General features: G+C 39.1%; 1 protein-coding gene and 1 pseudogene across 1 annotated transcript; one reads left to right on the top strand and one right to left on the bottom strand.

The window, feature by feature from the left end:
• The first annotated feature begins 150,470 nt into the window (after positions 1-150,470).
• LOC100349577 (small ribosomal subunit protein mS40-like) lies at positions 150,471-263,164 on the top strand (annotated as a pseudogene).
• A 2,775-nt stretch (positions 263,165-265,939) lies between these two features.
• On the bottom strand, positions 265,940-285,325 carry RND3 (Rho family GTPase 3). Its single transcript, XM_002712156.5, has 5 exons — positions 284,793-285,325; positions 284,249-284,336; positions 272,757-272,866; positions 269,341-269,475; positions 265,940-267,998 (listed from the first exon to the last, which is right to left on the bottom strand). The coding sequence occupies exons 1-5, from the start codon at positions 284,940-284,942 to the stop codon at positions 267,747-267,749; spliced, it is 735 nt and encodes a 244-aa protein (XP_002712202.1). The 5' UTR covers positions 284,943-285,325; the 3' UTR covers positions 265,940-267,746.
• Positions 285,326-288,358: the final 3,033 nt, after the last annotated feature.

Here is a 288,358-nt window from a genome sequence, read left to right as displayed (position 1 = left end):
TATTGAAAATATAAACCTTTTTTATAACCAAGCTTTAAGATTACAGTACATATTTCTGCAATTCTGAAAATATGTGTTGTTGTGTAAATGGAGCTCTTTTATACTGACAAGTGAAAATGTATTACCGAAAATATTGGAAAACTAAATTATTTGGGGAATATAAAGATCATGAGGTATTGACTCTCCACATGTTGAAAATTCTATTTAAAACACTGAATAAAGCAATTTAAGCAACTTGTTTACTGCTCCATTTTTATAATATTTTTGATTAATTTAAGCAACAAGTTTGGTGATCCCTGACACTGGAAAGTTGCTACATTTTCCAAAACAATTTAAGTTAGCAGTTGAATCATTTAAGGAGATAATTCTAAGGAAACCAGATAAGCATGAGTTTTCATAGAAAAGTACCATTTTTGTGGTACAGCTAACTGTTCTCATCATATGTTTTATCATTTTGAGCTTCTGTCCAATTGACTGCTGTGGCCAGAGTGTTTGTGTGCCTCCAGTGCTTGTTGAAATCCTTACCACCAAGGCAATTAGATGGGGCTTTGTGGCAGTGATTAGATCATGAATGGGAAGAGTGCCCTTATAAGAGACACAAGGAATCTATTGTGTCCCTTCCACTGTGTGAGGACATAGTAAGATGTTATGTATGAACTAGGAAACTGGTCTCGCCAAGGCCAGGGAATTGTAATTTCCAGAACTGTGAGAAATGAATGTCTGTTGATTATAAGTCACCTTATCTGAAGTATGTGTCATAGCAGCCCAAACAAACTAGGACAAGAAAGGTCATGACACAAACCAAAGATCTTTTCAAAATGCCTTTCCTCACCAAAAAACTCCGTAGGTGCTTCTGAGCACTCAAGACATAGACATCTAGTTACTTGGTGGCACAAAGTAACAGCTCACTGGGCCTCCCTTTGCTCAAAACACCACCCATCCACCCACTGACCTTCCTTCAGGGTCTGGGTAGAGCCAGACTCTCACCCGCTGTGTGGTCTCTTCACACACCCTTCCCTCCATTGGAAAATCTCCCTTACACCCTAGCTTATTCAATCTCTACTTCTCTACTTGAATCTCACTATCTCATCCAAGATTTGCTGGGCCATTCATAGTTATGAAATGAATATATGAACACACATATTTGAAACCTGTCTTAAGCCAGACATGTGCCACATGACATTTAATCCTCTGTCAACTGATCAGACCGTTAAAAGTAGACACTCTTTCACACTGAGGAGTATAATTTTTCCAATATTGTACTGGTACGGGGCTGAGTGCAGGGCCTCATATGCTACTGGTAAGCAAAGAAGAATGTTTTCAATTTCTGCAGAGCAAACAGGATTATCACACACTGTCTGCCTTGATTATGTATGGTCTAGTATTATCTAGTAGAAGGTGTGTTTTGTTTCCCCAGACATTAATGCTGACAGAAAGAAGTTGCTAGTTCCTTTATTTCCTTCCTTCTCCATATTTAACTTCATGAACTTACTATATAATACACATTAAAATGTTTTAGTATTAAAATCACAAAATAAATGTATTTAGAATAAATAGATGTATTTAGAAAAAACTACTTATGGAGGACTTAAAGATGATGTTTCAGGAATATCCTGATATTTTTTTAAACTGTGCAGTGAAAAATTTGAATTTTGGCAGAAAAAGATGATGACTCGTTAAGAAAAATGAGCAATTTTAAACTTGCGGCCTGAATTATATTCAAAGAAAATGTTTCTAACTTTAATTTAGAATTAAAATTTTTAAAGAATAACTTCTTCAACATTCAATAGAAGGCTGAATTTAAGAGATTCTCCATCTTAGGCCATTATATCCAATCTCATAGCTTCATGGCATTGTACATACTTCAAATCTACAATCTAATTGAACCTTTGTCAAATTGTCTCTCCTACCCAGAGGAATTGTTCATTACAGATAATTCCTAAGGAAATCTTAATTATATGTATTCATCCGATTCTAACCCATTACTACATTGTATTTAAGTTCTTGGTCTTCCAGTGAATTGTAACTAAGATATAGTTTAAAGAAGCATTATACAAAGATGCAAAAAAAACTAAGATCAACACAGTTCTCAAAATTTCAGGGACATCATAAACATTCTATGAAGCCTACAAATTAAAACATGTTTATAAGACCTGTATGAATCAAAAACTGAAGAATTTCCCAAAGATTGCCTATGAACTATAGAGTGCTATATATTTCCCTATTATCAACCTAAGTGAGTGTTAAATTATGAATTGATGAGAAGTTTCTAGAATTTTTCTTTTAAGAAATTCATTTATTATTTCTTTTTTTAGCCCACTGTGTTATCACTGACCAGCATATATTTCAGAAAACATTTCATTGTGAAGGGCTCCATAGCAGTTAATGAAAATAAGTCCATATGGCATAGCACTGTAATGAATTTTCTGGTGAAAATTAATTAGATGTGTGAATGTGTAAATGCTAACATATATTTACATCCCAGGCTAAATGTTCAAAGAGGTGTATGTTAAGCACACAATTAGAAGCAACCATGCATTAAATTGGCCACCAAGAAATAGCATTAAATTTAATAGTGCAATGGGAGCTCCTTGGAAAATCCAAGATAAGATTTTCTCTGCCCAGTTGCTTGCTTTTGAGGCCCCTTGTCTGGCTAAGCCACTTCTTTACATAAAGGCTGATGGAAAATTGAGGATAGAGGAGCAAAGTGCATTTTCTATTTTACATCATAAGGCTGTCTAACATTCTCATTAAGATATGGACTTCCTCCCAACTCCTTTTGATTTGCCCTGTGCAAACAGCATCTAACAACTCCTTCTGCAAACAGCCTGTGACCTTTTAAACCAGGAAGGGAATTCCTCACAGCTGGAAGCCTTCAGTGGCTATATTCTTTCAAAAAGTGTTACTTTACTTAAACTAAAAGGAAACAACCTTCCTTCTTCCTTCCCAGGATTTCTTATAGTTGGTAATAAGCTCTTGGTAGACAGGAACCATAGAATCACAGAACCAGCAATGGACACTTCCTTCCTAGGTTAAGCACCGTTCTAATATTTTTAGATTATTTTTAATTTGTGTTGGGAGCTTATAGAACTATTTCCTAGTCATATACTTAGATTGGAATACTTTATTGTTCTAATGCATCTTTATTACACACTATGTGTGACCTAATAAGATTAATGACCACCATTTATTGAGCTCTAAACATGTTCAAGACACTAGGTAAAAGCATTGCACAGATTTTTGATTCAGTTCTTTCATAAGTTTTATTTATGTATAAGTTTTATTTTAGCTTCCACTTTATAAGAGCAAAAATTGGGGGATAGAGTTTGAATAGCTTACTCAAACTTAATAGTTGGTGTGTGTCTGATCTGAGATTTCAATCAATGTCTGGTTATACAATATAATAATCAGCCAATTCTAAATATTTTAGGGGCCATTTTCATTATACTGGGTTTTTTTTTTTTAAAGATTTATTTACTTGAGAGGCAGAGTTACAGACAGAGGGAGGGAGAAACAGAGGGAGAGGGGTCTTCCATCCACTGGTTCACTCCCCAAATGGCTGCAGTGGTCAGAGCTGGGCTGATCCAAAGCCAGGAGCCAGGAGCTTCTTCTAGGTCTCCCACACTGGTGCAGGGGTCCAAGCACCTGGACTATCTTCTACTACTTTCCCAGGCCAAGAGTAGGGAGCTGGATTGGAAGTGGAACAAATGGTATTCAAACTGTCGCCCATATGGGATGCCAGCACAGCAGGCAGATGTTTAAGCTGCTATGCCACAGCACTGGCCCCATCATACTCTTTTTTAAACAAAGATTTTTATTTACTTATTTGAAAGAGTTACACAAAGAGAGGGACACACACACACACACACACACACGTTTGGTCCACTACCCAAATGGCCAAAGCAACCAAGGCTGGGCCAAGATGAAACTGTGTGGTAGGAGCTTTATCGGGGTCTCCCATGGGGGTTATAAGAACCCAAATACTTGCACCGTCTTCCACTACTTTTCCTAGGCCATTAGCAGGGAGCTAGATCAGAAGCGGAGCAGTTGGGACATAAACTGGTACCCATATAGGATGCTAGCATTGCAGGCTGCAGATTTAACCACTATGCCACAATCCCAACCTATAATCATATTCTTTAAAGATATTGGTTAGTTATATCATAGTTCTTTCATGATTTATTCTAACAGATATCTTGTTGAACTTCCAAAATAAATTTTGCATATGCATCAACAAACCAAAAGAAGGCTTGAATAATAAAAAAATATTGTATTTTTTTGCTGAAAGAGAAAATATATAACTAGATAAACATTTTGCAACATCACAAGTTTGCAAATCCTTTATGAATCAAAACCAATTAGTTTATAAAATTACTTCTCATGTAATGAGACCATACCCCCACACTTAACCCAAATGCCCCAATTCTACTAATATTCTTGAAAACTGTGAAAATTCAAAGGAAGAAAAACAATCGGTTAATTCAATCATTAGACTAAGTTAAAGTGTGTATTGGTCTCAAAGACATTTTCACATCAAATAGTGAATTAATTTTTTGTCACCACAATGAAATATCTGTGAAAACTAAGTTTACGAAAATACAAGGTTTTTGAAATCATACTTCTGGAGGTTAAAAACCAACACTGGGTGGGTCCATTGGTGTGCCCTTTGATGAGGGTAGCAATGGTGGAACATGGAGCACTTGCAGAGGAAGGATCACAAGATGAGCCAGGAACCATGGAGAGTGGCTGCCACAACTTGGCTCTATAACCAACCCTCTCCCAAGAGCTCTCCTCCAGCAGCACACCCCAGTGACCTATGGGCCTCCCACTGTGTCCATCTCCTAGACTTTATAATTGGATTAAGCTTCTAGCCTCCTGGTGTTATTCACTTATAACTTCAAACTTTCAAGGCCTGCCTGGGTTCAGGAGCCACATCATGTTCAAATCATAGAAAGTAGCATACTTCAGTAAGTAAAAAACAGTTTCACATGGCTAAGAATTCTAGAAAAAAAGGCTATTTGCCTCATAAAGAAATCCATGGAAGAAAAAACAGAAAAATTCATGATTTCTAAAACTGTAAACTTAGTCAACACTTACAGCCTATACTTACTTGAACTTTCCTTCTTGTAAAGACAGTAAAATTTTGTGTCACCTCAAGCCAGTGAGGATGAAACTGTGATGTAAATGTGTAGGGCTAATTGTATACTTTATTACCATGATCCCCTGCCCCCAACTCTAATCCTACAATCCAGGGAACTGATGGATTTGAACACTGGTATCTACTGTTTGTGATTTGCTGTATAGCAAAGAGGGAAGAGCTACCAAGCATATATGCCTGTACTCTGAAAATAAAAAGGAAATGTGTATTCTAATTTTGACACTGGGAAGAACTAAAGCTTTGAGGTCACAAATTTCATTGTTTATAAATTTAATTATTTGGCAAAGTCATTATGAACTATCTGATGGTTTCAATCTCATTCTGGCTAATTTTACCTCAGTTGATATAAAATGTAAAGTTAAATGGAAATTACCTAAAAATCCTGGCCTAGCTTTATATGTTTAGAATATTGTTAAGAAAATATAGCTAAGCATTGCAATGAATTTGGAGAAAGCAATGCAAGTAACATAAGTAAAGTGTTCTTCCATGTCCATCGTATATGGGAGATTTTAAAAATACAGCATATTCTCAAAGCCATTTCTTAGAAAAAAGATCCTATCATAAGTTTACACAAATAAAGTTGTAGCTACCCACTGGTGAAATCAAGTCGGTAAACCCCTAAGAGAAGGGAGATCTCCTAGGCCATCTAGCCTGCTTCTAGACACTGCATTAATACAGTATACTTCATTGTCATGTGTCTTCTCATAGATTTGCACTTTTCCTTTTGTCTCCCAAACTTGAAATTATTCTGTTTCAAATCTGTCATCTCTTTCCAGTGGATTTGAGAAAGGGTGATTTTAATATCCCCCACCTGGAAAGCACCTTTGATAACAGCATGGAAAAAAAAAAAAAAGGCAGTCAGAAGTGATTCAGGCAAATCAGAATTCCACAAAAAATATTGGTGTAGGAAAGAGTCCTATACCCCTTGCTTCCTAACTTGCTGAATTAATAGATCCCAGCTTTTGCTGATGGGCTGGTTAAACTGTCATGTCTGATACCATCCCTACACTTTCTGATTCAGGAGTTCTAACTGAAGCCTGAGAATGTTCAATCTTATCAAATCTCTAGAAAGTCATAGTGATATTAGAGTGGGGAGAAGCACATTGACAATGTCTGCTGTAGAGCATTAGGTAACAAATGGCAAGGGGAAAAAAGACTATTCAATCGTAGTATAGGTGCATGGTCTTGAAGCACTTCAATGGATATAGAGGAGATTCCCAAACTAAGAAGAAAATGTAAAGGGACTATTATGGACAGAGAGTTCATGTTCCCCTAGCATTCATAAGCTGAAGCCTTAAACCCTCCATGTGATGATATCTTGAGGTGGGATCTTTGGGAAATGATTAGAGCTAGATTAGTTTGTAAGGGTGGCCCCAGTACATAAAGAGGAGGACCTACAGAATATTTCTTTGCTCTAACATATGAGGCTATTTTTACAAGAAGACAGTAAACCAAGAGGACAGCCCTCACCAGATAAGCAACTTCACTTTGGGATTCCAGGTTCCTGAACTCTGGAAAATAAATATCTATTGTTTAAATCACTCAGTCTGAAGTATTTTTCTTTCAGCGGCACAATCGAAGACCATCATTAAAGTCGAGAAGCTTGGAGGAAATCAGACTAATGGTCGACATTTTCTTTCCATTCATTGCAGAAGAAATATAGGAAACAAATGGATTCTGATTATAGTATGAAACAGCATATGTAGGCCTATATAAGAGGCTTATAAAGGAAATATATGATTAAACAAATAGTGAGGGAATCAATCCTTAAAAAAGTAAGAGAATGGTAAAAACACACAGGAAAGATGGAGCCTCATAGATATCACATCCTGTTTCTTATGTTAGATGAATTTGCATGGGTGTTTGCATGGGTGTATATGTAATATTTCATGAGACTTCTTATCTTTGTAATATAAATGAATTGTCTGTTAGACATTTGGAATTTCTGTCTGAAATCATAAGAATTACATTGAATTATATTAATGGGCAAAATAATAATTCTTTCCATTGAACATTTCCATAATTTGTAAGGCCCTTGACTTCTCACTTTGCCTAGTGGCAAAAGGCTGAATTTCTTTAGTGCCATTTTTAATATCACATAATTATCATTTCTCAGATTTTAATAGTTTACTATGTGCCAAGGTTTTCAGGAACAGTGACAAGAAGCAAGCAAAACAATGCTTACTTATTTTATTTTGAAATGAAATACTGAAAAAGCAATATTCAGATTGAACAGAAGTTGGGTAACTCAAGATTTTATCAACTGAAAAATGAATAGAGAAAAAAATAAAGAAAGGGAAGGTGAGAATACTGACGGACTTGAAGTACTGGTTTTGGAGTGCTCAGTGCACACTAAGTGTTTTCATTTGCAGCATTAAATCTACTGTTTGAAGGACCATGGGAGGCCATCTACTTTTGATGAAGTGGGAAAGAGACACAGAAAATGTCTTATATCCCAAATTATACATCTCTTCCCTCTCTTATTCCCACTCTTATGTTTAACAGGGATCACATTTCAGTTAATTTTCAACACTTAAGAATAACTGTGTATTAATTACAGAATTAAACCAGTCATATTAAGTAGAACAGACAAAAAAAACTACTAAGAGGGATAATGTATTAAGTTGTTCCTTAACAGTCAAGGCTATGCTGATCAAGTCACCGTTTAGAAACATACCAGGGGATTCCAATTCAATCCCATCAAGGTGGCATGTACCAATGCCATCTCACTATTCCAAGTGATCAATTTCAGTTCACAATTGATCATAATGAAAGGACTAAGAGTCAAAGGGAGCACATAAACAAGTCTAGTACCTGCTAACACTAACCGATAGAATAAATAAAGGGGAGAGTGATCCAACATGGGAAGTGAGATACTCAGCAGACTCATAGAATGGCAGATGTCCTAAATAGCACTCTGGCCTCAGAATCAGCCCTTAAGGCATTCGGATCTGGCTGAAAAGCCCATGAGAGTATTTCAGGCATGGAAAGCCAAGACACTCTGGCAAAAGATCTCTGTGAGTGAGATCCCAGTGGAAAGAACAGGTCTTCAAAGAAGGAGGTACCTTTCTCTGAAGGGAGGAGAGAACCTCCACTTTGACTATGACCTTGTCTAAACAAGATAAGAGTTGGAGTACTCAGAGGGCTTCCATAGCCTTGGAAACTCATGACTGGAGCATAGGGAGATTACTGATGCCATAGACAGGAGTGTCAATTGGTAAAGTCAACAACAGGAGTCACTGTGCACTTACTCCTCATGTAGGATCTCTGTCCTTAATGTGCTGTGCATTGAGATTTAATGCTATAACGAGTACTCAAACAATATATTTCACTTTGTGTTTCTATGGGGGTGCAAACTGTTGAAATCTTTACTTAATGCATACTAAACTGATCTTCTGTAAAAAAAAAGAAAGAAATTATCAATTCCCAACTTGACTCTCACTGGGATTAAACATGACAATAGGTCTGATCTGATTTCATCATCATTTAAAAAAAATCATCTATTATTTTTCACTTTATGTTTCTGTGTGGGAGCAAACTGTTGAAATCCTTACTTAATGTATACTAAGCTGATCTTCTGTATATTAAGATAATCGAAAATGAATCTTGATGTGAATGGAAGGGGAGAGGGAGTGGGAAAGGGGAGGGTTGTGGGTGGGAGGAACGGTATGGGGGGGAAGCCATTATAATCCATAAGTCGTACTTTGGAAATTTATATTCATTAAATAAAAGTTAAAAAATAAATAAATAAATAAATAGTAAAAAAAAGAAAATGTCTTGTATCCCCTCAATTTAGTTATATGAGGTCACAGCTCCAAAGAATGAAGTTATTAGAGGGGTAAATGATGTAGGAGTCCAGTTCTGGTGATATGGACAGTGACAGTGGCCTTCAGAGTCACTTCTCTTAAGTAATTCCAGTTTGCCTGGAAAAGTTCTAGTAGCTTTCCTGTCAGTTCATTGTGGACAGGGACTGTGGACTTCACAAGGCTTCCACGCTTGCATGTTTGAACATAAACAGGTTTGTAAGGATAGAAATCTTCACACACCTGAACAGATCTTCAACATCTGATGTGTCACCTGGCACCAGAGAGGAGACAAAGTTGCACCTTTGTCGGGAATAGTGAAAGAGACTTTTCAAATTAGGAGAAATTGAATGATGTGTCATTAAACGCAATTTCATTTTAAGAATTCTCTCATTGGTAATTATTCTTATTATGTAGGTGGACAGTCTCTTCATATAGATAAAGACCTTTGCAGCTGCTCTCATCCTCGGCCTCATGTTTAATATGCACTTTGTAATTAGTGTGGCTGTAAAGCCCCACATTTGCAGTCAGCCTCCCTTTCTGTCAGATCGGGTTTTAATCTGGGCTATGTTCAGCTGCGGAGGGCTGATAAGCATTTCTGAAATCTCTGTACATGACAAACAGCACTTTAATCTCGTCTTTCAATTTCCAGTGCACTCATTACACAAATTCAGCTCAAAGAACCTTGATGCATGAAAATTAGCCTTCCTGGATGTGGTACAATCTCTTTTAACCTTTTTTTAAAAGAATATACGCAGATCCTCCAGGCCATCCATCCCAGGAAAATGTAGGCAGTGACTTATTTGCAAAATGGAGAAAATTTATCCCCCAGGCCCATAAATGCTAAAGTTGGGCTGAACATTATCTATTTGTTTTAATTGAAAATGAGGGAAATGATTTCCTCAATTTTAACCTAATTTTCAGAGAATAAACATCATTACATGGAGATAAATTATATTCCCACCTAGTACTTTCATATACGGAACCCTCAGACTAGCCCAGCTGTCTGACAGAGCTTGCTCATTTAAACCTCAAGCCAATTAGCACTAATTTCAATCAGTTATGTAAGAATTAACCTGTTCCTCTCTGTATGTAATCTGTCTGTGAGCAGGCTTGTAGGAGATGGATTCTTAAATTTCTCTCTTTAATATGTGGTTCTGTCTTTATTTGCGTTACACCCTGGGCTCTGATTTCAAGATCTGAAAGATAAAAACCAGTGTAATATCTGCTGTGCCTTGCTGGTCTCTCGACATGAGCAAGTGCTGGGTAGGGATGTATCCTCTGCTGAAAGATTCACAGGCAGTAAACTTGAGCCCATCTAATAGGGAAGAAAATTAATTTTCTCTTTCATTTTCTTTCATTTGGCCCACTTAATACGCCTAGAACACAAATCATAGAGCGTTGACAAAATATTGGCAATGTATTTGACCCTGTTTGCATTATTAAAATAAATAGAACTTCTGAAACTTACCATAAAAACATATTATTGTATTCATATGCATTGCTTTAACAGAAGCAACACACTCTTCGGGGCAGGGGGGATGACTAAAGGACTTTTCTTGAGTTTCCTCACACACCCAAACCCCCACGTCATCTAGCCATAACGTGAAGGCCCAGAGCTGGGCACAACTCTCTCAGGGGTTTGGTTAGAGGTTCACTTTCCCACTCCTCAGCCATACTCTCTTCAATTATTATTAGGGTCAGGAGAGATTTGGGAAAGTAACTATGCTCTGTGTTTAGGCAAAGGATTAAGCAAATCAGATGTAAGACATCTCATACAGATAAATGAGTAATGTTGATAGGACTTTAGTCCAGGGCTCTCTGTGATAGCTGTTCAAGGACTTTGAAACAGGCACAATGAAGAGGGCAGATTATTTATTAGGAAGAAATATCTGTTTTCCTGAATGCAACACAGGGATAAAGAGCGAAAAATGCACTGTGCACATATTTTCTGTATTTCCAGTTATACCAGGGTGGGAATAACACAATCTCTTCTGCACAGACAAGGGCAGGCTTCTGACAACGAAGAGGCAAGGGCAGAAGGCAACTTTGGAGGGGCTTGGTATAGAGAGATCGCTCTAATTTTCTACTTTCAACCCTTACTGGACTTTGTGTTTTCAGAGAACTATTGTAAGGACTGTACTCAAAGGCAAATTGTAAGACACGGGTTTCCATGGGGGTTGCTAAGTGAACAGTCGTGTTGCAATGACAATATTTGTCATATTTGTCTAGCCCTGTATACAAAACACTAGGAGGCGGGGAAAGGTGGGTAGATTTTGTTTCTTCAAAGTCAGTGGAGGCAAACAGTAGAATTTTTCACTCAATAGAATTTATATAACTGCAAAATTCTCTTTAGTAATTCCAATGCTGCAGGCAACTGCACAAGTAAAGGCATGAGCTTCCTCATACAGTGTGTCTCATCTCTGAGAGCTTCTAACCTGCAAACAAAAACAATCATAAATTTCTAAGCACCACGCCTTCTGTGGTTGTTTTGATCTGATGAGTGATCCATGGGTTTTGCTATCAAGTGATGGGTGCCACTCCCATGTGTTGTGGATAACAGTTTACTGGTCGGAATAGTATGTTTCCTTATTTCACTAATTCATTCATTCATTTAAGACACATTGGTCAGTGTCCCTCCAATGTCTGGAGCGTGCTTGGATGAATGCAGACTACTGACTCTATGTGTATGTGGGGGGTGTTTATCATTTTGTTTCTTTCTCCCAGGGAGAAGATCTAATGAAGACTGAAAAGTCAAAGATGCATCTGAAGAATGCTAGTGCTTCCTGAAAGACTGCATCTCTCCTCCCTAGAACACCCTAAACTTCAGGTGGCTGGCTCTCACTTAATTTGTGTTCTGTTTATTTATTATATCTAAGTTGTTTTTCATCTGCTTGGAAGAAAGTAATTAATCATTTCCCAAATAAATAAAGTGGGGGCTCAGGCCTTACAAACCACTCTGGTTTATTAATCCAGCATTCCTGTACTGAACTCTAAAGGTAAAAATTAATAAATATCAGATTTCTATTCCTCAAGGACCCCTGGGTATAAAAGGAGAAACATAAACATAAACACGCTATCTTGATGCATATAACATGATATAGAATTTCACAATGTGGATTTCACAGATTTTCAAATCTGTTCTCTGAGGTCTGTGAGTTTTGGCCTGAGAGAGCCTACTGTAGTTGAATCTCAGTTCTGTGACTCACTGTTCACATCACCACATACAAGGTAGTTTACCACTTGTGCTATAATGTTCTCAAGTTAAATTGGGAAGACTACTTGATTTTTTTATTGTGGAAAGTAAATTGGAAAAGAATATGCATTGAGTGGAAGGATTACCTGTGCATTGTGGATAAGGTGCCTTGTATGTCTTATTTGAGTCATATACTAGGATTACTGCTCACTGGCACAAAAGCAGCACAGGTATATAAAGGCATTAAGCCGTGTTTATGTGAGGTGAGGCCATTGTTTTGGAATGAGTCCCTGTTCTAGCTTATTATGCCTAGTTTATTCACAATATACATTTTTCATAAACTTTTTGAATACCCCTCATACACATAGATTTAGACTTTCAGAGGGTTGGCATTGTTGTACAGCAGGTTAATCCACTGCTTGCCATGCTGGCATACTAGATCAGAGTGTTAACTTGGATCCTGGTTACACTGTCTTCAACTCAGCTTTCTGAATATGGGCTTTGGAGGGCAGCAGATGGTGGATCAAGCATTTGAGGCCCTGCTATTCACATAGGAGGCCTGGGTAGAGTTTTAGGCTCTGGGCCTCAGCCTGGCCCAGCCCTGGCCAGTGTGGCCATTTGGTGAATGGACCAGGGGAAGGAAGATCTTTGATCTCTCTCCCTCTCTTTCCTACCCCCACCCCGTCTTTCTCTCTGTATCACTCCTCATTTCCCTGTCACTCTGCCTATCAAGCAAGTAAATAAATAAATCATCAAAACATTTAAAAAGTATTTTTTGGCATCAAAATAAGCCGTCTTTTAAATTCCATTTTGACAGACTTTTTGAACATCGTCATGAAAGCAATTCAACTTTTAAGCTAAACGTGTAGTGTTAGTCTTTTCACAAAGGTTAACACACTAGTGGTTTATTTCTGATAAAAAAGAGAAGTAGGCTGGTGCTGCGGCTCAATAGGCTAATTCTCTGGCTGCGGCGCCAGCACACTAGGTTCTAGTCCCGGTCGGGGCACTGGATTCTGTCCTGGTCGCTCCTCTTCCTGTCCAGCTCTCTGCTGTGGCCCGGAAGTGCAGTGGAGGATGGCCTAAGTCCTTGGGCCCTGCACCCACATGGGAGACCAGGAGAAGCACCTGGCTCCTGGCTTCAGATCAGTGCGGTGCGCCGGCTGCAGCAGCCATTTGGAGGGTGAACCAACAGTAAAGGAAGACCTTTCTCCCTGTTTCTCTCTCTCACTATCCACTCTGCCTGTCAAAGAAAAAAAAAAGAGAGAGAGAGAGAGAAAGAGGTAACTTCTGTATACCATGGACAGAATAGACCTAATGTTAATCTATTCCTCTCTTTACTTAGGAACACCAGATACTTGCTGGGTAAGTCCTTCCAATCCAAATGCAACACATTTGACTCTAAACTTGAACAGATAGTCTATTGGAAAAACATTACCCAAACTCCTCTGACAGAAGTCTCTTTATAAAAAATGGAACATTTAATTTAAACAATTTGTCTGTTACTACAAGTTATAAAAATGTGCAGTGGCTTGATTTCAGATAATTTGCATCTGCTTTTGAGATCAAGACTTTAATGTGATTATAAAAATATCAGCACTTTTAAAAGATTACATCTTATATAATGAGTGAGTTATTGGAGTCAATATGAAAAATATGAACATCCAAGGGTAGTGTCCCCCTCACTGAAGGTCAAGTGAAGGGAAAGGAAAAGGAAACAAAAGTGGAGTGTGAACTTGCTTTTCTGGACCCTGAGCTGGGATAGACCTGTCAGGAGCCGAGGTAGGAATAGCTCCTCTAGTGCCAATGTTAGCTGCAGCATGTGAAAATTGAGTACCACCTTCCTAGAACAGCAAACCATGCATCAAAATGACCAAACATGCTTGTCATTCCATGGCAGGCCAGATGCTTGGATGTGCATAACCCAGGATTCAATTAGTTATTTGAATTTTTAAAAATCCCATAGTGAGGCCTGTGTTGTGGCCCACAGGTCAAGCCTCTCCCAAGATGTTGACATCCCATATGAGTGCTGGCAGGAGTCTGGGCTGCTTCACTTATGATCCAGTTCTCTGCTAATGCACCTGGGAAAGCAGCAGAAGATGCCCAAGTGCTTGGGCCCTGCCACTCATTTGGGAGACCCAGATGGAGTTCTATGTTTCTTGCTTTAGCCTGATCTAGTGCCAGCCATTGCACTCTTTTGGGGAGTGAACCAGCAGATAGAAGATTCTCTCTCTCTCTCTCTCTCTCTCTCTCCCTCTCCCTGTCTCTGTCTCTCCCTCTCTCTGTGTAAATCTGCCTTTCAAATAAATAAATAAATATATTTTTAAAAATCCCATATTTCTTCTATTCTAAGATGCCTTTGATTTTAAGACACTGAATTTTTAATGACAACATTTCTAGGAAAACACACATATATTAACACAAATACAAATACAGTGTTCTGAGTAATAAAAACCATTCTTGATCCATCCACATAATTTCTGGTCACTTTAATCCTCACTGTCACAGTTCCTCTTCATCCCAAACTGTCTTTATCTTCAGAATTGAAAAATCCTTCCCCATCACTTTTCACCGTCGACAGTCATGCTTAGAATCATTGTGATGTGTGAATCAGAGGTTAAATCTACCTTAGAAAATCCACACCCTTCTCTCAACTTTGAATACATACTTAGAGGTTCCTGTCCAGACTATGTAATCCTCATATGCCCAAACTATTTATCTCCCATTTAGTCTCAATTTTAGTCCATCCTCTACTTCTCTGACCATTTAAAAATTTACCTCCCATATCATGATATTTAGCTCCTAATTGAGTAGTATTGTGTAGTTTTCTTAATGTTCCCATGAGAAAACATGTGTAGAAATGCTCACAAAACTCAAAAATGCTCTTTGACACTGAGAGGTATCAGGTGGTAGCTCAAGCTACTGATGTGGGGGACTCAGATTGAGGTCCACGCTTCTGGCTTTGCCCTGGCCTAGCTGTTGTGGGCATTTGGCGAGTTAACCAGTGTCTTTCTCAGTGTCTCTCTCTGCCTTTCAAATCGATAAAAATGATCAAATGCTTCATATATACCCCTTATCATAGCTATTTGAACATACAACTCCTCTCCATACCTGTCCGACTTGCAACTCAAGTCTTACTGACAGCAGTCTTTGTCTCCTGCCTCCTTCGTGTCCTACACAGCACTCCGAAGACCTGTAAACCTCTTAACATGAGTTTCCTATTATTTGGCTACTTAAAGCAAAAGGATTAACAGGAAGGTGATTAACAAGTTGACATTTTTATTTAAACAGTGGGTGGTGCTGGTATACTCAGGAACAAATTCTAGTAACTTAGTATCATATCTACCTTATCTTGGTAGCTTATTCACAAGGAAAAGAAAGAGAGAAATAACATGACTACTACTTCATGATTGCAAGCATCAGCTGGAATCACCACACATGATGGATGCAAACTTGGTCCTACAGTCCATGCATCGGCTTTGCTGTTGCACTCAGAGAACTATGTAAGTGTACCCTGTACAATCTGTGACCCTGGAGTCTTCACCCACATACCCCAGGAGCAATCCAGTTTACTGTCTGATTTTTGCAATTAAAAAATGTTAGCCAGTGCCGTGGCTCACTAGGCTAATCCTCCGCCTGTGGCGCCAGGACCCCAGGTTATAGTCCCTGTTGGGGTGCCAAGTACTAGTCCTGGTTGCTCCTCTTCCAGTCCAGCTCTCTGCTGTGGCCCAGGAAGGCAGTGGAGGATGGCCCAAGTGCTTGGGCCCTGCACCCGCATGGGAGACCAGGAGGAAGCACCTGGCTCCTGGCTTCGGATCAGCAAAGCGCGCTGGCCATAGCAGCCATTTGGGGAGTGAACCAACAGAAGGAAGAACTTTCTCTCTGTCTCTCTCTCTCTCTCACTAACTCTGCCTGTCCAAAAAAAAAAAAAAAAAAAAAAAAAAAAAAAAAAAAAAAAAAGCTGTTTCTCAGAAAACTGCAGGATTAGTTAGCAGTATTGGTGAAAGAAAAATATAAACTCTGAAAGAAAAACCCACGTGAGAGAATTGTTTCAGCATAATGGGGATGAGTGGCTCCAATTTTATCTCTGCAAACTAGTTCAAGAAACATTGATAATCCATCCTTCACTTTCTAAAATTTTTTGATTCTCTTGAAAACAGTATACCTTGTAGGGTTTATTTTCAGTTCTGTAGTGCTAGGGGAGAAATTACCCGATTTAAGAAGAAAAAATATATTAAAATTCTCTCTTTTGCCATAGAACAGACCCAGGTAAGTTTGTATTTGTGTTTTATATGGCACTAAACAAGTTTAAGCATGACTCTATTTAATACCACAATTTTTCTGTAGTCATAATTGGTAGCTGGAGGTTTTTTTCTTTTTTCTTTTTTTTTTTTTTTTTTTTTTTGACAGACAGACAGAGTGGACAGTGAGAGAGAGAGAGAGAGAGAGAGAGAAAGGTCAGGTCTTCCTTTGCCATTGGTTCACCCTCCAATGGCCGCTCCTACCAGCACGCTGCGGCTGGCGCACCGCACAGATCCGAAGTTAGGAGCCAGGTGCTTCTCCTGGTCTCCCATGGGGTGCAGGGCCCAAGCACTTGGGCCATCCTCCACTGCCCTCCCTGGCCACAGCAGAGAGCTGGCCTGGAAGAGGGGCAACTGGGACAGAATCTGGTGCCCCGACCGGGATAGAACCCAGTGTACTGGCGCTGCAAGGCGGAGGATTAGCCTATTGAGCCGCGGCGCCGGCTGCTGGAGGTGTTTTTCACTAAATCATCTCAGAGTATGAAAAACATTCTTACAATTTCTGTTGAACAATAATTGTGAGTCTTATGATTCTAGGGTATATGTTAACCTGACATCACCTATGCCAATTAAATTCACTATCTGTAGGTGATAAAATAAAAGTCCAAGAAACCTTTTCTACAGTGCATGTGCTTCGAGAAGAGTGAGATCAGAAGGGAGCAGACCAATGTGCTTAATAGGAACACTGTATCATCTACCAGTGAACTGTGTATTTAGCTAATGTCTACTATAGGCATCATGTTGACATGATGTAAACATTAACTATGTATAATATTTGAGCTAGTTTTGTAATGCAGTTGATTAAGCTACCACATGCAACATGGGCATTGCATTTTGGGGTGTCAGTTCAAATCTTGGCTGTGCCACCTCTGATCCAGCTTCTTGCTAATGCTTGTGGGAATGCAGCTGATGTGGCCCCAAATACATGGGCCTCTACCACCCATGTAGGAGAAAAGGATGCAATTCCTTCCTCCAGACCTCAGTTGGTATAGTCCTGGATGTTGCACTCATTTGGGAGTGAACCAGCAGATGGATGCTCTCTCTCTGTGTCTCTCTCTATGATGTGTGTGTGTGTGTGTGTGTGTGTGTTACTCTGTAATTCAAATAAATAAATAAAATATACAATGTTGAACTGAACTCAGATATCTGCTATGTCCAACATTGCTTAAATCTAATAAGAATTGTTTCATTTTACTTGTTCAACTAATTAGTTCACCATTTATTATATATGTAAACATGTCATCTAAAAATTTCACATTTTGATATTGATTTCTACTGATTGTTCTAATCTAAGATTACTTCCATGTAGTTGTATATATAGAGAGAAACACAAAAATGAAATCTATAATTTTGGTTTACTGATCCTTTTCAATATTTACACAGTAAGAGGAGATACAAACACAGGGATAAATGTCTGTGTGAATGATTAGACCAGTCAATCAATTACCACATCGATGTATTGAGTGCATATCATATCCTAGGCACATTGGGAAATCAAATAAAGCCTGTTGCATTCATGTATGAGGATCCAGACAAAGGGAAAAATATCCAATGCATTTTTTTAAAAAACCTGTGGTAATAGTAATTACTACAAATAAAATAATATGAAAGAGAAAACCTGGATGGGAGAGGGAAAGAATCAACAGCTTTTGTTTGACAACATGTATTTGTGAAAGCTTCTCTGGAGAAGGTCACATGTAAGTTGAAATCTGAATAGGGAGAAGTAGCAGTCATGTGCTGGGAGAATAAGTGTTCCCAGCTGGTGGGGGGCTGAAGAGTAACAAACATGGGAAATAGTACATGGAGATGAGCTGGAGAAGTAGACACACCCCAGATCATGTAGTATTTCAGTTGTTCATGATAACAAAAACAATGTGTCAAAGTACTGTGGTGAAGCCGACTGCCACAGAAGACCAGTATGGAGATGATATCTTTGACTCTGGTTGAAGCAGTAGGGTACAAATTCTAAATAAATACTGTAGGTAGAACATAAGTTTTATTGATAAATTGGAAGTGAAATGGAAATAAAGTGACAGGTAAAGATAGGATTTTGATATTGTTAGCTAGATGGATTACTATTTACATAAATATTAAAGATTTAGTAAGAAGAGGATTCCAGGGTTTGTGGTTAGGGTGGTGGTGGGGACAAAACCAACAGTTTTTCCTCTGGTAATGTTAACTTTATTGGCAACAACTAGACATCCAACTGGAGATGGCAATTAGGCAAGTGAATATGAGTCTGGAGTTCAGTAAAAAAGTCAGTGTTGAAAATATATATTTTAAAGTAATCAGCAGAGAGATCACTTTTCAAAGAGCTGAGACTAGGTAAATCACCCAAGAGTGAGTGTAATTATACAGAAGATGTCTTGGGAGAAAGACATGAAGGGCATCAGTGTTTTGAAAAGATCCTGAAGTTGAAGTTCAGCAAGGTTTCCTCTCGGCTTTGAGAATATGTCAGGGAGAAGAGAGCACCACGACCTGTTAAGAAAGCAGGAAGCCGGTTAAGAGGAAGAAAACAACAACAATAACCAGAGCCAGCCAGCATTCTGAGTAAGCATTGTGGCACACTGGGTAAACCATTGCTTACAACACCAGCATTGCATATTGGAGTGCTGGTTTGAATCCTGTATGATTTGCTTGGGAGGGATCCAGCTCCCTGCTAATGTATCTGGCAAAGAAGATAATGGCCCAAGTACCTGGGCCTCTACCACCTATGTGGTAGATCCAAATAGAATTCCAGGCTCCTGGTTTCAATAGCTCAGCCATTGCAGCCGTGTGGGGAATAAAGCAGTGGATAGAAGCTAGGTCTCTCTCTCTCTCTCTTTGTCTCTCTCTCTCTCTTTCCCTACCACTCTACCTTGCAAGTAAATAAATGATTTTTTTTTTGACAGGCAGAGTGGATAGTGAGAGAGAGAGACAGAGAGAGAGAGAAAGGTCTTCCTTTGCAGTTGGTTCACCCTCCAATGACCGCCACGGCTGGCACGCTGCTGCCAGCGCACCACGCTGATCCGAAGCCAGGAGCCAGGTGCTTCTCCTGGTCTCCCATGGGGTGCAGGGCCCAAGCACTTGGGCCATCCTCCTCTGCACTCCCTGGCCACAGCAGAGAGCTGGCCTGGAAGAGGGGCAACCGGGACAGAATCCAGCGCCCTGACCAGGACTAGAACCCGGTGTGCTGGTGCCGCTAGGTGGAGGATTAGCCTATTGAGCCGCGGCACCGGCCAATAAATGAATATTTTTAAAAGTTCTACCCAATAGCTTTAACAAGAGCTGAGTTATTGAGACCTTGGTATATTGAGCCATATCAATGGATAGAATGGGGATTAAAACTTGATTTGAGTTATGTTAGGAGTGAATAAAATATGAAAGATTGCTGTGAACAGAATCTTTTTCAAGGATTTTTCTTATAAAGGAAAGTAGAGAAATGTGGTAATAAAAAGGTTATGAGTCAAGGTCAATTTTGTTTGTTTTAAGATGAATGATATTAGACTCATGGTGGGAACAATCCAAAAATACAAGGTGAAGTTAATGACACCAAAGGAAAAAGGGGATTCTATCACAGCAAAGCTGGAGAGAAATTATGAAGCAAAGTGAATGAGTGCATCGATTTGGAGCTTACCATTCACAAGAACAAGGCCACCTCATCCATTGTCACAGTAGAATTCATGGGTGTAGGTATAAGAAAACTAGTGGATGTGGTTCAATAGTGAATTATAATTGCAACTGCTTCAAATACAGCAACCAATGAACTCTTCTGGAAATAACTGCCAGTGGTAGCTGATCTTCACAGGAGGTGCAGTACAACAGCTCTATACATATTAGGAGACTGGCAAAGGTAATAATCTATTTTCTCTGTTATATGTAGCACTAAAATTTAAGGGATCCTATTATAATTATTTCTTAAGTATGCTGGTTAAAAATTGCTTTAAAATAGAAAGTAAGGCAAGAGGAATTCGTCAGCTTGAAATATATATATGAAAACGATACCAAATAATTCTTTTGTTCTCAGTAGACACATTTCCCAGGCTTCCACATTTTGATTTTTTTGAAATAGGGCAACTGTCAATTTGAATTACTCCATCCTGTTTTGCATAATAATTTACATATTTATCCACCAAGAATGCTCTGATAAAGGACAATATCCCATGAGAGATGAAAAGACTTGATTTGTGAATCACACTTTTGCATCCTTGAATAGCAAACCCTCTTTCCCAACAGCAAAATTGTGGCATTGAGAAATACAACAACCAGGTCAGTAGTTTTTAGCTAATTTTTTACTGTGAAATTCCATTTTGACAAATTGATTAGAGCAATTTTGTCTGTATTACCTCCTGTTAAAACAAAATTTTTGTTTCTTAACCATAATGAATAATTCTTGCCTAAAACAGGGTGATCATACAGAAGCTCTTATCAGTTCCCAATAAGAGAAGACATGTCTCTTTTGAAAAAAAGAGAAAAAACATATTTGTTCACAGTGTTCATTGAATACACCCAGTGATTTAAATGCTTATTGATACCTTTACTTACCAAATAAAGATGTTCTTCTTAAGAACTCAAGGCTATGCTGAGAGCTGTTGAGTTCTTCCTAAGATTTTGTTTTTATTTCAATCATAAAGTTGACTAGATATAACCTACAGTTATACCTCTGATGACATTTTTCTGTTTCTCTTTGACTGAATCCTGTCTGAAAACTAGGATAAACTCATTCAAACCATTCCATAGTATACCTCCTTGGTATACAGGTTCTCTGTGTTGTTTCTTAATTTCTCCAAGCATAGACTGTCACATAAAGACCACACTTAACCCTGAGATGACCATATGTGGGCAGAGATCTTTAGAATCCAAAACTCAAACATAAGAACAGAATTTGGAAACATAGAAGAACTCCTAGACTATTAGTGAGAACTTAGAGCTTACAAATGTATTAGTGGTTCAAGGCCAACTCCATTTGCCCCTCTGCAGCTCTCTCTGAAAATGCCCCCATTGGCACCCTCTCCACTGCTTATCCTCCCTTGTAAACTTGGATTTTCTTCCCACAATAAGATGATCAATGGTATTTATACTCACAGGATGCCACTATTCTTTCGGAAGCTGAACATTATTTGAGTGCTTTTCAAAGTACATTGCACAAAGTGATAAAGTCCCAAGCATGGGTCTGAGAGGCACTCAGGCAAGTATTTCTTTAGGATAACTGGAAACCTCCAGTTTGGTCCTCTCAAGCAGAACAAAGCTATCCCTTTTTATTTTATATTAGGGTTCTACCTTATACTTTCTTTTGAGAAAGTGTTCTGCTCTGGAAAAAAGGAAAAGTTGGAAAATCACAGGAATTATCCACATTAACAGAAGTGAAGATATTGGCATGTGAGAAGTTCTCTTAGGTTGAATTATTTATTTATTTATTTATTTATTTCAGATGCAAAGAGACACAAAGACAGGGAGAGAGACAGAAAGATAAAGGCAGGGGTAGAAATCTTATTTGCTGGTTCACTTCCCAAATGCACACAATAGCTAAGAAATTAATCCACTTCTCCCACATGGGTGACAGGAACCCAATAGCTTGAGGAATCACTACTGGCTCCCAGGAAACTGTAGTCAATAGTCAGAGCTAGGCATGAGACTCAGGTCCTCTGATGCAGAAGTTGTGTGTCCTAACAAACATATTAAGCATGAAGCTAAACTCCAGCACCTCAGGTTGAATGTTAACAACAACATTCTAGGGGCAATGTCTTAATCTTGTTGAACCAAAGAAGAATGGAAGCAAAGGATGGACATTCATGTCCATTTTTTGTGTGACCTCAGTGGGAGAGAGCCAGCCAGCCTGCACAGCATAGAGGTGGAGAATCAAGAATTCCCTCCACATCAGCAAAAAGGGAACCACATTCCCTCCAAATAGGAAAATCTGAGCATCATTTCTGCTTCTCTATTTCTTTTTGGCTCTCTGTTATTTTGCAGCCTATGCCTTAGTTCCTACAAAGGGTATGAATGGAAATTTGTATTTTGCTTGAAACAACATAAAACACAGTGAAAGAAGAGCTCATTTACGATGCCTCCCAACTTACCTAGTAAATCCTGCATCAAAGAATAAACAGTGCTGTAGTCACTGAGCATCTATACATAAATCAGAGAAGAAAGTCTTAATATATAAAATACTTGCTCCTCTCTATAATGTGGTATACGAACCAAACCAGCATTGTCTTCTGGCAAAATAGGTCATCTCCCTCGCAGTGTTTTGCTCTTGATGAGGAGGTAGTCATGCTGTGGCTACAATAGGGAAACGAAAGGACCTGGAAAATTGCAGCTCCGCCCCACATAAACTTTTTCTATCTTTATGATACTCTGGTTTAATTTTTTTTTAGTTTTATTTCTTAAAGGTTTATTCATTTATTTTTTTTAACTTTTATTTAATGAATATAAATTTCCAAAGTACGGCTTATGGATTACAATGGCTTCCCCCCCATAACGTCCCTCCCACCCGCAACTGAAAGAGTAAAAATTAAACCAGAGAGAGAGAGAGGTACTCTGGTTTAATTTTTACTCTTTCAGGAATTCTTCTGCTATTTAATTGCAGACATGTTGGCCTTATAGCATTTTCCTGGGTGGCAGGGAGTTATTTACTTGTTTTAGATGGGTAGACCAGCAGTGAGAAAGATCACAGTATGATTTTGCTTCCGTTACCACCACTCTTTCTCTCCAATGATAGTCTGTTTGTCTGTTCTGTAAATCATTTGAAGCAAATTGTTGAGCCAAAATTCTGGCTTCTGTACAGAAAAAGGAATTCCTATCCTGTGCCTCCACAGACAGCCAAGTTTCTGAAGCTTCACTTCTAGTTAGGATGAGTAGGAACAGCAGCCATTTCATCGGGCTTGGCTAACAACAAGGTCTAAGAAAGCTGAACCTCGCTTCCTGATGGTGCTGCAAGGAAATAAATGTTGCTTTTCTCTGATGAAGCACTCCACAACACGGTGTATGTTGTAAAATGGAGGAAATTATCCAACAGCTATAATTACAATGACTCATTGACACAAACACTGAGAGGCAGATGTGGCATAAATAATGAGAGAACACAAAGACTCCTCATTATCAAATCCAGCCTCCACTGCCTCAGCATGCAGGCAGGCTGCAGAGGCCAATGGCAAGAATCCTTGCCTCCCCCGGGGCTCCTTGATTATTCCCCCATCAGGAGAACTGGCCAGTGGCTAACAGAGCTCTGACCTACAGACCGGAACCAAAGTACACATAGTCCATCTTCTAAGATTGGAAACCACATGGTCTCTGATGAAAACTCCCATATGTATGAAATAAATAGGGCTAAACCCCAGCGCAGGGGCAGATATTGGAGCACAGTGGGTTAAGCTGCTTCTTGGGATGTCTGCACCCCGTATAAGAATAATTGAGATCATCACCTGAAGACGACCTGACTACCTGAGTTCCTGCCACCTCACACCTGAAGGAGACTCAGACTGAGTTCCTAGCTCCTGGCTTCTACCTGGCCCAGCCCCAGATGTTGAAGGCACTTGAGGAGTAAGCCAGCAGATGGAAGATCTCTCTCTCTCTCTCTCTCTCTCTCTCACTCACTGTCACTCTACCTTTCAAATAAAACTTAAAAAAAAGAAACAGAGCAAACAGGAAACAAAACCAAATCATGATTCCACAAAAGTCATGCTGAGTTATGAAAAATCACCCACAGTCAAACATTTCCCTGATAGCAGGCAGGTAGCCACCAAGAAGGACACAATGGCTTTTGAGTCAGACACACATGCATGATTTCACTGAGTCACATATGCTCCCACAGTCTGAATTCTGTCCTTTAGAAAATAGGATATCTAGTAGCCCTTATCTTACAGCATTGTTGTGAGAATTAAGATTTTGCCCATGAACATAAGGGGTGAGAATTTCATCAGGTATATGTGCTTAATGAATGGTCATAATTGTTGCTATTTCCCAAGAAGAATGGGGTTTAAATATGGGCTAGGAAGTGCTCAGAACAGAGGGCTCACTCAACTGCTGTGTCCTCCTCCTTCTCCTCCCTTGACCTCCTGTCCTCTCTTCCTGTCAGCAGATACACATCATCTCTGTACCAGGAAGTGGAACAAGTGGAATTCTTACTGAGCACATTGACAGAGATAGTTAAAATAGTGGATTCTTAGGAAAGATGACAACATGACTTTAGATACCAGTGACTTATTTACTTACATGATTCACTTGAGTTTACTCTGAGGTCAATACCTAGGAAGGAAAATCTGTGTAGTTTTACAGAACAAGGACTCTGAGATTGCCTGTGTTCAAGTCCCATGTCCCATTTGCTACCTTGTGACCCTAGCCACTTAATTTCTGAGTATTCCAGGATTCTTTCTGTAAAATGGTGAAAATGGTCCACAAAAATTCTATGGGAATTACATGAATTAATTTGGGCAGTACTTTTAAAATATTGCCTGGCACCTACCAACTGCTATTTATTTATTTATTTATTTATTAAAAGATTTTATTTATTTATTTGACAGGTAGAGTTACAGACAGTGAGAGGGAGAGATAGAGAGAAAGTTCTTCCTTCCATTGGTTCACTCCCCAGATGGTTGCAATGGCCGGGGCTGCGCCGATCCGAAGCTAGAAGCCAGGTACTTCTTCCCAGTCTCCCATGCAGGTGCAGGGGCCCAAGTACTTGGGCCATCTTCTACTGCTTTCTCAGGCCACAGCAGAGAGCTGGATTGGAAGAGGGGTAGCCAGGACTAGAACCGGTGGCCATATGGGATGCCGGCGTCGTAGGCAGAGGATTAACCTACTGAGCCACAGAGCCTCCCCCATCAACTGCTATTTAAATGTATTAAATAAATAAACACTAATAGATAAATATGGTATGCCAGAATAGTTATAAAAGTTAACTAATAAAAATTAACACTTATCGGCTGGCGCCGCGACTCACTAGGCTAATCCTCCACCTTGCGGCACCGGCACACCAGGTTCTAGTCCCGGTCGGGGTGCCGGATTCTGTCCCGGTTGCCCCTCTTCCAGGCCAGCTCTCTGCTGTGGCCAGGGAGTGCAGTGGAGGATGGCCCAAGTGCTTGGGCCCTGTACCCCATGGGAGACCAGGGTAAGTACCTGGCTCCTGCCATCAGATCAGCGCAGTGCGCCAGCCACAGCACCACAACAGCAAAAGGAAGACCTTTCTCTCTGTCTCTCTCTCTCACTGTCCACTCTGCCTGTCAAAAAAAAATTAACACATTATCATTTTTCCGCTTCCTAACACAAATATGCAAGATTTAAAATTTCAATTATTAGTCCTGATATATTGAATAACTAATTTTATATTTTAGAGGAAAAATTATAAACCTTATCTGGAATATTATGAAATACAGAAATACACATCTTATGATTTTAAAATCAAGGACATAGTATTGAAGAAAGCCTGAAAGACGTTTATATACAAATTATACTACTAAGATTTCTATATTTTGGCTTTGTTCTTTATTCCTATAATAGTCCCAGATGAAAATTTTTATGGTTATATGCTTAGCAGCTATCTCATTTCTTTATTTTTTATGGCATGACATGAAAACATTTAATGAAATGAGAATTTTATGCTATAGTTTGTTAGTTATTTATAAGTTTTAACTAAAATAACTACCTTTCATTACCATACAATAGCAATGCATACACACAACTCTATACTTGTATTTTTCCATTTAATTGATTAAAAATGATCCAACATTCATTCATAAAATGCTGAGAATCTATGATATTAGCATCTTTTCTAAAAATTGAATGCTAAAATGAATAATTTTTCAGAATTTTTCTCAGAACTGTTACCATGATTGATAATTATTATACATTCTAGGACCTAGATGAATGAGTAGATAAAATTAACAGTTTTAAACAGTCAGTTAAAAATATTGAAGTATCCATTAAATTTTGATTTTTCCCTTTGCCCTATAAGTATGCCATGTTGGCAGCATTTGCCCTCTGAGAAAAGGAATCTTGACTCAAAAGAGATAAAGGTTTTAGGAACAGGAAACATCAGTCCTCACATGGGTAAGAAGGACTTGATGAGAAGCATGGCCACGCATCCTTGCACCCTTAGGTTCCATGCCCACATCTTTTGCCCCTTAGGAGCATAGCACCATAAAATTGCCCCTGATTTAGGGGGTGTAAGCTGTCTTAAAGAACACTACACCTTAAGGTAGCATGTTCAACTTGGCAATTTTGGTGCATCTTCAGAAGGTATTTTCACTCTAACAAGTCAGCAACTTCTGCATGATAGGATAAGACCAGTGAATTCCGTAGTCTTATGTCCACTTCTCTACTTCTCATACCTTTATTTTGAGGCAATGCTGCATAGGATCCAATGTCAGCAGACCAAACAATCTCCAAGCCCTGGGATAGAGGGGCTAGCCAAGGTCCTGTGAGTTGGAAAAGTAAGTATGTGTGAATCTCAGTAAAGATTAATTTCTGTCCTCTGGCAAAATGAAAGGAGTTCAATGTAATCAACTTACCACAAAGTAGCTGATTGATCTTCTTGATAGATGGTGCTGCAGTGAAGGTTTGCATTTGTCTTTGTTGCTGACAGGCTAGACAGTAGTCAGAGACACAAGCTGGGTGAGCCCTGGTGAGTGGGAGCCCCCAGTTGTTGGTCTACACAGCCCCCGTTCCTGCTACCATAGCTACTCACAAGCCCATTGTAAAAGGAGAGGAGAGGAGATCAGGTTATTTTGCCAACTTTGTGGTCCGTTGCCTATTGTTTGGCAGATGCTCTTTGGCAGATATTAACAAATGATGGAAAGACGTTCACTCTTTATGCCCACTCACTCCATCCACATGTTTCTACTCTAGAATGCTTTATCAACAAGTTTCAATATTTCTCTCTTCCAAGATCTAGACCAAATGGCCATGCATTTTCTTACCTGGCCAATTCTTTTTCCACACAAAGGCCATGACAAGATCCAACACTAAAAATTGTGTACTATGAAGATATCCCCTTATTGCTACCTTTCAGGGCCACTGACAATAACTGTCATTCAGTGGCAGTTTACTTATTTCTCTCATTGTGTGGAAATATCTTTAAAACCAATCTCAGACTTTTTCCTTCCCCATAAACTACTCCTATGGGTCTTCTTACATGGCTACAGTGTGACCTAAGGCTGAAGAGCCAGTATGGTGGTAGCAGGCAACATGCAGTTATCTGCCACCTCTTCATGTAATTTACCTGTGCCTTTTTTTTATCTGCTCATATCTAATCCTAATCTATATTGCAAGGAAACACAACTGGGCCTGCTTGTCATGTTGTGTTGAACTTGGCAGAATCCAATTCATGATCTATAGTTCTGGCAGTATGGTCATTTGACGACCAGATGCATTTCTATTTATTTAATTTATTTGAGAGGTAGAATGTTGAGAGATTTGGGTGGGAGACAGAGATAGAGAGAGAGAAAGAGAGAGAGAGATCATATCCATATCTCAGCATGGCCCAGACCACTGAACTTCTAAAATCTTCATGAATGTTTTAGTGATTATCTCTTATCTGCTTGAGCACCACTTCTCTCACCAAAGCTTCCAGGAACCTGCCATTTCTTGCTCATCTGGGCTGATTGAAATGATATGGGCTAATATGACATTGTAAGGGTTTGTCTAGACATGTGAATATAAGCTGCTTTTGATTCTTCTTGCTGACATAGATGGAAAAGAATGTATGCCTAAAATCAATGGCCACTCACAGTGCCCCTAAGGCTATTTTAATCTGCTCTACCAAAGGTACCATATCTGGCACATTAGCTCCAGTTAGGGCTACTATTTGTCTAGATTTTATTCATCTACAGTCATTTTCCAGCATCCAAAAGTTGTTTTGTAGAGAGCAGATGGATATATAGGGGCATAATGGTGACAATCAAGTTTATATTCTTTGAATCCTTATGGGTAATATTAATTTTTGCCATATTAAAGGGTTACAATATTATTTAGTATTTGATATCATGGTTGGGACAGGAGAAGTTTCAGGGCTCAAGTAGGACCCCAAGTAGGGTCTTCTTCATTCTAGTCACTCTTAAACCCATGGGCTGATATTAAGTGTTTTGCCATTACCAAGTATATTGTTTCCAACGGCACATGTTAGGGCAATGGAAACACTTACTGATTAGGTCCACTGTCTTATTTTCCTATGGCTGGGGACTCCACTTACTATCTAACAATGACATGTTCACCCCCTACTGAGGTCACAATGACACTTTGGGTCCTTCAGTGTCTTTTTGGATATTGTGTCTGATTTGCCTCAAAAATGTCTGAGTGGGGATGGCAATAAGGCATAGTGGGCTAAGCCTTGATCTGTTGTGCTGGCATCCCATATGGATGCCATTTCTAGTCCCTGTTGCTCCTCTTCCAATCCAGCATTCAGCAATGGCCTGGGAAAGCAGTATTGGAGACCCAAAAGAAGCTCCTGGCTCCTGGCTCCTGGCTCCTGGCTTTGGATTGGTCAAACTCTGACCATTGTGGCCATCTGGAGAATGAACCAGCGGATGCAATACTTTTCTCTCTGTCTCTCCCTCTCTCTATCTGTAACTGTACCTCTCAAATAAATAAATAAAATCTTCTAAAAATGTCTGGATATTTGTCTCTAAGAGTTAAGAAATCATTTCAGTGTGTATCATACCTAACTTGAGGTTGCAAGGTCCTTTTCAATGTGTACTGTGTCTCCCACAGTCAGTGGAATCTGAATATTATAACTCACTCGGGACTAGAAATTAAGCAAGAGATTTATGACTTCTTCTTAGATGGCTGGTCTCAGCCTTCTCAACATATATCCAGTGTTTCTTCTAATTATATAAAATAAACAATACCCTTGTTGGTCACCCATATATTTTGCCCTTGGACCTCAATGTTCAATTAACTATCTCCATTCTTTTTGTGGATCAGAGTCCAACAAGGCCATTCTGACCTTGCCATTCATTACAATAATTGTGACCACTTTTCTTCTTATGCTTAAATATCATCACCTAGCCTCAATTATTTGTATTCCTGTCATCTCATCACAACTAGAGTGTATAATTCTATAACAGAATCTCCTACTGTCATCCTTGGAATACAGTTGTGGAGACAGCCATAACTGAATTTCTAAAGCTGGTACCCCCTCAGAAGACCATGTTAAGAAAGAATTGAACACTTTAAATACTTTAAAACTTCAAGGAACTAGGTTTTCAAGGATCTAAATTGCATCAATCTCAAATTTCCCCAACCCATCTCAGAATTCTACCCCCTTCCTAGTGATGGTTAGCATAATTGTTGAGTTTGCAATTGCAATGTTCTTTAGAGTTCTATTAAATATAAAATTAAATCACAAAATTTACTCTCAGTTGATTCAGTCTTCTGACTACAGGATAAGTCCATTGTTACATATATATATATGATATATATATATGATATATATATATATGATATTATGATATTGCTATATCCTGCTAAGGAGGTCCTTTAATTTTACACTTTACCCTAAATTGATTTTTTTTTTTGACAGGCAGAGTTAGACAGTGAGAGAGAGAGAGAGAGAGAGAGAGATAAAAGTCTTCCTTCTGTTGGTTCACCCCCAATGGCCGCTAAGGCCAGCACGCTGTGCAGATCCGAAGCCAGGAGCCAGGTGCTTCCTCCTGATCTCCCATGCAGGTGTAGGGCCCAAGCACTCGGGCCATCCTCCACTGCCTTCCCGGGCCACAGCAGAGAGCTGGACTGGAAGAGGAGCAACCGGGACAGAATCTGGCACCCCAACTGGGACTACCAGCCCCTAAGTTGATTATTAATGATTCACATCTTGTTGTCTTTCTCTAATAGACCAATAGTACAAAGCCTATGCAATTTGATTCCATAATTCTGTTTTTTTAATATTTATTTATTTTAAAGGCAGAATTAGAGAGAGAGAGAGAAGGAGAGAGACTGTCTTCCACCTGCTGGTTTATTCCCCAAATGGCTTCAATGGCTGGAGCTAGGCCAGTCTGAGGCCATGGGTCAGGAGCTTCTTCTGGGTTGCCCATGTGCATGCAGGGGCCCAAGCATTTGGGACATCTTATGCTGTTTTCCCAGGCACATCAGCAGAGATGTGGATCAGAAGTGTAGCAGCTGGGACTCAAATCAGCACCCATATAGGATTTCGGTATCACAGGCAACAGTTTTACCCAGTATGCCACAATGCCATCCCCTCCATAATTCTTATAATTACAAATTCTATACCACACTAATGAATTACATATTGAATCAACTGGTCCATTTCTTTCAATCAGTATCACATTCCAGCTTACACTTTTACCACTAAAGCATATTAAAGGTTTTCAGTGATGGGAGTTTTTGTCAGTCAAGTTGTAGGTGATTCAGCTCCAAATTCTCATTTTACATCTGGTTTCCTGGGAATACACTTGGCACTAATGTCTTAAGTTAGAGTGTCTGAATAAAAAGAGCATGAGATAGTGATTTCATGCTGAAATATCTTTTCAGAGTTTTTCATAGAGAGAAGAGGCATCAAGTAATCATTTGATGAGGCTTGACCCAGGCATAATCTCAGAAGAAGCAACTTCCTTACACCAAAGTTAATGCTTATTAAGGGACTCAGTAGTAAGCAATCAACAACCAATATTCCTGGCAGCTGAGAAAAATAAGTGCTCAGTTTTGAACAAGTGATAATTTGGAGTTTATTCTCATTATTTGTATTTATTTGTTATTCCTTAACTTTCTTTGTTACAAGGAATTCACATATAAGGCTCACACATAAACGTGTGCATATGTAAACACAGAAACACACATCAAGCAAATAACAGAAAATTGTGCTTTATTTTATCTGTTCTATAAGGCATTTCATTTTCTTTTCATTTTATTAGTTTTTCATCATTCTCAGTTTTCTTCAATTTTAATAATTAGAATTATAATATGTATAATATTATAATCACAATACTAATTCTAATAGTCAAGATGCATTATTTCCTTCAACTTCAACTTTTCCTTAACTCCCTGTAAATGCTCATCTGTATCCATCTCTGTAACTTACGCATTTCAAAACTGTATCAGATACTTTATAACCATTTCACTAATAATTCTATGAGGAATCACTCAGATTACTGTGTACATCAGTAATAGTCTGTTCCTTTTTCTATTTCTAGGTATGATTCCAAAGTTTGTATATACCACAATTTGCCTGTTCACTTTCCAAAGAATATCCATGCTGTTTCCAGTTTGGAGCCACTAAGACCAAAGCTGTTTCCCACGCCGCGGCTCAACAGTCTAATCCTCTGCCTGCGGCGCCGGCACACCAGGTTCTAGTCCCAGTCAGGGCGCTGGATTCTGTCCCAGTCACTCCTCTTCCTGTCTAGCTCTCTGCTGTGGCCCGGGAGTGCAGTGGAGGATGGCCCAAGTCCTTGGGTCCTGCACCCCATGGGAGACCAGGAGGAAGCATCTGGCTCCTGGCTTCGGATCAGCACGGTGCGCTGGCCGCAGCAGCCATTGGAGGGTGAACCAACGGAAAAAGGAAGACTTTTCTCTCTCTCTCTCTCACTGTCCACTCTTCCTTTCAAAAAATAAAAAATAAAAAAGACCAAAGTTGTTATAAACATTCAGATATGAGTTTTGTTGACCACAGATTTTTATTTCTCTGATGTAATTGCCCAGGTAAGAAATTGTTGGATCATATTTACTTGCATGTTTAATTTATAAAGAAATTGCAAGATTTTAGTAGAATAGCTATAACATTTTATATTCCTAGAAATAGTGCATCGGTACATCGTATTCTCTGCATCATTGCACACATTTGGCTGAATTCTCCAACTGATGAACATGGTACATTTCTTGATTTATTTAGATCTCTTTTTATTATTTTCATTGGAATTTTGTACTTTTTATTATGTAATTCCATTAATTATATCCAATTCTTGTACATGTTAGAATTGCACCCAATTATGCCACTGTTTTTGAGTAACAGTAAATGTTAGTATACTTTTAATTCTGGATCACATGTTTTCATTACTAGTATACAAAATTACAGGTAACTTTTGCATGTTTTTCATATACATTGAGAACTTGTTGACCTAATTTATTAGTTCTAGAAACTATATGTATATCTCTGTTCTTTACCTTGCAATTTTGTACATTATTTAAAATTGAACACCAAAAAGGAAACCTCCTGAAGTGAAATGGACACTATGAGAAATGGTGACTTGATCAGCATAGCCCTGACTGCTAATGGACAACTTAATACATTATCCCTCATAGTATTTTTTTTTTGTCTGTTCTACTTAATATGACTGGTTTAATTCTGTAATTATCACACAGTTATTCTTAAGTGTTGAAAATTAACTGAAATGTGATCCCTGTTAAACATAAGAGTGGGAATAAGAGAGGGAAGAGATGTATAATTTGGGGCATGCTCGGGCTGACTTGCCCCAATTGGTAGAGTTGGAAACATAGCAGGGGATTCCAATTCAATCCCATCAAGGTGGCATGTGCCAATGCCATCTCACTATTCCAAGTGATCAATTTCAGTTCACAATTGATCATGATGAAGGGACTGAGAGTCAAAGGGAGCACATAAACAAGTCTAGTGTCTGCTAACACTAACCGATAGAATAAATAAAGGGGAGAGTGATCCAACTTGGGAAGTGAGATACTCAGCAGACTCATAGAGTGGCGGATGTCCTAAATAGCACTCTGGCCTCAGAATCAGCCCTAAAGGCACTCGGATCTGGCTGAAAAGCCCATGAGAGTATTTCAGGCATGGAAAGCCAAGACACTCTGGCAAAAAGATCTCTGTGAGTGAGATCCCAGTGGAAAGAACAGGTCTTCAAAGAGGGAGGTGCCTTTCTCTGAAGGGAGGAGAGAACCTCCACTTTGACTATGACCGTGTCTAAACAAGATAAGAGTCGGAGAACTCAAGGGGCTTCCATAGCCTTGGAAACTCATGACTGGTGCATAGGGAGATTACTGATGCCATAAACAGGAGTGTCAATTTGTAAAGTCAACAACAGGAGTCACTGTGCACTTACTCCTCATGTAGGATCTCTGTCCTTAATGTGCTGTACACTGAGGCTTAATGCTATAACGAGTACTCAAACAGATCATTTCACTTTGTGTTTCTATGGGGGTGCAAACGATTGAAATCTTTACTTAATGTACACTAAACTGATCTTCTGTTAAAAAAAAAAAGAAATTATCAATTCCCAACTTGACTCTCACTGGGATTAAACATGACAATAGGTCTGATCTGATTTCATCATCATTTAAAAAAAATCATCTATTATTTTTCACTTTATGTTTCTGTGTGGGAGCAAACTGTTGAAATCCTTACTTAAGGTATACTAAGCTGATCTTCTGTATATTAAGATAATCGAAAATGAATCTTGATGTGAATGGAAGGGGAGAGGGAGTGGGAAAGGGGAGGGTTGTGGGTGGGAGGGACGGTATGGGGGGGGAAGCCATTGTAACCCATGAGTCGTACTTTGGAAATTTATATTCATTAAATAAAAGATAAAAAAAAAATTCTTAAAAGTTTGTTTATTTATCTTATTTTAGATAGAGATACACGGAGACAGACAGAGAAATCCCATTTACTGGTTCACTCCCCAAATGCTTGTGACAGCTGGGACTGGGCCAGGCCAAAACCAGAAACAGAACAGGAACTCAGTCTAGCTCTCCCTTATGGTTGGCAACTACTTGAACCATCATCTGCCACCTCTCAGGGTGCACATTTGCAGGTGGCTGGAAACAAGAGCAGAGTTGGATTTTGAATCCAAGAACATAGAGGTTACTAAATCTTGGCTATTTTTATTATGGTCCCACATATTCATGAGACTCTATTTTATTTATTTTTTCAGTATGTTTTATCTGTTGTTCAGATTGGGTAATCGTTTTGGTTCTGTCTTCCAGTTTACCAACTTTCCTCTGTCCTCACTATTCAGCTCTTTTGCTAACCATTTTGTTTTTTATTTAAGTATCTGTATTTTTCAGTTCTGAAATTCCCACTTTATTCTTTTACTTTCCATTTCTTTGCTGAAGCTTTCTGGTTTTTTAAGTGCCTGATGCATCTCTTAAAATCATTGTTAGATAATTTTAACATCAATGTGATCTTGATGCTATCATCTATTAATTAGCTTTTCTAGTTTGATATTTTCCTGATTTTTGATATGAGTGAAGTTTAATTCTAGTCTATACATTTTGGTTGTACATTAGGAGGCTGTGGATCTTATTTAGACCTGTTTCAGCTGATTTGCTGTAACACAACTCTGCCACAGTAAGGGATTGAGTGGTGGTAGAAGTACAGGTTCCACACTTGCTGAAAGAGATTCTCCAATAGGTCTCTACTGATATCCTGTGTAAGAGGAGATGGCATCAGAAAGGGAGATATAGTCTTGCCAATATTATGTGATGATGAATGTCCTCATTGTCCACTTGCCCTTCTTTGACACCACCCAGGGAAAGGATGGAGAACATGCCACTGCCTAGCCTGTTGAAGGTGGGAGTCTATGTCCCACTCTGCTTTCTGGTGTGGGTGCAAGTAGGGCTGCCACTGATCCTGTGCTGTTTGAATGGAGTAGAGCAGTTATTATCTGAAAGCTTTCTCTCTTGCTAAGCTATCCCTTTTCTGGTCTTTACCTAGATAGAGGAGGCTTTTGGTGGGTCTTTGCCTGTCTGTGTCCATTCGCATTTCCAGGTTAGTAGCTTCTACAGTTTCAATATTGAGATAAATGAATCAAATAGCAAAGCATAAGGGACTCAGCACTGTGTTGCTGCTTAGGCCAAAGTTCCATAGACAATTTACCTTCTCTCCAAACTTCAGAGGCTTCTTATGCTTGTTTCATATAAAATAACTGGTATTTTTAGTTGTACTTAGTGAAAAGATAAGAAAAGAGTATATTATTTTGGGTCTAGCACTGTGGCGTAGCAGGTTAAGCCTCCACCTGTGACGTAAACACTCCCTGTGGACACCAGTTTGAGTCCCAGCTGCTTCTCTTTCAATCCAGCTTCCTCCTAATGTGCCTGGGAAAGCAGTGAAAGATGGCATGGCCCAAGTACTTAGTCCCCTGCACCCAGGTGGGAGACTCAGAAGAAGCTCTGAGCTCCCAGATTCAGCCTGGTCCAGGCTCAGCCATTGGGGCCATTTAGAGAGTGAGCCCGGTAATGGAAGATACCTTTCTCTCTCTCTCTCTCTCTCTCTGTCTCTCCTCCTCTCTCTGTAACTATATTTCACATAATTAAAAATAAATCTTTTTAAAAAAAGAGGGCTTTATAAAGTTTGTTAAAAAGTAAGCAAAAATTGCTAAAAAATAAAAAAAAGAGCATGTTATTTCTACCATTCTGGAAGCAGAGACCCATGCTTTAAACATATTAAACATCCAGCCTGAAGCAATTTTAAAATAAAAATATTGAATAGATTTTGGTACAAATTTGGATGCAGCTCTTTACAAAGGCAAATGTAGAATTTGTCTTTCTCAATCATTTTTCTTCTAAGAAACAAGTATTTCCATTTTTCCTATTTTTAGTCATAAACTCTACAACATCACTTGATAGGTATTGGAGGACACTTATGTGGGTTGGATCAGGAAGTTAAAGAGATATTGCAGCGGTGGCCATTTGGTACAGCAGTTAAGTGGCTGCTTAGGCTATTCATATCCTGTATAAGAGTGCCTGGTATGTACCATTTACTTCACTTCTGATTTGGCTTCCTGCTAATGTGTACCCTGGGAGGAAGAAAATTACGGCTTAAGAACTTGGGTCCCTGACATCAATCTGTGTTCCCGGCTTTGGCCTGGCAGCCCTATTGCAGGCATTTGTGGAGTGAACCAGGGGATGGAAGATCTCTCAGTCCATCTCTGCCTCTCTGCCTTTCAAATAAAATAACAATAAACATTTTTAAAAGACATGGAAAATTAAAACCTGTTATTTGAAAAAAAAGTTTGGATATTTTTCCTATTGCAAACTTGCAACCTAGCAACCCAAGTAAGTCATATTACAAAAATCAAGTCAGGGACTCTGAAAAAGTTGTAGAAATTAACTCATTGAGAAATATTTCTGGGAAATATTTCAAAAAATAGTCACGGAAAAACAGATGGAAAGATAGATTTTTTTAGTGTAAAATATTTTGAAATCCACATACAGTTTTCTCATAATGTGTATTTTCCATGAATTTTTTGAAGACTCTTATACATAGATATCAAAAATTTTCTGGACCAAATAAACTTATATTTAATTTAATTTTCCATGAATCTTACAAAGTAGCTTCATACATTGGTTTGCACACAGAAAACATTTTATTTAGTTAAGAATTTTTCTTTCTTTTCATATAATGTATAAGAACAATGTGTAGTGGGGTCGGTGCTGTGGCTCAGTGGGTTAATGCCCTGGCCTGAAGCTCTGGCATTCCATATGGCACCGGTTTGAATCCCGTCTACTCCTCTTCCAATCCAGCTCTCTGCTATGGCCTGGGAAAGCAGTAGAGGATGGCCCAAGTCCTTGGGCCCCTGCGCCCACGTGGGAGACCTGGAAGAAGCTCCTGGCTCCTGGCTTCGGATCAGCACAGCTCTGGCCATGGTGGCCGACTGGGGAGTGAACCATCGGATGGAAGACCTCTCTCTTTCTCTGCCTCTCCTCTCTCTGTGTAACTCTGACTTTTGAATAAATAAATAAATAAAATCTTAAAAAAAAGAACAATGTATAATAACTCTTAAAGCATAACTTTTAACAGCGATAATCCTTCATGGACACTTGACATTTATTACTTTCCTTTCCAATTATGACGGTTTTAAGAAAGCAAACATATCTGTTAATTACTTAACAGACTACAAATAAAGACTGGGGGAAGTATTCAGAATTAATTTAATTTCTCTAAATACAATAATCTAATTTACATGTGTGTTGTTTTGTTTTTCCAAATGATAATAGAAGCCATGAAGTACATAAGTTCAAATATTCCTGTGATTTTCATATAAAACTTCATTTTTAGAAAAGAGAATCACTGGAAGTACTGTTCTTGATTAAGTATAAATGAAAGCCTTTTATGTATTTGTGCAGAAGTGGTCTCAACATGAATCAAAGCCGAGTCTGTGATATGAATGCTTTGAAATGTCTGTAGGACTTGGGTAAACAGCTGCTTACTTTAGAGATTTCACAGGAAGGAACTCATCCTAAGAACACAGAGTTCACGTAAAAATTAGGTAGATGACAATACTCATTAGAATACTAGAATCAGCCATTTAGAAGATTATTAATAATTTTGTTATTTGTGCAGGTTTAAGTTCATAGTGAAATATAAGAATTATTTTCATTAAGTAAGAAAGAAGTTGAGGAAGCCTGTTCTTACCACTATTCAAATTTTACTGGAGGATCTATTTACACATAACAGCAAAAGAAATCAAAGAGTGGCTTAAAGACAGGATGGGAAGTTACAACGATCAATATCATTAGGTTTAGGATAACCAGTCTAGAACACAGATGTCCACTATGGAGATCACTAGCCACATGGAGCTACTGAGCATGTGAAGCATGGCTAGCTGGCATTGAGATGTATTATAAGTATTACATACAGAGAAGATATTTTAAAAAGACATCTAAAAATAAAATATCACTTTCAAATGTTTACAGTTATTAATGTTGAAGTTATATTTTGGATATATATGATTAAAATATATTATAAAATAATTTGTTTATTTTATTCATTTTGTAACTTTAAATATCTTTATTTTACTGAAGTTTATAGGAAATTGGAGACCTTGCAGGGCAGGTGACACAACATATTGTTGACTACAGACACCAGCACCAGCATGGTTGCCGCTTTGAACAAACTTCATGCTGAGGGCTAGATGGCTTGTTTCAGACACAAGTATAAAAGATTATCTAATTTGTTTGATTTGTTCCTACATGGCATTTTGTCATCTGCCATTTCTTCTTTTTCTTCTCAAACTGAAAGACTACATTTGAATTCTTCTAGCTGTCCTGATAGATTGGCTTATTTTAAAGTAAGAAAAAATTTATTTATTTATTTAAATTTTATTTAAGTTATACAAGTTTCATGTATTTCATATATACAGATTTAGGAACATAATGATACTTCCCACCCTACCCTCCCTCCCAACCATGCTCCAACCCTTCTGCCTTCTCCCACTCACATTCCCATTCTTAATTTTTACAAAGTTCTGTTTTCAGTTTACTTAATGCTGGTATAGTTAACCCTACACTAAGTAAAAAAGTTCAACAGATAGCATGATGAAAAAACAAACAAAAGGAAACACTGCTCCTTAACAGAAGAGACAAGGGCTATAAGCAATCATTGAATCTCACAATGTCCATTTCACTCCAATACATTACATGTTACATTTCTATTAGCTACCTCAGATCAGGAAAAACATGTGATATCTGTCTTTTTGGAACTGGCTTATATTACTAAGTATAATGGTTATAATGTAATCTTATTACAAAAGACAGGATCTTTTTTTTTTTTTTTTTTTTGAGCAGAGTAGTAATCCATAGTGTATGCATAGCGTAATTTCTTTATCCAGTCAACAGCTGATGTACATCAGGGTTGATTCTGTATCTTAGCTGTTGTGCTGTAACGAACATGGGAGTACAAATAACGCTTTCATATGCTGATTTCCTTTGGGCTGAGTAAATTCCCAGAAGTGGGATGGCTGGATCACATGGTAGGCTGTATTCAGATTTCTGAGGTATCTCCATACTATCTGCCACAGTGGCTGCACCAGTTTAAATTCCCAACAACAGTGAATTATGGTACCTGTTTCCCAACATCCTTGCCAGCATTTGTGGTTTGTTGGTTTCTGTATGAGAAGTATTTTAACTGGAATGAGGTGAAACCTCATTGTGGTTTTGATCCACATTTTCCTGACTAATAGTGATCATGAGGATTTTCTCGAGTGTCTGTTGGCCATTTGAATTTCCTCTCTTGTAAAATGCCTGCTAAACTCCTTTTCCCATTTCTTAACTTGATAGTTTGTTTTGTTGTTGTTGAATTTCTTGAGCTCTTTATAGATTCTGGATGTTAAAGCTTTATCCATTGCATAGTTTGCAAATATTTTCTACCATTCTGTCAATTGTTTCTTTCACTCTGATGAGTGTTTCTTTTGCAGTGCAAAAACTTCTTAGCTTGATGTAATCTCATTTGTCAACTTTGTCTTCAATTGCCTGTGCTTCTGGGGTCTTTTCCAAGAAGTCTTGGTCTATGAAAATGTCTTGCAGAGGTTCTCCAATGTTATCTAGTAACTTGATGATACTGGGTTGTAGATTTAGATCTTTGATCAAATTTCAGAGGATTTTTGTGTAAGGTGTAAGGTATAGGTCTGATATCATACTTTTGAATGTGAAGATTCCATTTCCCCAGCACCATTTGTTAATGAGATTGTCCTTGCTCTAGGGATTAGCTCCTATGTCAAAGATAAATTGGTTATAGATATGTATATTGATTTCTGGAGCTTCTATTCTGTCCCATTGGTCTACACTTCTACTTTTGTGCCAGTACCAGATGGTTTTGATTATAACAGCCTTATAGTCTATCTTCAGATCGGGTATTGTGATTTCCCTCAGCTTTGTTTTTGTTATATAAGATTGCTTTAGCAATTTGGGGTCTCTTGTGTTTCCATACGATTTTACCATCATTTTTTCTAGATATGCAAAGAATATCAATGGTATTTTGATTGGGATCACATTGGATCTGTAAATTGTTTGGTAGTGTGGAAATTTTGATAATATTGATTCTTCCAATTCATAAATATGGAAGATTTTTACATTTTTTTCTTTTTTTCTTTTTTATTTAGTAAATATAAATTTCCAAAGTACAGTTTATGGATTACAATGGCTTCCCCCCCATAATTTCCCTCCCACTCACAACCCTCCCATCTCCCGCTCTCTCTTCCCCATTCCATTCACATCAAGATTCATTTTCAATTATCTTTATACACAGAAGATTGATTTAGTATATATTAAGTAAATATTTCATCAGTTTGCACCCACACAGAAACACAAAGTGTAAAATACTGTTTCAGTACTAGTTATAGCATTATTTCACATTGGACAACACATTAAGGACAGACCCCACATGAGAAGTAAGTACCCAGTGACTCCTGTTGTTGACTTAACAATTTGACACAATTGTTTATGGCATCAGTAATCTCCCTAGGCTCTAGTCATGAGTTGCCAAAGGTATGGAAGCCTCTTGAGTTCACTGACTTCGATCTTATTCCGACAGGGTCATAGTTAAAGTGGAAGTTCTCTCCTCCCTTCAGAGAAAGGTACCTCCTTCTTTGATGACCCATTCTTTCCACTGGGATCTCACAGAGATTTTTTTTTTTTTTTTTTTTGCCAGAGTGTCTTGGCTTTCCATGCTTAAAATACTCTCATGGGCACTTCAGCCATATTTGAATGCCTTAAGGGCTGATTCTGAGGCCAGAGTGCTATTTTGGATATCTGCCATTCCATGAGTCTGCTGTGTATCTCACTTCCCATGATGGATCATTCTCTCCCTTTTTGATTCTATCAGTTAGTATTAGCAGACACTAGTCTTGTTTGTGTGATCCCTTTGATTCTTAGACCTATCATTGTGATCAATTGTGAACAGAAATTGATCACTTGGACTAGTGAGATGGCATGGGTACATGCCACCTTGATGGGATTGTATTGGAATCCCCTGGCACGTTTCTAACTCCACCATTTGGGGCAAGTCCGATTGAGCATGTCCCAAATTGTACATCTCCTCCTTCTCTTATTCCCACTCTTATATTTAACAGGGATTACTTTTCCATTAAAATTTAAACACCTAAGAATAATTGTGTGTTAATCACAGAGTTAAACCAATAGTAGTAGAACAAAAAAATACTAAAATGGATAAAGTATTACATTGTACGTCAATAGTCAGGACAAGAGCTGATCAAGTCACTGTTTCTCATAGTGTCCATTTCACTTCGACAGGTGAAATGCATTACATTACATTTTTAATGCCTTCTTCTATTTTTTCTTTAGTGTTTTATAATTTTCATCATAGAGATCTTTGATGTCCTTGATTATTTTTATTCCAAGGTATTTAATTCTTTTTGGAGCTGTTGTGAATGTGATTGACCTTAAACGTTCTTTCTCAGCCTTGGCCTTTTCTGTGTATACAAAGACTATTGGTTTTTCTGTGTTGATTTTATATCCTGCCACTTTACCAAACTCTTTCATGATTTCCAATAGTCTCTTAGTGGAGTCTTTTGGATCCCCTATATATAGAATCATGTCATCTGCAAGTAGGGGTAGTTTGACTTTCTCCTTTCCAATTTGTATCCCTTTGATTTCTTTTTCTTGCCTGATGGCTCGAGCTAAAACTTCCAGGACTATATTGAATAACAATGTTGAGAGTGGGCATCCTTGTCTGGTTCTGGATCTTAGGGAGAATGCTTTCAGCTTTCCTCCATTCAATAGGATGCTGGAAGTGGGTTTGTCATAAATTGCCTTGATTGCATTCTATACCCAATTTGCTTAAGGTTTTCATCATGAAAGGATGTTGTATTTTACAAATTCGTTCTCTGCATCTCTGAAATAATGGTATGGTTTTTGTTCTTCGGTTTGTTAATGTGATGCTTCACGTTTATTGATTTGTGAATGGAATTAGCCCTTCTTTAAAAGTCTGATAGAATTCAGCATTGAAGCCATCCAGTCCTGGGGTTTTGTTTGTTTGAAGGTCTTTATTATGGAATCAGTCTCTGTCTTGGTTATTGGTCTGTTTAGGTTTTCTGTGCTTCAAGATTCAATTTTGGTAAGTTGTATGTGTTTTGGAATTTATTCATTTCTTCTAGGTTTCCCAATTTGTTGTCTTACAGCTTATTGTGGTAAGTCCTTATGATTCTTTTTATTTCTGTGGTATCTAGTGTTACATTCCCTTTTTCATCTCTGATTTTATTGATTTCAGTCTTCTCTCCCTCTTTTGTTTATTTGGGCTAATAGTGTATCAATTTTGCTTATTATTTCTCCTCTAATTTAATTGTTTCTTTCCTCCTACTAACTTGGAGTTTGGTTTACTGTTGCTTCTCTAGGTCCTTGAGATATATTCATAGCTCATTTACTTGGTTACTTTCCAATTTCCACAATTACTATAAACTTCTCTGTTACTACTTTTTCTGTATGCCATAAGCTTTGGTATGAAGTATTGTCATCTTCATTCATTTCCAGAAATTTTTTGGTTTCTCTTTTGGTTTCTTCTTTGACCCCTTTAATACATTTTGCCATTCTGTATCTTAACTGGGGAGCTGAGGCTATTTACATTCAAGATGCCTATTGATAAGTAATGACATGGCCATGCCATTTTTCCAAAAATATTTCCATTTTTTTACTTTGGATTTCTTTTGTCCTTTTACTAGGGGATTTTCTGCCTTCACATTCTTTCATAATGGTGACCACGTTTCTGTGTTTCTGTGTGTAGCACATACTTAAGCATCTTTCATAAGGCTGGATGAGTGGTGAAAAATTCTTTCAATTTTAATTGTTACGGAAGGTCGTTACTTCACATTCATTCATAAATGAGAACTTTGCAGGGTACTGGGTTGACAGTTTTTATTCTCTTAAGATTTGGACTATGTCTTGCCATTCTCTTCCATCAAAATCCTTTAGGGTTTCTAATGAAAAGTCAGCTGGGAGTCTAAATGGAGATCCCCTGAAAGTACTCTGGTGTTTCTCTCATGCACATTTTAGAATCTTTTCATTGTGTTTTACTGTGGAAGATTTGACTACAAGATGTTGTGGTGAAGCTCTTTTCTGGTCATGTCTGTTGGGAGCTCTATGTGTTTTCTCTACTCAGACATTCCTTACTTTCTCCAAATAGGGGAATTTTTCTGTAATTATTTTGTAAAAGAGGCCTTCTATTCTGTTCTTTCTATACCTTCAGACAATCCTGAGACCCATATTTTGGATCATTCAATAGTATGCCATAAATCTCCAACACTGTTTTAATTTCTTTTTTTGGGGGGGGGGGTGATCTGACTGTAAGATTTCCAAAGATATGTATTGTAGTTTGGATATTCTTTTTTCTGTCTTGCCAAGTCTTTTGTTAAGGATTTCCACCATTCTTTTAATTTGATCTATTGAATTCTTCACTTCTAATATTTTATTTCTATTCATCTTTAAAATATCAATTTCATGGGAAACACTTCATTCATATCATGTATGGTTTTCTTTAGTTTGTAGGTTTGCTTCTGATAGCTTCTGAGTAATCCAATGATTAGTTTTTTGAATTCTATTTTTGGCATTTCCTCAATCTCTTCATCTTCACATTCTAATAGTTAAATGTTGTTGTGTTCCTTTGGAGAGCTCATGGTGTCTTCCTTATTCTTGTTTCTTGAATTTCTGTGTTTATTATCAGGCATTTTGGAATTGGTTGTTGTTTTTTCCTCTGATGGCTTTTATCTTTGATCTCTGCCCCTGTGACCTAGTGGAATGTCTGTACTTGCAGTGAATACCAAGAGGTATATAGTGGGTGTGGCCAGGGAACTCTGGTCAGTGCTCCAGGGTGAGGTGATTATTGATGGTAACACCCAAGCTAGGTGTGGGAGATCTCCTCTTATTAACAGAAAGAGGGGTATGGTCAACTTTGTTAGTGTGATCACCTCTCATCGCCTCTTTTCCAAGCTGACCAATACCTGAGTATTAGCCCCCGTGTGTTCAACACTCATCCACACCACCATATGAACCACATAAATGATGTGTGTGCACAGTTTCTGCTGCAGTGACCTGTCATAGCCAACCAAGTAGCTCCAAGCATGTGGAGCCAACCCTGTGGTTGCCCAGAGACCCAGCTACACCCTGCACCTTCTCATGTAACCACTGAGTCCCTGTGGCCTCAGCACATAAAGCTCCCACAGTTGCTGGGTATAGAGCTTTAGCTTTGTCCTGCCAGGCTCTCCAGTTAACAGAGAGGCAGATGTTCTCCAAGACAGCTCCACGTAAGTGTCTTGATGTTGGAAGGCTAGGGGTGCCTCACCAGCTTATGTAGATGCCCAGCCACCTCCAATCCAGGCTCAAAGTCTGTGGGGACTGCAGATTTTTCCTCTGCTAGAATCTCTGGATCACACAGGTACACAAGAGGCACTGGCTGTATGTTGCTCTCTCCCCACCAATGCCACCAGTAATGCCAAAAAGATGGTGTCCTGTCTCAGCCAGTTGTTTTGCACAAACACGAAGTCTTCCACAGCTCCCACCCAAACCCAAAATGGTGCCAGCTTTTCTCAGCCAGGCAATGGGCAATTTTGTGGAGAATTTGGGGCAAGATAAATGTGCCCCTCTACTTCCACTGGGTCCATGGGCAATCACTAGCCTGCACGGTTCCCATCTGAACTCATGCCACCCTCTCCCTCCAGATATATTACTATGGTTTGCTGCAGACTGGCCTCACTTCCATCTCTAAGCTGCTGCAGTTGTACATTATGTTTGTGTTCATACTGCTCATCCACACCCTCCGCACAGGTCCATGACATTCCTCCGTTCCTCTTCCTCCTGTAGGATTTCCAGTGCAGTTTTCCCTCTGATCCGTCCCCCCTCTCTGAGAGTGTACTTTTTTTAAAACTATTTATCACTAGCCTAGCGTAGTAGGTTGTTCCCTCAACTACCATTTTGGAATTTCTCTCTTCTCTCTGCTTTTAAAAGTGTCACTACAAGACTTAAAACTATGACATAGCTCGTTATGTGTACCTGTTCATGTCCAAGCTGCTTCATTTCTAATATAACTCCCTTCAAATGTGACTGGGAAGGCAGTGGAGGATGGCCCAAGAGCCTGGGCCCCTGCAGCCACCTGGGAAACCTAGAAGAAGCTCCTGGTTTCAGCCTGGCCCAGCTGCTGCCATTGTAGCCATTTGGGGAATGAACCAGCCGATGAAAGATCTCTCCCTCTCTCTCTTACTCTCTCTCTGATTCTCCTCCTGTCTCAGTAAAAAAAAAAAAAAGAAAGAAAAAAGAAAAAGAAATTGAAATTGCATACTGATTCTGATTATATTTCAATTGCACAGCATTGTTCTAAAAATTTCAAGAGGATAACAAATTATTAGAGATTACTATGTTTCAGGTATTTCAAGTTTAAATGGTATTTTTAAAACAAGAATCAATTGAAAATTATACATTTAATCATTTTATTGAATCTAATTAGCATTTTCAACATTTTTATTAAGATACAGTACACATATCATAAAATTCACCCATTTAAAGTCCATGATTCAATGCTTTTTAGTATATCCATGGAGTTATACAACCACCATCAGAATCTAATTTTAAAATATATTGTTATGCCTGAGAAAAATACATTCATTAGCATTAATAAATTGTGATTTCCTCTACTTTGTCCTCCTCAGCCATAATCTACTACTACTACTCTATCTTCTATCTCAATAAACTTGAATTTTCTGCATAGTTCTTGTGAGAGGAATCATACATTATGCAGTCTTTGTGACTGGCTGCTTTTCCTTAGTATAATGTTTCCAAAGTTCATTCATGATATAGTATTTGCCATTCAGCCATTTTTATTGTCAAACATTTTATTATATGAATATAACATATTTTATTTATCCACTTTTCAATTGATGAGCATTTGGGTTGTTTATATTTTGTCTGCTGTGAACAATGTTACTAAAAAGAAACTTTTGTGTGGACATATGTTTTCATTTCTCTTGAGTATATATGCAGAAGTGGAGTTGCCAGGTCATATGGTAACTGTAAATTTAAATTTTGAGGAACTACCAAACTTTTTCTAAAGAGCTGCACCATTTTACAATCCTCCTGATGTATGTTCTGATTTCTCCACAGTCCCATCATCATTTATGATTATTTGTCTTTTTCACTATAACTAACATGATAATATGAAATGTAACTCATTATTTCAGTTCTTATTCCCTAATGACCAAGATTGTTGAGCATCTTGTCGTATGTTTACTGAACATTTTAGTTTTTCTCAGGAGATATATCTATCAAAATGTTTTCCCATTTTTAAGTTAGTTAATTGTGTTTTCATTATTGAATTGTAACTATTCTTTATATATTGTGGATACAAGTGCCTCACTAAATATATGATTAGCAGATATTTTCTCACATTTTGTTGTCTTTTCTTTTTCTTGATGGTCAAATTTATAATGCAAAAGATTTAAATTTTTGAAGTCAGTTTTCTTTTTTCATTTTTATGTATTTATTTTATTTTGGTGATAACATATTTTTAAAGGTTTATTTATTTATTTAAAAGGCAAAGTTACAAGGGGCAGAGGCAGGGAGAGAGAGATACAAAGAGAGGTCTTCCATCCACTGGTTCACTTTTCAGATGGCCACAATGGCCAGAGCTGCAATGATCTGAAGCCAGGAGCTTTTTCTGGGTCTCCCATGTGCGTGCAGGGGCCCAAAGACTTGGGCCATTTTCTACTGCTTTCCCAAACCATAGCAGAATGTTAGATGAGAAGTGGAGCTGCCGGGACTCGAACCCATATGGAATGCAGGCACTGCAGACTTTACCTGCTACACCACAGTACTGGCTCCAACGTATTTTTAATTTACCCTATAGTTATAGGCTTTGTGCTACACTAAATAAGGAAGTCAACACATAAAAATAAAAAGATCATAGTTCAGCAAGAAAATGGGCCAGGGTTAACAATAAAAATTGAATCAAAAGACGCTCGTCTTCACTCATATAAAGTAAATTTTAAAAAATCACAGTCATTAAAGCTATAACAGAATGCAATTCTTAAGAATTTGATAAATATTTACAACAAAATTTGGCAAAGCACTATTTGCAGCAAAACTGACACACATAAAGGTATTTTGTTCTTTGTTTTGTTTCTTTTTTTATTTTTAATTTTAGCTCCAACATATAAGGGAAAACATGCAGGATTTGTCTGTCTGTGTCCAGAATATTTCACCAAAAATGTCACAATTTCCACCATTTTGAAGCAAGTGATAGAATTTCATTCTTTTTATAGCTGAATAATATTCCATTGTATATATATATATATATATATACTAGTTTTTTAAAAAATCCACTCATCTCTCTGAAGGGAGGAGAGAACCTCCACTTTGACTATGACCTTGTCTAAACAAGGTAAGAGTTGGAGAACTCAAGGGGCTTCCATAGCCTTGGAAACTCATGACTGGTGCATAGAGAGATTACTGATGCCATAAACAGGAGTGTCAATTGGTAAAGTCAACAACAGGAGTCACTGTGCACTTACTCCTCATGTAGGATCTCTGTCCTTAATGTGCTATACATTGAGGCTTAATGCTATAAAAAGTACGCAAACAGATTATTTCACTTTGTGTTTCAATGGGGGTGCAAACTGTTGAAATCTTTACTTAATACATACTAAACTGATCTTCTGTTAAAAAAAAAAAAGAAGAAATTAGCAATTCCCAACTTGACTCTCGCTGGGATTAAACCTGAAATAGGTCTGATCTGATTTCATCATCATTTAAAAAATCATCTATTATTTTTCACTTTATGTTTCTGTGTGTGAGCAAACTATTGAAATCTTTACTTAATGTATGCTAAACTGATCTTCTGTATATAAAGAGAATTGAAAATGAATCTTGATGTGAATGGAAGGGGAGAGGGAATGGGAAAGGGGAGGGTTGCGGGTGGGAGGGACGTTATGGGGGGGAAGCCATTGTAATCCATGAGCCGTACTTTGGAAATTTAAATTCATTAAATAAAAGTTAAAAAAAATTAAAAAAAATCCACTCATCTGATGATGGACACCTTGTTTGATTCCATATCTTTGCTATTGTGAACAGTGCTGTTATAAACATTGGTGCAAGTATATCTGATACAATATGTTCACGTATTTTGGATATATGTCCGGTAGTGGGATTGCCAGATCACACAGCAAGTGTATTTCTAGTTCTGAAAGAAAACTCCAGGGGTAAGCGTAATGGGACAGCGGGTTAAGCTGCCAGCTGCGATGCCATTATCCCATGCGAGCACTAGATCAAGTCCTGCGATCCAGCTCCCTGCTAATGCACCTGGGAATGCAGCACCAATGTGGGAGACCCAGATGGAGTTCCAGTCTCCTGGTTTCATTTTTAATTTCTTTTATTTATAGAAAGTGAACAAATTTTGTGTATTTCACAGGTAAAGATTTAAGAGCATAGTGATACTGCCTACCTTCCTGCTACCAATGCTCCCAATCTCCCTCCTCCTTCTTTATTTTTTTTTTAATTTTTACAATGACATATTTTCAGTTTATTTTATAATCACAAGCTTAACCTTCCACTACGTAAAGGATTTAACAAGTAGTGAATTTAAAAAAAAACCACTGTTTGTTAAGAGTATACGTAAGGGCTGCAAACAATAATCAAATCTTAAAATGTCAACTTCACTCATTTACATTACTTTTTTGTACTCTATATTAGTTACCATAAATCAAGGAAAACATATATTTCTTTTTGGGACTGCCTTATTTCAGTAAGCATAGTGGTTTCCCCTGCAACCATTTTGTTGTAAAAGACAGGATTTATTCTTTTTTTGTGGTTGAGTAGTATTCCATAGTGTGTGTGTGTGTGTGTGTGGTGTGTGTGTGCATCATATTTTCTTTATCCAGTCATCAGTTGATGGACTTTTGGGTTTATTTCATATCTTAGCTATTGTGAATTGAGCTGCAATAAACTAAAAATAAAGATAAAACAATAAACAATAAGATAAAAATAAAGAGTAACAACTCTTTTGTATGCTGATTTCATTTTGTTTGGGAAAATTCCCAGGAGTGGGATGGAAGGGTCATATGATAGATCTATTTCATATTTGGCTCAGCTTTGGACTCCATGGCCAGTTGGGCAATGAACCAGTAGATGGAAGATCTTTTCTTCTCTCTCTTCCTCTCTGTAACTCTGCCTTTCAAGCACATACATACATACATATATACACAAATATTTTTTTAAAAGAAATCTTCATACAATTTTCCACAATGGCTGTACTAATTTATATTCCCAGCAGCAGTGTATAACAGTTTCATTTTCTCCACATTCTTGGCAGTATTTGTTACTCTCTGTCTGTTGGTTAATAGCCATTCTGACAGTGGTGAAATGATATCTCATTATGGTTTTGATTTGCATTTCACTGAAGCCTAGGGATAGCAAGGATTTTTCCATGTATTTGTTAGTCATTTGTATGTCTTCTTTCAAGAACTGTCTGTTCAGGTGCTTTGCCGATTTCTTAATTTGGTTGTTTTTTTATTGTTGCTTTTGTCATAGAGAGTATTTTAATTTTTAATTTAAAATTATTAATATAAAGAGATCATATTTCATGTATTTCATATTTCACAGGTTATTTAAGAATACTACCATACTTTTTTCTTTCTCTTCCTGCCTCTCTCAATTTGGCTCCTTATTTCCTTTATTTGTTTTCTTCAATTTTTGCAAAAATGTGATTTTAATCCACTCCATAATCACAGGCTTAATGCACTATTAATCATACTAGTCAACAAGTAAATGTAGAAAGAATGCAGTTCCATAGGACTGTTAACAAAAGCTAAAATCAACAAACCAATCAAAAGATGTCCATTTCATCCCTATACATTTTTTAAGTTGCTGATATACTCTGGATAATAATCATTTGTTGGATAAGTACATTGCAAATATTTTCTCCAGTTCTGTTAGATGTCTCTTCGTTCTATTGATTGTTTCCTTTGTTGTGAAGAAGCTTCTGACTTTGACATAATCTCTTTTGTCTAGTTTTGTTTTTGTTGCCTGTGCTTTGATGGTCTTATCCAAGAAGTCTTCATCCATATTTTCTTCTATCATATCCATTGTCTCAGGTCTTAAATTTAGATCTTCCATCCATCTTGAGTTAATTTTTGTATATGATGAGATTTTGATCTAATTTCATTATTCTACATACATACTCCAGTTTTTCCAGCACCATTTGTTGAAAAGATTATCCTTTCTCCAATATATGTTCTAGACACTCTGTCAAAAATCAGTTTTCTGTATGTACATGCATTAATTTCTGGGCTCTCTATTTTTCCATTGATCTAGGAAGTGTTTTTTGTGCCAGCACCATGTTGTTTTAATTATAATTGCTTTGTAGTGTGCTTTGAAGTCAGGTGTTGTGATGTGTGCAGCTTGGCTTCTTTTGCTCAGGTTTGCTTTGTCTGTTCTGGGTCTTTCATGCTTCCATACGAATCATAGTGTTCTTCTTTCTAGTTCTATAAAGACTGTCATTGGTATTTTCACAGGGATTGCATTGAATCTGTAGATTGCTTTGGGTAGTATAGAGATTTTATTGCTACTAATTTCTCCAATCCATGAGCAAGAAATATATTTCCAATTTTTATGTCCTTTATGATTTCTTTCATTAGTGATCAATGATTTTCATTGCAGAGATTTTTCCTTTTTTGTTGGCGATTTTATGGCATTTCTAAGAAATCATTGACTAACATAAGGTCCTAAAGAATTATACCTGTGTTTTCTTCCAGGAATTTATAGTTAGCATTTATATTTTGGACTGTTGTCATTTTACACTTAGTTTTGTGGATAGGTGAGATAAATGTCCAAATTCAGTTTTTTGTATGTGGCTGTCCAATTGTTCCAGCATTATTTAGTGAAAAGACTATTCTCCTTACCTTCTACCCTTGCATTTATTTGTTCTGGGTTGGTTCTGGAAAACAATTGACCATAAAGAAGTATTTCATTTCTAGATTGTCAATCATTTTTGTTGGTATTTAAGCCTATCCATATCTCTATATAGAGATCTATATCTCTGTACCATTCTGTGCTGATTACTGAAGGCCTTGTAGTAAATTTGTGGAAGTATCAGACATCCAATTTTGTTCTTTTTCAAAATTGCTTATTATATAAAATTATATAATATAGCTAAATACATACAATTATAGATATATATATATAATTATTATATATCCTTATATAGCTACATGAATTTTAACATCAATTTATCTTTTTCTGCAAAAGAAATCAGCAAGAATACTGATTGGGATTTCTCTGACTCTGTGAATTAATTTGAAAAATTTTGATATCTTAGCAATATCATGTGTTCTGATCCATGATCATGGGATGTCTTTCCACTTATTTGGACCTTCATTATTTCTTTCAATAATACTTTGTGGTTTTCAATTTCAAGTCTATTTCTTTAGTCTAATTTATATCTAAATATTTAATTTTGATGCTATTTTCAATAAAAATTTCTTAATTTTATCTTCAGGATGGTTATTGCTTAAATATAGAAAAACAATTCATCTTTATAAGTAGATCTTATATCCTGCAACTGATAAATTTGTTCAACAGCTCTATTATTTTGGTGTGAATTCTTTAAGTTCTTAGGTCATCTGAAAATACCATAATTTCATTTCTTTCTTTTTTTTAGGTTTATTTTTATTTATCTGGAAAGTAGAATTACAGAAAGAGGGAGAGACAGATAAACAGGGAGAGAGAGATATCCTCCATCTGCTGGTTCACTCCCCAAATGACTACAATGGCCAGGACTGGGCTAGGCTAAAGCCAGGAGTCAGGAAGTTCTCTCACATGGGTGCAAGGGCCCAAGGACTTGGGCCATCTTTCACTGCTTTCTCAGGCACAGTAGCAGGGAGCTAGATTGTAAGAGTGTCATTGTCCTAGGCAGAGGCTTATGGCACAAGGTTGTCCCCTACTTCTTCCTTTCTAATCTGCATGCCATTTAAATATGTATGTGTGCATGCATGTCTTTATTTCCTAATTACAAATAGAAGTACCAAAAGGGATACCCTTGTCTTACTCCTGAACTTTGGGGAAAGTATTAAGTTTTTCACAATTAAGTATAATGTTAGGAATACGATTTTCATATAGTTGTATTTTATCAGGATGTGGGATAGTATATCTAAGTCAGGATTCCTGGGATTCATCCCAGACCAGAGAAGTTTAACATTCTCTCATGGTGTTTTGCTAGAGGTTGTATTTAAGCCCTTTGTGCCAGTGAAGTTTCTTCCCTGTATGGGTGGGTTTACATGGCTTATGCAGCCTTGGAAATGCTTTCAAGAGTGCTACATTTCTAGCTCTGATTGCCTGTGTGTGCGTGTCTGTCTGTGTGTGCAGTCTAGTGCTCACACATAGTATTTTTATCCTGTGCAATTGCTGATGAATCCAGAAAGGCTCATCGTAATGTTCTGTTCCCTTGATTTCTTCTGTGAAGCTTTTGGCTGTTCTGCTGATTTGTCTTTATCGTATCTACTAATCTCCTTTAAGTTTTTTTCACAATGATCTTCACTATTTCCAACAGTGATTTAAGGATGGAATTCTTCACTGTTTACCTCAAATAAACTCAGTCTCTGTGGCAGAGATGTAGATTTTCCTGAATGAATACTTCTCTGCTGGCTGTATACTCTTACAAAAATTTTTAGAGAATTTTAATGATATTTTAATAACGTTTATCAGTTAAATTGTTTTTGCTGGAAAGGGGTGCATTTCAATTCTACTTATGATTTGAGTTTGCTATATTTCATAAGTGGGTTATGAAGGGAATGAGTTACAATTTTACTTTTGTAAGAGCACATTGAACAAAAGTGAAAATATCATGTGTGTGGTATGGTAAAATATTGAGGACATCTGAAATAAACAATTTTAAATGTTTTGAGCAAAGGAAGGTTAGATAAGACTGTAATGCCCAAGAATATGTTAGTTTTTACAGCTGCCACAAAATATCAATAGTTTCATAATGAGTAGCAGGGAAATACATTAAAATTGAAATAAATTTCTTACTACTCTCTCATTTGTGGCTTATTCAGGAGGCAAACCCATTGCAATGGATCCATAAAGACCTGTACTGGAATGATAACATTTGAGAAGATGTATTGGCCTACCAGGTAAGATGCTGGTTAAGACACCCACATCCCATATTAGAGCGCCTGGGTTCAATACCTACTTCTGGCTCCTGATTCCAGCTTCCTGCTAATGTGAACTTGAAGAGACAGTGATGATGGCTCAAGTAATTGTGCTCCCGCCACCCACATGGGAGAGCTAGTTTGAGTTATTGGCTCCTGGCTTCTGCCTAGCCCAGCCCTGGTTGTTGCAAGTTTTTGGGAAGTCAACCAGTGATTGGGGGTACTCTAGCTTTCTGTCTCTGTGCCTCTAAAACGAGAATAAATTAATGAAAAAAACAAACAGAAAATTATAACCGTTGAATGCAAAATGAGGGGTAAAGCAGAAGATATAATGAAAGAAAATTTTATAGGTTTTGGCAATGGATTAAATGATGAAAGAGAAGAAAAATAGATAATCAAAGGTTGCACTGAGTTCCTTGGGCATTTGGTTTGGTTGACATTTGCAGAAATAAAGAATTCATTGTATTAGAATTGTATCCGTGAACTACATTGACTCTGTTCTTTGTAATAATATCACATTAACATGAGAATTGACATTTATGTTATAATAGTTATCATGCATTTGCTGTATATTAATATTCTTTTAAAATAAATGTATTAATATTCTTTAAAATAACATATTTTATTAATACTAATGTATTAATATCCTTTAAAAATAAAAATGTTAAAAATAAACAAAAGAGCCAAAGAAATCAAAAAACAAAAACAAATAAAGAATTCATGTGAAGACTGTGGTTGGCAGGACAAACTCACGGTTCCAGATATTAGGCTTACTGAGGATAAAATACCATTGCTTCATAAGGAAGGTCTGAAACCATTAACCAATTGTCAATTAATATCTATATTTTAGGACAGAGGTTCTTGCTAATGAAGCTGTGAGTCTAGATTAAATCACTGAAGAACATACAGACATTAGGGAACAGAGAAAGGATAGGAGAGACTGGAACAATCAACAGGGGAGTGGTTAGAGGGAAGGCACAAGAGGCAAACTCTGTTATCCTTCATTGATTAATGGCTTGTCCTACAATTTTTTTTAAAGATTGATTTATTTATTTGAAAGTCAGAGTTACACACAGAGAGAAGGAAAGGCAGAGGCAGAGGGAGAGAGAGAGAGAAGGAGAGAGAGAGAGAGCCGGAGTTGCTTCCATCCGAAGCCAGGAGCCAGGAGCCAGGAGCCTCCTCCGGGTCTCCCATATGGGTGCAAGGGCCCAAGGACTTGGGCCGTCTTCTACTGCTTTCCCAGGCCATAGCAGAGAGCTGGATCAGAAGTGGAACTGCTGGGACTTGAACTGGCACCTATTTAGGTTGCTGGCACTGTAGGCGGTGGTTTTACCTGCTAAGCCACAGTGCCGGCCTTGTTATACAATTTTTATTTTATCAATCTTTTAATAATTCTGTTAGAACCTAATGTCTAACATGTCATGGTACAGTATAGATATTGGCAATGGCTTCATCATTGAACTGTTTCACAGGAGCAGATTTTATTCCTCTATAATATGCTTCTCACCATCTATCCCAACGGGCCAACTCATATGTAGAAATAAAATTAATCATTATTATACTGAAATACTCCTAGCCTACCTTCCTCCTATGTGTTTCTTTATGTATGTACCTGTGCATTTATTTAACACAGGGGTCCCTATATCTGTCCTAAATATCAGCAAATTCTTAATTTAAAACAAGGGAATACACTGAATTTATGATCATGTTCTTTGTCTAAATGAGTCTTTGATGGCTAAGGGGCAGTCTCAATTCCACTTTCTAATACTTTTTGTTTCCTTAACTCATTATTTTTCCTGTCATCCTCTTTTGATTCTAACTAGACAGAGTTCTGCATGCACAAGGACTGCTTGAAATAGGAGCGTCATCATATGTCATACCTTGAACTGACAAAAACAACAACTGATGCTTATTAAGCATGCAGCATATTTCATATGCTAGACTGAGTGTTTTAATATAATAACTCTTCTGATACTTGGAAATACATTCTGTGGTGGGGACATGTATTCCATTTTGTTAAGATTGAAATTGAAGCAAAGGGAGCTTATAAGTTTCACTGAGACTGCACAATCAACACACAAGGTGATGAGGAATTCAGCCAAAGTCTGACCTCAGAGCCAGCCACATGTTATCCCTTAACCACCAGAAGCCATAATCACCAGGGCCAACATTGTCCTTATCTCTGTCAGTAGATCTTTATTTTAAAGATCTCAAAATATAAACCCTAACTTTTTCATACAGAATATACTTGGAGGTTAAAATACAAATCAGATACCATTCTATGGAAGTTACTTATAGCAATTTATAGTCATAATCTAAAAGTTCAACAAACATGGACTTCATAGACAATGCAATCAAAAAACTATGAACAGAAAGGGTAAATTACAAATGTGTTTTTAAAAAAGTGTCACTTTAAAAAATAATATATATATATATTAAGATGTTATTTATTTATTTGAGAGGTAGACTTACAGACAGTGAGAGAGGGAGAGAGGGAGAGAGAATGGTCTTCCTTCTGCTGGTTCACTCCCCAAATGATTGCAATGGCTGGAGCTGCGCCAATCTGAAGCCAGGAGCCAGGAGGTTCTTCTTGGTCTCCCACACAGGTGCAGGGGCCCAAGCACTTGGGCCATCTTCCACTGCTTCCCCAGACCATAGCAGAGAGCTGGACTGGAAGAGGAGCAGCCGGGACTAGAACCAGCGCCCATATGTGATGCCAGCACTGCCGGTGGAGGTTTAATCTACTGCACCACAGCGCCGGCCCCAGAAGATCTTTCATTAATGTCATGTTTGTCTTCCTTCTCTCCTTCACCTCTTCCCTCTTCCTCCTCCTCCCTCCTCACTTTCTTCCTTTTCTCCACCTTTCTGTAAATTTTTTTCACTTTTTATTTTCCCTTTCCCATCACTGAAATCTTTCACTGATTATTTAATCCCAACAGAATTAGACTGCAAGGATCAAGTGTTCAACCAGTCCAACACTTGAGTAAATATTATTGGAATCAAATACAAAGCTGCTGTATGTAAGAGACACCAGAACATTTCTCACAGTCGTATTCTGTAACAGGGTGATGGACAGAATGCCATTCAAATATTTCACCCATCACACATTTCAGATGGCAATTCTGCAAACACAGATGGGGCCAAAGACCCAGGGACTTTTCATAAGAAAGGAACATGCATACTCCAAAGTTCAGGTTTAATAGATATCTGTATTTAAATGAAGCATTCAGCTCAAGCTCCAGTTACAGATCCAGCTGGTAATTGTAATACTGAAAGTGGTATTGGAAAAACTTGTTAGATTTTTAAATGTCATTACAGCTGCCCGTTGAAAAGAAACAGTCATGCCCAGTCACATGTTTAATCCAGGAAAATACATACTGGAATAAGTGTTAATTGTTAGTGAGGGGAAAAAAATGTCTGAAACATTTGCAATTAACACTTAAAGTCTGGATCTTTGGCCCAAGTTATTTAGTTAGTTGCTACAATAAACCTTTATGTATTTTTGTTATGGAGGCTTGGCCAAGTGCTATTTTAGTTCTAGTATACTCATTGGCTTTGTGAACAAGAAGTGCACCAATGTTAAAGTTGGAATGCATTTAAATCCAATTCTTTGACTCTCAGCAAACAAGTCACAAGCAGAATACCTGGTAAAACAAATGTTCTTTATGGAAAAATGTTCTCAAATGCATGAATGTATTTCATGGTAAGACTGAGACTCTTATAGGTTGTGATCTGGAAATTGTACAAACAAATCAATGATAAGAAGAGCTTATTTTTCTCTGGGCTAATATGAGGAAATGTCTATTTGTCTCCCCTCTTCTTTGTTACTGTAAGACTTTTCAGATGGAGATGGTGAAGTTAGGGGAAAATTTTGCCTCACTGATTTTTAGTGCATTTTTAAATTAATTTCCTGGGTACAGAGAGCTGGTCAGTTGCCCTAATTTCAGAGATAAGATAAGAGCTTTCCTATTCTATTGGGCGTTTCTTTCACTGTAGCCCAATACAGCAAGTAGGGCAAGTATAATTCATTTTCATCTATAAGAAGTCCCTTCTTGCTCTTCTCCCTTGAAATGTGAGGTAGAATTAGACTCATGAGAGCCAACTATTTAGTCCGATTGAAAAGTAATATGCACCATTATGCTCCTAGAAATAGTCAATGAACATTTGGGAACCTAATTAATAGTAAAATTTTACCCTCTGGGAAATACTTCGATTTACAGACATTTTCCAACTATTTCCATCCTCAGGAATTTGCCTTTAACTATTTACTTAGATACACACACAGACAGGTAACACACTGAAACTAGGAATTCAGTCACAGCTGGATGCATTGTGCACAGAGCTCTTATACGAGTTTCTACAGAACTGAAAGACAAAAATGAAACTGAGGAACCAGTCTTTTCTCTTCTTGGAACATGGAAGGACAGAACTGGGTCTTTTAAAGCTATATAATAGCTATCAGCTAATTGATTTATTAGCTGATTGACTCCGTAAGAGCCAAGGAATATGAAAATCATGCCTAAATCTTTCTTCAGACACTTTCCTGCCTTGTTTGAACACAATTTGTATTAAAAATACTGAAGATACTTCTGAAGTATCATAGAATAGTACAAGTGAAATGGCTCCACTTAAGAAAAATGAATGTTTTTAAATATATGGCCTGTCCAGTGCCGCAGCTCACTAGGCTAATCCTCCGTCTGCACTCCAGGTTCTAGTCCCAGAAAGGGTGCCGGATTCTGTCCCGGTTGCCCCTCTTCCAGGCCAGCTCTCTGCTGTGGCCCAGGAGTGTAGTGGAGGATGGCCCAAGTGCTTGGGCCCTGCACCCGCATGGGAGACCAGGAAAAGCACCTGGCTCCTGGCTCCTGGCTTTGGATCACCGTGATGCACCGGTTGCAGCGCGCCAGCCGCGGCGGCCATTGGAGGGTGAACCAACGGAAAAGGAAGACCTTTCTCTCTGTCTCTCTCTCTTACTGTCCACTCTGCCTGTCAAAAAAAAAAAAAATAGTAAATAGATGGCCCATCTCCCCTAATCTTTGGTACTTCCTGTGTGAAAAGCATTCTTTAAAATCTCTATTCATAGCTCCATTTTATGCATGTTAGAGCTGAGAAATCATTTTGTTGTGCAATATTGAATGCGGCATTGGGATTAGAAGATATGATTAGGAATAGCTTACATAAAAAAGTAAAAAAAAAAAAAAAACTTAGTGTTTTTCCTCAGTGTTCACCATCTCTTAAGAATAAGTGAAGGACTGGTACCGTGGCTTACTTGGTAAATCCTCCGCCTGCGGTGCCAGCACCCCATGTGGGCGCTGAATTCCAGTTCCAGTTGCTCCTCTTCTAGTCCAACTCTCTGCTGTGGCCCAGGGAAGACAGTGGAGGATGACCCAAGTGCTTGGGCCCCTGCACCTCCATGGGAGACCAGGAAGAAGAACCTGGCTCCTGGCTGCGGATCAGCGCAGTACCGGCCGTAGCGGCCATTTGGGGGGTGAAACAATGGAAGGAAGACCTTTCTCTCTGTCTCTCTCTCTTACTGTCTAACTCTATCTGTCAAATAAAAAAAAAAATTAGTGAAATCGCATTCACAGTAATAATCAATTATCATTGTCTACGCTAGCATGTTACCCATAGGACTCAGCAAAATTCCTTCCAAAAATCTCTAAGTCTTCAAAATAAGTCTCATTAGAGCTCACAAATGTGAATACTCACCAAAATGCCAGCAATCTTCCACTCCCCAGTGTTGTCAAAAAAAAAAAAAAAAAAAAAAACTGAACTAAAACTGTGTTTTGTGATGATGTCCAATTGTCCATTGACATTTTCCCATTCTGGTTCATATTCTATCAGATACTCCTCAAATCATTCCTACTTACACTCCACTGTATTAGAAAATTTGGTCAAGCAGTTTCTCCAATTTTGAGTTATTTCCTCTCACCTATATCTGAGCTAATTCCTAAGACCCACACATACACCACTGCATTCAGCCACATGCAGATGGCATAGGAGCCACTATACAATGCTCTGAATCATACAGATGATTTGGCTGCTGATCAGTGTCTCAACTCACAACTCCTCTGTTTACTTAGTATACTGTTATTATCCAAAAATATTTCTAAATAACAGCTTCTGATTGGCTCAAGCAAGCAGTTAATCAGATATACCTAAATCTCTCCCCAAACCAGCCTGAACTCACACTGGATCCTCTGAAAAAAATTGTCTATATTCTTAGAAATTTAAATAAGCTCACAGCCACTATATTTTTAAAAGACAATACTACTATATAAAAGATATCTTTTGAATCACTTGTCAGTAAAACCATCACTTTCTGAATTCGCATGTTTTTAAAGAAGTCCAACTTAATGGACCCTAGAAGAAAAGTCACTATAAAAACCGTTGAACAATACTGCTTTTCGCTAAAAAGTCATAATACTGCCTGGTAGAATTAACTACAGACCACATTTAATAGAATCTTCTCTTTTTTCATCTGGGTAACATTTACCAGTCTTTCCATGGGGAAAAGAAGAAATAACAGTTGGCATTCTGGTCTGCTGGGACACACGTTGAAGGTCAACTCCACAGTCTGTCAAGCTGTGGGACGCGTGTGAAGAGGAGCATTTGTTTCGTTCTCCTCTCATATTAAGAAAGTATCTTAATGCTCCTTTGAGTAAAGGGAGGAAAAAAAACTTGGAGAGCATCAGCGTTCTTTGGATCAGTTGACAGTGCATGAATTAACAACATATATGAAATTATTCATTTATGCAAAACTATAATTTGTATAGCTTCGTATTCAGCATGAATACTACCACGTGTGCCAAATATAACTGCCATAACTTCATTAGAATAAGATTCAAGACAGGGAAGTCTAACCTCTAATTTCCCTCCCTGTCAGACACACACGCACACATGAATTGCCAGAGAAACTCCACATTTCCTCATTATAGACCTTTTTGTTAAAAGCAATTACCAAAATGTAGAAAATATGCAATGTTCACTAAGGAAGGAATTTGAAGTAAAATAAGCAATATATAGAATCCGATGCTATATGGAAAGACTATGTGATTCCTGGAAAATATAAGGAATTTCACATTCTTAAAGAAGTGTTATAATGTAACAGAAGAGCAAAGTAGGGGGAAGAGAAACAGAAATGTTCATTTAAATATTCTTCTTGTAGGCAATACAACTCTGGAAAATATATTGACAGAATTATAATCTTCTTGATTATCCTGCAAATTTAATTAGCTCAGCATTTTTAAAGTTGCCCAATAAGAGTGAAATAATTTTATACATTCAATCTGCAGTCAACAATCAACTCCCTGATTATCTGCATTATCCTGGTATTGGATGAATAAGGAGAAGGAAAAGGAAGTAGAAAGAATAAAAGAAAAAACATCTTATTGGGCTAAATAAGTTATATTTTTCTCTACAGTTAACTCATATGTGCCTGATAATAATATTATATTTGTGGTCCTCACAGGGGTTGTAGAATGGGAGACTAGGAGTAATGATTTGAGTAGCCAATGTTGTTTATTCTATCTCAGACAAAAATGTCATTTCTGGAGTGGAGGCGGTATGGTGAGGTAGCTTTCCAACTGTCTTTATGGCCATGTACAAAGGAAGAGGTAAAGGGAGCCAAAGCTGTTCTATTGATAATAAACCTCATTAGTTTCTCAATGTGGAGCTCCAGCAATACAGCCCTTTGTAGAGTGTGGGTCAATGCCAGGAATTCTCTCTGCTTCCCTTTTCCTTCTACATAACCCCTACCCCAGCTCTCTGCTGAGGACACATTTGCAGATTTCAGCAAAGGACAGAGAACAGACTCCCTAGCAAGAAGAGTGAGAGGCTTAACACCATACTCTTTCAAAGAGGAAGCACGTCTTAGATAGTCTACTTCTCTCACTCCCATCTTGTACAGCTGCAGCATCTGTACAATGCTCAGTTGGTCTTCACAGAGCTAACTGCTAACCCTGAGCATGGGACTGGTCATTCAGCCAGCTGGAGCTATTATTCAGAAGACTAGTGAACAGACAAGCCATCATATTTAGATTGCATTTTACCAACAAAATCGCTTAAGAGGTAGAAAGATCTCAGAATGGAATGAGGTTTTGATAAATGAATCTACTTCTATTATAAAGGTATAAATTGGCTTTACAGAAGTGGTTGGGGAAATGGTACTGTCTCAAGTAACTCTGGAAATTAGTGGAGTCTGTAAGAATAAGAGAAAAGGAACTATGCTCAAGAATCGTAGCAGATAAAGCTGTTTCCCATATGAGTACAAGTTACCAACTGCAAAACTACTATATGAAACTGAACAACAAAATAAATGGATGGCAGATTGTGTTAGCCAGGAATCTGTTGGAGTGGAAGGATACAAGTGATCAAATGCGGGAGGCTGGAAAAAGTCTTGTGGTGGTAATGACTACATTTTAAGATGTCAGGATTTGTTCTTGTTTAGCTTATGACAGACATACAGGGTTACATATAGAGATGTGCATAGGAGTGGATATGTACTGGGGTGGCATATGAATATCTATTTCCTAGCTCTATCAGATGAGACGGCCTAGGAGCAACATTGATTTAATAGCAACAAGCACATGCAGAATTTATATCTTGGTTTCTAAACCATTGTCCAATACAAGAAAACAGGGATTCTTGAAGAAATATCCGATTCTAAAATTGCGGCAGTAAATACACATTATGAGCCTGGAGTATTCTGTAACAACAGAAAGTGGGAAAGTTATAAAAGACACGCTCAAACAGACACACACACACATGCAATGAGATATGTCAGGGAGTAACAACAGTGTCAAATACTATGAACCTGGCCTTTGTGAAAGAGGAGACCATTTCATCACCAATGATTGTCTATATGTTAATTCCATTTTAAAAGCCTGAGCAATTTGGTGCCCTGTATGTTCAGATGTTAGCACATGGTCAATTCAATTGATTTTTGTTTTAGGTTGAAGGCTTAATACTCAAAAGGTCAGGAAGGATTGGTCTCCATTCTAGTCTGCACCCATACCATAGCAGTACCAACAGCAAGTAGCAAGGACAGTATCATGAAACTAGTCAAAAGCTTTCTCACGTCCACAGACGAATGCTACTCCCCCTTACAACATGTATTCTTCTCTGCTATTGAAGCAAGCTCCTCTGAGTGGCAATTCTCTGATCAGGACTCTCTGGTATCTTTTCAATTTTCTGAGAACTCTATTGTGACCATATTTACTGAAGTTAGTTCTTTTGGGAAGGGTTAATCACTAGTCACAGTCCTCTTGCTGTACTCATCATATAAGATTGGGGTAACTCCAGGAATTTAAAATACTAAGCAGTCCCAAATCACTTATCAGGTCCATGGTAAGTTAACATCTATGGATAAGATTAGTTGTTTGTTTGTTTTCAATGCTACCATTTGGTTTGCTGTTTTCCAGGAAAGTAGAATTTCATATCTGAGTTTGATGTTCCTAGTTATTGATATATACTTGTTTCATCTACATATAAAATGATTTAGTGGTTAAGAGAATGGGCAACAGAGAAAGATTGCCTGGATATAAATTCTGGATCCAATGTTGCTAGGAATAATTATGTAAAAATGAGGAATAAGTCAGAAAGATCATAATTTTTCAGTGTTATACTGGAGCATTGTTTAAAAGGTCAATTCAAGAATTATTTAATTACCTAGGGATGTCCTTTCTTTTTTTTAATTTTTTTAACTTTTATTTAATGAATATAAATTTCCAAAGTACAGAATATTGATTACAATGGCTTCCCCCCCATAACGTCCCTCCAACCCGCAACCCTCCCCTTATCCACTCCCTCTCCCCTTCCATTCATATCAAGATTCATTTTCGATTCTCTTTATATACAGAAGATCAGTTTAGCATACATTAAGTAAAGATTTCAACAGTTTGCTCCCACACAGAAACATAAAGTGAAAAATACTGTTTGAGTACTAGTTATAGCATTCAATCTCAATGTACAGCACACTAAGGACAAAGATCCTACATGAGGAGTAAGTGCACAGTGACTCCTGTTGTTGACTTAACAAATTGACACACTTGTTTATGGCCTCAGTAATCACCCTAGGCTCTTGTCATGAGCTGCCAAGGCTATGGAAGCCCACTGAGTTCACTGATTCTGATCATTTTTAGACAAGGCCATGGTCAAAGTGGAAGTTCTCTCCTCCCTTCAGAGAAAGGTACCTCCTTCTTTGATGACCCATTCTCTCCACTGGGATCTCACTCGTGGAGATCTTTCATTTAGTTTTTTTTTTTTTTTTTTTTTTTTTTTTTCCCTAGAGTGTCTTGGCTTTCCATGCCTGAAATACTCTCATGGGCTTTTCAGCCGGATCTGCATGTCTTAAGGGCTGATTATGAGGCCAGAGTGCTGTTAGGACATTGCCATTCTATGGGTCTGCTGTGTATCTCACTTTCCATGTTGGGCCATTCTCTCCCTTTTTGATTCTATCAGCTAGTATTTGCAGACACTATTCTTGCTTATGTGATCCCGTTGGTTCTTAGTCCTATCATTACGATCAATTGTGAACAGAAAATGATCACTGGGACTAGTGAGATGGCATTGGTACATGCCACCTTGATGGGATTGAATTGGAATCCCCTGGTATGTTTCTAACTCTATCGTTTGAGTTAAGTCAGCTTGAGCATGTCCCGAATTGTACATCTCTTCCCTCTCTTATTCCCACTCATATTTAACAGCGATCACTTTTCAGTTAAGTTTTAGCACTTAAGAAAAATTGTGTATTGATTACAGTATTCAACCAAAAGTATTAAGTAGAACAAACAAACAAAAAATACTAAGGGGGATAACATATTAAGCTGCTCCTCAACAGTCAGGGTGAGGGCTGATCAAGTCACCGTTTCTCATAGTGTTCATTTCACTTTAACAGGTTTCCTTTTTGGTGCTCAGTTAGTTGTCACCTATCAAGGAGAACAAGTGGTATTTGTCCCTTTGGGATTGGCTTATTTCACTCAGCATAATGTTTTCCAAATTCCTAACAGGGATCACTTTTCAGTTAAAATTTAAACACCTAAGAATAATTGTGTGTTAATTACAGAGTTTAACCAATGGTACTAGAACAAAAAAAAATACTAAAATGGATAAAGTATTACATTGTACATCAACCATCAGGACAAGAGCTGATCAAGTCACTGTTTCTCATAGTGTCCATTTCACTTCAACAAGTTTTCCCTTTGGTGCTCAGTTAGTTGTCGCCAATCAGGGAGAACATATGATATTTGTCCCTTTGGGACTGGCTTAATTCACTCAGCATGATGTTTTCCAAATTCCTCCATCTTGTTGCAAATGACTGGGTTTCGTTGTTTTTGACTGCTGTATAGTATTCTATGGAGTACATGTCCCATAATTTCTATATCCAGTCTACTGTTGATGGGCATTTGGATTGGTTCCAGGTCTTAGCTATTGTGAATTGAGCTGCAATAAACATTAATGTGCAGACTGCTTTTTTGTTTGCCAATTTCATTTCCTTTGGGTAAATTCCAAGGATTGGGATGGCTGGGTTGAATGGTAGGGTTATCTTCAGGTTTCTGAGGAATCTCCAGACTGACTTCCATAGTGGCTTGACCAGTTTGCATTCCCACCAACAGTGGGTTAGTGTCCCTTTTTCCCCACATCCTCTCCAGCATCTATTGTTGGTAGATTTCTGAATGTGAGCCATTCTAACCGGGGTGAGGTGGAACCTCATTGTGGTTTTGATTTGCATTTCCCTGATTGCTAGTGATCTTGAACATTTTTTCATGTGTCTGTTGGCCATTTGGATTTCCTCTTTTGAAAAATGTCTCTTGAGGTCCTTGGCCCATCTCTTAAGTGGGTTGTTTGTTTTGTTTTTGTGGAGTTTCTTGATTTCTTTGTAGATTCTGGTTATCAACCCTTTATCAGTTGCATAGTTTGCAAATATATTTTCCCATTCTGACGGTTGTCTCTTCACTCTCCTGAGTGTTTCTTTTGCAGTACAGAAACTTCTCAATTTGATGCAATCCCAAATGTTAATTTTGGCTTTGACTGCCTGTGCTTCTGGGGTGTTTTCCAAGAAGTCATTGCCGGTACCTATATCTTGCAGGGTTTTTCCAATGCTCTCTAATAATTTGATGGTGTCAGGTCGTAGATTTAAGTCTTTAATCCGGGATGTCCTTTCTTTGACTACCTACTTACATCAAGTGCTTCCCAAATTTTTTAGTCTTCAAAGCTTTTCACATTTTAAAAAATTATGGAGGACACAAAATAACTTCTGTTTATGTGAGTCTAATTTACCTTGTTAGACATGTAATATAAGATAAAATACTTATTAGTTTATATAATAATAATGTGATGATAAACCAACTTTATGTTAATAGAAATGACATGTTTTAAGAAAAGAATGTTGTCACTAACTGAGCACCAAGGGAGAAACTTGTTGAAATGATATGGACACTATGAAACATACCAGGGGATTCCAATTCAATCCCATCAAGGTGGCATGTACCAATGCCATCTCACTAGTCCCAGTGATCAATTTCTGTTCACAATTGATCATAATGATAGGACTAAGAACCAACGGGATCACATAAACAAAAATAGTGTCTGCAAATACTAGCTGATAGAATCAAAAAGGGAGAGAATGATCCAACATGGGAAGTGAGATACACAGCAGACCCATAGAATGGCAGATGTCCTAAACAGTGCTCTGGCCTCATAATCAGCCCTTAAAACATGCAGATCCGGCTGAAAAGCCCATGAGAGTATTTCAGGCATGGAAAGCCAAGACACTCTAGGGAAAAAAAAAAAAAAACCTAAATGAAAGATCTCCACGAGTGAGATCCCAGTGGAGAGAATGGGTCATCAAAGAAGGAGGTACCTTTCTCTGAAGGGAGGAGAGAACTTCCACTTTGACCATGGCCTTGTCTAAATATGATCAGAATCAGTGAACTCAGGGGGCTTCCATAGCCTTGGCAGCTCATGACAAGAGCCTAGGGTGATTACTGAGGCCATAAACAAGTGTGTCAATTTGTTAAGTCAACAACAGGAGTCACTGTGCACTTACTCCTCATGTAGGATCTTTGTCCTTAGTGTGCTGTACATTGAGATTGAATGCTATAACTAGTACTCAAACAGTATTTTTCACTTTATGTTTCTGTGTGGGAGCAAACTGTTGAAATCTTTACTTAATGTATGCTAAACTGATCTTTTGTATATAAAGGAAATGAAAATGAATCTTGATGTGAATTGAAGGGGAGAGGGATTGGGAAAGGGGAGGGTTGCAGGTGGGAGGGAAGTTATGGGGGGGAAGCCATTGTAATCCATAAGCTGTACTTTGGAAATTTATATTCATTAAATAAAAGTTTGAAAGCAAAAAAAAAAAAAAAAGAAAGAAAGAAAAAAAAAAAGAATGTTTTCCAAAATATAAAACTTAGAAAAACTGCATCTCATGGAGTTTAGAACATGCTACCCTAAAATGTAGCACATTGGTATTCTAGAAATGAATAGAGACAAGGCAGTTTCTATAATCTTTTCCCACCTTTCTTCCCTGAAGCAGGCCATGAGCATCCTCTGACATTTCTCTGAAGCTAGTCATGAGATGCTAAATTGAGACAATCTCCCTGTAGCCAGAGGAAAAGAGTATCCTTATCACCAACAACACAGAGACATAAAAAAGAACCTGAGAAAATGGGCTTTGCTGAGCTCCCATCAGTTTATGACGGTTAGAGCATGCCATTCGTCAGCTAGGCTGACACAGGGTGGTGAGGCCCACCTATAGACAGATCCTTGACTTTGCTTCAAGAAAGAATCCAGGAGGGAGTCAGAGAATAGCAAAGGTGAATGGACTCAGGGTTTGGGGTTCTATAGCAACTCCTCCAACCTGTACTGGGAATTGTTCTATGACATTATAAGTCTTGTTTAATGAAAATGGAAGTACATTCTAATAAAGGAAAGGTACATTCTAGTAAGAGGGAGAAATACTCATGGTTCTATTGGAAAGTAGATGGAGATTCTCTGGAATCTTGCTACTGACCCTTTTGGCTCCTTATATGATCTGATGTTTCTTGTCATGGCAGCTGGTAGATGTGCCATTAGAGAGTTACTGCATCACAAGGAGCAAATAAAGGCTTTAGGTCAATGTGGCTCAGCCTCGGCCTCCTACGCTGATAGGAACGTGGTCCAGGCACTAGTCTGCTTATCTTCAGAGCAAGTGAACCAAATACATATGCTGTAGGTCTTGAGATAATAGGAACTACTCCAGGTGGCTCAGTAGCCTCTTCCACCTCCCAATATATGCCCACAAGTATCCATTTTATCATCAAACATACACACTTCTCTTTTCCTCTAAATTTTCATTTCCTTATGAAACTGGTTATTACACACAAAAGTATATGAAATAAATTTGCATGTTTTCCTCTTGCTAATCTGTCTTTTACTTTAGGAACTTCAGCCATGAAACTAGCAATGGGTAAGAAAAAAATCTATTCCCTACACATGATTTTATAATTTATAATTTTTTAATACTTGCTAATAGAAGAAAACTGGAAGTTATGTCTGCCTCTGTTTTACTCTGTTCCTACATATTGCTTTGGTTGAAAAATATGAAGAAAATTTGACATCATAAAGATAGATAATTGGAAGAAGGAAGGGTTTCAACATCATTTTCTAAAAATTATGTAGCTTTTTCAGTAGTACACTGAAACTCTGGAAGGAGTTTCCTTTAAAATTAGTTACAGGAGCAGGCATTGTGGCACAGCACGTAGCACACTGCTTGGGATGTCTACATCTTGTATCAGAATGCTTGGGATGAAGTCCCACCTATGCTTCTGATCCAACTTTCTTCTAATGTGAACCTTAGCAGGCAGCAAGTAATGGCTCAAGTACTTGTGTCTCTGTCACCCATATGGGAAATGCAGATAGAGTCCCAGGATGTTGGCTTCAGCCTGCCCCAGTCCCAGTTTTTGCAAGCTTTTGAGGAGTGGACCATCAGATGAGATTCTCTCTCTCTCTCTCTCTCTCTCTCTTTCTGCATCTGTCTCTCCGGTTGCCTCTCTTCCAGGCCAGCTCTCTGCTGTGGCCAGGGAGTGCAGTGGAGGATGGCCCAAGTGCTTGGGCCCTGCACCCGCATGGGAGACCAGGAGGAAGCACCTGGCTCCTGGCTTCTGATCGGTGCAGCACAATGGCCGTGGCGGCCATTTGGGGGATGAACCAACGGAAGGAAGACCTTTCTCTCTGTCTCTCGCTCTCTCACTGTCTAACTCTGCCTGTCAAATAAAAAAAAGTTAGTTGCAGTGTGGAATCGGAATACACATTGGTGAAAATTTTAAATTTCTTTAAAGGGTATTGCTATATTTTTCAGTTTAAATGAATTATTTACCCAAGCATAATTTTTGTAGCATTATGAATTATAATTTGGGAAGTACTGATTCACTGAATTATGTACATATTCCAAGTGTAAGCACACTTTTCTGTCAAAATTTTGTATCAAAGGTCACATCTATTAGTATCATTCCTAATCTTATCAGTGAAGTCTAAGTTTCAGGATGTTGTCAAGTCAACAGTTGGAGATACGCCTTTTATGAAGTTCTAATTTTAGCTTAAACGCTAAGGAACACTAGATAAAGAGTCATACTTTTTTTTTTTTTTTTTTTTTTTTTTTTTTGACAGGCAGAGTGGACAGTGAGACAGAGAGGCAGAGACAAAGGTCTTCCTTTGCCGTTGGTTCACCCTCCAATGGCCGCTGTGGTCAGCACACTGTGCTGATACAATGGCAGGAGCCAGGTACTTATCCCGGTCTCCCATGCAGGTGCAGGGCCCAAGCACTTGGGCCATCTTCTACTGCACTCCCTGGCCACAGCAGAGAGCTGGCCTGGAAGAGGGGCAACCGGGACAGAATCCGGCGCCCCAACCGGGACTAGAACCCGGTGTGCCGGCGCCGCTAGGCGGAGGATTAGCCTAGTGAGCCGCGGTGCCGGCTAGAGTCATACTTTGTTCCTATTGGAAAACATGCCTGCTTAATATTCAGGGCTAAATAAAATGGTTTATTTCTCTTTTTTTTTTTTTCAAATAAAATGCTGTTCCATGAATAACAGATAGGCAATTTGATGGCTCAGAATATTATATACATTTTTTGTCAGGACTACCATGAGATTTCATTAGGCAGCAAAATTATTTTATATGTATTTGCTAATTCATCACATAGATTATTAAAAAGACTGGTACTCAAAGGTTGAGATTTAATAAAATTAATGATTCATCTGTTATATCAAGGATATGCATGAAACTGCCAGTTTGTTAAAATATGTGACAATATCTGCTGGTGAAAATTTAATGATTATTAGCACAGGTTGGTGTCATAAATATTGCCATTGTTTTTGCATTATCAAGGCAAATGTCAATAGAGTGAAAAGAGTAAATTATATGTCACTATTATCATAGAAATAGTTTTGACCTTATAGGGCCCTGAAAGGGGTTTGGTTTTCCCAAAAGTCAATGAAACACACTTTAGCATGTAGATCCAGTAGAACAGGTGATGACTTCTGGGGCCGGCGTTGTGGTGTAGCCAGTAAAACCACTGCCTGTGATGCCGGCATCCCATAGGAGTACTGGTTCAAGTTCTGGCTGCTCCACTTCCAATCCCGCTTCCTGCTAATGCAACTGGAAAAAGCAACGGAGAATAGCTGAAATGTTTGTGTCCCTGCATCCATTTGGAAGAAGCTCCTGGCTCCTGGCTCAGTCCTGACCATTATGGCCATTTGGGTAGTGAACTAGCAGATGAAAGATCTCTCTCTCTCTCTCTCCCTCTATGTCTCTTCTGCTGTCTCTGTAATTCTGCCTTTCGAGTGAATAAAATAAAAAAAAAATAAAAAATCATTTCTGTCTGGTGAAGAATGTAACCCCTGAATAATGGATTTGTTGTTCTCCAAGGCATAAACCAGTTTGTTTTTAATTTGGCAAACTTAGAATGATTTTTCTAAACGACTCTATTACAGATTCTTGTTTGAATCTACTGGAATGGAAATATCAATAGCTACTACACTTTAATACATGTGCAGCATTTAGAATAGGACCTGGCATAGCATGAGGATTGCATATTATGTAAATGTTACCTATTACTATTTATATTATTAATAAAACTCCCCTAATAAGTATTTTAAATAGATATTTCCTCATCCCAATGGAAAAAAATCAAATTCTGTTAAGACTACTTTTGAAAACATAAAAACAGTCCAAAGTTTCAAAGATGATGCAAATGCCTAGCATGAACTTCATGTTTCAAAACACCCCAGGCATCCTGTACTTTCTTCAGTATAGGAGGTGACAGGCAGCCAAGGAGACTGCAACTCCATACTTGACAAATTTTCTGAAATGGCAGATGCTGTGTAAAATGAATCTCAAACCCAGTTGAGGTGAGTCAGTGAGGTATTATTTTAATCAGCTCCCCACCATAAATTGTGCTTTGCTCCTATTGAGTAAGAGATTTGCCAGTTATTGCATGATTGCAAATCATCTGACCCCAACAGAAATAAACCGCAAGTGGAGTCATGCAGACCCATCCAGAAGGTAGCCAGGAAGTACAATGGAAGTGAAACCCGAGGAGTATTTGCCAACCCCTCCTGAGACCAGAGAGCAATGTTTACTAGCATCCATATTCATAACAAATAATTTAAATCTGAACCAGTGACAAACTACCATTTTAAAGCTGCCAGTTGTTTCTACCGCAAGAGATGAAGTTGGGAATTGAAAATTGGTAAAGCAGGGATATATTGTATTCTGTGTTACAAATGGAATTTGTCCCGGGGTAGATGTCTTTCCCTATGGGAGGCACTGTGACAGCCAGACTTCTTATCCATGCAGATGCAAGTCATCATAGTTGGGAAAGCACGTCCAAACGCAGAGCCTGTGGACTTAGATGCTATTCTGTTCTTGATGCAAATTTCTGCCTTGACCTCTGCTGAGGGAAGTCTGATTGTGTTGAGTTCCTTCTTTTCCTGAGGCCTGAGACAGAGCAGAACTCCTGGACTTGATAAGAGAGGACCAGGGAATAATTCAATCTTCTTGTCTTAAAAAAGAATAAATAGATAATGCAATTTTTCCTTAACATGCTTAATTTGTTTACTTAAAACTGTTTTTTTTTTTCCTCTTAATAGCTTTGGAAAGTTTCTTTCAGGGTCATAACTCTGTATTAATAATTCTGTGGATGTTTTTCAGACTGTTGTCACATTTTTGAGAATCACTATTCTGTTTTGTTAGTGGAAGTGTTTGTACGATTTCAGAGCATTCCAAAGTTCCTTGAGCAGTAATTAACCTTAGATACTCCTGCAGCTGATAATGCATTAACCAATTTGTCATCAATGTTCCTAATTTTCATGACCTACAAGCTTCACATTGTCCAGTGTAAGTCATCTTTCTGAAATCAAAAATTTTTGCTTTTTATATTTCATTTTCTTCTCCCTTCTGATGGAATTATCAAATAATCTAAGAACCTGTTTCATACTTTTATTAAAATTTACCATTTCCTCCTAATGTAGTATTCTTATGGTATGATCTGAAAAAATATTTTCTTACAATTTACTTTTTGAAGTTGAAATAATTTTTGCTCATTTTATCTTGCTTCTATTTCAAATTCCACTTTTTTCCTCTAATTTTTTAGAATATAAATTGAGTGATGAAAAATGAAAGTATGCTCCATAAATATCCAATTCAAGACTTACTCATTTCATTAAAATACACCAAAATATCTTTCAAAATCATGTTAGTTGGTATAATTGAGTTTATCCTCTGTGTGAACACATTCATGTATAAATGGTGAAGTCCTTAAAATGCTGTAGCATGTCACAAGTCCTAAACAACTTTCTAACAGGCAAACATTCCCCTTGCATTTAAACTTGATGAGAAAAGCTAACAGAATGTTTGCTAAGGGCTGGTGCTGTGGCATAGTGGGTTAAGCCTCCACTTGTGGTGCTGGAATCCTATATGGGTGCCAGTCCTAGTCCCGTCTGCTCCTCTTCAGATCCAGCTCTCTGCTGTCGCCTGAGAAAGCAGTAGAAAATGATCCGAGTCCTTGGGCCCCAGCACCCATATGGGAGACCCGGAAGAAGCTCCTGGGTTCCTGGCTCCTGGCTCCTGGCTTCGGATGCGCCACAATGCCACCCCCAATAAGAAGGATCTTAATAAATGAAACAGTTAATTTAGAAATAACAACTTAGGGTATTATGGAGGCAAAGTTTCCTCCAGTGAGACTTAGGAAATGATCTGCATATGGCCATCTTCATACCATAATAAGAGTTGTGACCTGCTGCTTGATGTCATGCTGCATGATAAATTACCACAGGGGAATGGAAGCTCTTTCTCTGTCAGGATGGTTAGTATCCACCTAAATATACTGAACAACATATAAGACCAATTTTAATCGCTTTAAATGTGATGCCTCCAGTGACCCAAAAGCTTCGTTCAAGCCAGTTCTCTTAAAGGCTCTGCCTCATCCCCGCACTGCCACAATGGGGAGCAGCTCCTAGCACATGCACCTTTCGTGGATGCTCTCAAATCATACCCAAACCATCGCAGGGGACACTTACAATCAGGTTCACCGAGGAAGCTATTGGCGAGCCACAGAAGACACGCTTCCAAATTTACTCTTGTGGGCCTCTCCACAGAGCTTCCTCATGACACAGCGCCTTGCTTCCCAGATTGAGCCATCCAAGAGAGCAAGAGAAAACACAAGATGCAAACCCGTCTTCATTTCCCCATCTCGTAACTTCTGCCGTATTCTATTTGTTATGTATGTCAGTAAGTCCAGCAACAGTGAAGGAGAAGAGAGCGCAAGAGTCGTATGCACTGAGATGAAGATCTCTGGGGAACAGTTTAGTGGTTTAGTGGTTTAGTGGTTTAGTGGTTGCTTGCCATGCCTGCCGCAGCAAGGCAACAATGATGGAAGGGAGATCCGAATTGCAAAAAAAAAAAAAAAAAAAAAAATGTCAATCTTAATGGATTGGGGGCTAAAATATATTACCTCTGAAAATTTTAAGACAGCATACGATCACATGACCCACTGCTGGGACTCCTCGGGGTGTGGAAAAGGCATATGAGGAGTTCTGAAACCTCAGCATCATTAGTTTCTAAGTAAATCCCTCTCTATGTGTCCATCTAGAGTGGTTGCTGGCACTTCATGGACACATAGCATGAGTTAGTCAGAGAGGCTGGTATTAGTATGCTTCTATTAGTATTCATGTGTTTTCCAGTTAAGTATAACACCTTCTGTATTCCAGGTAAGCTTGGATTTAAAATTTTTGTTCTGTTTTCCTTGGTCCACCTTTTCCCTGTTCCTCTTCAGACCCTACTGTATATCATTCCACATGCTCCTCCACTAACTTCTCAATTAATGATGCCGCAGGTTGAAACATAAATTGTCAGCCTGTAGTTGAAAATTCTCTTTGGGGAAAAATATATGTAGTTAAGTTCGTGTCTATGATCTTAGACAACCAGAACCTTTACAATTTTTATCTTGTTTCTCAATCTCAGAGTGACTGATTACCATTTTCTAGGCCATCTGCAAGAAGAAAGATATCATTGTAAATATCAGTAAGTGCTCACACAGGTATATTTTTCCAAGTGAGCCTCTGGAAATGCCCTATGGTTGGACTCCACAATAGTTCTTAGCAACATAAGTTTCTATGATAATTTCCCTTGTCCTGAAGTGTCTGTGCAGGACTGGCTCCAGTACAACCTGTGGATACTAAACTCTGTGGATAGTCAAGTTACTTATATGAAAAGGCATAGCAATGAATCTTAAAAGGTGCATGGAAAATATATACTATGAAAAAACTATCAATGGATGTCAATAACTTTTCCACCAAAATAAACATCTTTTAATTCCATCTTCCATGAGCCTTTTGAAATATCCTCATAGTTGCATATAACTTTAGCACCTCCCATATACATTTGATTATCTCAAGACTCTTCCATATTTAATGCAATGTAAATATTATGGCAATAGTTGTTTGTTATATTGTTGAAAGAGAAATGATGAGAAAAATGTCTGTACATGTTGAATCAATGGTGACTGGATAGAGGCTGAGAGTATGTGTAATGGCAGAAGGCTACAGCAGGTTGTGCCTACACATCACTACATTTCTATGCGTTCAGCATAGTGATCAGTGTGTGGCAAATTCAAGTTGTGCTCTTTGGAACAGTTTGGATTTTTTTCCCAAATGTTTTGAGCTCAGTTGGCTGAATCCATGTATGCAGACCCTGCAGATATGGAGGCAATGGCAACAGCATTATATTCCAGGGACTACAGTACATTGTCTATATTAAGGCTCAATAATCTGAATGTTTGTATTCTCCCAAATTTACATGTTGAAATCTAAACTTCGTAGGTGATGATTTTAGGGAGCAGGGCCATGAGAGTAGAAGATTCCTGAATGAGATTAGTGATTCTTTCAGAAGGGAACAAGCAGAACTCTTTCACCCTTTACCTGCCATGTGAGGGTACAACAAGAACTATACAGCCTATAACCAGGAAGACAGCCTTTACCAGAATCCAACCTGCTTTTGCCCTGATCATCAGTTTTCATGCTGCAGAACTGTGAGAAGTAAAGTTCTGCTGTGGAAAAACCATCCTATATATAGTACTTTGTTATGGCAGCCTGAGCTAAGTCCTCCAGGCAGTCCCACGGAAAGGGTATTTTTACTAGCTATGCTTTCAGAAGGGAGCTGGAGCTCCCAGGGAGAAATAACTTGCCCATCATCACATGGCTGGTGCTTCAGAGGTAGGATTCAAATACGGCCAGTGTACTTATAGAGCACATGCCCCTAATACAGATAAATGAGCTATCACCAAGCCCACACTCCAAATAAAATATACCTAGCTAATCAGAGCCAATTTTCTTTTTTAATTTTTATTTATTTATTTATTTATTTATTGACAGGCAGAGTTAGACAGTGAGAGAGAGAGACAGAAAGGTGTTCCTTTTCTGTTGGTTCACCCCCCAAATGGCCGCTAAGGCCGGCGTGCTGCGCCGATCCGAAGCCAGGAGCCAGGTGCTTCCTCCTGGTCTCCCATGCGGGTGCAGGACCCAAGCACCTGGGCCATCCTCCACTGCCTTCCCGGGCCACAGCAGAGAGCTGGACTGGAAAAGGAGACACTGGGACAGAATCCGGCACCCCAACCAGAACTAGAACCTGGGGTGCCAGTGCCGCAGGCAGAGGATTAGCCAAGTGAGCTGGGGCGCTGGCCATCAAAGCCAGTTTTCAAAAGCTCATTATGTAACCCATTCTCATTAAAAGAAATGTGATGTACTTTCTCTTTTATACTAACTAGCAACTGACAAGTTTGACAACTTCAAGGTAAAGTTCTTGTTCTATGGTGAACATCTGTGATTATTAGTATAGTTATTTTTGCAGGTACATAGGCATCAGCATGGTGGGGGTGCAGAACCTTACCCCTTTTCTTTCCTTTTCCTCTAAGCCCTTTCAGATACAGTCCCATCTTGAGTTCCTCCAAAGCAAAATAAATCACTGAATTACTTTTGAGCCCTAATAAAACTGCTTGACAAACATGAACATTAGAACAGATCACTTGAGTCCTTGAGTTTAGAGACATAAACAACTTAGTTGAAAGTATGTCCATGTTCCTGAGATTTCCCAGAGAGACATCTCCTACCTCCCATGGTCAAAGTTTCTTCTGCTCCAACAACAAAATTTCAATCATAAAATGCATTACTGGCTGCTTTCCCTGATAGTTAAATCTTTGTTGGCACATTTTGTCCCTCTGCTTGTTTAAAGCTGTAGAATTTTACTCTAGGAAGTGTTGTAAATTTCTATGCAAAAGTGAATCTGGCACACTTTTGTCTCACTATCCAAAGATTAATATTTGCAAAATAAATATATATATAAAAAAGCTCTAACTATATCCACATCCACACATGCAAACAGGATTATAATATAAATAAATTCATAGGCATGGTTTCTGATTCTTTTTCTCTTTTTTCCTGGGATATAGAAGGAAGTGAAGGCTCTTTCACGGATTCAGAGGCTCTAGAGAAACTTTTATATAATCATGGTTTCCCACAGTTTTTCATAAATCCCTGAGAAAAAAAGCACAGGAAAAAGCTTCAAAATGGGTCCTTAGGGATACTGAACTTGGAAAGATGCCTGCGACTTCATGTGACTCAATGAGACACGTGTGGCTGATTTATCCACAGAATTAACTCCTTTCCTGTGTGCTTTCTTACTGGCCAACTTCAAGGGTCCTTTACACAGTGTTCCACAAACCTTACCAAAGCTGCTAGAACAGACAGAGCTGGCCCTTGTTAACAGATGATACTTTAACTCGTCAATGGAAAGGAGGTTATCTTTAAATTCTCCTTGGGCAACAATAATCAACAAGATGAGCATTTTGAGACTCTTGTAATGTAACACATTTCCTTAGGTAAAACATCTGTCTTTGGAGCACCAAATTAGATTTTCTCTTTTATTACTCATTCATAATGAACCTAAAAGATTTTAAAGAGATCTGTTCAGCAACTGCTAAGATCATGTTCAGCAAAAACATTCTTACTGCTTTCTACCAAAGTGCATCCCCTCCCAACAACAGCTTCTTTAGATGCACCAGCCTTTCCTTTCTCTAACTTCTGGATTCGGAGAGTTTGCTCTGTGTTCACATTTGACAAGCTTCCTGTCTCGGCTTCACTGCTGCCCCCCCCCCCCCACATCTGTTTCTCACTTTGTTCCGGGAACAGATGTGGCCACTCCAAAAACTGATTTGCTAAATACAATCTTGTTTTTGTGGATATGATCTTTGGAGTCTGTAAATCTTTATGAAATCCTTATGAAATAGTGGTTTTGTCCCAAATTTTGACCTTCAAACACTTTTTAGGGCTTTGTTTCGTACACACGGGAAGATTTTTTAGGGAAAAAAAATGAGGTCCATTAACAAGATGAAGTTACCCAAATGAGGAACTGAAGTCTTAAATTTTAACAAAAATAGGTCTGGACAGGGGGGAAGAGCTGGATTCATAGAAAGGATAGTGGAATGGGAGAAAGGCTCATAGACCCTGTTATAATTGCTGAGAGGATGGACGCTTGGTCAGGCTTCAAATAGGTTCTTATGGGTGGGCATTTGCCTAGCAGTTGAGATGCCAGTTAAGATGCCTGGATTCTCATATCAGAGTCCTTGGATTCAATACTCAGCTCCAGCCTCTATCTCGAGTGTTCTGCTAATGCAGACCCTGAGAGGCACCAGTAATGGCTCAATTAATTGGGCTCCTGCCACCCATGTGGGAGCATGTGGGATACCTAGATTGTGTTTCCAGATTCTGACTTTGGCCAGACATAGCCATGGCTCAATTCTAGCTCTCCCTGTCTGTTTCTATGTCATTTAAAATAAATAAATTGGGATTTCAAAAAATAGGAAATGAAAACAGGTCATTTCAACAGTGAGTGCTGCTCTGGCAATACAGCTGAGGAACCGCAAAACTTTTGTGGTTGTCCTTCCTTTGGGCATACTTACAACTACACCAGCTTAACTGTCTTCCAGTGCAGAAGTAGGATTGGGACCATTGCCTTATGTTTAAGAGTTATAGACCTTAGGGGTCAAGGCCAGGCAAGATGGAGGCACATTGAGAAGCCTTAGAGGTCTTAAAATTGGAGGGTGGTAAAGTAGACAGTGAGATTATATACTCTGAGTTGAGCCCAAGGAAATAGCACAGTTCTAAAACTTGTTGCACAGATTTGTGTGAATATGAAGTTAAAATGGCTGTGGGGAGCACAAAAATGAACATGTATTCCACAATTCAGCCAGGTTGTCAGTGCTGGGCTATCAATTTCTTACTGATCCTTTAAAAAAAATTTTCTGCTTCCACACAGATAAGTTCACATAAAAGGAGGAATCAGTGCCTTTCAAAAATGCGCTAATAAATATATCACAGTGGAAAAGGAAAACATTTAAAGAGCTCAATGATCCTCTCCTGTCCTCTGTTCTTTCCAGTAAAACTGTATTTTGTACCAGAGCTCCTTGACCCCTGTTCCTGGGTAGCTCACCAAGGCAACATTTATAGTATAAGGTGGGGAGAAGGCAAGAGAGATGCAATAAATAAATGCAATACCCCCTGCAGCCCTGCAGGCTGCCCACAGCCCCAGCACTATTCCAGTTGTTCTGCCTGTAAAAGGAAACTTCTTCCCTCCTGCCCCACACCTCACCCAACTTTTCCACATCTGCAATCTCAAAACAGCCAAGGAGGTGGGGAAATGGAATTTAAGACGTGTTGAGCTGCTTCCTGGGGAAATAAAGGAAATGGAAGCTGTCACTAACAACTAGAGCAAATTCGATTTTACCATTGGGGGCGAAGTGCTGCTGTTAGCCAAGAAGAGCAGCACAGCTTTGGGGAAGGTTTGAAGACTTCTGTTGTGCACCAAGCCCTGCTTTGTGTGCACTGGAGTGAGGGCTTGGCCCCTTCTCAGCTTCTGTGTCATTTCCACATGTTTACAGGCACTGCACGCCCATGCTGAGGTCATGTGATGTGTGTTAGCACCTACGCTGGATGTGTGAGCCCAGAGCAGCTGTCCAGCATGTGTTTCCAATGGTCTGGGATATGTGTAGCCAGAACATATCCACCAGAGTCTAGTAAAATACTTCATCCTGTCTTTCCCTTTAGTTCTTCCTGACACATGCATGTGGGAGTTGTGAACTGAGTGTGTGAAACAGGAGGGGGAAGTGAAATCTCCCTCTGGAGTTGATACAGGAAGACTTCATGCGGGGAGATGCACAGGGAAACTTCTAGAAACTTGGAATGGGGCAAGGAGCCAATAAGCCATTGAATTGTGTCCTGTGAGCAAAAGTAATGGCCTTTCTAGTTCAATCTACCCAAGGATGTTTGACACAATTACTAATGAAATCCAATAAGTATTGAAGATGTGCTTGTTCTCTCTTCCTTTCCCTCTCCCTCTCCCTCCCCCTCCCCCATTCCTTCACCCCCCTCCCTCTCTCCCTCTCCTTTTCCCTTACTTTCCCTCCCTCCTCTCAGGAGTCCTGCCTGTGACTTATATGGTCCAGACCCCTTTCAAGTTCCCTTTGTTTCAAAGTGCATGTTGGAGGTAGAAGCACCGAACTGTTATTTAGGATCTGCTTCTGCACAGGGATACAGTAGTTTAATCACCAATGCAAATGTCCTAAGTGTGATGTCTGCTCAATTTGGAGGATCTAATTCCCTGTTCCACCAGGGAGCCAATCAAGATCTCAGTTAATATTTGAAGTATTTGTTTGAAAAATAAAGCATCTCCCTTTTTAAATTGATTATGAAACATTGTTGGGGCAACTGATAATTACTATACAGACACTAGGTGGGATTTCTAATATACACATGATGCCAGACCTCTCTTGTTATTTTAGAGCATGTCTCCCGAGACTTTTTAAACTCATTGCCTCGCCATGCAGGGTTACATTCTGCTTGCTTCACCAGGCACAGAGAGCATGCCTGTCTGAGTCACTGATGTGATTAAGAAGACAGTCTTGATCCTCTCCACACCACAGCACTTCCCGCATTCCCACGACCCGCCATCTTTACACCTTTCTATTCTTTTTTTTTTCTGGAGTAACTTGAAACAATATGTTTCAAAATTACTTTGTGCTTATTCTCAACTGATTTTTAATCCGTTGCTGAAATATCTTTGTAAAACACATCTATTTACACTATGAAAGGACAAGGCCAATAGGTTTCTATTAAGACAATTCAAAATGTAAAAGAATAGTGTGTATGAAAGTGTCTCCTCAGAAACACATATAAGAGTTTTGTGTGTATGATGGAATGGAAAATTCATGTGAATGGATTGTCGTTCAAAGGGCACCAGAAAGATGATAATGTTAGTATTCTTCAACAGGCACTGATTGCAGAAAAATTTCAATTTTATTTAAACATATAAGAAAATTTCATTCACTTCTCTCTGTGTGTAACTCCATATCTTCACTTTCTCTCTCTCTCTCTCTCTCTCTCTCTCTCTTCACACACACAACCTCCCCCCCATACACACATGTGAACATGAAGATTCTTCCAAAAGTTTGTGTGGGAGGGGTGACAGGGGCTGGCCGAGCTATTAATGCACTTTTGGGACGGATCCCCCATCCCATATCGGAGTGCCTGGATCCTGGTTCCAGTCCTGATTTTAGCTTCGCACTGATGTGGGTGCACCTCTGCCACCCACATAGGAGACTGGGATTGAAAACCCAGCTCCTGGCTTCAGCCTGATGCATTAGTCTGGCCCATCCCTTGCTGTTGTGAGTATTTGGGGAATGAATCAATAGTAGACAGGAGGAGCCAGTGCCCTGGCACACTAGGTTAATCCTCCACCTGTGGCGCCAGCATCCCATGTGGGTGCCGGTTCTAGTCCTGGTTGCTACTCTTCTGCTATGGCCTGGGAAGGCAGTGGAGGATGGCCCAGGTACTTGGTCCCCTACACCCACATGGGACCTGGCTCCAGGCTTCGAATCGGTGCAGCTCTGGCCATTGCGGGCATTTGGAGAGTGAACCAATGGAAGGAAGACCTTTCTCTCTGTCTCTCTCTTACTGTCTACAATTTTAACTGTCAAATAAATGAATAAAAATCTTTGAAAAAAAAGCTCTTTAATAGTAGATGGGAGAGTGCTCTTTCTCTCTCTCTCTCTGTTCTCATTCACTTGCCAGCTCTGGAATAAATAAACTGAATGAAATAGAATTTTCATAAAAATATCATTTAAAAAGTTCATGAATGAATCAAATTTAAAGAAAAGTTTATTTTAGTGTAAATGAAATCTATGCATAGTATTTTCATTATATTTATTTTCTGTGAACTTTTTGCAGGCTCATCATGTTCATGCATTACGAAATTTTTGTACCAAAAGAAATGTCTCTTTTAATTCCTCTTTTCCATTAACCAGTTAAAATACCCTGGCACATATTTAGTTACTATAAATTGCTAAAATTAATCATCCTACTACACATGAAACAAGGTTTTTTCCTCTAGTAGACTTAATTTTTCCATGTCCACCACATCCAAAGACAAATTAATTGAAGGGTGGAAATGTCATTAAGTGCCTCATCTGCTTGGTTTGTCTCCATAGTAACATACACACACACACACACACACATACATGAAAATCTTTGGTTTTCTTGAGTTAATGACATTCAGAGTCCATCAACATTTTTGCAATTCTTAGATACAGCTGAGTTAGAACGTCTCATTTTATGAACATTCTTTTTTTTTAAAGATGTATTTCTTTATTTGAAAGTCAGAGTTACAGAGAGAGAGGGAGAGACAGACAGACAGACACATACATACACACACACAGAGAGAGAGAGAGAGAGAGAGAGAGGGAGAGAGAGAGTCTTGCATCCTCTGGTTCACTCCCCAAATGCCCTCAATGGCCAAGCTGAAGCCAGGATCTTCATCCAGTTTTCCCCTGTGGGTGCAGGGGCCCAAACAGTTGGGTCACCTTCTGCTGCTTTTCTCAGGCCACTATCAGGGAGCTGGATAGGAAGTGGAGCAGTGGGGATAAGAATCAGCACCCAAAGGGCTGGCAGTGTGGTGTAGTGGGATACTCCTCTTCCAATCCAGCTCTCTGCTAATGGCCTGGGAGAGCAGTGGAAGTTGACCAAGTGCTTGGGCCTCTGCACCTATATGTGAGACCCGGAAGAAGCTCCTGGCTCCTGGCTCCTGGCTTCAGATCCACCCAGCTCTGGCCTTTCCCGCCATTTGATGTGTGAACCACTGAATGAAAGACCTTTCTCTTCTCTCTGTCTCTGTCTCTCTGTCTCTCTCTGTCCCTCTCTCTGTCTCTCTGTCTCTCTCTCTCTTTCTCTCAGTCTCTCTACCTCTCAAATAAAAAAGAAGAAGAAGAAGAAGAAGGAGAACTGGCGCCCCTCTGGGATGCCAGCATCGTGGATGGTGGCTTTACACGTTATACTGCAGCACTGGCTCCTCTCTAAACTTCCTTTTCGCAAGAGGCAGAAAATCTCAGAGGAGGGTCTGAGATTCTGTAAAGAGCCAGATGGTTAATAATTCTATCTTTGAGGGCCCTGCTGTTTCTGTGACTACCACTCAACCCTGCCATTGTAGTGTGAAATAAGTTTTAGACAATGAATAAATGAGTGATCTGTGTTCTAATAAAACTTTATAAAAATGAGTGGCAGGCAAGAGTGTGCCCACAGGCTGTCCTGCTGACTCCTTCTGTAGCCCTTGTTCTCAGGATCCTACCTTACCCTGTTGAAGGAAGCTGCTGTCATGCATTCTTTCATCCTAGTCAGTCACTTAACTCCCTCATAGAGATAAAAATAGACATTTGAGCTAATTAGCCATATAAGTTCTTCCCAAGGTCTGTTCCACAGAACACCAAGTCCTAAAATTCCTCTGTTAAAAAAAACTGTTGTTTTTGTATTTTTAAAAATTTTAGTTGAGGTATACACATTTCAAGCATTTCATAAATACAGATTTAGGAACATAGGGATTCTTCGCTCCCACCCTTCTTACTCCTCCCTCTCTTATTCCCTCTCTTAATTTTTACAAAGAGCTATTTTCAGTTTCTTTTACACTCATAAGATTAACCCTACAGTAAATAAAGAGTTCAACAAAGAGTATGAGGAAAAAAACACTGTTCCTCAACAGTAGAGACAAGGGTTGTAAACAATCAGCAAATCTCAAAATGTCAATTTCACTCTTTAAAAAAAAAAAAAAGATTTTACATAGACATGTCTAGTACCTGCTAATGCTAACCGATGGAGTAAATAAAGGGGAGAGTGATCCAACATGGGAAGTGAGATACTCAGCAGACTCATAGAATGGCAGATGTCCTAAATAGCACTCTGGCCTCAGAATCAGCCCTAAAGGCATTCGGAGCTGGCTGAAAAGCCCATGAGAGTATTTCAGGCATGGAAAGCCAAGACACTCTGGCAAAAGATCTCTGTGAGTGAGATCCCAGTGGAAAGAACAGGTCATCAAAGAAGGAGGTACCTTTCTCTGAAGGGAGGAGAGAACCTCCACTTTGACTATGACCTTGTCTAAACAAGATAAGAGTCGGAGAACTCAGAGGGCTTCCATAGCCTTGGAAACTCATGACTGGAGCATAGGGAGATTACTGATGCCATAGACAGGAGTGTCAATTGGTAAAGTCAACAACAGGAGTCACTGTGCACTTACTCTTCATGTAGGATCTCTATCCTTAATGTGCTGTACATTGAGATTTAATGCTATAACGAGTACTCAAACAATATATTTCACTTTGTGTTTCTATGGGAGTGCAAACTGTTGAAATCCTTACTTAATGCATACTAAACTGATCCTCTGTAAAAAAAAAAAAAAAAAAAGAAAAGAAAAGAAAAGAAATTATCAATTCCCAACTTGACTCTCACTGGGATTAAACATGACAATAGGTCTGCTCTGATTTCATCATCATTTAAAAAAAATCATCTATTATTTTTCACTTTATGTTTCTGTGTGGGAGCAAACTGTTGAAATCCTTACTTAATGTATACTAAGCTGATCTTCTGTATATTAAGATAATCGAAAATGAATCTTGATGTGAATGGAAGGGGAGAGGGAGTGGGAAAGGGGAGGGTTGTGGGTGGGAGGGACGGTATGGGGGGGAAGCCATTGTAATCCATAAGTCGTACTTTGGAAATTTATATTCATTAAATGAAAGTTAAAAAAAAATGTGTTATCAACAGAAATGATGATCAAAATGATCACAAAAAAAAAAAGATTTTATATTTATTAGAGAGGTAGATTTACAGACAGTGAGAGGGAGAGAGAGAGGTCTTCCATCGGCTGGTTCACTCCCCAAATGGCTGCAATGGCCAGAGCTGCGCCGATCCCAAGCCAGAAGCCAGGAGCTTCTTCCAGGTCTCCCATGGGGGTGCAGGGGCCCAAGGACTTGAACCATCCCCCACTGCTTTCCCAGGCCATAGTAGAAAGCTGGATAGGAAGAGGAGCAGCTGGGACTAGAACTGGCGCCCATATGGGATGCCGGCGCCTCAGGCCAAGGCTTTAACCCTCTGCGTCACAGCACTGGCCCCCAATTTTACTCCTATACATTACATTTCAGATACTCTATTAGTTACCACCAGTCTTTTAAAATGAATTTCACTACATATTGTATCCCTTGAAAGGCTCAGTGGAAGCCACCAGTAAATAAAATCTATTGATATCGGAGTAGAAGTGTTTCTGAACATATGCCTATAAACGTGCTAACTGTGAGTTAGTGTTTTGAAGAATAAGCAGAGGGAATGATGATCTAGAGAGCAAGGGACTTGGAAGTTTTCTGCATTATTTGGAAATTTCCAACAAATTCAATCTTCTTTGAATTATCTCAGTACCTTTTAGTAGTCATTTATTTTATTATTTTGTTCAAAATGTCTTAAATAACAATATTTGTAAACAGTGTACAGATTTTGCTACATACAAGAGAGAGATGACTTAAAATCTCAAAAATCTCCATAAAGGCTAACTATCATGTTTAACTTTGTTGTTTATTCCAAGTCAAGGTTAAGCTGATACTATCGCTTTTTAATTATGAGATGGATTTATTTGACTGTTCCTAACACAGACCAACACACCACAGCAAACAGTAGTTACATTTAGGCTAGCCTATGAGCAAAACTCTGTTTAACGCAGGAGGTGTAAAAGGTTAGTTTATGTGCACAAGGTAAGTAAGTATTGGAGATTGATATTTACATGATTATCAATGAGTTGTCCAGTGCCACGTGGCTAGCCAATAGTACTTGACAACATTTTTCTAATGAAATACCCTTGTTGGGATATTTAATAAACTGTATATAAGTAAGATTAGTCAGTGCAATGATCTCAAACATTTACAAATGACAAAAAAATTTATAAAAAGAAAAGAACTAATCTTAACTTCCCCAAATGGAATTATTTTGATGTCTAAACTATCCAAATTATTTTCAGAGAGTGCTTTTCAATTATAAGAAAAAATTATAATTTAATAAAGTTATCATGTTAACTTAGGTCAAAGTAATCCATAGTTATATTGTTATTAGCTGGGTATATGCCATTTATTCCTAAAAATTCTTTGTATATTTTAATTACATTTCTGCCCAAAAGGCATTTGAAATTGTAATATTATTTTTTACTAACAAAGCATCAATATTGTTTTATATATGCTTTTATCACACTTCGTATTTGCTTTATATGCTTTAATCACATAGAAGCAACTTGTTTTCATTATCTGCTTAATCAAGGACAGAATCCCAGTTAGAATACTGCTTTTAGGGGACATAAGATCTGCTGAAGAATGATTCACTTTATAACATTGTGTCCAAAGCACATTAGGTTAAAAGCAGAGCAGAAAATATTGAGAAAATATGCATGTTTGTTTCAGATTATATATGTTGGAAGTGGAAATAAAAAATAAATAGCTGTATTGGCTTACATAAACTATCATAGTAAATTATTGTAATTTGGGTGTTTTAAAACAACAGAAATTTTTTTTAAAGATTTATTTTATTTATTTGAAAGAGTTACAGAGAGACACAGAGACAGAGAGAGAGGTCTTCCATCTGCTGGTTCACTCCCCAAATGGCCGCAATAGCCAGAGCTGAGCTGAGCCAATCCGAAGCCAGGATCCAGGAGCCAGGAGTCAGAATCATCTTTTGGGTCTCCCACATGGGTGCAGGGGCCCAAGGACTTGGGCCATTGTCAGCTGCTTTCCCAGGCACATTAGCAGGGATCTGGATCAGAAGTGGAGCAGCTGGGACTCAAATCAGCACCCATACAAGATGCCGGCGCTGTAGAGCAGGGCTTTAACCTGCTGAGCCACAGTGCTGGTCTCAAAACAACAGAAATGTACTCTCTCACAACTCTGAAGGTTGAACTCTGAAATCAAGATGCTGCCACAACCCTCTGAACATTCCAGGGAGGGCCTTCTGGCCACTTCCAGTTTCTCGTGGCTCCCAGGAATCCTTTTCCTGATCTCATTTGTGGCTGCCTAACCCCAATTCTGCCTTGTCTTTATATGGCCAGCTTCTCTCTGTGTGTACCCATGTACAAACTTCCCTTACCTTAGAAGGAGACCAAACACTGGACAAGTGTCCACTCTAATGTGGTGTACCATATCTTGATTACATCTATGGTCACATTCTCAGGTATGGGGTAGGGAAGTTGTGATTGCAGATACTTTGTGAGAAAAACTGAATGGTTTAGATCACAGAATAGTGCATGTGGAGAAGTTGACACTAGTTCTCTTTCTCTGATAAATTTTTTTATCTTGGGTAAAAACATAAGATTTCATTGACCTTAGTTATGAATTTGAGTACACTATTCAATCTGGTTCAGTGACCAATAAGGAAATCACTAGGGATTTATATCCTGAGCAACTATTCTTCTAATACAATGCTAATTCATGCTTCTATATTCAGCAATTGTTTTTGCAGATTAATAATTTGCTCACCTTTGTCATCTATGACTCTGAATATGAATATGTGATTGAAAAGGTGACCCTGAATATACAACTGCAAATGCAAAAAAAAAATCGCCTCATGTCTAGATACATGAGGAATTCTCTCACCTATTAATTTCTGACCACTTCATCAGCTCTAAACAACCAAGAACAATTCATTTGACAGTAGATTGTCTTTGCTTTTGTGAGCTGAAATTTGAATCAAGCAGGTAATTCATGAACATTTAAAGACTTTCAAATGTTACAAAATGAAAATAAGCAAAAATTATTTTGCCCAGCCCTTAACCTGTTTCCATTTCTCAAGTAACTGTCCTGGGAGCAATCACAGTTATTCATTTCTTGTGCATTCATCACCATCTCGGGGTGTGTGTGTGTGTGTGTGTGTGTGTGTATACACATATATAAAACCGCTTTCTTTTTCTACATATTTAAATTGTCCATGTTGCTGTGTTTTGGCCATTATTCTATATCAATACAACAGATCCACCTGATTTGTTTAACCATAAATGATATTTCATTACATGAATGAGCTATAATACACTTACTTCATGTTTTTATATTGAATGATTGCTTTCTAGAATGGGCATTTGTTGCAGTAGCTTATGCTAATACTTGGACAATCTCATCCCATATCAGAGGACCTGGTCAGAGTTCTGGTTCTTCCATTTCTGATCCAGCTTCCTGCTCCCATTTCTGGGTGGTGGTGATAATGGCTCAAGTACTTAAGTCCTGCCTCCCTTGTGGGAGACCTGGATGAAGTTCCTGGTTCCTGGTTTTGGACTGGTCCCGCTCTGACTGTTGCTGGCCCTGGGAGAGTGATGCAGCAGATAGAAGATTTCTTTCTGTCTTTGTCTCTCTATCTCTCTGTTTCTCTTTCAGATAGTAAATAAATAAAACTCTCACATAAAATGAAAATGTTTTAAAAGGAAGGAAAGAGTGTTTTCTGTTTTTGTTTTGTTTACTTGGTGGTTGGGTTTTGGTAGTTTTTTGTTTTTAGATGTAACACTTCCACAAAAATCCTTGTACATATGCCGAAATATGAATGCAAATGTGTCTATAATATAATTCCTCAAGGTAACATTGATGGAATGAGTGATTTATGAATTCTTGATGTTATGACTATTAGCAAATTGTCTTTCAAAGAGATTGTGACAGCTTTCACTTGCAGCAACAATTTTGTGTGTGTGAATGTGTGAATATTAGTAATTCTTCATTGTCTTAATTCAAAAAGTGTAGGGGACAGTAGACTTCTGTTATCCATGACTGCATTCCAAGACTCCCAGTGACATCTGAAATGACAGATAGCATTGAGGGTTCTATAGATCATGTATTTTCCTGTGTGTGTATGTGTGTGTGTGCCGATGACAGAATTTAATTATAAATTAGGTGCAGTAATACAAAATAGGGGTTACTGAACAGAAGTGCTGGGGTATGCACAGCCGATCTGATAACTCAGATGGCTGTTAACTCACTAAGGAGCAAGTAGCAAATATGTGAGGGATACACCAGGTAAAAGGATGGAGCAGGACAGTGCAAGAGTTTCAGTTATGCTACTCAGAGGGATGCAGAATTTAAAATTTGTGAAACGTTTGTTTATAGGATTTCATCTTAATATTTTGGGGCTGTGGTTGACTCTAGCTGACTGAAACTGCAGAAAATGAAATTGTGGGTAAGGAGATACTTACTGTATTTTTTTCCTGGCCAATCTGCTAGTTGAAAATTTAAATCTAATTTGTCATTTAATTTGGCATTCTCTTACTCATGAGTGTGGTAGACCGTTTTGTAAATCTCTTTGAAAGCCTGCAGGGGGCCAGGATAATCCCCAGATTCCTGCACCCCATATGGGTGCATGTTTGGTTAGTGCCCCAGCTGCTCATTTGCTGATCCAGCTCCCTGATAATGTGCCTGGAAAATCAATGAAATATGTTCCAAGTGTTTGTTTCCCTGCACCCGCACGTGAGGCTCTGATGGAGTTCCAGGATGCTACACTGCCTGGCCCAGCCAGAACAGATGTGGCCATTGGGGAGTGAATTAGCAGATGAAAGATATCTTTCTGTGTCTTTCCTTCTCTCTCTGTAACTCTAAATAAATAAACTTTTTTAAAAGCCTGCAAGATTCATCATTTCTAGTGTGAAAAAAATTGTGGTAAATTTTTTTAAAGATTTTATTTATTTATTTGAGAGGTAGATTTACAGACAGAGGGAGAGACAGAGAGAAAGGTCTTCTATCTGCTGGTTCACTCCCCAAATGTCTGAAGCAGGTAGAGCTGGGCTAATCCAAAGTCAGGAGCCAGGAGCTTCTTCCAGGTCCTTACATAGGTGCATTGGCCCAAGCATTTGGGCCACCCTTCGTTGCTTTCCCAAGCCATTAGCAGAGAGCTGGATTGGAAGAGGGGCAGTGGGGATGCTAGATCCGCAGGCAGAGTCTCAGCCTACTATGCCGTAGTGCCAGCTCCCGGATGTTTAAAATAACTATCTTATTAAATGAATATATTACTTTAAGAAACACTAATGTGCTTATAACAATGTGCAAAAAGATAAACTAGACAGAAAAGGCCTTTCTACTTATTCAAATTTTAGAGTCTTCTAGTTGCTGTTTTTCCTTTTTAAAGTACATCATACCCAATAGTTAAGTTTATCCCTATGTATTTATTTTTTGACATTTAGAAATAAAATAATTCCTTGCTGTCATATTTCAAACTAATCATTTTACTGTGCGGAAATAGTATCTTATTCCTTATCAAATGTACAATAAGTTAAAGATTGCATGTTTTATTATGTACATAGTGTTACCTTGCTTCTCTTGTTTTTTTTTTTCAAATGTATTGTCATATCACCCACAGATAATGATAACTTTCTCTACTCCTTTATTAAACGCCTTATACTACTCACTTTCCCCTTTCTTTTAAAATTATATTGATTAGTGTTTCCAGAAAAAACTTAGATGTAAATGATAATGAAGGGATATTGCCTAGTGTTTTGCCTCGCTGGAATTGAATTTAGGCCTGTAAATGTTTAGAATGTTTAGGAAAGTATCAAAATGGCCAACATTCTCATATTTTTTAACACTTTTTTTAGTTCAATAATGAAAATTAAATATTTTAAATGTCTTTTTAGGATCCATGTTCATGATATATTTCCTTTGTTAGAGTAATATGAAAAGTATTTACTAGATATTAATATTTTAATATTGTTTTTTCTTGAATTTCTGGTATGAAATTTTGCCATTCTTTTTATGTGCATTATAAGCATGCACTTTGCATTTAGAATATTTTTCCTATATATTCATAAGTGAGATTTGTTCATAGATGTCTGTGCTACTTTAGATTTTTGTGGTGATGTTTTCATTAGATTCATAAAAAGACTCGGGATGTTTTCCTTTTCTCTGTAAGCACTAGAATGTTTTCAACATTAGAGTGACCTCTTCCTCAGAAGTTTAGTAGAAGTTACTTGTGAAACTTCTCATAAAAGCTGATTTTATGGATGTTTTATCCAAGTGAGGAACTTTTTTCTGCCAGGGGTATTTGTATATTTGTAACATAATTTGCTGGTTATACAAAATTATCAATTTAAAAATCAGCCTGCTTTATTGAATTTATTGAATTTCCAGTACTGCCTGTGGTTGCCTTGGCAGGGCCAGACCCAGGGATTCTCTGGACCTTATACAGCCCCTGGGCCAGATGTTTCCCACCCTATTTGATTTAGTTTTGCTTAAAGAGTGTAGTATTACCTATGTTTAGAAGTCTTATTGCAGGGCTGGCTTTGTGTAACATGGTAGGTTAAACCCCTGCCTGCATTGCCTGCATCCTATGTAGGCACCCATTCAAGTCCCAGCTGACCCACTTCTGATCCAGCTCCTCCCTACTGTGCCTGGGAAAGCAGTGGAAGATGGCTTAACTGCTTGAGCCCCTGCCCCAATGTGGGAGATACAAATGAAGCTCTTGGCTTTAGCCTGGCCAAGACCTGGCAGTTACAGCCATTTGAGGAGTGAAACAAAGATGGAAGATCTCTTTCTCTCTCTTTCTCCCTCTCTCTATAAGTCTGCCTTTCAAATAAAGTAAAATAAATCCTTAAAAAGAAGTCTTACCCTATGACCCAGCCATCCCACTTCTGGGAATTTCCCCAAAGGAAATGAAATCAGCATATGAAAGAGTGCTCTGTACCCCATGTTTATTGCAGCTCAATTCACAATAGCTAAGATAGGGAATCAACATAGATGTCTGTCAACTGAAGACTGGATAAATAAATATGGCATATGTACACCCTAAAATACTACATAGCAGTAAACAGAAAAAAAAAAATGAAATCCTGCCTTTGCAACAAAATGGATGCAACCAGAAACCATTATATTTAGTGAAATAAGCCAGTCCCCAAAATACAAATACCATCTGTTTTCCCTGATCTGTGGTAACTAATAGAGTACCTAAAAGGTAATCTATAAAAGTAAAATTGACACTTGGAGATGCAATGATTTTTTTAAAGATTTATTTTATTTATTTGAAAGATAGAGTTACAGAGAGAGATAGAGACAGAGAGAGAGGTCTTTCATCCGCTTGTTCACTACCCGAATGGCTTCAACAGCCAGAGCTGTGCCGATCCGAAGCCAGGAGCCAGGAGCTACTTCTGGGTCTCCCATGTGGGTGCAGGGGGTCAAGGACTTGGGCCATCTTCTACTACTTTCTCAGGCCATAGCAGAGAGCTGGATTGGAAGAGGAGCAGCTGGGACTAGAATAGGCGCCCATGTGGGATGCCAGCACTTCAGGCCAGGGCTTTAACCCACTGCACCACAGTGCCGGCCCCATAGATGCAGTGATTTTTAACAGCCCTTGTTTCAGCTGATGAGTATCAGTATTTTGTTTTTTGTTTCATACTATTTGTTGAACTCTTTACTTAGTGTAGGGTAAGATTTATGAGAATAAAGTTAATTGAAAATAAATCTTTGTAAAAAATAAGAATGGGAATAGGACAGGGAGGAGGAAGAAGGGTGGGAGAAATAGCAAACAAAAAGTAGTCTTCTGTGTTATTTTAGATTTTTGTGGCAATGTTTTCCTTAGGTTCATAAAAATATTTTGGTTGTTTTCCTTTACTCTCTAAGTACAAAATCTTCAGTCTGTGGATCTAAACCCTTTTCTATACAAACCTCCATCAAGTTCCTAGACTAACAGGGGCACAGATATTATCCCCACTCATCTGCCACCATGGTTTCTTTCTCTTCTATTTCCAAGATTCTCTTGCACTGTCATACATAAAAGTTCCTAAGGCCAAAATTGTAAATCTGTGCATTTCCACAATGGCTATACACATAGGGAGTGTTAATTCCACCTGTGAGTTCTGTGGGTCTTATTTAAGCTCTGTTTCACCATCACCCTACTGTTATGATAATGATTTCAGATGGTCGGCTTCCCTAGCCACACATTCTGTCCTATTAGATTAAGCATAGAAGCCTACCTAAAGATCTTAGAACCTGAGAGGGTGGGAACAATTGTTTCTAGAGGAATAGGTGCTATCATTTCCAGTATAGAAACAATAGCCAACCGCCTGAATAGGAGGTTGTCACACAGCTGTCCTGTGTAAGAGGAGTGCACCATCCTAAGAGTGGTTTTAACCATCTAGTATTTACTTAGCACCTCTGCGCCAAGCTTCCATTTCCCTGGGGAAATAGAGACTAAAGCAGTCTGCCAGGATCCTATTCAACCTTCAGAAGTAGAAGGGAAGCAATGCCAGGTACGTTGACTTTAGGCCTGACTCCTAAAATATGGAATGAAATATTATGATGAACAAGGGCAAGAAATACCTAGGATGAAAATTCTCTCCCCTCTGCTTTCTCAGAGATAACATTCCTGGGTCCAAGAGGAAAATTGAGCTCAGACAGTAAAATATTAATAAGGACTACATTTTACTTTCCAATGGCTAAATTCCATTTACTTAGAAAAAGACTTAATCCACAGTGCGATTGCTTTCAGGGCAATATTATTTTCACTGACCACAGTACATGATTCAGAAATTTCAAACACTGAAAGCTCAGATTCCAACAGAGTATGACTAGTGATGGCATACTGTAGGTCCCATGTATCTTATGCCTCAAACAGCAATCCTCCTTCAAGTGGTATAAATCTTGAAAAGCCCTCCTCAATAGGGCTTATTTATATGAAGCAGACAATGGACCCAACTAAATTTCTCAGCTATGTCTGATTATACCATAGTTATAAAGGCAGAATCAATTTTATTTACACATTTAACATTCCCTGAATCAGAACAATGGAATTTTTATACACTGAGCAACTAGTCTTTGTGATCTTGGGCATCTCTATTCGCAGACAATGATTTGTGGTCGGGTATAAGAAATGAATGAAATTTGATTAATTCCATTAGAATAGAAGAAGAATTAATAGTTTGTAGAATGAATAGATTCTGCACGTGTCTGCTTGATTTGAGAACTAAAATCTCTGCTGCATTTTTCCTATCAATAAGTTTTTTCCCATCAATCAATTCATTCTCTCAACCTAAAATTAATTGCCAACATATTGGAATTTGTTAATATAGCATACTGAAAATATTTTACTTTTGATTATATCTATAACTCCAAAATTCTAAATGTGCACTGTAGAAAACACTGGTGTATATTGTGAGGCATAACAGTATATGCTCAATTCTTGGCCATATCTTCTGCTTGGTTTCCAAAAAGAAATTTCAGAACCTTTTCTATTTGGCCCCTTATTTTTGACATAATATATTAATCTTATTAATTGGGGTTCTAAATACCCTGAATGCTTTTAATACTGCAATGGAGCTGAAGGTGCAAGGTGAGTAGTTTATATTTTTTCTTTCTTTGGTCACAAATATGTGTGGATTTGCATATGAAAAAGAGAGGTATTTTTTTTTTAAATGAAGCAAGACCCGTATCTCTGAGATGATTGATCAGCAGGTTCACAGGAATTTGTGTAGGCAATGTGGCTGGAGTCATAATCAAGTTTTTAGTCAGTTGACCAAGTGCCCAAAAAGTTTTAGTTTTTGGTGAAATGCCCAAGTGAAATGTCCATGTGATTGAAATACATGGCTGAAAACATTAGGAATTTGGCAAAGCCACAAGATTGACAGAAAGACATTCTCATATACATAAAAGAGACAAAATAGAAAGATACATGTGGTTGACTTTCCATCCAAAACAAAATTTCCATCTCAAGTGGAAGAACTGCCAGTGCTTTCCCAGAGATAAAAAGGAACCATCATCTCAGTCCCCTAAATGGAGTCATTGTTTAATATGCACAGTTGCAACACCACCAAACACAAGCTTAGAGGCCAAGAGAGGAAATAATTAAAATTTGGCCTGAGGAAACAACTGCACACAGACACTTGTTTTTATTTTATTTCCTCTCGCCTGATTTACACTTTGTAACACTGTAACCAATGGGTCTTCCATAAAACCCCTGGTTAAATTTAAATAGCTTAAATGCCTTGATAGTGTTGGTTGTTTCTTTATTTTTTAGTTATCTGAATGGCTGTTTGCCTGGAATAAATCATGTCACCATGTTGTCAAACTAATATAGTAATTATTCCAAAATAGAAATTGCATGATAACTTCATTAGTAACCAGTCTACAAACAGCCCATCCTTTCAGCCAACAGACTTAGAACTAAGAATGAGGTATTGTTTAGGGTCTTCTGAAATTGTTAGTATTTGAAGGATCATATTAAAGGCTTATCTATTTACTCTGTTTTTAAATTAATTCACTTTAGCTTGGAATATTTTGTTACATTCCAGTTGATTGAATTCTGTAAGTTGTTTATCAGTTTTCTTCAACTACTTTGTTTTGGCTTATTTTGTTGCTAATACTGTTAAACTTATTGAATTAAATTCTTGAGAACTACTATCTAATTTTTATTTAAGTAAAATAGAATATGATGCTGTGAACAATCTCTATGTTCTTAGAATTGTACCTACAAAGACATTGAATCTATTAAAACTAATTAAAATTAAAATTAAAAATGTTTTAAGAAATTTTTTAAAAAATTAAATAAATTAAAAAAAAAACCTTTAGCTGTCCAAATAGATTTTGATAAAAATATTCTGAACTTTCAGTAAATACTTTGAAATATTTATAGTATTTTTCTCTTTGAGAGTTACTTAGATTCATGATTTTCTTTTTATTTGAAAAGTGGAGAGACAGAGAGAAAGCAAGAGAGAGAGAGAGAGAGAGAGAGAGATCTATCTTCCATCTACTGATTCACTCCCCAAATGCTCCCAACAGCTTGGGTTGGTCCAGGCTGAAACCAGGAGCCAGGACTCAACCCAGGTCTCCCATGTGGGTGATAAGGACTCAATTACTCCAGCCATCACCTGTTGGCTCTTATGGGTCCATTAGCAGGAAGCTGTCGTGAGGGTGGTGCTGGGACTGGAACCTAAGCCCTGCAATTTGGGATGCAAGCATCCTGAGCCACTTTTAACCACAATGACCTTGATTCATTTTGTATCTATATAGCTCAAGTATGGGTTTTGTAAGGTATACACAGTTAGGTTGTTCCTGCTCAGTATAAAAACATTTAGCCTTAAGGTATTTTATTCTTTCATATTTAATGTAATTAATAATGAACTTGTTTAATTTTACTTTTTAATATTTCTACTTCTTTGAGCTCTTTATGCTGCTTTTACTCTTATTTCTATACTTTTTGAATAGATGTTTTAAATATAAATCTTAACAATTACTCCATTTCCCTCCATTAGCTTGATAATTATGCATAAATTATATAATACTTTTTCTGACATTAAGTTTTAATACCAATTAGTACTTTTACCACTTCCCTATTGATGTGAACACCTCAGTCACCTAGATCATTTGCTGTTTCCATATTATATGCTATTGTTTTCATGAATTTCTATCTCCAATTTCCTTAAACTCCTCAGTACTCTGTTATTGCTAATATTGCTTTGTCATGAAATGTTGAGTTGATATTCTAAGTCATGACCTTTTCTGTTTTCCTTCATTCCTTCCTGCATATACATAGTAACATCTGAGATCATTTTACTTCTGCTCAGAGACAGTTTATTATTTAGCTCCTTGTGTGTCTGCTCTTTATTAATTCTTTCAGATTGTTTGTCTAAAAATGTCTTCAGAATGAGTTTCATTTTTGAAAAATATTTTTCCTGTTAACAGGATTTTCAGTTGGCAATTATTTGCTTTTCTTATTTTGAAGGTATCATTCTACTGTCTTCTGGCTTCCACTGTTGCTGTTAAGAGTTGGCTACTTCTTCAGGCACTACTCCTGTGTTATTTGAGAATGCTATTTCTCTGTTCTTTCTTAGCCACTCCCACTGTCTCTAACACACACTTGAAGAAATCTTTGTATTAAATTCTCTCTGATAAATGCTAAGTGCAGTTTCTGCTTTCCTTTTGAACCATGTCTGATATGCTGTAGTTATTTTAAAATGTACAACTGATCATTCTAACATCTGTTGGTTGATTATCTGGCTTTACTGCTATGTTGTGTTGTTTCTTGTATACTCGATATTTTTGTTTGAGTGACAAATACTGTATATGAAAAATTGGAGAGATAACTTTGAAGGTCTTCATCCTCTAAAACTGAGGCTGGCAAGATTTTCTATAAAGGCCAGGCAAATTTTACCAATTTTGCAGGCCATATGGTTGCTACTACAACTGCTCAACTTTACCACTCTAGTGTGAAAACTGCCATATATGAAAGGTAAATGAATGGATGAGCCTGGATCTATTCCAACAAACCCTGTATAGAAAAACAACGAACAGATTGGATTTGGCTTAAGAGCTGTCGTTTGCAGATCCCTGTTTTAGAAAGGATTGATTTTTACCTCTGATAAGTGGAAAATCTAGGAGCACTAGCAATCTAATGCTATCTATTCCAGACAGGAACTGAGACAATTCAAAGCTAGACTTCTAATCATGTGAAGTTAACTCTCTATCTATTTTATTCAAACCCTAATTGCTTAGAATGGGGTTTCCTAACCTTGGTAGCATGGTAGGTCTGTCAATCATTTGCTGTGGAGTGCTATCATGGGCACTACAGAATGCATAGCAGCATCCATGGCCTCTAAACCCTAGATCCAGTGGCACACACCTCCGAGGCCTACAGTAGGGTCAAACAGGCCTTGGGAGAAAACAATTGTCCCCACGCAGGTGTCACTTCTGAAAATAGAGTTCATCAGGGTAATCTGAGGTCCCTAAATGATCAGACCTTATGCACTGATTGTTTTTCTCCTAGTGCCCCTAGTGCCATGGACCTTGAAAGTTCTTCTCCAGTATTCAACTACTAGCCACCTCCTCAAGAATAGGGTAACAACTCCAGGGTAAAATATCCCCAGATATTGGCCCTACCTCTCTGGATTTCCTTTCCTCAAATCTTAGCCGACTCTGCTTTTCTTTTTTCCTTCCTTTCTTCCTTCCTTCCTTCCTTCCTCCCTCCCTCCCTCCCTCCCTCCCTCTCTCCCTCCCTCCCTTCTTCTTTCCTTCCTTCCTTCCTTCCTTCCTTCCTTCCTTCCTTCCTTCCTTTCTTCCTTTCTCTCTCTCTCTTTTAAGATTTATCCATTTATTTAAAAAGGCAGAGTTAAAGACAGGCAGAGGCAGAGAGAGAGGGGCCTTCCATTTGCCAGCTTATTTCCCAAGTGGCTGTGCTGATCTGAAGCCAAGAGCCATGAGCTTCCTCCAGGTCTCCCACGCAGGTGCAGGGGCCCAAGGACCTGGAGCATCCTCCACTGCTCTCCCAGGCCACAGCAGAGAGTTAGATCGGAAGTGGAGCAGCCGAGACTCAAACCAGCGGCCATATGGAACCCAGGCACTGCAGGTGGCGGCCCCACCCACTATGCCACAATGCTGGCCCCCCTTTTTTTTCTTTTGTATACTTTCTCTAGTTTCTATTTTAGATAATTTTCCCATGTTTAGTAGTCTTTTTATTATTATAAGTGGAACTTCAATTTGTGACACTTTTAATGGACTTTTTCCCTAAAATTATATTTAGTTGCACCATAATTTCACTGATGTTATTTAATTGTTCTTTCATTTATATATAATTGTCAGGAGTGTAAAAAAGTGAGGTTGGACGCTGGTGCAGTGGTTGAGATGCCCCTTGGTATGCCCATATCCCATACTGGGGTTCCTGGTTGAGTCTCAGCTACTCTCCTTCCAGTCCAGCTTCCTGCTAACGTTCACCCTGAGAGGTGACAGGTGATGGCCCATGTAGTAGTCGGGTCCTTTTCTCTGTAAGGGAGATCCTGATTGAGTTCCAGACTCGTGACATCATCCTAACTCCACCCTGGCTCTTGTGGGCATTTGAGGAGTGAAGCAGTGTATCTTTCTCTCTCGCCCACATACACACTTTCTAATTCCCTTTGTCTCTCTGCCTTTCAAACAAAATGAAAAGAAGTTTACAGTTCTACTAGACATCAAATTATATTTATCACAGAACTTTTCTAAGTACCTTAACAAATTAATTATAGAGTCATTATCAAATTATAAATAATTCATTTCTATAGGAAAAATAAAGAGCTGTTACATTTCTAAATTCACTTCAAAAAGACTTTTGTATAATTGAATCTTGAAATGATTTATTTCCTAATGATAATTTAGTACTAAAGTAAAACATGTAGATCATCTGAGGATATTAGATTCTAAATGGATAAAAATTATTTAAGTAAAACAATATTAAGAAAAATTAAGCTTTGGTCTTTTCCTGGTATAGAGCTAATTGAATTTGCTAAAGAGTTTTAATTATGTTATTATCAGAGAGTTAGGTGCTCCCTGCGCTTGGTTCTTTTATTAGTAACCTATGTAACCATGGTCTGCACACTTCATCTCTGAACTCAGCTTTATCATCTATAAAAGAAGTGCTGGGAACAATTTTTGAGCACTTAATATATGTAAAGCATTACTTTGATTCATTTGACACTTATGTCCCTGAGTAATCCTCATAGTAACCCTGTGAGGTTGGTACTATTATTATGCCTACTTTTCAGATCAGAAAATGGATTTATGCATCTGTAATAAATATAAAGACATGACTCACATTGAATTTAATATGATGAAATTATGATTGACTATTTAGCAGCAATTCCGTTTAACTTATAAAGTTACTGCTAAGCAGCTTCACTAAAGGTGAAGTAACTATAGAAACAGTACATGTCAAAAATAGCAATATACACCAATTGGTCGGTTATATTTTATGCCACCATTGTCCTCCAGCATTTGGATACACCCACAAACTCAAATTAAAATTTAAAAATAGGGCTGGCACTTGGCATGGAAGGTTAAGCCTCCACCTGCAGTGCTTCCATATAGGCATTGATTCGAGACCCAGCTGCTCCACTTCTGATCCAGCTCCCTGCTTGTGCACCTAGGAGAGCAGCACAAGTCGGCTTAAGTACTTGGGAATCTGCATCCAAATGGGAGACACAGAAGAAGCTCCTGGCTCCTGGCTTTGGCCTGGCCCATCCTGGGCCAGTGTGGCCATTTGGGAAGCGAACCAGCAGATGGACGATCTCTGTCTCTCTCCTTCTCACTCTGTATTTCTGCCTTTCAAATAAATAAATCTTTTTCTAAGTTTTAAGTTAAAGCTAGGATTTGGCTTTGTGGCATAGCAGGTTAAGCCATGACTTGCAAAGCTGGCATCCTGTATCAGAGTTATCAGCTCGAGTTTTGCTTACTCTGCTTCCAAACCAACCTGTATATTGAATGCCTAATTCATGTTCATGGTACAAAATTAAAAAGATGTAGAGTAAAAGGCAAATTTCCATCTTATCCCTTTCTCCAGATACTGAATTTCTCTCCCTAAAGTCCACCACTGGAAATTGAGCAAGTATTTAAGCACAACCATAGCTGGTGCCAGCAGTGCTGGCATCCCACATGGGTTCAAGACCTGATTGCTCCACTTCCAGTCCAGCTCTCTGCTATGGCCTGGGAAAGCAGTAGAAGATGGCCCAAGTCCTTGGGCCCCTGCACACATGTGGGAGACCCAGAGGAAGCTCCTGGCTCCTGGCTTTGGATGGGCACAGCTCCGGCCATTACAGACAATTGCGGAGTGAACCAGTGGATGGAAGACTGCTCTCTCTCTCTCTCTCTCTCTCTCTCTGCTTCTCCTTCTCTCTCTGTGTAACTCTGACTTTCAAATAAATAAATAAATATTTTTAAAAAATAGAACAACCATAGCAAACTAATTTTAATGATGTATTTTTATAGGAATATTGCTATCTTACATATATAGTTACATTATAGTTTTTAGTTTTCTAACATGTTTATTCTTTTACTTAATAACTATTCTTCTGAATACTAAGTAGTTTCAAGGTGGTTTTTAGGTGAATGGTTTTCAATTTGATGCATTTTTGATTCAAAAGGAGCCTTTTAAAAATATTTTTATTATCCAGCCAAAATCAAATAAATCAATCTGTTAGAATATGTTAAAAATGGATTGTTCAGCATCAGGTTTTGTTTTTTTGTATTTTTTTTAGACACTCCAGTGGATTCTAATATGCAGCAGATTAAACACTGTACCCCACACTTTGGGACACATAAAGATATGTTTGGCACCAGCTTTTTTTCTCAAGTTGCTAATAACCAAGTGGGCGAAATTCTCATGGTGTATTATAAATGTTTAAAAGCCAGCTATCTGAACAGAAGGCTCTAATTTGTAGTGTTTACTGATTTTCATGGTGTAAATACTTTCATCCTGGCCAATTTCAAGCTTACATGACTCACTGAATGCAGAGTGGGGAAGAGATGTGAATCAGCACACTATTTCATGGCATTTCTACTGCAGAAATAATTTCAAGAGCATAGGTAATAATAAATGTGGTAGCATACTGAGTTGTAACTATCTGTTGCCCATATTTTTAAGATAATTTCTTTAATTCTGTTTATATAATTTAATTTTTAATAACAGCTGTGCTTAACAATCAGCTCACAAAATCCTGGACATTTTAAAAATCAGTTTTTGCAAGCCTATGCAAGCTAGCTCTAGCAAACTAGCACTTCTAATACATAATAATATGTTAACTACTGGGAAGAAAGGAGTCCAACAGAAGCTTATTATCTCCTTTCTCCTGAAAATCACTTAGTGGCAGAGACAGTGCACATTTCCCCTTTTTACCATGAGGATACCAGGAATCACAGACATCCTATTTTGCCCCCTCCTGAGTAAGCTGCACACCACGCTCTGCCTTTATAGAGTCATCCTAGAAACAAGAAGTGTAAATGTGGGGACTTTCTTTACAGGAAGATTTGATCATTGACATTGCGAATATTTAAACATTCTCTAAGCTAATCCTTATCGATCCTTGAGCTGATTCCCTTTTAATCACGTAGCTTGGAATCACATTCATATTGTTCATACTGAGGCTGTCTGCCCCCTCCACTGATAAATACTTGCCAAGCACCGACCTCACCTTGCAGAAAGAATTAAAAGTTTTAGTGTGTATGTTTAATAAACTGTCAATCTTTTTTTAAATGTGTTTATTTGAAATAGAGAGAGAGGGAGAGAAAAACAGAGAGAGAGAGAGAGAGAGAGAGATCTTCCATGCATTAGTTCACTCCCCAAATGTACACAACACCCAGGGTTGGCACAGGCAAAAGCCAGGAGCCAGGACCCCATTCATGTTCCCAACATGGGTGTCAGGAGCCCAAGTACTTGGGCCATTTGCTGCTGCTTCTGAGTCATGCTAGTAAGGATTTGTATGGAAGCAGAGTAGCCAGGACTGGAGCCTGTGGTCTTCTATGGATTCCAGCATTGCAAACAGCAGCTTAACCCACTGCATTACAATCCAGTCCCTCAACTTCCAGTCTTACAAACCCCCAAATAACAAAACCATAAGTTATATCAATTCAGTGTTTAAAAGGAAAATATTGAGCAACTGTTTGGTTTAGAAGGTAAGACATGTCTTGGGAAGCCCACATCCCATATCAGAATGGCTGGATTTGAGTCTCTACTAAACTGCCAATTCCAGTGTACCGCTAATGTACACCCTAGGAGGTAGCTCAGTTAACTGGGTTACTGCCACCCATGTGGAGCCCCCAGATTGAGTTCCTGGCTCCTGGGTTCAGCCTGGTTCAGTCCTAGTCATTGCAGGCATCTGAGGAATGAGTCAGTGGATGAAAGATCTCTCTGTCTCTCTATCACCACCTTCCAATAAATAAATGAAAATCTAAAAAATAAAATAAACATAATAAAGTTAAGTGTGAAAGGAGTGTTCCCACAAGCAAGAGAAAGTTCAAGACATTATGATTAATGAAGGAAAAAGAGGACTAAGATAGACAGGCAGCTACCCCAAAGGGAGAAAGAATCTCAGAGAACATGAGACTCCTTAATCTGCTCACTTCTCACACCTGCCTGCTTGGGAATTGCATCAGAACATAGCCTCAGCATCCTTGTCCGATCACTTAATGGCTGTGGCTTCCTAGACCTTTCTGAACAATAACAAAAAAGTAGTCTGAATAAACTTAGTTTGCTTACAGAGTTCTGTTGCTGCATGTTAGAATTTCCCCCACTTGCTTTCGCCTTTGATAAGATTGAGAAATATTTATGTTTGCCTTCACTGAAAGAACAATTTCCAATAAAGGTCACCCCGTGGTGAACAGTGAATCAGGTCTCCACACTCCCTTATCTATGTTTTTAACACTCAATAATACGGGCACAGAAAAGAACCTGCGATCAAAGAGAACAGCACACTTAGTATATTGGATTCTATGTACATTGGACTCCTATAATGTAGCCAGAGTGAAAAGTCAAAGAACCAAATTTTCAAAATGGAGGAATTACATAATTTTAGAAATCTATCACCAGTACTCCAATGAGCTTCCTACGTTCCTGATGCTTTAGAGAGGTTAAACAAGGAGTCATTACCCAAGAATAATTAGAAATGCTGTATTTCCTTTCACTCTTTCTCAACTTTTTTCTTACAACACAGACTATTAATCCCTAATTCATTCATATGCTTCCTAAAATTTTTGTCTCCACCTTTTAAGTAATTAGCCATGGAAATACTTAGTTTATCCAAGCATTAGGATGACTCTAATGATATTGACCTTTGTATCATCATACATGTACATGCACAGGTATGCAACCCTAGTGTCTATTTCCCAGGAAAGCTGGTGTCTAGGTTTTTATACTCTGAAAAACCTGGTTGTTCCGTTATTAAGGTTAGGTAGTTGATCTAGCACATGACAGCTTTATAACTGGAATCACATGCTCATGTATTCAAAGTCTCTATCTTACGCTTAGCAACTGTGTACCTTTAAGCAGCCTAGTTAACTTCTTTAAGCCTTATTACCCTTATACATAAAATATGGGTAATGAACAGAACAGGTATGTAATTCATATGAAGCATCACAAAAACGGCCCACACTGCGGTATAGTGGGTAAAGCCACCACCTGAAGTGTTGGCATCCCATAAGGGCGCTGATCTCAGTTCCAGCTGCTGCACATCTGATCCAGCTCCCTGCTATGACTCAGGAAAGCAGTAGAAGATGGCCAAAGTCCCTTGGTCCCTGTACCTGCATGGAAGACTTGGAAGAAGCTCCTATTTCCTGGCTTTGGATCGGCTCAGCTCAGCTATTGCGGCTATTTGGGGAGTGAACCAGCAGATGGAAGACCTCTCTCTCTCTCTCTGCCTCTGCCTCTCTGTAACTCTGTATTTCAAATAAAAAATATTTAAAATAAATATATAAATAAATAAAAATAAAGTATCACAATGGCAGCACAATACACATTGAAATATATATATTTCAAAAAGTTCATAGAACATTAATGTAAAATGTTTACTTTTCTGTAAAACATTTTGAAATTCATACATATGAGTGTGTCTTCAAAAAGTTAACAGGAAATATGTACTAGGAAAAACCTGGGCATAGATTTCAAATTTTTTCACTAAAATAATTTTCACTAAAAATAATACTAACTTGTTGTAAGATGTATGAACAGGATTTTGTTTGAGGTACCAACAAGGGGGATAAGACATCAGTTTGAAAAGAGCTTCTCTCAGAATAACATGAATTCTGCTAAAATTGAAGCAAGGGCAAACATAAAATTTATGATAAAGCTTGGACAGAATACTGGTGAAAGAATTAATTATTTACAAAACTTTATGGGAACAATCTCCCTAAAGTAATTGGCAGTTTACAAATGGCTAAATCATGTGAAGAAAGAGTGAGGTGATACTGAAGAGGAAGCCCATAGTGAGAGACTGTCCAGGTCAATTTGTGAGGAAAAAATTAAATTCATTCATGCTTTAATTGAAGAGGTCCAGTAATTAACAGCAGAAACAATATCCATCACCATATACATCCGCTGGCTCAGCTGACACAATTTTGACTGAAAAATTAAATTCACACAAAATTTCTGCTCTTTGACTGCCAAAATGGTTATGTTCAGATTAGCTGTAGTGGAGCAGATTAGCAGTGGAAATTTCAATGGAAAATTAAAAACAAATAGGATCAAATTCTGAAATATTTCTTTGATGAACTGGAACAGGAAATGAAACACAACTTTATCAGTATGATCCTGAGAACAAAGCACAACCAAAACAATAGCTACAAAGAGGTAGGAGTGTTCCTGTGAAAGTAAATGTGGACCAGCCAAGATAAAAGTTCATGGCAACAGATTTGGGAGTGCTCAAATTTTGGGGTGCTCAAGAAATTTTGCTTCTTGACCTTACAGAGGGCCAAAGAACGATGATATCTGCTTATTAAAAGAGTTTTTGGAAGTTAACCAAAGTTTTAGCAGAAAAACAAGAGTAGGCATTGTAGCTGTCAGTTAAGCTGCCACTTGATATAGCTGCATCTCATGTTGGAGTGCCAGTTAGAATCCTGACTGCTCCAAGCTTCTGATGCAGCTCTCTGCTAACGCACCCTGTAGGTGGCAGGTGATGCTCCAAGTACTTGTGAGACCTGGATGACATCCTGGCTCCTAGCTTCAGCGTGAACTGGCTCAGGCTGTTGCTGGCATTTGAAGAGCGAATCAGTGGCTGGAAGATCTCTCTTTTCCTCTGACTTCTCTCTCTTTGTGTAACTCTGCCTTTCAAATAAATAAATAATTCTTTAAAAAACAAAAACACAGATGATTGGTGTTGTGGCATAGTAGGTACCACCACCTCCTGTGACACCAGAATCCCATGTGAGTGTCAGTTTGTGGTGTCCCATCTGCTCCATTTCCAATGCAGTTCCCCGTTAATGGCTGTGAAAAGCAGTAGAAGATGGCCCAAGTGTTTGGAACCCTGCCACCCACACGGAAGACCAGAATGAAGCCTTTGGCTCCTAGCTTCAGCCTGGCCTAGGCTGTTACTGTCATCTGGGAAGTGAACCAACAGAAGACCTCTCTGTCTCTCTGTAACTCTGATTTCAAAAATAAATAAATAAATCTTTATTAAAAAAAAAAAAAAACAAGAATGCAAGAGAAAATACCTAAGGGTGCTTCATCAGAGAGTCCTTCTCTACCTCAACAGCACTCCTATCCTTTCACCTGGTCAAAAAGGGCAATATTGTGAGTCTTGGTGGGAAACCATTAGGCATCCATCCAACAGTCCTTATTTGGCTCTTTTTTTGACTTTTTTGTTTTCTGATATTAAAAAATAAGCTTTAAATAACTTCCATTTTTTCAGTTAATAATATAAAAATGACTGCATTTAGATGGCTAAATTCCCAGAAACTTCAGTTTTTTAGGTATAGACTAAACGGCTGTTATAATTGGCTACAAAAGTATCCTAGAGTTCCAGGAATTTATTTTGGGAGATAAAATTATTTTTATTTTTATTTTTAATTCTATTTTGAAGTATATGTATATTTATGTTATATATATACATATATGAAATATGCTATCTCCATATATATATATATATAAAATTGGGTAGAACTATGTGAATATGTAACAATTTTCCACATATAATATTCAATAGTGAAACAAAAATAACCAGGAACCTAAGAAACAAAATAATTTGTCAATAACATAAGAAAATTGAATGACACTATATTAAAAAATTTGAAATATCAGATAAATACTTCAAAATGATAATACTATATCACCCATTGTCCGGTCAATAGTACAGAAATAACTCGAGGGATTTTTGTCATGGGAAATTGAATCTGAATACACATTGAAGCAGGAATTGAGTATTTGAAGAAAAATAAAGTCCTGGCCGGCACCACAGCTCACTTGGCTAATCCTCCGCCTGCAGCACCGGCACCCTGGGTTCTAGTCCGGTTGGGGCACTGGATTCTGTCCCAGTTGCTCCTCTTCCAGTCTAGCTCTCTGCTGAGGCCCGGGAAGGCAGTGGAGAATGGCCCAAGTGCTTGGGTCCTGAACCCGCATGGGAAACCAGGGGGAAGCATCTGGCTCCTGGCTTCGGATCGGTGCAGCATGCTGGCTGCAGTGTGCTGGCTGTGGAGGCCACCTGTCAAAAAAATTTGAAAAAAAAAAAAAATAAAGTCCTGAAATAACACAGGGATGATGTGTAAATAAGGGCTTGACTTTTCAGCAGAAACAGTGGCAGTCAAAAGACAATAGAATAATATCTTCAAAGTAGGAAAGAAATAACTTCCAACTTAGAATTCTACTATCAGTGGACACATCCTTCCCAAAAATGAAGATATTTTCAGACATATAAACCTGAAGGATTTCATCAAGAGCATACATGTACAGAAACAAACATCGGGATGTTGGTGAGGCAGACTGAAAATGAACTTGGATGGCAGCTTGGATACGTAAGAAGGAATACAGAATAATGAAAAGAGATGTGATATTAGATATCCAAATGACTATTGCACATACAAAAAATTGGGAAGTGAAGCAGCAGGACTGTGTATTCCTGCCTGTCAAATAATTAAAAACAAATTTTGTGAATTCTACTTTCTTTTCTTATTGCATCTGGTCAATAGACAGTGATGTACTAGCAAATATTTAACAACCAGATTGCTAAAAAAAAATTGCTGATTAGAAGTGTTTACCAATTTTCATGTGGAAATATTCCCACAATGGACAATTTCAAGCTACTAAGGTTACCTCACTGAATGTAGGGTTGGGAAAAAATGCACAGTAAGACACTATTACACAGTATTTTTACCTTGTATACACAATAGATGAAAAAAAAATTAAGAACATAAGAAAAAATACAATTAATAAAACAATTAATATACAATTAGTTTTCACTATTAATCATTGTTTTAATATAATTTATTTGATTATGTTTATACAATTTAATTTTTTATAGTGACAGAGTCAATAACTGTCTTGCAAATGAAAACAAATTCAATTATACCATTCACTGTAGAAAGCTGTCTTCTATTTAATTCTTTTTTTTTTTTTTAAGATTTTTGTTTATTTGAAAGGTAGAGTATAGACAGAGAGCGGAAGAGATAGAGAGAAAGGTCTTTCCTCTGCTGTTTGACTCCACAAAGGGCCACAACGGCTGGAACTAAGCCAATTCATAGCCAGGAACCAGGAGCTTCTTCCGGGTCTCCCACTTGTGTGCAGGGGTCCAAGCATTTGGGCCATCTTCCACTGCTTTCCCAGGCAGAGAGCTGGATTGGAAGAGGAGCAGCTGGAACACAAACAGGTGCCCATTTGGAATGCTGGCGCCACAGGTGGAGGTTTAGCCTATTACGCCACAGCACTGGTCCCTGTTTTTTTTTTTTTTTTTTTTTTTTTTTAAGATTTATATATTCTTTTGAAGGCAGTTGCATAGAGGCAGAAGCAGATAGAAAGAGAGAGGGGGGGGGGGGTCTTCCATCCGCTGGTTCACTCCCTAATTGGCTGCAATGGTCAGAGTTGCACCTATCAGAAGCCAGGAGCCAGGAGCTTCCTCCAGGTCTTTGGACATGGGTTCAGGGGCCCAAGGACTTGAGCCATTCTCCACTGCTATCCTAGGCCATAGTAGAGAGCTGGATTGGATGTGGAGCAGCCAGGACTCGAACCGGCGCCCATATGGGATGCTGGCATTCCACGTGGCAGATTTACTAGCTACACCAGAGTGCCAGCCCAGGATCCCTGTTTTTTAATTCTGCCTGCAATTTTAGTCTGTCAGTATGGTAGTTTAATACCCTACCATGTTTTTTTCTTGACTAGGTAGTATGTTATATTGCATGAAATCTAATTTTCCAGGAATTAGATTACTTGATCCTCAAAACGGCTTTAGAAGTTTGTACTATTATTGATTACATTTTACAGATGAAGAAAGCAATTTTCAAAGATACTAAACTGTCTATGACCTCTTAGAGAGCAAGCAATAAAGACAGGATCTGGACTCAGACAATGAGGATTCAAACCTCATTCTTTTAACAGTATGCTATCTTTTCTCTCAAATAAATTAGTGAGGTAGGAATGTTTATTGTTGGAGTCCTTTATAATTCAAAAAAGAAAGAAAGCATTTATTACTTGCTTGTCCAAGAAAATTCAGGATAAACAATGTATGCCTTAAGCAAGACACTCCTAGAAATCTTATGGCAGTGGGTCACCTGGGCTGGGTCACCAACACAATGGCAGGGCAGATAATTCCAAACCTGATGCACTATTTGTGACCTGATCTGGTCGTGAGAGATCGTTAACATACCCCAACACAGGGACTTTCTAAAAATGGCATATTCTCCCAGATGAAGGGAGACAAAATGTATGTGGCAATGGAATTCAACACCTGATTTTTGGTCCTATTTTTTCATAAAAGATGTGCTTGTGTCAACTGGTAAAATATGAGTAAGATTTATGATTTAAATTATATTAACAAATCAATATTAATTTCTTGATTCTAATATTTATACTGTGGTTATATGAGGGTCTTCCCTAATAGGAAATTGATATCATTATTAAGCAACTTACTCTTAAATGCTTCTGAAGAAAAAATATATAGATATAAAAATACAGAATAAAGACATACACACATATTTACATGTATACACACACGTATAGACAAGAGGGTAAAACCAATGCAGAAAAATGCTATGTTTGGAGAAACTGAGTCAAAAAAGACTTTTTTTTACTAGTTTTACAAATTCTCCATAAGACTAAAAGAATTTTAAAATAAATGATTAAACACAAATTAAAAAGGACTGAAGGAATGTTATGCTTTCATAAACGCAGCCCACCTAAGCTCCTTGTGTCTGTTCTACTTGTTTGTGTCCATTTCAAAGTCTCTCTCCTGGATTTCCCATTCCATTCTTTTTTCAGAGACTCTGGATTGGCCCAGTTACTAAGTGCAAATTTTCATCACTGGCTCGTCTCTGGATTGGCTGCCTTGGTCGAGGTCTAATACCAGGGGCGAGTCCCCCATTTGCCCTTCTAGCAGAACTTGCGGCAGATTCACTTCCTTTTTTTTTTTTTTTTTTTTTTTGGACAGGCAGAGTGGACAGTGAGAGAGAGAGGCAGAGAGAAAGGTCTTCCTTTGCCATTGGTTCACCCTCCAATGGCCGCCGTGGCCGGCGCACCGCGCTGATCCGATGGCAGGAGCCAGGTGCTTCTCCTGGTCTCCCATGAGGGTGCAGGGCCCAAGCACTTGGGCCATCCTCCACTGCACTCCCTGGCCACAGCAGAGCTGGCTTGCAAGAGGGGCAACCGGGACAGAATCCAGCGCCCCAACTGAGACTAGAACCCGGTGTGCTGGCGCCACAAGGCGGAGGATTAGTCTAGTGAGCCGTGGTGCCGGCCGCGGCAGATTCACTTTCCTTACCAGAGGCCATGCTCAGGCAGGCAATAGTCACTATACAGACAGCATAGTTACAGCAGTGGGGAAAAGAAAGTGCAAGATTGCCAGCATTTGAAGTTCAGCCAGTGGTTGTGTTAATTCAGAACACATGGCTTCATTCAGAGTGACAAATGACTTACCTGGAATCATATGATAACTGAGCAATAAACTCCAAAATCCAGCTTATGAAAGTGGGATCCAATCACTTTTATTTTACTCCGAGCAAAGCAGCTCCTTAAAAAAGAAAGAAAAATCGGTTATTCCATAACCGTTCTTCAAAATTCCCCTCTCTTTAATGAATTATATGTCTTTTTTTTTTTTTCTTGCTTAGTGGGACTATCATGTTTAGAGAGATGAGTTCAAAGGTTAACGGCTTGGTTTGGTTGAATTTCATTTATTGTTCAGTGTGGTACCACAATTCACAAAACACAAAAAGACATTTTTTGTCATTTATACCATATCTGAAGATGCCAACAGCTTTTATAACTTTTTCTAGAAAGGGTTTCTTTAACTGGGAGATTTGGTTTTCTGTTATTTAGGTCATTTAATCAGAAAGCAAATCATTTGTCTTTGATCATGCCCTTGCCAGAAGATCCCTAACTCATTAGTGTGCTATTAATGAGGCTGGGTTTTAAAGCAGGTGTTGTTAAGTGCAATCAGAGCAGCTTTATTAAGCCGCAAATTGTCTTGCGATGACAAAGGAAGTCAGATTGGTCCATGCGCAGTTAACCTTTGTCTATATGCATGACTTGGCTGATTAAACAGCAATTGATAATGACCTTCAGTCTGGCAAAGCTGGGAAAAGGTGATGCCTAATGTTGGCATTGTATGTCATGTGAGTGACAGGAAGGCAGTCTCTTTAATTTAGAAATCTATATTGCAATTTCAAAATTAACTAATATCACAGTGCAATGAACCAATAATTTATGTGTGTTAAACTGATGTTGTGATGTGCATGTTATTTCAGAGTAGAACATCACTGCAGAGAGTTAACCTCACGTCAAAGCAGTTTTGATTGACCATCTTTAGCAGCCAGGAAAAGATGACTGTGGAAGATAAAGGAGGTTGTTTTGAAGATTCATTAATTTCTCTAACAAACGCCCTGAGCTCCCAATATGCTGGAGAGCCTGGTCTAGTGAGCTAAACCAGACCCTGCTTCGGATGAGTTCACAATAGGGTGATAGACAGGAACACCCATTTTATTACAATTTATTCAGTGCAAGAGCAGTTTATCATTAGCACCTGAGAAGAATGCTTTCTGTCACTTTTAGGACCTCAACTCATTATAGAAATGTGGAGGAAGATGCATTAGGCTGTGTGGAAATTTTAATTGACTGAGTGTCTGTTATATTGGTGATATTTTGTTCATGTAACCTCGTTTAATCCCTGTAGCAATTCATAGGTAAATAGGACCAGCCTCACTTCACAGATAGGGAAACAAAAGTTCATCATGGGATTTGAATATTTTGTCTGATCTCAGTCAGCTAGAAAGGATCTGAAATTAACGTCAGATTGTGTTTAAAACCTATGCTATTCTAAAATACGATGCAGAAACATCCAAGACAAATAGAATAGAGTAAATGGCAAGTTATTAAGACATTATTGGCCGGCGCTGTGGCTCAATAGGCTAATCCTCCACCTTGCGGCGCCAGCACACTGGGTTCTAGTGCCGGTCGGGGCACCGGATTCTGTCCCGGTTGCCCCTCTTCCAGGCCAGCTCTCTGCTATGGCCTGGGAGTGCAGTGGAGGATGGCCCAAGTCCTTGGGCCCTGCACCCACATGGGAGACCAGGAGAAGCAGCTGGCTCCTGGCTTCGGATCAGCGCGGTGTGCCAGCCGTGGCGGCCTTTGGAGGGTGAACCAACGGCAAAAGGAAGACCTTTCTCTCTCTCTCTCTCTCACTGTCCACTCTGCCTGTCAAAAAAAAAAAAAAAAGACATTATTTATTTGACGGAGTGGCTTGGGAGCAGGGGGAAGAGAAAGAGATCATCCATCCACTGGCTCACTCCTCAAATGGCCACAGTGGCTAGGGCAGGTCCAGGTTGAAACCAAGAGCCAGGAACTCTGACAGGGATGGCAGGGCCCCAAGTATTGGGCCATGATCTGCAGCTTTCCCAGGTGCGTTAGCAGGGAGCTGGAATTAAGTGGAGGAACCAAGATTCTGACATTTCCAAATGGGATGTCTGTGTTTCAAGCATGAGTTTAACTTGGTATGTGAGAATGTCAGCCTCTACCTAAATGTTATGTAGTTTGGGGGACATAGTACACAAGTCATGTTGTCTTGAAATCAGAATTATTAACTTATTTATTTATTTATTTGAAAGGAATACAGAGAGAAAGATAGAGATATTCCATCAGTTGGTTCACTCCTCAAATGCCTGCAACAGCTGCAGCTGGGCCAGATCAAAGTCAGAAACAGAAATTCAATCCAGATCTCTCATATGGATGCAGGAACCCAACTGCTTGGGTCATCATGTGTTACCTTCCAGTGTCTGTATTAGCAGGAAGCTGGAATCCAGAGCGGGAGCTGTGACCAGAACTCAGGCACTCTTATATGGTATGTGGGCATCTCAGCATGTGGAGTAATCCCTATGCCAAGTGCCTGTCACTTAAAATCAATTTTGGACATTGGCTCCTGCCTCATGCTGAGACATTATTCATATCTCTTTGTTTTTTCCAAGTTCATCTTCATGATCAGACACTTGATGACTTTATTTATCACAGCATCTGTCCTTTGTATTTAAAAAGCTTTATCAATGCCCTAAATAGTCTAGAGATGGTCATAATTTGAAGTTTTGCTAACACTTATAGTCCCCAGTGTGAGGTTAAGAACATTTTATTCTGGGTTATGTGAATAGAAATGCTAAGAAAACAAGTCTATCCAGGCTCCAGTAGATTTGTTTAACTGTTGAACAAAGTTAGAGAGATTCCTTTCTCACTGCAGGAGCTTTCAGAGCCTTTAATATGCTAATGGTATTGTGACTTTCCTAGGAAAGTTTGGTATTCCACATTTCCCAAGCTTTCTTGACCATGAGGCTCTTTGTTCTTGGAGGGCCAATTAACACTCACAGGAATTAGTGTGTGCAGAACAGTCAGCTAGGCTCTACAAAACATTAGCAGCCAAATAACAGCATAGGCAAGGTAGAGAAAAGAAATAAGTAGGAATGGACAGTGATACAGGGAGTAAGCCCAATGATTGATTTACTTTTTTCACAGATTTGCTGGAACCTGTTGTGGTTATTTAAATGCTGGCGCAATCTTAATGAATGATATGGTTGTTAATCATACTCATATAAATATAAATGATATTCATCTAAATTGCCTAAAGCAAACATCAATAGTTACTATAAATATTACTTCAGTTTCCCTGACTCCTCCATCTCTTCTGAATGACACTTGAATAAGCTATTCATTTTCAGATTATATAAAGATAATTACAAGATTAATTGAAGTAAATGGATCATAGGATCTCGAAACAAACTCTATGGTTTACTAAGAATTTTCTAAAACCCATAAATGTATGAATTCCTTGCAGCTTTACTAGCTGTATTGTTATAGGTCAACTATGCTTATAATTTTAAAAATCAAAAAGTACATTTAAAAAGCTATCTTCTAAATATCAGCTATCAATATTTTCTCCACACAGAAATATGTCTTGGCCTGCTTAAGATTTGGGCCAGTGCTGTGGCATAGCAGGTGAAAGCTTCCATTTGCAGTGCTAGCATCCCATATGGGCTCCGGTTCGTAGCCCAACAGCTCAACTTCCAATCCAGCTCCCTGCTAATGTGCCCGGAGAAAGCAGTGGAAGATGGCCCAAGTACTTGCACCATTGCACCCATGTGGGGGACCTGGAAGAAGCTACTGGCTCCTGGCTTTGGATCAACCCAGATCCGATTGTTGCAGTCTTTTTGGAAGTGAACAAATGGATAGAAGATTTCTTTCTTTCTCTCTGTCTCTGTCTCTGTCTCTCTCTCTCCCTCTTTTTGTAACTGTGCCTTTCAAATAAATCAATAAATCTTTAAAAAAAATCCTCCAATTATGCATTTGCTGTCGGACATTGTTTCTGGCTCATGTTCATCCTACTGGTTGCCTCTGAGTAACAGTGTTGTGAAATCAATAACACTAAACTCTCAAGCTCTCCATCTGCTAGTGCAAAACCTTAAATTACAGGTTACTTCTGTCACTCCGAGTCCATTTGCTATGTCATAATTGCTGCTATATTGCTTCCTGTTCTTGTCCTGTTACTGTTGCTAAAAGACAAAATTAGAACAAATCTAGTTTTGTGGATCTTAATCGGTTTAAATGGCAGTTGTAGAATCAGACAGCAGTCCAGACAAAAATGATTCAGAATGTTCTGTTACACCACGTGGACAGGTTTTATTTATAGCCAGAAGAAAGGAAGTGACATATGGAAAACGGAAGTGCAGTACAGAGACAGCCCGAGTAGTTACAGCTCAAGTCTGTCTTATTTGAACATGGTTTGAACAGTTGGCTTCTTATGATTGACTGAGGCTCAGCTGCTTGTTACAACAATGGGTTTACACATGAAGTTGGGTCACAGTTTACTGTGTACGAAGAAACATGTAAGCCAAATTTAAAATGTATGAAGGCAGATTTAGGCTGGATTTAACACTGTATTAATCCAAGTATGATGGTAACTATGGGAGCTGACCTGCTGAGTAATTCCCCTTGAAGCCCCTGGAACTTTTCCAAGCATGCCTTAGACTAGTGTCACCACCCTGAAATGCCTTCTGCGCACAGGAAAAGAGGGAGGTCTGGAGACTGAGGTTTGTTATATTTAGCAAGGTGTCACGTTGACTTGCCACAGCTTCATAATTATTGCTTTCCATTCAAATGTTGTCCAGACTTCCTTGAAAGACTGCTTGGTTCTACTGACTTAATGAAGTACCATCTCCTTCTATCTCTGAACTAATTTATCACTCTTACAGCAAGTAGATCCCCAAAATAACAGATGATACAAATTATAACTTGCACTAATGGCAATAAGGCCACCTGTTCAGTCCCATGACAATCTCAAGTGACTCATGTTAAGGCTGGTTATCAACTGAAAGATGGTAACGATGCCTGATCATTTGGTCATTAGGGCAAAATAGGAGTTAACCATGTCTTCCTCCAAGGACATTTACTTCCTTGTTAAAGAGCAAAAGGTTGAATAAGGATGACTTTACAGGTGGAGAAAGCTCAGATTATGACTTGGATAGGAGAAAATTATTTTTGGAGAAGAAACGAAAGCATACTTTAGCTGATAGATATTTCAACTTTACTTAGAAAGGAAATGTATTTACCAGATCGTAATCATTCTGGCAAATTATGTGTCAATGCTGAGTCATCTGTGTAGCAGTGAAGTAGTACAAGGCCCTTTGACAACAAAATTATACAGTTATGTTATCCAAATCCCTGCATTAGAAATAGCTAGGGAGGAGTTGTGGAAAGAATTTAATCCATGCAGGAAAACTTTCAGCTTTTGCAGTTATCTTTTAAAGAGAAAACGAGTCTCCAGTTCTTAGAAATAATCTCCAGGAAATGTTTGCACTGGAAGCAGCATTGTTCTAAATGACTGCCTTGGTTTATACTGCACAAAAATGAAACTGTAGCCATCAGATGGATAACAGCAATTCAAAATTCAGTGACATCACTGAGGCTCCTTAGTAAAGTTGAACAAAATTATAACTATTTGGCTGCATAATTCTATTCCTTCTCTTAATTAATTTTTAGAGATTTATTCATTTATTTTAATCTACTTGAAAGGCAGAGAGAGATCGATACTCCACCCACTAGATCACTCCCCGAATGTCCTCAACATCTAGGGCTAGGCCAGGCAGAAACGAGGAGCCTGGGACTCCAACCTGGCCTTCCATGTGCATGACAGGGGCCCAAGCACTTGAGCCATTACATTAGCAGAAAGCTGGAGTGGAAGTGGGGGAGCCTGGATTCCAATTGTCTCTCTGATATATGATTCAGGTATCCCAAGTGCTGCCACAATGCCCACCCCTCTTAATCAATTCCCCCTCTCCACTTAGTTACGTGACAAGTAGTGTGATATTCTAGGGTCATGGTTCTAAAACTGGTCTCCAGACCGGCATCATCTGGGAAGTTATGGGGAAATCCAGCGCTCAGGCTGTAATGTGATATACTTAATCAGAAACTCTGCATGTAGTATCCAGGAACATGTGCACAATAAGTGCTCCAAGTCCTTATGATTGTGCCATAGTTTGAGAAATTTCCTACTAAAATCTCAGGAATGAGGCGCCTTCACAATTCACCAAATGAACTGAGTGAACATAAACAAACCCTGTAACTTCTCTAGGATCTTAACTTTTAATCTGCAAATTGAGGAGGGCAGGGAACATAATTTCGCAATGCTTTCTAATTCTGCAATTCTATGTCAATACTCAAACATGAAAATTTCAGTTCCACTATAATATCTGAGTGTGGAAAATCAAAATGCTGTGACTCCAAATTCTAAGCGTACCCCTTGATTGCTGTGTCCCCCCTTATTTCCAGTTTCCTGGAGCCTCAGTCTCCTCAGCCGTGAGCCGCAGATTCTGATGTTTGTATCATAGATTCTGAAAGTTAAAGGAGATAATGCATGTAGCATGCTTGATGTGATGGTTGGCATAAAAGGCCTCAATAAAGGATGATTATTGTTATTTGGAAATGAAGCTCTGAAGAAAGATGCTTAATTTTCTAAGTCACAAAATCAGGAGAGAGACTTCCATTTGAAAGTCCATGCATCAACAAGTAAAGCTGACAAGAACCATAACAGGCATGGGTATTTTCAGTTTTCTATGACCAACTTCTTCAGGCTATTAGAAAATTCATTCATAATCATGACTGCCATTCTTCTATGAGCAAAGAAAGAAATGTGTATTTTTCACTGTATTTAGTTAAACTGCAGTTGTTTTAAAATATGGAAAATAATTTGGTGAAATTTTGGTGGAACAATGAGATGCTGATTTGTTTTTTCTTAGCAGCTTTATTTTTGTTTGGTCAAAAAAAGGAAACACAATTGTTTGCACTGTATTTGCAAACAATCAACAAGGAAATCATGCATTAATTGTTCAGTTGAAAACATGATGCGGCTCATATTTATCTGTGTTTATCACAGCACCAGACGGTTTGATTGGGAAAGTCCTCTGTAGCTGGAGAGCCCAGTTTGCAGCCGCGAAATAGATGCCTCTTTAACGTGAGGTGTTCAGTATCAGACTGGGCTTTGTTGACCTTGTTCCCAAACACAATGAGTCTGTGTGGAGGCTGTGCGCAGGAGTGCCTAGGCTTCTGTTTTAGTTCTTAATTTCGTTCACAGCATCAAAAGCCTTTTCTATTCAAACGCTTTTCTTTTTCTTTTACCCCGGAGTCTCTGCAATTGAGGCAGCACGGCAATCTACCAGCAGCAGCCTTTGTTCTGGCCTTTCAGGAGGCTGGGGAACAGTGTGAGTCCTTCCTAATTAGCCTGTGGACCAATGAAATACTTCTCCCAGCCAGGAGAGGCTGCCATCCCACAGCCCAAGTGGCAGAGAAAGGGGGAAAGGCCTCTTTAATTAAGGCCCAACAAAACCGGGTGAAAAAATGGTCTTTTGCTCTCGACAAATGTCTTTTTGAAATCCCTGTAAATGCTGGCACAGGCACATGATTTTAAACTGTGCTTCACTTTTGCCAATGAACTGCTGCTCTGCTTTGGCTAAAGAATGCATAAATTACTGGCCAATAAGAGTTTAGGGCCAAGCAACCTTAGGCTGTGTCTATGTGTGCATTTGCTCCCAAACTCAGGCTGGGCTAGAGGCAAAGAGCTGATCATCAGGAGAAAAGTCTCCACTTGGAAAAAGGATGCATGACAGCCACACCTTACAGCGTGGCATTTACCCAGAACATTTACAAATGTCACCACATAGAAGCCCCACTGATGTTATGGATGTGTTCGTTTATGAATTTCTTCCACTATTTGTCTCTCTTCTGTCTTTTCATTTTAATGCATGTATTTCTTCTCTTCAGTGACTTCTTTCACTGCTTCACGGCCTGCAGGTGAAGGAGCTGCTTTTGGCCACAGCACTTGTGCATTGTCCCCTGGTCCACCTGGCCCCTATGACATCTCATAACTTCATCTTACCACACTTCTATGAATGATCATGTTTTGCTCCTTTATTTTCTTTTTTTAATTTTATTTATTTATTTATTTTTGACAGGCAGAGTGGAGAGTGAGAGAGAGAGACAGAGGGAAAGATCTTCCTTTGCCATTGGTTCACCCTCCAATGGCCGCCACAGCTGGCACACCACGCTGATCCGAAGGCAGGAGCCAGGTGCTTCTCCTGGTCTCCCATGGGGTGCAGGGCCCAAGGACCTGGGCCATCCTCCACTGCACTCCCTGGCCACAGCAGAGAACTGGCCTGGAAGAGGGGCAACCGGGACAGAATCCGGTGCCGCAACCAGGACTAGAACCCGGTGTGCCGGCGCCGCAAGGCGGAGGATTAGCCTAGTGAGCCACGGCGCCGGCCCGCTCCTTTATTTTCAAAATGAAAATATTTAGTTTCCCCTCAGTTTTAAAGAATATAAATATTTGTTGCAAGCAAAACCTTTTAAAGATCTTTAATGCAGATAATCTTGGTAAGAAATGTTTTTAAAAATCACATACAGCCCTGCTATTTAGACATAACCACTATCAACATTTTGTGTTTGAGCAGTCCATCTATGAATTCCATGCAAGGTTACACAAATAGAATGTTTTCACACACCCTTTCCTCTCTTGAAAATATGTGTGGGTGTACACTTAAATCATTACATTTGATTGTATCATCATTTTAAAAAAAACTGTATTGCTAGCCTTTTGAAGATTAAAAAGTCATCACTGAGCATATTTTTTGTGTTTACATCTGTTTAACACATGGTTAGAATTTTAAAATGCATCACATTAGACAACTGCCAATTCCTGCTTCAGTGAAAATTCTTTTCTTTTGCTGGTGCTTTAGTCTAGATAAGTATATATGATGAAATAGAATAAATGCATGTATTTTATATGATGGGAAATAATATAGAAATGCACCGAAGTATAGACAATATTTTGTTTTTAATTTTCCACTACACAGAACTCTTCCTAATAGGACAATTGCAGATGATTTCTTTTAGTCAGTGAATATCACCGCTATCTTGAAAGCTTTCTTTATAAAGATCTGAAGGTCATTTGTTTCATTTTAAAAGTAACCTATGTCTATACAACACTAAACACTCAGTCAACTCTCTACATGTTAATCAAATATTGAAATGTTTGGTGGATTCTGCATTTGAGCCAACCATGTCCTCTGCATTATGTTGAAACCATCATGTCGCTCCCCCTCTTCGTGGAGGAACGACACAGGACCCTGCGCTGTTCTTTCGTCTGCTCAGCCCTTCCCGGGTTTGCTGCTGGTCCTTCCCGGGTTGCCTGCCGACCCCTCCACCTCTGTGGAGGGGCGGCTCCCCCTGCCATTTTCCCTGCTTCTGCGGAGGAGCGGCACACCGCTGGCCGGCTCTCTTGGGGGCTGCTCAGGTGTTCCCTCAGATGTTCCCTGGTGCATGTTGTCTCTCTCCTCCTTTATAGTCCTCTTCCACCAATCCCAACTCTGCTGCCCACAGGCCAAGCACGCTGCTCTCCTCCAATCAGGAGCAGGATCAGCTCCTGCAGGTTATCATTCAAATTGGCGAGAGGCAGCTGTGTAGAAGTTTACTCCTCCCCAGCGCCATATTGTGGGAGAGCAGATGCATAGAATAAGTCTTAATTCCAGTAACTTAGTCTAGTCTCAGTTGCTCCCCACACATCAGAGTAAACAAAAAAAAGAGGAAAGTAGAAAAATTCTTTGAACTCTGTTTTATGGACTCTCTAATATTTATCCTAGAAAATTTATGCTTTTTACAGGAACAACAGAATAAGGCATGATACACTGGGAGAAAGACTAAGCGTTGAAACAGCTACCTAAGACCCATTGTATCTACCCTCAGTCACTGAATACTTCAGATCCTCAATACCATCACCTATAAATGAAAAAAAAGTTTCCTAAAAGAACATTCTAAGGATCACAGGTGATCATATCAGTAGCTAGTACTTCATATTTTAATTACAATCAGAAAAGACTCTTAAAGTACCTATTAAGTTTTATGCTTTATGAGAATCACAAAACCAATTTTGTGTCTGTAGCAATCATAGATACAGCATACATTTACATAAATAATTTTTATTAGATCAATCATTTCTATGATTATAATCTCTATTTTACAGTTGAGGAAATTAAAGTTCAGAGGTAAAAAAATGATTCCAGGCCTACAAAACCATTAAATGTCAGAGTTGCAACTTAACCTTCAATCTTTTTGTATAGTCTTTTCTCCTTCATTGCCTTTGTCAAAGATCTTGAAACAATATGATGAGTGACTTAGATGATGTATTTACAGATTACTATTTTTTAAAAAAAATTGTTTTAAATAGTTAGAGAGAGAATGAGAGAGAGAGAGAGAGAGAGAGAATCTTCCAACTGCTGCTTTACTCCCTGGGTGGCCACAATGACTAGCACTGGGCCAGAATGAAACTAGGAGCCAGGAACTTCTTCCACGTCTCCCAAATAGGTGGCAAGGGCCAAGTACTTTTGCCATCTTCTGTTTCTTTTCCCAGTCCATTAGCAGGGAGATGGACCAGAAGTGTAAACAGCTGGGACTCAAACCAGCACTCATATGAAATGCCAGGTGCTGGCTTTACCTGCTGTGCCACAATACCAGCCCCAAGATTGCTATAGTTTGAATGCATTCCCCCAAAATGCAGGTGTTGAAAGTTGGCATTGTAAAGATATTAAGAGGATGGAAAATTCAGCTAAAATGTCTATGTTTATGGTGCTTAGAGGTGGGACCCTGAAAGCTAATTAAGAACATATGGGCCGGTGCCGCATCTCAATAGGATAATCCTTCACCTTGCGGCGCCGGCACAACGGGTTCTAGTCCCAGTCGGGGCTCCGGATTCTGTCCCGGTTGCCCCTCTTCCAGGCCAGCTCTCTGCTAATGGCCTGGGAGCGCAGTGGAGGATGGCCCAAGTCCTTGGGCCCTGCACCCCATGGGAGACCAGGAGAAGCACCTGGCTCAGGGCTTCGGATCAACACGATGTGCTGGCCGCAGCGTGCCAGCCGCGGTGGCCACTGGAGGGTGAACCAACAGCAAAAAAGAAGACCTTTCTCTCTGTCTCTCTCTCTCACTGTCCACTCTGCCTGTCAGAAAAAAAAAAAGAACATATGAAGTATAAGAGTGGATATCCATGATGGCATCAGTGGCTTTATGAGAAGAGAAGATGCCATTGTGGTACAGCAGGTTAAGCTGCCACTTGCATTGCTGGAATCCTGTATGAGTGCTGGTTCAAGTCCAGGCATTCCAGCATCCTGCTAATGCACTTGGGAAACCAATGGAAGGCAGCCCAAGTGCTTGGGCCTCTGTCACCCATGTGGGAGACTAGGATGGAGTTCCTGGCTACCAGGTTTGGCCTGGTCCAGAGTTGGATGTTGTGGCCATTTGGGGAGAGAAACAGCTGGTGGAAAATCTCTCTCTTTGATGTACTGCCTTTCAAATAATAAATAAATAAGTAAAGCTTTTTCAAGAAAAGGAAGGAAAAAAGAGACCATGGCTAGCACACTGGCTCTGTCTCACTGTGTGATGCCCTATGCCATATTATGATGAAACAATGAGGTCCTGAGCAAAGACCAAGTAGAGGCTGGCATTATGTTCTTGTGCCTCCTGGCCTGCAGAACTGTAAGAAATACATTTGGAAAAAATAATTACCACAACTTAAGTATTTTGTCATTCTAACATGAAACAAACAAAGACAAAGATGTTTTAACATTTTTCTTCATGTGACTCTCTCTCATTATTTGAGGGTTAAATGGAGTCCAAACACGTGGACGTGCTTCTCGTTTAGGTAGCTGATTAAAGCACAGTCACAGTTCATAATGACCCCAAGAACAGAACTGCTGCGTTGAGGAGAATGTAGCATGGAAGAGTGGAGTGCAGGCGGGGTTTGAATACTCACAAAACGGACTCAAGCTGGCAGGTGGAACTGTGGGTGAGAGTTTCAGGTAGATGTTTGGACTGAAGCTGCACAATGTGAGGTGTGTGTGTCTGAGGTAGCACCCTGAGCTGCTGGCATGGGCGAGTGGCTCTAAGAACATCATCCTGATGCTCACATCTATCTGGAGGTAAAAAGCAGAAGGAAATCTCAGAAAAAGTCTTGGCCATGGTGCAAAAATAAAAGGAGAAACATTCAAATTCTGCAGTACGGATGGGAGGACGCAGGGAGATTATTGCAACAGGGCACAGGCGACTGTGCAAAAGGAAGTTGGTACAAGTTGACTGCCCTCCATGGGCCTGGTATAGTGTTGGTTATAGTCAGACAGTTATATTCTCACACGTTCAGAATCTCATTTCATGTTGATTATTACCATATGAAGTCCATTAGGGCTGGGGAGGTTTTCAGAATTTGCCCATGATCACGCCCCTCACGGGTGCTGAAACAGTCTGGTCGAGATCTGTGTGACTTTGAGACCCATGCTTAAGAGCTTGAAACCCCTCTGAAGAATTCCATGGGAGAAAAGTGGGTGAATGAAATGTCATTTTTGAGAAATCTGGTAAATTTGGGTGATGGTTAGCTCATCAGAAAGGAGATGCAGGGAAAAGTGACAATAAGACAATGGAAGCAATGGTGATAGATTACTTTATTCCTAAAAGGTAATTCTGAATGCAAGGAGAGAGCTGTGTGTCATTAGCAACAAGAACAATTATCTTTTAATTACTTCAAAACAGTTCAAAACATCTTGGAAACAAAGAGTCCATTGAGGAAGGGAACAATTATTTCTTGAGACTTGATGTAATAATCAATTTAATCTTCATATGCATTTAGAGTAATATCCTTGTAGCACTAGCTTGTATCTCCTATTATTTAATAGCTGTCTTCCTGATTTTCCTTCTTTATAGTACAATAAACAATGCAATTTATTTTCTCTAATAATCTTGTTTTTATTAATTCAAATATTTTGCTGTAGGTGCTTCTCCATGAAGAATTTTAAGGTTTTACATTATTATTCTCATCCAAGTTCCTAAGTAATCACCTGATTTTGAAATTCAGTAGCTAACTGTAAGCTTGAGGTTAGTGTTGATAAGAAAAGATTTTAAGAAAGGACATATGTAGAGTACTGATACATTTGCCCTGGTGTGCTTGGCACATGAAGCACTGATGGGCTGTGGTAGCTTTGACTCATCAAGAACAAAAGACACCAAGTGGGAGAGCAAACCATGGACAGTAATAATGATCTTTCCTCAATTTTCTTTGGCACATCTATTTTCCTTAGTAACTTGGCAGAGAGTGAATCTGGATTAGCAAACAAAGACCTCAGCAGGTCTGATCCAAGTCTACTTAATTATTGAAGGAACATAGGTAAGTAGGTACTCTGCACTTCTGGATTAATGCCATCCCCTGGTGTTTCCAAAGAAAAGTCACATCACCTGAAAATATGATGACAGAGAAGAGTGTGGTTAAGGTCCTGGAGCCCAGCCACTGAGATTATGAAGCAGTGTTCTAATGTGATCTTACCTCCCTACTACTCAGAACATGGAGAATAAAATTTGCCCTTTGATTCCGAAAGTAAGGCTTCTCAGCTCTGGAAAAGCGTAAGGATTTGTCCCTAGAAAGTCTCTCAGTGGTGCATGGTGGTGGGGTTCACTACTATGTGCACAAAGCTATGTCAGACTGTTTCAGAAAGTGGAAGGTTGAAATAGTTCACACCAGGCATTAGTTGCTGGAGTAGTGAGCAAGTCTTTTCTGCAGTCACAGAATCTGCACACATAAAGATTACACAGACTTGGTTAAAGCAAGTTTGTTTGTTGAATTTCTGCTATGCATTCTGCTTAGTTTGTGTTATGCTGTGTCCCACTTTTGCCTCTTTCTTTTTTTTTTTTAAAGATTTATTTATTTATTTATTTATTTGAAAGAGTTACACAGAGGGAGGAGAGGCAGAGAGAGAGAGAGAAAGGTTTTCCATCTGCTGGTTCACTCCCCAGTTGCCTGCAACGGCCAGAGCTACACTGATCCGAAGCCAGGAGCCAGGAGCTTCTCTGGGTCTCCCCACACAGGGGAGACCAAGAGGCCCAAGGACTTGGGCCATCTTCTACTGTTTTCCCAGGCCATAGCAGAGAGCTGGATGGGAAGAGGAGCAGCTGGACAGGAACCGGCACCCATATGAGATGTTAGCGCTTCAGGCCAGGGTGTTAACCCGCTGTGCCACAGCGCCGGCCCCTTGCCTCTTTCTTACACATAAGCTTTCCATATCTGGGTTCTGTTTTGTTTTGCTTTGTATAAGTTGAGGAAAATATTTTCTCTCAATTCATAACCAGAAATGTGTGGCCACCCTATCAATCTCATATAAAGGTAAAAATGAGAATGAAGTATGATTTTCAGCTTCATATTGAAGTCAAATTTGGTGATGTTGTATTTGCTGGATCTTTCTGATTCCCTTTAAATGGAAGTGTATTATATGTAACAAAAGACAAAGATTACTAACAAAGCAGAAAGCAGTTAAGAAATGCCAAATTGGCTTCTTTATTACAATCTGTCAAAGTAGTAATTGATATACAATTTGGAAAGACTGACAGAAACCTGTGAGAGAACCCTGAATCTATTTCAAGTTAGAATTAGAAACAAGAGAAAAGAAATATTAATTTGAAACATTTCAAGGGGCCATTTTATTGTGGTTGTTCTTTCACTGTGGTTTGTATTTTTACCTGATAACTCTATTGGTGCTTTTCTTTTGTCTTATCTCATATAACTGAATCCTGAATTTACAAAGAGAGAGTTTTAGGGCTGTGCTCCAGGGGTGCATCTTGTAGTTTATCTGACAACTTACATGTGCTCAGATGCTTGCTTAAGACAAGCTTAGTAAACGCTTCTTGGATAAACAGCTATATGCAAATGTATAGAACATGAAATTGCTGCAATAGCTTATCATTCCTTTCTCTTCCTCTCTTCCTCCCTCCTTTTCTTTCTTAATTCCTCCCTTCTTTCTTCCATCCCTATCTCTCTCTTCCCCTCTTTTTTTTCTGAGTCTTCTGTTTTTATTTCCTTGCCATCTACCTTCCTTCCTTTCTTTTCCACTTCTTCCATCTTTCTTCCATTTTCCCTCCTTGTTTCTGTTTTATTCTGCTTCTTTCTTTTTTTATTGTACTTTTTTCATTTACCTATAATTTATTTACTGGCCCCCCAATCTTGAAAGACAGTAGGTAATGAGCACAGTCACAGAGATGAAAGTAGTTATCCAGTGTGTGTGAGAAAGACCCCTCGCAGTCTTAATGGAGTGGTCAGCATTTCCATAGCTGTGTGTGTCTAGTGAGACTTTTCTAGGGAGCACCCTTGACAATGGATATGTTTGCTTCAATGTGTTCTGCAAACCATTTACACAGAGATAACTATCCATACTGGAATTCTGAAGAGATTATAAAAATTGAAACAATATAGGGCAAAATAACATTTTACAGGGGAGAAGACTCTACAAACGATATGGTGTAATCTGTTCATTGTATTATGGTCCTGTGTTCTCTAAGGAGTGTCTGAAATCTATGAGATATTTCTATATTCAAATTTACATTGGTCTCTCAAAATCTCTCTGAAGGCATTAATTGCAGAACAGATCAAGGTCTCCCCTTGATTTCATTGTGCTCGCAGCAAGTGCTCTGGAAGATTACATTTCTCTGGCTTGAGCACTGAAGCTCTGAGATTAACATTCACCCAGGAGGGGTGAGCAGTCCTTGGAGAGCTTGGCCTGTGTATTTTGAATTTCAAAGGGCAGGAAAATCAGCTAATAATTTCCTTAGAATCTCACAAGCAGAATCAACCTTAAAGAGCGCTCGTCCCTAGTTCTGCTTCTTTATTGCAATTCCTTTTCTTCCCCTTTCTTTCTCTTCCCTTTCTGCCATCTTCAAAATGACTTGGGCCTTCACTGATCTCCCGAGTACCTGAGAAAGTTACATGCTTAAGCTTTGAATACCTGATTTCTTATCCCTCTTTGATGACACAGATAGATAACCTCTGCCCACAACAGCACCAGTTTTGTTTATAGATGTTAACTAGCAATCATGTTAACTTAAGTCCTAATTTTGTAGCATAGTATGAATCTGTATTCACTCTTTTGTTTGTTTGTTTGTTGACAGGTAGAGTTATAGACAGTGAGAGAGTGAGAGAGAGAGACAGAGAAAGGTCTTCCCTCCGTTGGTTCACCCCCCAAATGGCCACCACGGCCAGTACTACGCCGATCCAAAACCAGGAGCCAGGTGCTTCTTCCTGGTTTCCCATGCGGATGCAGGGGCCCAAACACCTGGGCCATCCTCCAATGCCCTCCTGGGCCACAGCAAAGAGCTGGACTGGAAGAGGAGCAACCGGGACTAGAACCTGGCGCCCATGTGGGATGCCGGCACCACAGGTGGAGAATTAACCAAGTGAGCCACAGCACCGGCCTCTGTATTCACTCTTAATTTGAAATACAGTTGAGTTGAATATTTTATATTCCCTTTTCTTAAAAGAAAATACCTCAAACCGAATCAAGTTAATTTTAACTTATGTTGGGAACTCAATTGATAACAGCTCTACGATTACATCTCCCATTCCAAAGGGCACAGCAGGTTAAGCCACCATGAGGGAAGGCCCATTATATACCAGAAGGCCTGAGGGTAAGAACGGCCTCTGCTTCTGATCCACTTTCTTGCTGCAGTGCATTCTGAGGGGCAGTTCAAACACTTGATTCCCTGCCATGCATTGGAGGACCCTAAGGGAATTCCTAGCTTCTGATTTCGGCCTTGCCCTGCAATAGATGTTTTAAGCATTTGGAGAGTGAACCAGCAGATGAAATATCCCTCTATCTCTCTCTTAGTCTCTTTCTCTCTCTCTTTTTCATGCATAACTGCATATGCTTTCTTTACCTATACCTTTCAAATAAATAAAAATGAATAAATCAATTTTAAAAATCTCCCCTTCCTCTAACATCTTCCAATAAGTAATTCTAGGTTAAAAAAATTCATGTAAAATTGTACAGTTACTTTGGAAAGACAGTTTAGTGATTTCTTATAAAAATAAATAAATATTATCATACTGTACTGTCCAGCATTCATGTTCCTTAGTACTTTTACCAAAAAAAAAAACTGAAAACTTAAATCCACACCAAAGCCTGCACACAGATGTTCATAGTGACTTTATTCACGAATGTAGGCAGATGGACAAATAAACTATCATACATTCAGACAATAGAACCTATTCAGTACTAAAAAGAACTAAACTATCAAGCCATGAAAAAATAGGGAAAACATTGAGATGCATGTTGATGAGTCAAAGAAACTAGTTTAAAACCGTACACACTATAAATCCAACTATATGACATTTTAGAAAAGGCAAAACTATGGGAACAATAAAAATTCCACTGGTTGCAGGGATGGAAAGAGAGAGGGATTTGTATGAGCAGAGTAAAAATTGCTTTTGTGCAGTGAACCCACTCTGTGTGATACTGTAATGGTGGACACATGACATTATACAATTGCCACACCAACATTCTGTAATACATACAGTGACCCTAATGGGAAATATAAACTCTGGGTGGCAATGAGGCATCAGTGTGAGATCTTTAATTCTAAAAAGTTACCATTCTGATAGGGGAATGGTGTTAGTAGAGGACGTTTTACATGCATGGATACAGCGGGTATACTAGAAACCTCTGTACGTTAACCCTCAATTTCATGGTGAAACACAAACTAATCCAAAAACGGTCTTTTAGTAACAATTATAATATGTATCACCAAATTTTTAGAAATCATTTTCATTCATATAGCATCAGCAGAACTTTCTGTGATAATACAAATGTTGTATATTTGCATTGTCTAATATAGTAGTTATTAACCATGTGTGACTAATAACAAAGCATAAGATTTATTGATTTTTCCTCCTTTTTGTGAAGCAAAATATTAGTAAAGAAGGAAAAACTAGATTCGAGATAGATTCAGGATAGAAGAGAATATTAGTAAATTTATGTTTCAGCAGAAATCAGTGTAAAGGGAAACAATTCTAGAAACAGATTTTTTTTGGGGGGGGCAGGCAGAGTGGACAGTGAGAGAGAGACACACAGAGAGAAAGGTCTTCCTTTTTTTTTTTCCGTTGGTTCACCCCCCAATGTCCACTGCAGCTGGTGGCGCTGCGGCCAGCACACCGCACTGATCTGAAGCCAGGAGCCAGGTGCTTCTCCAGGTCTCCCAAGCGGGTGCATGGCCCAAGTACTTGGGCCATCCTCCACTGTACTCTCGGGCCACAGCAGAGAGCTGGACTGGAAGAGGAGCAACCAGGACAGAATCTGGTGCCCAGACCGGGACTAGAACCTGGTGTGCTGGCGCCACAGGTGGAGGATTAGCTTATTGAGCCATGGCACCGGCCAAAACAGAAATTTTTTTTTTTGACAGGCAGAGTGGACAGTGAGAGAGAGAGACAGAGAGAAAGGTCTTCCTTTGCCGTTGGTTCACCCTCCAATGGCCGCCGCGGCCGGCACGCTACAGCCGGCGCACCGCGCTGATCTGATGGCAGGAGCCAGGTACTTCTCCTGGTCTCCCATGGGGTACAGGGCCCAAGCACTTGGGCCATCCTCCACTGCACTCCCTGGCCACAGCAGAGAGCTGGCCTGGAAGATGGGCAACTGGGACAGAATCCGGCGCCCGACGGGGACTAGAACCCGGTGTGCCGGTGCTGCAAGGCGGGAGGATTAGCCTAGTGAGCCACGGCACCAGCCCAGATATTTTTTAATCAGAGATTTCTGTTAGTACTTAAACAAATGAACAGTAACTAGCTGAATATTTATTATTTACAAGCACCGAGTTTCTAAAGAATTCAGACAATAGGTCTTACCTATCAGTTGATTTTGATCAACAATATAAAAAATTCCACCATGTTCCAATAATCTATACTAAACTTGTGTTCTGATAAATGTAATCAAGCCCTAGGGATGTGTGTGTGTGTGTGTGTGTGCAGTTGTGGAAGCTTTTCTAATTTCTAAAATAATGATATAAATGATGAGTTATAGTGTTATTTAGTGAGTATTTTTTGCAATGATGCAATGAATGTCTCTGACTCAATAAGTAGCAACAAGTGACAGGCCTCACACAGGTGTTAATATTTCATTATGCACTCAACCAAGCATTTCTGACAAAGTTAGAGAAGCTGACTCTATCCCCACAATGCTGTATTATTAGAATCTTGATAACTTGCTTCAAGAGACATAAGAACCTGAAGTTTCATTCATTTTAGCATTAGTAGGCTCATGGTATCCCGAAAGATTCAGTCTGTGAAAAGGAGTGTCACTCATCTTTACCACTCAGAGTCTTTCAACCAGCAGTGGCAAATTACAAGTAAAATCTTAATGGCTTAGATAGCTTATGAGCATTATTCATAAGCTCTAGTTTTGCAGATGAAGTTATTAAGACAACTGTGAATATGGAGAAGAGGGATATAGGTAAGATTAGCTAGACTTCAGGTTTTGTTAAGAGGTGTGGGGTAGACTGGGGCAAGTCATCCAAACTTAATGGTATTTAATTTCCTCATTTGTAAAATAAAATTATAATTATAAAATGTAAATTAGTGGTTCTCGGGATTTTTTCTATTATCATCCAGTAGTAATTAAATAGATATTATGTAAATGGATTACTGAAGAGTTAGGGAGAAAACAGCAGGGGAAACTCTAAACAAATTGAAGGGGCACAGTTACCTATGTGGAGGGTGAGGTCATGCACAACTCAGTACTCCAACAGTTGAGAGCCTCAGTGCCAGCATTGAAGAGTGAGGTGAGATGACTGGAGCAGCCCAAGCCACTGGCAAAAAAGCAGCAGGAAGAGCCTACAAGGAATCCAGCTTGGAGCCCTGTTGTGGATAGTGTACCTGCCAAACTGTAGCAGAAAAAAAACAAAAAGAGGATACATTTTCTCTTCCCCCAGTCACCCTGCAACTATGTCCTGTAACAAGCTGATAAAGAGAAGGTGCCATTTTGGACATACGTAACAGCTGTGCAGGCTCAAGTCTGCACCAAGCAACCAGCCAAGCAGAAACACCTGAGTCTGGTGGGGGAGACTAGATAGGGCTGGGTACTCATGGCTGTGGGAGGATTGTACGCCAGGACTGTGAAAACACTGAGGCTGCATGGGAGGACTCAGGGTATGGCTGGACTTTGGGCAGTCACTGTTTGAGGATCCACATGATCAGAGCTCCCTGGTCACTTGGCAAGGAACAATGCTGGGGAATCTGAGCTTACACTGAGGACTGCACAGATCCTTTGAGTGGTCCTTATGGCAGAGTGGATGAATGATATATCCACTAGGGCTATTGCCCAGGCACTGGCCTCCTTTGAGGAGAGGAGCTAAGCTGAGTCTATGCCAACAGACAAGAACAAACCTCCCCTCTGATTAAAAATAAAAAAGAGATTTACCATGCCTTGGAAAGCCAAGACACTCTGGCAAAAGATCTCTGTGAGTGAGATCCCAGTGGAAAGAACAGGTCTTCAAAGAGGGAGATGCCTTTCTCTGAAGGGAGGAGAGAACCTCCACTTTGACTATGACCGTGTCTAAACAAGATAAGAGTCGGAGAACTCAAGGGCTTCCATAGCCTTGGAAACTCATGACTGGTGCATAGGGAGATTACTGATGCCATAAACAGGAGTGTCAATTTGTAAAGTCAACAACAGGAGTCACTGTGCACTTACTCCTCATGTAGGATCTCTGTCCTTAATGTGCTGTACACTGAGGCTTAATGCTATAACGAGTACTCAAACAGTATATTTCACTTTGTGTTTCTATGGGGGTGCAAACGATTGAAATCTTTACTTAATGTACACTAAACTGATCTTCTGTAAAAAAAAAAAAAAAAAAGAAAGAAATTATCAATTCCCAACTTGACTCTCACTGGGATTAAACATGACAATAGGTCTGATCTGATTTCATCATCATTTAAAAAAAATCATCTATTATTTTTCACTTTATGTTTCTGTGTGGGAGCAAACTGTTGAAATCCTTACTTAAGGTATACTAAGCTGATCTTCTGTATATTAAGATAATCGAAAATGAATCTTGATGTGAATGGAAGGGGAGAGGGAGTGGGAAAGGGGAGGGTTGTGGGTGGGAGGGACGGTATGGCGGGGGGAAGCCATTGTAACCCATGAGTCGTACTTTGGAAATTTATATTCATTAAATAAAAGAAAAAAAAAAGAAAAAAAAAAGAGATTTACCATGTCAAACCTAGATGTGTTGCTTCAGACATGCTTTCACCCTGGAGCACTGAACAGAACTCCTTGGCCACACCCACCACATGCCTCTAGGTATTCCCTGAGGAGACACCCCACAAGTCCATTCAGACATAGTCCAAAGATGAAAGCCATAACAGCAAAAAAATCAGAGAAGAAACCAATGAGCATCTTCTCAAATGCCAAATAACAAATGCATCGATTCAAGAAACAAGAATAAGAAAGACAACAATGCCCCCAAAAGAACACAACACTTCAATATTAGATTGTTAAGATGATGAGATTGAAGAAATACCTGAAATGGAATTCAAAAAATTGATCACAAGATTACTTAGAAGTAATCAGAAGCAAATGCACAAACTAATGATATCCATACATGACATGAAAGGAAATTTCTCCCATGAAATTGATATCCTAAAGAGAAATCAAATGAAATCTTGGAAATGAATCTTGTCACCACCAGTCAAACCCTACAAAAGATGTGCAAGGATGTGCTGCATAGAAAAACACAGAAATATGTTCATCACTATGAAGGAAGGTAAAGGAAGAAAATCTCCCAGTAAAAGTACAAAGGAAATAAAAGTAAAAATAGGAATATTTATGGAAAAATGGCAGGGCAAAGTAGTTACTTATCAATAGTCTCCTTGAATGTAAATGGCCTAAACTCTCCAGTTATAAGACATAGACTGGCTGAATGGATTAAAAAAAAAAAAAAATCTATTTCCTGCCTAACAGAAACACATCTCATCAAAAGAGATGCATACAGACTGAAAGTGAAAGTATAGGAAAAGATATTCCATGCCAAAGAAACCAAAAAAGAGCTGGTGTATCCATCCTAATTTCAGACAAAATAGACTTTAACACAAAAACTGTTATAAGAAACAAAGGGAAGGGAACTACCTAATGATTAAGGGATCGATTCAACAGGAAGCTATAACTATTATAAATATATATGCAGCTAAGTATAGGGCACCAGGCTATTTAAAAGAAACATTAAGGGATATAAAGGGAAACATAGACTCAAAGACAATAGTAATGGGGGATGTCAATACCCCACTTTCAGCAACAGACAGATAAACTAGCCCAAAAATCAGCAAGGAAACAGGAGAGTTAATAAACACCTTAGACCAAATGGTCATAACAGATAACTACAGACCTTTCCATCCTACAGTAGCAGAATGCACATTCTTCTCAGCAGTGCATGGAACTTTCTAAAGCAAGTCTCAGCAAATTAAAAAAAAATCAAAATTATACCATGCATCTTCTTGGACCACAATGGAATGAAGCGGAAAATCAGCAACTCAGGAATCTCTAGAACATATGCAAACACTTGGAGACTGAACAACATGATCTTTCATGAACTGTGGGTCACATAAGCAGTCAAAAGAAAAATAAAAAAATTCTGGAAACAAATGAGGATGACAATACAACATATCAAACTTATGGTATATAGCAAAATCACTGTTAAGAAGAAAGTTTATAGCAATTGATGCCTACATCAATAAATTGGAAAGGCACCAAATAAATGAACTATCACTGCATCTCAAGGGTCAGGGAAAACAACAGCAAACCAAACCCAAAACTAGTAGGAGAAAAGAAATAATTAAAATTGGAGTAGAAATCAACAAATTGAAACAAAAATAATACAAAAGATCAGCAAAATGAGAGCTGTTTTTTTGAAAAAATAAACAAAATTGTAACACCATTGGGCCAACTAATTAAACAAAAGGAAAGAGAAAATCCAATCAATAAAATCAGAGGTGAAAAAGGAAATATAATAACAGACATCACAGAAATAAAAAGAATCATCAGAAATTACTACAAAGAGCTGTATGCCAACAAACTGGGAAACCTAGAAGAAATGGATAGATTCCTGAACACATACAACCTACCTAAATTGAGCCATAAAGACATAGAAAACCTAAACAGAACCATAACCAAGACGGAAATTGAATCAGTAAAAGAGACTCTTCAAACAAAGAAAACCTGGGACCAGATGGCTTCCCTGCTGAATTCTACCAGACATTTAAAGAAGAACTAACTTTAATTCTTCTCAAGTTATTCAAAACATTTGAAAAGGAGGGAATCATTCCAATTTCTTTCAATGAAGCCAGCATCATCTTAATTCCTAAGCCCAGAAAAGATGCAACAGATAAAGAGAGCTACAGACCAATTTCTCTGATGAACATAGAGGCAAAAATACTTAACGAAATCATAGGCAATCAAACCCAGCAACATTTCAGAAAGATCATTCACCCAGACCAAGGGGGGATATATCCCTGGTATGTAGAGATGGTTCAACATTCACAAATCAATCAATACAATATGTCACCTTAACAAACTAAAGAACAAAATCCATATGATTATCTCAATAGATGCAGAGAAAGCATTTGATAAAATACAGCACCCTTTTATGATGAAAACTCTAAGCAAATTAGGTATAGATGGAACATTCCTCAGCACAATCAAGGCAACTTCTAACAATAACTAAACCACATACAGGCCAGCGCTGCGACTCACTAGGCTAATCCTCCACCTTGTGGCACCAGCACACCGGGTTCTAGTCTCGGTCGGGGCGCCGGATTCTGTCCCGGTTGCCCCTCTTCCAGGCCAGTTCTCTGCTGTGGCCAGGGAGTGCAGTGGAGGATGGCCCAAGCGCTTGGGCCCTGCACCCCATGGGAGACCAGGATAAGTACCTGGCTCCTGCCATCAGATCAGCGCAGTGCGCAGGCCACAGTGCGCCGGCTGCGGCAGCCATTGGAGGGTGAACCAATGGCAAAGGAAGACCTTTCTGTCTGTCTCTCTCTCTCACTGTCCACTCTGCCTGTCAAAACACACACACACACACACACACACACACACACACATACAGCATCCTATTGAATGGAGAGATGTTTGAAGCATTTCCACTGAGATCTGAAACCAGTCAAGGATGCCCACTCTCACCATTGCTATTAAATATGGTTCTGGAAGTTTTGGCCAGAGTCATTAAACAAGAAAAAGAAATCAGAAGATACAAATTGGGAAAGAGAAAGTCAAACTATCCGTATATGCAGATGACATGATTCTAGATATAGGGTATCCAAAAGACTCCACCAAGAGATTATTTGAACTCATAGAAGAGTTTGGTAAAGTAGCAGGATATAAAATCAATACACAAAAATCAACAACATGTGTATACATGTGTATACACAGACAATATCATGGCTGAGAGAGAACTTCTAAGATCAATCTCATTCATAATAGCTACAAAAAATAAATCAAATACCTTGGTATAAATTTAATCAAGGATGTTAGATCTCTACAATGAGAATTACAAAACATTAAATAATGAAATAAAAGAAGATACAAAAAATGGAAAAATCTTCCATGTTCATGGATTGGAAGAATTAATATCATCAAAATTTTCATTCTTCTGAAAGCAATTTGCAGATTCAATGTGACACCAATCAAAATATCAAAGACATTGTTCCCAGATTTAGAAAAAGTGATGCTGAAATTCACATGGAAACACAGGAGACATCAAATAGCTAAAATAATCTTCTACAATAAAAATAAGCCAGAGGCATAACAATACCAGATTTCAAGACATAGTACAAAGCAGTTATAATCAAAACAGCCTGGTAGCGGTACAAAAACAGCTGGGTAGAACAATGCAACAGAAAAGAAATACGAGAAATCAATCCAAGCTTCTAAAATGAACTTATATTTGACCAAGGCACTAAAATCAATCCCTGGAGCAAGGACAGTCTCTTCAACAAATGGTGCTGGGAAAACTGGGTTTCTACATGCAGAAGTATGAAGGAAGACCCCTACCTTACACCTTACACAAAAATCCATTCAAATGGATTAAAGACCTGAATCTATGACCTGACACCATCAAAGAAGAAAGTACTTTGCTCTGAAGAAAGAAGAACTTCTTCTTTGCTTATGGCATTGTGTAAGTTCTGATGGTTACTATGGATTCAAAAGGCAGCACATGTCACGAGCCTCAGGTGATACGTAAGAGTGTTAATTGTTAAATTACCCAAAGGAATCAGTGTGCACTTACTTCCCATGTATAGGACTTCTGACCTCAATGAGTCTTATTATGAGAATTAATTGTAAAATTTGTTCTTAAACAGTTGTGTGGGGGGAGGAGGTTGTTCAAATCTTTACTTAGTATAGAGTTGATCTCCTGTTTAATTGAAGATGTTAATTGAAAATGAGTTCTTTGAAAATGAGTCTTTTTTTTTTTTGACAGGCAGAGTGGACAGTGAGAGAGAGAGACAGACAGAAAGGTCTTCCTTTGCCATTGGTTCACCCTCCAATGGCTGCGGCCGGTGCATCACGCTGATCTGATGGCAGGAGCCAGGTACTTATCCTGGTCTCCCATGGGGTGCAGGGCCCAAGGACTTGGGCCATCCTCCACTGCACTCCCTGGCCACAGCAGAGAACTGGCCTGGAAGAGGGGCAACCGGGACAGAATCCAGCGCCCCGACCGAGACTAGAACCCGGTGTGCTGGTGCCGCAAGGTGGAGGATTAGCCTAGTGAGCTGCGGCGCCGGCCGAAAATGAGTCTTAATGGACAATGGGACTGACAAGGGGAGAGGGAGGAGGAAATGGGGTGGAAAGACAGGTATGGTGAGAAGAATCACCATGTTCCTAAAGCTGTACTTATGAAATTTGCACTCATTAAATAAAATGTTTCTTTGGGAAAAAAAGGATTACCAAGTTTATTTTTGCTAAGTAGGGACATTAAAAAGAACCATCTACTCTTGTCATGATTTCATAAATTGTAGAGAATTTTAGCATCAGAAGCTTATTAAATATATTTTTATGAAAATCTCCCTGTGTAGTTTTTTTTTTTTTTTCTAGGACTTTATTAAAGATAGGTGTGAGTCCTTAGAATGGCACTTGGGAACCTCAGGGTGTTTATGCCCATGCTTTTTATACTTGGTGATTACAATAGTCTCAATGTTTGTGGCTCCTCCTAATGCACGTATTGAAATTTCAGCCCCCATGATCGCTGCTGGAGGTGGGGCCCTTTGGGAGGTGATTAGTGCTTGAGGATAGAGTCCTCATGAATTGTGTTAGTGCCCTTATCTACCTACTGAAGTCAGTGTTCTCCTTCTACCCTAGAATACACAGTGAGAAAAGTGCCATTTATAAATCAGGAAATGGGCCTTCACAAAACACCGAGTCTACCGGTGTCTTGGTCTTTGACTTCTCAGACTCCAGAAGCTTTGAAACTGTTTCTGTTGTTTATTAGCTATCTAGGTTACAGTGTCTGATATGGCAACCTGAAGAGAATAAGATAATGACCACAACAAACCGCTAGGTAGATCTAGTTTCTGAAATTCACGTTATGCCATATTTATTACTCACTGATTTTCTACTGTTGACTGTTTCTTACTCAGTGTATTTTGCATAAATTCTATATTAAGAAATATCACTTTGTAAATTTCCGTTCTTATTGTACTGGATGTCAGTGGTTTTACTAATATCTTTCCTCTATTTCAAACCTGCGCTTTCTTAGTTATTAACTTCTATTTGATTACAAGAACGAAATAATTCACACTCACTTCAAGTGCTCAGTTGTCCTAGGTGATTGGTGGCTACTGTGCTGGGCAACGGAGACTCATGGAATAGAAACTTTTATTGCTCAGGGCTAAGTTTCTTTTCTCTCCCTGTAAGTTCTGACTGAGGAGTCTGAGAGGAAGGGAGGATAGAAAATTTATGCAGTCATCAATTAAATCCTAATAAAAAACAGCTAGATGTTGTGGAGGAATTTTTTCAAACCTGGATCTTAAGGCCTGCACTTTATTTGGCAGAGACATAAAACCCTGAAGTTGCATTGGTTTTGGCATTGGTGGGCTCGTGGTATTCAGTATGATACCATTTTTGAAAAGGAGTGCCACTCATTTTTAATACTGAGAGCGTTTTTGCAATAAAGGCCAAACATATTTTACAATATTGGTTTCTTGAAATCCAGATTCAGATCCAGTCCCACCTTCCAATAACGTATGGGAATGAAGGATATTTTTTGAAACATCTCTTCTGTCTGGAATACCATGCTTTTCCCTTAGGGCCCCTCTTCCTCTGACACCTCCTCTAACAATCTGTTAACTCAGTCACACAGGCTAACCCGCCAGTCTCAAATCGGCTCCATGTGCTCAGTACCTAATCTCTATTGAAATCAATCTAAATAAACACTTTTTTTTTTTTCTGGGAGAACTGGACATGTTCCTTAGTAGCAATGTAGGGAAATATCTCTACTCTTACTTCCACAACTTTTGTTACTGAGGTTTGTTATTCTTTAAGATCTCTTCAGACCAGGCTCTAATTAACACTGTAGCTTTTGCTTATTTTTGAAATGATTATCTACCCAACACACAAAAAAGAAGGGCAAAGCTTATGCTTATTTCATTAATTTAGTCAGTGGAGTCAACCACAATAGATAATTATGCTTCTCTTTTAAAGAAATAATTCAGAGAACGAATTGCTATGTTAAGTTACCAGCATTGAACTCTTCTATTAGACGATGGATGATAATATTATCATCCAGCGCTGTCTAGAAAAAGGATATCTACATTTCTGTTGCTTTCCACTGAAGGTCTTCCCATCCTGTCCATTATTGCCCTCTTTGTGCCCACTTCCCATAAAACATTCAAGGAAATTAAACTAACATTACTGGTTGTTTTAATGTCCAATCTGAAACCTAATGCTGTTTTCCTGGAAACTGTGAAATGCTCTATTATTTATCATATATTTGTCATATAAAAGAGATAAGGTTTCAGTCATTTTTCAAGAAGCAGAACTAAGGACCAATATCTAAAAGGTCTTGAATTTCAACTTTTAATATTTTCAATTCCAATTGCTATAAGCTTTTCAGTCATGTATACATACACATCTGGGCATCTGGTTTTCTGCAGAGATTATAATCATGGTAACTTGTTCTGGTCCTTGAGAAGACACAGGAAGTCAGTTCTAGTAGTTAATAATGAAATATGTGAGAAATTTCTTTTTTTCACCTTTTAAACAAAATTAAAATTTTTATGTATACTAAAAACTATTGATGAGTTTCGGTTTTTCCTGATAGTTAAGCTTTTCTAAGACCTGTGAAGATCCATCTAGCCTCACAAGAGCACTGCTCAGTTCTGTACTGCACATTTGTAGTAGCATGCTCCATTGGCCCCAAGCCCTTCAGGGTATCATAGACATCACCAGCAACTTTAATTATATCAGGCCTATTTTACTCCTGAGTTTTTCTTTATTTTGAGTTCCTTTTCTACACATAGTCTGTTCCCCAACTAGCCATCCGCAGACTCACCATCTATTAAGATAACTATTCCATTCCAACTTGGTATTATTTACACTCAGTGTTGCTTTTAGGAGACCAGGAAAATGGTCCTGGTTATTATCTACAACTATTCTACTGGCAGCAACTTCACATATTACCCTACAAATGCATCTCTTAGTGCTATTTTGGATAAGGCTGCATCAGTCTTAGTTAGCATCATTTTTCAAAATTTTGTTTATTGACATAAGTGAAACTACCACTCCTTTTATTTTATTTATTATTGGGAGAAATATGCTTAATCACAAGGACACTGATAATTTTTTGCAACTAAAAAAAAAAAACCTTATGGTATGTAAAAAGTGTGAACTTTAACATCTCTTTGGGGATTTGGCCCCAGTTCTGGCCCTGCCACTTTCTGGCTGGAAGACATTGGATGGATTAATGAGCCTTTCTGATCTGATGTCCCATCTACTTAGATATGTAATAATATATTTAATGAATAAAATAACATAGGTCTGTGATATGAATAAAAAATAGTATTCTTTTAGTACAAGTATTTTTCCATCTCTTTATCTCCAGTCCTTAGGACGCTACTCAGAAGAGAGTGAAAACTCATTGTTAGTTTGAGTCAATGAGAGTATAGGAGGATGAATGACCAGATTAGTCAGTGGACATGAAGGTGCTATATATAGATAAAAAGAAATTTTTGATTTATCAAAACAAAGAGAAAAAAATTAGTATCAAAGACTGCAAATCTCTGAAGGAAATCAAAGGCCACCATGGATGGCTATAGGCACATGTTTCCTAATTACCATGCAGAAACTACAGTCTAAAGCAATAGCAGACTTGATGAAAATTTTTCAAAGCGCTTAACTTACTAAAAGTGTCAACCACAATTATAACTATGACAATAAGCAAGCATCGACAGTGTACTTACAATACGCTGTGTACTCTGCTAAGTACTTTACATGTTTTTCTTCATTTATTGACCCCAGATGGGTGGGTCTCAACATAATCCTTAGATACTGAAAATAAAAGAAACAAGGCCAAGTCATGGCTAAACAATTGTCTCCTTATGATCAGTTCAAAGTCACACTGTTATGTAACCTTTGGTTTACAGGTCTCACTCAATTCCCTGAGAGAAACTACTGGAGAGCATGTACTCTGCACTGCTCAATTTTAAGTAATCAGAACCCAGAGAGTGTTTGGCCTTCATTAAGTAGGTATTTTAGTGTTGAATGCATTGATGATTCAGCCCACACATAAACTTTGTGTTCAGGCATCTCAAAAACCTCAAAACCTCAAAACCTCAGTTGAAGGAGCATTCTAGTCCCTTCCTGTTTCTTCTCCTCTCATCTCTCTACCCCAGCCTACTACTCATTGTGCCTCCTTACTCTGCTGCCAATCACATTTGTGGTTCTCTTGGCAAGGCCAATTTTTAAAATCTCAATACTAATTTATATTATAATGGAAACAAAAAGAGAAAGACCTAAAGCTCAAAAGTAATTGAAAAAAAAAATTCATGGACAATGGAATTAAATGTAAGTTTATTTGGGGGCAAAAGTTTTGAAATCCATCCATAATTGCTTCATAGTAAGAATTTTCCTGAACTTTCTAAAGACCTATTCCACTCTAAAGCCTAGACATTAATATTTGAAATATTTGAAAATAATTTGAAATAGCAGTCCATAAGGCAGAGTCTCATGCTGAGAACTGCTGTTGGATTATGATTTGTATTGTGTGTGTTTAAGTTTGAGGTGTTCATGATCATAAAAGATATTTCATCTTTCAACAACTTATGGAGCAGATCTCATATATTGCATACATTTGGATCAGAAACATCATCTTCCCCACAGAGACCCAGCCTATAAACTGGGAAAGGGATCATGACTATTGTAGGGAGCAGCTGTCCTCAGCCTTCTGATCATCCATCCTCACTTTCTGTTTAATGACAAGACTGTGAAATACTTTTGGCTGCCCATTATCCTTTCCTTACACATGCAGTGTTCTATCAAGCACCTTAAAAACTCTCCATGGGTGAAGCTCTCCTGGCTACCCCTCTGACCTCACTGCTAACTGTGAAACAGTACCAGCCTGGCTTCTTAAAGGTAAGCTCTACAGCCTGGTTCCTATTATTTCTTGGCATCCTATCATCCTCATTGTAGTAGGAAACCCAGTTCCCTAACAGTAGCTCTATGAGTCAGTCCTGAACAATAAAGAATAACTACCACTAAAGTTCTCAGTGTTGCTGGCACCTCTTTCACTAATAATTTTCTCATCGCTTTGGTAAGTAGAGTATCTTCTGGGCCCTCTCTTAGAGCAGAATTAGCCAGTGAATCCCTTAACTACCATATCCTATCCAGCAAACTGAAGCTGACAGAGTTCTTTACATCTGTTCTATCATACGGCAAGAGGGCAACAGGTTGCACTATTACAACCTGCTCCTGGGAAGGATACCTGAACATAGGTAAGCCAGCTCTTTAAGCAATTCTGGGAGAGAGAGCATCCAATCCTTCTGGTGACGAGGAAAGAGAGCCAGTCCTGAGAAGATTTGAACAGTACACCAAAGCACTCACTTGTAGATTTCTTTAGGTGGGCAATATCTCATTCACAATTGCAAATCCACCTCCTAACATGATGCTTGGCATATGGAATAAAATAAATGTGATTATTCAATGAATGTAGGTATAAAAGTGAAAGAAAGACATAGTAAGATGGGAATGAACTTTAGAGGATCTAGACATGCTGAGATTAAGATGTCCATCAAACGTGTATGATTGAGCTTAAGTCTGGGGGAGATATAGGGGTTGAAGCAAAAGTTTTGGAGTCATTAGAATATAATGTTTGATCCCTTTTTCTTGTCAGAACTAATTATAAAAATAAAACAACTGTATTTCCCAGTCCCCTTTGTAGATGGATATTGTTATGTGAAATAACTGTTAGTAAATGCTATTGAATAGAATTTTTTAAATAAAAAGGATCTTCACAAAGTTTATAGGAAATGAGTATTTTGAAAAAAGCATGCCTGAATTTCAAACACTTTTTGCATCAAAATAAATATACCTTTTAATTCCATCTTTCCATGAATATTTTGAAGTCCCACATTCTCCTAAGAAAGGAGACAGGCTCAACTATCTCCTGTCCTTCTCTTGTGCTCCTGATGTTTGAATATCTGTAGGTATAACTATTGGAACCATAGCAAGCACAGACTGACAATGAGAGAAAGCCTCTCAGAACGCAGCCCTGACAGCCTGGGTCTACCACACCAGTGCAGGATTGCTTGTCTCAGAATTCTATCACAGGAAAGGAAAACAAACTGCATCCCACACATGCCTCTCTTTTCAGATTCTCTTATGAGTCAAATGCAATCTGTAACTGATAATGACCCTGGATGAAATAGCAGATGATGTAAGAAAAGACTGGAGGGCACTTAGTTTAAAGGAGTTAGTAAAAAAGCAGTTCATTTAAAATACAGAGTAGATAACAGAAATCAATTGTGGAAACATGAAAAGGCCCCAAAAACATTTACATCATTAAGGATAAAGGAGTAATAAACACTTTTAAAAACAGCACAGCAGATCAATAATTAAAGTGTGTCCATCGGATTTGGTGTTTAGAGATATCAGTGGCCTAGTACTCTGATAGAGAAGGTAACTGATTGATTCTTGATGACATTGCTTAATACTGAATTGATCATGATTTATTTATTCAATAAGTAATCATTGAATACCACGTAAGAACAAAGCACTCTTTATACAATGATAATCAAAACAGAGAAGTTAGAGTCTTATAATTTATAAAGATAATCCCCACTCCATGAATGAAAATGTGAATATCTGCATCTTTGGGTAAATTCATCATGAAGTCTTTTAAACAAAGACGACATTACAACCCATGTCACAAACACTTTTTCTCAGTTTTCATGTATTGTGAAAAAAACAAATATTTTAACCACATAACACATGATGAAAACTGTCACGATGTAGAATTTATGGGTGTGTCCTAAGGAGAGAGTTTTGAAATTCAGTCAAAAGTCCACTACACCTATTCAAGCAAAGGTGCTTTCCATCCCTGTCGTGAGTAAACAAAATGATGGAGAAGACACGCTTAAGTAAAGAACACATCCAAATGTATAGATAATAGCAAGAGAAGATCACTTACAAAATGTTTATGAGGTAAAAATGAAATAGGCTACCTCAAGATATATGTGAAACTTTCTATTTTTTTCCTTTTTCATTCTTGTATATATTGTATAAATAAATAATTGGCAGTTCTGAAAATAAATTGAAATTCATGACAATGTCACATCATAATAGCTTAACCTCGCTTGAGCAATTGCTGAAATTCACTGTTGGTTACTGGTAAAAAACACTTCACGGAGTAGGAAGAGTCACATTTCATTGTATCAAACTCATGAAAGACATATTCTACTTCAGAAGAGCTAGGTTGCTGGGCTTGAACTCTGACAGATTGAATGGATCTCTGTCCTGTCCCCAGGTCACTCCTGCTCTGCAGATTAGTGGCACTGATGATTTAGAGGTGGATACAAAACAAGTCAAAACAACAATAGGAACTAGTTATTACTGGAAGAGAAATGAAAGAGGATGGAAAGGGAAAAAAAACAGAGACGAGAAAATATATATTATTTTGCACACTGGGTTTTCAAGCTATAGAAGAGAGTGGGAATCAGGAGAGTGGAGGACAAAGAAAGATAAGCAGATTTCTAGAAATGCTAAGTACCTATTTGAGACAGACAAATGAGAATTTTTTCTGTTATGGTCACAGTACCTTCAATTTCTAACTCTTCTAACTGTACAAGAGCTTTCCCAAAGGACTCCACAGAATACAAATGTGTTTCACAAGTTTTGAAAGATCCTGCTTCCTCAAGGTATTTTGTTGTTATTGTTGAAACATTTGGAAAGCAAAGTGTCAAGGAAAATGATAGTGGGATGACTTTGCTATTCTTCAGAGTGTTTTCATGCTTCATTTGATATCCACACAAATGTCTTATTTAGCCTTAGTCATATGTAAAATAATAAAAAAACTGGAAAAGGGATAGATAAAAAGTGATCACAGACATAGTCAACATGAATAAATTATTGATATAAGACATATATGCCATATATAGAATGCTGTGTATATATAAATGCTAAAAGTCAGATGAGATTGTACAAATTTCCTTTTAAAGTATACCTTTCTTTAGCACATATATTAAGCAGATTTCCTTAAGAAGAGGAATTCAATTCAGTACTAGTATCTTTAAGTGAATTAAGCTTGGTTTAATGCTGGGTTGAGAGCATTTAGAGGCTACATTAGGGATAAATCCATAGTAAATCAAGTAAGCAAACAAAAGGGAAATTATTAATTTTATGAAAGATGAAAAATTTTATAGGAGAGTGTTAATAGAATCCCACATTATGTAGGTGTGAAGAGTGCATAAATGTTCATAAAAATGTAAATACCGAATTCCTATCTATTCAAAATGATCTGTATAGGATGAGAAAAGGTGGTGTGTGTGTATGGGCACACACACACAATCCTCTATACATTTGAGGGTAATCAGAATATAAACATTTTAGAGAATTTCTTCCTTAGGACCAGAACAGTCATTTGAAGCATAAAGTTAAGTGCATTTTCCAATTTCCTTTGCAGATAGATGCAGCTATATGACAGAACTGTGTAAGTGCAAGTTCCTGAGGGGAGATTTTTTAAGTACTCCTGTTAAGTGTAGGATTGAAGTCACTAAATACTGCTTAAAACTGAAACAAAAATAGCAATCTAAGTATATTATTGAAAAATATAAGTATAATGGTAAATACTAAGCTAAATAGTCAAAATTTATGAAAGTGGTTGCCTCTGGTGAGCTGTCAAAGAAGAACAGGGTGGTATTTGATGGTATTTGGGGACTGTTGCTTTAACAAGCTCTGGAGAACAATTTGACATTTTTTAAATCTGTAGATAAAGAATTTTGTTCAAAATTACTACTTAAATCTAAAGTTACAGAAGATATTATATCATCTAACAAAAAACCTATGATTACATTTGTATTTAAGATATTTAAAAGGATTAACTATATTTAAAGATTCTTATTTCTGTAAAGAGGGATATGGCAATGGGACAGAAGGAGGAAGACCTCATTTTTATATACTTAGTAGGTTTGATTTTTGAATGTGAATTTATGATTTTGGTTAAATTACATTTCTGTATAAATAAAGTTTATACAAATTGAACATGGAAGTAACATTATGGGTTAAAAAATAAATTCATATCACATTATTTTCATAGTCTTAAACATCGTACATGAATTTTGAAATCCCCCAAAATTAACTTAAATATCCAGCTATCATTTGGAGACTGGCTTGGAGAAGACAGAACAGTGCAGTGCACAGAAACAAAATCTGATCAAGTGGCATATTTGATGAGGTTAAGTTACATCATTACCCAGGGAAGCTTCATTTCAAGTTGCAGAACAAGTGAATGCATTAATTATCACAGATTGAGTAGATGTAAACAAACAGCAAACCACAAATGGCAATTCAGAGATATGCGCTTTATCAATATGACTTGGAACCTTCTGGAATTGATTATCATTCAAATGAACACCCACACAGCTGAATGTTGGCTGCTGTAGGTCTTTGAATCAAGTGCAGCACTGAAGACATTTAGCCTCCCTGTATTGAGATTAATTGCCGTATGAGAAGCATATGCAGTTAGCTAGGCTTCTCAGAAAACGGTAAAGCCAGCTTTATTGCTTTGATCCCTAAACAGGCTGTCTCTCTTGCTTCTATGGCTTAGCCACATACTGCTATTCCAAACCTGGCGATCAGAATTGCGTGCAGGAGACCACAGGAGTTTAGATGGAGTGTAGCTAATCTGAACAAATCTAGCTGCACTATCAGACAAAGCATTCAAATAATGCCTCACTGTGTTTGGTAATTAGCGACATATTTTAAGAATATTCAATGTATTGCTATTGTATTATGACACTATTTTACTCTTGATGCTGGGGATTGTGGCTCTACAAAGAACCCTTTCTCTCTCTCTAAGTTAAGGTACTTAGAATCTCAAACCTGTAAGGAACCCTGTAGATCACTATATTCAGTCCACTGCATGATGTAGAACTTTTCCATACAGCATCCCTGGAAAAAATAATTTATAGCAACCTGATCACCACTGGTCACTGAAGGGGTAGGTGGGACTCACCATGCCAAATGGCTACTCACTACATTTGTGCATGGTGAGGGTTGTTAAAATTCCTCCAATTGTTGAGCCCACTGCTTCTAGCTTTTCCTCTCTGGGAGAATATTGAATCAATTTGATCTTTTTCTGAATTTTGTGTAGACAACCTGTGTTCTATATCCTAAGAGGTTTCCTTATGCATGAACAAAGTTGTGCTTTTCATATTCTGTATGATTCAAATATTTTCTGGATTATCAATGTCCCTCTAAAAATCTGATATCCAGACCTGTGTAGAAATTTCAAGATATAGTTCCCTCACCTCTTGGACAATGACTCTGTTGCTCTGTGTAATTTCTTGACTGTACATTTCTATAAAGATAACACAAGACAGAAGAGCCATTGACTGCTCTAATCTCAGTGCACTTTATGTTGGTTTCCTGAATATTATTCTGTTCTTCCTCTGGAGTGTAAAATCATCCAGGGCAACTAATCAAGGGCCAAATGGAAGTTTGAGCCCATTTTGAGAAACTCAATAACTCTAGCAGAGGCTAAAAAATTATTTTGTGAGTCATGTGGTTTTCAAATTACTGCCATCAACAAAATATGGATGATGGACCAAGAGGCCCTCCCCAGATGCCAGTTCCTCAATCTTGGCCTCCCCAGCCTCTCATACTGAAAGCCAAAAAATTTATATTCATTATAAATTACTCAGTCTGTGGTATTTTGTTATAAGCATCACAAAATGAACAAGACACAAATTGAGTAGCATTTTTATAATAAAACCCCTTTCATTCTCATCTATTTATTTACAGGAACAAGTTTTCTTAATGCTTACAATCATAAAAGCAAAAAAATAGGATTGATATTCTGACAGAATCTTATTTAATTCTAGCAATAAAAATTTTACTCATAGATTTATGAATTTTTAAAAAGTCTAATTCATCTTACTAAGAAATACACCTCTACCAACATTTTGTTTTTATGATGAACAAATATTTCTTCAAATTTGTCATAGGTTATGTTGTTTTGGTTGATTGGTATTAGTAATAATTGTCAACTCAAATTAAAAAATTTTAGGCACTGGAACCTTGTGAACATAGGAATTTAAAAATTTTGTATTTGAACTCATATACATATTCTTCTTAAACATATAGCATGACTAATAAAAGACTCAAAATTTAAAATATGGGAAAAGTAAAAATATGAGTTTTCATGGATAAAGGGACAGCATAAAATTTCATATAAAGCTGAATATATTCCTGTATTTTATTAAATGATGACAGGAATATTAAGATATTAAGTTATTTAAATTCCACTGGATACTTTTTTAAAATTGAAGGATTCATTTCATTTCTAAATATCAGTATTATCAACATGCTGGAAATTATATTTTTTGCATTACTTAGATAATTATATTCTTAAAAACTACTTAGGTTCAAAATTTACAGATGTCAAAGTGAAACAATATAAAGCGGGGGGACTAGCTTTTTTCAGTGAAAATTAAACAGATTGTCTTCTCATAAATGAGCACAAGAGTTGCATATCACTTACTGAAGTCTTCCATGAGAAGCCTGGTGCTATTTTCCCTGGATTAATTAGGAGTGTCTCAATCATTTAACCCTTTAGTGCCCTTGGTTAAAGGCCAAGTGGTGAAGCAATACAGTTACTCTTTGGGATTGGGGTGGAAGAGTAGAGGTGAGAAGAAGTCAAGAATTGCATAGGAGGGCTTACACATAGCTCATCTCATTCCTTTTGCACAGTACCATAGACCGTGCCTAGCAGACCTTTTCCACTGGTTTGAAACTGACATTTCCTCCATTTTCTACATAGGAGTCAAATATTCACTGCTCATACTTCAGGTAAAAATGTACTTTAAATGCAGCTCCAGCAGAATGTGAATTTCACCTACTTGTACTAATGACTGTCAGAATTCCATTTGTGGGCTCTCCATAGCCAATTTTAGTCATGCTGCACTTAAATGATTGAAACCACTCTTTGCTTATTGACTTTTTCATACCACATGAGACGAAACACTGTCTCTTGTGAATTTTGGAAAAGCATATAAAGATACTGTCACAACCTTTTATTTAATTTAAGGGCCTCATTTCCTGCCTGATTGAGCTCATGTACTGTCGTGGAAAATTACTCAGCCTCGTCAGAATAGCCTCATGAGTCAACCCTTTGAGGAAAACTAAAGCAGTGGCACAAGGTGTCCCCTACACAAGAAAATGGACTTCTGACTTACCAGGGCCCAGCAGCTACAGGATGCAGTTGGGTGAGACTGACCAGGTCAGTCTGGGGAACAGCAGCTTCTTTGACTTCAAAAAAGAGCAGAAGGCTCATTTATCAACCAATGAAAAATGACATTTCAGTAATTGCTTTGCTTTCAATTAAATTCACAATTTCTTCTAAATAAATCTTTTTGTGATTATGGCCATTTTTGAGGCTTGCCTATATCTGAACAAACTGACACACCCTAATTAAATGTCATATATGTATAAGTAATTATAAAGAATGAGGGGGAAAAATTAAATTTTCTGTTTTCTGGCAGCAGGATAATAGTACTTCACGGAATAAAGTTGTATACCATAGCTTCATCAGGTTCCATGGATATTAATCCATTCTCCTGGATGTGACAAAATCCATGGAAAGTCAAGAATAGCCTGTAGATACTGGATTAATAGGTTCACAGACTCTGAGAGTGAGATACAGCTTCAAGACTTAGTTCTAGATGCAGTAAACTGAGACTCAGTGAGTTCAAGTTGCCTGAGTTTCTGAGGAGGCAAATCCCATGCATATCATAGCACAACACCATTCTCTTCTTCTCAGCCATCTCCTCCACAGAGACCCAAGAAACTAAATACCCCCTTTCCAAGTCACCATTGCAACAGAGGGACTCACTTAACAGAGTTGTCCAATGAAATGCAAATGGATGTCTGCTACAGTCTCACAGCCTGGGGTTGGGGGGGGGGGGGACTTCTGCCTTTGTGGATTACAAAACAAAATATGTAGCTGCTCTGGTCTTTTTCTTTCTTGTCATCTTGAGTATGAATTTGCAACCTGGAGTTAAGTTAGATATCTTTTGAAGATATATATATACATATATATATATATGAATGTCCAAGAAAAATAGCTATCCTGACAAACCTGAGCAACTGAACAGTTTCCAAGGGACTGCCTATTTCAAAACTTCTCTTTATTTTCAGATTTCCTGTTTTATGAGAAAAAAATCCTCCTCCTTTTGGCTTAAGTCACTGTATTTGTATTCTCTATGCCCTGTATCCAAAAACATTCTGTTCCTCCTTTTACATAATACATACTATCCAAAGAAAGCCACAATGTCAACTTGAGAGCTCAAACTGAGTGTAAAGTGTGTACCTGATGTCTTAGGCCAGCTGATGAAATTTGGGCGGTGTGACCTGTGTACATACTACCTATCTGAGTTCCCTTTACATTCACACTCATTCCCTATAGAGGGTTAAATAGTGATTCCCAAAAGACATGTTCAAGTCCCAACCCTTGGTACTTGTGAACGTAACCTAATTTAAAAATAGAATCTTACAGGACACAAGTTTGACCTAGATGTTGAGATGCTCATGTCCCATGTCAAAGAATGTGTGGTTCAATTCTTGGCCCTGGTTCCGATTTTAGCTTCCTGCTAATGTGCATTCTGGGAGGCAGCGGGTGATGGTTTAAGTAGTTGAATCTCTGTCACTGACAGAGGAGACCTCGATTGAGTTTCAACTCCCAACTTTGGTCCCAGTAGACCCTAACTCAGACTCATCAATTGCAGGCAGTGGGGGCTCTCTTTGATTGTATATATGTTTCTGTCTTTCTCTGCCTCTGTCTCTGTATCACTGTGTCTCTGCCTTTCAAAATAAAAACGTTAAAATAAGGTTTTGCAGATGTAATAAAGTTAAATATGTTGTAATGAGATCAAGTGGACCATAAAGCCAGTGATTAATGTCCCCATAAGAGAAAGGAGATTTGGCACAGTCAAGCTCTAAGACAAATTAGCCATGTGAAGACAGAGGCAGAAGTTCAAGAACAACACAAGCCAAAGAGCACCAAAAGTCACCAACAGCCAAAATGAGCTAGCAGAGTGGCAGTGAAGGTATCCTCTCACAGAGCCCTCAGAGGTTTCAGACTCTTCTACAAATGTGAGAGGACAAATTTCTGTTTGCTTGAAGCTACCAAGTTTGTGGTAATTTGTTACTGTGGCCTTGAGAAACGAATACACTTCCAGAGATGCTTTGATGGTGAAGGAGAGCAGTCTGAAAGAGGGACAGTGACCCACACTTAACACGAACACAAGATACCCTTTAATCTTATCCACAGTGCAATAAGGCTGCACTGGCACATTATTTTATTTTTCATAAAAGCACTCTGAAGAATATAGCATCGGTTTGGGAGAACTAGTAATGCAGTGGTAAATGTCCTTTCTCTGAGTTATGTGGATGTTTTTTTAAGAGAGCAAAGGCAAGAAGTAAGCACACTCTCTGCCCAAAGTCCAGGCATGATGGAGGTCTTAGCTAGGTATAGAGCTCAGTTGAAGGGGTGTTTGAAAATGAATGAGGCAGCTCTTCATTGGTCAATCAATGGACAATGGTGGGGGAGGAAGGAGACTGCCATTTCATGGTTGAAGGTCAGAAGTGTTTATTGCTCTGCAGTTCTCAGGATTCCACATAATCAAGCATGTTCCCTACCAAAGTATCCACGTCACCCCACAAACTCTTCCCCCAGGATCCCGGGATCCAACACCAGGCTTCCACTTCCAATAGAGAGCCTTTGAAACCTACACTCCTGTCCCTGTATCCACAGTGAGGGGGGAATCACCTTCCCTCTCCATTTTAACTTTGGCTACATGGCCACGATTGAGGCCTTCAGTGGATGCCAATCCTACTTCCTCCTTACTTCCCTGATTAAATGATGAAGGAGAATTAAAGCAAATCCATCAATCCTTTCATCATTATTCAAGAATGAGGGACTGTGTTTTATTTTAAAAACACTTTCCCTCCATTACGGGTTGTAGTAGAGGTCATATCAAAATTTTAATTAATGAAATAAAAATTAATTCAATTGATCTAATATTTCCTGAATTCATTATTTCTTAACTTGAAAAGAATGCATTCTATAAAATAAATCTCAATAATAAAACTATATAATTAGTCTGAATGATGATGGCATATTTAATAAAATTAGAAATTTTTTTATAATTTTATCAATTAATATGAACAATAATTACTTAGTTTTAGTATGTAGTAGTTTTATATATTGCATACACAAATTATAGTATTAAAATAATCAGGTCCTGTTGGGGGCCTGCGTCAAGATGGCGGCCTCCGTATTGCACACGCAGCTGCGGCGGTTTTCTACCTTTTTGCTTTTCGCAAGTGCCTGCGGAGTTCAGGTTCCCTTCCAGACTCTTGGCACCAAAGCCTCCCCTGAGAAAGATTCTTTGTCCACTGTTCCCATTTCCCCTTATAAGGATGAACCCTGGAAATACCTGGATTCAGAAGAATACCAGAACCACTATGGTTCTTGCCTTGTCTGGGCTGACTACCGCTGCAACCACAAAGGAGGGGTACCCCCACAGCGGACTCAAAAGACATGTATTCGTAAGGAAAAAGTTGCGGGGAATCCCTGCCCCATCTGTCGGGATCACAAGTTGCACGTGGACTTTAGGAACGTGAAGCTCTTAGAACGGTTTGTCTGAGCCCGCATGGGTATCATCTTCCACGCTCCATACACAGGAGTCTGTATGAAGCAGCAAAAGAACTTGACCCAGGCCATGCAAAAAGTCAGAGAGCACAGTCTCCTCAGGTACCACCTTCCCTAGGGTGAGCCCCAGGACCTTGACTTCAGTACCTCTCTCTGAGCTGTGAGTGTCACTCCACCAGCCCCCACCCTGGTTTCCGGCGATCCCTGGTACCCGTGGTACAGCTGGACACAGCCACCAGAGAGAGATCTGCCCCGCCTTTGGCAGCTCTATTACGGCCATCCACGAGAAGAGAGCGGCCCTCTGCCTGCTGCAGAAGCTACCCCCTCCTCCAGTGATGTGGCAGCTCCCAGAGTGCTCTGCAGCAGATGCAGACTGAGGGTCAGGAGACAGTGCCTAGGGTTACCCTGGATGTTACCCTGTCAAATTGTATCTACTTTGTGGCCAGCAGCAGGTCCAGGGAGAAAGTGATTGTTGATGAAGGGATATAGATATATTGGGCTGAGGAGGGGCAGTACAGATGTGTATGGAAACTCCGTCCCCTATATATTGTAAATAAATGGGCTGAACATTCAAAATAAATAAATATAATAATTAAAATATTTTAATGTAATTCCAAAGTAACAACCACAATTTAGCACTTTATTCTTATTCTTACAGTAAACATCTCCAAGTCAACAAAAGGAGCCAATTGAATTAAAATTGCATGCTTAATGTCAAATCTACTTCAGTAGGAACAGTTGTATTTAACAGGAAGGGGCATGGTGGTTTTATTTCACCTGTATTGATATACTATTCTCTAATCACTTTAAAGTCTACATAATGCTCTTAAAAATACTACACATGATAGTTTTATTCAACAGAAAAAGCATATTATAACAGTGATTTTTGTCTCCTAGAAATAGGCAGTTAGCTAAATATAGAAGAGAGTAACTGAGAAATCCAGTCCAAGACAATTGCTGGCTCTTGCTTCATTTGGCTCGATTATTTCTCTTCCTATATAGAAGAAAAGGCATCCATTTATAATCACTAAAAATTAGCTTCCCAGAGCCATAGTTATTTCAGTCATTATATTCTAGACAGCCACTTTGTCTTAATAGGACATTTGGATAAACAGAGCATGCATTTTATTCCAAGACCCTAAGAACAAAGAGTTTTGCATTCATGGCCAAAATAAGAAGGTGATTTTGTATCAAATAACAGAGAGGTAAAGATAGCATGAAGTAGGTCTGTACCTCCATTAGCTATAAGACTGGGATTGGAACCAAGATATCCTGAATCCTTGCCCAGTGATCCATCATAAAATTCTAAAAGTTTCATGTAGGGAAAAATAAGAGGCATATAAGGAGAGGGGAAAACATTTAGTTTGCCTATGGCTGATGTTACATTGACATGGAAAAGTGCCATAAGTTTTCCAGAAAACCTGCCCTGCACTCTGCTTATGGTATCAGGGGTTTTCTTCTGGCTGTGTGGCCATCCACAATTGTGTGAGGTCAACATCCTTAGGACCAGAGCTGTGGCTGTGCCGTAGCAAGTAAAGCCACTGCCTACAGTTTCAGCGTCCCATATGGGCACTGGTTCGGGATACTCCACTTCTGATCCAGCTCCCTGCTAATTTGCCTAGGTAGAGCAATGTAAGATGATCCAAATGCTTGGGCCCCTGCACCCACATGGGAGACCTGGAAGAATCTCCTTTCTCCTGGATTCGGCCTGGCCCAGCCCTGGTTGTTGCAGCCATTTCGGGAGTGAACCAACAGATGGAAGACTTCCTTTTCTCTCTGTAACTCAGTCTTTTAAATACATAAATAAATCATTAAGAAAAAAAGGAACAGAAAAGAAAATGCAGAGTAAACACAAGATGTTTCTATGTCCTTAAGGCTGTGGCCAACTCAGTTGAAAGCCATTGTAATCCATAAACTGTACTTTGGAAATTTATATTTACTAAATAAAAGTTAAAAAAAAAGATAAAAAAAAAGTTGTGAATCCCTAGTAAGTTCTTCATGGAGACTTCTGTGAATGGAGCCTTTTCACAATAGGGTGAGCCACATGCTCATATATGGAAAAAAAGTTGGAATTGGGCCTTGTAAATTAGGTGGCCACAGAAAAGGGTGAGCAGATAACACACACCCTCCTAAAAATATACATTTGTGTCTACATTGTTTGGATTTTTTTCACTATAATTGTACTTATTAAAAAATTCCAAGCAACCACTTTGAGGGCATTGTGTTGATTGACCTTCAGGCCAGTTGTGCATATAGCAAGTGCTTCAAGTCACAACATAGAAAATCCTTTCATGTAGGAGTTTACAGAAGGGATTGGATTTATCACACCATGAACAATGTAAAAAAAAATACACTAAGTTTTTTTCTTTCTAATTCTCCTGAATAATACCAAGATTTTTTAAAAATTCATATAAAATAGAAAATATGTGATTTGTGAGTAGCTTGGGTAATTAGTTTATTCATTCATTCATTCATCTGTTCAATAAATATTGATGGAGGACTTTTGGTGAGAAAAGCTTGTATGGAAACAGACGTGAAAAGAAAGAACACTGTCTTCTGGAAGCTTGTAACCAGTTGGGGAGACAGACTATAATCGGTAGTTAGAAACAATGCAATAATGATAACTCTTGAGGCTGTAATATGGGGATACATGCAGGAAAATGGTCAGTCCTGCTTGGGCAAGTCAGACAGCTTTCCCAGAAAGGAGCCTGCGTTTGAACTAAAATAAGGGGACAGAGGGAAGTTCAGTGAGCTGAAGGCATTGCACACATAGGAAATGCCATGAAAAGCCATGAAAGTCTCAGTAATACTATCTTACAATTTCTGAGAACTTTCTCTGGGCCAGGTGCTGCTCTAAGCATTTTCATGTGTTGACTCATGTGATTTTCACAACAGCCCCCAATTAACTCATGTAATTTTCCTGTATTGACTCATTTAATTGTCAGAGGTGCTGATGGCACAGCTGGGATTCCAGCCCAGCAGTCTGCTCTTGGATCCCTCAGAGCCCAACACACACTGTCTTGATTTTGGACAGTGTCCTAATTTTGAGTTTGGACTTGAAGAGTAACTAGATGTGGCTAAAGCACAGTCTGTATGCAGAAATATGTGAGAGACCATAAACTGTAAGGAAGCCTAGCAGAGTTCATCACAGTGTGCAGGCCTCCACAGCTGACAAGTGAAGATAGCCAGGATGCTGCCATTTCAGAAACAGCCATTGTTTGGTGCGCCGCTATCATGAAGGCCAGAAAGCATAAAGCAAGTCCCAAGAAACATCCGTCACTTGCCGTAATGTTGGCCTCATTACGCACACAGATGAATGATTCCAAGCCACCTTAGTGTTGTAACACTGGTTTTTGTTCTTTTGTGACATTTTTATTCTCTATAGCCAGCCCCCCTCAAGTGTTATATGACATGCATTTATTTTCAATACAGATGTTGCATTGGGGATTTTATGACACGGCTTAACATACCAAGGGATATCCTGAGGTGCGACGATTACCAGAATGGATGGTGCAGTGATTTTATTGCTCCATTTCTCATAGCAGAATGCATATGCCCATGCTTTCCTGTTACTGTGGGCATTTCTAAGTCACAACAAAGTGGAGTCAGCTGGTGGAGCACTTGACCTTGGTAGGTTTCCAGTGTCAGCAGGCCCTCACACAGCTCAATTCCAGTCATTACTTCCTATAGGACACCTTCTGCTATGATCCAGTTGGTTACAGGGCCTCTAAAGCTAATGGCTGGTGTCTAGGCTTTAACTTACAAATATGTCCTGGATGTTTCATAAGGAAAGTGGTAAATTGAGAAAAGATGCCAGCCATCTGTGATTTTCATCAGTAGACTTGGAGGACAAAAGTATCCTCTGGGACTTCCGTACTGACAGAGCCTCATAGTGTTATTGTCATGACTTTGATGGTGAACTTAGGTCACATGCATCTGAGTACATACAATTTATTTTGATACCATGCCTACTAGTAGTTCAATACATTTTTCTTTCTTTGTGTCCTATTTTGTGTAGAAATGTCTATAGGGTGCTAAATATATAGAAGACAAGAGCTTACGTTATGGAGAGATTTGTTTTTGTTGTTCTACCCCTTTAAGCTAATTCTTCTTTCGAGTGTAATATGGAGCAATAAGTGGAGGAAGAGAGAGAGAGAGAGAGAGAGAGAGAGAGGGAGAAATAATTTCTGTGCAAAGTAAACACAAGATGTTTCTATTTCTCTGAGGCCCAAGGGTCATCAGGCCACCACTCCAAGCCCCACACCTGACCCTTGGCCAAGTAAGCTCCCAGGTGAAAATCTGCAAAACAGGCCAGCTCTCAGAGAAGAACTAGAAGACAACATTTGTCAACCCACATACCCTGCCTTTGGCTCCTTTACACCACTGGCTACTTACTTTGAGAGAAATGGGAATATTTTCACATGTTCTTACTGCTAGAGGATATTTGGAGAGCCATGTATAAGAGTACTGCAAAAAGTTAATAGAAAATAAAATTAAAAGATAAATTTATTTTGTAACAAAGAAATTTTGTAATCCATGTGTAGCTCTTTTGGAAGACCCCCTCATATGTGTAAATTTCCAATTTATTCATGCCAAAATCAACATATGTTTTGATTCCACTTTCCATAAACACTTTTCTTCTCTTGAAGAATTTATCTTACATCCACTATACCAAACAACTTATTTTAAACACTGACATGTAATTCCTTAATGAGAAGGACCAAAAAAGTGTGTCTTATTAGAAACAATATTCATTATCACTGGGTCTTTAAACATTATTGTAGTTGAACTTTCATAATACGACAAAGCATTCGTGAAATTATCTGCAGACTAATTTTAACAATAACTCCTTGAAGTAGACATGTCTGTCCTACAGTGTTTATTATGAATTTTACAAACATTACTTATATTAACAGTAATGATGCAGCTGGAGAGTGTTACATGTGCCTTCTCTAGGCTGCGAAGTGAAAACCAACAAGAGTGTGGGGAGACTTGCAGCCCCTTTCAAGGCCACAATTCTTACTGCCAACATATCAGCCCAGGCATCTCCTTGTGTTTGTGGATTGGTTTGATGATCCACTGCATGCCAGGATTTCTTCTGATAGCTTTACGGAGTAGATCAATGAGAATAACTTCAAAGAATTTGTATGTGGGGTCTTCACCAACCTATTAAGAATTCAGGATTTCCACAGGCCCACAGTGGCACTCAGCTCATTCCTCTGCAGTAGACCGAAATCTTTATAGAAATAATTGCTAGTTAACACCGTGATGGACAGGCTTGCTGTAGGTTGGTACCTTTAGGAATTGGGTCACTGTGGCCATCACAGCACACACAAATCCTATAAATGACATAATCTTGCTTGGTCTTATATCGTGGATTTTGTACCTTGTCAGGCTAGGTTGGGTGGGAGCTCTGTGGAGCCCTAAGAGCTGATGGCACAGTCAGCTACAGATTCTCAGAAGAAAGTGCATCACATCCAACTGCTTCTTTTCCCTTAGTTGCTGGATATACTTGTAGGCACCAATTCTGGCTTACCTGATGGCTGCTGACGGATGGAAAGGGAAATCCTCTCTCACTACAAACTTTTAAAACTATCCTTGTACATTTGACCCTTGCTAAAAAGCATACTGGATGGAAGATCATATCTAAACAAGGCAACCACTGCCTCCTAGAGATCTCCTTAATAACTCCTTATATTTGTTTCACTGTTTTTAGTTACCTTTTATCAAGCACTACATTATTGGGAATTATGAAATCTTTATGTGTTGCATTTCATTTAACTTAATTCTCAAAACTTTACCATTTAAAACGTTATGGGATGGAGTAAATAGTCCTTATTTAGAGCCTTGGAGAGTTTTAAGTTATCAGGACACAATCACACAGCTGTTTAAGTTACAGACTTGAGACTCAAATTCAAACTTCGAAGTCAGTGCTTTTAGCCAGAACATACTGAAGAAGACAACATGCCACTCTTTTGGCCTTACTATGCCCTGCCTCATATGATTGTTTTGGATTGTTGTGTAAAATATTTAACAAAAAAATATTCAGTGGGAATTTTTAAAAAATCTGCGTTGGAGCCCCATTCTTCTGCTGCATACTAGCAAACTCTGGGAAGGATACATGGACTTTCAGAGACTCAGTTTCATCCTCTGCAAATATAATGTCCTCCTAAGGAGGCTGGAGCCAGCACATGGATGATAAGTGTAAGGTATGACAAAAATGTGCCTAGACTTTTTTCTATTCTCCACAGCATTTAGTACAACACTGAGTAACAGAAGGTGCTAACAAACTCCTTAAATTTGGATTGGAATTTTAACACTGGGAAATAGAGTTACTAAACTTATGCTGTATCTCAACAGCTAAATATTTTGCAATCTGGTACAGATTGAACTTAATATGTTTGATGTTCTCTAATATCCTTAGCTGCTCATTTACTTGTAAAGAAAAATTTTTAACTTGATTTTACTAATTTCCAATCTTTTCCCTCTATGATGTCTAAACATGCACATTGCATGATCCAAAACTTTATTTTAGCTGCACCAAAGGTCAATGTCCAATGCTGCTTTGTGACAACTGGGATAAGCAATTATTACAGATTATTACAAGGAGTCTAGACAGACCCTACCCATTTGGGTGGGTGGCAGGGTCCCAAGCACTTGGAACATCTGCTGCTGCTTTCCCAGGTGCATTAGTAGGAGTTGGATTGGAAGCAGAGCACCCAAGATTTGAACTGGCATTCATATGGGATGCTGGCTGCACATACAGTTAATTAACCCCCTTCACCAAAACACAGGCACTAGACTAGTTTACTATCTCAATTTTTAAAAAGCTACCTTAAAAGAAAAAAAAGTACTAGCTTTCTCACTGAAGCAATCTTGCCATAGGTATGATGGCTTTTTTCCCAGTTATATGAATCAGGATTCAAAACCAGTATGCCAGGGACTGAACATTAACTTGCATGTTGAATGTTCCCCAGAGGCTCATGTCACACATACACACACACACACACAGACAAAACAAAACAAAGCAAAACAAAAATAACAAAACATGTTAATAGTATTAAGAGGGTGGAAACTGAATTCAATTATAGTAGCTGAGGCTACAGCTTTTGGAAGGCAAATGCATTGGACTGGGTCATCAGAGTGGAGGCTCCATGTTCTATTCCTGGTAGCTTTCTAAGGTCAAGTCACAGAAAGACACCAGAGAGAGACATACACTCCCTCTTGCTGTATAGTGCTCTGCATCTCCTTGGGACTCTGCCAGCAAGGAAGTCATGATCAGAGTCTGAACTTTTGAACTGTGAACCTCCACAATAATGAGCTAAATAAACCTTTTCTCTTTATGTAGGTAACTTCCCTTCTGAATTCTGTTGTGGTAATGAAAAACTGACTAACACACAAAATATGCCTCAACCTCAAAATTATATTGCTTGGACTGTCACTTGTACTATAATAATGTCTCAGTCAGTTCATTGAACACTCAGCAACTCCCACTTCCCTATCATTCTGTTCTGTTTTTGTAGCTTGCTACGTACTTACTATCACCTTCCTTAAATCCCAAATCATTGAGAACAGGGATCTTCACTTTCACCTGTCTGTGGCTTTCATGTGAGATACACTTTTGGCTCAAGTTAAGCAGAAGGGAGCATATCTGAATAGTCGCCAGGCATTCCCCCAATGTGCAGGTCCCAAGACCACCCAAGAGTTCTCCAGAGCTTGGAACCAGAGACTGTATCATGTGCCTGATGGCAGATCAGGGGAACTTTGGAGATATTGTTTGACTTTCCACTAAGGTTCTGTGAGGAGGCTTCTCCTGGCTGGAAAAAGAATCCCCAACCATCTCCCTTGTTCTACTGCTTTAGCCTAGTACTTTAAACATAGCAGGTGTTCAGTTGACAAAATAAATTATTGATAAAATAAGTAAGACAATAACCTCTCCCTATTTATAATTCCTACACCTAATCCTTGCTCACACATGGTGTTATGTCCCCTCCCCCTATTCACAAGTTGAAGTTCTGTTAGTACCACAGAATGCAATGCTATTAGGAAAAATGGTCTTAGCAGAAACAATTAGTTAAGATAAGTAGAGTAGGCTTAATTTAATTTAAGTAATTAAATAGGACTGGTATCCTTACAAAATTCTGAAATTTGGATATAAAGATACATATGATACATGCATACCAGGGAGAATGCCATGTGAACATGAATACTGCCATCCACAAGCTGGAGCACGTCCTCCCCCAGCTACCTACAGAAGGGACCAACTCTGCCCACACCTTGAGGTCCGACTTTCAGCATCCATAACTGTGGGCTACCCAGGGTGGTAATTTGGTGTAGTAGACACTTTAAAGTGATACCTAGGCTCATGATGTGTTTTCAACCTTCCTTCTTGTTTTGCAAGACCAATCTGGCCTAGGGATAAGTTGTTGCTTCTACTCAAGAGTTTTTTTTCTGCTTCATTCAAAATATGAGTTTTGTTGCAACATTGAAATTTTTCACATATAAATATTTTTCCTGACTTAATCAATAAATTCAAGACTTTGACAACACAGAATGATACTACCCCTCCATGAGTTCTGTAGAACTGATCCAAGACAATCTGATCATGAATACTCCTGGGAGCTTTTATGCTTGTTTGTTTTAATTTTTACTTATTTAATTTATTTCTATGAAAGGGAAGGGGAGAGAAAGAGAGAGAGAGAGAGAGAAAGACAGAGAGAAGGTGAGAGTTCTCTGATCTGCTGGTTCACTCCAGTGTTGGGCCAAGCTGAAACCAGGATCCAGGAACTCCATCCAGGTCTCTCACATGGGTAGCAGGGTAACAAGTACTTGAGCCATCACCTGCTGCCTCTCAGGGTGTGTACCAGCAGAAAGCTGGAGTAGGAAGTGGAGCCAGGAAATGAACTCAGACACGCTAATAACAGATGAAGGTGTCCCAACAGGCATTTTAACCATTATGCCCATCACTTACTTCTTGGGTCTTTTGAGAGATAGACAGTAACCATTATGAGCCTTGAAAGAAGCATGAGTTAGCTACTCTTGGTAAGTCTCACACCAAATATTGCCACAACATTCATTTATTAAATGAATGTTTATTAGCAAGCTATCTGTTCTGTGAGGTTAATGAAGCCCTACTAAGCTCTCAGCACTTTTTGGTGCTCTGAATCTTAAAAGTTTCTCTCTCAGAAGGTGCAGGAGAATTCTAGAAGCATGTGCTTTAAGATCTAGTACTTTAGCTTCAGTATTGAGTAAACCTCGATACTCTGACTCGTGGACTGGGTGCTACGATCAGCTTTGGGGACAATCTTCACTCTTCACAGGTACAGGCCACAGGTGCCATGAGATTCTCAGACAAGTTTCCTATCAGTTCAGGGAATGTGTTTAGAATTCACCGTATTTCTACTCAGGAGTAGCCCATTTCTGAAATTCATTTTCTAATTAACAATTTACTGATTTTTCACAAAATCCTCATTCAATATATTAATTAGCTGAATCTCCAAGGTTGATCTCATGGAAGTGCTTATAGTAGTTCTGGAACATGTCCATTTTAACACAACATTGGCTGACTATCCCTGTAGTGCAAATTCTCTTCTGATCATAATGCCTGCTGCACTGGTTTGCAGCTTAGCCTTATCCGCACACAACATACCACATTGTCTAGGCTAACAGTTCTTTACCCTGGCTGCACATTAGAATCACCTGGAGACTTTTAAAAAAATTCCAATGCCCAACCACCACCACCAGAGATCATGATTTAATGGGTCGAGGGTAAGGCCCAGACATCAGTATATTTTAAATGGTCCTCCGGTGATTTTTAAAGTCCAGGGTTGATAATCACTGGTTTCTGCTAAGGTGTTTTAAAATGCATCACTGCCATGGTAACAACAATTAGCTGGAGCTAAGTGGAGGCTGCTCTGTTTGAATGGGGAGGGTGTTCTCCAGTGGTCTTGTTACTGAGGTTAACCTTGTGATGTGTTTGGCCCTCAGGCAGCCCTGGAACCACAAAGCAGGTTTACTTTTGGCCTCCAAAATACTTCTAGGCCCTCCCAGGTCCAATTATTGCATAATCAGTCCAGCATTTATTTCCCCAGCCTTCGCATAATATAAAGCAAGTATAGAGAAGTAAAAATTAATTCAAAAATTATACTTTTATGCAAAAGAACAAATTTGTGTACTCAGAGAAATTTAATACCCCATGTCTGAAAAAGGTTTGAGAGGTGCTACAATAGCTCCAAAAAGCTTTTTAATTTTTCTGTTTTCTTATACCTTCTTCTAAGAAAGCTGTCGCAAGTAAGTAGCAGAGATGGAACTATTAGGCTTATTTTAGCTGTGATAGGAGGGGGCTGTATGAGCAACAACCTGACATTGAATCCATCATACTTTTATAGGTTTTATTAGAAAATAGTATCATTTCTGGGCCTTTTGGCTAAGAACAAATGTATAAAATAGTACTTATGATATATTTATCTTATTCATTTTTCTATTAATTACTAATTTCATTCTCTTAATGAAACTAAATTTGAGCATTTACAGAAAAAAATCTATACATGAATGAGCTACATAATCATTACACTGCTACATATAACTTCAGCCTATTTTAAATATTTACTTGTTCCTTCCCCTCCCTACCTTTTTGTTGTTTAAGCTATTTTCATGGTTTCTCTCCTCTTGTATTTTAGCTTATATCAGCTGTTACCTGGAATAACAGTCTAACTCCTAGATAGAGGATGAGGTTTAGAGAAAGTTTTAGTATTCCTTTGATAAGGGGTGGAATAGATTGGCAAAGTATGAGTACTTGGGAAAATTTCATTGATTCAGCAATGCTTTCTCTCTTTCCTTCATCCTCAACTACTGTGATCTCTACTGCCTCACTGAAGTAAGGAAGAAAAAAAGATGAAAGAAAGAAAAGAAAGAGAAGGAAGGAAGGAAGGAAGGAAGGAAGGAAGGAAGGAAGGAAGGAAGGAAGAGGGAAGCAGAGGGGAGGGAAATCATTGACCACAAACACAAATACCAGGGCTTTATTTTTTCAACACCTCACTGATTTCTGTGCTGTTGATTGGATCTTTCAATGTTATATTCTAGCCTTAAAGCCATGACCAGAATTTCAGCAGTCTTTCTACCACTGTCTTCCAATCATGTTTTTCAAATTTGCTTGCACATCGAATCACTGAGGAGCTTTTAAAAATGCTCAATACTTGAGGTACACCACAGATCGATTAAATCAGAATTTCTGGAGTCAAGGTGGGACCTCTTATATTTTTAAGTACCCCTGATGACTCCAATGACTGAGAAGCACTGCTTTAAACTGATTAAGAAATGCTTCTAATCCACACATAAATTCCCACAAGAAGTTCAAAATGCAATGATTCTTAGACTTTATTAAGCAGAACTTTTGAACTATGGTAGACTGGTAAAATTCGCAAATCAAAATACAAATGCAGTTAAATGTGAAGCTCAGACATTCTAAGTATAATTTTAGTGTACTTATGCCCCATTTGTCTGTTTGAAACCTCACACGTAACTGGACACCCTGAATCTATGCAACACTCCTACCCTAAGGAGTTCACAACAGTAGATTCCTGCATGCCACCCTGACCTGTAGATCAGGAATGCATCAAACTCTTTGTCTTTCTCAGAAGCATTTCAGGCTATTGATTAGCACTGATGGATCACAGTTTTGGAAATATTGTTCTGTTTGTCACCTTATTGTTTTCATTAGTGGCCAGTTCATGAGCCTTCTATCCTCTTAAAAGCATTAAATAAAGCATGAGGGAAGGTTGAGAAGTTGAAAATTTCTTCACAAATGATGACCTTTCATTTCTAAAAAAATCCAGGGACTAGAGCTGGCATTCAGTAATTGTCAGTGTTATTAATTTACTTTAACATTTAGAAAATAAACATTTTGGAAATATCTACTTTCTATCCATATCTGAAAGAGACATCGAGGATGTTGAGATCCCTTTTACAGCAACAACCATGGGTTATATCAAGAAGATGCTAATTCCACTCAGCAAAGGTGAAAACAGATAACATAAGATAACAAGACAAATTAGAAAAAAAAAATTCAGTCACTCAATTACTCACAGATTTTAATAGGAATGCATCATGTGGCAAGCTTCATGTAAAAGGCGAGAGTCAGACAAATACAAGTCAATCACTGTACCACATCAGCAATTTTCAAAATTTGCCCCAGGATCTATTTACACTCTTAAAAATTAATGAGCATGCCAAAGAGCCTTTGTGTATTTGTTTAACTTTTTATTAATTCATTTAATGTTAAGACTTATAAGCTAATATGTATTAAAATAAATATTTTATGAAAATAATTATATTTTGTTAATAATAGTGAAAGGAATAGCTCTTGCACTTTTTAAATATTTGACTTAATAAAAGACAGCTGGAGTCATATCTGTTTCTGCATTTAATTTGTAGAATTATGTCACTGTGGTTGAACTACATGAATAAAATCCAGCCTGACACAGACATGTGGGACCATCAGAAAACAAGCTGCATTGAGTGTACACACCATAGGACAATGTGGTGGAAATCAGTGAGTAGGTCAGTGGTCTCCAGACATATTTGACTATGTATCTTTACCAACTGAATGCTTTTGTCAGGAATTATCACTTAAGACACAAAATTTATTATGGTGAATAACTTTATCACAGTTACTAAATTCTTTAGAAATTATAGGGAGTAATTGCTTATGTCAAATACTGTGAAAATTTCACTGTCTTCCCCCAGATTTTGTTAAGATATTTCTTAATGTAGCTGATATGCATTAAAGTGTCTGTTCTACTCTTTTCTTATCTTTAGCTTATTCTTCTATAACTAGTATTTATATTCATTTGTGATTTCTGTTTAAGAATCTTTTTAATGCCACCTGTCCATTTCATGGGGATACATTAGCTAATTCACAAAATAATTCCTACCTCTACTCTCCGGACTATAGGAACTCCAAGGAGACTGAGCAGAGGAGACACCACTCCTTCATGTGGCATCAGGTAATTCCATTCTCTTCACAGAGCATCTCGGGTAGCACAAGCAACGTGCTTCTTCTGACGTATCAGGAACGGGGGGAAGATGCCAGGATGGAGAAACATACTAAGGACGAGTCAGAGTTACTGTATCCCTTCCTTACTTTTTTCCCCTCCAAAACAAAATTTCTAATATTCTCTTCACACCCAAGGTGTGTGTTCTGGGACCTACCTTCAGGGTGAATCCTGCTGCATGCAGATCACTGATTTGGAGTTGATGTGGTTGAAGATCTAAAAGGTCATAGGTTCAATGAAGTATTTGTGGGGAATCCTAGGGCAAATAGGAGCTTCAGAAAGTTTGCTGGAGGAAAGGACACTTGAATTAAGGTTTGAAAAACAAGAATAGGTGTGTGTTGGAGATGGGAGTAGAGTGTTCCAAAAAAGGCAAATTACATAACATTTTTAACTCCAATGATTTTTGAAACTCTTTCACTGCTTATCTTGAAAAAAAAGATTAATTATATTATATATATTATAAAATAAAAATAATTGATTAATGACTAAGTGTCCAACCTAGCTAAGTGTTATATATACATTTGCTAATCTATATTGCAACAACTCAAGGAATTGCATACTCTTTCACCTTAGGAAACTGAGACTCAAAGGTGTCCAAAGCCACACAACACAGTCATAGTTACAGGGATCATGTTCCTTACCACCGTGCAATATTGTCTCTTTAATGTCTGGCCAAATACATCTAGATTCTTACTGTGATGTTTTTCATACTATAACATGCATGCTATAACTTTAAATCAGGGTCTGAGATAAGCTCTGGAGATACAACTGTCAACAAAATGAGTCCCTGTCTTCATGGAGCATATGACAGAATGAGAAGGGAAAAAAGTAAAGTGATAGCAAAACTTTCAAAGTGTGATTAGTGGAATGAAAGGTAAATGTGAGCTGAAATACAAAGTAATACAAGGTTCTAATTGGGTGGTCAAAGATGGCATTTCCAAGATGGCATTTAGATTGATATTTGAAGGATCAAAAAGCTGTGCACTTGCACAGAGAATGAAGGGATTCTGTACCAGGAAGAGGGGAAGGCACATGCAAAGGCTGTGATAAGGGACAGAGTTGTCCATGGAAGCCAACTCCTGTCTGTAGCTGGCCACATGGGAAATGGATAGACATGACTGTGCATGGTGCTCTGAGCTGCTAGCTGTAGCTCTTTGGTTTGTATTCTGTGTATTACATGTCATTTGATTTTTCCTCGAGTGATTGGGCATTAAGGCCTAAACACACTGAGCCATGACTATTGTATTGTCATCCAGAGACTCTTTGCATCTTGATGAGATCACTCAGGCATGATGAGTGAACAAGGCACAGCTTGGTCAGCATTCAAAAGGAAAACCTGACACAATTTTCAAGGCAAAATATAGAGTGGAGAAATCAGTTAAGAGAATATAAGCATGCAAAGGTAAAGTTACATGAAAAAGTAGAAATATTTATTTCTAACATTTGGTATATTCATTTCTAAGAAACATTGGGACAGTGTATTATCCATTATCAGATTTTCAGAGTATGATGTCATCCCCAAGAGTATCTTCAGAAATAAGTCTAACTTAACTATGTATTAACTTGTACACCACATTAAAAACCCAAATACATGCATCTTTGTGATTGCTAGACTGATGATCAGTATTAGATAATGCTCACAGCTAATATGCTCAGTCTTGTACGCCTGACACTTGGCATCCAATTTAGCTCAAGATGTGTCTTCTGGGAACACTGAGCTGTAGCACCAAAGGGAATGCTATTTAGATGTATGTGGGGTACATTTCATTTTCCTGGTCTCTGACACTCAGCAACAATCAATGAGGCACTGATAGCTTTATTGATCATAATGATGGCATTGTTGATTTTAGGAGTCATTCTAGGTCTTGCAAGCCTCTGAATATGAGATCAAATTTCAGAAGAATGATTTTCAAGATATGGTGATTTTGAACTTTTAAAGAAACAATTATGTATGGTCAGAAATTAGAATTAATCTGAGACTGAATATTAGGCTTAGCATCTTTAAAAAATATTCTTATCATTAAATAAACACTAAGGCTCAGCTGACCTGACTCTCAACTGTACCCACTCTTGAGGAACTCCACTGCAATCTGGGCTGCAGTACGTGGTGCACAGGCTGTGTCCTGTGAATTCCAGGAAATGTCCTAGGTTCTCTGCCCCTGAGGAGAGAGATTATTAACGTGTAATCATTGTGCTAAGTAAGCTCAACCTCAGTTACAATCAGAACTCAGCTCTTTCATTTTGGTAACGTTGCTGTAACTATATTCACATTTCATTGCTCTTAGTGGAAACTCAGGCAAGACCATGACTTTTTTTTTTTTTTTTTTGACTTTTAACTAAATCATAGTTACATGGTCCTTTTAAGTAATCAATGAGTTCTCACATCAGATATTAGAATCTCATCTGATATATTGATCAATGGCCTGAACTTGATTCAGTGACAAATCTTTTTCCATCTCCAATTCAGGTCAGCTTTAGGCTAAAAGTGTCAAATGAAAACAGAGGGCAACACTGATCTCTTGTTGGTTTCTCTCATGGTGTCTCTCTCCCTGTACCACTCTCTCACCATATGCTATTCCCTGGTAGCAAGTTTCTGACTCTTCCATGAGAAGAGAGAAGGGTGGAATAGGGATAGGAAAAGTCTTTGATTTGGTACCTTTGTTAGCTGGTTCACACACTCTGAGGGATGGTAAGAACTTGAAGCAGACTCCCTTGCCCTCCGGATGGGCTCTTTGGCTTTTCCTGTTCTTGGGAACCTTTCCTGGAGGCCATGATGTGACTAGTACCTCCCAGAATTCTGCACTACAGAATTATGGGTACTTAGTACATGAATGGGCAAAATTTGATTTAGATTTAGAACCTAGGTTTTTCTTTTTTTTTTAAACTTCTATTTAATGAATATAAATTTCCAAAGTACAGCTTATGGATTACAATGGCTTCCCCCCCATAACGTCTCTCCCACCCACAACCCTCCCCTTTCCCACTCCCTCTCCCCTTCCATTCACATCAAGATTCATTTTCATTTCTCTTTATATACAGAAGATCAGTTTAGCATACATTAAGTAAAGATTTCAACAGTTTGCTCCCACACAGAAACATAAAGTGAAAAATACTGTTTGAGTACTAGTTATAGCATTCAATCTCAATGTACAGCACACTAAGGACAAAGATCCTACATGAGGAGTAAGTGCACAGTGACTCCTGTTGTTGACTTAACAATTTGACACTCTTGTTTATGGCATCAGTAATCACCCTAGGCTCTTGTCATGAGCTGCCAAGGCTATGGAAGCCCCCTGAGTTCACTGACTCTGATAATTTTTAGACAAGGCCATGGTCAAAGTGGAAGTTCTTTCCTCCCTTCAGAGAAAGGTACCTCCTTCTTTGATGACCCAGAACCTAGGTTTTTCTTTTTGTGTCTTCCAACTTTTATGAAATGAGTAATGAGCGTTTTCCTTCTGTTGGCTTTTCTAAACTTCCCCTCGGCTTTTGTTTCCCTGGTGGTTATCTTCACTCAGACTTTGGGGTGCTCTCACCAGTTTCAGGAAAGCGTCTTCTCTCATGTAATCTCCCTGCACATCCAGACAAGTGTTACCTGACCAGACCAGCCTTGACTGATTAGCATGCAAATCCCTGGATAGTGCTGCTGCAGGCTGCTTTAGCTTGCTTGGGCCAAAGCAATGCCCTTGACCTTGAGCAATGCTATGCCACTCTCTTAAATGTTCGCTGAAACAACCACCTCTTTAGACCTAGGGTTAGACTATAGCAGGCCCTAATCTCCCAGCAAATCTCTGGGCTCATCCCGCAAGGCCCGTGTGCTGTAAACAGGGGTGGGGTGATGGCATTCTTCAACAAGAAGCACCGGAGACAAGTTTTGGTGAGCTTGTCCGCTTTATAAATGACAAAGCACACCTTTATAAACGACAAAGCAGAGGGGGCAAAGGGCAGACAGAGGGGTGTAGCTAATTCAGGGCAACACTAATTCTATAGGATAGAGCTGATATTGGTGCCGCTAAGCTTCTCCAATCAACTTGAAGGTCACATAGGCTAATAGCTTTCCAGGTGGGCCCGGCTACAGCCACACCCAGGAGCAGTTTACCTGATTGGGAGAAGGCAGTGATGGGGGAACCGTGCCTGGGGCTGCCAGCATGGGCTAGGTAGACAGGCTCACGGGATCACAACAGATATCAGCTCGCTCTCTCTGCAGCAGCACTGTTCCATGCAGAGACATTGTGATACACATATGTAATTCTAATATTCCAGCAACCACACAAAAAATAAACACTAAAAAAGTTAGTATATTTCATTTACTTTTTAATGTATCCAAAATATTATCATTTCAACATAGAACAAATATGTAAAATTATTAATGAGATAATTTGTAGCACTTCCCCTCATATCGATTATCCAAAAATCTAGTGAATATGTTATTCTTTAAGCAGATCTCAACTTGGATTAGCCACATGTGACTAAGTGGCTACCATCTTGGACCACAATGATCCATTAAAAAATCTCTCTCCATGATATAAAGCAATCTACTTTTATGCCACAAAATTCCCTGATTTAATTTAAGAGTAAAGTTGAACAGTTTTTAGTAAACTTTCAGAGTTGGCAACTGTCACCCTAATCCAGTTTTAAAATATTTTTATCATCCTAAAAAGATCTTTTTTGAACATTACTGGTTCCTACACCTAGATCTAGGCACTCACTTTACCCTTTGGAGATATTTCCTTTAAACCAGATCATGCAATAAACTGCCTTTTGTTTCTTTCTCTTAGCATACTTTTTGAAGCTTACCCACACTGTGACTGGTTTCAATATTTCAATTTCTTTTTATTGACAAATTGTGTTTCATTGTGTGGATACTGTATGGCATCTTGTATAGACAGTTTACTTATTCTCTGATGGATGTTTCCAGTTTGGGGCTATTATAAATAATGCTACTATCAATATTTTTGACAAGTTTCTATGTGGACATGTTTAATTTTTCTTGGTAGAATCATAGGAGTGGATTTGCTGGAATATAATGACAAATTTATGTTTTATTTATAAGGAAACTGCAAAAACATTTTCTAAGGTGGTTGTACCATTTCTTTCTACTTTTCAATTATTTTAAAAATAACCTAGACCTTACAAGGATTTAAAAGCCAGGGGACTGACCCTTCAAGGCCCCCTTAAAAAATTCTGCATATGGGGAATTACTATCACATAGTCAGGCTCACAGACAAGCCTAGAAGAGCCCAATTTTCACATCTTACTCTAATATAGACATGATTTTCAGCAAAAGCACCTCTTTGGAGAAGCTAAGCACTGTTTTTTTGTTTTGTTTTTGTTTTTAAAATAAAAGAGAGGACATAAGCTGTAAAAGCACTGGGAACAAGGCCTATTTGCACAGTCTCTCTAATGTGATGATTGCAAACAATTAGTAAAAGGTGACCTGAGTCCAGGGATTTTCTATGTGTGTATTATACAGCAAGAGATACTAAAACATCCCCCAATATCCTAGGAGAAGCGTAATTTCTGAATAGGTGTCCCTAATGGGCAGCTAAACTTTGAAAGAGGCATTGTCTTTCTCAAGAGTGCATCTGTGACTGCTAACTTAAATAAAAAGCTCCCAGATGGAGAAGGAATGGAAACATTGGACACAATCTCCATGTGGATTAGAAGAAAGCATCCTGTTGTTTTCTTGTTTTTATCAACCTCATAATCCTGTTGGGATTTTGGAGAAAGCTTGACATGACTGTCTTATAACTCCATTTTTTTTTTCTTTTTTTGGTCTGCGATGGAGGGGAACAGGAAAGACAATGTGTAGATTTAATCAGCGTTTGATTTTCCTCAATCTCTTTGCATGTAGAGAGGAGCAGCTGGTAGTAGGTAATCTTTCTCTTGGGAATTATCAAGTAAAAGACACAAGCAGTAGCTTCAACAAAGGCAGCTTATGAGGCTGAGCTAAAGAATCACCAGGGAAGCATCTGGGTTCACCATTTTCATCAAAGTAATTACTTGAAGAGAGAGATGGTTTCCAAGGTCATTGGTAGAAAGAGGAACTAATGGCCAGTCCTTCCTCTGGGAGAACACTCAAAGGAGATAGGATGGATGAAGATGTCAATTTCCCAGCCTGCCTGAAAGAAGCAAGCAGAGCCAATGAAAGGTTTTTTTTTCCCACTGAACAAGAGAGACAAGAGTTCAAATCCTGCCTAACTCCTCTAAGTCTTAGATTCCCATTTGTGACTTGATGACAAGAGTAATGATTCCACATTTTATGAAAATTAAATAAGATAATCAGGCAGGATTTATTTCCATCCCCTCTTCAGTTTGTCATGAAGTCACTAACAACCAACCAATACCCAACTGTCCTTTTCCTTTGAAATTGTCTCCATTAAAGAAATTTTGGAAATGATCCTTTCTGTTTATCATAATCAGGACCAATAAATCAGGCCTAGGATCTTTTAAACTCATCCCCTTTCAAAATGAATCAAAACAACTTAATCTCTTTTTTGGAAACAAAATTCATGAGATACATAGGTTATTGCTTAGCATCTCCTTTGATCAAAGCCAATTAATAAAACTTTATGCCATGTGACTTAGCTTTTAACATGCCCTTGTGCCTCAAACTTATTCTGGAGAGACATGGTCTTTGTTTTGGCTGAGCAGGTGCTACTTGTTTCTCCTGAATTGTAAAAAAGACAGATCCAATGCTCTATAAGTTTGGGATTTGGTAATACTTGATATCCCAGCCCTTAAATACTATTAATAACAATGCCGGTTTAAGGATTGTTGTTTTTGCAGTTTCCACTGAAAACCAACCTGCACAATGTAAGTTTGTTATTTCTAGTCAAAGATCTTGCTTGGTTGCTGAAGAATTTCTTGTGCCCTTGGAAGAATAAGATATGGACCAGCATATACACTAAGTTCCTTAGTATCACTGGAATCTCTTATTAGAATCCACTGGAACATTAGCTAAAATGTAGATTCTTGGACCCAATCTATTGAAGCCATCTCTAGTATGGTGTAATCATCTGAGTTTTAACCAATCTTCCAAATGAATATTCAACTAAAGCTAAAGAAACTTTCATTTTTAGAACAGCCAAGAAAATCCCAGTAGTTAGAAGAGTTGTGTTAGATTTCTATCTGTTCTCTACACATACGTTAGTTTTCCTCTTACTTTTTCTGTGCATTTTCTAAGTTAACAGTTTGAAGTCACTAAAGAAGTGCTAGATAGCTGAGTTAAACTTTCATATAAATAATGAAAGCAATCTTATGCACAGGGCATTACAATGATTTTACTATTGATAAGAAGAGAGAAAAACCTTCATAAACCCATGCATTTATGTTAATTGCCCCATTTTCCATAAAAGATGAGAACTCCTTACTTTTAGCCTGTAGTCTTTAGTCTTCAAGTTCTACTATTTTAAATATAAAAAGTGCCAAATATTGCATTTATAGTAGAGCTTTGGAAGAAGATTCAGCTAGGAATTGTCTCTCCTTGCTTACAATAGCCTTTTAGTCTTGTCTCCTTCCTTTATTTTTTTGTTAAAAGCTTTTAACTTATTGCATTCCCTCCCATTAGGGAATGATCAATATACTTTCTCCCTTCCTTTGTAGGCTTAAAATAAATCACTTTCATAATACAATAACTAATACTCAATATCTGGACTTCAAGCCTAGTTGGTCTTGTTTTCTGTCTTTGGACAAGGCATCCCTCCTAAAGGTTTATAAACAGAACCGGCTGCAGTTTGCAGGTGCAGTCATTTTGCTGGAGCCCAATTCAAGATTTACATATGCAAATGTGAATGGATGTGCCCAAACTGGGTAATTGTGCATGCAAATAGGTGATTAAATAGACAATTACCAAATCTGCATGTACAAATAGAAGTTATGCATTTTCAAAAAGCCCAGAGAACCTGAACTTGATGCAGAGAACTGTCTTCTAAGCTTATGGAAACCAGGCTCCTGAGCCTCAAAGTTACTGAAATCCCAGGGCAGGCTGGGATCTCAAGTTGCACAAATGGAATTTACACTTTGACCTCAGCTGCCATGGTAATGACCAGATCTCTAATAAGGTCATCTCCAGGAAGAACCATGAGAAAGGAATTCGATTTCTGCCATTTTTTCTGGCAGACCAGATTTAAAGCAGAAATTAAAACTAAGGATTTTTTTGTGTGTGTGAGCAGTATCAAGAAATAAGCTTTGGATTTTTCTGTGGATTATATTATATGCTCACTCCTCCAAGCCAAAACCTCAAAGCAGGTGTAGAGAATCCGGTCCAAGTTAAACTACCCTCATGCAATGGATGCAACTATGTAATGCTGTTTCTCAAACTGTGGTGCCAAAAATGAGAAATTGAGAGTGGAGCTTAATCACTCTTAGGTAGCAGTTTTTACTTTGTCTTTGTGGGCTGGAGGAAAACATCCATTGGTTTTAATTCTTCACTTCTTCACAATTCAAGATCTCAGTTCTCTGCCTCCCACATAACAGTGATGGATGGTGTTGTCAGCAGAGTACATCAATGAGAAATGATTTCACATAACCAGGGGGGCTTTTCTGACAAAAGATTAGTGGCAATGCCTACAGTAGCCCACCAGGAGCCAGAGATAAGTAGAGTTTGAGGCAGTTGAACAGTACTGACTGCTGCAATCCTCATATTTCTCAGGAAGATATTTCATCTCTAGGATATTCTACCTTTCCCACCTTCATTTTTATAGCAAGTGCTTCAAGTCTTTCACTTCACAAAGTAAGAAATAATATTATTACAGACCATAAAATCAATTACTCCATTCAATCAATAACCCAGTTAAGTGGAACAATTTTTTTTTGCTTAGCACCTGTCAGCAGATTTCAAAATATTTTTACCAGAGCTCAGATGTGAATGAAATTAGCCACATTATCCAGATCAAGTAGCCAAGTCTCCTCTGCAGATTAGGCATTCCCATAAGCAAACAGAGCTTAAGAAACATTGAGTAGGAATTATCCATGGCTACAGCCTGGCCGAGGGGACACTATGGAAACCCACTTCCTAAATGCATCTTTATAGTATTGTTTTCACACTAGGTTCATTAGATGCTAACCAAGGACTTCTCTGGAATTGCAAGTCAGATGTACATAGCCCATTTGGACAGAAATTCATTCAGTGTAGAATTCATTTAGTATTTGTCCCCCAAGTGTAAATATAACTGTCAGTTCTTCAATTTTTCATGTGTATCTAAATAGTTTTTTCACTACTTATGCACAAAGCAGTGGCATGATAATACAGAGCAATATGTGTGCATCACCACACATGTCTTCAGTTGTCTTAAAGGGTGTATAGTTTGCCACCCATGTGGGAGATCTGGATGGAGTTCCTGGCTCCTGAATTCAGTGTGGCCCAGATCTGGCTGTTGTAGTCACTTGGGGAATGAACCAGCAGATGAAAGATTAATTCTCTCTCTCTACCTTTTAAACACATACATTAATAAGATAATATAATTATAATATAATATCTAAGTAAGAAACTTCAGATCACTGAATGGCCCAGTGTTCAACAAATCTCCAAATTTCCACCCTTTGAAATAACCCTCCAGATTTTTATCCTCCATATGATCCTGTGATGTTTAGTTGGTAGTTATGCTGCTCTGTTAACTCCAGAATACTTATTATGTGACCCTTTTCAGGGTACTTAAGATTTTGCTCTGTTAGTTCTTTTATAATTGTATTTTGTCCCTTATGTAACATAATTGGGGCAGTTGCTGAAGTCATGGGAGGCAAATAAGATTTAGCCTATACTTCCAGTGTCCCAGGTACCATGCTGTGTTCCTTCACATGTGTTTTTGCTTATCCCAGCTTTATAAATCACAATCAACTAGTTTGTGGTAGCAACCTGTAGCACCACCAACTTGGGTCTCACTCCTCCATTTTGACCTCTCTATACCTCAGAAGGATACTGACCGCCTGCCAGTCTAGGTGAATCTGCTCCTCACCATCAAAGCTTGGGGGCTATCACAAGTTTTCCTGATAGCCTAGCCCCTATTGCATAAAGTAATATTATAAAATAAGCTCCTTTCATGGTTCCCCATTAAATCTATTAATGTGTAAACTCACCTGCCTCTTTGAGCAGTAAAAAATCTTGGGGCAGCTTCTAACCACCCTGGTCTAGAATCTCATGTGTAAATATCCCAAATAAACTCTACTCTTTTATTCTTATGTAGAGCATCCTTCTTCATTCCTCAATTTCAGATTTTTAATTCAGTATAGGATGTATCAAACATATATATATAATAAATCTCTCAAATCATATATATATTATGTATATCATATGATATATATTATATATATATATGATATATATCATATATATATATATATATGATTTGAGAGATTTAGTTACAGCTTAAGACCTCTCTCTGGCCTCAGATCTCACTCCCAAAACTCGCCAGTCATGTGAACTTGAATGTATTTTTCAACCTTTCAGTCTTGATTTCCTCATTCAAGGAAAAGAGAAATGTGCCAATTTATTATACCAAATAATCACATTAAAATTACAGTATGGATTAAAGGAATCCATTCATTAAATGTGTTTAACACAATGCTTGACTTATTATAATCACTGAATACTGTCAATATTATTAGCAATAACGATGTTGTCAGGCATTCCAATCAGCCTTAAAAAACTATGTTTTAGTACTTAAATTGGGCATAGCATTTTGCTCAGTAATATTTTTTATTATTTGCTGGCAATGAAAGAATGAAAGCATAAATAATTTCTAAGTATTTTTCTGGCACGTTGGCTGTATCCTCTGGAACCTTGAGTTATTTCATCTGAACTTTGAAAAAAAAATTCATTGTGATGTAGATTCCATCCCTATTGGCCCTTTAAATCTTCCTAAGTCCAGAAGAGTATAACAAATGCATAATCACTATTTATCAGGTTCCTCCCAGAAAATGCATGTGCATTTTGTCTGTAGTCTTCAAAACACTAACACATAGGGTTTTGCATTTCATTCTTAATAATGCTTTTTTCCATTTAGTGTACTGGGTTTCAAAGTATGGCCTATAGAACCTGGAGAGTCCCTCAGGGCCATGCAGGGTGCCCATAAGGTTGGAATTATTTTCGTTATAATGCTAAAAGTATATTTACATTTTTCAATCTAGTCATATTTGCACTGATGATTTAAAAATACAGCAGTGGGTGAAATTATTAGTGCATTAATTTGAATGAAGACAGTTCCATCAAACTTTATCTGCGGTCATTGTGCACCATAAGATCAGGCACTCACAAGAAAAAAAATCAGTTTCACTTACAAATGCGATTAAGGAGGAGTAAAATGTTTTCATTTTCTCAGATCTCTGAGTCCAGGTCGTTTCAGTATCATGTGTGATGAAATGAGATATACACAGAAGGCCCAATGAAGCCACACAGAGTAGCATCTTAGTTGTCCCAAAGAACAGCACTTGTGTGATTGTCTTAATTGCAAGCTGCACACTCTCACCATGACACACCCTTTAACTTAAAAGAATGACTGACAGACAACTATAGTTGTTCAGACTTGGATATTTTGCAGAAATATTTTTGAAAAAGAAGTGAGTCTTTCCATTGTCAGTAAAATAGCTGACAACATTTGTTACCAACAATAAAATTTGTGCTTTGAACAAAAATTAGAATCTTAAAAATCTTGACAGCTTCTCAATATTTAGAGAGTTTCCTGATGAGATTGTTGATGATATTAATGAACATAGCTTTTTGAGATTGTGAACTGAAGTGTGCCAACAGGAAATCAACATAACTTAGCAAGCCATTATTTTTCAGGTGACCAATACAGTATGTTAAAAAATCATGCGAAGTCAAAGATCCAAAGTGAAAGATAGACTAGTATCTCATAGTATTATAAAGTACAGAATGTATGTGTTTTAATTCCACATTGTCGCTAAACTTTCAGAAACTACTAATAATTAAATGTTGATGTAGTGTCAAAGAAGAATATCCACAATTATCTGGAAAGACCATTAAAACATTTCTCCTTATTCCAACTGTATGTCTGTGTGAGGTCAGCTTTTTTTTTTTCCATTTACTTCAGCAAGAACAACCTGTCAGAACAGATTTATTGCCAAAACATACATGAGAAACCATCTGTCTTTTATGAAGACAGACATTAAAGGAATTAGCAAAAATGTAAAATGCTATCTATCTTCTATTGTTCCTTGTTTTGGAAAATACAGTTATTTTTCATAAACTTTGATATTTATGTTATCAGATCTATTATTGTTATTTGAAATTAAAAAATAAATAGTTTTAAATGCTATCAGTATTAATTTCTTGTTACATATCAATAGATAACACCCATATAAATAAATGCCCTTTGAGTTATGCAATTTTAAAGGTGTAAGTGTATCCAGGAGCTATCTTAATTAAAACTACTTATGACCACTGATCTTATAATAACTAATTGGAATCACCAGTGAGCGCACCAGAAGTGATTACTTAGGTATAAAGATAAGATAATATCTGAGCATAGGGTAAATACAAGAAAATTCCTGGCATATATGCTCTGTTGGGATTGAGGAACTGGGGATTTATCTGCACCCAATTTTGTGACCAAATTTTTTTTGAATTACCAGAAAATGGAACGAAATACAGGATTACCCAGGAGGCTAAGGTAATAGAAGCAAAGAGTAGAACTCTTTCAAGTGGTTCTGGGATCTGAACGAAGATAGAAGGTAGAAGGAGTATAAATAATATGTGCAGAAAATAAAATCCCAACTCTATCTTAATCACTGACCTCTATCCTTTTATTCAGATCAAAATCAACTTCTGGGCTTTTGCTTAGCTGTCTCAAAAGTACTCCAAATTTAATTTGATCTTAACTCACCATTGCATTCCTTCTGTTTCTGTGCCTCGTATAAATTATGGCAACCTCATTAATTGTCAGGAAATCCGATCTTTTGAGTTCTGGATGATAAAGTCTGGAATGAACACTTGTCGTAGAGAGGATATTCAATGTTCAAATCTCCCTTTCTATTCTGGAAGAATACTCTAGAATTATTGACACGTATCCTCCTGCAGGAAGAGACTCTCCCTCCCCCTGTACATCCTCTAGCTTTGCACAGAGAACACTGAATCCATATTGGTTGAACATCCCTGGAACTGAATGCAGACTCAAGGACAGCAGGTTCAGAAGCTGTCATGCCAAATAGCAACGGCTACCTCAACACGTTTGGATCACAATTTTTCTGCTTGAGATACTGGAAGTCCTCGCTGCTCCTGACCATTCAGAACCATAATTGCCTTTCCTATTTTGCTGCACATTTTTGGATCTGATTGTAGAGGCTCACATCAATTATCAAAACCAGTCTTGATAGAATCCTTCCAATAATTCCTTTCTTCTCTCATAACCAGAGTAAACTTTTCTTGATTACAGTCAATTTTAACTTCTACATGCTGGTTAAGTCCTTTTAATCTGCTTTGTAATTTCGAGCACTCAGATTCTTCAGAAAGGAAGTCAATCAAAATTTGTCTGTTGAGAATCAGATCAGGTTTTATCAAGATGTTTGATGTAGAGTAAAAGCCAATAAAAGTTTGAAATGAATGAATGACTTTTGTGTCACTCAGAAAACCTGTGCACTAGACACAATTCACTATTTGTCATTACCCAAATTCTTTCCAGAAATATTCATGTCTTTCTATATGAATTGAAAGTTGTATTTTGGGGCTGTCTATGGCACTTTGTTGCCCTCGCTGGCTACACTTATAGTCAGCATGAGTCTGCCTGCCTCGTCCGATAATGCATGAGATCTCTTATTGCAAGAATCATGTCTTATCTCTTTATCCTTAGTGCTTCAATACAGATTAGATACTTTGCTTAACTTTGCCTCTTAGCAAAGAAGTTTGCAGTGTGAGATGGGGTAGGGAAGAGTTTTGTTTAACAAAAATTTCACTTCCCCATCTCATGTAGGAAAAGATTCAATATTTCAACATTAAATATGACCTGTGCTGTAGGTTTTGATAGACATACTTTGCCAAATACGATGTCTACCTTTTGTTCCCTGTTCCTTGGTAGTGGTGACCCTGAGTGCTTGATATTTGCATAGCAGAAAACTCCTTGACTTCTATAGTTTCTTACAAGCCACAGTACCCACATTATAACTTGCAGACAAAATTGAAATAAAAATATTGTTAATTATAAGAATTGTGTAGATGGAGGGAAAAGCCTGGGGAAATTATGGAGTGGTTAATCCTGTTTATGTTCACTCATCACAGTTTGAGCATAAAAGATGGGGTGTGTTTTGGGAAGCAATTGGAGTATTTTTATGAACTAAATCCAATAGTCATTAAGAGATGCTTTGCTTTTTGTCCTTTGTGAAAGGGAGCAGGGTCAAATGCAGGCAATGGATTTTCTGTCTTGTCTGAATGTGGACAACTTTGAAATATTCAGTGTGTTCAGCAATGTCTTTAGATAAGTATCAGGAAATGTATTTCGCTCATTTTTACATTGAGATTAAGATAAACTGAACAGGTAAATCCTTCCAATTTTAAGGCTTGGTTTCCAGAAATTATCAACCTACATTTGGACTGCCATTTAAAAGCCCTCTCTTAGGTCCAGCATCCCTCTTTTTAGGGGTGTCACAGCCAGCGAAACCATGCCACAAAGGCAAGAGAGGTGTGGATGAAGAGCTGACTTGACTTTCCAAATGGTGATACCTGCTCATCTATCATTCCATTTAGACAAATGAAAGACTACAGCCCCATGAGAAAAGGCAGTCATAGCCATACAAAGCTCTGTGCACAAAGTAAATTGCTAGTTTCCTGTGATCTTTCTGACAAGTAAATTACTGCAGAAAATTGCATAGATGGGAACACAACAACAAAAATGCAGGAACTTGGTCCTTCAAAGGAGTTATTAGACCTCACATGCAATGCATTTCTAAAGCATTCCGGAACCTCAACCCACCCTCAATGGAGAGAGGCTCTTCCCTCCTCATCTATCCACAGCATATTTTGAAGAAGATGAATATATGATGGTTAGGGCAAAAAGTGGGTTCCAAAAGGAATCAAAGGCCCCTTTGTAAAAGAACATATTTTAGGAGAAGAGCTTGCTGCGGAAGTTGCTGTGCCTGTAAGCAGGGTATCTTAGCTCCAGGGACTACTACACTGATGTAGTATATACTGCATAAGAAAAGCAAGTCACTGAGGAAGGTCTTCTCCAGCTTTTTAAAAAAGATTTATTTATTTATTAGGAAGTCAGAGTCACAAAGAGAGAGGGAGAGGTGGAGTGGGAGATCTTCCACCCACTGGTTAACCCTCCAAATGACTGTAAAGGCCAGGCTGTGCCAGGCTACGCCAGGCTTAAGCTAGGAGCCTGGAGATTCTTTCAGGCCTCCCACGTGGAAGGCTGGGGCCCAAATATTTGAGCCATCTTCTGCTGCTACCTCAGGTACATTAACTGGGAGTAGGATTACAAATTGAGGAGCCAGGACACAAACCAGCATGTATATGGGATGCTGGCATTGTTGGCACAGCTTCACCTGTTATGCCACAACACCAATAGCGGTCTTTTCCTATCTTAACCATTTCAACTCCCCGTATTATTTTTGATCAATAAGAGGTGAATTGTTATTTTGATTTTTAATAAAATATGGAAAATCCATCTACTTAGAATTCATTTCCTTTTGCCTATTCAAAGTCTAGACTCTCAAACATCTTCTAAATATGGAATGAACCCCCAAGGCCAAAAAATAAAGTTCTTTACAAGCTAAATCAAATGGAGCTAGAGAGAGAACGAAATTGGAGATAATAAAATTAAATTAAAAATCACAAACACCAGGCTGGTCCCGTGGCTCAACAGGCTAATCCTCTGCCTTGTGGCGCCGGCACACCGGGTTCTAGTCCCGGTCGGGGCGCCGGATTCTGTCCCGGTTGCCCCTCTTCCAGGCCAGCTCTCTGCTGTGGCCCGGGAGTGCAGTGGAGGATGGCCCAAGTGCTTGGGCCCTGCACCCGTATGGGAGACCAGGAAAAAGCACCTGGCTCCTGACTTCAGACAAGCGTGGTGCACTGGCCACAGCACGCCGGTCGCGGCGGCCATTGGAGGGTGAACCAATGGCAAAAGGAAGACCTTTCTCTCTGTCTCTCTCTCACTGTCCACTCTGCCAGTCAAAAATTAACAACAACAACAACAAAAAAATCACAAACACCATGAATTTTCTTGACTTCAAATTCATTCAGAGAAGTATCTTAAAGTTGACAGAGTTAATAAAATTGCAGAATCAAGGAGTCAGTGTACCTCAGTAGTTAAATCCTTAGTTGGGACATCCACATACCATACTGGAGTGCCTGGGTTTGAGTCCTGTCCTCAATTCTGATTCAGCTTCCTGCTAATGCACACCCTGGGTGGCAGCAGATGATGGATCAAGTTCCTGGGAACTTGCCACTTTGATGGACTTTTGTGCTCCTTGAATTGGCCTTGCCTAGTCCCAGCTATTAGGGGTATTTGGGGAATAAACCCGTAGATGAAAGATTCTCTCTGTCTCTCTCTCTCTTTCTCTCTCTCTCATACACACACACACACACACACACACAGGCTTTCAAATAAATGAAAATATGTGGTTTTTCTTTTAAATGTAGATCCCAATAGGGTTTTTAGTAAGACTCAGTGACATAAAATGAACTACCCAGTACCTATGAGACTACAGAATAAAAGCAGATACTCAAATCCTGATATTAAAGTCTGTTGAGTCTTGTATTACAAAGAAGGGATTTTTCTAGAAAATCTTATAGCAGGGTGCTGTAGCCAGTAAAGTACTTAACTGGAAGATTTGCTATTAATCCAACTCAATTGATATCTTGCTGTGTGATCTTAAGTAAGAAGCATGAACTCTTGGGTGTCATGTGGATGTGATCAGGAATTCTGAAGTGGCAACGAGGAGTATATATTTGAATAACAGGAACTCAAGACCATCTTCATAATTTTATATGTAAAACTATAAAATAATCTTTGCTAACAGAATAAAAATGCAGAAAGCAGAATTCAGCTGAATTGGCTAGTGAAGTACATGTTAAATGCATTAAGAAACACAGAAAATGGAATGCTAAAATGCCTTCCCAAACTAGTGGTAGGCTCTGTAGTTCCAAGTGACTGGTGACAATTCCTTTGTGTTCTTTCAGTGCTGCCTCAGCCTCCACTTCCGCACCATAGTTCATTCGTTACTGCATGGAGTCCCTTCCCGCCACCTAGAAAAATCTGCCTAAGAGCACAGAATCATTGACAGATTTTTGGATAACAGACATTATCACCACTCTCATTACATTTAAATACTACCGTTTAAAGTTAGCTAACAAACATTGTCGTGCCCTTACTATGTAAATAAGACTTTGTCCCTGGGTTTGGGATTTTAAAGCCTTGTGCAGAAGATAGTGTCTCAGAAAATGACCTGTAAGCCTACACTTAGCCTCAGGTCTTTTTGTCAGCTTTATCCTGAGTAATCCAGGACCACAAGGCGTTTGTGGAGAATGCACATGCACTTGCAGGGAAGAAGCTCTCCTCATTTGAAAGAGCAAGCAGACTGGACATCCTTGAAACGATTAAATGTTACGTGCTGTTTGCTTTGTTATTTGCCAGGAGCAGAGGACTCTAGGACTTCTTACATTTACAAAATATATTTTCATATGTAATTTGGTCAACACATGATTCTAGGGCAGATCCTACAAATTCGCAACTCTATAATAAATTCCCAAGTTATAGGGATACTCTTGGTACAGAGTCACATTTGAGAGCCTTTAACAAGCAATATAAAAACTGCATTGTGAGATAAGGTAGGGATATATAAAACTTATGCAGAGGTACTCAAGGATAGTTATAATGAGAGACATTTCCAGGCCCTCAATTTCTGTTACATAGATTTCTAACGTAATCTCTGAGAATTCACCAGTGGTTCTACTTTGCCACCTCCTCTTCAGCAGTTGTACTTCTACTTGAAAATGGAAAACATAACCCTCCCCATGAGAAACTAAAAAAATCAAGCAACATTGCTATAAGAAAATTCTTTCCATTTTTCTATCTTATTTACATGAAGAGGTTTTCTGAGGTGTTGGTTTAACCAAAAAAGAAGTAAGGCTGAAATCTGTCTTATTCTAACAACCAGTAATATTTTTTCATGGACTCATGCATCCATCAAAGAAGACCATTCCTCATTAAGTGATGCATCTCAATAAAATTTTCTTCTATTTGGAAAACATCTGTTCAGTACTTTAATTTATTCATTTTGCATTGATTAACTATGCACAATGAATAATTTTAATAATAAGTTGACACTTAAACCCTATGTTACAGAAAATAAAATATCAATGTATATAAATATTATTACAACTTGGATGATTATGAATAAGAAGTTTTAACATGAATGTGCTAGGATAGAATACTGACAACATCATATGGAAATATCAGGTGAAGGAAAAATAAAACTGTAATTTCACACTCTTAAAGAATAAGCTATTTGTGTGGTTTTAAAAGAGATGGTACTGAATATCAAATCATTATTTTGATTCTTTAGATTGAATTTTCTTTTATGTGTATTTAGAAATAATTTTGTTTTAAAATGTCTTTGTTGGGCTGGCGACGTGGCTCAATAGGCTAATCCTCCGTCTGCGGTGCCGGCACACTGGGTTCTAGTCCCAGTCGGGGTGCCAGATTCTGTCCTGGTTGCTCCTCTTCCATTCCAGCTCTATGCTGTTGTCCAAGAGTACAGTGGAGGATGGCCTAGATTCTTGGGCCCTGCACCCACATGGGAGGCCAGGAGGAAGCACCTGGCTCCTGGCTTCAGATCAGCACAGTGTGCTGGCCACAACGCGTCAGTCATGGTGGCCACTTGGGGGGTGAACCAACGGAAAAAGGAAGACCTTTCTCTTTTTCTCTCTCTTTCACTATCTACCTCTGCCTGTAAAAAAAATAAAAAAAAAATTTTAAAAATTAAAATGTCTTTGTTCACAATATGAGATAAGTTAATTTTTGCTTAAATTCAAGACAAAAAAAAAACCAGCACTCTGGCCTCAGAATCAGCCCTTAAGGCATTTGGATCTGGCTGAAGAGCCCATGAGAGTATTTCAGGTATGGAAAGCCAAGACACTCTGGAGAAAAAAAAAAAAAAAAAAAAAAAAGAAGACCTAAATGAAAGATCTCTGTGAGTGAGATCCCAGTGGAAAGAATGAGGCCATAAAAGAAGGAGGTACCTTTCTCTGAAGGGAGGAGAGAACTTCCACTTTGACTATGACCCTATCGGAATAAGATCGAAGTTGGCGAACTCAAAAGGTTCCATAGCCTTGGCAACTCATGACTAGAGCCTAGGGAGATCACTGACGCCATAAACAAGAGTGTCAATTTGTTAAGTCAACAACAGGAGTCACTGTGTACTTACTTCTCATGTGGGATCTGTCCTTAGTGTGTTGTCCAATGTGAAGTAATGCTATAACTAGTACTGAAACAGTATTTTACACTTTATGTTCTGTGTGGGTGCAAACTGATGAAATCTTTACTTAATATATACTAAATTGATCTTCTTTATATAAAGATAATTGAAAATGAATCTTGATGTGAATGGAATGGAAGAGGGAGTGGGAGATGGGAGGGGTGCGAGTGGGAGGGAAATTATTGGGGGGGGCAACCCATTGTAATCCATAAACTGTACTTTGGAAATTTATATTTACTAAATAAAAGTTAAAAAAAGAAAAGAAAAGAAAAATAATCTGATATATATATATATATGTGTATATGCAGTTTTAAAGAATTTTTCAAATTTATTTGAAAGGCAGAGTGACACAGAGAGAGATTAACTTCTACCCCCCTGGTTCCCTCCCCAGAGGCCGCAATAGACAGGCCTGAGCCAGGACAAAGTCAGGAGCCAGAAATTCCATCCTGATTTCCCACATGGATGGCAGAGGCCTAAGTATTTGTGCTATCTTCTGCTGTCTTCTCAGGTACATTAACAGAGAAATGGATTAGAAGCAGAGCAGCCAGAACACACCATGGCACTCAGATATGGAATGACAGTGTCTCAAGCACAGCCTAATCTACTGCACCGCAACACCAACCCTGTATATTTTTGAGTACTTATTATTGGACTTTGTATCAAATTCCCAGAACAATGCACAGTGATAGACCCACATCACAGACTATCACTGTGAAAGTTCTAACTACTGTGGACAAGGGAAAGGTCATACAAATTTTCAGAGAGAAAATAAATGTTTACATATAAAAGATCAGGATTCAACAATAACCAATAGGTGGAAGACAATGGAATAGAACCTTCAAAATTCTGACTGAAATTTATTTGTAGAATTCTATACTTAGCCAAATAGTAGTCAGGCCTGAGGTGAGATGAAATATGTTAGTATAGCTTCCAGGTCATAGAAGATCTACCTTCTCTGCATTATTTCAAAGAAATCTTTTAGGGGTAAGGGTTCTTCTATTATACTAAGGAAAACAAAAGTGATGGTTTCCAAGCTAGAGAGATAGAGCAGGCAGTCCTTATAGGGCAGCTGGGCAGTGAGACATGCCAGGCCAGACTGGAGCAGTCAGAAGTCATCAGCAGAAATTTCTTTAGTGGAAGAAAACCAATGACCACTTACTACACTTGAGAATACTGACATGGATTTAAAAAATTAGAAGAAATTACAAAGTTTAATTATTGATGAGATATAGAAAATAAAGAAGGGAAATAGTTTCATTAAAAAGAAAAATTGATCAATATATGCTGTGTTGGTCATATGCTACCATTGAATATTGCTCTAACCAAATCAAGCTTTAGCTATATTAAAGGACAAGGGACAAGAAATGGATATGCATGGCAGGGCAGGATAGGGAAAAATGTTAAATTCTTAACTTATATAGTGAGAAATCAGTGGATAAGGCCAAAGAATTAAAAGCAATTAAGAAAGTAATGATGAAACAACTTAGAGGTGTGGAAGTAATAGGAAAAATAAGGCAAAAGAGTTGTAAGTGGTTGTGTCTGGATACTTGGGCAAGATGACCACTATTTCTGCAGCAAGCTTCTTAGACATATTTAACTCTTTTAAATAATGTGCCTCAGTGCTTTATAGAGAACTATTATACAGAAAAACAACAAAAGAATATTGTGAGCATGAACAAAAAAGCTGATAGTTAGTTTGTATTTTTGTTGTTTTTCTCTCATTATTTCTATTCATAAATAATTACCTTGAGCACCTTCTTTGTGATTTTGACATGCAAAGATACCAGATACAGGGCTTGCTGTCAGGAATATATGGTCTTAGTAGAAGTGATATAAATATGAGAGAGTTGCTCTAGTTTCTATGTCTCCTAAAGGTCCATGCGTTAAAGGCTTGGCACTACTAGAGAGGGCGGCGATTTGATTCAATTATGGTTTTGAAGAAGTGGGCCTAGTGGGAGGTCCTTAGTCACTGGGGTATGTCTTTGTAAGGTCCTTCTTCTGGTGGGGTTGGCTACAGAAGCCTGAATCAAGCCCAGTTGCTTCCTGGCTTGCCCTGTGATCATTTCTCTTCACTTGTTCAGTCATCCACTGCCTTCATCAGATAAATGGGGTTGCCCAATCTTAGACAGTGAACCTCCAGTACCATGAGCTGGATGTCTTCATTAGCTTTTCTTAGGTTGTTACAGTGATGAAAAGCTGAAGATTGGTACTGAGAATGGAGTTATTGCTATTAACTATACCTATAGATATGGAATAGCCCTTGCAGATAGTTTATCGGGAAAGACTGGAAGAATTTAAAGCAGCAGGGTGCAAAATGTTTAGAATGCAGTATGCAGAATGTCTAAGTAACTCTGGTAAGGGCTTAGAAGACCACAGTGCTTAAAGGACTTTGGACATTAAAGACCATACTGATGAGGTCTCAGATGGAAATGATGATTCTATTGGAAACTGGACTAAATCTTACCCTTATTACATAGCGGCAGAGAACCCGGCTGCATTGTGCCCATGCTCTTATACTTTGAGAGAGGCTGAGCTTAAACATGGAGGCAGAGGAGATTTCCAGGCAACAAAACATTCAGGCCACAGCCCAATTTTTCTAGGCTGTTCTCAATAGCTTTTACAGTGACATTTACGAGCATAAGGGAGAGAAGCAGGAAGAATTGAAAAATTTGTAGTCTGACCAAAGAGAGTATAAAGGAAAAGTGACATGTTCTTGAGAGGAGAGCACAGTAAAGAAATCACCTGCCATGGATTAGACAAGGTAAATTATGGAATTATATGATAATGGAAAAAGCAACATGAAAAATACACCCAAGGCACTTAAGACATCTTTGAGGCCACCCCTCCCATTGAAGTCCCAGAGCCATAGAAGGGACAAATTATTTTGTAATACCTCAGGGAGTTTCAGCAAGTTTACTCAAGATTGCCTTAGAATCCATTTTTCGGTGTTTAGCTGATCTTGCACGCCAAGATTGCAAACATTGCTTAGGTGGGCCCAAGTGAGAATAGTGCTGCTGGCAGATCATTTTAGCATCCATGTGATGCTGATTTTGCAGGTATGAAAGTGGTAGTTATTGAGTCATGGCAACTTCAACCAAGATTTCAAAGGAGAGCCTGGGAGGCCAGGCAGAGTGTTTAGAGACACTGTAAGGACCTCCTAATGGAAAAATGCCTAGTAACGCTGTGGTAGTAAAGCCGCAGAAGAGATCCATGGAAAGCAGAGGTACCAAGAGTGTGATACCTGCCAAGGAAAGAGGTAGGCAGTGTGGCAGACGAACCTGGGAAAGGTGTGGAAACCAGCATGCAGCCTCTAAGAGCCTCTGCTCTCTAAGAGTAGATACAGGAGTAGAAACCAGCAGAGCTGTGAAGGCATGGAGGCCTCCATCCAGATATCAAAGACTGCCTAGGACAATCTTATATCCTGTCCAAGCAGAGACATACATCAGGTGTGTAGCAACCTCAGAAAAACACTTATATGGCAATACCAAGCAGAAATGCGGGGTTGAAGTTGCTGCGGATACTGTCCACCAATATACTGACTAGTGGAGTTGCAGAAGAAAAACTCCAACCTGTGAGAACTGAAACATGTACTGTGGTCTGCAAGGTTGTGGTGGAACTACCAAAACCCTTGGTTGCTCATCCACCACCCTAGTATGTCCAAGATACCACATATGAAGTTTTAGAATTTAATGTCTACTGGTTTTCAATTTTGCTTTTGTCTAATTAGTTTTTCTATTTCTCTGTCTCTCCTTTTGAAATAAAAATGCATGCCCTGTGCCTGTCTCACCATCATGTCTTGGAAGCGTGTAACTTGGTTTAGATTGTACTGGGGCCCATTGTTGAAGGAGTATGCCTTGGGTCTTAAATGAGACTGTGGACTTCGGGTTGTTGAATTAATGCTGTAATGAATTAGGTCTTTGAGATTTTTGAGAGCGAAATGAATATATTTTGCATTGTCAGATGGATATTAATGTTTGGGGCCAGAGTCAGAATGTGAGTGTTCTCTTGTCTTGGCCCCAAGGAGGGCACTATTGGGAGAGGATGGAATTTCTTTCAACTACGATGCTTAGGAGATGGGCCAACTGAGAAGTCCCTAGGGGATTGGAAATGTGCCTTTGGAATGTAGTTCCCGCCAGGCAGTTGAAGATATAAGCCTGAGTTGGGCTGAGGAACCAATTGCTCTCTCTCTGCTTCCGAGTTCATGATGCAATCCTTGTTCTGGATTTGTTCCACCAACCCTGTTAGATGCCAGACCAATGGAGCTGCCCAATCATGGCTGTGGTTCCACAACCATGGCCCTAAATAAACCTTCTTCTTTCATAAGTAGTTTCTCTCAAGAATTTGTTGTAGTAATGAAAAGCTGTAAAGTGGAATTGAAAGATAACCTAATTATGGTGCAAATAAATTCAAAATTCATTTGTAGATTTTTCTTAATACATATTTTACATAAAAGCTTTGACAATCCTTCATGTGCATGGATTTCAACTCTTTTTACACCAAAATAAATTAATCTATTACTTTTAAATTTAAATATTTATTTGTAATTCATTTTATTTGTAAAGCAGTGTGACAGAAGCAAAGAGAGAGACTCCATCCAAGAATGCACTCTCCACACACCTGAAAAAGGTAGGGCCAGACCAGGCCAAAGCTAGGGGCCAGGAACCCCACCTCATTCCCTCAAATGAGTGGTAGGGATCCAAGCACTTGTGCCATCACAAGAGCACACATTACATTGCCATGCTTTTTTAAAAAATTTTATTTATTTATTTATTTAAGAGATAGAGTTACAGAGAGAGAGGGAGAGACAGAGAAAAAGGTCTTCCATCTGCTGGTTCATCCCCCAAGTGGCCACAACAGCTGGAGCTGGCAAGATCCAAAGCCAGGAGCCAGGAGCTTCTGCCGGGGCCTAAACACTTGGATCATCTTCTACTGCTTTCCCAGGCCATAGCACAGAGCTGGATCAGAAGAAGAGCAGCTGAGACTTGAACCAGCACTCACATGGGATGCTAGTGCCATAGGCAGAGGCTTATCCCACTATGTCACAGTGCCGGTCCCTACATTGCCTTTTGGTATACACAGTAGCTGGATTCGAAACAGAGCTACAGCATCAACCCAAGGACTATTAGAGGATATGAGTGGCCCATGCAAGGACTTGCACAAAACACCAGTTCTAAATTTATCTTTCAATATCATTTTCCACAATCCATTTGATATATTCTTGGATACTATTACAAAACGTAGCAAATCTTAAGTGTTAAGATAAATGAACAAAATATAAAACTTAGAGGCCCTGATATCACATTCAGCTAAAGAAGGCTCAGTGGCTCAGCTGGCATCTGAGCTGTCTTCCAGCATGGGAAGCGAACAAGAACTGCACATCCATGGTGCTTGGAGTGGGGCAGGTTGGGGGAAGGGCAGGGAAAGCTCCACATATTTGCATGAGACCTCCTGTAGATGAGTCTGCTATAGCTCAGAGAATGTATAAGTGGAATTGAGTTGAGAAGGCAGGCTGCAAATATATTGTGGAGGCTGGCTTTGCCAGCTTAGAGGTTTCTGGGACTTCAAATGCTTTTCCCATGTACTTTGACCCTTTGTTTTCAGAAATGTAAATCTACGGAAAGAGAATGGTGAAGTCTGGCTATTGCATTATTCATAAAGCCTGCTGTCTCTTAAAGTTTTCACCTTCTGAATCTTCTTATATCCCATAAGAGATGTTGTCAGTCCCCTAATTAAACTTTCATTTCCAAAGGATTTTTTTCGTATTACAGGTACTTTTATACTAAAAAAGCTCAGCTGAATCTGCCTCCCCCCAAAAAAATAGTTGTCATATGCAATGAAAATAAATGCCATTAGCTCTCTGAATTCTTTTGCATTCCTACAGGTCATTGAAATAGTTTTGATTTTGCACTGGATAGGCAGTGCCAATTTTGTACAATAAAATCACCAACCCTCATATATGATACAGCAGATTGTGGTGAGTCTCTTTTTTTGTTCTGTACTTCTCAATTCCCACTTTTCTGTTGCATCCATGGAAGGACAAGCTGTCTTTTTCATCCCATGGAATCACCATCCCGCATTCCTCAGCTGTAGGAGTCTATCCATAGTTAAATATATTTTTTAAGGTAGCCTCAATTAAAGTTGCCTCATAAACAGGCAGGACCTATAAAACTATAAAGGAAACGAAGAAGACAACCATCAGGAGAAATATATTTAAGCCTCCCGTGTCTCAGCTCTTGCTCTTATTTCAATCCAATTAGATCTCTCTAGTCCTTCCTTGGCTTCTTCCCAATTCTAAGCTTTGGGTTGTTAACTCCCAATAGATATTTCACAGAATTGTTTTGCGATTCCTTTTCACTGATCCCCCTGGGATCTGTTCACAAAGATTACTTCCAGATTACAGATTCAACAAGACTCTGATGCATTAGTCAATGTAACAGTCCGGCATATTTCAGATTTTCTTTGTAGCCAGCTATTGGGTTCAATAGAAGTGGGAACAACAGACTGATTTAAAGATGAAGTCTATTTAACCAGGGGGCTCATTGAACAATGCCCTTCCTTCAGGGGTAGAGTCTTTTGTTTTTATCTCCTTCTTATTTGTTTCTATGGAGCACAGCTAAATATTTGGGAATTGGCAGGCCTGAGGCCCCTATCTGTTGTCTCTGGACCACAATTTGTGGCAAAAGAGCTACATTTAACCACTAACTAATCTAATGCAGGAGTTTCAAATTTAGCACTAGGGTCTCCATTAGGATAAGGCTAAGGATCTGTAAGGTTAAAGCCATCCAATTAAGGCCTCAGATAGTTAGAGAAACCATGATTGTTAGAAACCAGATTAACAGCTCCATCTAGTAACAACTTGACTCCCAAATTAAAAAAAAATCATTAAGTGCACAAAAATGTAAGCAGACAATGAGGAATAAGGAGAGGCAACCAACTATGTGCAAATTACGGATTTAGGAATTTGCTTACATTATTTTATTTAACTAGTACAAATCTCTATAAAGATAAAGGAAATATGCAAACACTTCTTGAATCCTCTACTAGTTTATTATTAAACAACACCTAAATCTCAGTTGTTTTCCACAATAAACCATGTGGTTTTTGAGGATGGATACACATAGCTCCCTATTACAGTCACTCTCCTGTACCTGTACTCCCAAACTGTGCCCAAATTATAGGATGCTCCTTTCTCCTGTACTGCATAGAATTCCCCAGACATCAGTGTTCCCATCAGAAAGCATATATTTTGAAAGAAAATTCCTGAAGAAAGCAATACGTGACCCCAGAAAACATGTTTCATATATGATCCTCTGACCCTAGTGCTGTTTGCTAGGACTAGTAAATTTGAGTAGGCAGAACTTTCTGATAATTCTTCAATCAAGCATGTACCTTACAATTAAAATAAGAAAAAGGATTTGATTCTTGTAAAGAAGGCACAACCCCCCCTTCTTTCTCATTCAGGGTCTAATGTCTAGTGGATTTTATGCCTTGTTGAAAATAGATGTGTTTTTGCCAGCTGTAATGTCTCTCTACCTTTGTTCCCATGAGATGCTTCATATTTCGGGGTAAAAAGGTTTTACCTCTGTTCACTTTGGAAAAAAACATTTTATGCATTCTATTGGAGTGAAACAGTCATAGAAGGATTGCTTTTATCAGCCCTTCCAAAATATCTCCACTAGTCTCTATTCCATGGAAATAGCATGTTTTCTCCATGTTCGAGTATGAGGAAAAAGAGTATGATGGCAATCTTTGCTCCATCTTTCTCTGGATAATCTAAATACATGTTTAATAGGCAACAAAACATAAAATCAGGCTCATTGTAATTTTAAAAAGAAAGAGATTAATCCCCAATGTTCTTACTGTGTGCCTGTACCCATCTGGTATTCAATATCCATTTGTTGAATGAATGAATAAGTGAATGGATATATTGATAAGTATTAGTCAAGTCTTATATTCTACTAAATATTTTACAGTGCTTCTGTTCATGTTTATTCAATAATTACACATTTGGAACTGTTGGATGGTAACTGACCCATCATAAATGCTACTGTCATATGGATTTATTTATAATAATTTTCTTTGAAAGACATCAGTTTGAATCATGATCCCTTGCTTTTATATGTCTGTATGTGAATTTCCAAAATACTTTATAGTATATAGAATTCAGAGTAAATTATCAAGAGAGTTTTGACTCTCTCTGTAAAGTGTGGAAGTTTATTTGTAGATTTTAAAAGAAAGGCCTACAGCTTAAGGAAATTTTCATTTGTGCAGAGTATACTCATGCATGCACATACCACAGTATTTTACATTGCAGCAAGTGCCTTTTTCAAGGCCGCTTTTCAATGTCTTGGTTGGCTGACCTTATAGTATGGCTTTGGTGTGAAGGGAATAGAGGTCAACAGGAGGAGAGTAGTGTGGTAGAGAGAGGACAAAGAGTGAATAAGTGGATCATTACTAATGTCAGAATTCCAGGAATGCCTGGAATGCCTGGAGCATTCCTGCTGGAGATTGAAATAACATAACAGAGTGACCCCAGCCCTGGAGATTCCTGCCTCATTTATTTTCCACTGGAAAACCACTGTAAAAATGGTCCTTAGCCTCGTTTGAGCATTGACCTACCCTTAAATCGAAAGAAACCAATAACAGTTTTACTCACAATCCCCAATGCCAATATGTCTGAAAAAATATGTTGTGAAGGAAAAAGAAGGAGAAAAAAAAAAGCTTTCACAGGCATAACTTATCTTTGACTGTCACAAAATCAATAGGCTTTACAGAGCAGGGGAAATTCAATAGCTCCACATTCATAATAAAGATTGGTTTGGGTGATTTGTCTCTCTCTAATAAGGCAGACTTTGGATCCCAGTTTCCCTTCCTTTAAAACTCAATGGGGGTGGGGATTTCTTCATCACAGCCAAATCCTCTTGCTTGTCTATTGTCGAGACTTTACAATGGTACTGCTTGTCTGGCCAAGTACAGCTTCGCACAGAACAGCCCTTGCATTGGGGCGTGGAGTAACAGATGCCTAGCTTTGCACCAGCATTCAGCCTCCCTCAGCCTGCCTGACAGCCTTTTCATGCATCATGGATTCATCTGTTTCAATGAACAACCCAGAGCAATACTGCAAGTATTTGTTTTTGCTTTTTTCTTGGAGACTTCTTTATATAATGTGTCCAGATATCACTCTGGAAACTGGGGCCATTGCAGAAACATGTGAAGAAAAGATTTCAGTGCCCTAACCTGACCCAGATTTCATCAGAGAAAGCTTGTACCCAGACACCCATTGGTGGGTTTAGTCAAGTGGAGAGATGGAGGACTGGGGAGAGTGAAGAGACCAGCTGCATTAGCTGGAGTACCATGCTTGCTGCTTGCCAATTCAGTAACTATATAGCACCCAGTGTATGTCCTTAAACATGGCAGGGAATCAATAGATGTCAAATGGATTGAGGTAGATTTCTAACATACATTGGATTCCCAACATGTGCCAGTTACTTTACATCTTAGTCCCAATCTTCTTAATATTCCTAAAAATAGATGTAGTAATATCTCTGCATGAAACTGAAAAAGAAAACTGAGGTTAAAAGAGTTTAAAAATATACTCAGTCACTCAGATACTCAGTATTAAAAGCAAGAATACAATCGATATCTATTTGACTCTAAAGTTGGGTCTTTTTAAATACTCCTTGTCCTTTAACTACTGCTGGGGCAGGGAATGAGCAAGTGAGTTGTGAGGATTGAGTTTTCTTTCTAAACTTCAGTGAGTATAACTCTACCAGACTCTGAAAAACCAGAGCTTTAATCTTGTTTCTGCCATTAACTCACTGTGCAGCTTTATGCAAGTTAAACTTTCTGAGTGCAAGATTTCTTTTTGTAAAATATGCTTAAGAATCCCGGCAACCTCCCTTTAGTTGAATGTATGGGAGAAGAAGATAAAGGCACTTCCTGAGCCCTTGGTAGTCTAAAAATGTTGGGTATCCATAGCAGGTTATGCAGAGCCTGTCTGGGAACAGAGGGAAGGGATGACTGACAGAAAAAAAGAGGAATTGACTAGTTTCACTTGGGTGGCAGCTATCTTTTTTCCAAAGATGCTCTACTGAGCTTGAAGTGGGCAGGCATACAGGTTAAAATCAATTAGGTTTGTGAGCTGCAAGATCATGCCTTTGCCATGCCCCTGTGCAACCTCACACCCTACCTGATACCTTCATCATGCCCTGTGTGACCTCATGCCTCTACCTGGCCACACCTGGGTGCCCACCAGCCAATCAGGTTAATTAACCACTCCCCTTTGGAAGTGGGTAAAAAACCTGGGACACCGTGTGTCCCGCCCTTCTCTTCTTCCCTGGCTTCTTGCCAGGAGGGGGCTTGCTGTAGCCCTGTGCCTCCAGGGCATGGCCTTCGGGCCACCCGCCCTAGGCTTCCTGGCCTAGATGCTCCTCCACGTGGCTGGCTCTGGGTGCTTGGTATGAACCCAGATTTGCCTCTCTCTCTTAAATAAAGCTCTCACTCTCCTATGCATCTTTCTCACTAAATAAAAGCTTAAAATGTACCATGCTACCTTGTTTATTTATGCCGGTATTTCAAATTCTCTAAATATTAGGCAAGAACCCTCTCAGGATTATTATATTGGGGATTTATTAATAAGCATATGGTGATATCATATGGCACCCCGAATTCAGGTAGCATATGTGTCACCCCAGATGGTACTTCTGGCAAACTTTAAGGGGCCATATTTTTGTATATGTTTTAGGGGGTCATCTCCAATACCAGGCTCTCTTGGAAAAGTGGGAAACAAATATCAATTAATTAGTCAATAAGTTACCATTGAAAACTTGGTGTTCACTCTTGATTAATCTCAGAGGCATCTGCAAAATGGATTAGAGGAATGGAGGTTGATGCTACAACTGAGAAATAAAGTGATGGGAACCTGGCCAAGTATGACAACAGAGGGATGCTTATGAGGCTAGAGGTGTAGAGCCACTCATCTCCCATCTACCCTCTGCAGGCAGGAGCCCCTTTCCTGTTTAATTCCTTCTCTATTCAAACAGTGATTCTGGGATAAGATGAGCAGCTGGCAGGTGATCTGAGAAAAGACTTAAGGGAGAAAATGAAGCAAACACACGAAATCATGGACACATGTCTTAACTTACTTGAAACACAAGGAGTGAAAAAACATGGAGCAATTGCCAAGCCCACCCATTCCCACAACATATTTAAAACCTCTTAGTTTCAACATAGGCATAGTCAGAGGAGAAAAATGAAGAATTGGGGTTCTTACCAACAACAGGAGTTACTGTGCACTTACTCCCTATGTATGATCTCTGTCCTTAATGTGTTATATTATGCAAATTAATGGTAAAACTAATATTCAAATAGTACTTTATACTTTGTGTGTCTGTGTGGGTGCAATCTGTTGAAATCTTTACTTAGTATATACTAAGTTGATCTTCTGTATATAAAGATAATTAAAAATGAATTTTAATGAAGAATGGGATGGGAGAGGGAGTAATAGATGGGATGGTTGTGGGTGGGAGGGAGGTTATGGGGGGAAAAGCCACTATAATCCAAAAGTTGTACTTTCAACATTTATATTAATTACATAAAAGTTTTCTTAAAAAAGTGAAAAAGCAACATAATAAAAGGGCTCTCAATATTGTTACACACATTGTAAGTTGCTGGTTTTACTGTGAGTGACAGAAAATTAAAATAAAAGTGGCTTAGAGTAAGCATTTGGTGCAGCAGTTAAGTCACCACTTGGAAAGTTGACATCCTTTATCAGAGTACCTGGTTTGAGTCAAAGCTCCTCTGCTTCCAATCCAACTTCCTGCTAACGTGCGTCTCGTGAGGCAACAGACGATGACATAAGTACTTGAGTTCCTGCTCCCCATGGAGGAAACCCAGATGGTGTTCTGGACTCTTGGCTTTGGGATAGCCTAGCCATGCTTGTGGGCCTCTGGGAAATGTGCCAGCATATGGAGGATTGATCTCTCACTCCCTTTCTCTCTTGTTTATGTTTCTCTTTCTTGCTCTCGCTCTGCTCTTGCTCTCCCTCTGTTGCTCTCTCTCTCCTTCAAATAAAAAATAACGTAAAACAAATAAAAATGGTTTGAGTTAAGTGTAAATATATTTCTTTCTTTTTCACAAACACACACACACACAAACACATAGATACAGAGTCTGAAAATGCTGGTGCAGGCCGATGGTACAGTATTGAAATCTTAACAATTTGGATCTTTCTCTCATTCTGGTTCACTATTCCATCTTCAATTTGTGACATCTGTCTAATAGTCTGACATAAAAACTCACATTCTAACCACCATTTTTTATTTCCAAGCAGCAGAAAGGAAGAAGGATGAAAGACAATTGCTTTTTTCTTTTAGTAAACTTCACAGTTCTATATGACACTTCTGTTTATATTCCAATGGCCAACACTCATGCACAGATCAAACTCTAAGGGAGATCTTCGGCCATATTCCCAATTAAAGGTCTCCTGTTCTACAGTTAAGGATATAAGAGAGATGGTTAATAGGAAACAATTTCAGTGTCCTTCATAAAGTTTGAATAAAGAATAAAGTCAATATTCCTTCACTGCAACCCCTAGTGGAGTCTAGTAGAAAAGGTCAATGACTCATTCCTGCTGTGATAATGCAGCCTTGAGACATGCTCAACAAGTCACAATGCCATCCCTCTTACTGAACGTACTTTAGAGGTAACAAGGGAGAATTTCCAAGGAAAGCAGAAGAGGGAAGGGGGAGAAAAAAGAAGAAATGGCAAAGGAATGAGTTCAAAGAGGGAAATTGAATAAAAATGAAAATTGATTGGAATTGGAAATTTCAGTACTGCAAGTAATCTGACATCCATGTGCAGAAGTCCCTGGAAATCAATTTTTGGTGACCCTCTAAAAAATACACACACACACAAACACATACACTTATACTTACTCTCACATTTTTGCATGCTTACAGATAAAAATCCATCACGCTGTTACATGTGTGTATCTGGGATGACACAACTAACTGTTGTTTAGGAAATACTGTCATTATATACAAAAGCATTTACACAGATGTATCTTTCTTAGCTCTTTATTACTCCTTCAATCTCAATCAGAAACATGTGAAAGTTGTGTTATTCAGGACTTCCTTTGGAAGTGCAAAGTGTGTATTGGATGGAGAAGAAGCAGCGTTTTTCATCTCCATCCTCTGTGACTGAGGTTGGTGGATGGGAAAAAATTATTTTCCTCTTGCTTGAAAAGAAGCCTTTGGGATGTAGGGATTTGTGACAGCCCTTTCACAGGGCTAGTGAACCATTTAATCAGACTGCCAGTGGACATGTCGCTGTGTAAAGGAAAAACACACCTTTTCATATAAGTAAGCTCCACAAAGTGTGTAAGTTAGTGTTAGATGAAATATGATTCGAAACGTTCATTAAATGGAAAGCTCATAACACGTTGGCTTGTATTATATGTGTAAAGCCAATGAAAGAACCTAGTACCTTTTGTGGAGAAGTAAATGTAGTTGATTATCTTATTTTGTTCATCAAATAGTGATGAATCAATGATGAAAAAGAGGTTCCTTGTGTGGAAATAAGTACTAGTCTTAGTGAGCTATGTTAGAAGTTGGAAATGCTGGAGCAGCAGGAGATACATACTAATGTTCACCAAGTATTCAATTGCAGTCAGTCTGGGCCAATTGACTAGCTTTGCCCAGCAAAGTTTGAACAGATGTGACTTAATATTTTCAGAGGCAGTAAAAATCCTTGCTCATTTCTCAGTTCTTTGACTTCTCCCTTCCCTCTGTTGTTGTGACCAAGCAAGGCTCATATTCCAGATACTAGAATCACAAAATGACTTCAGAGTTCTGGCAACCAACATAAAACAAATAGCATGAGATGCAAAGTGGTATAGCCTCTAAAAAAATTTAAAAAATAAAAAAGAAAGGCCGGCGCTGTGGCTCACTTGGTTAATCCTCCGCCTGTGGCGCCGGCATCCTATATGGGTGCCAGATTCTGTCCCGGTTGCTCCTCTTCCAGTCCAGCTCTCTGCTATGGCCTGGGAGGGCAGTGGAGGATGGCCCAAGTGCTTGGGCCCTGCACCCACATAGGAGACCAGGAGGAAGCACCTGGCTCCTGGCTTCGGATCAGTGCAGCGCCAGCTGTAGTGGCCATTTGGGGAGTACACCAACAGAAGGAAGACCTTTCTCTCTGTCTCTCTCTCTCACTGTCTAAAAAATTCTACCTGTCAAATAAAAAAATTTAAAAAAATAATAGTAAATATCTCAAGAGAAAGAGTCAGGGGTCCAGCTGGGCCCAGGTCTTTCCATTGCACTATGTGGTAATATTGACCAGCATATCAGTGAATCCGCCTAGCTGCACTCATCTTGATTTCAAATCTTTCTGGAGAGAGGGTCTAAAATAAAAATTGATGATATGATTATAACTACAATATCTGAGTCATAGATATAGATGCTTTAATGTCACAATCTTAGAATGTAAAAATGTACAGATTCTGGTGAAATTTGATCCTGCAATGGAAGAAACAGTAAGGCAGATCCAGGAAGCAGGATTTGCCACACTAAATTCGTGGTGCACAATCAATCTGAAGGAGGCTGCTGTGGGAAGGATACTAAAAGTTATAATTAAAGTTATCACCTTGCCGAGGAGCACTCTACCAGTAGAAAATGTTTCTTTATTCTACTCTTTGCAGATTTTGCTCTTCAATAATGCATATTTGGTTTATTTAGATTTTTCCTTTATTTTTTATTTAAGTAGGAAAACCACTGTTCCTCAAGAGTATAGACAAGGTCTATAAGCAATAATCAAGTCTCAAAATGCCAATTTCACTCATATACATTACATTTCTTTTTGTATTCTGTATATTAGTTGCCACAAATCAGGAATATAAACAACATAAGACACAGGAAATTCATTTCACTCTTTTTAAATTAGAATTTGAAAATAATCATTCTGTTTCCTTTATTTTAAGATATTTACTTGTTTATTTGTTTATTATTCAAAAGGTAGAGATACAGAGAGAGAGGAAGAGAAAAAGAGAGACAGAGATATCTTCCACCTTCCTGTTTACTCCCCAAATGGTTACAGCTGGGCCAAAACCAGTAGCCCGAAACTCCACCTGAGTCTCCCACGTGGGTGGTAGGGTCCCAAGGATTTGAGCCATCTTCGGCTGCTTTCCCAGCCACATTAACAGGGGTCTGCATCAGAAATGGAGCAGCCAGGATTTGAACCAGGGCTCCTATGGGAAACCAATATTGCAGGCAGCTGCTTAACCTGCTGCACCACAACGCTATCCTGCTATCCCCTTGTTTTGTCTTTAAGCACATTTCTGATAAATATGCTTTTTGGTCATTGAAAATTTCCCTTCCTGTATTTCTTTATTTAGCTGGATTTATTCCTGTGCTGTGCATGCAGCATGCATCTCATCTCATCTCCCATTCTTACAGAATACAAATTCACTGAGTGTTCAGTCCTTTCCTGAGTGGTTGCTTGGGGGTCAGGGATAGGCTGCGAAAATTAAATTAAGGAGAATTATGAGGAAGGCATTGTGGTGCAGAAGGTAAAGCTGTCATTTGTGATGCCCACATCCATAACAGAAATGGTAAACCAAGTCCCCACTTCTCTGCTTCTGGTCCAGTTTCCTACTAATGCAATCAAGAAGGAAGCAGAAAATGGCTTAAGTGCTTCAGTCCCCACAATTCCCATGGGAAACCCACCCAGGTCTTCCAGGTCTCCTACTTGGGTGTCAGGAACTCAAGTACTTGAGCCATAATCCACTGCTTTCTAAGTACATTATCAAAGAGTTGAATTAAGACTTGAACTGGCATTCCAATATCAGATGCAGGCATCCTAAGTGACAGCTTAACCCTCCACATCACAATGCCCATAGTTTATGTAGATTTTCGGACAACTCAGAATACTATTTAGTGCATTAAATATTTTTAAGTGAATGGCTATTCAATTCCTCATCTAAGAATTTTCCACTCTCAAATTTTCATTTTTTTCCAATTTCTTAAAAATTAGGGGACTGCAGATTATATTTCTAGGTTTCAATCTCATAGTAGCTTTTCTTGGTACATCATGCAATAGGATTTCCCATTTCACTGAAATCTCCAATTTCTCTAGAGGGATTGCAAAAGAATAGTACTCATGCTCTGGCTTTAAATTCTTATACATATTATGTTTTTGATGTATAAACAAAACTTTTAAATGTTTCCTCCTATTAAGGTGGTATTTAAAATACTCAACATCTCAAGTTACTGAAGACTGCTATAAACCTGGATTAAGAACCAGTCATTTAGAAAGAATGAAACAGCAGGTATTAAAACAAAACTTAGAAGGGCAAATCTGAGAATTATTTTATTGTTTGCTTGTTTTTTTGTTGTGTTTTTTTTTTTTTTTTTTTTTTTTTTGGTTTGTGGGATAAGAGAGCTGGAAGTTTAGTTTTCCAGATACCTAAGAAAGTAAACAACAAAATAATTATAGTTTTCTAGCTTTTGAGTATACTGTAGACATTTTCTTACTCTCTAGTTTGTTTTTCTTTAATCCTCCCCTTTTTCCACTTTACGATGGCAAACTATCATTTTCAAAAAAGAGTGTTTTTCTTTTCTTGTTTTTTTTTTTTTAAAAATTACCTCAAACCCTTATTCAAAGCAAAGCAAGGCTCTGGTCTTATATCAGTCCTTATTCTGGGAGAAGCAAAACCAAACTAAACATTGTTTGTCCTTACCCTCAGTCTCATCTTTGAAATGGTGATACAGTGGCTGATCTGGGTTAGGACAACTTTAGTTCCAAATAAAACTTTTATTCATAATGTCTACCCATCAATCCAAAGCGGAAGAAAGAAGAAAATAAAGTGCGCCAATCTTTATTTAGTTATCAAGATCAAAACCCAAGAGAGGAGTTGGTCAACCAGCACAGTGGGGAGTGAGTAAGGCTGGGGGGTTAAGAATTAAGAGCCTGGTTTCAGTTGATACCAACAAAAACTCACAGTTCTTATTCAGCAGGGAATGAGCCATCAATGCCTACTGCTGTGCAACTAGGGAAGCAGCCCAGGCCAGTTAGTTCATTCCATCTTCATCAAAGGAGAAAGTGGATGAACCTGGACAAAGTCATTTTGAAAGGCTTGTTGAAAACTGAAACATATTAAAAAATAACAGATATCATCAGGGAGCCCTCAACTTGCAAAATGTAATCAGGCCCATCTCATGGTCTGTTCTAATCATCTCCTAAAGGCTCATCTTCGTGACACCAGCCTCTGTTCTACACACTGACCTAGGAAAGTGCAAGATTGATGGTGTTTTCTTCCTGTTGCCAAATCCCAAAGACAGAGTCCCAAGTTCTTTTATGCAACATGAAATATCCCTTACCCGTTGTTACCCCACCTGGCCATATCATATCCGTCAGCTGTTGCTCATGGACCATCAAGCTCCTTATCATTCCCTGACTTTGACACCTGTTGTTCTTCAGCCTACAAAATTGTTCTTGTGTATTCCCAGGAATCAGTCACATTTCTCTTCGTGCTATTTGTCTTTTGTTCATATTGTCATTAATGTATCTGTCACAGTATATTTTACTTGTTGACAACCCTTTTCTCCACCCCAGAGTACCACATATGGCCCTGCAAGCTTTCTGCTTACAACTCCAGAAAAATGTTCATGTTGTAAAATACATGATTTCTCAGAGTGTTACTGCTGTCTGCCCTGTTAGCATTCATGACAGTAGCTGTTATTTTTTGAATATAGGTTACAAATAATTCTTCTGTCATTTTATTTTATCCACTCAACAAAATGATGAAGGAACAAATTTCTGCATGTGTTCAATAGTTGTTTATTGAGCAATTACATTATGTCAGGAATTCTCGGAGTTTGGGATATACCAGTTCTCTACTACCTCTAGTAGAAGGATACAAATGATAAAAAGACACCCAACAAATAAAGAAGACATTGAGTATGTTAAGGCAATGTGTGTTGTGGGAAACAGAAAAGGCAAACAGGGTCAGAGTGGTAAGTGTTCAATTTAGAAGGACAGACTACTCCTAATAAGAAGGGAATGGTGAAATTTGAGGCAATAGTTGAAGAAGATTAAGGATAGCCAGGGGACAACCTAGGGGAAGAAAAATCCTGGCAGGCAGTATGCTGCATGCGTAGTCCCTAAGAGAGCACCTGGAATGTAGAGGGACAGCAGGGAAGCAATATATTTGGAGTAGAGATGTCAGATAAAACATAAGACACCAGATAAGTTTGACTTTTGTAGTTACTACTCTAGATGGTTGTAGGGGTACTGGCTTTGAGAAGTTTCAGTGGTAAAAGAAAATTACAGGGGCAGGCCAAGTGGTTAAAATGCCCACATCCCACATCAGAGCATCTGGGTTGGCATTTCAGCTCTACTCCCAGCTCTAGCTTCCTGCTAATGTGTACCCTGGAAAGCAACAGGTAACAGCTCAAGTAGCTGGGTCCCTTCCATTCCTGTGGAATATGTGACCTGGGTTCTGCAGCTTGACCTGGTCCAGCTCCTGTTGTTGTGAGCATTCGGGGAATAAACTGGGTTTCTCTCTCTCTCTCTAACAATACATAAATATCTTTAAACTTTTTGAAAATCAAAAAAATCCTCTTTCTTATCTAATACTCAATATTAACTGGGCATACTGCATTTTTCTTGTTCAGTCTGACAACCCTAATTTAGATCAAAAGAAGGGTAGAATAGTCTTTGTCTTATGTCCCTGCCTTTTTCTGTCCAAAACCATTATGTTCTGGCTCAACAATCTGCCTTCTTCTACATGGAAAGAAACCTCAGGGCTTGAGAGTGTAACTTTATCATCAAAGGAATATAATACATACAATCCACGGTACCAAATGACAGAATATGAGCGGAGACGTAGTAGCAAGAGGATGAGGTCCTGTAAGAATCAGAATGGTTCAGTCAAGGACACCCAGTGATGTTAGATGGCACAGCTCCTAATGGAACCACATGACTGTGGCTGTGGGGAAAACATGCATTGAAGGAATGTGAGCAGACAAAAGCTATCCACCCCTGATACCTTGGAAGATCCATGGTACTAACTGAATAATCAGATTTTGCTAGTAAATAGGAGTAACAATGACATAAAAAAAAATCCCTTTAAGTAAATCTTCCAACTCAATTTACATTTGAAATATGGTGTCAGCATATTTATGTTGTTTATTTGATTAAAGTGTTGTTTTAAAAATTATCATTTTCCTTAATTAAACCACTTCATTCTTAATTGTTTTACCATATACTAAATGCTATTAGGGAGAGATAATGCATAAGCATACTCGGTAATGAATGACTAGAGCTCCCAGAACTGTTAACTTCCTCACAATAATCCACCATAAAGATAGTTCACATTTAGCTGATTACAATGTTAAGCTTTGATACTGACTTTAGCACTGCATGAATGGACATTATTTTCCTATAAAGACTTACAATCCCACCTGGATTACAGAAGTTGGACTCATGATCTAAAAAAATAGTGTCTGGGTGCCTGTAAAGGCCTGCACCTGCAGTTCTCTCTGTCTCAGAGGTGGCAGTAATTTCACAGAATTCAAGTGATTTATCACCAGATTTTGCAATACATCTTGCCCGATAACTGTAATTACGAGGTGTCGCCGCTATAGCTGGCTGTCTGGATGCCGAGGTGGAGAAGTGTCAGTGATGAAAGAAACTGACGAACAAACTTGAGTGAGAGAGTGATTTCTGGCAGAAGAAAAGGAGAGTGTGTGGGTTCTGGGGTTTGGGGTTGTGGGAAGCTGTTTGGCTCCACTCAGTGGAATAGAAATTGTGCCCAGGGGTCATAGCCAAAACCCATCAGAAACCACACATGATAGCTTGAAGTGTGCTCTCTGTGCTCCCTGCAGAGTCAGGGCGTCTTCATTTCATACATCATTTATTCCTCCCATGGAGGGATTTCTCAAAGGAGTGGTCTGGAATAGTTATCAAGCTGCTGGTAGCACTAGTGTGTGGGCCCTCCATTGGGATCTTCGTCCACTTGGAATTTGCACTCTCCCTTTCTTCCATGACAAGCATCGTGTTTGCTAACTTATCTATAAAATTCGGCTTTGCATTTCTCTGGAGATCTATGCACTAACCATAGCCAGAGTTGTGTTTCTTGTTTGGTAATGTTGCTAGAATAACATCCAGTGGAGGAGAATTATCCAGGTCCTTTCCCTCTCATAACATGTAAATACATGCTGACACCAAGTAAAGCTAAGAAGCGATATTGTTGTCAACTCTGTCAGTGTATTAGCCTCCTGATCATTTTCACAGGCTCAGCTTAATGACTCTGCCACACGTGGAACACTCCTCAAAGACATGCTTATCAAAAATAATGTTAAAACCCATTGGGAGATTTTGTGGTTGCTACCACTAATAATAGTCTAACACTTCAGGGGTACTCAAGGTGTCACTGAGCATTTCCTGGCATGGAAGGTACAGAAAAAATTCAAATGAAATTGATATTTTATTCCTTTTGCTTTTGAAATACTAACATCTTACCCAATTCTTTCAAGAGGAGGACAACTCCTAGTAAACTATGCAAGTATTCCAGAAAGTTTGAGCAGAGAGAATTTTTAGTCTTGGAAATCAGGTGTTGCTCCAAATACTAACACCTGCTGCTCTTTTTACTATTTAATTTAAACCTGGCTCTTTGGCGCACCCACTAGGTGCCAGGTACCATGTAGGCGTTGGAAAAAGATAATTCAGTTTTTATAGCCTCCCATCATGGTCTTAGGAAACAAGTGTTCATCCCGGAGTGTTTTAACAAGTTCCTACAAAGACTTTGCTCCTGATGTTAGATTCTCTTGCAAGCTGGGTTTCTCGTTGTGTTTGTTTCTCCTTTCTTCCCCTTTTCCCAAGTCTCCAACCTGCGGCTGACTCACCGGGTGCTAATACTGAGCTGTCTCACCCTCTAGCGCTCTGTTCCTGATTCACTGAAGATAACCTGAGGTGGAAGGGGCCCCACACTTTCCCAGGGACTTTCTCTCTGTGACAGTAGCCAAGGCGCTGGTTTGCAGAGCAGGGGGTCAGTTCGCCTTGTTTGCCGGAATCTCTGCTCCACATGCTTTGTTGTCTGTCAGCTCAAACTCCTACCAGGACACACTGGGAGAAAAGCTGTCACCGTGAAAGGCTTCAGCTGCCTCGCAGTGCCGAGTCGCTCTGCCAGCTCCAGGGCCTGGGCACTGGCATGAACGCTGCGCTTCCATTTAGAAGAAAATGAAAGGGCGAAATGAATAGACTTAAGCCCTTTTGCGTTTCCTTTTCAAACACACCCCACCTCTCGGCACCCCCAAAAATGGCCTCCTCAGGTTTTTCTCGCCTTCTTTTCTCCTATGAAGACAATGGGGTAGGGAAGAAACAGTGCGGCTAAAACTTGAAAAGCTGCAGTACAGGGTTTCTATACAAACCCAGAATGCTGCTTAACAGGCAAGTAGGGAAATTTCCTCCTTTCACAATCCTAATTTATGTAGGGCCTGCCCCAGTTCCCCTCCTCTGACTCCATGTGAATTGCCTTATACCCATGTAATGAAATTCAGTATTCATTTTCATCCCAAAGATCTTTGTGAGTTTGGAGGAACTGGACCCAGAAAGTGGGCTCATCTACATTGCCTTTGAAAGATGGCAGAACATGATCAAGCCAGGGTTTTGCAATGGTGAGGGCACTGCGTGTAGTGGGTTCATGTTTAGAAAGAGGGAATGACGTTTTCCTGTGTGCATCTGCATTTTGCCGACTCATTCTCTTCAGCCCTTTCAGCAGGCTGCTGATTTTCAGTTCTCTCACCTCTTCTTCCCGGAGCAAAGCATTGATTGCCACTGGGCCCAAAGCTAGCTGTTGGTTATTCAAGTCTTTTTGGAACAGGACATAGATCATCATTAGCCACAGTTTCAGATATTGCTTATGTTAGAGTGCAAGGAACAAAAACAAGGATGGACTGGGGAGGGTGGCATAAAATACCTCGCTTCATGACATGTTACTGGCTTTGTGGACTGCCTTTCCTCCTAAGGTAGGCACTCTTGTACCACTGCTGTAGCAGGGTGTTTTGTGCAATGGCCTCATTTTCGTTATTGCGCCTCTTTTGTTCCCTCTAACTTACTAAATCTGTTTCACTGCTGTGTTCTCACTGGATTTCTTCTAATGTGTGTGGTACCAAGCAGTTTTTGGGAGCCATTCTTGTTTATCATGAAGAATAATCTTGAAGAGCAGAAAGAATTCAAAGAGCACTGTAAAAAAAAAAAAAAAAAAAAAAAGGAAAAAAAACCCTCTTGGAAGCCCCTTCATGAGGCCCTAACACCCCTCAGCCCCTTCATTTACTCTATATCCCCATTGATGAATTATTTATTCCTATCAGGCTTATTAGCCTAAACTTGAACTCATCCTTCAGTACCCAGCAAGAAATGTCCCCCCACCCCACCCCACCCCACCCCCGTTAAACAGGGTGACTTTGCTGGCCTGTGTTTGTACCTGCTCTGGTCCCAAAGCATCCTGTATAAATATGCAGCCGATATTTCTATGTGCATCTTGCCCCCTTCTTCTCCACCTCACCCCCACCAGTGAGACCACCAGCTCCTGAAGCTTTGTGCCTTTCATCTCCTGATGAAAGCTATGGTGCTGGCACACAGTGGGGTGTTATTAAGTGTTTCTAGGGTCTGTCGAAGTGACCTTCTCCCTACCTCTTTCTCATCCTTCCATTTTGCCTGAATTTTTGCTAATTGACCCAGAACATTTCCTCTCTTTTCATCATGGCCCACTGAGATAATGATGTATGTCTACCAAACCTCTTTGAGAGTTTGGAGTGACAAGAATATTAAATAGGTGACATGTGAGTGTGTTGAATGTCTTTATAAAGTGTCTACATAGATGGTGACATTTTCATTGTTTTGGAAATTCTATGCCTGTAAGCTTTTTTCTGAGTCAGAAACAGATTCCTACATTCATATTGTGCTTACACGACCTACTTAATGAATTCATTGACTCTCCTTTTCCTCCTCTGTGAAATACAGGAATTGAACAAGAGTCTCTAGTGTCTCTTTCAGGTCTAGAGTCCTCATTGAGGATTAGCCCCATTGTGTAGGGCAGGTAACCTTGGGGTGGGAAGCAAGAGTAATACTAAGGGCCCACCCAACGATCATAGACTTCAAGAAGCCAAATCCCATAAGGGCTATTTTGATTAGTACTCACGGCTGCCAGCTGCGACTCCAGCCACAGTGACAGGGGCTGAGGGATAAATTACTCTCCACATTTTAAAGCCAAGTTGAGAAATGCACTGGGGTGAAGTCAGGGACAGATCACAGAGCACTAACAATCTTCTCTTTTCCTAGCTATAAATCGCTTCCTTCCTCCACTTGATGTTATCTAATGTAAAACTATAACAGAACCTATCTTAAAAAATTAATTGATTGGGTTGTTTCCATTTAATAATATTTGGCAAAATATAAAAACAAATTCCTTCTCGGTATTAGTATTTTGGGGGCAACCTTCCAAAAAGTACCAAAAAGAAATGAAGTAATAGTATACAGTCATAGCACAGCTTAATATTTTACTGACTTAGCTATACAGACTTGTTTCAAGCCAGCTTTTTCAAAGTATAACCATATGCAAACAAAGCATATGCTTGTAACATAGGCAAGAGGAGGATTATTGTAATTGCATTTTAAAAAAAGATTTATCATGGATTTATAGATAGACGTGCCAGGGCCAAAAAGAAAAATCTTGAAAGAGTTCTAGTGATACAGTACTTATATAAGAAAATAAGTTATAGCTTTTGCTACTGTTGTTGTCTTGTTTTGATCTTCTTTCTTTAAAATAGTCACTTGCTAGCACATTAGAAACATAAAAGGAATAGATTAATAAAAGTGTACGTTCCTTTCTGTTTATATAAAAGTTTTTCACTTCGCTTTAAAATACCATTTGGGATATATTAGTTTGTTCTAATGTTTTGACACTGCATTTAGGAGATTTGGGTAATTGAGCTGGCTCCTTTATTCTGCTGTCCAATGTCTAAATTCTACATGACTAGCTAATACAAACCTTGAAGTTATATTTAAATGTGCTTGACCTTGGAAAGTTCACATGCATTTGTTATTGTGGTTTTCGCCATTTGTCAATTGTAGCTGTACCTATACAAAACAAACAAACAAACCCAAAACACACACAAAAAAAAAAAAAATGCAAAAACAACAATCCCTGAGCAAGCGTTGCCTTCATGCTATTTTGAAGTCAGTGCCAAATTCAATTTCTTTCTGACAAGTTATGATGTTTGAAATTCTACACAGAGTTTTTTGAGGATGAAAAAAAATCACATAGACACCCAGCTTTATTTAAAAATTTTCACTAAAGTGAAAAAATGTGGACCATGTATCATGACTTTATTCCACATTTTTACTTCTCTTCTTTCCACACTATCTTCTCTTTATCCTTTTCCCCCTTGAGTAGCCCTCAGTTCCTGCCTCCCTGCCTTACTGTGTTCCATGTGGCCTCAGGTTCAGCAGCTTCCATGACACATCTGATGGTGAAGGATTTGGGGGCAACAACCAGCCTGCATTATAGCTGGCCTGATGGTGAGGCATCAGGAAGAAAACCTACCTACAGCTCCATCAACTGGAGAAAATTGATTTAGGACTCATTACAAATCGATAATCACCTTTGCCTGTGATTTTTGTGCGATTGAAAAGTGGCTGTCAATTTATAAATATCAAAATTCCTGCTTTGTTCTTTAAAAAACAACACAATTTTTAAAAGTAGCATTAGGAACTATATCCAGCAGTTAGGGGTCTGGTAATGACTTTGCACCATAACTGGCTTGTCCTAAGAATGTTCAATTAGAAGACAAAGAAGCAGCACCAGGGTTGGGAGAACAAGACCAACTTAAGTGAAATTGTCAACCCCCCAGAGAGGCATTAATAGTTTATTGGGTATGGAAGATGCATAGCAAAGCATAGGAAGAAGGCCAGTAACCTTTAACATTAAGAAAAATAACTATTATTGTGACCAGTGTAGCATGAAGCACAAACAGAATATTCTCTGGGCAACAAAACATAACATGTAGCCCACCAGAGCAATTAATAAAATGAAAGCACCGTTTCTTGCAGATGGATCTGTAGTAGAATAATGGTGCAGGGCTGTACTGAGCTGTCATGCATCAGATACTACATCTGTTATGGAAATCAGGGGAAGTGGGGGCCTTTTGTTCATGTGAGAGCCCTCCCAACAGGGATTTGGCTGGAGTAGATTTTCTTGTTATTAAACATGATTTCTAGCTAGTCGAGAGCAGATGCTTCTGCAGCATTTGGAACTAATAACCAACCTTCAAGTGTATGCCACCCCTTAAAGAGGCTGGTACTGTCAGAGAGACCAATTTCAGCTCAAAGATAATGTGCTCAGTTCAGTTTCTACTTTGCACATGAATGACACTGATGCCAGATGAGCCTTCTGGCCTGGTGCTTGCTGGAGACGGTAAAACAAAGACCCAGCCCTACAGAATATCCAACTGTAATGTTTACTATTTTTGCTTCAGAGTTGAAGCTTTCCAGGTGTGCTTGCAAGGGACAGTTCAGAGTCAAATCAGCAATGCGGCAAACTTCAGCTGGAAAGGAGTGGGTGAGAGTGCAGGGAAACAGGCAAACTCACAGAACTTGGCTGCTACTCCCAGGCCATGCGAAAGGCTCTGACCTCTGGGCTGTGACTTTTGTTAAATAATTCATGAGTCTACAGATCACAACCTAATTCACCAAAGAATAAGTCCTTCTTCTTGGTAAACCACCTAAATCACACTGCACAACATTTCACCACTGAGTTTCCAATTTCTGACCAAATGCCCCATCAACTCTGAAAAACAAAACAAATTAAAACAAGCAAAAAATAAATTAAGTTTCATTCTCTTCTATTTTATATTTAGGGGGTGATTTCTGAATAAAGTCATTTGGATCAAAATATTTGTAGTTATAGAGAAAACTTGAATTAAGGCAAAAAAAAGTCTTGTATCTAAAACTCAAATTTAGTATCTCAAAAATCCAGAATACAAAGACTAGGCACTGTTGATACATACTTTTACATCTGATAGGTGTTCCCATCTGTAGTTACAGTATAGTTATAGATGTAAATACAAATGCAGAAACAGGTAGTGCTTTTACCATTCGTGTCAGAACCTTTCTCCTTTGAAGAACTCTGTTCTACAGTTAGACTTTGCTTCCTGAGAAACTAGTCAGTAATTCTGGGATGGGGCCCCTGCCAACTGTGATACAGCCTGGTAAGGCAGTGTATTAGTCATTTCTGAACATAGAAATAATATGATGTATTTTTATAGTAATTTTGCCCAATTTTTAGAGATTGCTTCTTGAACTTGTTTACTCAGCCCTAGTTATGGCTAAAACACTGTTCCAAGGAGTTTTGACTTCCTCACCCCAAATTTTTACCTCTGTTCCTGTGCACCCTGTCTCAAAAACAGCTGCCTCAACCTGTTGAATTCCCCAATGCCCTATAAGGTTCCCTCTGAGAGATAAATTCACATCAGCATACAACTCATAAATCACCTCAGGCAGGGCTCTGTCCAGAGCATTTGCAGGCAAGCTGAATACAATCAAAATGTTTAGCTGATTGATTAAATCTGCTCTTCAGAAATTTGCCTGGTCATTCATGGGTAAGCCGTTCTAACCAGTGCTTCCCAACATTACTGCACAAATGGATAGTGCATAAACAAGTAGCATAATAACAATAGTTCAAATTAGTAAGTTGCTTTCTGGGTATCATATGCTTTCACATAGCTAATAGCATTCAATCTGTTGATTGGATTCTTGCTAATATTCTGAGAAAGTAGTAGATGAATATTATTTCTCTATGTTTCAAATAGAGAAACTAAAACAGGTCAAGTGAATTGCTGGACATCTTCCATCTAGAAAATGGTGATGCTTGAACTGATCTCTGGGACTTCTGATCCAAAAGAATCTATTTTTTTTTTAATTCTTTACATTGTCTTCTGGTATGTTACTTTCAGTGTAAAACTGCTTTTATCCCCTGTGATCATAATTAGATTTCTTGCTAAAATTTCCAAAACAAGTAAGAGAAATGCTCTCTTTTGGCACCAACACAGCCTTTCCATGCCTGCTAAATTTTTGCCATGTTTTTCAGCAGGTGTTAAGAGACACTGAAGGTAAAAAAGCTTCTAAATGAGATGTGAACCTGCACGTCCCAGACATTTGTTATCCATAAAAACATGGCAAGTAGATGTTTTATTAGTATTTTGCGCAAACAGCGTTGTTAACCCTAATGCCCTGGCCAGTTTCCAGATAAAGGATTACAATTTGCCTTGCTAAAAAACGTTCCCTGCTGTTTTAATTAGATATGGTATTTCCCCTCCCTTTCGGCACAGTCTGCAGAGCTGCTCTGTCTTGTCAACCAGCTGCTATCACTCACCCTAGGAGGATAAAGTAATTCTTCTAATATCAAGACACAAAGCAATAGCCACAAAGCTGCATTTCAAAATAATACAGAAACTTAAGTGACTGGTGGTTAATATTTTAAAAATTAAATCATAGAATGAGAAATCAGCTTTTAAGATTATCCCTTTAAGCTGGATCATAGAAAACCACATCCACAGGAAACCAGAGCACTAAATTAATTTAGCTAACTCTGCTTTTAAAAATCCACCCAATTTTTGAAAACAAAAATAGTCAAACCAAGTGCTTTGTGTGTACATGTCTGCTATTATATATACACAGTAAAAACATCAGCAGAGTCCTATTACCATGATGCAAATAATTTTCAATTCTCTAGTAATATCCTAGAGAATTCATTTAACTAAGTGGAAACCATTTAAACCAAGGGCCAAGAAAGCATAGTGAGAAAAGGAATATTCTACACTTTGCAAGTGGGTTTGTGAAGAATGAAATATTCATAATGTGCTACTGTAAAGCCGTTTTCATGGGATTATGTGGGAAAGGCTATATCCCATATGGTGTTTCCAGACTGCCATCCCAGAACTCTGCCAGAAGGTGAGAGCTGGCTAGACAGAGGCAGGGCCCATCTGCATTTGGAGGGTCCGCTGCCACCAACAGAGAGCTCTCTATATCTGGACATGGCTCAAGTGCTGGACATGGCTCCCTGAGCCCACCCAAGACCACCCTTTGCCTCACAAGTGGAGTTGCCACCTCAGACTCCATATCTTAGTTCATGTAAATTCCTGCTTCCCGCACTTCGGCACTGCAGAAATTCCATTTAGTGTTGCATCTTCCATACGTATTGTGCCAGGCTATGGATTCCTTTATTCGCATCGCACTTCACAATTCACACACGTCTTCCTCTTTTTCTCATTCGTTATACCCAGAAGACTGGAATTTAAAATTGGAAATTGTTATACTTCAAGTATTTTATACATACATGCAAAAAATGAGAAGCCTGAACATTTGCTTAAATTAATGAAACTTAAAGGCCCAAGACAAAAACATGATGTGTTTATGGCATACTTCATGCAGCTTGTCTTGAAAATCTTGTGTTCAGGAAGGTTATCATTAAATGAGAGAAGCCATCTCAGTGTTCGAAGACAATAGGGAGTGATAGTGATTGTGGAAAATCGGAGGGCTCATTCCCTGTATAAAAGTGGAAGTTACCTAACACCTATTTTATTTGTAAAATATGGTGACAAATACACGATTTTCATAAATTCTATAAAGGTTAAGCTAACAGAAGTATGACCTGTAGCATCTGTGTTTCTGTCTGCAGAAACGTGGTTGGAATGCCAAACTGATATTAGGTGAAGCACAAGGAACAGCCAAACTAAAGAACAGTGTGATGGGTTCAAAGATGTGAAATGGTCTCCCCAGCCATCTCACATAGACAGGATGTCTCCTCAGTAGAGGTCCTCTGTAGGAAGTTGACACATCACCCAAAGGACCCATTGGGTTATATCAAAGGTACAATTCTAAAACAGGGCAGGGACTCTCTGAAGCACACTAAGATGATTTCTCCATTTCATTCTCACTGAAACACTGCCTGTAAGTGACTGCTGAAAGCAAAAATACATAAAAATATGATATACTCATAGAGTTGCAAATTCAATGAGAAATGTATTTTTAAAACTAAGAATAAAAGTCAATAAGAATCACCATGGCTGTTAACACTGGCGTCACAGTCAGGAGATCTAATTCCTTGCATTTTCTACCTCCAGATATGTGTCCTTGGACAACCCGTTTAACATGTCTTGACCTATCTTGATTTTTATTAAATAAAATAGTTAATCTATATCAATGAGTTATAGGACTAGATTAATCAGGTTATCAGCGGACTCATTCTTCCAGTGAATTATATACCAAAGTGGAGTTACTTTCACAGAAGAATATAGGGCCTCTGACATTGCTGAAATTACAGGAGGATCTTCTCCAAGTACATTTTGGAACCAAAGGACAAAATTATCTCCAAGTTCCTTTTCATTACTAAGATTTAAAACTTGACTTACTGTGGATGCATTAAATGAAAGCAAAATGTTTTCTCTGAAATAACCGTTTGTCAGAGCTTTATCATCAGTATTAACACTCACCTTTTAGGTGCCCATTGTATGCTAAAAAAATCTGTCTTCAAGGAGCTAATAATGTATTTGAAAAGGTAAGATTTTTGTATTCAGCAAAAAACTACCATTACAAACCAACTAACGAAAAGAGTTAACTTGACAAACCAGAATTGTGTTGCTTACTCAACATGGCTCATCTGATGGTAAATGAAGTGAACTTTATGGTCAAAGTGACATTGGCTCAAACTTCCAATGCTATGATAACCTCAGAGTATCTCTGGCCATCCCCAATAAGCCCATCAGTTTTGCTCTTGAAGATCTGTCTCACTGTCATGATTTCTCTCTGTGACCACAGCTCCCTGTGCTAATATTGCTGCTCCTCAGAGTGTGTGGTGGGGCATCTCTGTTAGCACACTGCCAATGCTCTTCAAGAAATAGCCAGTGTTTCTCATGCTCTTAAAGTCCCTCTCCTCTTTGAGTCACAAGGGCTCTGATTGCCATGGAAATTGGGAAAGGAGCCTCTCCTTCCCAAGAAAATGGCACAACTGTTTTTGCTGATCCTCGAAGCATCTCTGTACCTTACCAGAGTCCTGGGACAAAGTTGGCATTGAGGGTCTCCCTTCTTGACCATCTGATACAAACCCACGGTGACATCGGGCAGCTCAGCCACTTACAAGTAATACCTTCATCTAAGTGATAAATGATTTTGGTGTCTCACAAATAATATAGCTATCTATCTGTAGAAGTGAAAGTGTAGATGGAAGTTTCCTTAAATAAAACGTACCATTCAGGGTAGGCAAGGTTATACAAGTACATAAATAATACATAAATCATTGTGGCTTAAAAACTAAGGTTTATTTTTGTATTCATATTATCTTTTAATCCTGAGTTAATTATGTTTGTTATGATTTTGTGGACTCTGGCTTACTAAAGAAAGGTAATTTCATGATTTTGGGGCTCTACTTCATATCATCCTCAAGCACCAGACTGAGGCTACAACAATGATGGATATGTTGTTGATTGCTAAGTAGAGAGAAAAAACCTGGAGAATTCACACAAGAACACTTATTATTTACAAAAAGTATCCCATGTCACCTATGTTCACAATATATTGGCCAAAGTGTCAAGTGACAATTCCAACACATGCCTTCAGGCAAATACCTAGAAATATTTGACTAAAGCTAATGATTATCACATTCCAAAACAATCTCCCACAAACTGACTTGGAGTCTCTATCCCTAGAGAATGAAACCACTTGCAACTTTAAATGTCAGTTACCATGGTCCTTCTACCCCCCAAACATTTCAAAACTCTCAATGTTTTGTATATACAGCAAGTCAATGTGTGTGTGTGTGTGTGTGTGTGTGTTTAATAATCATAAGGAAAGAATAACCATTGACACTGGGAAAGTTAAAGAAAGACAACAGGAAAGAGAGATGGACTATGAGTTGGGGCTTGGAAGAAAGGGCTTAGATTTTTGAAAAGTGAATGAAGAAAATCTGTTGGTATGACCTACATAGAAGCGCAAAGGCCAGAGTGGAAATCATGGAGTTGAGGGGAGTAGTGAGTAAAGCAGTTTGCCTCAGTGGAAGGTTTGTTCCAATTAGTGACATAAATTGGATTACTACTTTGGAAAAAGTCTGTGAAAGGCCAAGACAAATAATCTGGTCCTTGTAATACAGAAAATAAGGGGTCATTAAAGGTTTACAAAGACAAAATGATGACTGCAATGTAAGAAGATAAATCTTTTCTGCAGAGATGTAGATAAATTGGAAGTAGAAGGACTAATAAAAGGAAATTCATCAGTCCACCATTGCAGCCATCAAGGTCAAGACAAGGGTGGTGACAGCAGGCCTGGTGTGGAAAAACAGCTTGGAAAAACTTGGCAGAGGAAGAGTTCATAGGATTGGGTATGCAAAGTGAAAGAGGGGAGACAGGGAGAGTAACCAGCTCTGTGTCTACTCATTTCTGAGATTAACAGTTGCAGAATTAGCAGCTTCTGTCTTTTCCTTTGGATGTTTGCAAAGGCTCCTTTGAAATTTCTTTATCTTGTTGTGTAAAATAACATAGATCTAGTTTCTACTGAGACAAATTCAGTGTCCAATAAGCTGAGTATTGTTATAAAGACGGGTGCCTATTATTTCTTGAATGAATCATAATTTTGCTTTTAAAATTGTTTATGACTAACCTATTAGCACGACTTTGGGATTTTAACATTTAACTCTTTTTTTAAAAAAGGATTTATTTATTTATTTGAAAGTCAGAGTTACCCAAAGAGAAGAGAGGCAGAGTGAGAGAGAGAGAGGGGTCCTCCATCGGATGGTTCACTCCCCATTCAGCCGCAAGGGCTGGAGCTGCACCAATTCAAAGCCAGGAGCCAGGAGCTTCTTCTGGGTCTCCCACACAGATGCAGGGACCCAAGGACTTGGGCCATCTTCTACTGCTTTCTCAGGATACAGCAGAGAGCTGGATCAGAAGTGGAGCAGCTGGGTCTCAAACCAGTGCCCATAGGGGATGCCGGCGCTTCAGGCCAGGGCACTAACCTGCTGCTCTATAGCGCAGGCCACAACATTTAAATTTTAAAAAGCCTTCTCTTGGGGTTGTCAGTTCAAATTGCTCTAAAGCATTGCTTGGATTTGGCTCGAGGTGTTTTTTTTTTTTTTTTTTTTTTTTTTTTTTTTTTTTTTTTTTTTTTCCCGGTATCATCAATATTTCCTTTACAAGTTGAAATCACACCTCAGGATATTTTTTCCCATATAGTCCTTCCATGGGATTTATGAAAGTCCATGCTATACATTTTTTTTTTTGACAGATAGAGATAGACAGTGAAAGAGACGGAGAGAAAGGTCTTCCTTCCATTGGTTCACTCCCCAAATGGCCGCCAAGGCTGGCACTGCGCCAATCCGAAGACAGGAGCCAGGTGCTTCTTCCCGGTCTCCCAAGGGGGTGTAGGGACCCAAGCACTTGGGCCATCCTCCACTGCATTCCCAGGCCACAGCAGAGAGCTGGACTGGAAGAGGAACAACCGGGAATAGAACCTGGTGCCCACATGGGATGCCAGCGCCGCAGGTGGAGGATTAGCCAAGTGAGACACGGAGCCGGCTCCATGCCATACATTTTGTCAACTCTTACCTGCTGAAACATTTTCAGCCAGTAACACAATATAAATGTTTGCAAATAATACCTTTCAACTTATTCAAGAGGTTTTGCTCCTGACATTTTTCCAACTAATGGATTTGGAGTATCCCCACAGCCACCGGTGATTTCCCCAAGTGATCAAGGGAGAAACCTAGGCTCTACTTTCTGCGTCCCATACCCTAAGGCTGGCAGCTTTGGGCTGTGACAATATTCCTGTTCGTACAAGATTAACAATTATGTGTTTCGTGCCATTTCTTTCTCCCTTCCTGCAAGAGCTTTCTCCAGGCTGTGCTGCCAAACACAAAACCTAATTCAAGACATAGCATTTTATGCCCAAAAACTTGAGCTGTAGTGTCACTTTATACCAAAGGCAGGCATAGTCCTTAGGTTATTTGCAGTGTCTTTATTTAGAGATCTATTAAAGCCACCATGTGCCCAAATCATTAAGGGTAAGAAGGTAGATAATTTTTAGGGAAAGGTGTTTTAAAGAATTCCCATAATTTCACTTTTGAAATACATTGTTTAATACATATAAATCATTGAAAGTCAACATCAAGTCAGTTTTCACCAAAATCGTTTCATGTCGATCTGAGAGCATGGTGCCCAGCAATGTCGTCTAGAGTACATAAATGATTATTCTCCTAGGTTTAGGATCATATTTTGAGCCATCTCTAACCAGCGCTCTTGGGCTCCCTTGCTTATAAAATGCCAAAGTACTATATAATCTCAATAAAACATGACAGCGCAGCCATAGCAATAGGTAAATAGAAACCAGGAATAGAAAATAGGTTCCAGAAAAGCATCCATGTCTGTGAGAGAATTTGACATGTAATGATACTAAAAAGGTAAGTGCTTCCACAAAAAAGTTTCTATAAAGAGTTTAGAAAATAGAATTTTTAGGTGAAAAAATAGTGATCTCAATTCAGTAATGTACAATTATCTTCAAGCTAGGTAATTTTTGGGTGACTTAAAAAACTAAGAAACAGCCATAGAAAAAATATAATTACTGAATTATGATTATACTTTTATCTTTAGTTTATGCACTATTATTCAAGCATTAGAAGTAAGGTAAATAGGATTTGGAGTAGGCATTTAAGCTAGTGGTTATTATGCCCACATTCTAAATCTTAGTTCCTGGCTTTGATTCCTGGCTTTGATCATCCCTGGCTCTAACTTTCCACTGAATCAGAACCTGAGAGACAGCAGATCTGGCTCAAGTAGTTGGGCTCCTACAATTCCCATCCTTGGCTCATGTTCTTATCATAGTTCAATCCCAGTCATTGTAGGCATTTGCAGACTGAACCAGCAGATGGTAACTGTGTATACGTGGTGTGCGTGTGTGTGAGAGAAAAGGATGGGGGAGCTAACTTCCAAATAAATATTTTTTAAAATATGAAGGTCCTCTATGTGCATTAACAGGGAAAGACCTCCATATTAAATAAAAATTTAATTTCTTCCTTTATTTTATGTTCAAACATACATGCATGGTACACTTAAATAAATGTGTGTATGCCGATGCATATACACATGAATGTGAATATATATTATTTACACACATGTGTGCACACAAATATACCTGGAAAAAAGTGAATACAGATAATTCTCATTATTTACCAGAGACTGGTGAGGAACAGATTTGTGGGGGATTGACATACCATTCCTTTTTATTACGCATTTTACTCTATTGCCTGCACTGGATTTTTTAAATTTTGAAGCTTAAACTGGCATTATTACTTTTCAAATAAGATATTCATGCCATGCCTTCAAATAAAAAATATAATATTTTATTTTTTAATGCACTGAAATGAAATAGAGTAGCATCCATTACTTCCAAAAGTCCTTCCTGTGTTATGAAGTGGACTGTGACTTCTGCCTTGGACTTGAGTAACAGCATCCAAATTCATTGCCCACCTGTAGTCTTATGTCAACTTGTTCCAATCAGTTTCCTCATAGAAGATACACAGAGAACAAGTTCCCCAGCATGCAACTAGATCAGCTTGAATGTCCCTTTTTCTGCAGATTCCCCTATCTAAACTGTTGTGCTATTTTAAAGCAACTTTCATTTTTTTCTTGGTGTCACTTAACACAATTAGTCTTTGAAGTTTTGCCATGCATTACTTACTCTCTGATTCACTATTCTGTACGCACCACAAAGACAAGAACTGAGTCTATTTTCTTCCACAGGGAAGTCTCACCATTTAACACAGTGGTTGGCATGCTGCAGATAAGTAGATAATAAGTAAGTATCGAATAAATGAATGAATGAATGAATGAGGGAGTAAAATGCATGAATTAAAAATGGATTAAATGAAGAAATAAATAAATTATTCAAGAGAGAAACCATCTATCACAAAGGGTATCCACTAAGGAGAGCATAGAAGCGGTAAATATCATTTACACATAGCAGAGTGCGATTTAAACACAAGTACCCAGGGAGGAAGTGGACGATGAATGAACACTGCCTCCTGTTTTTATGGAGCCTTTTTTAACAAGGAGCGTGTCAGGAAGTGCTAAGTGATGAAGGCCCAATTTGTTATTTACAAAGCTGTTTGCATTATCCAGATGTCTTTCAGGTCAGGACTGGCAAGATAACAGGATACCCAAGCGAATTTCTTCTTTGATTCCATAAATGAATGTTCTAAAAGAAACATACTGGTGAAAGACACAGCCCTCAGACCCTGGAAGGAGTATAATACAGGGCTGGCCTGAGGGAGGGAAAAAAATCAATAGTTTTAACAGAGAATGAGACCAGCTCCTTCAGAGCTAATGTTGGCATGGGGGAACCCTTGGGGGCACTGAGATTGGCACCGTCTCCATAAATTTCCTCTGGCTCTGCTTGATAACAGATAACAGCAGGGCTTGGAGATACAGTGGGGTTAGCAGAGCCAGGTGGGGGAAACAGGGAAGCCCAGCTGGCTCTCAGAGATGATTCCCGCCCTGCTTAATGCCCTCCCTCAGACATTAGAAGCCCACAGGGCCTCTGCCAGGCAAGAGAGCCTGACCCTGGGAGCATTAATTATATTCCTGAATTAAAATTAGGGCTTCAGTCTCAAGATTTCTCTTCATCAGCCATTGTACTCCACCACATAATAGAAAAGAAATGAAAAGATGTTCAAAATTAAAATTCCACCATGGAGGCTGATGCCTCTCCAACAGTAACAAGAACTCTTAGGCAGCATCTTTCTCGATTCCATGGGCAAACGACAGGCAGAGATTTTAAACCAAACTTTTTCCTTATCACAATGGTCTGTGTTCTTTCCAAGAAAAAGAAGCTGGTTTCCCATGACAGTAACCGTTAATCAAAATCAATAGCCATAAAAGCATTTTTTTCTCTTTTGGGTTCAGGGAGGAGAAACCATCTGGAAAGAGAAACCTGACTCTTCATAAAGGAAACACCCTGAGCACTGTATCCAAGCTAAATCATCTCTTCACCAGGAAAGCAAGGCCTGACCCCTTTCTCTTTAAGCAATCATGTCGTCCAATACTGTAGCCATTGGGATCATCTTACTGCTTGGGTCTCCCATTCCTTTTTTATTTGTTTTTTTCTAAATGAAAATTTAAATCTCAATTGCTTAAGATTTCAGACCCTCCTCTCTAACTTTAATTACGGCATCATTCTAAAATTACACTGTTCACAAAGGCTTATCATCTCCTCTTGTTCCATCTTTTGTAAATAAAAACTTTACATGACCATGCCCTTCACATCACCCCAATTTAGAATGAAATATGCATGTGATATTTATTGGTTTATTCTAGATTTTAGTTTTACTTGGTATATAGTAGGGACAATCTGAAGGTACAATAAATTAACTTAGAATAAGTATAGCCATAAACAGTAATATTTAAAGAAAATAACAAAAAGTAAGATTAATTTAGTGTGAGAAAGGAAAGTGAGCAATTAATCCCTTTTCTCATATTACTAAGAAAAACAAGGCCCATAATCAACATCCTCTCACTTCCCTATTTCTAGAGTGAAAATTAATGCTATTTGCGTGACTTCATTTGGGTTTCATACTGGCATCTATATTGGGTCCTTCTGACTTTCTGAAGTCACTTGGAGAGTTAAGCTTGGAGAAAGTCAGCCTGGTCCAGTTCCAGAGACCCAGACATCTACCTCATCAACCTGAGGTTCTTTGATTCTGCCTGTGATCCTTGCTGATGGCAAGGAAACTTGAACTCTGCCTGGCTTAAAGGATGGAAATGACAAAAAATATTCAACTAACCTCTGTCACTTCTCAGTTTCTCGTGACTGTCAATTTAGCACTTTTTTATATTTTATTTATTTGAGAAGTAGAGTTACAGACAGTGAGAGGGACAGAGAGAAGGGTCTTCCTTCCGCTGGTTCACTCCCCAAATGGCCACAACAACTGGAGCTGCACCGACCTAAAGCCAGGAGCCAGGTGCTTCTCCCCAGACTCCCACATGGGTGCAGGGCCCCAAGAAGTTGGGCCATCCTCTGCTGCTTTCCCAGGCCATAGCAGAGAGCTGGATTGGAACAGGAGCAGCCAGGACTAGAACCAGCACCCATACGGAATGCCAGTGCCGCAGGCAGAGGATTAACCTACTTTGCCACAGCACTACCCCGCCCCCACTTCAGCACTTTAAAATGAACAATGCAGACTCTCATGACCTAGAAAAAAGGCAGAGTTCAGTGCTGAGAATCAAGGGAGTCTGTGAAATGCCTACTTCAAAACATGCCAACTCTTTGAGCTTTAATTCCCTCACTTGAAACTCAGCCTAAATGGTTGAAATAATGTATGTAACACACTTGACAACATGGTGGATGTTTACTGATGGTTAGACTTTTTTTAAAGATTTATTTATTTATTTGAAAGACAGAGTTACAGAGAGGCAGAGGCAGAAAGAGAAGTCTTCCATCCACTAGTTAATTCCCCAGATGGCCACAGTGGATGGTGCTGCACCGATCTGAAGCCAAGAGCCAGGAGCTTCTTCCAGGTTTCCCATGTGGGTGCACAGGCACAAGCACTTGGGCCATCTTCCACTGCCTTCCCAGGCCACAGCAGAGAGCTGGACTGGAAGCAGAGCAGCAGGGATTTGAAACGGCGCCCATATGGGTTGCAAGCACCAAAGGCAGAGGCTTTACCTGCTATGCCGGCCCCAGTTAGTCTTCATTTTCCTTTAGTTTTCCTTCCTTTGCTTCATTTATTTGAGAGGCAGGGGGAGAGAGAAAAGAGAGAGAGAGAGAGAGAGAGAGAGAGAGAGAGAGAATAACTGCTGATTCACTGCCCAAATGCTTCAATGGCCAGGGCTGAACCAGGCCAAAGCCAGGAGCTAGGAACTCAATATATGTCCCCCAAATGGGCGGCAGGGACCCAAGTGCTTGACCTATGGCCTGCTGCCTCCTAGGGTGTGCAATAGCAGAAAGCTAGAATGAGGAGCAAAATAAGGACTCAAAACCAATAAGATGAAGGCGTTTCAAGTGATATCTTTTTTTTTAACTTTTATTTAATGAATATAAATTTCCAAAGTATAGCTTATGGATTACAATGGCTTCCCCCCATAACGTCCCTCCCACCCGCAACCCTCCCCTTTCCCGCTCCCTCTCCCCTTCCATTCACATAAAGATTCATTTTCAATTCTCTTTATATACAGAAGATCAGTTTAGCATATATTAAGTAAAGATTTCAACAGTTTGCACATAGAAACACAAAGTGAAAAATACTGTTTGTGTACTAGTTATAGCATTAAATCACAATGTACAGCACATTAAGGACAGAGATCCTACATGAGGAGTAAGTGCACAGTGACTCCTGTTGTTGACTTAACAATTTGACACTCTTGTTTACGGCATCAGTAATCACCCTAGGCTCTTGTCATGAGCTGCCAAGGCTATGGAAGCCTTTTGAGTTCACCAACTCTGACCATATTTAGACAAGGTCGTAGTCAACGTGGAAGTTCTCTCCTCCCTTCAGAGAAAGGTACCTCCTTCTTTGATGACCTGTTCTTTCCACTGGGATCTCACTCGTGGAGATCTTTCATTTAGGTTTTTTTTTTTTTTTTGCCAGAGTGTCTTGGCTTTCCATGCCTGAAATACTCTCATGGGCTTTTCAGCAGGATCCGCATGCCTTAAGGGCTGATTATGAGGCCAGAGTGCTGTTTAGGACATCTGCCATTCTATGGGTCTGCTGTATATCTTGCTTCCCATGTTGGGGCGTTCTCTCCCTTTTTTATTCTATCGGTTAGTATTTGAAGACACTAGTCTTCTTTATGGGATCCCTTTGGCTCTAAGTCCTATCATTATGATCAATTGTGAACTGAAATTGATCACTTGGACTAGTGAGATGGCACTGGTGCATGCCACCTTGATGGGACTGAATTGGAATCCCCTGGGATGTTTCTAACTCTACCGTTTGGGGCAAATCAGCTTGAGCATGTCCCGAATTGCACATCTCTTCCCTCTCTTATTCCCACTCTTATATTTAACAGTAATCAATTTTCAGTTAAATTTCAACACTTAAGAATAACTGTGTATTGATTACAGTATTCAACCAAAAGTATCAAGTAGAACAAACAAAAAAATACTAAGAGGGATAATGTATTAAGTTGTTCATAAACAATCAGGGCAAGGGCTGATCAAGTCACTGTTTCTCATAGAGTTCATTTCACTTTAACAGGTCTCCTTTTTGGTGCTCGGTTAGTTGTCACCTATCAAGGAGAACAAGTGGTATTTGTCCCTTTGGGACTGGCTTATTTCACTCAGCATAATGTTTTGCAAATTCCTAACAGGGATCAATTTCAGTTAAAATTTAAACACCTAAGAATAATTGTGTGTTAATTACAGAGTTCAACCAATAGTACTAGAACAAAAAAAATACTAAAATGAATAAAGTATTATTGTACAGCAACAGTCAGGACAAGAGCTGATCAGGTCACTGTTTCTCATAGTGTCCTTTTCACTTAAACAGGTTTCCCCTTTGGTGCTCAGTTAGTTGTCGCCAATCAGGGAGAACATATGATATTTGTCCCTTTGGGACTGGCTGAATTCACTCAGCATGATGTTTTCCAGATTCCTCCATCTTGTTGCAAATGAGTGGGTTTCATTGTTTTTGACTGCTGTATAGTATTCTATAGAGTACATGTCCCATAATTTCTTTATCCAGTCTACTGTTGATGGGCATTTGGGTTGGTTCCAGGTCTTAGCTATTGTGAATTGAGCTGCAATAAACATTAATGTGCAGACAGCTTGTTTGTTTGCCAATTTCATTTCCTTTGGGTAAATTCCAAGGAGTGATGTGGCTGGGTTGTATGGTAGCGTTATATTCAGGTTTCTGAGGAATCTCCAGACTGACTTCCATAGTGGCTTAACCAGTTTGCATTCCCACCAACAGTGGGTTAGTGTTCCTTTTTCCTTACATCGTCTCCAGCATCTATTGTTGATAGATTTCTGAATGTGAGCCATTCTAACTGTGGTTTTGATTTGCATTTCCCCGATGGCTAGCGATCTTGAACATTGTTTCATGTGTCTGCTGGCCATTTGGATTTCCTCTTTTGTAAAATGTCTATTGAGGTCCTTGGCCCATCTCTTAAGTGGGTTGTTTGTTTTGATGTTGTGGAGTTTCTTGATTTCTTTGTAGATTCTGGTTATCAACCCTTTATCAGTTGCATAGTTTGTAAATATATTTTCCCATTCTGTCGGTTGCCTCTTCACTTTCCTGACTGTTTCTTTTGCAGTACAGAAACTTCTCAATTTGATGCAATCCCAAATGTTAATTTTGGCTTTGACTGCCTGTGCTTCTGGGGTGTTTTCCAAGAAGTCATTGCCGGTACCTATATCTTGCAGGGTTTTTCCAATGCTCTCTAATAACTTAATGGTGTCAGGTCATAGATTTAAGTCTTTAATCCATGTTGAGTGAATTTTTGTGTAAGGTGAAAGGTAGGGGTCTTGCTTCATGATTCTGCACGTGGAAATCCAATTTTCCCAGCACCATTTATTGAATAGACTGTCCTTACTCCAGGGATTGGTTTTGGATCCTTGATCAAATATAAGTTGGCTGTAGATGTTTGGGTTGATTTCTGGTGTTTCAATTCTGTTCCATTGGTCTATCCATCTGTTTCTGTACCAGTACCATGCTGTTTTGATAACAACTGCCCTGTAGTATGCCCTGAAATCTGGTATTGTGATGCCTCCAGCTTTGTTTTTGTTGTACAAGATTGCTTTAGCTATTCGAGGTCTCCTGTGTCTCCATATGAATTTCAGCATCATTTTTTCCAGATCTGAGAAGAAGGTCTTCGGTATCTTGATTGGTATTGCATTGAATGTATAAATTGCTTTTGGGAGAATGGACATTTTGATGATAATGGTTCTTCCAATCCATGAGCATGGAAGATTTTTCCATTTTTTGGTATCCTCTTCTATTTCTTTCTTTAAGGTTTTGTAATTTTCATTGTAGAGATCTTTAACATCCTTGGTTAAGTTTGTTCCAAGGTATTTAATTGTTTTTGTAGCTATTGTGAATGGGATTGATCTTAGAAGCTCTTTCTCAGCCATGGGATTGCCTGTGTATACAAAGGCTGTTGATTTTTGTGCATTGATTTTATATCCTGCTACTTTGCCAGACTCTTCTATGAGTTCCTATATTCTCTTAGTAGAGTTCTTTGGGTCCTCTAAATAAAAAATCATATCATCTTCAAAGAGGGATAGTTTGAGTTCTTCCTTCCCAATTTGTATCCCTTTAATTTCTTTTTCTTGCCTGATGGCACTGACTAAAACTTCCAGAACTATGTTGAAGAGCAGTGGTGAGAATGGGCATCCCTGTCTGGTACCAGACCTCAGTGGAAATGATTCCAACTTTTCCCCATTCAATAGGATGTTGGCTGTGGGTTTTTCATAGATTGCTTTGATTGTATTGAGGAATGTTCCTTCCATACCCAGTTTGCTTAGAGTTTTCATCATGAAAGGGTGTTGTATTTTATCAAATGCTTTCTCGACGTCTATTGAGATAATCATATGGTTTTTCTTCTGCAGTCTGTTAATGTGGTGTATCACATTGATTGTTTTGCGCACATTAAACCATCCCTGCATACCAGGGATAAATCCCACTTGGTCTGGGTGGATGATCTTTCTGATGTGTTGTTACATTCTATTGGCGAGAATTTTATTGAGGATTTTTGCATCTATGTTCATCAGGGATATTGGTCTGTAATTCTCTTTCAATGCTGCATCTTTTTCTGGCTTAGGAATTAAGGTGATGCTGGCTTCATAGAAAGCATTTGGGAGGATTCCCTCTTTTTCAATTGTTCTGAATAGTTTGTGAAGAATTGGAGTTAGTTCTTCTTTAAATGTCTGGTAGAATTCAGCATTGAATCCATCTGGTCCTGGGCTTTTCTTTGATGGAAGGGCCTTTATTACTGTTTCAATTTCTGTCTCAGTTAAGGGTCTGTTGAGGTTTTCTATGTCTTCCTGGTTCAATTTAGGTAGGTTGCATGTGTCCAGGAATCTACCCATTTCTGACAGGTTTCCCTGGTTGCTGGCATACAAGTCCTTGCAGTAATTTCTGATGATTCTTTTTATTTCTGTGGTGTCTGTTGTTATGTTTCCTTTTTCATCTCTGATTTTCTTGATTTGGGTCTTTTCTCTTCTTTTTTTAGTTAGTTGTGCCAATGGGGTGTCAATTTTGTTTATTTTTTGCTTGGCTGATTTTTTGTAATGTTTTTTTGGATTCAATCCTGTTGATTTCTTCTCTGATTTTAATTATTTCTCTTCTCCTACTAGATTTGGGTCTGGTTTGCTGTAGGTTTTCTAGATCCTTGAGATGCAGTGAAAGCTCATCTGTTTGGTACCTTTCCAATTTCTTGATGTAGGCACCTATTGATAGAAACTTTGCTCTTAACACTGCTTTTGCTGTGTCCCATAAGTTTTGGTATGTTGCACTGTTATCCTCATTTACTTCCAGAAAATTTTTGATTTCTCTTTTAATTTCTTCTATGACCCATTGTTCATTCAGGAGCATGTTGTTCAATCTCCATGTGTTTGCATATTCTCTAGGGATTCCTGAGTTGCTAATTTCCAACTTCATTCCTTTATGGTCTGAGAAGCTGCATGGTATGATTCTAATTCTTTTGAATTTGCTGAGACTTGTTTTATGGCCTAGTATGTGGTCAATCCTAGAGAAGGTTCCATGTACTGCTGAGAAGAATGTAAATCTTTAAGTGTAGAATGAAAAGTTCTGTAGATATCTGTTAGATCCATTTGGGCTATAGTGTCATTTAAATCTACTGTCTCCTTGTTGATCTTCTGTCCTATTGATCTGTCTATTTCTGAGAGTGGAGTATTGAAGTCCCCCAGTACTATTGTATTGGGGTCTAAGTCTCCCTTTAAGTCCCATAACAAATCTTTTAAATAAACCAGTGCCCTGCAATTAGGTGCATATACATTGATAATCGTTATATCTTCCTGTTGAATTGATCCCTTAATCATTATATAGTGCCCCTCTTTGTCTCTCCTAACAGTTTTTGTGTTAAAGTTTATGTTGTCTGAAATTAAGATGGCTATGCCCGCTCCCTTTTCATTTCTGTTGGCATGGTATATCTTTTTCCAGCCTTTCACTTTCGGTCTGTATGCATCTTTGTTGGAAAGATGTGTTTCTTGTAAGCAGCAAATAGATGGGTTTTGTTCCTTAACCCGATCAGCCAATTGGTGTCTTTTAACTGGACAGTTCAGGCCATTAACGTTCAATGTGAGTATTGATAAGTAGTAACTTTGCCCTGCCATTTGCCAAAGATATTTTCTAATACATGTTTTGAACTTCCTGTGATCTTTTGCTGTGAGGTTTCCTTCCTTTACCTTCTTTCATATTGATGACCGTGTTTCTGTGTTTCTGTGTGTAACACATCTTTAAGCATCTTTTGCAGGGCTGGACGAGTGGCAACAAATTCTTTCAATTTCTGTTTGCTATGAAAGGTCTTTATTTCACTTTCATTCACAAATGAGAGCTTTGCAGGATATAATATTCTGGGCTTGCAGTTTTTCTCTCTTAGTACCTGGGCTATATCTCGCCATTCCATCCTAGCTTGTAGAGTTTCTGATGAGAAGTCAGCTGTGAGTCTGATTGGAGATCCTCTGAGAGTAATCTGACGTTTCTCTCTTGCACATTTTAGGATCTTTTCTTTATGTTTCACTGTGGTGAGTTTAATTACAATGTGTCATGGTGAGGATCTCTTTTGGTCATGTTTATTAGGGGTTCTATGAGCTTCCTGTACTAGGATGTCTCTGTCCTTCTCCAAACCCGGGAAATTTTCTGCTAGTATCTCACTAAAAAGGCCTTCTAATCCTTTCTCCCTCTCCATGCCTTAAGGAAATCCTAGAACCCAAATGTTCTGTTTTTAATTGTATCCTGTAGATTCTTGACAATATTTTTTAGATTTCTAATTTCCTCTTCTTTTCTTTGGTTTGACTGTATATTTCCTGTTCTCTTTCTTCTAAGTCCGATATTCTCTCTTCTGCTTCACCCATTCTGTTTTTAAGGCTCTCTAATGTGTTTTTCATTTGATCTATTGAATTCTTCATTTCATTATGATTTCTTATCACTATCACAGTTTCATGTTCTACTAGTTGTTTCATTTCATTTTGATTCCTTAATACTTCATTTTCACGAGAGACATGTTCTATCTTGTCCATTAAGGATTTCTGTAGTTCAAGAATTTGTTTTTGAGAATTTCTTAATGATCTTATCAATTTTTTGAGATCCGCTTCTTGCATTGTTATTTGGCATATTGGAGATTTCTTCGGTGTGGTGTTTTTTCTTGTTATGCTGTGACTCTAGATTAAGTGGACTGTCTGCTTTTGATGGATCCTTAGAGGCTGTGATAGGTGTGGCTGAGAGCTCTGTTTGGTTCTTCAGGGTTAACGGTGTCCCAAAGATGATTCACCCAGATTGTTCTCTCACTAGCTCATGCTCTCTCTCTCTCTCTCTTTTTTTTTTTTTTTTTTGACTCAGTTGGGAAGTAATTCCACACAGCTGAGTGGAATTGAGGGTAGTTGATGTATGAAATCTGGCCCCTGTGGGTATTCGTCTGCTTACCCCTAGGACCACACAAAGAGTTTATGCATCCCTCAGTGTGGTCTCAAATTTCTCCACAGTCTCTCACCAGGTTGCCCAGGTTACCGAGTTTGTGTACTTGGTGAGTTCTCTCACCCCCCCCTCAGATTTTCACAGTCTCAGTTCGTTAGCTCCACACTTTCACTAGGTCTTAACCTCCTGTTATTTCTCCCCACCAGAGTCAGGTTTTTCTGCTTGGCTAATGGCGGGCGCCACTTTACATACATAAAATGGCGCCTGCTCTTTGTCTTGCTCGGCTTTGTAAGGTGAGTGGATGTCGCTCCCCCTCTTCGTGGAGGAACGACACTAAACCCTGCGCTGTTCTTTTGTCTGCTCGGCCCTCCCCGGGTTTGCTGCTGGTTCTTCCCGGGTTGGCTGCCGACCCTTCCACCTCCGTGGAAGGGCGGTGCCCCCTGCCACTTTCCCCACTTCCGCGGGGGAGCGGCACACCACCGGCCGGCTCTCTCGGGGGCTACTCAGATGTTCCTCAGGTGTTCCCCTTAGATGTTCCTGGTGCATGTTGTCTCTCTCCTCCTTTATAGTCCTCTTCCACCAATCCCAACTCTGCTACCCACACGCCGAGTACGCTGCTCTCCTCCAATCAGGAGTAGATCCTACAGTTTATTGGTTGAACTGGAGGCAGCTGTGTAGAAGCTGTTTCCTCCTCTCCCAGCGCCATATTGTGGGAGAGCAGATGCATAGAATAAGTCTTAATTCCAGTAACTTAGTCTAGTCCGAGTTGCTCCCCACAAGTGGAGAGAGAGGCTAATGTCCATGCTGGTTCCCCTTATTTATTCATTTTTTTCTTTCCTCTTGTCAGCCTGGTGAACTTTCCCCAGTGGGGCTTCAGGCCTCATTCCCTGTAGGCTCTTTCTGCTTTTTCCCGCAATGTCTCGGGTTATCGAGGTTTTTGTCTCACCTCCCCTTCCAGCGCTGGTGCGCAGACTCTGCGGCTTGGCTCCTGCAGCTCGGCTTCCACGTGGTGGGTGACCTTGCTCTCCTGGTAGGTCCTCCATGTCACATCCACTAGATTCGGATGAGTTTCCTCTGCAATTTCGCCTGAGCCTTTTCCTGAGGCTACAGTAACTCCACTTTTATTAAACTATCTTTTCCCGGACTATCAGTGCACGCCCTCACTATTTCGCCATCTTGTCTCCACCCCTCAAGTGATATCTTAACTGCTATGCCAAACACCTGCCTGCATATTTGATTTTTATTATATTGAAAAGTATCATGTAGATTGGAAACATAAAAGTTTTTTATAAATGTCAATAAACACTTTTCCTTTCCATGTGAGTGTGTTTGAGCAGGAAGCCATTTAGATCAATATTACACATTAAGTGGAAGCATTAACACATTTTCTCTCAGGCAGTTATAGTTGATTTGCAATGATTGGTTTAAACATTTTCCAAATACAATAATTTTTCAAAACTGTGTGTTGAAGATTTTGGAGACATTTTCACTCATTCTCATGTGAAAACTGGGAATATTTGCACCTGTAAAGGAGATCTAGTCTTGCATGCAGGTTTTCCATTTACCTGTCTCTATGATGAGGTAGATGACCAATCACACAGATACTTTTAGAATATCATTCATTTATTCATACATATATATAGACTTCAATTTAGACAACATTAATTCTTTCAGGTGAGAAAAGAACCTCAAATTGCCTGATCTAGAAGTATTCTAAAAATATTTTTTGAGAAAACTAATATTTAAAGGTTATTGTCAGTAAAACTACTATCCAAACAGTACTCTATACTTTATGTGTCTGTGTGGGTGCAATCTGTTGAAATTTTTACTTAGTATACACTAAGTTGATCTTCTGTATATAAAGATAATTGAAAATGAATTGTGACGAAAAATGAGATGGGAGAGTGAGTGAGAGATGGGATGGTTGCAGTGGGAGGGAGGTTATGGGGCTGAAAAGCCACTATAATTCAAAAGTTGTACTTTGGAAATTTATATTTATTTAATAAAAGTTAAAAAATAAAGGCTATTGTCTCAAAATTAATATTTATTTTCTCTTTGTTACACAATAAAGACATATTCTTTGAAGGAAGTATTAGAAATACAGATTTTAAAAAGTCACTCAATCTTACTATAGAAATATAATTGCTCTTAATAATGATTAGTATTAACTATAGTCTTTGGTGATTAAATATGTATGCACACATATATTGACTTTTAAAATGATATCGTGTAGTCTGTTAACTCATTTTTCTTTAAATATATGTTTCTATAGGAGTCCTCAAGTCACAAGTGATAGCTGATAGCAGATTTCTAAATCTCATGAATGATCATGGAACCTATTTAATTAGAATCTTTTATTTATTTATTTTTAATTTATTTATTTGACAGGTAGAGTTACAATGAGAGAGAGACAGAGAAAAAGGTCTTTCTTCAGTGGGTTCACTCTCCAAATGGCCGCTATGGCCGGTGCTACGCCAATCCGAAGCCAGGAGCCAGGTGCCCCCTCCTGGTCTCCGATGCGGGTTGAGGGCCCAAGCACTTGGGCCATCCTGGGCTGCCCTCCTGGGCCACAGCAGAGAGCTGGACTGGAAGAGGAGCAATGGGGACTAGAACCCGGCGCCCATATGGGATGCCAGTGCTGCGGGAGGATTAACCTAGTGCGCCACTGTGCCAGCCCTTTGAATCTTTTATGTTAGAATGAATTAATTCATGTAAACTATTCATGAAAGTTCTTAGCTTATAGTGAGCACTAAATCAAATGTGATATTATAATTGATACAATTAGGGGCTGGTGCTGTGGCACAGCAGGTTAACGCCCTGGCCTGAAGCGCTGGCATCCCAAATGTGCGCCTGTTCTAGTCCAGGCTGCTCCTCTTCCGATCCAGCTCTCTGTTATGGCCTGAGAAAGCAGTATAAGATGGCCCAATTCCTTGGAGCCCTGCACCACTGTGGGAGATCCAGAAGAAGCTCCTGGCTCCTGGCTTCGGATTGGCGCAGCTCTAGCCATTGCAGCCATATGAGGAGTGAATCAGAGGATGAAAGACCTCTCTCTCTGTCTCTACCTCTCTAACTCTATCTTTCAAATAAATAAAATAAATCTTTAAAAAATAATTGCTACAATTATAATTATTATATTATTCAAGGTCATAGTAAAGAATGTATTCCTATATATGAGGTGAAAAATCTAGCACTGTCCTCTAGTCTTATTCTATTCTTTTAAGCTTAGATTTAAAATCGGTTATTGTTGTTATGGTATTATCTTATATTTTACAACTTTTTATGAGAAAATTTTGACATTTAGTTTTTGTAACTAAATTGTAATGTTTAATATTGAGAACCAGCCTTTTTATAAAATGAACTTTCTAGTTCTTCATCTTGTCTTCTATGTCAAAATATGAATTTAATAAGTGTTTTTCAAGAGAATATATAAATGCTGTATTTTTTGTGCATACTCATATATGAATATTTGTTTCTGATTCCGTTACACATCAAGGACAAGTTGAGGAGTGGACACTGTGGGGTGGCCAGTGAAGCTGCTGCCTGAAGTGCTGGCTTCTCATCTGGGTGCTTGTTTGAGTCCTTGCTGTTCCACTTCCCTTCCAGCTCCCTGATGCAGTGCAAGATGGTCCAAGTCCCTGGGCCCCTACACCTGTGTGGGAGACCTGGAAGAAGCTCCTGGCTCCTGGTTCTGGACTGGCTCAGCTCTGTCCATTGCAGCCAATTGGAAATTGAACCAGCAAATGGAAAATCAGTCTCCCTCTAGCTTTCTCAACTTTGCCTTTCAAATAAATAAAATGTATCTTTTAAAAAAAAAAAAAAAGGACAAATTGAGTATGAAATCCTTGACTTAAAATTGTCTCCTTTCAAAACACTGTAGATAATACTCTACTATTATTACTTCTTTTTGTTCAGGTATTGATATGGGTATTGAAACCATTTAAAATGTGCTCAAATTGTAAGTCAATTGTCTTCATTGAACCCTATATGATTTTATTTTGTACTTTCACCAATATTATTTAAGTGTAATTCTTTTTCATTAACATTGTGTAAAATGTGGTGATCCCATTCAGAATGTAACTTGGTAAGGAAAGTTTCCTTCTGTGAGATTTCTAACTAAGTATGTACTCTATTTCATTCATTCTTTTTTTTTAAATAATTAGATTCATTAATTGGGACATTTTATTTATTTATTTATTTATTTGTTATTTGACAGATAGAGTTAGGCAGTGAGAGGGAGAGATGGAGAGAAAGGTCTTCCTTCCATTGGTTCACCCCCCAAATGGCCGCTTCAGCCGGAGCTACGCAGATCCAAAGCCAGGAGCCAGGTGCTTCCTCCTGGTCTCCCATGCGGATGCAGGGACCCAAGCACTTGGGCCATCCTCCACTGCCCTCCCAGGCCACAGCAGAGAGCTGGACTGGAAGAGGGGCAACCAGGACTAGAACCCAGTGCCCATATGGGATGCCGGCGCTGGCACCTGCAGGCAGAGGATTAACCACGTGAGCCACGGCGCCAGCCCCATTCATTCTTTTGACACATGATTAGCTATATACTTGTTTTCTGTCCTTCTCCTTCCACCTCATGCAATGTGTTGAATATTCTCTATTTGCCCCACAGATCTCTTTTCCACTCTTCTCCTCTACGTCTTGAATGTGTGACCTTTATGATCATGTAACTGATTATCTTGGCCCTCTGTCTTTTAGTTGTGTATAGCTAGTGAAAAGCAACTACAGAAGACTGGAGGATGGGGAAAGTTAGGTGTATATTTGCTATTTCCTCCCTGCCGGAACAAGGCTTGTCAGTGCCTGAATTTTCCTACTTCCAGCCACAGCTCAGGAAAGCTTCTACTGCTTTTTCCTGGTTTGAGTACATGTTACCTCATCACTGCTTTTGACCTGGGGACAATAACTCATCTCCATTATTGCTAGCTGCATGTGCTTTGCCAACACATCCACTGTATCTTTCTTTAAACTCTCATTTGTTCTATTTTATTATCTATTTATTTCCTTTTCTACTAATGTAATCCATTATTTTCCTCATATTTTTATCTTTCTCTTCATTATAAGAAAATTTCTCAGTTCTGTCTGTGGATAGTGGGTTTTTAATATCTTCTGTTTGGGTACTAATTTTACTAGTTTTTTTTTTTTACTACCCTTGCATTGCCTACTTATTCCATTTATTTTTTCACTTTCATTAAATGTCTTTTATATCAACCTGTTATCTTTTAATAACTGTCAGTTCCTGCTTTGTAGAAGATGTTCCTTGCTATTTTGTTAAGTTGTCAAGTATTTAGTGAATATTTAGTGAATTTATCTTTCTTCTGTTCTTTTTTTTTAAAGATTGATGTGTTTATTTGACAGGCAGAGTTACAGAGAGAGAGACAGGGGGAGAAACCTTCCATCTGATGGCTCACTCCCCAAATGGCAGCAACAGCCAAGGCTATGCCAGGCAGAAAAAAGGAGCCCAGAGCTTCCTCATGGTCTCCCACAGGGGTGCAGAGGACCAAGCACTTGGGCATTCTTCTACTGCTTTCCCAGGCACATTAGCAAGGAGCTGGATTGGAAGTGGAGCAGCGGGACTTGAACTGGTGCCCATATAGGATACCTGCCCATCATGAGTTGGCTTAACTAGCTGCACCATGATACTGGCCCCAATTTTTCTTTCTTAAAGCTACAGGTGATCACTTTCAAAGGCAGGCTTTTATTTTAAATCATATTGCTCTTCCCGTCTTTTTTCTCAGTAGGAATTTTTTAATCTTGCCCAGGCTCAAGTTATTTCTCTATACATTGATATATCAAAAAGATTTAGTGGAAAATGGATTTCAAAAATAAGTGTATTTTGGTGCACAAAGCTTATGAAATCCATGCGTATAATGGGTATTCAAAAAGTTCATGAAAATTCATATTATGGAAGAAATTTCAAAATATGTTTAAGCCTCAATAAACTTAACTTTTAATTTAATCTTTCTGAATACTTTGTAATAACCTTATATTTCTCCCGGACCTTGGGGAAAGCTGAGTAGTCTCATTGTACCCAGGCATACTTCTTTCCTCTGTCTTCTAAGGATGATGTGTTCATTGCTGAAAGAGGCTGACGGTGAGAATGATAGAAAAGCAGCCAGGGATGAACAGCAAAGCCCACCTCGCTCTTCACTATCACACGTCCCAGGTCTTATTGTCATAGAAACATACAAGGGCACTTAAAAAAATTGTGGAAATTGTAATGAAAATAAAAGCGTATTTTAGTGCAAAAAGAAAATGAAATCCATGCATACAAAGAACTCTTCAAGTCCGTGGAAATGAGTATTGTGAAAATACTCTTCATGAAGTTCACATAGTAAACATTACAAAACTTTTTGACTCTATGACTGCGAGCTGCACCCTGGGGAAATTTTCCTTTAGTCTCACTTCCTTGTAATTAAAGTCAATTATCTAAGATCTTAGCAGTGAGTCTTTTTTCACTTATGGTTTTTGATGTTGTAAGTATTGAGTTTCTGCTTTGTCTTCCTACATACTTTCAGAAAGGCATTGAGAAGTTTGAGAATGATCTGCAGATCTTGGAATAAGCTGAACCAACAATAAGCCATGCACCTGAGCTGAACTCTTTGTATTACACTGAATTTTGGAACAACTCCTAGCCTTTTTAGATTGAGGCAGAAAAACCTGGTATTTGAAACTGAACATCACAACTTATAATTCTGGAGGTGCTTCATACTTGGGGGAAAAAAAAGTACCAGGTACATAGTTTGGAAAAAAATCAAAAGTATTCTTTTTACACCAAACATGTGGGGTTTCCACTTCAGGACTTCAACAAATAGTTCAGCCTTTTGTGGATACCAGCTGTTGTCCTACATTTTAATTCAGTTCTGACACTAACTGTCTAGACATAGCAGAGATCTCATAGACTAAGGATTCTGCCCACAAAGATTCTCCTACTTCAGACACCAGTCATAAATCCCAAGTTGTGCTCCATACTTGTGACCACCGACTATGTAAGAGGAGGCTTCAAAAAGTTTATGGAAAGCACACATTATCCTTTCACTCAGTTTTCTCACAGGCTTTCTGAAGTGCCCTCCCATTGAGGGTGCCCACTACTCCCCCCTCAGGCATGATCCTTTGCTACAGTGCCTCACAGAACTGGGGAAAGTGCTTCATCCGCTACTGCCAGATCACAACAAAAGATAGAACTCAGGAATGGCCAAACGGAAGAGAGGGATAGAGCCGGGGTGGGGATGAGGTCTGAGAAGCATTCATCAACCCAGAAGCTCTCCAAAATCTGCTGTTTGGGGTGTTCTGGAGGCTTCATTGCACAGACATGATTGATGAAATTCTTAGTTGGAGGAGACTGAAAGTCAAACCTCACTCCACTCCCCTCCCCAGAAGTCACTGAGGGTAGGGCTAGAAATCCAACAGTGTAATCACATGGCTGACTCCTTTGGAAACCAAATCCCCAGCCTTCCAGAGACACTTCATTAGCTTAAAATCAGGTATGACTGAAAAAAAGCTTATTACAGATCATGAAAGACGCTCCATTCACTTCTATTACTCTAACTATTCCAAGGATTCTGGAAGTTCTGTGCCAGGAACTCAGACAGACACCAAATGCACATTTCTTACTATGTTACATGAATATAGTTATCATGTTATTAGAGGAAGGCACACTATCAATATGTGCTTTGGCCAAACAGGTCCCTAGACAATGTGGAAACCAGGCTTCATATCCTACCAGGCTGTTTCATTCTGTTTAATACTGCTCCAATGAGACTCATGCTTTTCAGAGGAAATGATAACAGTGAAGGTTCTCCTTGCTTTGGAAACACTGAAATAAGTAAAACTTCCTTTGTCCTTTTATCCCTTTTAGTTTGCACACATATAAAATTATCAAATGAAAGGAATATAAATGAAAAGTGGGCTCTAACTAAAATTACTGATAGACATATTTTTAATTTATGTTTTTAATTTGGAACATCAAACATAGTTTTTGCTCATTTGAAGTTCCAGCATGCAGACATTAATTGTATAATAAGAAATGGAAAGTAATTTAGAGCAATATTAAAATATGAAGCAATTTAAATTAACAGTTTATCCACCAAGAATATTCACATCAATATTTATATTTGACTTTTTGAATTCAACTTTTAAATCATGACACTTCTATATATAGAGACGTTCAGTGTGAATTGGAACTCTAAAAAATTACTATCAGATGCAGCCATGTGCTGCATAGGGTTGAGCCACTGCTTGGATGCCCACACTCCACATCAGAGTGTCTGGTTCAAGTCCCAGCTCCTTCACTTCCCATTCAGCTTCCTGCTAATTGGTCTGGGAGGCAACAGATGATAGCTCAAGTTCTTGAGTCCCTGCTACGCATGTGGCAGACCCAAATAAAGTTTCTGTCTCCTGAGTTCAGCCTGATGCAGCCCTGGCTATTGCTGGCATTTGGGGAGTAAATTCACAGACATATGACCTCTCTTTCTCTGATTCTTCCTCTCTCTGTGAAACTCTCCCTTTCACATAAATAAATCTTCAAAATATATTGTATTAAGAAATGGTTAAACTATTCAATTAATATTTACTGCACTATACTAATGACTTGCATTATCATTACGGTTGTATTTTAAACAGTATAAACAATTTAAATAAGCAAAATAATTGTTCATTAATTATATAGGTTCAAAAACTACTAGGGAAATGAATTATATCTACAGTAGAAGTCCTTTATTTAAGTCATATGTTAATTATCTCATCTCTACACAAGCAGATGTGCTATCAAAAAAAAACTGATGCTAGGAAAGAGTTAGGAGGCAATGTATCTATACACCAAATCTGGCAGAACTGCCCAACGCAGAGGGTGATGTTTGGCTATAGTTTCAGTTTTATAACCTAATATGGACAACCACCCTGAGAAATACTCTTATTAGCCAGAAAATTAGCTAATCTTTGCTCCACTGTTGCTGCTGAAGTGAAAGCTCAGTGATCCTTCTCAGCCATACTTGGCTTTTAGTGATATATACCACTTGATTCTCTGCAAAGACTCAATCCAAAAGTGTACTTGGAATGTGGGTGTCTCTGTGTGTATTTTCTGTCAAGTGAAAAATATAAATATTACACTAATATTAAAGGAGGGAGAGGACCACACATGTGAATGAAAGAAACTTCAGAGGTTAAAATAAAGCTAATTGTGTATGTAGAATTATTTCTGGCAATATGCACTTTGAAGAAGATGACAGTAAAGTCAGGAACTTTCATGTGTGAGAAGCTACAAGAATTTGCATGTCTTCAGAAAAAAGTCATACATAAACCATGCTAGAAGTTCTGCCTTCAAATCAGTGGGAGAGCAGGGCTTTTTTTTTTTTTTTTTTTTTTTTGATCCGGAGGTTATCCATACAGGAAACAATAGCATTTCTGAAGATGAAAGTCTGTCAGAGGTCCTGGGAACCGGCCAAAACTCACTAACATCTCTGACAGGATGTGATGGATGATAAAAAGAAAATGTAGACTAGAGATACAATCTTCAGGGGAGTCAATTGATCTTTAAAAAAAAGATTTAAAATCTACATAAGCACATAAAAATGTGGGCATTCTAACATGTAAGAATAGAGAAATTTTTCCCATTGGTGTTCATTATTTACCTAATCAGAGAGCAATAGGAATCAATCAAAAATAATTATCTTTAAAGTGATGTGTTAAAATAAGAGGTGACAAATTGCAAGTACAATTCTAAAATATTCTGTAGTATTTTGTTAGAATAGAGTCCCATTTAGTCATTTATACTATTTTCAGATGTATTTTAGTAATTGAGTTGCATAACTTGTATAAAAACAGAAATTCCAGTTTTCTATCTGTTGTTATTTTACAAAAATCCTTCTCTATAAATTTTGTAAAAATAGAAATTCCTACTTTCTGTGTTTCATAATTTTGGAAATCATCTTTCTATAATTCAGTGTCAACAACTAAAAACACCAAGTAATAGACATTTACAATTTCTTCTCTTTCTCCATATTTACTATGTCTTTGAATACCCTAACACTGATAATTCATTGCTGTTTTAAAGTACTCATTTTATGCTGCCTCTAATCAAACTGTATTTCTCTTTTCCCACTGAAAACAACGTTACCTTTTCTTTTTATTGTGGCAAAATACACATAACATAAACTTTACCATTTCAACCATTTAAAAAAAAAGATTTTATTTATTTATTTGAGAGGTAGAGTTACAGACAGTGAGAAGGAGAGACAGAGAGAGGTCTTCCATCTGCTGGTTCACTCCCCAAATGGCTACAACAGCCAGAGCTGAGCCAATACGAAACCAGGAACCAGGAACTTCTTACAGGTCTCCCACGTGTGTGCAGGGACCCAATGCTTGGGCCATCTTCTACTGCTTTCCCATGCCATAGCACAGAGCTGGATCAGAAGAGCTGGGAATCAAACCAGTGCCCATAAAGGATGCTGGTGCTGCAAGCAGAGAATTAACCTACTGTGCCATGGCGCCAGCCCCCAACCATTTTTAAATGTACAATTCAGTGGTCAACAATGTGGTGCAACCATCATCACTATCCTAGAATTTTTTTCTATTCTAGAATTTCTACTATAATCTACTATAATTTCTTTTTATAATCCCAAACAGAAACTCTGCACCATTAAAAAAAAAAAAATAATTGGCCGGTGCCATGGCTCAATAGGCTAATCCTCGCCTGCAGCGCCAGCACCTGGGGTTCTAGTCCCGGTCGGGGCGCCGGATTCTGTCCTGGTTGCTCCTCTTCCTGTCCAGCTCTCTGCTGTGGCCTGGGAAGGCGGTGGAGGATGGCCCAAGTCCTTGGGCCCTGCACCCACATGGGAGACCAGGAGAAGCACCTGGCTCCTGGCTTCAGATCAGCGCGCTGCGCCGGCCGCAGTGGCCATTGGGGGGTGAACCAATGGAAAAGGAAGACCTTTCTCTCTGTCTCTCTCTCTCTCACTGTCCACTCTGTCTGTCAAAAAAAAAAAAAGTAAAATAAATTAAAAAATAATAATACTTTCCATGTCACCCAGTCACTTGGAAATTCCTAGTCTCCTTTCAGTCTCTCTGAATTTGACTAATCTAGATGCCTAATATAAGGAGAATCACAGGTTCTAGCACTGACTGCTCCTCTTCCAATCCAGCTCTCTGCTATGGCCTGGGAAAGCAGTAGAAGATGGCCCAAATGCTTGGACCTGCACCCACATGGGAGACCAGGAAGAAGCACCTACCTCCTGGCTTTGAATAGGCACAGCTCCGACCATTGCGGCCATTTGGGGGTGAACCAATGGAAGGAAGAACTTTCTCTCTATCTCTCTCTCTCACTGCCTAACTATCTGTCAAATTAAAAAAAAATAAAATCTCTCTCTCTCTCTCACTGTCTATAACTCTACCTTCCAAATAGATGAGTAAATAAAAGAAAAAAAGGAGAATCACACAATATCCTTGGCTTTGTATCTGGCTTACCTTAATTAGGAAGATTAAAATTTCATCATATTTTAACATATATCAGAACTTCTATTTTTTTCAAGTTTGAATAATATTCAATAGTATGTATACAATGTGTATAATATACAATAATACACTGTTTTTTGCTTACTCATTTATCATTTTATGGTCAATTAAGTTTTTTCCATCTTTTGATTATTGTGAATAATGTTGTTACAAACAATGATGTTCAAGTATCTGAGCAACTGCTGTAGGTGTATAACTATATGTGAATTGTTGATCATATAGTAATTCTATATTCTAATTCTATATTCTTAACATTTTGAGGAATCGCCAAAAAAATTTCCATAGAGGCTATATCCCTTTGCATTTTAACCAGCAAAGTGGCACAGGGTTCACATTTCTCTACATTCTTGTCAATACCTGCTCTGCTTCTTTTCCTTCTTCCCTCCCTTCCTTCCAACTTCATTCTTCCTTCCCTCCTTCCTTTTTGCCTTCCCTCTCTCCTATATGCTGCCCTCATTCTCTAGTTCTGAATTTTTAAAATAATAGCCATTGTAGTAAGTGTATAGTAGCATCTCATTATGGTTTTGACTCGCATTTTGCTAATGGGTAATATTATTGAACATGTTTTTATGTGCTGCTGACCATTTGTTATCCTCTTTGGGAAAATGTCTGTTCAAACGCTTTGCACATTTTTGAACTAGGCCATCTTATTTTGTTGTTGTATTCCAGGACTCTTGAAAAGTTCTGGATATTAATCTCTTACCACATATATATTTGCAAATATTTCCTCCCATTCCGTGGGTTGTCTCCTGACTCTCTTGATAATATTCTTTGATGCACAGAAATGTTAGCATTTGACTAAAATTAAATTGATCCATTTTTTTATTTGTTATTTGTGCTTCTGCTGTCATATACAAGCCATCACTGCCAAATTTAAGGTTATAAAGATTTCCTCCTATGTTATTTCTAAGAGTTTTAGCTTAACCTTTATGTTAAGTCTTGAGTAATTTTTCTATATGCTTCAAAGTAAAAATCCAACTTCGTTTTTTGCATGTGAATATACAGTTTTATGTTAAATGTATCCAGGTTTCTGTTCTCATCTTCGAGTTACTTTTTGTACATAGTATAAAGCTGGGACAGAAATTGGTGTCCATATGGGATGCCAGTGCTGCAGGTGGCAACTTTACCCCCTACACCATAACGCCAGCTCCAATTCATTGTCAATGAACAATGGAAAATGAAATAAAAATTCCATTTGCAATAGCATCAGAAAGATTAAAATTGTTTTTGTTGTTATAGCTATGTAGCGAATTTTGAAACTATAAATAAGGAGTCCTCCAACTGTCTTCTCCCCAACACTGTTTTGACTAGCTGTGGTCTAATGACATTCAGTATGAATTTTCAGATGAGTTTCCATATTTCTGCTGCTCCACTTGTGATTCAGCTCCCTGATAATGGCCTGGGAAAAGGAGCAGAATATGGCCCAAGTACTTGGGTCACTGCCACCAATGTGGAAGACCTGGAAGAAGACCCTGGTTCCTGACTGTGGCCTGATGCAGCACTGGCCACTGTCACTATCTGGGGAGTGAACCAGAGGGTGGAATATCTCTGTTTGTGTGTGTTTGTCTCACTCTGTGTAACTTTGATTTTCAAAGAAATAAATTTTTTATTAAAAAAAGAATGACCCAGCTGAGTTTTATGTATTTTGCATCTTAAAACTTTGCTGAATTTATGTATGAGCTCTAGGCATGTGTGTGTATTCATAATCTTTTGAGATGTTTTTACATATAATGAGTGAGCAAAGTGAAATGAGAAAAAGAGGCAAAACAAAATCTTGGACAAGGGTGGATGAGACTGTGTTACAGAGGATTTTTCTCCATATCTTAATTTCCTAAAAGAAGAATAAATTTAATAATAACCTATGTAGCTATTTCTATGGCAGATGCCTACAGAGCAAGCTCTGTGACTAGGATTTCTATGTCCCAAAAGTTCAAGTGTATCACTGTTGTTGCATAAATAGCACTCAACTAAGAGTCCAAAACTCATTTTCTCTAGGATTTCCAGGGAATTTTAAATCTTACACTAAGCATCATCCATTTTCAAAGCTATATTCATTTAAAATCTCCTAGTGAAGACACTAACTAGGTTTCCTGAAAAGAAATCTTGAAAAAAGTTGACCTAAGAAGTTTAGTGTTGGGTCCAGTGCTGTGACATAATGCATAAAGCCGTTGCCTGCAGTGCCAGCATCCCATATGTGTGCCCGTTCAGGTCACGCTGCTCCACTTCCAATCCAGCTCTCTGCTGTAGCCTGGGAAAGCAGTAGAAGATGGCCCACGTCCTTGGACCCCTGCACCCACATGGGAGACCCGAAAGAAGCTCCTGGCTTCGGATCAGCACAGCTCTGGCCATTGCTGCCAATTGGGAAGTGAACCAGTGGATGGAAGACCTCTCTCTCTCTCTCTCTCTCTCTCTCTCTCTCTCTTTCTGCCTCTCCTTCTTTTTCTGTGTAACTGACTTTCAAATAAATAAATAAATCTTTAAAAAATAAAGATTTTAGTTTTAAGTTTAAATTTTGACAGAATCTGTAATAACAGGAATATTGTTAAAGACCATGTGTTACTAACCCAAAAGAGTTCTTTCAAAATCAGAAAACAAGAGATTTTCTTACTAGTTTGAAACAAAGGAAACTTGAATTTCAAGCAAATACTGCTTATAGACTAATTTTATTGTTTAGTTTTATTCAAAGTCATGCATCATTTGTGAGCAGAGTTAATTTTACTTCTTCCTTTGCAATTTAGATGCATTTTATTTCTATTTCCTTGCACAATTATCCTAACTAGAACTTCCAATAGTATATTAGATAGAAATATTGAAAAAAAATGACAGTCTTTGTCATGTTTCTAATGTTAGGGGAAAATCTTTTACCATTGAGTATGATATTAATTGTGCCAATCCTACTTAATTAATAGGTTCTACTAAGGGACTGAGAAATCAATTTGATTTAAATCAAATATATAAGTATAGTTTCAGTTGTGGGTTTTTTAATGTACTTTTTTTCGGTGAAAGAAACAAAGTGGCCCATGACATCCAGCAGCTAGCCTGGTACTCAGTAAGGTCTTGATGTTCTGTTACAGAACGGCAACGTAAGACAAGGCCCTTCTGTGATATATCAAGATAAAAATAAGATTATTCTATAATCATGTCTGAACACGGAAAATACATGAACATTGTCCAGTCACAATATACCAAATACCCACTTTGGCCAACTAGTATGTATGAATATTTAGGCAAATATTTGCTCATCTACCTATATACCAATAACAACTTTAGTGTCCTTCCATTCTTCTTTTTAATTAATTAATTAATTAATTTTTAAGGAATACAAATTTCATAAGTACAACTTTAGGAATAAAGTTATTCTTCCCACCATACCTGCCCTCCCACCCATACTCCTACCCCCTCCTCCTCCTTCTCTGCTTGCCAGTCCCATTCTCCATTAAAATTCATTTTCAATTAACTTTGTACACAGAAGACCAACTCTATGCTAAGTAGATTTCAACAATTTGCACACACACACACAACTGTTCAAGAGCTAGTTTTTCAGTTAACTCTCTACACAACTCACTGAGGACATAGGTCCTGCATAGGGAGTTAGTGCACAGTGGCTTCTATTGTTAATTTAACAATTAACAATCTTATGTATGATGTTAGTGACCACATGAGGCTCTTGACATGAGCTGCCTAGGTTATAGAAGTCTTTTGAATCCACGAACTCTGTCAGTATTTAGACAAGGCCATAAGCAAAGTGGAAGTTCTCTCCTCCTTTTAGAGAAAAGTACATCCTTCTTTGGTGGTCACATCTTCCCACTGGGGTCTCACTCACAGATATCCTTCATTTAGAACAATTTTTACCACAGTGTCTTGTCTTTCCATGGCTGAAATGCTATCATGGGCTTTTCAGCCAGACCAGGAAGGAGACTTAAGGGCTGAATCTGAGGTCAGAGTGTTACTTAAAGCGATTGTCAATCTATGAGTTTGCTGTGTGCACTATTTCCCATGTTGAAACATTTTCTCTTTTTAATTCTATCTATTATTATTATCAGACACTTGATCCTATTTATATGATCAATTTAACACTTGATCATATCTATATGTTCACATTAACACTTAATATAATCACTTTAACACTTTATATGGCATTTTTACCACCCAACTTAAAGGGATTTGGGATCCCATGACAAGTTTTTAAGTTGTACCTTAGAAGTAAGTCTGTAGTGATGTATGCAGAACTATACAGAAATATAACTTTACATTTACAAACTTACTCCTCCCTCTCTTATTCCAACTCTTATCTTTAGTACAACCCATCTTCGATTGATTTTATTCACATATGATTAACTCTGTGTTAAGTAAAGAGTTCAATGGGGCCAGCGCTGTGGCACATCAGGTTAAAGACCTGGCCTGAAGAGCCAGCATCCCATATGGGCACCAATTCAAGACCTGGCTGCTCCACTTCCCATCTAGCACTCTGCTATGGCCTGGGAAAGCAGGCCCAAGTGCTTGGGCCCCTGCACCCGCATGGGAGACCTGGAAGAAGCTCCTGACTCCTGACTTTGGATCAGCACAGCTCTGGCCGTTGAGGCCAATTGGGGAGTGAACCATCGGATGATAGAACTCCCCCCCCCACCTCTCTCTCTCTGCCTCTCCTCTCTCTGTGTAATTCTGACTTTGGAGGTCAACAAATATATGAAGGAAACAATGAAAAAATTTAAAAAAACAAAACTGTTCCTCAACAGTCAAGTCAAGGGCAGCTCAAGTCAACTCTTCTTGGAGTGTCAATTTCACTTCTACAGATTTTGTTTTAGGTGCTCTATTAGTTCTCACAGATCAAGGAGAACATATGGTATTTGGCCCTTTGGGACTTGCTTACTTCACTAAGTATGATGTTTTCCAGATTCATCGATTTTGTTGCAAATGACTGGATTTCATATTTCTTTTTACTGCTGAGTAGCAGTTCATAGTGAAATATCCCATAATTTCTTTATCCAGTCTTTGGTTGATGGGCATATAGGTTGATTCCATGTCTTAGCTATCTTGAATTGAGCTTCAATAAACATGGAGGTGCAGATAACTCTTTATTTACTGATTTCATTTTCCTTGGTAAATTCCGAGGAGTGGGATGGCTGGGTCATTCGGTAGGACTATACTCACATTTTTGAGGTATCTCCATACTGTCTTCCATAGTGGCTTTACCAGATTACATTCCCACCAACAGTGGATCAGGGTTCACCTTTCCCTACATCCTCACCAACATTTGTTCTTTGTTGATTTCTGTATAAGAGCCATTCTAGCTGGGGTGAAGTGAAACTTCATTGTGGTTCTGATCTACATTTCTATAATGGCTACTGATCCTGAACACTTTTTTCATTATGTCTGTTGGCCATTTGGACTTCCTCTTTTGAAAAATGTCTGTTTAAGTCCTTGGTCCATCTCTTACCTGGGTTGTTTGCTTGTTGTGGGGTTTCTTGAGATCTTTGTATAGTCTTCTTATTAATCCTTTACCAGTTCCATAGTTTGCAAATAATTTCTCCCATTCTGTCCATTGCATCCTCATTTTCTTGAGTGTTTCTTTTGCAGTACAGGAACATCTCAATTTAATATAATCTCATTTGTTAATGTTGGCTTTGACTGCCTGTGCCCCTAGTGTCTATTCCAAGAACTCTTTTCTGGTGCCAATGTCTTGCAGGGTTTCTCCAATTCTCTAATAATTTGATAATGTTGGGTCATAGATTTAGATCTTTAATCCATTTTGAGTGGATTTTTGTGTAAGGTGTAAGGTAGGGGTCTTGTTTCATACTTCTACTTGTGGAAATCCAGTTTTCCCAGCACCATTTGTTGAAGAGACTGCCCTTGCTCCAGGGATTGGTTTTAGTTACTTGGTCAAATACAAGTTGCTTGTAGATGCTTGGATTGATTTCTGGAATTTCTGTTCTGTTCCACTTGTCTCTCCATCTGTCTTTGTACCAGTACCAGGCTGTCTTGACTATCATTGCCATGTAGGATGTCTTGAAATCTGGTATTATGAGGCTGCTAGTCCTGGCCTTGTTGTTTAAGATTGCTTCAGTTACTCGAGGTCTCCTGCTTTTCCACATGAATCTCAGCATTGTTTCTTCTGCATCTCAGAGGAATGTCCTTGGACTTCTGATTGGCATCAGATTGAATCTGCAAATTGCCTTTGGAAGAATGGACATTGTGATGGTATTGATTCTTCCAATCCATGAACAAGGAAGGTCCCTCCATTTTTGGTATCTGCTTTTATTTCTTTCTTCAGTATTCTGTAATTCTCATCATAGAGATCTTTGACATCCTTGGTACAATTTATTCCAATGCATTTGATTTTTTTTTTGTAGACATTGTGAATGGGATTTATCCAAGAAGCTCAATCTCAGCCTTGGCATTGTATGGATATACAAAGGCTTTCTACTGCATTTTTTATTTGTTTTATTGAATTCTTCATTTCATTTTGATTTCTTTTTAAGATCTCAATTTAGTAGGAGAAATTTTCTTTCTTTTCTTGTATGGATTTCAGTAGTTTGTGCATTTGCTTCTGATTACTTCTATGTAATCTTATCAATTTTTTGAATTGCATTTCTGGCATTTCTTCAATCTCATCATCTTCACAATCTAGTATCGAAGTATTGTGTTCTTTTGGGGGTGTCATGTTGTCTTCCTTATTGTTGTTTCTTAAATTGGTGCATTTGTTATTCATTATTTGTGGTAGCACTCATTGATTTCTTCTTTGCTTTTTTGTTGTGGTGAATTTATCTTTGCATCTCTGTAGATAAGTGGAGTGTCTGCTTTCAGTGAATATCTAGAAATATGTGATGGGTGTAGGAACTCTGTTCAGTTAGTTCTCCAGGATGGAGGGACTGTCTAAGGTGAGACACCCAGGTGTGGCCTGGTAAATCTCACCTGTTTTTATTTATTTATTATTTTATTACCAGAAGAGAGCTTTATTCTGCTCAACTGAGCTCTTTCCTCAAAGGAGACCAGCGCCTAAGTGGGTATATATTCATATATATATATATATATATATATATATATAGCCTGTGGGTATATATTCATCTGATCTGTCCCAAAGACCACACAAAGGATCTGTGCAGTCCTCAATCTAGGCTCAGATTCTCCAGCAATGTCCCTCACCAGGTAACTGGGAAGCCCTGATTGTGTGGAGTCTCCCACAGTGACTGCCCAAAGTCCCAGCCACACTGTGAGTCCTCCCTCATAGCCTGTTTTTTTTTTTTTTCACAGTTCCAGCACACAAGCCTCCCCCAGTCATGAGTACCCAGCCCCCGTTAGTTCTCCCCAGCAGAGTTAGGAGTCTCCACTCAGCTGGTTGCTACTCGCAGACAAGAACTGGCATGGCTCTTATATATGTTCAAAATGGCACCCACTCTATCAGCTTATTACAGGATGCCATTGTAAGATGACGGGGAGAGAGAAATATGTCCCTCCTTTTTTTTTCCTCCTCTAGTTTGGCAGGTACACTATCCCCCACTAGGCTCCAAGCTAGGTTCCCTCTAGGCTGTTTCTGCAGCTTTATCACCAGTGGCTTGGACTGCTGCAGTCTGGTCTCTCCTCACTCTCCAACACTGGTGCATAGGCTCTGAGCTGCTAGGATCCTGAGTTGTGGGTATCCATGCCCTCCATGTAGGTCCACTGTATCCCCTAATTTTGTAGAGTTTCCTCTGTTGTTTTCTTCCTAACTCTTCTCAGAGACTGCACTCTCTACACTTTTTAAAAACTATTTTCTCCTAAACTAGAGCAGTAAACTCCCTCACTTCTCTGCCATCTTGGAAATTCCTGGAGTATATACCCCATTCTTCCTTTTTTAAAAATTAAAATAATCCAAACATAGGATTAATCCTATTTTCCTGATAGCACTCAATCCAAAATGAATATCCCCTGATCTCTTCCTCAAAATGCCTAATGTGAACCCAAATCTTAAAATTAATCATTGCTAATGACACCTTTTGAGATACTTTATTATTCTTTCATTGCAATGAGAAATAAACTCATTTCTTTGATTATAGGTGTGTCCCTGATGGTATTTTTTGTGGAGAACATTAATACTAAATGATATAGTTTGGAAGTACAAAGCAAAGTTTAGTTGTAGAAGATCCAATGTAGACACAAACAATGACAACTTTAAAATAAGTGGGCAATGCTGAGACCCCTTGTTGAGGTCAGCTTTTCTCTCTAGATAGAGTTTTTCCAGGTTCATTTTGATTTATTCAGTTAGTCAATCAGTCATACACCCTTACATTTAATAAATATTTATAGAGTATACACAGTGTGTCAAGCATTATGTTGCTTTCATTGATTTTTCAGGTTAGGTTGGACATTAATTTGGTATTTATCTACCAATGTAAAGAAAAAAAATATGATTCTTGTCTTATGTCTTGGGACATTTCCTCTGTTAATGAAAAATAAAAATTGTTATAATCAGATGAGTATCTCTGTTTTGTGCCAATTACTCAGTGCATAGAGAATAAGAACTTTATATACACTTCTCCATTAAAGGATCTAAGAGAAAAGTTTTTCATCACTGCAACTGAGATTATGGAATAAACACTAAACATTGTAATTCAATATACAATCTATAAAGCCTCTGATTTAATTATCTATGTCTTACATAAGAGCTTAAGTTATTTTCCTCCTTAGAGAAAAGCAAAGTGGATCATACCTATATTTATTCTTTAAAAATTGGTCTGGATTAATGCCATAACACTCCTCTGAAGAGTGAATGATAATATTGTTTCTTTGTGAGAATGAGGGAGAATTTTCCTAGCCAATATTATAGATCACCAAGAGGTCAGGCTCTTAGTCATTTATGGGCCAAGTACATGATTTACATGATTTACTCGTGCATGTATTCCTTCAATCAATTATTCAGCCATTCAACCAAAGTTTATTGGGGATCTACTAGGTTTTTGGCCCTTTGACAAGTATCAGACATATACAGTAATTAAAGAACCACTGATTCAAATGTAAGGTTATGGAAGTAATAAGTGCTAAGAAGGAAGGGGAGGGTGCTATGAGAGTATCTGATGGGAAAAGTGACACTGTCAAATGAGTTAGGAAAAGTTTTCCTGAGATGGAGCTCACCATTCTAAGATCTAAAGGAATCTATGTTGCTGTTGGTAACAGATAGACTCTTAAAAAAGAGAATTCAGAATTTTCCTCTCTAGCAATGGAGAAGTAGATGAGTCAGGATTTGAACTTGCATCTATATGATTTTTACAATTCAATGTGTATTCATCACATTGAGTGACTCTTCTATTAACTTATTCTTTCTCTGCTGGCATTGTGTATAAATGTATCTCCAATTAAACTGAGATGTCCTAATGGGTAGGAGCTAAACACACAGGGGACACATTTCCAGGTATGAATATGTAAGTGTCACTCTTCAAAAGCTGGAGTGGGCATCTGGCCTGGTGGTTAAAAAGCCACTTAGAATACCCTGTACTGGAGTGCCTCAGCAGAATCTAGGCTAGGCTCCCAATTCCAGCTCCCTGCACATCCTGAAGGTCACAGTGATACCTCAAGTAGTCAGATCTTTGCCATGTATGTGCGAGATCTAGACTGAATTCTTGGCTCCTGGCTTCAGCCTGCTCAGCCCCAGTGATTGTGGGTATTTGCAAAATGAACCAGCAGACAGGAGATCAGTATGCCTGTCTATATGTTCCTTCTTCAAATAAATAAACCTTTTTTAAAAGTTGACTAGGTGATAAAACATCAACATATTTCTTGAAATCTTTTTAATTTCAAGAGACTTTTTTTTAGATGAAGGGAAATACAGAGTACTTTGTATCTTAAAGCAAAATGTTCCTGAAAGTTTGAACTGATGCCTTTTCTTCTCTTTTCATTCAAATTATAGAAGTATTTATATAGAAATCATTCAACTGAAACTAGAACACACTTATCATTGTATTATTCTTTTAAAATGCCTTTTGTGGTCCTAGCTACTTAAAGGCATCCATATTTGTTTGATTTACTAAGAAAATGAAGGGAACAATTTTGGTTTATCTTAAATAAATTGCAGTTTTGTGTGAAATAAGCCTTTATTGTATTGCCATTTTTCATTTTTCTTTGTATGTTTATTATCTTGTTTTGTACATGTCTTACCTCTAATCTTCCTTGGAATATAGCAAGATATAAATGAGTAACTGATATATTAGAAGGCCTACAAAAGAACTCAGATTTAAAAAAAATAATCTTCCATAAATCTTGGTCCATAAATACTCTTTTGTTTCTGTTGTAAGTTTAATAATCTTATTTGAGAAAATTAAGGAAAACTCTTCAACTGAAGATAATACAAAACTATACCAGAATGGATGCACAGAGCTAGGGCTGTAGAAACGGTTAAAGCATTGTATTTTGATGATGATGATGATGGTGGTGGTGGTGGTGGTGGTGATGATGAAGGTGGTTTATGGGGTAAGTGTGAAATTATATTCTACAAGACCTTTGTACCACCAGTAAATGGTTCTGTCATCTGTTTCTTGATTCACTGCCAACAACCAAAATTGAATGGGTAAAATAAGGTAATAAAAAATGAAGTATATTTGTATTAAGCCTGTTGAATGATCAAAGTAGGGAAAAGAAGCAAAGATGAAAGAGAAGATGGGCATTAGATAAGATAGGTGTTACAGAGGATGTGTTTTCTCTCTCTTATTTTCCAAAACATAGAAAACATTTATGGAGCCCCTATGTCATTAATTTATTTCTAGTTCAGATACCTACAGAGAAAAGATTGACCAGGATCTCTGCAACTCAAAACATACTCTGCATCATTCTTGTTATGTGACACAGTCTACTAAGAAGACAAGACTTATTTTCTCTAAACTTCCCCATAAATTTTAAAAATATTACAGTTTCCAAACTGTGCTAATTCACTGTCTCTTGGTAGAGTAGCATAACTCAATATTATAAAAGCAAATAAAACCTGGATAAAAAGTTGAACTCAGGTTGATTTTTAATGCAGTTACTGGATTTGTGCAGACTTCACCACATGGGAAGATTTTAATAGACTATGTACTGTTAACACAAAGGAATCCTCTTAGAATCAGCAAATGCTAGATAGAGATCTACTGATTTGAAGAGAGAAGAGAACTTGGGTTTCATGCAGATATTGCTTCTAGACTAATTTCACTGTCAGATATTATAAGAAGATAAAGATATATGAGAAGAAGAAAATGTCAAGACTTTCTTCAGTAGTATTTCACCTTACTGTAGGAGTGAAAAATCCCCATTCCATGGAAATTTGGTTTGAATTTTAACAAGACAAATCAGCCTATTCTTTTAACAGGGAAATGGGAGTCAACAATTTCTTCTACCAAATCAAATGGCTCATAAAAACAGAATTATCAAGGTGGTCAGAGAGAAAATTTGGTAAAATTTTTAAAGATGTATTTATTTACTTGAGAGGAAGAGTTAGAGAGAGAGAGACAGAGAAGTCCTTCATCTTCTGGTTTACTCCCCAGATGGCCACAACATCAGGAGCTGGGCCGATCCAAAGCCAGGACCAAGGAGCTTCTTCCAGGTCTCCCATGCAGATGCAGGGGCTCAAGCTCTTGGGCCATCTTCTGCTGCTTTCCCAGGCCATCAGCAGAGAGCTGGATAGGAAGTGACATAGCCAGGACTTGAATAGGCTCCCAAATGGGATGCTGGCACCATAGGCAGATGCTTAACCTACTTTGCCACAGCGCTGTCCCCAAGTTAGGTAAATTAAGTCAGGAAAATTCCTCTGCACCATTTATTCACTTAGGAGTAAACCGGTATTTATTGAACAGGCATAAATGATGCTGTGGAAGAACACAAAGTATCAGTCCCCACAATGTGAAGGAAGGGCACAGTCCTTGCTTTCAGGCTCTGCAATCAGCGCTTCAGGCACTGATTTTAGCAGTGACCTGAACATGTTTATTAATGATTTAAATCCCTTATGATTGCTACATATTTACTTATATTCTTAGGAAGCTTTTTTTTTTCTTATGTGGCTTTGTTTGTTTATTGTTTTTTGCCTATCTGGGCTACTGTTTACTTTGGACACCATGAGAAACTAGGACTTGAAATCTTCAGAATGCCTTTTCATCTCTAACATAATATATACATTATAGTTTATCATAGTATACCACAATATAATTCAATGATTCTTGTCTATACAGAGTACCAAGTTTAATTCTATCCAAGAATACTTTATTGCTAAAACATACTTTGTGTAAATATGGCCCTTGTATATAATAATATTTCATTGTTTCTTCAACAATTTCCTATTGGATAATCATTGCACCCTAGATCCTATTTAAGTGTTATGATATCACTAGGCTCATTGACCTTAGAATTCAGTGACCTCTATTACAGTAACATGCATAAGTTTTAGAAGATCTCACACAGGAATCCAGGCATCATCTATTTCCAGTCTTATTTTTAAAACAATTCACCTTTTTAATTTTTTTTAAAATGAACTCACGATTTTTTGCCCCAGAGTAACATGCTAAGGCACCATGAGACTCTTATGAGGATAAGTGAAACTCCGAAGCATCTTACATAGCAACAGAAGCAATTCCACTGGGTTAAAAAGAACAAGGGCCATGAGACAGTGAGAAAAAAAGCAAGGAGGATGAAAAATTATAGATAAGCTAGCCAGAGAAAAAAGTCACTACCGTGTAATTATCTGTTCCTAAGGATGTGGTCCCTGGGGTTTCGGAGAGACTTGTTTGAGGCATGTTTGTCTGCGGGATTGGCTGAAGTTGTAGGTGGGGATGGGAGGACAAAGAAAGATAAATCTCTTTTGGGAACAAACTCAGGGAAAACTGCTCTGTGAAATCTTCCAGCTCCTGAACACTTCTAATTGTCTACTGGCGTATATTGCTGGCAGCTAGAGAATTTACATACATCTTTGAAGAAGCAAGCAAGCAAATAAACCAACCAAGTCCTGTTGATATTTTCCCATGAGAACAATAGGAGAGGGTTATGGCCAAGATACAATTTCACCTATGAGCCGGAAGGGACCCTGCTTCAAGAAAGTTTCAAGGCCGGCGCCGCAGCTCACTAGGCTAATCCTCTGCCTTGTGGCGCCGGCACACCGGGTTCTAGTCCCAGTCAGGGCGCCGGATTCTGTCCCGGTTGCCCCTCTTCCAGGCCAGCTCTCTGCTGTGGCCAGGGAATGCAGTGGAGGATGGCCCAAGTCCTTGGGCCCTGCACCCCATGGGAGACCAGGAGAAATACCTGGCTCCTGCCATCGGATCAGCGCGCTGCGCCAGCCGCAGCGCGCTGGCCGCGGCGGCCATAGGAGGGTGAACCAACGGCAAAGGAAGACCTTTCTCTCTGTCTCTCTCTCTCACTGTTCACTCTGCCTGTCAAAAAAAAAAAAAAAAAAAAAAAGTTTCATCAACCTCACCTCAAGACAAGTGGGAATCTATTCTTATACTCTAACATTTCCCTCCATGCCTTGCTCTTGCCCCTTGGCAAATTCTATACAGCCTGTTGTATTTTAATTACATTTTCTGTTAGTTTCCATTATTGATTTCCCAATAAGAAATGGAAAATGTTGACTATACTCTCATGGTTGAACAATGATAATAGAGAAATATAGCTAAATTCCTGAAAAACGAGTCCTGTTACTTTTTTTTCATTCTGAAGTTACCCAGATGATTTAAAGGCACTAATGAGACAACACCTTGTATTTAAAGTGCTGTATTTATCCTAAACTATTTCTATAAAGAGGTTCAGTGAATTCTTCCAATCCCTTTTTGCTTGGAAGGCCTGAGTCAGGCTCTGAAAATTTAGTGGTTGGCCAAGTCCAGCTTTCCTGAAGACTTTCTTCCTTACTGCCACTCCCACTGCAAGACCAAGCATATTTTCTTTAAGGTAATTGCTTACTTTCCTCATGTATTCACTTGGGATCATATTAAAAATGCCCTAGATTCTTTCTTATTTTCTGAAATATATCTAATTATGCTCCATATTCTATTTTCGTGGTTTTCCATACCCTTCCCTCCCTCCCCAGTTCTGTATTTAACTAGCACAACTTGTTACTACATATCTTGGTTTTAGATGAACATAGTCATGGTTAGATTTCTTTCTTTCTGCTAGAGTGGACTGGTGTTGGTAGGGAGAATGAAAGAGAAATATTAACTTCAGTGCCTATTTAATAAGCACAAATTTATTGAAGGCCTAGTATGAGCCAGAGACCAGGCCAGTTACACAGTTATATGGCAAAGAAGGCAGATATGGACCCTTACATAACAGTGATATATCCCATCACATGGGAAGTCCTGTAGATTTAAATAACAGGAATACCTAACTCAACTTACAGGGTCAGAGGGAAAAAAATCTGGTTTGGTGAGATCTAAGTTGAAATCTGAAAGATTAGAATGAGTTTCCCAGGTAACTATGGCCGGCCATAGAAAGAGGAGTATTTATGGAAGAAGGAACAGCAGAAGTGCGAGTCAGGAGATTAGAACCCAGTGACATGGCTCCACTTTTTTTCTGCCTTATTTTTCATGCGAACTGAAGAATCTGGGAGAATATACGCCAATACCCATTATTTTATTAGGAAGGGAAATATCCTTCTATGTAATATATAAATGATGTCCCCAAGTTAGAGGATAATTCCCTGTGAATTTTGGGATCAAATTACAACCATTTTGGAGGGACTAATGGTCAAAGGACCACAACAACTATCGATTCAGGAAAATTCAACAAAGCTCCTAAGACAGAGACTGAAAAAGAGTAGGTGGGACCAGTGGGTGGGGAAAAAACTCAACTGGTGAGCAAGGGGTTGATCAGCTGGAATGTACAAACCATGTGAAGATATTTGAATATGATGTTAAGAAGAACAAGAAGGCAGAGTTTTATGGTGCCTTATGTTGCCTCATCTGGAAAAGTGCAAGAGTTGCTCTCCATCATCTCCCCCTCCTCCCTCCTCCTCTTTCTCCCCATTCTTCATCCTCCTACTCATCTTCCTCCTTTTTCTTCCTCCTCCTTCTCTTCTTCTGTAAAGATTTATTTGCTTGAAGAGCAGAGTGAAAGAAAGGAAAGGAGTGATACACACAAATATAGAGTTTTCCCACACACTGACTAACTACACAAATGCTGGCAGCAGCCAGAGCTGAGCTAAGACAAAGTCAGGAGCCAGGAACTCCACCCAAATCTCCCACACGGATGGCAGGAACTCAAGTACTTGAGCCATCATGTCCTGCCTTTTAGGCAGGTTAGCAGGAAGCTGGATTGAAAAGGTGGGACCCAGGCACTTTGGTATGGGATGCATGTATCCTAAACTGTTGCTTCACCTACTGCACAATACCCACTCCACCATACCTTTTGCTTTCCACTACATACTTTTGATCTCCACCACACTGAGAATAATAATAATAATAATAAAAAAACTCTATTGAAATGAAGTAGCACAATACTCTGCCTTAGTCCAGTATTTATTTGTTTGTTTGTTTATTTTTCCCAGAAAACTTTTATTTAAGTAATACAAAGTTCATGCATCTCCTAAGTACAATTTTAGCAACATAATGATTCTTCTCACTCTACCCTCCCTCTTATCCACACTCCCACCCTTCTTCCTCCTCCATCTCCTATTCCCATTCTTATTTTTCACTAAGACCTTTTTTTTCAATTAACTTTATACACATAAGATTAAACCTACACTAAGTACAGAGTTCAACAAATAGTATTATAAAAAACTCTAGCCCAGTTTTATGAGAAATAATCCCACGAACAATTCTAGCTTGCCTTGATTAGGACAAAAGCACATTTAAATTATCATCAAAATATTTTCTCAGCATGTAACTGTGGGCAGTGCTTAAGGGAGTATCACACAGGAAAAAAAAATAGTCCCCTGGGATCCACTGTGAAAACTTATTTCCTATTCTGCTCATGATCTTTTAGAAATTGCCTTAATTCCTCTGTCTTTTCCAACCTACGTTCTCTGCTTGGGAACTGGAAATCCAACTTAATTTCTCTTTTGAATGGTATCAAGAGATGCCAAAGGAAGGTGTTGCAACATCCCAGCTGAAAGCCATTTTCTTCTCACCTCAACAGGACCCCAGGGTATGAAGTAATTATGATCTGAAAGGGACAACTAGAGGACTTGGTTTCTCTTGGATAATAACTTCTTTTCAGGACTCTACTTTGCCAACCACATCCAGACTTATGCATCCAGAAGACTGCCTTAGATAAGTCTGGATATCTCTTTAAGAGACAATATAACCCTTTTTGTTGAGGCACCAATTTCTTTATAATTAAGTCAGCATTAAAGAGATTTCTCACCATTTTCCCTCTAAAGCTGCAGAGGGGATGACTAAGTTTTGCCTGAAGTAGGTTCAGCAGACTCAGGGGTGAGCATGAGGACAGTATCCCACAGAAAATGGTCTGGTATGAGAAGGAAAGAAAGACATCACTCCCACGGTCCCCCTTACAGAATTAAGGGCCTGGACTTGAATTTCTGAATTCTGTTCCTTAGGACAGCTCAGATGTTACTGTTATTTTGTCTTGGTTGCTAATTGGTCCTAAAATATGTATTGTCCTCTCTCCTCCTCCCCCAAGGCACTCTCAATGCAGTAGTGTTCATGTCTTGATTGACTCCTTTTCTTATTGATAAGATAAAGTAATCCTTATCTGTTCCTGTGCATGACAACAGCCTTTTCCCTTTTAGTCCCAGGAAAAATATGATTGAATTGAAGAAAAAAAGAAAGATTTTATTTCTAAGACAAATTAGGACTCTAATAGTCTCCTTTTATTTGTGCTTTAATTTTATGTGGTTTGGGTTGCTCATGGTCAAACAAAATAGAAACTATCAAATGAGGAGCCAGTATTGTGGTGTAGCTAATAAAGCCACTGCCTATGATGCTGGTATCCCATATGGGTACTTGTTCGTGTCCTGGCTGATCCACTTCTGATGCAGCTTCCTGCCAATTGCCTGGAAAAATAGCAGAAGATGGCTAAAGTGTTTGGGCCCCTGCCACTCATGTTGGAGACCTTAATGAAACTCCTGGCTCTGGGCTTCGGCCTGGCCCAGGGTTGGTCACTGTGGCCATCTGGGGAATGAACCAGCTAATAAAACACATCTCTGTCTCTTCCAATCTCTCCGTAACTCTGATTTTCTAAACAAATAAATAAATCTTCAAAAATATATTAAATAAAAATTGGAGAGATTAGCAATTCATAGGGTTTTTTAATTTTTTTTAACTTTTATTTAATGAATATACATACCTCTCTGAATAGTGTCATGACATTTGTGAGCATTCTGCTGTCTTATTCAGGACATGTATCCACCCTGCATATGCTGCCTATCTGCTAGTCAATGAGAAGACATCTCGGTTATCAGACTATCATAAAATTGCAATGGTTATGTCCAAGCAAGTCCTGTTTTACTTAATCATGGTCCCAAAGCAAAAGAGTAATGATAGTGGAAATTTTGTTACGATATATTGGGTTTTTTTCTTTTACTTTACTTTTTTTTTTTTTTTTATTTGACAGGTAGAGTTATAGACAGTTAGAGAGAGAGACAGAGAGAAAGGTCTTCCTTCTGTTGGTTCACTCCCCAAATGGCTACTACAAGCCGGCGCTGCGCCAATCCGAAGCCAGGAACCAGGTGCTTCTTCCTGGTCTCCCGTGTGGGTGCAGGGGCCCAAGCACCTGGGCCATCCTCCACTGCCTTCCCAGGCCACAGCAGAGAGCTGGACTAGAAGAGGAGCAAACGGGACTAGAACCTGGCACCCACGTGGGATGCTGGTGCTGCAGGCAGAGGATTAACCAAGTGAGCCACGGCACCGGCCCCACAATATATTGTTAAAACTGTTCTATTTTACATTTCTTGTTGTTAATTTCTTACTGTCCTTAATTTATAAGTTAAGCTTTTTCATATGTATATATTTATATATATCATTAATCATATCATATATATGAGAGAACATTATCTATATAGGGCTCAATACTATCCATAGTTTCAGAGATTCATTAGGAGGTCTTAGGACATATCCTTTACAGATAAGAACAATCATAATTTTTTATAGAACTATACAGATGGAAAATATATTAACTAAGTGCAATATGGTCTCATATTATCTGTCATCTAATCCTTCCAAAAATTTGTCTTTGAGATTTTGGACATGTGCAGAGACCATCAACAATCATAAAAACAAGACAGGAGAGGACTCCCTATCTGTATTTCTCCACCATGACTTGTCACTCTAAATTGTGATTTGCTTTGAATTTGTCTTTCTAACCCATTAGATAGGCTTCTATAAGGACAGAGCTGAGATCAAATTCTTGCCCTTTATACCCTGCACAAAATTCAGTGTCTGGCACATAGAAAGTACTCAAAAATATGTGTTGGATACACACATGACTGGATACCAAAAAACAAAAGGCATTACTCAAAACAACTGTTTTCAGTGTGTCATTTTCCATTTCAGAAAAGTTCCACTGCCTTTGCCTGCAGTGTCACAACTGAGCTTGGCAGAAACTATACACTCTAGTCCTAACAAATGGCAGAGACAGTGATGAAGAAGAGCCTCTTTATGCAACAGCCTGCTCACTGTCTGAGAGAACAGCTGTCCAGGAAAGGGCAGGATGAGATTTTGTCTCTATTACTAGCTTAGTGACCTTGGGCAAGTCCCTGAATATAACCATCTTCAATTGTCTTTTTGTAAGAGAAGAGCTGGACAAAGGGATTCCTAATCGGGGGATAATATATTCAGATTCACAGATGAATATCAAGGCAAGTTTGTGAACTTCCTGAAGTTGTATGAAAAAAAAGTTATGTTATGGCTGTAAGACTGTGTGTATTTATGCTTTTCTTTTGAGAATAAAAGGTTTGTCTCTTCCATTAAGTTCTTGGAAAGGGAAAGTTAAGAAATGCTTAAAAACATAAATTTGGTGGCTTTGCCTTCTATAAAATGTCTGCACTTCTAAGAAAATTTCTCAAAATGTGCTAGCTCACAACATTTTCTTTTTTCTCTGAGTTTTCATTTTCCCCCCTGATCATTCACTATATTCTGACACTTTAAATATCTATGTGCCTGAGTTAAACCTTATCCACATTATCTGAATCTAAAGTTAGGTCTCTCACTTCTCTAAATGCCACACAGGAATTGTTATATTCAGGCTCACAGTAAATATTTAATGGATATTATTTGTACATTTACTTTATCCCAGACCATTGGCTATTTTCCTTCAAATACTCTGTGCCTCCCAGGACCAGGGCCATAAATAAAATCTACTGCAAAGGTGCTCAGGAGGGACAGTAGAGGGAATGTTTGATAAGAATGTCCACATAAGGGCCAACAGGGGAAGATGATAGTCCAGGCATTTTCAGATATTGAGTGACAAGAAAGGGGCATGTAGTCCTTTCTCAAAAGCAACTGCATGAATCTGCAGTAGTAGCTCCATGAACAAAGGCCATTGGCTCAGACTCTAAAGAAGTCAAACATAAGGAGTGAAGGAAGAATTTGTTTTGCACACCTGTAGTATTTCCCATTTCTATTGTAACACATTACACAAACCTAGTGGCTTAAAGCAATATAAATTTATTATTGTACGGTGCATGATATCAGAGATCTAAGATAGATCTACAGAGCTGTGTTTCCTATGTAGGCCCCAGGGGAAAAGCCCTTTCATTGACTTTCCCAGCTTCTGGAGTTCAACTACATCATTTGGCTCCAGGCCCTCTTCTTCCATCATCAATGCCAGCAGCATAGCAGCTTCGAATCTCTTTCTGTCTGTCCTGCATGAGCCCCTGTCATCACCCTGACACTGTCTGACCCTGACACTTTCTGCATATCACATATAAGCATTTGTGATCACATGGGGCCCATATGGATATTCCAGAGCAGGCTCTAACTCAAGATCTTTACCATGGTCACATCTGCAGGGTCCATTTCATCATATGAGGCAACATTCACAGTTACTGGGATAAGGAGATAGACATATTTTAGAAGTCATTTTTCAGCCCAGGCTACCTCACACTTGATTATATTTATTTGTTTATGTTAACATAATTTGGTGGAAAAAGTCAAGTCACAGATACTATGTGCAGGGAAAGAGACAGCAGGAAGGGAATTTATGCAGTAATGTATATGAATAAGTTATAAGAAAAGAGGGAAGAAATATCTACCTGTATCTGAGGGGAACATCAAGTTTTTAACAAGCCACCACTTGCTCCTGAGAGGCATAAGAAAAAAAGAGTCACCTCTCCCTAGTAGTTTATCATTTCTACACTATTTATGCAAAAGCATGTATAATTAGAAGGCTTTTCAAAAACTAACACAAGATTTTCTTATACTATAGCACATACTGATTGTAAATATAATAATAATACAATAGCTTTGCATTAGAGCTAAGCCAAATGAGAACTGTCTGCAATCGCCATTCTCGTATTCCATTTGTGGCGCTATACCATAATACATGAGATTGGGTCATAAAGAATAGAAATTTATTCCTCACAGTAATGGAGGCTCAAAAACCCAAGATCAAAGTGCTAGCATCTGGTGCAGGCCTTCTGACTGCATCCACTCGTGGGAGCAGGCAACAAATTCTCTGTCCTCACCTTTTCAGAGAAAGCCATATCTATGTCTGCAAGTTCATCTTTTTAATAAAAAAAATTATGTACTTATTTTTTATTTGAAGAAGACAGAGAGTTAGAGATATCTTCCATATGCTGGTTCACTCCTCAAATGTCCACAAAAGCTGGGGTTGGGCCCAGCTGAAGCTGGGAGCCCTGCCAACAGGGACCCAACCACTGAGCCATCACCTGCTGCTTCCCAGGGTCTGAGAAGCACTGCTGGGGCTCAAACTCAGGCACACAGATGTGACATGTTTTGCCCAGTGTGCCAAGCACCCACCTGTTATAAGTTCTTTTTTTTTTTTTTTTTTGACAGGCAGAGTGGACAGTGAGAGAGAGAGAAGAGAGAAAGGTCTTCCTATGCAGTTGGTTCACCCTCCAATGGCCACCACGGCTGGCGCGCTGCGGTCAGCGCACCGCCCTGATCCGAAGGCAGGAGCCAGATGCTTCTCCTGGTCTCCCATGGGGTGCAGGGCCCAAGCACTTGGGCCATCCTCCACTGCCTTCCCGGGCCACAGCAGAGAGCTGGCCTGGAAGAGTGGAAGAGGGGCAACCGGGACAGAATCCAGTGCCCCGACCGGGACTAGAACCCGGTGTGCTGGCGCCGCTAGGTGGAGGATTAGCCTATTGAGCTGCGGCGCCGGCCTATAAGTTCTTTTAATAACAGCATTAATCTGTTCATGAAGCTTCCAAACTCATGACCAAAACACCTCCCAGAAGTCCCACACACTTACTCTGCCACACTAAGAGATCAAGTTTCCAATACATGAATTTTGGTAGACACATTCAGACCACCATAGATACTGATAATTTCCTGGGACAGGAATGTGTACTGTGCCAAAGGGGGCAAAGTGTGAAGTGGGGAGAAGGTGGGTCAAGTGTATACTAGATGGCCAAAGGGACATGTATGCTTCCTGTGTGCTTTGGCTTCCCCTTAAAGCAATGCTGGGCCCAGTAAGCTTGCTGGAGGCTATTGAGATGAATTCTGCTTAATCCAGAGAGTGAAAGATGACTCAAGTCAGGCCTTAACAAACTAAACATCCTTCCTTCTAGTATTGTATTATATCATTCCTTAATTAACTCGTTAATTAACCTACTACCCACCGTTGGACAGGAATAAATTGGCCTAGATCAGCCCCAGCACTTAATAATGCATTGGTCCAAATTGGGCCTCTGTGTATAGTGAGCTACAACCCAGTTTAGTGGGCAAGAGGGTTGTAATCACATCTCAGAGTATATTCTTGTGGCTAGGCAGCTGAGCCTCAACCAATCACAGGCTGAAAGCTGCCAAAATATGCCCAAATGAACCAAACACCAAGCTAACACCATTAGGTAATCTCTGTATGTCATATCCTGTCTTTCTGGTTATAAAAGTTATATGAGTTATAAAAGTCGCTTACCACATTGGTTGGTTTGGCACCATCTTTGGTCTGGAATACTGTCCAGTTCTAGAAACTTTTCTTTTTCTTGCTCAAATAAACTTCATGAAATTTAACTGATCTTAGTTTTTCTTTTAATTACTGTGCAAGGTTACAGGTATACATTGGTGAGTGAGTCATAGTTTCTTCCTTGTAGATACCTTGGAGGTTCTGTTACTGAGAAAGGTGGGACCTTGATGTCCACACTCAAAGTGACAAAGTTTATATTTTTGAGGCTTTAGGAAGATGTTAAAAAGACCATAGAAATTAGATCAGCCAATTATTTTTGGCCTTCTTTCTATAGGATATGTTTGAAGAAAAATGTACAAATGATTGGAAATGATCACTTGGTTCAGTTGGACAGTGACAGGATAAAGGGCAGAGGTTGAGCAACGTGGTGCTAGATAAGCAAGAGCAATGCAGCATGTTTTCATTGTAGAAGTGCATAACAACACTTCAAGAAGAGAGAACTCTTATGGGCACTCGGCCTAGCCATTAGCACACCCACATCCCACACCGGAATCCATGGGTTCCATTCCCAGCTCCAACTCCTGATTCCAGTGATGGCGCAGGTAATTGTTTTCCTGCCTCCCAGGTGGGAGTCCTGGAACGAGTTCTCAGCTCTCAAGTTTCAGTCTTGCTGGAGGGCCACGGTGAGCTTTTGGGGAGTGAACTAGCAGATGTGAGCATGCTCTCTCAAAAACTTTTTTTGAAAAGATTAAAGAAAAAAAAAAAAACAACAGAAAATCCTATCATACAAACCTGATGACGGGTTGTATGTAGCACATCTCACAACTCTGTCGACAGTCAAATCACTGTGATGATCAGCAGTTAGATGAGAACCATGGCATTGTTTGAACTGAGTCAAGATTCCCGTGTCCTTCCTTGTTCTCTGGGACGGTGTCAGCCCCTGTGAAGGAATGTAAATCTCAGACACTCTTCAGCACCTTAAACAGCAATTTATTTAGGGTGTGCCTTGGGGAAACTAAAAGTGAACAAAGTAGCCTTCTCTTCTGTCTTTTTGAAAGTTAAGGAACCTGCAATCAGGAGAATGTGGTTTATGTAGCTGACTTATGTCCTCATCGTTTGTATATGTTATTCACAGAAGGATCAGACGCAGCTCAGGAGCTGTCTGGCTCCTGGAAACAGCTCTCAGGAGCTCTTTCCTTTCTGCTGTTTATTTCTCAGACCTAGCATTGATAGCACCCATTTTAGGATGAAGGATTCTAGAGTGATGGCTGTGGAAACTCTTAGGTCTAGAAAAGTTAAAGAAGCCTTAGTTGGTTGACAAAAGTCAACTCTCCAGGGCCCTTTAGTATTTCCCTCATACTGCTACTGCCAGCTAAGAAGGAGAGCAAACACAGGGGTGGAGGTGGAGGAGAAACAGGGCAGGAGAGTGATGGGAGCCAGGAAGGAGTCAGCAGCATGGGAAGATTCATGAGAATGCAGATATCGGGAGAGGAGGGTGGATGTGGCTACACAGCCATGGCATGCTCTGCCTTCATGTGCTTGGGACACCACACCATACACATAAAGTATTTGTCCACACCAAGGTGCTGTTGTGAGGAGGGAGAGCCAGCCTGCCTGCTTGAGTTCTCCTCCCTGATCTCAGAGAAGAAACTTGGAGCCCCAGTCTAAAATAAGGAATTTGGCCATACTTAACTGACTGTACAGGTTTCCTGTGGGGGAATAAGTTAAGAATACGGCCCATTTAAAACAGTGCTTCGCACACAACTTTTGCAATATCAGTGTTAGTTATTACTTTGACAGCAGAGTTGACCATATACTGATATTTTTATTTTTTATGGTGCTCCATGATATTCAGTTGTTTTAAAATAGAGATCAACTGCTGGGGGTCTCAGTATTCATGGAAGAAAGGTAATAAAGGTTCCCTTCAAAAGAAATAAAATTCAAAATAAAACCCCAACAAGTGAAATGGTTTTACCATTCCCGCAAATTTTTATTTTGGGGTTCACTAGAATTTGTTTCCTTTGTTTCTAGGGGAGGAGAGATGGGAGGCCTTAAAATTCAGTTAGTTAATAATTTTCAAAAATTATTTTAGACTGCCACAAAAATATATTTTTAACATTAGATAGAGTGGGTTCTACATCTTCAACCAGAATGTGCTTATAATTACTTCGGATTTTCTTGTGTTGTATGGATAATTGATTCCATTGTTATAATTCAATTTTATTTCATTTATATACAACTTTATTTCAAGTCCTCTGCCCATGTTCTCATTAACTGAAGATTTTGCAAGAGAAAGTACAAATCTACAGCAAAGCCAGCACATTTTATAACAAACAGATGACTTGGAGCTGTTTGTGGTCATTTGTGAAGGAATATTTTCCCCTACTGGACTTCTAACCAGCCACAAAAATCTATGCTCATTTCACAAACATTACAATGAAGATAAGCAACACCATTATTCACATTGCTCTTCCAGTCACCACAAGTGGATCTCAGCCATTAGGATGCACTCAGAAGTTCCTCTTCCCCATATCAGAGCAGCATAAATGTGGCTATTGCACCAGTGTGCCTGGCTACATTTGGGAATATTTACAGCAAATCAGATTATCTCTGATTCAGTTGGTGTTAATGGAGATAACAGCCAGATCTGATGCATCGTGGTTTATTTGTGACTGTCCTTCTCTACCAGATGATAAACTACCTTACTCAGAGATGGTGTTTCATTCATGATTGTGTGCCAAGCCTAGAAAAGAGCCAGTCATGTAACAGGCATGCAACAAGTATTTGATGAATGGAAAAACCACCAAAATAAAAACTACAACTTTAAGAACAGAATGCTCATGTTAAAATAACACATCAAAAAGAAGGAAAGCAACTGTAAGAGTTTCATGAGTCTTAGTGGATGAGGTCATTTTAAAAAATTCCTTCTAATAAAAATAATTCCCTGGGTTATTTCTAAGTTTAAAACACATTCCCTGTAACACTAGACTGTTCTAAGCAACTATTCCTGGAAAAGATTAATAGAGGCTAGAGAGACACAGTCAAATTCTTTCTTGGAATTTGAAAACCACCTTTTAGTATTTAAGGAGGCATTCATCATGATCACTAATCAGTAGAAAGGAATCAGAATGCTTGGAAGGAGTGTTTACTAAGGCAAAATGTCACAGAAGAGAAGGCATACCTGCCCAAGGCTGAAGAAACACTTCTTTTTGTTTCTAGAAAAATACCATTGACCAGAGGAGACCATTACTGTACAAGCTATAAATACTGACAAGGTCAGCAGAACTTCAGGTTTTTGTTTTTGTTGTTGTTTGGGTTTTATTTTTTTTATTTATTTTGTGTGTGTGTGTGTGTGTGTGTTGATTGCTGAGAAAGGAGTAGTTGTGAAAGGCTAAAAGTTACTCAACACCAAGGACCAGGAAAGTGCTTTATTTCCTTTATTTTCGATGACAACAGGAATAAGTTACAAACATTTGTAGCAAATCCCCATGTTTCTAACATTTTTTATTGGGCTATCCCATCATGTCAATGCTCTTTCATTTGTTCAGTCATGCTGAACCCTGTGGTGTTCACTTTGCTTTTTTGCTTCTGAGACTTATTTCAAAAAAAGCAACTATGCCTCAAACATTCCTAAAGCCATTTTAGAAACGCCACAGGGATGCAGTTTTATACGATGTGACTCAGCTGTGTAGAAAGGACTGCTGAGTTTTAGAGTCCCACATAGAGCATCTTTGGACATTTATAAGAAACTTAGTATGTACAAAAATTTTAACTGAAGAATGAGAATCAACTGTGTTGTGGGACCCTAAACCCAGTTGAAAATAGCCCTTTCTCTATGCTAAGCTATTACGTGTTGACATGACATCTGTCAGGTCTCTGGGGAAGCCTGTAGCATTATTGTATTGTTGCCCTGTGGTATTTAAAGATAGTATTACCATAAACAAGACTATTTTTGTTTTCCTTTTTTTCCCCCTGCCCCTATTTGGTGAAATAGCTGAGCCCTGTGTCATCTATGAGAATAGCTTCCACAAACAAGAACATGCCTTGCAAGGTGAATGTCTGGGTTAGGGACCAAGGCTCTGGACAGGGTAGACAAGCAGGCTAGACTCACATTAGAATGAAACCTGTATCAGTATTAAAGGCTTCAAGAAATTTTCACCTTTTCTACAAGCTAATACTAGGGAGAATCATGGCTCTTTTTGTATATGGTGAGCTCATTTCATCTAATTGTTTTCCATTTGCTTGTTGTAATCTGAAATCATCATGAAGACTTCTCTATATGTCAACTGATTTTTCCCTAAGAAACTACTGCTACTAAGAGAATGAGAAATGTACCAAAGCTTACTTGTTCAGGAAGTGATGGACCAGATTCTATCATCATCTCTGTGAAAGAACAAAGCTAAATAGCTAAATATGAAAGTAGATAATAAAACACAACGCACATTTAGACAACGACATGGTTACTTTTTTATTTGAAGGGAAACAAAAGTATGTTTTAATAAATACTGCCGAAACATTGACCAAACAAACATACAAAGTGACTTCAACAATTTAAAAAAACGCAATGAAAGTTCTGCTTTATAACAGTTATAACTTATTTTTTTACATTATTTAAATACAGAAAGCACTTGCCAACTATTTTGTAATACTGCCCAAAGCAAGATGCTGAGTCAATCAAAGCATATTATGTTGGTAAAATGTCAGTATTTCATGGGAAATGACTGGAATGGTATTTTCTTGCAGAGACAAAACAAAGTGCTTGTAAGACATAGAACTGAGTGTTGTAATTACCTTAATCTCCTCTCCTGCCACAATGTAATGGGAGCACAGCTTCAACACTTCAAAAATGAAGCATTATCATTGGAAAGAAAGCTCGTTTTCAACAAGCGCCGACAATAAACAGGTCTGATCTGGTTTCTTCTCTGACATGATCTGGTCAAAAATATCTGTAAACTATTCAAATGTGGTTGTTTTATGCAACAACAACAATCAAGTGTTGAACGTGGACCTTGGCTGAATCTGGGTTAATTGAGGTTTAGCAATCACATTCTAGAAATGCCCTAGTATTGTGTCGAGACTGACATATAATTTTCCTCTGGGGATTCTCTAAAGCTTGGGCAGGTGGATCCTTCTTTTTACGGTATGCACTTAAAGAAAGTCAAGCAAACCAACACATCATCAGATGCTGCCAATCTTGAGAGGCTTACCACCAAATAACAGTCTTTGTGTTTTGCATTTTTGGTAACTTAATTCCAGATAGTTTTACTCACAAACTGTGCTTTCTGCTCCTATTCCTTCATTCATTACCTCTTCTGGTGAAAGTAGTACCTACGTTTTACCCCCCTGAATCACTCTATAACATCAAACCAAGACACCTTTTATTTGACTGCATTTTTATCAACGATGGCCAAAAAAACCACACACCCTCTTTTCTAAACAGCGCACAAAAATATCACATTGAGCAATTTACCACTTTTTAATGACAATCACAATGATGAACAAAACCATCAGACTAAATAAAAATCAACACCGTTTTTCTATTTGATCTATGCGATCTTTGTAGTGCTGGTCTACACAGCTTGCAAGACTGCAAACACCTTCCCTTAGAACCATCTTGCTCAGCTATCTTCAGGAAGGCAAAAATTCAGAGCCTCATAAAGTTTTCCTCTGGGTATCCCATGGGTCCTGATACAATTTCCATTTTAATGACGAGCTAGGAGGAAATTAGATCACATCCTCTAGAAAACTAAATGCTAAGGTCACAGTGCCAGTTCCCCAATGAGGACCGTATATTAATATATACTTTTTGCAAAGGAGATTAAAACATTTAAAAAATTAAGTCAAAGTAGAGATCCATGAAGAGATTGTAACCATAACAAAAAGGAAACACGCAAGCACCGTTCAGAGTGTGATTTTTCTTCTCGGAGGTACTCGCCTTCCTCCTCTTCCCACCTCTATCCCATTTGTATCTCTCTTTTTTTGGCATATGTTTCAAGTCACACTTCAAAACTCTTCAATGTTTTCACTTCTCGTCACTCGGTCTACATGCCGAACCTAAGGACAGGTTTCCAAAAAGATGGGTCTCCTTGAAAATGCCTCCTAAGCCTCCAGGCGCGACTTCGGCTGTGCACTTCATTCAGACTTCACCTTTGTTCTTTGATTTTTGTGGATTTTTTTTGTTTTTGTTTTTTTTTGCTGTTGTTGCTTTTTACACTAGATTCCCTTGTCCTCATGACAGATAACACAAGATTCACATCACAGTGCAGCTCTTCGCTTTGTCCTTCCGTAAGTCCGTAGCAACTGCAGAAAGTTCTGGTCTGCTGGGCATGTGTGAAATCCGCTTTGTGGCCCTCTGTGATTTGTTCCGCTTAACGTTTTTGTTTGTCTTATTTACACATGCCAAGGTGGCAACATGAAAAATGTCTCTGACGCTATTTTCTGACTGTAAGGCTGAACATTCAATGTAAGTAGCTGCTCCAATCTGTTTGGCCATATTTGCTCCCTGAGAAGTAAATGAAGGGATTTTAATCAACAAATAAGACTCTGCAAGAAATTTATAATGTACACTCTAATACCACAAAGAAACTTCATTGCAAAATGCTTCCTAACTGAATTTTCCAAGTATCACCACAAAAAAAAGGTTTTCAATCTGAACTGCTTTATTACTTTAGACATACTTGCAATCAAGACCCAGTCCTAAGGTGCCCAATTATCATTACTTAGCACGGCTGCAGTTCCCCAGGGGTGCCAAACGCTGAGCTAACATCACTGTGTCATAATAAGCGAGGGACCTGATCATCCGATCCGATCCTCAGGATGAGGTGACTTTCAAAAAAGGAGGAGAGGAGCTAAGGAGGTGATTCATCTCCACTATCAAGTGTAACCAAGATAAACTTACTCAGGTCTTCCAGGCTCACAGCCAAGCACAGAATTACCCAGAGACTCATACTGCTGGATTAAGTCAGGCAATGATTACGTACACAAGCTCTGTATTTACTACAGAGCTCTGGTAAGGGCAATTTGACCTCTAGAGTCTATTTCCTCATGGGGCACTCACTTTTTCTTTTCTTCACTATAACCAATATTCAAAACTACCCAATAGATGGTAAAAAAAAAAAAAATAGGACAATGAGTGGAATTTAAAATCAACTTTGAAATTTATATGACTGTGTCTTAGAACCAAAATAAATTGAGAAAAACAATACTGTTATGCCATCTGTTGCTCCATGAAGAACAACACTACCAGGACACACAATAATAAGCATAGATGTATCAATCAAAGCAATTTAAGTGACCATAGTGTTAATAGTTAGAAATCATAGATGAAAGAGACTGAGTATTCTAAATGACTAAATACTAGCTATCTGAACATGAATCTCGTTGTAGGTTTTGAGATAATGAACTTCTGAAACATTTTCCTTTATAAATACTTGAGGGAAATGCCAGTAGAAATGAGGAATCTGTGAAAGATGGTTTCATGGAGAGTTCAGCTTTACTAGCAACAGCCATTTCTAGTATTTTATTACGCTGCTGAGTGTAAAACAAGATTATTTAAAGAGTATTAGTGATTTTTAGCACATTCTCTCTCTACTTTTTATGAATTTCAACCCAGTGGGAATTGCAGAGACATATATATGGGTGGCACATGATCAACTATTTGTTTATGCTTGCGAATAACACATGGTTACACTGCTGAATGACAGAAGCTTTCACGTGTCATCATTGAGCACCCACTAAGCCTCTAAAAATGAGTAATTCTTATTTTATTATTATGAGTAATATCCCACACTGGCCCCTCTTTCACTTTTTTAAAACCCAGTTTTCCAACCTGACATCATACATACCTGGTCATATGACACTGGAGTCTGCCTGTGATTTGAGAGTTCTACTAATGTACTAACATCTGTCCGAAGATCAGACTTGCAGCCGACTAAGAGCATTTTGGTATTGGGACAAAACTCCTGGATTTCACCCTTCCACTATGAGAAAAAAAAAATCAAAAATTAACAAAGCACTGGTATTCATATAATGAAAACAATTTGTCCACTCATAGACAATGGAAATGAAACTCCAAATGAACTTTAAACTCAGAGTGTCACTTCAGACAAAGAGGCTGACTTGCTTTTTTCTCCTAACTAGACATTGTTTTACTGCTTATTGAAGTGGATCTGTTAGGGAATGCTCATATCTATTATTGTCAATTCTTCCCTCTCTGTGATTCATCTGTTCCTGCTGCATGAGACTTATTGGCTGAAGTCAGAAGGTAGCTTCAACAATTTCTTAATTATTGGGGTCTCTGAAAGATAAAAGTGCCTTAAGAGTAATTATACATCATAACGAGTGACTACATCCTCAGATATGTTGGGCTAGTGCTTCTCAGGCAGAAGGCTGGGAGGAACACAGAGTCAACAGCAGCCCAAGGATTCATTCACTAGTTCTATCAAGAAAGACTGAAGCCGGCTGGAATGGTGACCCAGTAGGTTAAGCCTCTGTTTGCAACAACAGCGTCCCATACTGGAGCACAGGTTTGAGTCTTAGCTATCTATTTATGACCTAGCGCCTTGCTAATGCACTTGGGAAAACAGCAGATGATGGCCCAAGTGCTCGGGCCCTAGCCACCCATGTCAGAGACTAGCATGGAGTTACTGACCCCTGGCTTTGTCCTAGTCCAGCTCTGGCTTTTGCCACCATTTGGGGAGTAAATCAGTAGATGGAAGATCTCTCTGCCTCTCTTTCTGTCTCTGTTCTCTGCTTTTCTAACAAATAAATAAATCTTAAAAAAAAAAAAAGATAAAGATTGAAGCATGCCACCACGTTCTGGGGGCTCTATTTAGGCATCTAAAGAGAAGGAATCAAACAGATTGTTCTGCTTTCAAGGGGTATCCATTGAAGTGGCTGAATCAATACAGATCATAACATTTGCAAAGGATTACTCTTGGGCTACCAGGGCAGCATCTGGTGCAGCAGTTCATACACCTTTGCATTAGTTTTTAAGTTACATAACTTGTTATATGTCAATTTAGATCCATTTTACTAGTCATTTCGTGACCCACAAAGCACTACTAGAACCTCCAGATATGCCAGCTAGGGAATTCCAATAGTCCCCTGAAGAGTAAATAGAAGCCCTTTTCCTGTTTCATTTCCTCCAGTTTGAGCTTTCCTTACAGAATGGGAGTAGATGGGAATCTGGGTTCCCAAGAGAGCTCTGGCTCTTAGGGAAGAGGAATTAGAGGTGCTGAGATGGGGAATTGGTGACTGACCTTCCTCACCCACATTCACAAATACGTACTAAATATTCTGCTGAGTATTGCAGTGATGACAAAGATGATTAAGTCATAGCTGTGTCTCCCGGAAAGGAATTCACAGAGTAGCAGAGGTGATGAAATCATGAATATAAGTGTAAATACTAGGTAAGAGAAACACTCTACAAGAGCAACTTAAAAGACTACGCGGAGACACCTCCAGAGCTAGAGGTGCACTTTGGGCAATAAACTTGAGTCCAAAGTACACTGAAGGGAGTAATACACTTTCTTTAACAGCCTGATTTGTTCAGTGATTCATTGATCACTCCCTCTCTGCCTCACTTCCTTCCCTCATTCTTTCTCCTACCAGAATTATTTAGGTGTCTTCACCATGTGCTAGGTGCTCTGGAGTGAGAACAGGGGATGGATTGAAAATAAAGTAAGAAACCTTTAATGATTTAAGTCACTCTAACCTCTTTGATTTTCAAGGACTTAAAGGACTCAATTAATCAAGATGAATCAGCAGGGGTTATCAGGAGCCTTAAACCTCACACAAATGTAAAACACACTCATTAATAACTATAAGCCTAAAGTCACTAGTCATTTGGTCTTAGAAGACAAAAGCAAAATAACACAGGAGAAAGGCTTTTCATCATAAATTATGCATAACCTGATACTACATCAAGTGAAAATTCCAGCAAATAAGCAACCTCTTTTATCTACAGACAGACCGAGACATGTTGTTATGTTGTTCTTCAGCTGTGTAATGACTTTGGCTTCTCCGTGCATGTCTGGCAATTGTTTACATGCATTAAAGACAGGAAAGGTGTATTCCTGCCTGAATTTGACAAACATTAGCCTTACTTGTGTTTGATATCATTACGAGAAATTGAAAGGAGTTAAAAAGTGAAAGGGAGCCTTTGATCTATTAAGAAACTCAAATTTCATTGAACTTGGTCTGTTATATTCAGTAAAGATGGGGAAATGGTTATACCTCAAACTCTAATTTTATAATGACACAAGCCAAGCAATCAAAATAAATAGAGAGCTATTAACTAACACACATTCTATTAAAAATGAAATTCTCTCCCCTCTCCCTAAAAAGACAACCCTGGACAACTATACGAGAGTTTCTCTTTCTCAGTTTCTACACAATCTTATTGGGCCCTCTGGGTTGCCACTTGGGGGTGCTTTGCTCTAAATCATATTCTGCATCTAAGCCAGTGTGCATGAAGAAGAAGGTGCTGCCCCAAGGGTCTGATTCTGAAACACCAGAGCTCACAAGCCAGGGCTGAAAGTGGAGCTCGTGCCTAACAAATGCTCCTCCATGAACTAACACACATCTTCCCTAACTTCCTGGGCTGCCAGAGGCCACAGAATATTCCTCCCTCCCACTGACTTCTCTGGGATCTGTGACCCGTCTCTAGATGGTCCCTTTTCTCTTAACCTGCCCCTGATTACTTCTGCCCAGAGCTTCCCCAAGTCCCTTCTGTACCTGTAGAACCTGTCTTACTTTTGTTCCCAGAAACCAGATATTTGTGACCACACATTTACAACTACTTATTTATTAGTATTTGATGTACACCTGATCAAAACTCACACTGTCTAATGTCTATTCCTCCAGTTCTGTTTTTCATAAATCAGAACTGAGAGTTGCTTTGTTAAAATAGTTACTATTTCATTCATTTCAATATTTGAATAGTGGTCAGCTATAAATCTGTAAAGTAAGGTGTAACCTATCGGGTAAATCAAATAAGTCATCAAATACAACTTCACATTAAAAAAAAATACAACTTCACACCATTTCTTCCCAAAGGACATACAGGCATACAGGTTCTTTAAAAAAGATGTTTATTTTTTTGGAACTTCAGAAAATAAAATTTCCAGCAGATTGATGGTCAAAACTAGGGCCACATGTGTATGGAAATGCTGTTTGTGTGTGAGAGTATCCTTTCTATGTTTTGTTACAAAGCATAAGGCGGGGATTTAACTGGCGTCCGTGAGCCCCCAGCACTTGCCTTTTTTAGGACACTGTCCAGAGTCTCAGGTCTACTGACATCAAAGCAAATCAGCACAGCATCCGAATCCGGGTAAGAGAGGGGGCGGACATTGTCATAGTAAGGAGAACCTGGGAAGAAACAGAGACAAATTTCAGATAAAATCCCCTTCATCTGTGATGCATTAACTCTGCCCTTTTGAACTTAATCCCTTGCTATCATGTCTCAGCCCTCCTCCCACTTCCCTAGTTCTTGGAAAAGAATGTAAGCACACAAAAGCTGGGTTAATGATATATTCATTTTTACAAGAAGACACAGGAAGTCCCATAGGGACATATATATATGTATTTATTTGAAAGAGCTACAAAGAGAGAAGAAGAGACAGAGAGATCTTTAATCCACTGATTCACTCCCTAGATGGCCACAACGGCCAGGGAGTGGACCAGACCAAAGCCAGGAACTAGAAGCTGCTTCTGGGTTTTCCCCACATGTATGGCAGGGCCAAAACACTTAGGCCATCCTGCTGCTTTCCCAGGCCATTAGCAGGCAGCTGGATCCAAAGTGGAGCAGCTGGGACTCAAATCTGTGCTCCGGCAAGGGATGCTGTTGTTACAAGCAGCAACTTAACCTGCTGTACCAAAATGAATCCTTTCGGTGTCTCAGGTGGAATGCCACATGCAGCCCAAGGGCCGGGATCCTAAAGGTGAAATCTACATGGTTCAAATTCTAGAGTTCCAAGGCACTTTCATGAACTAAGGAAGTGCCTGGGGTCAGGTGACTTTGCATGCAATGCTGCCTCAACTACTAACCGGGTAGAGAACAAGGCAGTTTTATGCATGCCTCTGTACTTCTGATTTTCCACTCATAAAATGAAGATGTCGATGACATAGCTGCCTGGGATTAAATAAATGTCCATAGTGCCTGGCATTCAGTAAGGGATCATTAAGTGTTACCTAGGCTTAAAAATTAGAGTTATGATGGTTACACTGTCAGTATCGTTAAAATGCTGAGTGGTAACAAGCAGGATGAATTGAGATACTTCTTTGGAAAGAGACCAAACCTCAAGATCAGACTGGTAGTAGGAGAGGGGTGAATGAGGAAACGGGGAAGATGGTAAGTTCAAGTAGGGCAAGAGAATTACAGTGAAACATGTCAGTGTCGCCCTGTCTCCAAGTTACAAGTTTGGGTAAGCAATTGACCTTTGAGCTTGCATAGTTAAACTCAGACTCTCTTCCTGCAATAACCAAGAATGTAATAAATGCCATATTGGATCATGTCGCTTTTTACACGGTTCCATCTTTGAGAGTAACAGCAAGGCATGATCCAAGGATCTTAGCTTAAGCTAAATTTAGGATACCCTGACGGTTTAAAGCTCCAGCCAGTTAATGTAACCACTGAACCCTCTAGTTATTTAGAAGTTTCTTATATTCCTTTAAGAATTCCAGAGGATGCCCAATTACGAGGCCAACAATTATAAAGCGGTTTGACTATAAAATTAAATACAGCTTGCCAACTGCTTCTTTTTTAAGAAGTCATTTCCAGTATACTGACATTCCACAAGCACAACATGAAAATCCCCTTACTAGGCAAATGCACATACACACATATATTTCACTTGAGTAGAGAAAGAAAATTTAAACAATCAGAGTCTTTTTAAAATTCTCTTTCATTTTGACATCACTTTCCATTTCCAGTAGAAAAACATGACATGCTATCCCCTGATAAATCAAAACCTTGATAGTCAAAGTCAGGAGGAGAGAGAGACTAACAAGAAGCTCATAAAACCATCTTTTATATTTCTATCAAAACAAGGATTTTCAGGAGCCTTTTATTGTAACGCACAAGTTAGCGCAGTCAGGATCCATCACCTGTATTCACAGTGAATTCTGGGTCTCCTGCATTCTCTCTGACAACCAGCGCTACGCTGTGACTTTTCACTAGCTGCTGTAGGGATGCTGAGTGACAACTTCAGGACAGGTGTGGCTGCTGAACAAGGAAGCAGAGCAGGGAATGTGCTCAGAATCAGTAAGAAGGTATGAATAAGTAAAGACAACCTCAGCCAGAATTGTTTGTGGGCTGCCACAGCTCCTTACCACATCTAGAATCAGAATCCTAAGGTGGCAGAAGGCAACAACTGAAAGATGTCTTCCAAAAGTTGTAAGAGTTTAGATATTAAGATATACAAGAATGTGGTTGTTTCTGAAATGAAAAACTGTGGCTGTCTTTTCAACCACTTAAAGAAATCTGAGGTTAAAAGGATAATTCACAAATAGGTCACTCATTTACATTTCTTTGGGAGGCATCAGAATAAGATGGCTTAAAACTTTAACTGGATATACAGTACTGGAATTCCTGTATTAGTGTGGTGAAGTTCACAAGTTCTCAGTTATAAATGTCCCTGTTTCTGTGTCCAAAGTCTACCTTTGACATAGCTCCTTCTGTAAATATTTGGGCACTCAGAAAATTCCAGATCAGAAGGTAGAAATCCAAACTCTGTACATAGGCACAAGAGTTTCCTCTGCCCTTCATTGTGTGTGAGAGAGGACATGGCCCCAGACCAGACAGGATCATCAGAAACCTGACCAGGCTTCAGAAATCTCCTTTCCTGGAAATCACTCCTATTGGGAAAGACAACCCTTTCACTGTGAGTACTTTCCAATATCGAGCAGACCTGAGCTTCAGGAGATGGGCTTCCCAGATACCTTCTCCTCCATCCCAGGGTGTCCTAGGATTACAGAGTGCCATTGATCATTGCACATTTATGGTAAGTCTACCTGACCACAGGGAGACCATCTTTCCATAACACAAAAAGTACAAAGACAGCATGGGCTGAAATAGTTAATTAACATTGGGACTACCAGGAAAATCCAGAGGAACACTTCCAGCATTCTGGTCACCACGTGGCTACAGAGAATGCCCCTCCCTTTGTGGTCTGTGTTTCCCCTCCCCCATCCATTTCATCACCACAAAGTGGATCTGGCTTTGTGCTATGCCTGTCACTGACTGGACACTTCTGCTTCTTGAAATCAAGTGAGCCAGCTTTTGGGCTGAATGGGATCAAAACGGTGCAAACTTTAGACTGTCTGTCTTGATTTGACAATGAGACAGATTTCTCAAGTAATTCTCAGGCAGGTTTCTCTCTGTTTTTGTTTTTATTTGGTTTAACAGCTTGAATGCAAATACATACGTAATATAAAGTTTCATGAAAAATAAATCACCATGCCTGGGGAAGTAAAGAGGTGGTTTTGAAGAGCATTTATAAGACCTAATTATAAAAAACACTTTGATGCTGTCCTATTAATTCTGCTAATGAATAGCCCTGCTTTTAGATCAACAAGTGTCCAAAGGTTCTAAACAATCTCCATGTTTATTAGTTGTAAGCATAATTTGATCATCAATGCTGAGTTAACTTGCCATCAAAAATAACAAGACCACTTATTCATTAAATTTTTGATAAGGCTAAAACTTTTTTTTAGGAAAAGTCTACTATCTCTACTTTTTTCATAGTAAAAACAACTGATATAGAATTGTAAAAGAACAGTACTATCAGGAAAAATCTAACATTTTGTCAGCTAAGCAGGACAATCTGGAACAAAATATCATGTGTAACTTTGCAGTGTTTAAGCACTCTGAATTCTTCCCTAAAAAGTCCAAGTGATTGCACAAAGGAAGCAAGGCAAGCAAAGCTGCGGACAGCAGGGTATAATCACAGGCATGTGTGGGATACCTCACAAGTCAAGAAAGAAGGAAGAGGAATTTCAGGAATGCCCTTGTGAAGTAAGAAGCAACCCTGGGCAGCAGAAGTGGCACCAAAGGGAGGAGCTGAAAGCCCATCAAGCGGGAACCATACCTGCCCTGACTCCTACATCCCTACAGAGAAGTTTTAAAACACCTTGCAAAACCAAACATCAAAAAGATTAACTTCAATAGATTTTAAAGATGCACATGAAAAGCTTCCAGGATGCTTCCTGTAGAACTAAATACAGCACAAGAAAGATAGCTGCACGTGATCTATTATTTATGCAAGTATTAAACTTGAACTGCAGTCCAGAGTGGATACTGAAGTGGACAGTGGGTACACTAGTACTCAATAATGTGTTGCAGTTTAAGTCCATAAATCTGAGTACTAAGCTTCGTCTGTCAAATAAAACTTTCTTAGCATGTGGAGTAAGCTTCATGCATTATGGAAATTCTCAGCCACAGCATTTCACTTACACTATATGAAACTTAAAGCTCAGAGCACCATCCAAGACCCTTTCCAAGCAACTGACCAAACCAAACACTACACTACACATGCAAAACCCGGGTCCCCCTCAAATACAGTTGGGGAGCTCTGCTCAAGTATAGCTTAGGATAAGTGTACATTAGGGGTTTTCTGCGTTGCTCAAGTATGGCCAACGTCAGCAAAAAGTTTGAAAAGGCTTTTGAAATTCCGAGTCTACCCATCTTTGTCTCCAAGATCATTAATTCTGGGTGAGAGCAAAATTTCCAGCCCAAGAATAGTCACAGAGTGCCTCACCCAGAAACTAATTCTTTAGACACATACCTGCTTGCTGAAGTCAGACTTTCGCAAAGATAGAACGCACCATATATGTACATAATTAAATGTATATGGAAGGAGATTCATGCCCAAAAAGAAGGCTTTATGGAACCCTCTGCAAAACCAGTTTAACACTGTGAGCCTTCAGAGGATTCTAGGACCTGAAAATTCTTCTTGCTGAATATTTTCAAAATACAACTTCTTTTACTTGAACTTTAATTTGAAAAATTCCTCCTTCCCCCTTAAGAAACTCCTACCAAGAACAGTTGAGGAAAATCGCATGTTTTTTGTAGGGAAAATATATTAACTGTTGGTATTTTTTAAACTACCACCAAGAGCATTTCTGCATCAATTGCAGCCAGCATGTGAGACTGCGTGATCTGCCCCATTACTGCCAGGCTGTACTTCCTCATGCCACCTTTAATCAGAGGGAAAGCTCTGAGTCTGCAGCAATTTCAAGAATGTGAATCAAGTCTGGGCAGAAGTTTTGGATCTGGCGCAGTGTAAGCCCCTGCTTAACTCTTCTTCCAACTAGCCTGTACCACAAATACCAGGCCCATGACAAGGCCACAAACACTCCTAGGAGGGATCGTTTGTTTGTTTCGTCTACTAATTCAGCTGAATAGGAATTAAGAACAGATCTTACCAAAGTTTATGAGTATTTACATGTTGCTCTAAAAAGAGACTCAATATTTTTCTATTTCTGAGTGCCATGGAGATATTCAGTTGAACAGAGAGTCAGACAGGTAGAAAAAGATTGTTATTTGAATAGTTTAAACAAAGCTTTTGATTTAAATTTGTCTTACTGAGGTATTTAGACTATATAAGAAAATATTTTACTGACAGTAAAATCATGGCAAGTCATGAAGCTGTAGGGAGCAAGAGAGCATAAATATAATTTTTTTAAAAAATACATTATCATTCAGCAACAGATGGAAGCTTTTATGTTTCATATGACACTTAAGTTACAGTCTTTGGAGAACAGTCCCAAGAGTGAATTCCCCATCCCACATGCCATGTCATCGGGCTCATTTTTCAAAATGAATGTGTGCAACACCTGGTCAAACTTTTGACACAGTTTACATTCCACGTCAATAACATTTCTGTTTGCCAGAGGGGACTCTGAGAAAGTTGCCAAAATGTAGTCACTGAGTACACATTTCAAGGACATCAAAAAACGACTGAGGCACAACTAATTCGTTTGGCACAGTTCACCAGGCACCATGCACTAACTGGAGAGACTATTGGTCCTTGGTGTCATATTTGCATGCAAAGGAACTGGATTAATGAGGAAACATCTGGTTATTTCAGGTGGTATCAGAATGACCAATCTGGACACCTCACTGAAATATGCAACTCAGCAAGACACCAGATTGGAAGAAAACCAGCAGTAAATGCAGTTAAAAAAATCTAAAAGGCAGATGTGGACTTAGAAAGGGAATTCAAATCTGCTCTCTTTGTAAAGAGGGTTTCGTGATTTAAATGGAAATTGTTGCATGGTGGCCACATCTCCAGATGAAGTTTTAAGTATGGTTTTTGGAAATCATCATCCAATCTGTCTGTTTTACCTTAACCCATGTCTCTTATAGAATTTCAGTGTGAAAACTCAAGAGTTGAATCTGGTTTTGAAACCCTAAGCTCCTAGGGATCACTACTACCTTATGAAATCTGTTTTTCTACAATCTTGCCCTTGATATTCACATCACAGGCACATACACTTCATTGACTCCCTTGTAAACCTTTACCCTATGCCTTTCTCTAAGAAGGTGAATTGGAGTTAGAATCCTCAACTTTCAGAACCTAGTTCTCCGTGGAAGCATGCTTCCAAGTGGGAGTGAGGTTAAGACTTCTTAAGAACTGAGTTAACTCCTGGAGAAGGAAATATGGCGATGTGCGTATGAAGAACTCTTCTCCCAATGACCTTGTTCAAGTTCAAGTCCACAGGCATTATCTCACATCTAAACCCCTGCCAATCTGGCCTGCTCATTTGACTCCTTATGTTACACTGGGAAAGCCTGAATACTTTGTTTTAGTGTCTCCTACATTTTCATGACTTTGTCTCGTCACCCTGACTAGACAGAGTATCTGAGGGCAGAAGCTGCTCATGTCCAGTGAGTATCATCCCCTTGCTGCTCCCCCAGCATCTAGCAAAGTATATACATATGGCATGTCTTAAATGTGCTTACTGCTTTATCACCCTTTCTATATGTGTTGCCCTGATGTCTTCATTTATGGGCTAAGTCAAACACACACAAAATGGGACCAGTCACCTCTGTAAGCTAGGTTAACTTATACTCATCTCCAAAACTGCTGAAATGTTTCTATTTCTGCTAAGAAATTATTTCATTACAACACTTGTCACCAATTCTTCAAACTTGGTGCACAAACTGTAAATATAACAGTATAGCTTTTTCTTTTCTCATCTTACCTTTAAGTATAAAAGTTAACAATACTACATTCTCTGTTAATAATGCCAAAAACTAATAGTGGAAGTGGTGACTTCAGCACAAAACTTAGATCAGGACAAGATTCAAAAGAATGTTCATGAGGCAATAGCAGTTATGGTGGGGAATTTTAGCAGCTGAACTGAATATTATAAAACTAATAATATGCCTTAAATAAAATGTGTATTAACTTGCTTTGGTTAAGAGCTGGCATGAATGATTATTACTCCCTAAATCACATGTGCTAAAATTACACTGCAATCAAATCTCTTAGGAAAAGATATGGTGATCCTTAAATGACTACATTTCTATTATTAGGAGGCATTTGGCTTCATGCTACAAATTGCTTCTATGCTTGGCAAATGTGGCAGATTTTGAAGCATAAGATACTAGAACTACATTGGTCTCACTTATCACTTTAAAAGGTTGAAAATATTATCCACTGTTTTGTAGAAACTCATTGGTGAACTGGAAACCATTAGGAGCACTTCTGCAACTATGAATAAGAATGCTCATTTTATAATGAAAAGGGAATATTTCTTGGTAAAATAAGAAATTTTGGACCTGTATGCACAGACTACCTTAAAAAGTCCTTTTAGATGACTCCCTGGCACTTTCTAAAAGGCTGTATTTTACTTTTGGGGAGAGGAAATACTTTAAGTCTCCCTAAGAAATCAAGTGGCCAAGTGCCATTTATGGTTTCTGTAACTGGTATATATGTGGTGGGAGCTGTTTCCTACCTGAAGAGGACCTACAGGATCTGTAAACTCTAAGGAAAAATAAGCTCAGGGAAATCCACTGAAACCAAGAGGAAGGAGCACTTGGTTTCAAGAACCTGTCAACATTGGGCTCATCCTAGGTTCATAAAGAGCTACCCTAAGAAGGAGTTTCTTTCTCCCATTGTCCCATCCAGACTTCGTGTTTCTTAGGGGCAGGACCATGTTTTCACTGACATTGCATCTCTAAGGCCTAACACAGGGCCTGCTCAGAACAAATGCAAACAGGAGAAACAGAAGGAAGAAGATGGGGGCAAAGGAAGGGAATGTAAAGTACTGTGTTGCCAAAAGTGGGAGATGAATGGCCTCCCTTCCTCCAGCTGTGGAGCCCCCATATATCCTACTTGCACTTGATGTTCTTTCTCACATCCAAACTGACAGAGCTCTGCTTTTGCAAGATCATCTGACTGGTGGGTGGAACAGCAGACCACACAGGAGAAGCTGTCCAAGAACAGAGACCAGGTAAAGGAAGAACTACTTCCGTCTCACAAATAGGTTCCCTGAGCCAGAAGGCTGAACTGGACAGGGACTGCCATTCAAAGGTCACTGCCACATCATTTCATCATCTCTTTCCCTATGCAAGAAAACTTAGGCACACCCAAGTTTTCCTATACAAATCTCTTCCACGAAGTTCCAGGGAGGAAAATAAAATCTGACATTTAGATCATTAAAGACTTGGCTTGAATCTTCTCTGCAGAGTTAAATGAACTGCATTTGGAAAAAAAAGTATCAAAAGGCATAAGGCATATGCAATTATTTTCACAACCTGAACTAAACAAACGTCTTAGTGGGCAAAGAAAACGTCAAACATTTGTCAAAAAATAATTATGTTCAGAAATTTGCCATGGAAGGCTTTGGGTAAAATACAAAATGCTGAAAATACTTGAAATGACTTGTTTCAGATGCAGTGGTTCTACTAAATGTGTTTTATTCACGTATGACAAACCACTTTTGGTGGAAATGGGTGATTCTTAGAATTTAAGCACTGCTTGATAACTCTGGCTAATTAACTAACATTTCACCTCAGGAACAACATAATGGAACTAAATAATTCCCTTATGCCTCTTTCTCCATTGGTAAAAATTTAAATTATAACTATGATTGCATTACATTACTAACAGTATAATATTTTCTTAATCACAGTTTCCAAACCTTAATATATTGGCTAAATTTGCATAGCTTTTTGTTTCATTAAATATAAATGATTATTTCACTATAGACTTCATTTCAAGTGATTATTTTTAATTCACAGGAAGGCAGTGTTTATCAAGTTGTCATTCTTCCTGCACAGGTAATTCAATGGTTATGTCAGGGAGCCTCATCTCCTTGGAAACTGTGCATATCATTATTCATTGGTTCATCCTCCAGATTTTCTTGGGTGACTACTGTATGCAAAAGCATTCTGCTGTGTCTGCAGAGATTATGAATAAGAGTTTTGATTAAATATTTGAAAATGCCTAGGTGAAATTTATCTGCACCTTCGGACAGCCTCCAAATATAAACTGTGCACACTGTATTTGTTTGATTTTTCTAGTCCTTGGAAAATAATGTGCCTTTATATCTCCTTATTAAAAAAAAAAAGTCAATTTAGGCCTTTAGGCTCATAAGCTAAAATCTCTGTTGGTGGTCCTGGGGCTCTGGAAGCCTGAGACAGGGGATGCATAACTCAGCATTCCTGTAAGCCCACCCCTCCCCCTCCCCACCCACAGGGTCTCCTTCCTAAATCCACCAGGAAGCCTGGCCCTGCCAGAACCTGGCTTGCTTTGTAGGCTGTGAAAACTCCAGCACAGGATGCCAGGTCCACTGGGACTAAGAGCTGAAGCCAGCCAACATCCTGGGAAACAAAAAGATCTGCCTGCCTGGCGTGCTACAGCCAAGCAGTGCGTAGCTGGGAGAGAGACTGCGCATTATCTAACTCAGTGTCCTCTTTTTACACATGATGAAAATGAGACCCAGGGAGGTAGAGGATTTGCACACATAAATCCGTGGTAACCAGAAGCTAAGATCAAAACACAGCTTTGTATCAAGGACTGGATCAGATCCCCACTGCCCCACCCCATGCCTAAACAATTCTTATTATGCATTGGGTCCAAACCTAATGGGGGCAGGGGAGAGTGCTGGTGCTAATCATTGGTACCACACCAGCTGTCCTGACCACCAGGCTTAATAAATACCAAGATATATCTGGGAATTAGAGCAAATTACATACTAGACTGTGTAATAATTCTGATGGGAACTACTGAAAAGCCAGAGCACCAGAATTCAGTCTATCAACACCTTCTGTACAGTGGTGAATGCGTGCGTGCAATCCCCCACCAAAAAAACACGGTGAGGTCTTGGTTCTGCTACCCTGGGCACAGATCCAGGGCAGAGTCGGCCTCTGGAGGAAACAAAATCTACCCCTCTCTGCAGCAGCCTGGAGCATCTGGCACCGACCGTGAGAGGCGCTCGTGCGAAACTTTTCCCTCGCCTTTGTGCAGGGACTGCCTCTGGCGACCCTGCCGGTCTAGTCCTTTCCTCCTGCTGTCTAATCGCCCGCGGCCCTCGGGGGCACCAGGGGTTCAAGACCAAGTTGCCGGCAGCTCACGGAAGCACCTCCACAAGGCCACTCCCACCTCGGGGCCCTCCCGCCTGACGCACACCTGCGAGTTGGCACTTGGGCGCTTCTCCTCGCTAGTTTCACCTCGGATTGTCTCTGCTCACCAGCAGCCCAGCACCCTGCTAAACTTACAGCCCTTCCGCCGGCTCCTGGTCGTCCAGGGGGAAGGGAAGAGGAGGTAGACAACCTTCTTGGACTTGGCACTGGTGCCTTGCTTCCAGCCCTAGAGTCTAAATAGTGAGCCCACCATCCCCCATCGTCCTTGAAAAGGCCCAAACCCTAACTCAGCCCAAGACTGAAAGCCACCTCACCCCTGGGGCTCCTGATCCTCCCTACCACCGCGCGATAGGCAGGGGGGTGGGCGCATGGGAAGGTGCTACCCCGGCCTTGAACCGCAGACCCTTGAAAATAACCCACCACGGCGCCAATAATTCAAGCAGACGGGAAGGTCAAAGGCGAATGGTGCTGCCCGCGGCCCTACAGGCAGCCGCAGGCTGATGCAATAGGGGTCAGGCGGGCCGGCGTGGGCAGGGGGGTAACAGCGTGATCAATGCGCAGGGCGGGCCCTAGAGGAAGGTCGGGGCAGGTGGGCTGAGGCGGCGCGGGCTGCCCGCGTGGCCAGAGCATTCCTGGCGGTAGGCGTCATGCGCGCCGCGGCTGCCTGCGTTCGCGTTACTCTTCCCCCCAGCGCGGAATCTGCACGCAATCGCGTGGCTCAGGGGATTTTCTCCCACCTCCCACCACCCGCGCCGTGCTTCCCGCCTCCTTGCCAGCCCGCCGGTTGCATCCAGGAGGGGCGCCCGCCGCGAGACGGGCGGTTCCTCTGGGCGCACGCACAACCTCGGCATCAGGCCGCCTTGGCCGCCCCGCGAGCAGACCACGCCAGGCCACCCGGCGACCAGCGGCTCGCACCGCGGGGTCACCCTGCGGGCGCGCAGCGTCCTCCTGTCCCCACCGCCAACCCTTTCCCCACTGTCGCCCCCCGCCCCCACCCAAAAAAGCGGAGACCGTGGGAACTCCTTGGAGGGGGCCAAGGTACCGGACGGGTGCAGCGGGTTTAGGGCGTGCGGGGCCCCGAGACCCGCCGCGCACCCCCACCCCGCCCCAGCGGCTGGAAGCCCGCCCCAAGCGCCACGCGGTCTGGCGACTCTTACCAGAAGTGTCCCATAGGCTCAACTCTATTCTTTGTGTGTCGATTTCAAAACTGGCTGTGTAATTCTCAAACACCGTGGGCACATAATTCTGAACAAAAAAAAAAAAAAGAGAGAGAGATGGTAGGAAAGAGGGCAAAGAGGTTACCTTCAAACGCATGGCACTCATTGAACACCCTCTGGAAATCACTCCCCGCTCCCCAATTTAAAATAAAAATAAAAACACCTGGCACACATCAGACTACAACGCGCGGACGCTTCCCGGACCCCTGCCCGACTGCCCACTTGGCCGCACCCGGCTCTCAGAGACGCTCCGACCCGGAGCTCCGGCACGCAGAAACCAACAAGTTTCGGGAGCGAACGGCCCCGTGTGCGGCCGCGTCCGGACCCTAAACGCTTCCAGCGCACTTTCCCTTTCCGAACACTCTCACCAGGATTAAGTAGTAAGGGGCGAGGAAGACGACTTTCAAAGGGAAAAACGCGCGGAGGGAAGAAGCGAAGGGAAGCCCGCCTGGAGACCGGGGTCCCGGGGACCGGCGCCACTCACCTCGGGGAAGCAGTCCTTGGCAAAGACGTGCAGCAGCGCGGTTTTCCCACACTGGCTGTCTCCCACCACTACTATCTTGCATTTCACGTTCTGATTAGGATCCATGATAGATTTACTAGATAATTTCTGGCTAGCTCTTCTCTCCTTCATTGATGTTGCCTTATTTTCTCTTGGAACAGAAATTTTCTCTTAAGAAGAAAAAATATATATTTCTCTTTATATAAAAGGCAGATATAAAAATAAATCGCAAGGCCAGTGGGAGCCCCTGAAGCGCAGCGCAGCCACGGAGAGCGAGAGGGGCAGGCTCCTTGCTCCCCTCCAACAAGTTTTATGCCTGACTCCACACCGCGCCTCCCAAGTCCAATTCCGATCCGACTGCTTTGTTTCACGCTCTCTGCGCGGCTTTATACGCCCGGCCTTCCAATCCCCTTCTTTCTCAATGGGAGAAGGAAACCGATCCGCCTCCTCCCCTTTTATGGAGCCTGGGAGCGAGCGCCGGCGCGCTGCTTGTGGAAAATGTTAGTAGTGCGCCCTCTAGGGTGACGGTGCGGGACCTCTTTGCAAACAAGGCTGGGGCAGGCAGCGAGGACGTCTTGCTGAGGGGTGTAGGGGCAGGATAAAGCCAGGAGGAGGTGGGCAGCTGAGCCTATTGATTTGTATTAGAATGCCTTTCAGATTGTTTCCACGGAGGCTGATCCGCAGCGCCCTCAGGAACATTTGTGAAAACACGCATCGTATTTCCCGCCGAGTCCAAGCATCCTTAGAAAGCATGGGAAGCAAATACTTGGGTGGGCAAGGGTTAAGTTTTTTTCTTTTTCTGCCTTTTTTTTTTTTAAGTTTGTATCAGGGACACAGGCTATAGAACAATAGCCGTGCCAGGTTATTTCTTGCCCGCCTCACAATAAGAGACTGGTGTTTGAAACTTGTCCCTTTCAGTCGTTCAGGCGGAGGCAGGAAGGTTTAGAGGAGGTAGGAGGGGAAAGGGAAGAGAAGTGAAAGATAGCTGAGAGTGACAAACTCAACGCACTGTACTGGGGACCCAAACACACAACACTGGGCCAATTGCACCTCCCACTGGTCCTCCTACCCTTGCAGAGAGGATACTGGGGTGGTGGGGAAGGGGGTTTTAATACTGCCTTTCAACTCCTTTATCTTAGGCTCCCCCTCCCTGGACAAGAAAGCACTCCTGGCTGAACTCTGAAGGGGCAAATATCCTCAGCTGAAGACAGCTAGCAAAATCCCCCTCGACCTGTCTGTCCTTCCCCCAACCATGTGGATCCATGCCCCCAGCCCTTTCCTGCTCCCTCCCCCGAACAGGAGCCTTACAAAGGACCAGAAAGAGCCTACATGTTTCTTTTTCTTATGCCAACTTTCCTATAAGAAGTCATTCTTCTTTTCTTCATCTCCTTTAGTCCAAATGGTCAGGGAATTTCAATTACTAAATTGTCGTGAAGAGGCAGGCATTGTGGCAGCAAAGGGTTAAGCTGCGGCTTGGGCGCTCACATACCATATCAGAGCATTTGGGACAAATTCCCACTGCACTTTCAATCTGACTTCCTGCTAATGTGCCTAGGAGGCAGCAGATGAGGACCCAAATATTTGGGTCCCTGCCAACCCACATGGGAGACCAAGATGGAGTCCCAGGTTCATGCCTTGTTCCTGGCCCAGTCCTTGCTGTCACAGGCATTTAAGGAGTGAAACAATGGAGGATGGAAGATATCTCTCCTTTCTCTGTCACTCTGTCTTAAAGTAAATAAATCAATAAATGTTATTTAAAAAATTATACTGAGGATATTGACCAAAAATAATTGATACATCCCTCTATGGACACTTCTAGGCTTGCAAATGGGAAGAAGGTGAGGTAAAAAGAAAAACATTAAAAAAAAAAAAAAAACAGGAAGTTCACACTGTGAAAATGCACAATGAAGAGTGACATAAGTAGTGGGCAACTGGGATCAGGAAGACCAGATGGTCCTCAGATGGTCCTCAGATGGTCTCATCTTCCTTTCAGAATTGAGAAAATTGGAGCTTCCATGTGTGACTCAGACATAATGTGTGGGTCTATGTTGACAATGATGGAGGGCAGTCCTATGGAGAAGAGGGTGGCTGACCCTGCTGAGGTTCCTAGAGAAACTCTCGCCAAAGGTTATCCTGCAAAGCTTTAGGGTCCTGAGACAGAGTATGCCGTATCCTAGATGGTGAGTGAGATATTGTGCCCATATCATCCTTGAAGATTGACCAAGAACTTTGATACATGACAGACACTGAAAAGTTCTATAGAAGGTAGCCTGCATAGCATAGTTCAGTCTAGCATTTCCCAAAACTACTGAAGCACAAGAACCTTTGTGTATGATTATTTTCCAGGTTTTTTTCTCACTTGTTTGAGAAGCAATGAGGAATGGTTGGAGGAGATCGCAGAGGTATATTTTGGTCCTGAACTTCACGTTTTCCAGCTGTGTGAACTTGGATGATTTATTTAACCTCTCTGAGCCTTAATTCACCACCTGTAAAATAGGAGAATTTATGAGGCTATAAAATTTTCAGAACTGATTCTGAGATTAAAAAAAAAGAAGCCTTGCTCTATATGAAATTTTGCATGTAACTCGTACACATACTTCTGGCTTCATTAGCTGACTCATTAATTGGAACTGAGTCCATCCTGTCTTTTTTCAGATTTTTAGCTTATAAAGGTACCCCTTTCTAGAGATAGAATTTTACCTTCTGTATTTCTGATTGATACAGCTGATATGGTTAAGCCACACTAGATGGCAACACTTGTGAATTATCTGATAAACAAATAGGATAATTATATAATTTAACATCTCACTGGGAATATGTTTGAGAACAAAAGAGGGCACTCCCAGTGATTATAGCTGAACAACAGGTAGAAACAAGGTTTGTCCCAGGCACAGCAAGATGTGTGATCACTTCGTCAATGAATAATCTGGAATCATATGAGATGGCTGTTTTTTGAATTCAGGCAGCCTGAATCACTAGGAATCTGCCAGGTGCAGAGTGAAATTTAATGAGTGTATAATAGAGTGAAAAAACCAACTGCCTGAAGTTATCAGCTTTGAGTTTTTCTAGGTCATTAATTCTTCCTTTTCCTTGTTTGAATCTCTAGTATTCAGTGAGTTGTGGCTATTCAATATATTTTTAAACACATCTAACGTCTAGCTTAACAATTATGAAGGAAACACCTGCTAAAATGGCAAGCAGTGTTCAGAGAATTGCAGATATAGCAATGAACACGCCAGCCCTGTTTGCTGCTCTCACAGAATATACATCTAATACAACAAATATTGGGGGAACAACAAATAAAGAAGCAAGTGCCTTAATAAGAGCAAATGTGCTAAACCCTAATAGGCAATAATAGGGTGGCTTGATGCAGAAAAGTAGGGTGGGGATTAGACCTGTTGGCCTGGCAATGCCTTGCTAAGGAGATGGAGTTCAATGATGATGGCAAAATCAACCGTGAGAAGGACCAGCAGAAGGATGCTCCAGGCAGGGAACAGACAGTGGAAAGGTCGTGAGAGGGGAGAGCTTGGCAGCTGTGAGCAACAGAA

The sequence above is a fragment of the Oryctolagus cuniculus genome, chromosome 3 (genome assembly GCF_964237555.1).
Source record: "Oryctolagus cuniculus chromosome 3, mOryCun1.1, whole genome shotgun sequence".
Classification (NCBI taxonomy): Eukaryota; Metazoa; Chordata; class Mammalia; order Lagomorpha; family Leporidae; genus Oryctolagus; species Oryctolagus cuniculus.
The sequence above is the reverse complement of the archived record's forward strand: the minus strand, read 5'-3'. Positions and strand labels throughout refer to the sequence as shown.

What these genes read in the sequence shown, in the direction of transcription:
- RND3 (XM_002712156.5), bottom strand. Translation starts at nt 284,942, where the DNA reads ATGAAGGAGAGAAGAGCTAGCCAGAAATTATCTAGTAAATCTATCATG. An exon ending in CCAAGGACTGCTTCCCCGAG is followed by an intron (nt 284,337 to 284,792) that starts GTGAGTGGCGCC and finishes TTTTTTGTTCAG; the next exon opens with AATTATGTGCCCACGGTGTT. An exon ending in TGGACAGTGTCCTAAAAAAG is followed by an intron (nt 269,476 to 272,756) that starts GCAAGTGCTGGG and finishes TTTTTCTCATAG; the next exon opens with TGGAAGGGTGAAATCCAGGA.